Raw genomic sequence first — 279587 nt, forward strand, 5'->3', positions numbered from 1 at the left:
AAACCAAACCAAACTAACCCAGATTCAGATACTGAGATTTTAGTTTGGTATTTTGTTTCTTGCCATTTTAATACAGAATGGTTGTGTATGTACGAGTGACCTCTATGGACTTGGGAAATGATTTTTAATTATTGGTCAAAATTTGAAAAACGATGCATGGATCTTCATCCCCACTGAACAACTTCTCTACAGTTGGAAATACATGATCTTATATTTAATTATGCCTCACCAACCAAATATTTAAAATGGGTTCTGCCTCACTCAGTTGCTTCCGAATTAAAACTAACTACGCGTTTTTCATTTTTGTTTCGAAAGAAAGGATTGAGTTTCCCAATGTCATATTTTGATGACAAAATGTAACAAAGGAATATCAAAACTCAAAATAGTCAATCATATTGAGCTCATGATAGATAGAATTTAACTCGCCAACTATATTAGACTTTTGATTGACATAATTTATTCATGATAAACTCTTTTATTAATATTATTCTAAATTTGAAAAACAACCATATTGGGGTAATTTAGGTGTTTATTGAGAATAATTTTTAAACATTTGGCGCGTAAAATAAATAGACATGTATCATTAATCTTATTCATTAGTTAAAAGTTTGACTTAATCATAAGCTATTATAATCATTATTATTATGATATTTGGATCAGAAAAAACAAAGTAAACTAAGCAACACTGTTGAGCTCTAAGGGTGATGTGGGCATGTATGATTAAAGAATTATGAGTTAAAAATCGGTTTAATATAAATCAATAAATTAGGGGTTTGAAGGGACAGAGAAATTCAACAACCACCTTCTTCAAGCAGAAGAAAGGCAGCATGTGGAGGAAAGTTCCCCCACATGACTGACCAATTTCACATGCGAGTATCTCGAATAAAATAATTAGCCCAGGGAGAAATGGTCTCCACTTTCACAACTCCAACCTCTCTCTCTCTCTTCCCTCAAGTCCATATCACGTGCTCCTGGCTAGCATGCCCTCGCATGAAAATCTCTCTATAAATACTAGGCATCATGCAGCTATATTGATCACCAAACTCAATTAATCTCTCTCTCTCTCTCTTTCTCTCTCTCTCTCTCTCTCAGAGCTAGCCGGTTAATATCAGATTTTTGATTTACTCTCTCAATGGCTGGCCAGCAAAACCATGTCATTTCCTCTAGAATTGGGATTATTGGAGGTGGTATCAGCGGTATAGCTGCTGCCAAACAGCTTTCCTCTTACAACCCAGTTGTTTTTGAGGCTACCGACTCCATTGGAGGAGTTTGGAAGCACTGTTCTTATAATTCTACCAAGCTTCAGAGCCTTCGTTGTGATTATGAGTTTTCGGATTATCCCTGGCCCGAGAGAGATAACTCCAGCTTTCCTTCTCATACTCAGATACTGGATTACTTGCATTCTTATGCTACCTACTTCGATTTGCTCAAGTTCGTAAGGTTTAATTCAAAGGTGGTGGAGCTCCGGTTCGTTGGGGACCGGGACGCCACTGATGCTGACGGCAGACCAGGGGAGTATGGGAGTTTGTTGGCCGGGCGGCCGGTTTGGGAGGTTGCTGTCCAGACCAACCAATCCCAGGATGTGCAGGTCATTTTTCCTATTTTCCTTTGCTTTCGTGTTCAAATGAAGGTTTTTTCATTTTTTTTCCTCGATTTCTATAGCGTAATCAATCTAATATACATCGCTAGTCAACTTCTGTTTGGCTTCCTGGAAAGAAAACTTAATCACAGGACCCGGGCTTTTTTGATCTTCTTCCTTTTCCTTTCCTTTTCCCTGGGCAGCTCAATTTTCTTGACGAATTGGAAAGGAAAGAATATGCAGACAATTTTCGACCTACCTTTTGATTTTTTATACTAACTCATTGAAGTTTTGCAAGTTTGTGAAGAATTTTAGAATTAAAACCCTACTCAGTTTTTTCTTAAGCAAAAGCAATAATCTAGGTTAAAGGTTAATATTGACATATACATGTAAGCATGCATGCATGTAATTTTGCATGTAAGCCGATTAGAAATAGATTGTACATATTTTTTTCTAATATAAAAAAGGTGGAGGTATGGTTGTCAAGTTTTCCAAAATATTTCACAAAAAGCATTTTTTGAAAATAATTAGTAAAAATAGATTTCAATTGTTTTTAGAAAATTTCGATTGTTACTCAGGGTGGTTTACAAAAATAACTAAGACTATAATTTATTCTAAATAACTTATTTTTTTAAAAAAAATTCTCATAAATATTTTTTTGTCAAAAGCTTGTCTGTATGTTTTTTTATTTTTTATTCTGATTTTTGTTTTGTTTTTTCAACCCATTTCAGTGGTATTCCTTCGAGTTTGTGATAGTGTGCATCGGCAAGTACGGTGACATACCCAAAATGCCAGCTTTTCCACGCAATAAAGGTCCTGAAATATTCCAAGGCCAGGTCCTGCATTCTCTTGATTACTCCAAACTTGACCAAGAAGGGGTTACTAATCTTCTCAAAGGAAAGAGGGTTGCAGTGGTTGGCTACAAGAAATCCGCCATTGATGTAGCTGCTGAATGCGCAGAGGCAAATCAAGGTAATAAAAATTACGGATTATCATTTAATTTCCTGATATCCAAATAAGATGAGATGTATATATTTTAAGATATTATTTATAATAAGAAATAAAAACATCCCATAAAATACTATAGCAATAAGGTATATTATCTCATCTTTTAATCTATTAAAGATTATATATAATAAATCAAAAAATAAAATATATTATTTTATCTCTTATGTATTTATCTTATATTCGATAAAAGCAAATATGGAGCTCGTCATTGACTGTCTCAGTAGTTCTACGTAAAAAGAGGTGAATTTGCATGGTTTTGGTTTGGTTACAAGAGACAAGAAAGGGAATAAAAGTATATATTATGCATGGCGTGCCCAAAGTGTCAAGCGGACCATCAAGTCTATTTCTTTCTTTTGACTTGCTGACTCTGGAAGTTTTCGTTGTTTTTTAAATACCACGAGGTGGAATTCCAGTATTCTCTTCCAACGTTAGACGAGAATTTGGAAGGCAGAAAACAGAAACTTCCTTACCACTTACCACATACCACCGACACCCACAGGGAATAAAGCCGCTGTCGGGTTTGTAATTTTCCACATCTTATTCCAAAATTTGAGCAGACATGAATTCAATTCAACCCTTTTATGATGGTTGAATTCAAATGCTGACAATTTTTCCTGGGTTGGTTAAAAAGCTCATTTTTTATATTATAGTTTTCTTGGGGAGAATTTTCATTGGAAGGAGGATCCGTGTACTGACTTGTATGGTTGGATTTGATCTGTTAAAGGGCCAGAAGGGCAGCCGTGCACCATGGTGATAAGGACTTTGCATTGGACCGTTCCTCATTACTGGGTTTGGGGTCTGCCATTTTCCTGGTTCTATTCAACAAGGTTTTCTCAGTTCTTCCATGAAAGGCCTGATCAAGGCATGCTCAGGAGTCTCTTTTGCCACCTTTTATCTCCAATGGTAAGACTTTGAACCACTCATGGGGTAAATTACCCGCTGATTTTTTATAAATATTAGCTAATTAATAGTTGATTATTCTATGATTATTTGCAGAGGCAAGCAATTTCCAAGTTCATCGAGTCCTATCTGGCGTGGAAGCTTCCACTGCGGAAGTATGGACTGAAACCGGATCACCCATTTGAGGAAGACTATGCATCCTGTCAAATGGCTATCCTTCCAGATAATTTCTTCTCGGAGGCTGATAAGGGAAACATCAAGTTTAAGAGAGCCTCAAAATGGTGGTTTTGGAATGGAGGAATTCAGTTTGAGGACGACACCAAGTTGGAGGCTGATGTTGTAGTTCTGGCAACTGGTTTTGATGGAAAGAAAAAGCTCAAAGATATATTGCCTGAGCCTTTCCGTAGTGTAATAGAATCTCCTTCTGGTGTTATGCCCTTATACAGGTAAATCTTCAACCTTCAAGCAGAATATACAAGTTTTATATATATACATGAAGGGAAGATTTTACGGTGACTGATGCTCATCAACTTTCTTTCAATGGCAGGAGCACCATACATCCTTTGATTCCCAACATGGCTTTTGTGGGTTATGTTGAGAGCGTGGCAAACCTGCACACAGCAGAGCTACGCTCCAAATGGCTGGCACGGCTTGTGGACGATCGCTTTAAGCTCCCCAGTGTGGAGAAGATGATAGAGAAAACGAACAATGAAACTGAAGTTATGAAGAAGACCACCAGATTCTACAAGAGGGGATGCATTTCCACTTACAGTATCAACCACAGTGATGAAATTTGTGAAGAGATGGGATGGACATCATGGAGGAAGAAAAGCTGGTTATCAGAAGCATTTAGTCCTTATAACAGTGAAGACTACGGGGAGGAAAAATGAATCTCTAGCAAGCACATTGACACCTATCTTTTAACTTGTTTACATATGATATTTGTTATGCGTTGATAATTTCATTCATATAAATAAGAACTCTGTTAGGAGAATGCTAGTAGATATGTATCATTGGATTCATACATGTATCTAGGAGGCCTTGACCTATGTATAAGCCTCCATATAAAATAGTATTATTCCATTCTAAATAATAGAGAAAATTTATGGTCTTGCAATAGAAAGAATTGATAATAACACAAGACTTACAGTGTGGTTTGTTCTCTCGGGTTTTGCTGCCTTGAAGTGAGTTGGCCATGCTAGCAAATCAACCTCAGAGCCACAATGACTAGAAGGCAATTGTCAAGCAGATTACTGGGTTTTCATTCCATATAATGAAAGTTTTATTTAGTTTCATTTACTTGTGAGACAGAGTACAAGTTCAATAGAGAGTTATATATAGATTAACTTCAAGAGGACAAATCTCATGGTGGGGAGGGATAAAAATGAAAAAATGATCAGAAATGAAGGAAGGAGAGAAGCTACAATAAGAAAGGCTCAAAGGGTTTGAAGTAGTTTCAAGGTCTCATCGATATGCTTTTCGGGTTGGAACTGATTATTGTAGATGAGCTGAACCACTCCCTTCTTGTCAAGAACATAAGTTTGTCTCCCGGGCAATGTTCCAAACAGATCTGCCGGCACTCCCCAATCTTTCCTCACCTTGTTTCCGTCATCGCTCAGCAATGTGAATGGAAGTCTGTATTTCTTTGCAAATGCCTACATTAATTCATTTACAAACACTAGTTAACTACAAGCATTTTTGGCCACAGCTACCAGTTAACTCCGAAACTACTGAAAACTATGGGAATTTTTCCCTTGAGAGAACGAGGAAACATCGATTCAAGACCAATTATTTTTGTATTACCTTGTGTGATGATGGGTCATCACCACTAATGCCCACAACCTCAGCTCCTGCTTTCTTGAATTTCTCATAAGAGTCCCTGAAAGCACATGCCTGCCAAGGCCACATCAATTGTTAGTTTTCCCTTCCCTGAAACCCATGATACTTGGTTCTAATACCAATTCTTGGATTGGGTTTTAACCATTTCACATAAAAACCAATTAGTGTCCAATGAGGATAGGGTCAAAACTTTTATTCGAGCACCTTCATTTAGGTGACCCATCCCCAAACTTGAAAGCTAGTTACTATCCACCCTACAAGGATAAATTCTTATGGAAGGGATAGTCCATCATATCAAGCATCCATTGGCTGAAGTAGCAATGGATTTGAACTAATTCACACTCTGTTTAACACATAAACACAATTGTGATAGTAAATTTGTACTAAAAATCTCTTCTTAAATCTAAATTTCTTTTTCCCATCCAGTAAAATTGTCTTCCCAAAACGGCCATGACTTTCACCAATTAAATCCAGTCTAGGTCTACAGTTGAGTACCTGCCCTAACTTCTTGATGTTAAGGCACTCCAGAAGAAGGTCAAACACTCTTCCCATGAATTAGTCCCAATTGTTGGACCAATTATGGCAGGTGGGACATTTTAGTCATTATATTTGCATAATTGTCATGCTGTTTTTTCAGAGTATGTTTGAATTGAAGTTTAATTTCTTTTTCCTTAAAAAAGGAAATCCTCATTGGCTTGTCCTCCCCACTTGTTTTGACAATAAAGTATGTGATACCTGTTTGGTGCATCCTGGAGTTTCATCAGCAGGGTAGAAATAGACCACCACAGGCTTCCCTTTGAACTTGGAGAGGCTCACGGTCTTCCCATCCTGGTCTTTCAAAGTGAAGGGTGGGGGCACTTGGCCTTTGGAAACCTGAAATTAAGAGAAAACACCAAAGAAAAAACACAACCAACTATACATCACCACACCCACATAAAATGTTAGCTAGTTATAAATCCTAAAGATCTTCAAGTTTAAGCAATGTACCTTAGCAAAAATGGAAGCCTTCTTTGGAGAGGAAGAAGAAGAAGAAGAAGGAAGTGGAAGAGAGGGCGAAGAAGAGAAGGTGAGACCATAAAATTGAGAATGTGATGATTTGGAGACAAGTGGAAGGGAGTGGAGAGATGGGGTTTTGGGAATTTGAGTGGAGAGGAGAGAGGGAAGAGAATGCTTGGGGAGGAAGAGGGAAGCCATTAAGAGTGAGGAAGGTAAAGTACCTGTAAAAAAATGGTTGCTTGGGCAGTGTTTGGAGTGGAAGCTTAGCGGGGGGTTTGGAGGGGGAGATGGGGATAGATAGAATGAGATTGCCTTTTTGGCGTGGCGGAATGCTGACCTCATTCTCCTATCGCCTAGTACGGGGTTTAACCGCTCCTGGTGTTTCATGGTGGACCTCAGGACCATTACTCTCTTTTATCAAGTCTCACCCATGGGCCATGACGGCATGGCCCACCACCATATAGTCCATACAATAATGCAAATTTCCAAATAGATGCTCTTCTTGAGGACTTTTAATTTAAAAAAATTATGCTTAAATTATTATAATAGAAGAAGTTATTATAAATATATAGTAGTTTTTGCCACCTAGGAGAGAGGGTGAATGGATAATTTTTTTTTTTAAACCAAAATCATCTTTTCAAATTTTAAAAGACGATTTTAAAAAAAAATTCAAAAGGAAAATTGTCTCTTCAAGAGATGAGTTCCATGAAAAAAAATATATATATATTTTTTAAAAAAAATTCCCCATTTATAAGAAATAATAATAAAAAAACCCTCAAGAGACGAGTTCCATGAAAAATATATATATATATTTAAAAAAAAATTCCTAAATTATTAAAAAAAAAAAAATTCCTCAAGGAATTCCCATGGGAAAAAAAAATATATATTTTTTTAAAAAAATTCCCAAATTAAAAATAAAAAAGAAAATTCCTCAAGAGAACTCCTCTCTTGAAGAGACAAGTTCTATGAAATATATATATATATATATATTTAAAAAAAAATTCCCAAATTATTAAAAAAAAAAAAATTTCTCAAGGGAACTCCTCTCTTGAAGAGACAAGTTCTATGAAATATATATATATATAGATATATATATATATATATTTAAAAAAAATTCCCAAATTATTAAAAAAAAAAAAAAATTCCTCAAGGAAACTCGTCTCTTCATGGAACTCGTCTCTTGAAGAGACGATTTCTCTTTTGAATTTTTTTTAAAATTGTCTTTTGAAATTTGAAAAGATGATTTTGGTTTTAAAAAAAATTTATCCGTTCACCCTCTCTCCTCTTTCCTATGTGGCAAAAATTACCATATATTTGTAATAACTTCTCCTATTACAATAATTTAAGCATAACTTTTTTAAATTACTGTACTATTGAGAAAAGTCCCTCTTCTTGATCCCATTTCATGAAAGATATGTTATTTATCAACCAAATTATGGTGGATTGAAAAATATTGGGTAATTTTAACTAGTGTAGATGTATAAAGTTGGAGTTACTTTAGGAGAGATACATGCTTGTCACATGAAAAAACAAGAATTCTTTGTTTGGACATACAACATTAATACATCTTAATCTGTCTCTGCCATAAGACAAATTCAATACATCTAAAAATAAAACGATTATAACTCATTTTGAAATTTGAATAGCCTATTATTGTTTCTAAAAAAATACATATTTTAAAAACCCTTGGGGAGGGGAGGGGAGGTATATGTAATTTAGATAAAAATCTGAAATCATTAATTCATTTCTTTTCTTTTCTTTGTAATTCTCGCTTAGCAGAAAACCCTAGCTTTTCCTGACCCATCACTACCGTCTTCGCCGTTCAACGAAGGTGAAGGGGGTTGTTGAAGCATTGAGGCTTTGAATTTCTTCTGTGGATTGTGTCTGAAGCTTTGGATAATGGACGGATTGCAGCAACTGCTTCGTAAGGCTTCCAGAGACTATCAATCCGCCTCCAGATCTTTATCTGAGAGTGGAGGAGGAGTTTCTGCTTTGTCTTCTGAACAGTCTGGGGTTTTGGTTACCAGAGCTCCCAGGTACTTCCTTGTACCTCTCTTTTCTCTTCTTATAATGTTTCTACTGTTACATTTTGGGATTCTTGAGTTCTCGACGAAAATTTGATACTGTTTTTGAGATTCTTGTGTTTGAAACCGTGATCTTTAATGTTTTGAGTCCGGATACTTCTTGTAGTCTTGTAGATGTAACTTGCAAGTTGCCGATTATGAGCAATGCTAAGTGCAATCTTTTCATTGTTTTCTCGAGAAAGTGACTTGCTTTCACTTCTTGCATTTTAATTCTTTCTGTCGAGTGATCATAGTGTATAATTCTTGGCACAGAATTTTAGAGGGAGGAAGGGATTTAGTTTAATAGGTGGAATTCGACTTGGCTGCTATAGTTTTTAACATATATAGCTCAACTCAACTAACAATTTCTTATGCAAATTGGCTTCTACTACATGAAATTCTTGTCTTGTTTTTATGGTGTGGCAAGAGAGTTCGTTCTCTGTTTGTTATTTTCTTTTTTAACTGCAGAGGAAATAGGTGGGTGTCTGAAAATAATGCTGCAAGAGTTGGCAACTGATGGAAATGGCACAAGAGTCCAGGGAGAGTAGTTTTTTTCTTGGGGTGTTCATGAATAAATGTTTAAGATGGTTGTAACCTTTTAGTCATTCTTGGCGCAGCGAGTACTGCAAGAGTGGGGCCTTCCTCAGGGTCTCCAGGTTTGGGGCTTCAGCCGCTAAGAATGCTGCTCCAAGATGGGAGGTTGGTGGATCTTGCGGCAAGTGCAACAGCAGATTCTTTGGGAAAGGATTTGGATGCCAGGACTGCAGAGTTGGAGGCCGTTAAATCTTTGGAGACGTGTAGCGTTTCAGATGAGGAGAACCCTGACTCTTTTAGCCTCTCCGAAAAGTTTGTTATGTTCAGTAGATTTTTGTGCAGTGGAGGGGTCTGAGAAGCAAATCCCTTATGAGAAAATGGGAGTCAAGAAAAGGTCATGGGGTTAAGGTCGTAGGGGGAAAGAAGAAATCGTTGTTGGTTACTTGTTTGGTGAGAGATCTCTGTGAACTTGATTGCCTGGTCAATTTTAATCGCTTGGCTATCTCAGCCAGGGGAAGAGGCAGTGGGGTCTCAGTGTCTCCTTCTGTACGAGGTTGATTTCTTGGTTTCCAGCTGGGTTGAGGGGGTTGGAATTCTGGGGGTTTATGGGGATCTTTGCTAGGCTTCTGGGATCATTTTTTATTTGGATAGTGCTTTTAGCATTGGGTGGTTTTAGGGGGTAGGTCTTTTCCCTCTTCTCTCTTTCTAGCCTTATGAGTTATGGCCTATATTGTATACTCTGTGTGTATGTTGCCATGCCTTTGTGCTAGCGCTTTTTAATATATTCTTTCTTTTTACTCATCAAAAAAAAAAAAAAAAAAAAACTTTTAGTCATTCTGACAATGTTACAACTGTTCCTAATCAGTGATCATTCTAAATTTATAGTGAAGGTGCCTGTGTGGAGTTTCTATAATGACATTTGTCCTATTTTGCCATATTCTGTTCATTTTTCATATTAAGCAATTTGAGAATGTTGCAACTCTCAGGTTTTTACCTTTGGGTCAAGTTTGTTCTTCACAATGTTCCCTTCATGTTGTCTTGCATGAATCATAATACACCATAAATGTTAAGAGACAGGGTGAGTAAAGACTTTGTGGCTTTTTCCCTTGACTTATGTGTCTTTGGTATTGCCTTTGTACTCTTGTGTGCTTTTAGCACTTTTTAATACATTCTCTTACTTACCAAAAAAAAATGTGTCTTTGGTATTGCCTTTAGTTTTGGTAGTCATATCCATGCTTGGGTACCATTGCTGCAGTATGTTTTTGTTTCTCTTAACTCTGTTGTTCAGTATAATGCTGTTTCTTTGGTGATAGGAGTTTTGGCTTTGATTCGATTCTCCTATTTGCAAATGATTTTAGTGCAATATGGTGATATACATTTGCTATTTGTGGCTTTTGGCATGGCTTTACTTTTTTTGTTTCACAAATCTTCATTTATACGCATATCTTGGCTTTATGCATCAATTGTAACCTGCTTCACTATGGTTGTTTTGATTTCTTGCACTGAGGTTCTGTATGCAATTTCATCTCCATGTTTTATTGACAGTCTGAAATAAGTTCTCTCTTTCTAAAATTGGATTGGCAACACTACCTTCTTGGGATTTCTTTTCAACATCAATAACTGGGCTATGCCGTGTTGACATGATTTCAATCTCCATGTCTGCATGTCGGATGTATTGGATGCATTGTCGATGTCAATCTGGGGACCTTTGCGTTTATTAATTTATTTTTTCTTTGAATTGATATTGGAGGTTAGGGTGTGGTGACAACCATAGTGTTAGTGTTATTTGATATGTGTTTGCTTTGATCAATGGGCCTTAAGAAGGTATGGAATTGTGAAATGCTCAAAATTTGATTGGAAATGACTTTCCAGAGCTATTTGTTTGCTTCAATGTTTTTTACTTGAAACATCTAGGAAGCTGGAATGGTATCGGTTGGCATATTTTGAGTTCATTCAAATGAACATGTAAACTGATTACGAACATGCTAGGAGAATTCAGCTTCAGATGATATTTCAGAAACTGTGTTATTTGAGCAGAACCTAATTAACAGTGTGAAAAAAATGTGATCTTCAAATTATAGTGTTTAGTGAAAATGAGCCCATGCCAACCTATCAGACAAAATAAATAAAAAAATCAGTCATACGAAATTGTGTATGTTTAAGAAAAACTATTACGTAATACGTATTGCCACAGGGTTGTACTAAAATAAATCTCATAGTGGAGTTACCACTCATGAGGAGAGGAATAACCAAATGGGGCCTCCTGCTAAATTGCCATCCACTTCTGCTTTTGTATTCTTGTTATTTTCATCTTTGGAAGGTAATGGTAGAAAAAGTATGTTTTCACCATCGATGTGTTTATTACTTACAAATGAACTGCTGTTACTGTATGTCCAATTGCAGGCAGGCGGTATCATTATGGACGTGTTCAAAGCTTTGTGCAGTTTTCTTCGTTGCTGGAGTTGTTGTTGGTTATACGCTGAAGAGACGTGTTCGTCGCTGGGCCTCCAAGCTTCTCAGAAGATTGAAGGATGACTGATGTGCTTGATCCTCCGATTCTTATATGCCAGTTGCATTGTCATCATCTATATCATCTTGATGTTATCGATAGGAATTGTTCCATGATTGTAGCTGCAGCCAGTAGAGATACACTAATCATCAGTAAAACATTTTTGGATGGTGGTTTGCAGTATGGAGAAGTTCCTGGCACCCAAACATGCAATGGGGTTCACCTCATTGATTGAAATTTTTGTTCTCACATTTAATACTGTTCATTCTGCATGAATGGTTCTGTTTCAAGGTATTGGTGAATCAATAGAATCTTGTAAAGTATCCTTTGGCTTGATGGGGATTGAAAATTTTGCTGCTATGAATGGATTTTTGAAATGGAAAATTCATGCAAGTGAGGGGGAATCATCTCCCTGACCCAATTTGCACATTGGTACCAATTATCCACTTGCATTTGTTATGGTCTTTGGGTCGAGTTGCAATAGCTTTTGGTTATCTTACAACTGTTGAGTTAATCCATATTTTCTCTTTGATGGGTAATGGCTGTTGCTCACTTGAAAATAGGTCTTTACAACGGGAAAGGACATAGGGCATATGTGTACGATATGCATGAGCAAAATTGAAACAAATTCCTCTCTCAGTACTTGAAAGATTGTATTTCTTGCTTGTTTATGAGCATGGAAAATCTCTTCTTGCACTAGCTGTTCTTTCTAATTATTCATCTGTTAGATTCTGTGTTTATTGATTCTTAAGGCACGTAAGAAAAGTCAACACAAGGCATGTTTGGTGTTTTAGATGATGGGCAGACGTGGGTAGATGTATGTTTACAAGTCTATTGTCAAAGGTTGTTACAAACTATGTCATGGTGGTTGGGAATCTTTAAATTTTTATTCTATAATTTATATAGATCTCTACTGTATTGACCATCACATATGAATAGTATATAAGTTGCATTTACACTTTGCTGAGTGATTATCATGGAGTTACATGTGTATATATTTCCTCAGGATCATTTGAATAATTACAAAAATAAGAACCTGATATTTTAATCAGTGTCGTGTCTTGTCTCAGAAATACTCCTTGTGGAACTCGAAGCGGGTTGATGTCTTATGAGTGAGCTCCTGTGATAGCTTCTTTAGATCCTTTGCCAACACTGGCATCCCACAATAGAACACCCCTGCAATTTGTCAATCCATCCTCTAGTTAGACCTTCTCTTAATTTCTTAAAGACTGTTCATGTGCTCAACAATCTGGCTCTCTAATAGATCACTAATCATTTTATCACAACGAAGTGCTAAGTCAATTCATTTATGATTTGTAGCCAGCATAGACTAAGTCAAGTTTGGTGATCTGCCTTTATCTAAATCTTCTGATTCTTGTGGACGACTACTAATATGCAGTGTTTTTGTCATGATTCAATTTCTTAATCAGGTGATATGATGGTTAACAATGAGACCAGGGCCTGTTTCTCTAACGGTTCAACCTTGGATCCAGGTAGATAAACAATATCACTCATTAGTCGTTACACATGCTAATGTCACTGTAATTAATAGTTCTGCATTTTGTATATATTAATTATTACCTACTGTGGCATTTGGATGCTTTGAAGCTATTTTTGTGAACACTTCCTTCCAATTTGGCCTTGCAAAGTGTGTCCTTACCTGCAACAAATTAACATTTCAATTATTACTTGAGGAACAAATAGGCAGTAGCAATGTTAAAAACCATTTCCATTGAATGAAGAGGTAATGGAAGGTCATACTCGGGTGCCTGATAGGATGTCGACACCATGTTTCGCATGCTTGATAGCTTGGACCATGGTGAGCAGGGTTGATCTTGCATCACCCTCTTCATAGACACTTGTAAGGTAATTGTGCATCTCAATCTGGCCCTGTTTTAGAGTAAATTGAGGAGAATGAGGGTTAATATGGTCACTGGCAGCCCTTTCATAGTGATAACAATTAATAATTCACAAGGCATTACTTTGAGATCCATTTCTGCTACTTCATTCATTACTCCTTTAAACCAGTCGAATGACCCATGTTCTCTGGTAACCCAGTAGAAATGAGCACTTGTAGTCCTCTGTGATTTCTTCTTTCCACCCAGTGTACCCAGTGTTGAGTTTGAAGATGTAAAACTATTCAGACTATCCTCTGATCTGCTGATGTCTGTGGTCGAGTCCTAGATCAGCAGAGCACAACAAAGATCAATGAATAAGAAATAAATTGGAAGTGTTAACCAGTTTAAAAAATACAGAAAGAGTCAGTCCAGATTATGAAATGTACTGTTTGCTCTTCTGTTCTTGTATTGTTCAAAAGATCTCTGAGGATGCTTATAAAAGGTGTAGCTCCAATTCCCAGTCCTACAAGGAGTAAGACATCGTAATTTAGGTAGTCCTGTGCTGGAGCTCCATAGGGACCATCAACCAGCAATCTGGGGAGACTGCATGGAGGTTTTATGCTGAGTAAATATCCTTATATATGATGAAAAGAGTAATCCGAACCTAAAGTTAAAGAGGGTAAAGTTGTTTTGAGGTTAATTACCCTCTCTGATCAATGTGCCCAAGTTGATTGAACTTGGCTCTTCCAATCACAGACCGTGAATTATTACTCTCAGTGAATACTCTCTTCAGTTCTTGGGTCCAGTCTCCCACTGTCCGTATGTGAACACTGAGGTGGTCATCTCCTGGGGCAGAAGTAATGGTGAATGGATGCCTGGAGATGAAAGGAATGGTTCAGTGCTCGAAGCGCAATGACATTTCATAAAAATAGAGAAAAAAAAAAAAGCGCTGGAATCCTAGGAGGATGGCACTCACCATTCAAATGACGAGATTGCTGGGCATTGTAGAAATATATATTGCCCGCTTTTGTACTTAAATCCATTTGGCTTGGACATGATTAGGCTGAGGACAGCTCCTGGTAGTACTGAAACCTGTAGATTCCAAGGTGGTCTGGTAAAACTTCTACTACTAGAGCAACATTGCAGTTCTTCCCATAACTAGGATTGTTGTTGCATCTTCTTCAATCCATTTAGATCCTTGTATTTGTTTTTGTTTCTACTAATTTATGTATTTCAAAATCAATTCTTAACAATTGGTTTCTGGAAAAAAATAGTTTTTAAAAATAATTCTTAAAAACGAAATTCTCTTTGTAAAGTTAAATGTGAAAAACAGTATTTTTTTACTTAATTTCAACTAAGGTCATTTAAGTTCTTATCCTTTTTCATATTTTTAGTTATTGCCCATAATCCTCTGCTGTAAACACCTTTCTAAAACGAAGTCTCTAAATAACTGCCTTTTATGAAAAGTATGTCAAATGTGTCTTCTAGTTAAAAAATTATTTTTTACTTTCTAAAACAAAAAACTGTTTTCAAGAACACTTTGCGCGAAGAAAACCTTCATGCCTTTTTCAAAATGGCATTGAACTCAAATTTATGCCCAACTTCAACAAATAAATGAAAGGGAAAAAAAGAAGATTGATATAGATAAGACAGTTAATTACCTTCAATATTTTAACAGAATAATGCTCTGATCTACATGTTCTGAGGCTCCGCTCAGCTACATAAAGCAAGAATGGAACAGAGATGTACATCCATGTCTGCAAAATCCCCAAAGTATCTTTACCAACATTGAGTTAAACTAATCAAACCTCAAGTCAGTTAATCCAGTTTAATACTGTTGGCTACTACTCAGCACATGATTATTTATTTCATGCATGAATGCTTTGATAGTTCTTACCGTTTTCTCGTACCACTGGTGGACCAAGAACACGAAGGTCCCATGGATCAGTAACAAAATGTAGACGACACCAAGAAGATGATGAGAATACCAGAATGCATTAAAGCCAGTCAGTCGGTTGAAGGGTGCTGACAGCCTCACCACATTTTTCCGGAAGCGGCGTGTGGCTAATGTGAACGAGATGGCCATTAAAATCACCATGGAAATCCCCGTCACTCCATCCACACCCCCCAAAAGGTCTCTGTAAGTGGGCTTTTTGTGATTGAAATCAGAGGATATAAGATCAAATTTTTCTTGGGATGAGTTCACCAGACGAGGAAAATCACAAGCCAGGTGGGTCCCCGCATGTACCAGGACTCCAATGGCTATAGCACATGCAATTATCTGTGTAAATTGAGCAAAAAGAAAAGAAAACCAAATCAGAAAATGCAGGAATTTTTCCTCAAAAACGTTTTAAAATCTCTTTTACCTTGTGAAAATTGATGTTATCGTCGAAGGGAATGAACAGCCTAGCTCTAGTGGACCGAAGCCAGGTCAACATGTTTCGACAAACTGGCAAGAGGATGAGGGCCATGTTGAGCTTTAGAGTCTCGGCCGCCCCTTTGGCAGCGGCCAAGCAATAACCCATGACTTGGAATGCTGCCCTGTTCCTGTATTGGTTCAATTTCCAAGCAAAGAGCCCGCCCATCGCCATCACCCACAACAATATGATCCAAGTCCTTTGCCAGTTCTCTATGAGGACACACCTGACTGTAAAACTGACCCTACGCATCACGTTCTTGGGCCTAAAGGGGCTTACATTCTGACTCCATGCTACAGTACTGGCGGTGCTCAGCTCTCTGCTGTAGTTCATGTAGGTGTCTCTTTGTAGAAGGAGCGTTTCCAGCTGCCATAGCTGAATAAAGTGCAATTTTGTGTGAATTGATTAATTAGACACTATCCAATGATGTGTTGCTGGAATTTGGATTTCCTTCTTTGCCGGCAGCATTCCCTCCAATTTAAAGATTGAAAATTTTGATTGTTTTTTTTATGAACGGGGTTAAAGATTTGATTGTTACCTCGATGTACCCAAGATTTTCAGGGTCTAATTCTTCCATTATCAGGGAGGCGTACTCTGCAGCTTGTTCTTTCAACTTGGACAGCTTGTTTGCAGAAGCACTTAGCATTATGAGCTGCAGACAGTAAAGAAAGAAATTAATGAAGCTGAGTGCCTGTCAGCAAATTAATGACATATCAAGATTGAAATGGTGGCCGTTCATTTATGGTGAATTAAATTCTCCAGGGACGCCATTAAATGATTGAGTTTGTAGCTAGAAAACATGGCCTTCATTCAAGCGTGTCCAGCCCAGAGAGAATAATGGCTTTGAAACAAATTGATTAATCTTACCTCCTGCACTTCCTTCCTGGTGATTCTTCCATCAGCGTTGCTATCAGCCCTGAAAAAGAACATATGAATTAATGAAGGTATAATTTTTGTGTTGGGAGGAAGAAGAGAAGGGGCGTAATACATGTCGAAGAATATCTGAAGACGGGCGTCGAAGCTTTGGTCTGAAATCTGTAACCAGAAGTCGCGAAGCTCTTCTTTGGTAATCCTTCCCATCTTTTGTCGTCTCCTTCTGGCCAATGCATCAAAGATCCCAACTGCGAACTCCTTGGAGTCGACCATTCCTGAACATGAATAAACAACAGTACTACTTGGCTATCACAGATCAATTTATGATCAGGAGGCTGCATTAATTCAAAGAATTTGGCGCCTTATCACCGCTGCTGATGCCTACATCTGTAGGCGGTGATAAGAGGCTCTACCGTGGGTTGCAGCTGCTTAGCCTGCTTTTGCACCTTACCTATGCATTCGCCGAAGTCTTCTCTGGAGAGTAAGCCGTCCTTGGCCAGAGACTTGAACCTTGACTCTACCTTCTTCCAGAGCTCGTCCGCGTCTGATGCTCCCGTGGTTTTTCTGATGAATCTCAATCCTTTGAGAGCTTGCTGAGCGCTGGATCTCGTCCGTTGAAGCTTGGCGGTGATTTTCCGAGCGTCACGGGCGGAGATTGTAGGGTCCTCGGCCTCCGACGACGCCCGCGACGATGTCGACCTCAGCCACGAGAATTTCCGGCAGAGTTTCGAAGTCGCCGACAGGCTCCTCCCTAGGAAACCGGTGGCTGCTTCGTCTCCGGCAGGGTTCGCTGTCGCAGTCGGTGTAACGCTGCAGAGGACAATGGAGTCGTCTTCCAGCTCCAATGTCACTTCAACTAAATCTTGCCGGTGGTTTGGTCTGAGGTCGTTGAGGAAGATAGGCAGCATTGCTCCCCCGACGGCATAGTCGCCGGAATCCACCAGTTCCTCCGGGAAATCGTACGTGCGGCTGTAATTCGACTTCTTGGAACTGCTTCCAGACGACGGCGTCCTCATCTTCCAGGTGAATTCTCTCCTCCTCTACAGTATGGTTCAGTTTTTTCCACTTTCTTTATTACTTTTTTTATTTCCTTTTTCTTTTTCTGGGTTTTCTCCAAAAACAACAAAGATGGCGCCTGGTTTATTCACACGCTTCGACTGGACGATCTTAAAACAAACGCCTCCCAACCAATCACCACTCACGATTTCAACGCTTGCGCCCAGTCGTGCTTAGAGTAGTTGAGATTTTGATCTAAAAAACGCTTCTCCATAAACATTCCAAGAAACTTAAACAATTCACACAACTCCTATTCATTCTTTTATCTTTTCTCACCCATCATTTCTTGCTACGCTCTCTCCCTCCCTCTACTTCCACCGCTGAGAAAGAGAGAGAGAAAAAGATTTATGAGAAAGGCTCCAGAGCCTTGCTTCTCTCCCCAGAAACCACGGCAAGGATCGCCCCACGTAGTAGGAGAAGGCACAGCCGTCGTTGTTTGTGGGAACGTTTTTCTCGTTTGGCTTTCCCGGGAAATTTAGAAAAAGAGAGGCAGCCAACAGAGTGGTGTTTTGTGTTGTTTTTTTTTTTCTTCTTTCCTTTCTTTCTTAATGGACAACAGCTAGTTTATGTTTTTTATATGGTGAGGTCAAAACTCTCTGCCCACGTCATGAGTCCCGCCCTCCCTTTTAAGTTTCTTGGATTGCACTGCTTCACTAAACCACATGCAGTAAAACATTCTATATTAAACTCAAATTTAGACAAATTAGGTTGAAATCGCGGTTTATAAAATTTTCAAAATAAATTACGTGGTCAATGACCCACTTTATCTGAGAAGCCCAGTTGTGAGGCTTATGCCACAAAGCATACCAAACCAATCATTAATTTATATTTAATATTTATTTGTCCAGCCTTCATGTTGTGTTCGTGTGTTCCACTCCGGTGGGGTGCCCATGCCCATAGATTTGGCTCCCTTCCAGCTCCTAGGAGGACACTACAGAGTCTGTCTTACATGATTTTACTCATATACCCCTTGGCACTTAGGTCACCCCAGACGTTAGCAAGCAAGCCAGCACATAACCAGCATTTTCATGTTAAATTCACCCATGTTTTTATTTTTTAAATTAGGGTTAATTTCTTTCACCTCCACTTAGGATTTGATTCAATGCATTTAGCCAATAAATTTAAAATTTCATCATACACTTCCTTTATTTTGACTAAAGATAAATAAAAATAAAAAATACAAAAAATATTTAATAAAATTAACTAGATGTCTTGGATGATGAATGAAATTAACCCCTTTAAGTTATATAAAAATATTAAAACCATAAAATTTATACTTTACAGCTATATATTAAAAATAAAAACAATTATAATTTTTTAATTAAATATAAAAATTGAAATTCACATTTAAGAAAACACATCATACTTTCTATTTCATTAAAAATAGATAAATCATATTAGACGGATTATAAAACATGAAATAATCTTATTACATTACACAAACATCAGAAAGATGATGGAAACTCAAATCTTTAATCTTTATTTTTTATTTTTCTAATATGTATAATTAGATTAACAAAAAATTATATTCAAATACTCTTAAATGTAATATTTAAAACTATATTGAACTAAATTATTGAATATTTTTAGTTGAACAAAGAAACTATGAATAAAAACACAATGCAGATCATATTAAAATAAGGTGAATTTTTGTCTCAACTATGTGGTCAAAAGACTCAAAACTATCATAGTAATAATAAAATAAATAAATAAATAAATAAAAGAGATTGATGGCCTTGTAGAGAGTAATGTGGATGTACATAGGTGCAGTACAAATGGCAGTAAAGCCCCTGCAATGGGGATGTACGATTATGCGTCAAGGAGCATTCTCAGTTGGTTTTGCCAATTTTTGACTTCCAATCATTCTTTAAGGTTAAGGGTTGATGTCTTTGTCCAGTTGTCCCCCTGCTATCCTTAGCCACTAAGACTCCTACAAAAGTTCTAATTCAATTACATTTTTTTTTCTTAATAATATTAAATAAATTCAAGGATATAAACTCCTAATATTTTTTAAATTAGAGTTAAAAAAATAAGTTTTAAAAAAAATTATCAAATTTCTTTTTGATTTTCCTTTTATGAAAAATATTTTAAATTAAAGGTTATGTTTGTCATTGAAAAACCAATTAATGTCTATATCACTACCATTGGATGACTCATCTCAAGTTTAAAAATGGTATTAAATATCCTTTAATCACCCAAACCTATGACTTTAAGTTTGACATCAATTTCAGAATTAGACTTTGATCCTCTCATCTGAAAATCAATTAATGTCTAATAAAAATAAATTAAATTTTTTATGACATTTTCAATGTAATTATTATTCGGATGATATCGCAATTTGCACCCAACCCGAACAACATCATTTAAGAGAAAACATGTTATGGGTTTTTGCAAATGTGTGTAAACTTGCAAAATGGTTTTGCAGTAAAGGATGTTTAAAATCTTGGCAAATATGGTAATAGAAGATATGTGATAATGACGGGCAGGAGCAGAAGTAAAATGCGTCGGTGCACATTAAGAAATGGTTTGTTTGTTTGGGTAGGAATCTTTCTTAATAGAGTACAATTTTTCCAGCTCTCACTTGTAGCAGTTGGGATGTAAGACTCACATTTTGGCACCAAATCCCGGTTCAGCCTCCCTCCTAATTATATACTCCCATCATCACTATTATCATTATTATTCTTATTCCTATTCTCATTCTTATTGCAAAATTATAATTATGTCTCCTGATTAAGTTTGACTCTAAAATAACAAATATTCCCTGCAAGCTCTTTAAGCCATGAGAGGTATACATTCTTCCTTGATGTGCGGTTCTCAATTTTTAGTTTATTAAAAAAAAAAAATCATAATTTTGATGATATGAGAGAAGAATGGATTGTCCATTCTTATTCTGACTTATTTGGTAACAGACAGTTTTGGAATGATTTTAGATTAAAAATAAAATTTTAAGAATATCATTTTTTAAAAATAAATTTAAGATGTTATCATATGTTTTGTGTAAAGTGTTTTTATAATATCTTTAAGAAAAATAAATTGAAAATTTTTGTTTTATGCATTTGATTTTGATTCTAAAAAATAATTAATAATAGTTCAAAAAAAACTATTTTTAAGATTACTAAACAATCTCTAAATTTGAAATTCAAAAGAAAAAAATATTTTCCCATGATCATATGTTAATACATATCTCAATCAAGAGTAGGAATCAATGATTTAATAAAATTTACATCTCAATCAAGAGTAAGAATGAATGATTTAATCATGTTCAAAAGAATAATGGGTAGAGAGAGAGTAATAAAAGAGTTTAATTTTGTGGGTGGACATGGGTTCTATCTTCTACGTGGCATAAAATAGAAGTTACCAACTCCCATAGACTTCTGATGATTCCTGAAAGCCACAGCCGACGAGTTCTTGTCTTTTATATAATGCAGGCCTGCGCTAATTTCAAACAGACTGAGATTTTGATTCCTAGACGTGCATCGCTTTGCCACTTCTTACATCCTTTTTTTGTTTTCTTTCTTCATTTCAGGTTCAGGGTCATTCCTATTCCTTTTGATTTTTTTATCAATTTTCGATTTACATTTTTTTAATTTAATTTTTTTCTATACTTTTAATTTAAATTTAGAGTTTGGTATCACACTCATTTTCAATCTTCTAGCATTTTCCATGCTAACCCTTTTTCTCTTGTATTGGGGAAGAAAAAGGGAACGGGAAGTACAATTGAAAACCCAGTTTCAAACTAATTTAAAAAGTAAAAAATAAAAAATAGTTACTTCCACCGTTAGTCTTACGAGGTGTCCATAACCTACGCAACCCACATTTAGTTGGGTGAAAGGGCCATTTTAGGCCCAAATTCCAGGCTTATGGCTTATAGGGAGTACAATTGCGGATGTACTGAACACTGTACTCAAGCTGTACTGTGTGGGCATTGATTTCTTAAGCAACATTATGGTCATGTAGGTGGAACCTGCACATCAACCATGGCATCATGAAGAGGGATTTTGTTCTCTAGAATCGACCCTCATTTGATTGATGGGTGATAGTCCCACACCCAGGGTCACGCATAATCCAAGCAACTTTATCTAATGAGACAAGACACAATCTAACGCAAGAGCCAAGCCAGGTGTTCGGTTGATTCTTCACAACCAAGCAAAATTAAAATTGGCAGTTGTCAAACCTGCTATTTCTAGTCGCTTCTTACCTCAACATTTCTTCCCTTGTTTTTAATCCCCAATTCCCAGAGAGCGAAGCAATCCTGAAATTTCCACTCGTTTTGTTCCTGCTCTACCAACCATCGACTGGACGCTATATGACCTTTCAGCTCACCTAGCTCAACTGTTCTTAAGAGTTTAAACAACACCTTTTTCTTACCCTAATTCGAGGTAACTTATCCATAGTCCAGACAAAACTTCTAGATATGAGAAGGCCAACAGACATGAAGTTGGTGGGTACAAAGAAAAAGACAATGTTGGTCTCCATATAACCAGGAAACTACACGATGAAATGGAATAAGAAATATGAGTAACAAAGCAATATGAATTTTCATCTGCAAAGTGGATGTCATTCCTGGATTATTCAACTACATGTGGAGCAATAATCATTATGCAAAAAATAAATGACTAGGAGCAGATACCCTTACATCCGTTAAAATACAGGACTGCTACAAAACTGGGATGAAAGCATCCTTTAAACTCAGAGAACACTTTGATGGTGTTGTTGTGTTAGTGTGGTTTTGGAATAAAACCGTCAACTGCAAAGTTGCGAGTGGCAGCAGGAAGAGCTAAGCGCATTCCATCAAGTTCAGGTGATGCAATCACTTGACAACCCAGACGCGACCTGCAAAGACCCAAAAATAGAACTCCATTTAGTTTTGAATATTGAGTAAGAATTCGTTTCAGGTTCATGGTAACAAAGACCCACGTTTCTGTAAGCCCAAAAGCCAGATCCAACATGTCATTTTCCTCATCAGTTGGGTCTTCCAATTTATTGTAGTATTCCATGTCCTACACCAAGACTCAACAGTTAGGCTCCACATACTTCAGTTCAATGATCTCCTGGAAGAACAAGAAATCCACATCCAGAAGAACATTCATTTAATACATAACTTGACAATAACGTACCATCACAATCACATGACATGTGGAACAGGCAAGTGAACCTTCACATGCTCCTGATATCACATTAAAATCAGATCAGTACATAAGTAATCAATTTATTTACTGCTACTGAATCAGACAGACGCATAAAGCTGTGCCATGAGAAGAAAAGGCCACATCTTATGATTAAAAACAAGGGGCATGCTACAATTGCAAATATGCATCTTTTGGAAGAAGTTGTCTATGCTAGTTGCAAACATGCATCTATTTATGAGAACAACCATGTGATGGAAGTATCCAAATTTCACAACATGGATTTCAGAAATTCTGTGCATCATGCTAAGAATAATAATTATAAAAAAAACAAAATGAGGTCAAGGAAAATGTGCAAGATACAATAAAAAATGCATCAAAATACACACCTTCGAGTTCTATATCATTTTCATGAGCAGCTTCTAACATAGACATTCCAATGGGGACCCTAATGTGATGTTCCTCTCCATCCTTATCAACAAATGACACGGATATCCTGCACAATTAAATATATGAATGAGAAGAAACACCAGGGTAATCTACATGCAGAAATGAGTTAAGAGGAAATGTAGAACCATGATGTGTAACTAAGATTGCAAGTTGTTCTTATAAGCAAATGACCATATAATATAAGAACATGCATATTCTCAATGGTTGGCAGTGCAATTCCAATTCTGGAACATCCCACTTAATTGTCCTTTTTCAGGATCACTAGGCACAATTCTATTGTTTTGTGATGTATAAGCTCATGCAATAAGCATGAATGCAATGTGAAGCCACAGAGCTTACGTTTCTTCCTCTTCATTCTCCTCCCCAGAATGGTTGTCAGCAGCTGTGGTAGAAAAAGTATTGTGCCTCTGAAAAATGGTATCTTGGAAAATCTTGGTCTCCGATTGTGGTTTGAACTGTTCCAAAAGAGCAAGGAAAACATAAGTTTAGGATATGCATATAGTGGATAAAGAAAAGATGATTCTAACTTGGGGTATAAGAACTACGCAAACGCACATGGAGAAACTTGACAAAGGAAAAGATATTGGCACAATTCAAGAGTACCCCATGCAATTCAAAGTTTATGACGAGTTACCTGGAATTTTTTATTATCATGGATTGTATCCACCCGCCTTCATTAATATAAATTATAACTCAAACCTATATAGTAACTCAGAACCAGTTTGACAGCAGAAAAGAGAGCTATAGATGTTTAGAATCATAAGAAACTTGGATCAGAATCAAGAGGCATGATGACAACTACTTTCCATACAAAAAATTCCTGTATCTACAACCACAAAGTTTCATAAAAATCCTATTAACAGACAGTTTCTTCTTTCTTTTTTTCAACCAAGAGTTTAATTGCTGCATCTGGTGTGCTACTTCCCTTTTTTAAAAAAAAAATTGTACAACCTCTTATGGACTATAAGATCCAAGATGTCCAATATTGGCAATAGCAAGTTTAGGTTAATCAGGTGAAGTGACCATCCACAGGTTTCAGCCTTCCAACAAGACTTTCATTGTAGTTGAGTTCACACCTAGGTAAGCCCTAGAAAATAGAAATCTTGATGCTTGTCTGGATTTATATTCTTTGAAAACTTTGACGCACCACCATATAGCTTTTCTAAAGCATGATCATATAGGACTTTACTGCATATAGAAAAAAAACATTGCCATAAAGCAAGAAAGAATGCAAAAAATTAAGAATTATTCCTTGCAATTAGAAGAAAGAGCACTAACCAGAGGTTGTGAATAATGACTGTATGGTCTATACAAATGTCCCATTCTTGCAGCAGATTTATATTTTCCTGGAAAAAAAAAAAAGAACCATCTGGGGTTTAAGAATCATCAGAAGTCATGTTGCCCATACCATACAAGAAGTGAACCCTAGCAAAAGAAAAACATGGAGCAAAGTGAAATTATCCTTGAATAGCCATTCATGTGACCTAAGTTTTTTAAGCAGCACCAACCAAAAGTAATTCAAGTTATTTGAAACAGCAAAAGAAGCATCATGGAGAATGTAACCTAAGCAACTATTTCCAACAAAGCAAACTTGCTGTAGCTGCTTTTCTGTTGCCAATTGAAACTCTGTGTGCTTGGTGAAAGAGCTTAACAGTCACCTCTCCAAGGAGGGCACCTAAGGCAACCAGGCAAGTGGCAGGTTCACACGAATGAAGATTGATTATCGCCGTAGTGTGTGTCTCTATCTGTCTGTGTTGGATATCACGTATTAGTGTGTGTCTCTGTGGTTCTATGCTACTATGATTGATATTTGGGATTAGCTGCTTCTTTCAGTCAGAGAATTAATGGTTCACAACTTCCTCAGATGAATGATGTATTTTCAGAAAGGCCATGCATTTAGAAATCCTAAGACAGTGTTTATTGATTCTTTAACCATATTTTCCAAGCGAGGATAATAAATCACTGCGAAATATGGTTCTTAAAAAGCAACAAAATAAGTAATAACCATATTTGACTAAGTGTGTTGAAACTCAAATAAGGAAACATAACAGCAAAGGATAAGGAAGAACTTGGTGGTTGAAAATATTTCACTAAACCAGCTACTTCTTGGTGAAATCCACATAATAAGAACAATGAAATGTAAACATAAAATCAACTGCGAGATAAGCTTTAAACAGAGGCACACCTTTACAGAGCTCTTTGACCGTCCAAGCTCCAACTCGTGAAAGTCTAGAAGCGAACATAATTGCTTCAGCTCACTAAAACCTGATTGAAAAAATAAATAAACAAATGTTACATCAATGGAAAATATTGCTTCCACAGTTTGACTCAAATAAAGGGTATTCTTTGCGGGATATTATTAAAGCCTCAGGCATATCCCACCAATCCATCTTTGAAGGTGCAGAAAATTTCAGATTCACAAATTCACCTTTACAGAGCCTTAGCCATAGGCAATCAATGTTGAGGTATACATCAAAATTGATGATTCAACTCAGTAGTGAGATGAATATGCATCAGAATTCACAGCTTGAAAGGAGAGTAAGGCAACTAAGTGGAGCATGTCAAGAGGGGCAGTACTGAGAGAAGTATGATGAGAGGCAGTCAGAAAGGACTATTGAGGAGCTCTCTAAACTTTGCCTTAGTTTGCTAATCGTCTACGTTTCATGCTTGTTCTAAACCACTTAATAGCAAGAGGATTGGGAGGAGCTACTTAAGTTTTCATTCAATCTTCAAATGGTCTGGATTTAAACATATTTGCAAACAATTTTCCATGCCTCTTATTGCAATTTTCTAGACTATCCCTTACAACTCTAACTTAGGTCTCACTAGGCATACTGTTTGACTATAAAAAAAAAAAAAAAAACTTTTAGATCACTAGAGGAGTTTTGCAAGGTGTTTGATAGCATGCGAAAGCACTTTAATGCAAAATATGCTAACAGCTTTATAGTTTCTTTCAATTGGATAGAAGTGAGATACTTTTGAAGGAGCGCCAAGACAGAGATCCCAATTTTTTAAAAGTATTAACACATAGTAAAAGAAATCTCTAAGATCAATTTTTTTTAATAAAAATAAAAAAAATAAAAAGAAAGAAAGAAAAGAAGCATTTCTATCTCTTTAAGCAATGATTAGATTCACTCTTATAATTATGTTGTAGGTTACATCCCAACTGAAGATTTAAGACTAATTTTGAATGCCGAGTTTGCTTGTTCAAGTCCTCAAATACTTAAAATTTGGATTTCAGGCATCAAGCATCTCTCTGAAGTACTCTACAACCCCACTCAAAACTCAAAACCCCAATGATCAACATGTTGCTTAGTTCTTGCCTACAGAGGTCTCATGCTCTTTTGATACATTAACCAAAAAAAAAAAACACCTAACAAAAAGACAAAAGACACAAAACATATTAGCATATCACCCATCATTAAAAAAGGTAGAAGAAGAAGAAGATCCACAAATTCATTAATCACAAGTGCAGGGACACAGCCCAAGATGGGCCATATTGAGGAGAATGTGTCATTGCTAATGAGCAAAAGAACTACATAAACAAAGCTTGGAGAAGAAATCAGGCTCAAAGAAAAGGCTTGCCATTCACATTTTTTTTTTTCATAGCCAAATAGAAATTGTATGTTAAAGAGTGCCTAGCCAAAAAAGGGGGCACAATCCATGCAGTCCCAGTACCCAATGGCTTACTATTAACATGTTCACCTATGCAATTAGAATATAAGATGCCTTTTTACAAATTTACTAGAGGGTTTATAATAACCATAGAAACTCATATTACATATTCACTTTAAAATTAATGGAATGATGATGCTCAAACTTGTTCTAATGGAAAGTTGAAATTATTCAAAAATGTTTTGAGGTATTGGACTTCCACTTGAAATGTAGTAAATGCTACAAAACATCTAAAACAGCTTAGTCGAACCCCTATCAGCATTTCTCACAGAATTGCTAACCTATGTGAGAAATAATTCTGAGCGACACTGCAAATGCTACCGAAGAGATCAAAGGAAACAAAAAGCGTAAAGACAATACATTTCCATTAATAATCAAATAAAGAATCTGCAACCATCAATTCCTTTTACACAGTATCTTTCATTGGAGAGAAAATGACACTAATCAGATTCGCGAATTAAGCTCGACAATCTCTCCCAACTCTCTATCTTACACTTGTTGGCCCATTAGAAACCCAACAATCCAACCATCCCCTAAGACCCTTTGAATTTTATTTCAGAGCTTCTATTTGGGAATACATGTCCCCATGTCAAATTTGACAACATGGGTGGGAAATGAAAAACCAGTTAAACCAGAAGGAAAGTGGTAGCAAAAAAAATGGAGAGATCCAAATCAACCGACCTTGCTTTGATGCCAGAAAATTTGAGTCACTCCTTCGCCTTGGCTTTTCTCGCTCTCGGGATAACGCGGGGCCGGACGGAGAGCGTGTGAATAAATAAATAAATAAATAAATATTAGGGTTTAAGATTGAAGAAGAAGGAGCTAAAGCTTGATTAGACTCCGAGAATACCTAACGTAGAGAGACAATCAGTTCTTTGGATTTTGAATTTTCAGAAAATTAGGGTTTCCTTAAAATGAATATGAAGACGGGTGGGAAACGAATACGATAAGAAGAAGCAATTTTGGAGCAGAACAGGGGCATTTTGGGTTTTCCATAGACTATAAAAAATCCTGCTGAGTATCAAAACTTCTTCCAAACAGGGCCTTTACAACTTCCTTGCCCAAGCCAACCCGGGCCCGGCCTCGTACATCCCCCGTATCAGCCCAATTCCCTCCTTATAGGCCCAAGAATACCGTGACTGAGAAAGCAACAAGATTGGGCATGGAGGGCGTTGCATCATTTTCTCAACTCAATTTTACAAACAAAGGATTTTATAATTTTCTTTTTTAATTGGAACATTTATTAAATTAAGAGCTTGTTTCACAATGATTTTAGAAAACATTTTCAACATTTTTAACACTTTAAAATTTTTAACATTAAAGTATTAAATAGATCAAAAACGTTTTCTACAATTACTACCAAACATACTTTAAATTAAAACCATTATAAAAAATTTTTGAAATTATAAAAGTTACAAATAGTTTTGAAAATAACAAAAGCTGGTCAATTTCTCTTTTTCAAAATTTTAAAGTATTGTGAAAATAACTTTTAAAATTCGTTTGTTAGTGATTTTAGGAAACGCTTTTAATATTTATAATACTTGAAAATTTTTATCATTTAACTATTAAAAATGTTAGAAACGTTTTCTAAAATCACTCTCAAACATGCTTTTAATTGAGTTGAATCAATTTTTTTTTCCATAATTTGATTAATTATTTTTTTTTCTATTATATTCCTAATTAATATTTGGGGTCTTTTAGTGAAAATATTATTCACTATAAATTAAAAAAGAGATTAATAATCTTGAAGAAGCTAACCAACATCCATAATAAGGAAAGTATTTAAGTATTTAAGTATTTCAGTAATGAAAATAAAGTTTATAAGTGATTTTTCAACTTAAATATGACCTCATACACTTCTTTAAAAATGAAAAAGGAAAAATTATATTAATTAGAAGGATGAATTATTATTTTTTTAAATGGAATTTATTTTATCTACGTGCCTAAAGAATTTCTATGTTTTCTCATACATAATTATTAAGCTTATAAAAACTATAAATATATTTACTTAAATACCAAAAAAAAAAAAAAAAGATAATAAGGGCCTATTTGGCAACTATTTTCAATAACAAATTTCTATATTTCAAAATAATAAAAAAAATCAAAAAAATAAGTTTGACAAACATAAATTGTTTTCTTTTTTTAGTTCTTAAAAATATAAAACAAAATGTTTTCAAATAATAACTTTTAGATGTTTTCTACTGTTTTCATGTGTTTTTTAAAAGTTATTTTTTAAAAAATTATACAATATAGAATGATTAAAAATAAAATGCTAGATATAAAAATTATTTTAAAAATATATTTAAAATATTAAAAACATGTTAAAAATATTTAAAGTTTTCAAACATACTTTCATTATATAAAAACATCATATATCAATTTTCAAAACTTGCTATCAAAACTTGTTTTTCATAATTGTTTTCAAAAACAGTTATTAAACAAATCCTAAATTTTTTAAAAAGATTAATTTGGAAATGAAGCAAATTATACATAGGTTTAAAAAAATTAACTATTTATGTAATATGGTTTTTCAAAAAAACCACTCTAAAAATGGTTTCAAGAATAGGTTTTAAAAACAAATTTAAGTGATTTTTAGGATTAAAATTTTATCAAAAAACAGTTTTCCCTTTTTTTTTTTTCATAAAATAACTATACTTGTTTATTTAGAATGCAAAAATTTTCAAATTTTCTTCATATTTTTTAAGAATTATATGAAAATACTTGAAACATTATTTAAAAAACAAAACCTTTTTAATATAAATGTTTACGATTAAAATTTTGAGTTTGAGAAAATGTTTTTTTTTTCTTAAATATAATATATATTCAGGATAATTTTCTTTTATTAAGGAATTTAGAAAATGATCCAAAAATGTCTTCCTCATTTATAATGTGTAATGAAAAGCGGGGCCTACCGAATCCTTTTCTGACATGTGCGGGCTCTAACCTATCGGCGGCTATTTTGTATGACTTCTTCCACAGATCTCTCTCTTCAAAAATTTGCATTTTTTTTTTTTGGTGATTATAATTTCTGTTACATTCAACGGCTGTTTGGTTGGTCGGAACCAGAAGGAATCCGAAACTGTCGGGCATTGTGGAGTGGGAAAGAGAGAAATTCACTGCGTATTCAATGGAGGTATAAATCAAATATGGAGTAAGGCTTTGGGTCATTTATCTTCTTTTTTTTTCGATTAAGGAATTAGTGAATCTCTCCCTAGAGCTCCCTCTTCCATCACCTCCGAAGCTCCAAATGGCCTGTGGTCTTCCGCTTCTCATCTGACGTCTCCTCTTCCCTCCAATAAGGTTTCCAACTCTCTCTATATCTACAATTTTTTCTTGCTAGTTTTTCAGTTTTTTGGATTGATTTGGAATCTTCATACTCGTGTGATTGTTCTGCTTGGTGTGGAATTCGCATCCAGATTTTCAACTTTTTTTTTCCTAATGATTTGGTTTGACCTTTTGTGTGTGCGTGTGTTTTTGTTGTGTTTTGTACCCATGTTTGCTAACTTGGAGGGATCTACAGGGCTCGTATTCTGTTATCGGTGTGTGGAGCTCCATGTTAGGGCAAAAGGAATAATATTTTTGTTAGAGATCTCAATGCAAAACAATTCGATAGTTAACTGATTCTTAATGATTTAATAGATTGCTTTGAAAGAGAAATTTGAAATTTCCTGGTTGTTTTAGTCCGAATTCAGACAAGATTTGAATGAGAGTTTTGGTCGGCGAAAAGAGTTGGTTGTAGATTTGGAAGATCAGCTGAAATAGCTTACAAAAGAGAAGTTAGTTCAGGTTATTCGAAGTTAATTGTAAGGAATTTAAGAAAGGTGAAAAAAAGGGGGAAAATAAGCCTGTTTAACATACCTTTGAAAGAGAATTTTCGTACTCTGTTCGAATATTTCACCGGTAGCTTTGGTTCTCCTAATGTGATATTTTCAATTGTAAGTAACAGGGAAGAATTGAATTTTCCAATCTCACGCATCAAGATACATATCTGTTGTGCTATAAGAGGTGGAATTGAGGCACCTTCTGGTTGGAATCTGTGGATTTCATGTGCTGAAAGGCGGAACACCTTACAACATCATAAATCTGAAAATTTTCTTGTTCGTGATGCTGTCTCTTGATTCTTTTCTTTTGTACTTGTAAATTCTAATTTTTTTTTCTACTTGCATATAGTGGAAGAAGATCTGATGAGACATATTTGCTTGGAATCAAAAGCTCTGAATTCGACCCTGGAATTCTCATCACTATTTTGCTAAGCATATAGCAATGGAGGACAATGGGAGTAACAAGGTGACCGGAATCAGGCAGATTGTTCGGTTGAAGGAATTCCTTCAGAAGTGGCAATCAGTCACTCTCAGCCCAAAAGGGAATAATAGTGTCCACCCCAATCAAACGCCCGGGGGCATTTCACCAGCAATTAATATGAGGTTGAGGAACTCAAATGTTATCTCAGATTCAGATGAGGATGGTTGCCACAGCCCTGAACCACCACCTGATGTCCCCAAAGGGTATTTGGCGGTTTATGTAGGGTCAGAGCTTCGGAGGTTCATCATTCCCACCAGCTATCTTACCCACCCGCTGTTCAAGGTGCTGTTGGAAAAGGTGGAAGAGGAGTTTGGATTTGATCACAGTGGTGGGCTCACAATCCCATGCGAGATTGAGACCTTCAAGTACCTGATGAAGTGCATGGAGAGCCATCCTGAGGCTCAACCTGATGAAAACAATACATGTAAGTTTTTTCTTTTCTTTTTTTCCTCCAATAAATTTTGTGATTTTGAGGGTCTGTCTAGAAGCCAGTTCCATTGAATGGCTTACTAATTGGAATTCTTGGTAAAAAATTATTGTCTTTGGAGAAGGTTATAGAGGGCTATTTCAGAAAGAGGGTTCAGTCGTCTAAACTGCCTTTCCGATTTGAGGGCGGGAGGCAGGAGTTTGAGGGAGGATAATCTTGTATTCTGAAAACCAGTGTTTGGCTTAAATTATATTTTCCTTTAGAAAAACATCTGAAGCAGTGCATTGAATGAATAGTACAAACAATAAAATAATCCAATCTGAAATTGCTTCAAAATATGCCCTTAATTTGTTATCTGTCACATGTATCTGCCATTACTGGAATGAGATGCAGGAGAATCCTCTTCATTATTGTATTTGCTTTACTGAACTCCACTTCTCCTGGTGATTTTGCAGCTGGAGGATCATTAACCTTGGAAGAGTAAGTGCAGTGGGGTTCCCAATGGTTCAAATTTTGGAGCTAATTCTTTTTCGGGTGTAAAGCAAGGCCTCCTCGTATGAATATATGATGTGCAAACTTCTCCTCTGGTAAAGTGACAAACAATAGGAATTTTTGGTTAGTTCTTTATTTCAATTGTTTTGGGTAACTAAGGATGGGAAGGGGTAATTGCTAGCCCCTTCTCATCTCTATTGGGATGTGAGCTGTAACTAATGTTTGATTGAATTCAGAACAAACTTATTATTCACAGATTATATCACATTAACATTTCAAAACCTGTGTGTCGGGATTCTGATTGATGGGTCTATTAACATGTGTTTTCACCTCATAACGTTCTGCAAGTGTTCTGTTATTTTGTGTTGGTATATGGCATCCATCATTTGAGGATGTTGCAGCTTTACTACTATTCTCCTTTTCAATCTTAAATAACCGAAGCTTGCCTTCAAATTGATAGCGTTTTGAGATGAAGTGAAGTCATGTGGTTCATTCTAGTTTCATGCATCATCTCATCATATGCGCCTTCGACCAAAACCTCTTAGACTGTTTATAGTTATGGTGCACCGGCTAAGATTAGGGAAAAGTTTCTTAATTATTTTCATTCATTTTCGAATCTCATTAGCGAGCTATGCTAGCTAAGAAAGCCTTAATATATGAATTTCTGGGCTGAAACATGATTGGGTGATGGTATATGCAAATATCTCTCGCACATGCATGATTCCCAGATCGTCACCGCAGACATGATTCTCTGATCAAGAAAATCTTGAGGAAAAGATTATATTATGAACTAATGATAGATTATTTATGGAGACTGCATGTGGGTCACAGCAAAGATTATAGCAAGAATTTTTATTTTTTATTTTTTAGTTTTGGTCACCATATTAACAATCAACTTACTATTAATATATCACCGCCTTCAATGCAACAAAAATATGGCATGTGGCTGATGGTTGTCAGTAGTCACCTAACTTTCACATAGAATTTGAATAAAAAATCAACAGATTCCTGGTCAATTGGTATAGGGTATGTGAAAGCTTTGTCTTTTCAAACGATTGAATTGAAGGAGAGAGAGAGATGAGGTGAGGATAAGACGTGAAGAGTTTTTAAGTTTGTGGACATTGACAATATGTAATATATGAGTTGGATGGTTGAGAATGAGAGCTTCTCTTACCTGAGGCGGCTGCGAATCCCAATCTAACCCCAAAAGTCCACGTCATTTCCAAGAAAGAGACAAAGGGAAACTGAAGACAATGCAGGGCCTTTTAGCTTTTAAACCATCATTAATGCCTCGTTTTTTTTTTTTTTTTCTCTCTCTCTCTCTCTCAAAGGGTCTCGACGTTTGCGTTAGATCCATGTCTGACTCTTCTAAGTTTGCACTGGTAGGTGTTTTTTATGCTCTTTCAGTGAAAGTGCTTTCTCATCAAATATATATTTTTTTTAAATTATTTATAGAATAGTTATAAAATAAATAAATAAACATTATTGGTAATTATTCAATCTTTTAAAAGTATTTTGAAAATGCTTCGCATCTTAAATTATTTATTAGAAGATAATTCAAACAAACTTATACTTCCTCCTAGAGGGATATTGTGCTTTGGGGCTATTATGGGATTTGGAAGGCATGATTCTGTCATATTGATAGTCAGTTCATTAGTAAAATAAAAATAATAATAATGACCATGTGTTACAGTATTTTCCATCTTAATTTACAGGCTAGAGAAGACAGACTCTATGCAAAAAGATTATAAGAGAAGAAAGGAGGTCGATCCACCTCTTTTCTTTCAAATATTAAAAAGGTTGAACTCCTTAATTTCAATGAATCCACATGCAGCCCGTATAATAATAGTAAGATGTTATAGCTTTAACTTAAACCAACTTGTCATACATTGCATAGATCAATTACCCATTAGCTTTAATTTCATTCGTACTTGTTACAGAATTGTAGATAATTTTTCATTTCCAACTTAATTCTTTTCAGAGGCACCATGAACAATATAATATAACTTCTGTCAGGCTAGTCACGAAATCATGAACAAAGATACCTTGTAAGCCTATTCCAAAAAACAAGCGAGATTTAGGCTTTTGGCATGCTGAAACCTATTATAATACACTTGGGATATACATGATACACTACATACTACATATGCGAAAAAAACATGTTTTTGGCGACACAATCTACACATAATTGGGAGGTGGCAGAAGCCACTTGTTGCCATTGATGTAGGTCATGCTCAAGAAGGGCTTTGCTTCTTCATCAGTCAGTAACTTCGCAAATTTAACTCGGCCAGACGGGGTTGCTCCTGGTCCTTCGCACATGTACTCCCCATAATATACAGTCCTACAAATTGAATCATCGCCATCAGATTAAAACAATTGCTTTTTCCCCATGTAATACTATCACATTTGTGAATAACTTTTCTGAGAATGTTGAATATACTAGATGGAAAGAAGTGGGTTCTTACTTGTCACGATCAGCATGCAAGTTATCCGACCAACCTTCGCCGTTGATGAGAGTGCCCATGTAGGTGTAAGCAAACACCACTCTGGGCCTCAACCTCCATGCTCGGCCGAGATAAGTGTCTCCGCTGCCGGATATGTTGCAGTGGACGAAGGCGAATCCGCTGGTATCAGCCACGTTTTCCCTTGCCTGAGCTGTGATCACGCCCACGCCCTTTGCAACTGATTCTATCATTGTGTTCTGCGTTGAAATCCCAGATGTAATCAGTCCTAATACCACCTGAAATCATGTTGATAATGGAGATTGGTAGTGTGTAGATTTAGGGTATTGTACCAAGTAGAGTGATTTGCCGTCCCCAAAGATGAAATCAACGGTGCCCTGGATTTGGCAGTCCTTGAAGAAATGTCTGCCCCTGTCGTCACAAAGGGTGTCTTGAAACCCTATGAACATGCAGTTGTGGAATGCTGCTTTGTCGCCGGAGATCCTCATGGCCACTGCCTGAGCTCCCACCCTTTTTCCGTCTGGCATAGGAGCTGAATTCTGATAGCCCATAACATCAAACAAATTATTATCGTCAGCACCTCAAAGCTGAAATGAATATCACAAGAGTATTAATTGATTTTCACATACCTATACCCTCAACTCTCCCCCTCCCTCAATCATGGTGCAGTCCCTATTAGAATCTATTAGTCAAAACTTTCTTCTTCTTTTTCTTTTTTTGCATCCTTTTGTTTTTCTCCTTTTTAGTTGTGGATGGATGAAATTAGTGCAAAATGAATTTTTGCTGATCATAGTAAGAAATTAAAGGAACTGTCACGTTGAAAGAAATCACTGTCATAGATGTTTGGATCGCTTAGGAATAAAAAATCAATTCTATTGATATTTGTTAATATGTTTGGATTATTTTTTAGAAATGAAATATAAATAAAACATTTATTAATACAAAAATCAAATCTTCATTTTGATTTTTTTCTAGTATGTGGTATTTGGTATTGTAATTCATTTTTATTATCTTCCTATTTTCATTCTTATTTTTGCAGTACAAACCCACCCAAATCCATCAAGATTAGTAACATAAAAATAAAAAAAAATAAAAATGAAAATATTACAAATAAGGGCTAGAATATATTCATATTCTCATATTTATTAATAAACCATTTTTATATTTTATTTTACTTTCAATCATAAAAAATGAAAAAAAAAAAAAAACTATTCTTACAAACATTCTTCAATTATTTAAAATGGGAAGCAAATTTTCAATTTCAAAACACTTGAACAGGCTCAAAAAATTATTTTTCATATTCAAAAAGATTTTCAAAGCATGGTAAAGACTCAAAATCCTTGGTCGGCCATTCAAAGATACAGTATTAAATAATGGATTAGTTCAAACTTCAAAATAAAAATGGGAGTTGATGGTAACTGTTGGAAGTTGGAACTCTGTTAAAACATAAATAAATAAATAATAAAAAAACATGGTCCAAATTGAAAACAAGCAAGTTAGGCATGAAGGAAGACTGTAAACGAATATAGGAAGAGTACCGTCCGCACCACAAATGCAATATTAACGGCCATGAAGTAGTCCGACTCAACCGCCACGGTGGCGCTGTCGACTGTTCCGTACTTGAACGCCGTTCCGTCGTACGTTATCGACGGCATATCGGCCGTTGATCCGTACAAAGTGATGAACGGCTTGGACCGATCAATGGTGATCTTCTCCCAGTACTCGCCGCCGCCGATCCATATGACGGTGCGCTTGAGGTTGCCCTTGGGGATGCTGTTGAGAGCGTCGGTGATCGTCTTGAAATCGCCGGTGCCATCTTTTCTGACCTTGATCACATTCACTTCTGCCTCGGCGGCGACGAGTATGGGATCGAGAGATGAGTGCAGGCCCTTTTTGCTCTCCCATATTCGCTGCCGGTATTCCCGGATGTTGGTGGCGATCCAGGCGTCGAGCTTGGAGGTATCGGAGGGAATGTGCTTGGTTTTGTCGGAGACAACGGTGGGGATGAAAATCATGAACTGCGACGCCAGCAGCAGCGTCATCACAGCGCCCAAATGCATCGTTTTCTCAGGCATACACATTGCTGTCTGGTTCCCGCGAATCAAATTGGAAAATTTTGGTGGTGGAATTGAACATATGATTTATAAAGCGAGACAGAGAAGATGCTTGAAGTTGGTCGTGTTTTTCGTAATGGGCCTGTGATTTTGTGAGTCCCAAAAAATGAAAGGTAAAAATGGAAGGGCGGTTGGTGGATTTGAGCTTTGTAATGATAGGTTGGGCTATTTTTAGTAAACTTTGTTGTTGGGCCTAATTGGGCCCAAGGCCCAACTGATCCGGCCCAGTCTCCAACACTATTATTGTGTTAAAACTGTACCACCAAGGGTTACCTTACCGAAAACGTATTGCCAATCAGGGGTGCCAAGTGTGTAATGCAATTTCACCTTGATTTGTTATTACTTTGTATCATATGTGGAGTCTCATTTGATCTCATTACTTTGTGTGACATATTAATGTTTAGCTTTAATCATATCAATTTTTCTTATATACCTATAAACCCAACTTTATGCCTAAGATCTTGTTAGTTTTTAAGAATTTGGAGTTACATTTTTTTTCATTAAACTTAAGATATTTGTATTATATTTGGCTGATTGGATGGGAAAGGATGCAATAGGTATATCCTAGGATATCTCATCGGATAGGAATTGGGATACATATATTCAATAATAGCCCAATATATTATTTTTAATAAAATATGATATTTTAAAGTACTATATCTAATGACATATATTATGAAACACTTATATTTAGCTTATAAAATGAATAAAAAAATGAAATGGAAAATATATTTATCTTCCAATGTTTGATATTTGTTTAAAATAAAGACTATGCTATAAAAAAAATGGAATATTAATAAAATGTTTTGTATTTTTTTATTAATAATATTTAAATTTTACAAATAAAAAATATTATGTTATCTTGTTAAATATAAAAAAAAAAATTGTGTATATATATATATTAAATATAATATATCAAAATAGTACATATATTAAATATAATATCATAAAAAAAGGTAGGAAAATATGTCTAGTCCTTATTATATTAAAGATGATATACAAACAATATCTTAACCATCCTATTTTGTTTTATATTCAGTCAATCCATGGTATTGGGTTATCAGTAGAGGGCATTATGATTGAGTTGCACTCCGAGTGATGATTAAAATTGATTGAAGCAAGTGTTAACCTTGTTTAGTTAATCATCATTAAAATTGACTAGCGTGGGGAAGTTGTGGTGGATGTTGGCAGCCATTTGTCTTCCCTAATTTGAACCATTCATACAATATACTACTACCTTACAAATGGGAAAAGCATATTTGGATTCTATCAACTGTTCAATCATGTTCCAAGTTGACTTCATTGGAATTGATTCCATGTAGTTGTTAAAATCTAAATGCGGTTCATTAGATTTGATTTGAATTAAATTGAATCAATAAGTCTATTCATAGGCGGATTGATTAACAAGTAGAGTTAGGAGTTGTTCAATAAAATAGTGGAATTGAGTACATAGAATGAAAAGACTGAGATTGAGATGAAGGGGAGGGGATATAAAATTAACCATGAAAAACATGTAAAAATGAGGAAGGGGAAGACTGAGAAGGCCCCCACAAGCAGAAATTCTCCCGACACAATTGGTAGAAAGCACATGTGTTTGGTATGAGAATGGCCAAGTAGATTATCATCCACGTCATATCCGTCCTCCCTTCCTCATCCCATATGCACCCTTCGTTTTCCTTGACCTCTTTTTCTCTACTCACAGTCTTGACTCTTCCCCCATCCGTTTGATCGCTCTCTCCTGCTCTTTGGTCTTTCTGCAAGACAAGCCATTACAGTGTTCAAGTAGTTCGGGAGGTGAGAACGTGGGATTTCAGGGTTTATAGACATCACATGTCGTGTCTTTTGTTTTTACCATCCTTGGAGCCTAGTAGCAGTTGTTTTGAATTCCAACTTGGTTGAAATAACAAAAAAGAAGCGCATCGTACCTAATAGGTGATGCCTAACCTGGCTAGCGATGTTGACATCTCGAGATTATCCTACTCATTTTCTACCTCTTTTCAGATAAGAATATGAACGATAACCCCATCCATATAATTTAAATTGAAACAGGATTGATTGGCTTTTTCATAAATTCACGGAAAGGTTATCGGGTGTTGGAGAGAGAAAAGGCACTTTCATTCCAAGATAGTGTGAGAGGAGTGGTAATTGTGAAAGAGTGTTACAGGTAACAGGATTGACAAACAAAGTGAACGGTCGTTTCAAGCGCAATCTTCGGCTGTTGTTTGGGGTGATTTTGATTTTGAATGCCTGGCAGTGTGGTGGCTGGAGACCCTTTTCATCCTCATTTTGTCCTCTTAGCCCAGGGCCACACTTGTCTCCTAAACATGCTTCGGCTCTTGGTCCACTGCCAATTTTCCTTCCATTCCTGCCATCATTTGGTTCCATCCATCAATTTAATTCAAATCATTTTTGGAGTCTTCTCAAAAAGTAGGTTTTTTTTAATTAAAAAGATATTAAGTAAAAAACTATAATTGCCAAATTTTATTTTAGAGAAGAATTTTACGTGTGGGGAAAGAAATGAAGGAGTAAAGACTCTGAAAGAAAATAGAAAGAAAAAAAATATTTTTTCCAAATACTCCACCATTTTTGTGTCTTTTTAATTGGGAGTTAGAATATTAAAATATTAAAATTCAAAATAAGATGATTTTGTTGCATTTGATTTGTAATAATAATGGTTGATAGGCTGGATTTGCACGTACGAGTGGTTGGCATATTACACTCGAAGACTCAAAGACATTCCCTCCACCCCCACCTCTCCCGAGTGGCATCAGTATTCAATCCATGTATTCATTAATTTGCGGACAAAAATCATATAGACAACATGAACCCGTGAGAATTATAAGGCCCACCCACTTGCCAAATCCGATTTCTAGGCCTACTCCCCACGTGGGCTGCTCTTTGGGGTCTCTCTGTGACTTCATTCCCCACTTAAATGATAAACAGTACACTTTAGAAAAAATGTTATGATTAAATTTAGACCATTGGATCAAAGTATTTATCATAAAGAAACGAAACCATTGCATGAAGAATTTATATGGTACTAAAAAACTAGGTTAAAATAACCTTATATTTCATCCAAAAATAAGGACAAGCGTGGTATAATAAAAAAGATGACTGGGGCATCTCTCCATGAAAAAGCCGCAAAATAAGGCCGGCATCTTTTACGACTTTTCTTGTCTTCTTCCAACGTTACAACCAAACCCAATTCAACACTAAATTCATCTATTAAACTCTAATATAAAACAATAAATTTGCATTAATAGTTGTGTCATTTGTTTGTTGTAATAACCATCCAGTATCCACATACACGAACTTCAAAAGTTTTAGGTTTCTTCCTTTCTCAAAACCTAACCCTTGTCGGAATCAAAAGCAACCTTTTAACATGGTCCTTGTAATTGACAAAAATTTCAATCACCATCACTCCGATGTTAAAGCCGCTATAGTTTCATCAACCCACTTAATTAATCATGAAAAAGAGTTGCTATCATATGGAAGTTTTGATCGAATTCTAATACATAATTTAAAATCATTGTTTTTATCCTCAGTCTTCCGATGATCATATTTTTCATATCCTATTAACATATACGGTCTGATGAGGTCAAACCGATTGCAATCATAAATCAGGACTTGTTTAGTGGGGCAGGGAGCTTTATGGTTGGCAAAGGCAGGATGGAAACGCGTTACAGCCTTACATATTCTAAGACCATGCCGTGTACTAAACAAATTTCGTGTCTTCCACTTAGCAAGATGTGGAAAGAAAGTCATTGGATATTGTTTAGTGTAAGTGGGGTGTGCCCGTGTACCCTCCAGGGCATCTCTAACCACCCAATCATTAGTAACTTAAATTATACAATCCTTTGGTTTGATATTATAATCACCTTAATTCTAATTGCTGTCTCAACAAAAATTATATTACTCACTGCAACAGCAATATTGTATGATTCGTGGTCTTGCCCAAATTGTTTTATTTACGGTTGTAATAATATTATTACAACATTGTATGATCTGTTTGGGACGCTGTACTGCTTGTAGACAGTCACTGAACTTTATCCTTGTTTCAAGGACTAAAAGCTGAATGGCCCAACTTCTGTTAATCTATCATCATGAAAAACGCAGGTTACAGCCCTGTTCTACACGTCTCACTATCCACCACCGATTTTCATTTGATTTTTCATCTGAATTCAAGGTTTCCAAACACCCACCAAAACCAAAATAGAAATTAAAAGACGATCAACTACAAGAAGAAGAAGGAATTAGCTGGATGAAACAGATTTACGAATGAAGATTAAGAATAAACATTATACACCTGAGAATGAACAGAGAAGAATATAACATTATACATATAGATATAAATAATATGCAAAAGCCATAGTTCTCATCGGGCCCACCGCCCCTCGAGATTAGCCGATGTGAAATGGGTTAAACGTCGCTTCTCAATTCTCTCTATCATCTTTGATTTCTACACCGCTAATCATTATTGCCTTGAAAACATTTACAACTTTTTTTCTTGTACTCTCTGGATGAGTCCGTACCCAGGAACGGAATCATCCTCTTCAGCGGTTATTTCATGTCTACAAGCGATTAGCAGGCATAGAACTCAACCAGCTCCTCCAGTGATTCTGGGCGGGGATCAGCATTTTCAAGCATCCAGAGGAGGTGTTCGAACAGTACCACCTCACATGCAACGTTTACCGTGTCGGAGTCGCCGGACCTTTCCACCAGCTCCCGGAACAGCGGGTGCTCCATGACGTCGGAGCCAACGAGGTAGCGCCGCCGCGACTTGCCCACGTAGACCGGGTGGAGGTCTCTGGAGTCGCTGTCGTCGTCCGAGGGGCTCGCGGCGGCAATTGAGCTGCCGTTTGCCCGCCCTAGCTTCCCAATTGACTGCCATTTCTTTATCACTGACTTCAGCTTCGTCAGCTTCCCACCACCACCTTTGGCCATTTCCCCAACTGCTTGTTAAAAAGCCTCTGAGAAGGAAGAAACTAAGAGAGAAAGGAAAGCCCCAGCGAAAGGAGAAGGAAGGTTCCAATTTATAAGGGCGCGGGGCCAAAATGGTAAAACCGCATTTTTTGCTGTTACAATGAATGGGCTGGGCAAGCGGGCCCGGCCCTATTCCAAGGGGCAAAACCAGCTTCGCTTTTCCACTTTTTGGAGCCAACGGCACTTACCAATAAACCCTCAGTTTCCCGTCTATCTACGAGAACACTCCAATCATGCGTATCCTTTCTAATCCAAGAAATTAAGGGCATGTTTGGCAATGGTGTGCTTTTTAATTTAGAAAACATACTTGATAATTTTTTTGATAAAAAAATAAGTTATTGATAATTTTTTTGATAAAAAAATAAGTTATTAATAATTTATTTTAAAAATAAATTTACGATATTTTCATTTTTTTTAGAAAGTATTAAAAGTAATAATTAAAAAAATGAAGAATAAATTAAAAAAAATTGTTTGTTGTAGATATATAAAATTTTATTTTTTAATACAATTGACAATAGTTTAGAAAAGTATTTTGAAATAAATCCTAATATACTAAGAAGGAATATACCATGAAAAAATGTTTATAGTCAACACTTTAAATTGGTGGGTGCATTCATTTTAAAATAAGCAAATTTAAATGCAAATCCCCAATTGTGGCGAGTGGTTGGCTCCCAAATTAAAATTAAAACTTTAATGATAGCTTAAATTACATTAAATTGACTTTAGTCCCAGATTTTATATCAAAATTTTAGTTGAATTCTAAGTTGACATGACTAATTAATGATAAAATTGTAGTTTAATTAGACCTAACTACTAGTTAAAATTATGAAAGTGTTGACAGTTGGAATCGATAGAAACTAGAAAATTGTTGGTCTCTATATTCTTTCTTCTTGGTTAAAGATATTAAATTGTTACTGAAAGCGACAGACATGTGCCAGAGAAGTTCCAAAGGTCTCAAACCCCATTATCCAATTTTATTTAATTCCATTTTTTTATTGCCCCTTAATTTTTTTTCCCTTCTAGGAGATTGGAAAAGATGAGATTACTGGTAATAATGATAAGATAATAAGAGGGTGCCTGCCCCTTTTCGAGAACATGGACCAACCATTGGTAACTACCATCATTTTTAAAGGCAAAAGCACTGGATTTATTAACTTTATGTTTGTGAAAACAAATTTGATTTACTTGTCCTTATGTGGGGTTTATTATTATAATGAAATGATATTAGGGTGTTGGCCATTTTTGAAAGATTCTTGGACTGCATCACTGTTTGGTGCATTAACTTACTTGCAGCCTCCACTCTCCCCTTCAAAATTTCCAAACATGCTACTTACCTACCTTCTACTTACCAATCATAGCTTTTGCTTTTATTTACATTTTGTTGGGATGCGAAAATGTTATTTTTAATTTAAAAGATAAGTATGGTGACCATGAATATCATAGGGTGGTTTAACCTATTTTTAGTAGATTTAAATTAGTTTTTAGATGAGATAATTAAAACCCGATTTCAACAATTGATATGAGAGACAAAGGAAGATTTGAGTCACATGAAACTACAAGTTAAGGAAATGAGATATCCTATCAATGTTTTTTTTTGAAAATATAATTTATTAGTTAGGATTACGTAAGAGAGAATAAAAAGAGTTGGAATTAAAGGTAATATTCATATGGGTTGGTGAAGACGATGTGGTCCATTTTGAGTTTTGAATGTACATATTCATATGGTTCGTATCATGTGGTCCATTTGAGCTTTGTATAAACTCATCATATGGTTTTTATTAAAAACCTGAAGTCAATGAGAAATGGGATTTGTGCAATGATACATTTTTTTCCCAAGATACCCATAGAAACTTCATATAAGTTGTGTTCATAATAACTTCTACTTAATAAAACTAGATTAATGTTATAAACCTTAAATCCTAATATAAAATTTTGAAATTAAACAAATAAAATTCCTTATTATGTTTCATGAGATTGTAATAAATATCTCTTGTGAAGCCTAAAATAAGACATTTATTCAAACAACACATGAAAAATACTAATAGAAGCTTATACCCGACGTCTTTAAATGCTAAACATACAAAATATAAGTATAGAAAAATATTAAATTAATTTTCAATTGAACTAATCGACTTTAAGATAAGACATTTATTCAAACAACACACAAAAGTACTAATAGAAGCTTATACTTGACATTTTTAAATGCTAAACATACAAAATATAAGTACGGAAAAATATTAAATTAATTTTCAATTGAACTAATCGACTTTAAGATAAGACATTATTCAAACAACACATAAAAAATATTGATAGAAGCTTATACTTGACGTTTTTAAATGTTAAACATACAAAATGTAAGTACAGAAAAATATTAAATTAATTTTCAATTGAATTAAACGACTTTAAGATATGACATTTATTCAAACAACACATGAAAAATACTACTAGAAGCTTATATTTGACGTCTTTAGATGCTAAACATGTAAAATGTAAGCAAAGAAAAATATTAAATTAATTTTGAATTGAAGTAACTGACTTTAAGATAAAATATTTATTCAAACAACATGTGAACAATACTAATAGAAACTTATACTTTACGTTTTTAAATGCTAAACATATAAAATGTAGGCAAAGAAAAATATTAAATTTAATTGCCAATTGAACTAACTGACTCTAAGATAAGACATTTATTTAAATAACATGTGAAAAATGTTAATAGAAGCTTATATTTGATGTATTTAAATACTAAACATATAAGATGAAAGCAAAAAAAAAAACATTAGATTTAATTATAGACTTCAAACATATGGAGGTCACAAAACAAACAAGACATGCATCAAATCAGAATGAAGAAAGATGAAGCCAAATATCTGTAATATACATTCAAGATGTATTCATATGATTCAAGAAAATCTATTAGATATAAAGTGTCAGAGGCTTCTTGTTAAATCGATGTATCTTACTACTCTTGATCAAGCAATCAAGCTTTAGTTGTCCTTTGATGGTGAAATATTGGCAGACATATGGCTAGAAGCGAGCAAACGCATGTGCGCCAAACATGAACTCAGCATCTCACGCCCCAAGCCACGTCAAGTTTGCTAAAAACAACACGTTTCACGCCCATACCTCCCCATGTGGTCTCATAAAACTACCAAAACCCATCACGACAGTCGCATTTAAATATATTTGAAATTTTCCTCATCAGATGTTATTGTTACTTAACATAGAATTTCCTGACTCAATCCTGATCTCAAGCCACATTGCCCATGGTTAATTATCTGGTAAAATACGTGGGAAAAGTTGCGTATATCCATCTGGGGTCGAGTCAGCCACACACCCAACACACCCAACATGATGCTTCTTAACCCAGTTCGAATAAATTCTTGACCAACCACAGAACTGATTGCCTCAAACTTTGGTTTAGTGGCGTTTAGGATAAAGCTAAATGTGATTATATTAGTGTAATGGTGTCGGCGTTTTGTTCCCCAACATCTTGATCACCTTCCCATGAAACTAAATTCATGGTTGTGGGACTTAAAAGAGATTCCTTGGAGGAGTACTTATCAATTAATTAAAGCCATTTCCATCAAAAGCTGGAGGCTCTGTTTTGTCAGAATCCATGAACAGATGGATGCTTGTTTCTGGACGATAATTTGAATGTTGGAATGCAAATCCATCCACCTTAAATTATTGATCATGTTAATGACTGGGGAGCATGCATGCATGTGGTTAAGAAAATCAGACAGAAATCATCATAAGATTTTCCGGACTTAAAACCATGTGCTCTAGGTTATCTTTTCATGGACCATTCCGACCCCTGTCGGGGGGGCGACTGCTTCTTCCTTTTTATTTTTTATTTTTATTTATTTTTTTAGTTTTCCATTTTTTATCACGACTCTAAGAAACCATGCAAGCTTTTAAGTAAGTAGGTAGGTGTTGATAGTATTTGTCAATTACTCTAAGAATAAGACTGGAGAAAGTAGTGCCACATGATGTGTTTGAGCATAAAACACCAGGCCACTGGTCGCTGACGTTTACCCGCCAAGGAAAAAGTGTTGATGGGGATAATAGGCCTATTAGGACGACTGACATGAGTGGTTTTCATAATGTGCAAATTACTTTTTCTATGTCGGCGTATGATTCATGATATTGATTTGGGCCCATAAGATCTACCATTTTTTATTATTTATTTTAAATAAAATATTTTTCTATGTTTTAAGAGCTGGTCAGTAAGAAAACTGCATGTTACCAAAAGGTTTACAGAGACAATCCCTCGTAGACGAGATAGTGACAAATATCCTTTACGTATTAAATTGATAATTTAATATGATATCAATGTTATCTTTTAAAATCATGGATGTATGCCCTACAAAGTTGATAGACGAAGAGATTAAACCTACCATGTCTTCGTTGTAGTGAGGAGAATTAGTGTTTTAGCACGTGGGCACATGGGCAATGACCCAAAAAATATGGGACATGCACTTGGAGGCTACTTTTAACTGGTTAAGTTTACATACCACATTATTAGCATTCTAGGACAAAGATTTCGGTACTTTTTAGATTTTTTGAGATCGTGTATAGTGATTCCGAGGTTTTACATGGTAGTGTTTTTTTATCAGTAGTACTTTCTTTATAATTGTTTTTAAATGAAATAAAATAAAAAGTTTTTAAAGTTGTTTCCCCATCATGTTATAAAACCGAAAAATAATTTATAAAATAATTATTTATTAAGTAATTGTTCAATAATTATTTTAAGTGATTTTTTTTTAAAAAATCTAACGCATAATTCCTGTAAATTAAAAAAATTCTTCTAAACATTGTAAAGTACTTCTAACCTTTTTAAAATCATTCCCAAATGAGCTCTTTAATACCTTTAATTATTATTGGGTGATGAGAAAAGGAAAAAGAAATGAATTAGATATGCACAGCGAGATGAACAAAGAGCTTCTAGCCATCATACATTCACTCATCAAGAGGCTCTTTGATAGCTTTGATCACCCTGTAACAAGGATTAGATAGAAAGGGAAAAAGGAATGGATCAAGGAGGTTCCACCTCATTCAGGCCCACCTTGTCTCTCGTTGTCTATGATAGAATGAGTTTGGGAAAAGATAAAAGCATTTTAGGTCTTGAGAATTCTTTAAAAAAACTTAAGTGGGTATGCCTATGATGGTATCTCACTCCAATTAATTCATTATTTTTTTTTTAATTTTTTTGGTGAAGTTTCATTTTTCATAAAACCATAAATATTTATAGTATTTATTTATTTATAAATTGTATTTTATTTTTAATATGATTTAAAATGCTGATTTTATGAAGTGTTTCTACATTTTTTTTTAATACTTGAAAGGTAAATATTTTTAAGTATTAAAAGGAATATAAACACTTTTTACAATCATTATCAAACGATATTCTTAATTTTTTAAAAATAAAAAATTGAAATTGAAAAAAAAAGTAAGAGCTAGTATGAGAATTTATTACATCTCATCCCATTTAAAATTTTCCTTTAGGTGGAAATGAAAATATATATAAATAAATATGGGGTCGTAGATAGAAACCCATTCCATTAGCAACCCTAATTGTAAGAGTTGTAACTTTGAACCAATGTAGGTTGATATTGCCCCAAGCTTGAATATAAGAAGATGGGATTACATTTGGGCTTGTGAATGTGCTTATCAGGCATTACGTTTGGTGGCCCTAAGCAAAACCCCAAGAGAACCACGTTTAAGCCCATAAAAATTTAGATATATTCTATTCTTAACATAGTTTCATTTTAGGAATTAAAGAAGGTAAAAAAAATGTTAAGGAATTAAAGAAGTTAAAATTAGTTAAAAATTTATATATTTTTAAATTATTTAATAAAGAGTTAACATAAAAAGAGATGAGTTTTATTTATTGATTTTAAATCTATTTTTTTTTAAATTTTTTTCCTTAATTTTTTTTTCAATTTCTTTTTCTGGCCTTTTATCTTAATTTTTTTGAAAACTAAACATAGTCTATAGAGTAGGGTTTAAAGATTAATAATTTTTAAATTCAAATTTTATTAAAATTATCATTGATTTTAATAAAAATAATTTTTAAAATGCAATTAAATTCGTGGGCTACCCACATTTCCACAAGAATTGTAATTCGAACAGTCAAATTGAATACAATTTATTTCATTTCTCTCTTTCTCTTCTTATTTTATCTTTCATTTAGTAGTTAAAAGGCTCTTGCTTAAATCTTGCACAACCAATGGACAAAAAAATTTAGCCCGGTATCTGGCCCAAAAAAGGCCCAAATGAGGCCCGATTTATAGAATAATGTAAATAATATACACCCTGGCCCTAGCCCACCCTTTATATGGGCCTGACCCAATTTAGTCCATAGAAAAGTTGTATACTAAATAAACACAAGTTCAAAATGTAGCTTCAAACCATTATTTGATGGGCCAGTTAAACCAAATATTTTTTATTATTTTATCATTATCCTCACATTTAAAATGTAAATGAGAGGTAGCTTCAAACCATTTTCATTAAATAAATTTCATAATTTTTTATTTAACATCTAATGGGAAGATGATAAATTTAATTTTATAAATAATAAACAATTTCAATGATATAAAAAAAATATATTTTTTACTTATTTTGTAAGAATTAATTGGTTAAAAAATAATAAAATAATTCTCATATTTATAAATTTAATCTTTTTTATATATTTTTTTTCATTTTTGACATATATTTCCTTGATTATTTCAAATATTTACATATATATTTTAAAAGAAATAATTATTTTTACAAAAAAAGAATAATTTTATTAAAATAAAAATAAGAAATGGGTGAAGGATTAAACTTTCAAAATTAGTTTTTATTAATCCTTTTAACCAAATAAACCTTTTTTTTTTTTTTGTCGTTGAAAATTTGGGAAAGAGAGAAAATAATAGGGAAAAAAATAGAAAAATAAAATAAAAAATAGGAACCAACCAATGGCTTGGGTCAGCTGGGAATTGAGGGCCACGATCCATAGGCTATACCCATTCCATACAAAACACGACTTCTCCTCCCCGCGGTGGCAGCCCCACCGGCAGGTCACTTCCGCAATTATCGACCTCTACCTTCGCTCTTTCTGGAGCTTTCAGGCTTGTTCTATTCTCCTTTAGCTTTCAGCCAAGCTCTCTTTTTTCCATATCCAAATCTCTTTGAATCCGTACTATCCAACGTAGGCGAGGAGGAAGAGGAGGAGAATGAGCTCTGCGTGTAATTTTGCTAATATCAATCTTCACTCTCCGATCAGATTCTCTCCCAGAAGATGCAGGAGAGCTTTACAAATTCACGTATGGAGGCGTCGGAGACTGAAATCAATTCCAAGTCTGGTGGTGCGGAGTCAATTAGGGTCGCTTGTTCCGTCAACTTTTGAGAATTTGTTCCACACCTTGGTTTCTCAGTTTCCGTCCGTGAATTCACTGGATTTGGTGGCTCCGGCGCTGGGGTTTGCTTCCGGAGTCGCGCTCTACTTATCGCGGTTCAGGTCGGGGGAGGATTCGGACATTGGAGAGTGGATTTTGTTCACGAGTCCCACGCCGTTCAATCGGTTCGTGCTGCTTCGGTGCCCATCGATATCGTTTGAAGGGAGCGAGTTGTTGGAGGACGTGAATGAGAGGCTGGTGAAGGAGGATAGACACTTTGTGAGGTTGAATAGTGGGAGGATTCAAGTGAGGGGTTACGATGGGAGGGATGCTATAGTTGAGGAGAAGCTCGCTTATCAGAGAGAGTGCGTGGGCATGGATGACGGAGGTGTCGTATCTTTGGATTGGCCCGCTAATTTGGATTTGACAGAGGAGCATGGTTTGGATACTACTGTTTTGCTTATTCCCGGAACGGCTGAAGGTAGCATGGATCCGAATGTGCGTTCTTTCGTATGTGAAGCACTTTGGCGTGGCTATTTTCCAGTTGTGATGAATCCTAGGGGTTGTGCTGGTTCACCCCTGACCACAGCTCGGTGAGTAGCTATCCTTTTTATAGTTCATTCTGTTTTCAGTGACATAGTACTGGACCTTAAAGTGGTGAATTATTCATTCTTTGTAAAGTCAGCATCTTTAGAACTGTTTGATTATGGGGATGTTGTTCTTGTTTGGACATATGAAAATTTTCATGCAATGGCTTGCAACTTTTATGTACTCATTCTCCTAGCAGAAGGAAACAATTTTCACACTTAGTTTTCTAGACAAGAAAAATAATCCACTCGAGATTACTTTAGAAATTTTCTTGCAAAACGAGCTGATAGTAGGACATCTTAATTACTTCATTCATGTAGGTTATTTACAGCTGCTGACAGCGATGATATCTGCACAGCTATACAGTTCATCAATAGAGCAAGGCCATGGACTACAATGATGGGTGTTGGCTGGGGATATGGTGCCAACATGTTGACAAAGTACCTGGCAGAGGTTGGAGAGAAAACACCTCTTACTGCTGCCACATGCATAGACAATCCTTTTGACTTAGAGGAGGCCTCAAGGGTGGCCCCTAATCACATTGTTGTTGATCAAAAGCTCACAGGTGGACTGATAGATATTCTCAGATCCAACAAGGTTCATTATTGGTTTAATTTTTTAATGCAATATTTTTTTTTCATGAAAGAAAAATCATAACTCAAAAGAAACATAATTTTTTGCCTGTTATGCTTCAAACTTTGGAAACTGGTTTGCACTATTTATCATCCTCGTTTCTGTTATAACCTCTTCTATGATCCTGATAAAATAAAAAAGTCTCTGCTATGACACTATTAAATGTGTCCAGGAACTATTTCAAGGCAGAACAAAAGGTTTTGATGTGGAAAAGGGTCTTTCGGCCAAGACTGTTCGTGATTTTGAAAAAGCAATATCTATGGTATCTTATGGTTTTGATGCTATAGAAGACTTCTATTCAAAATCTAGCACACGAGGTATTGTTGGAAATGTGAAGATTCCTGTTCTCTTTATACAGGTGCATATTCTGTACTTTTAATGTTATCTTACATGTGAATTTTGCCCAAGATTGCCTATGTGTTATGTGTTTTGATCTTCTAATTGTTTCAATGAAACATCCATTAAGAATCTTCATGTTTAAAGTCCATTAAGAATTTGAGATAATTGGAGCTTTCCATAAAATATCTCAAGGAAACATTTTCATTTTCAATAAATAGAGCCTCTGAGGCTATGTGTAAATTAGTTCATGGATGGTTCCACAGATGTCTAAATACCTAAGATGTGTGAAAATTTCTATAAAAACATGCTTGCATGTGTCCCATATGAATTTGCTCATTGAAAAGGCAACCATATAACTGCAGTTGGAGGCTCTAAATTTCCTAATGTCTGAGCAGCCTCTTACAGAAATGGAAATTTGTTCATTGAAAAGGCAACCATATAACTGCAATTGGAGGATTTAATTATCCTAATGTCTTAACAGCCTCTTACAGAACCAGAAAAAAAAATAAAAATCCGTACCAGTCTCACCCATGCTATAATGCTGACTTTGTTCTCTGATTTCATATTTGCTTTGCTTAACATTAGTTAAAACTTTCTGGATGTCTATTAACTACCAATTCAATGATAGCTATATTTTATTTCACAACTCTCCACCCCCAAACAAATCCCTCGCCAAGAGGCAAACACCTTAATTGTTGGCATCTGGACTTTATGTTCAAAAATCCCAGTTTTGATTTTATGGATAATATTTTATAAGTTATTCAAAACATGTTAAAAGTTTCCTATCCATTATTTTATGCCAAAAAGAGTCTCTTACTAGTTACAGTTCTGTCAATTTAACAGAATGATGATGGGACAACGCCGCTATTCTCTATTCCACGCAGTTTGATAGCAGAAAATCCATTCACAAGCTTGCTTCTGTGTTCTTGTTCTTCAACTAGTGTCATCTTGAGTGGCAGATCAGCTATATCTTGGTGTCAGAATGTAACCATCGAGGTAATGAAATTTCTTCTTTATCATCGATCATGCTCTCATTGTACAAGCTTTGTCTGCATATTCTGTATTCATATTAGCCAATGGAAGAGGATTGTGGTAATAAAAATTCAGAGTTAGGACCGTTTCTGGCTATAAAATTTAATTTGTTTAAACCTGACATCTGTGTTACGTTTAATGAATTTGTAGTTTAGGCTTCCAATTGAAATCAATGAATTTAGAGCCTTTATAAGTGTAGCATACAATATAATGCCTTGTAACTTCTTTTAACTGTTTGAATTTCCACTGCTTGCTTTGAATTTCTTGAAAAGTTGCATTTACAAATTGTTTCATTAAACTTCACTGGCAAGCCAGGATTTTGGCAACTCATGATGCATTTCTTGCAAGTAATATTCTGATAAGCTTGCATTTGGTATATGCAGTGGCTCGCGGCAGTGGAGCTAGGACTTCTGAAGGGTCGCCATCCTCTTCTGAAAGATGTAGATGTTACCATCAATCCTTTAGAAGGTTTGGCTCTTGTGGAAGGCAGAGCCCCTCCTAAGAGTAGCAGAGTCAATAAGTTTTTCAATCCTGAGAAGTCAAGTGCTTTAAGTGAACATTCTATGGATCCTGTTAGTGAGATGCTTGCAGCTACTAACATCCGCCTTGGGCAAGATTCATGGAGAAATTTGGAAATTGAAGACAAGGAATTGCCAGAAGTGCACAACGGTACATTGCAGCAGAGCAGCTCTGTTGATGCAGAATTAATCAAAGAGGATGTAATTAGCTCAGTAGATAACGAAAGAGGGCAAGTTCTACAGACAGCACAAGTGGTTATGAACATGCTTGATGCGACTATGCCTGGTACTCTAACAGAAGAACATAAGAAGAAGGTAACACATAAGAATTGCAAGTTCACGTCCTGATGTCACAGCTGTGATTACACTGGTTCTCTAAACCTTTTTAATCATATGATTATTGTGTCCATGTTCAGATTTGAGTGCTGTAAATATCTGAAGAGAGCATAGATATTGTATGGTGCATGAACTCCAGATCTCTATTTTATCTTCCGAGTCATTTGCATATCATGAAAAAAGAAGTTATCAAATTATGCAAGTATAAAAAAACTGCTAGTTAAGGTCATATAAGTTATGCTGTAGATTTTGGCATCATTTCTTCTTGTGCAATATTGCAGTTTTTATTTATGAGCTGCTACTTGTAGCTTAATGTGTATGTGGTAGTGCTCTTGTGGAGAAAGAAGGAACGTTACAGTCGGTGGCTCTGCTCTTTGGTATGAAACAACATTCTGTGGCATGACTTGCTGTTTTAAGCATGAAACTGGGTTAGACAAGGTGTGGAAATAGGAGCTCCATTTTCCTGTTATAAAAGCAACAATGCCAACATAAATATGAGATTATCAAAGTTAACCATCATCAGCATCTTGCATTCTCAACAAATATAATATGGTTCATAATTCTAGATGGATATTCTACTTTTGACTTGGTTCAGGAACTCTTCTATAGCTCAAGCAGGACAAATATAGTTTTTCTTTTTTCCAAGAAATTGCCTTCTTATATTTTTTTGTACAAGATACTTGTGTTGTATCATCATCAGTTTTCTGTGATATGTTTCCTATTTTCTCCTTGGTGGAGTCTGATATGGAGCATATTTATGGGTTGTTATTTATTGTATAATCGTGGTATTGCTTGCCCTGATTGGAATGTTTTATGGTACTTACCCAGTATTCATATCCAGGTCCTGGCTGCCGTAGGTCAAGGAGAAACAGTTATGCAAGCTTTGCAAGATGCTGTCCCAGAAGATGTTCGTGGAAAGCTTTCTACTGCTGTTTCTGGAATTTTGTCTACTCAAGGCACAAATTTAAACTTTGAGGGTCTTCTGAGGATTGGCCAGATTCCTAATGTATCGTCAGGATTGAAATCAAAGATCCAAGAAGAAATTGGAATAACATCAAGTGGAGAAGGTATGCATAAGGATGCTCATTCTTCTGATCAGAGGAAAGGGGCTGATGATATGGCAGATGGCACTAATAATAATCAATCTGGCAATGAAAAACCTGCTGGCAGACTAGAAACAGAGCTTCAGCCCTCAGAGAAGTTGCAAAAATCTATTGATCTGGGTCAGGCTCAACCAGTTGGTGGTCAAGGCGGTGAAGTCTCTAGCTCAGTCAATAAGAGCACCATTGATGCAGTGAATAATCAGGAAAATAATGAGTTTTCCAAGGAAAAGCCTGCTCAATATTCTGAGAAAAGTGGAAATGGATCAGAAACAGGTGCTAATCCTAATTTTTCTAGTCGGTCTGAAAAGGCAGATGGCACGGAGGAAGCAATTAGTGATCATCAAAAGTTGGATCATGATGGTAGAAATGCTCAGATAGAGATGAAAGAGGAGAATCATTTCCAAAAAAATGAAGGAAAAATCCTGGATTCTTCAACTGATCAAAATAAGATGATTCCTTCCACCAAGATAGATGAGGCAGTTTCACCTCCTGGATCCTCATCTGAGCCACAAGTGATGGAAAAGGAAGTTAGTGATAATCAAAAGAAAGAAGACAAAACCATGCAGCCTATTCTTGATCAAAATAATGCCATTATGTCAGATTCTAATTCCCCAACTTTCAGTGTCTCTCAAGCCTTCGATACCTTGACAGGGTTGGATGATTCTACTCAAGTGGCTGTGAACAGTGTTTTTGGTGTAATTGAAGACATGATTACTCAGTTGGAGGAAAAAGGCAATCAAGATGAAGTCATAGATAAGGATGTGGTCAAGGATGAGAAAAGTGGTTCTGAGAGACAGAATAATCAAGTCATTAGCAACCACAAGTTGGAAAAGGAAGAGGACAATAAGAATGGCCTGAACTTTGAGTCTGACATCTTACATGATCCTACTGTACCCAGTTGGCATGAGAATCATACAGATACATTGCTTGATGCAGGACCCAGATGGGTAGAGGAGAAATCCAGTCAGACCCCAATTCCATTCAGAGGGAATGGCACCGGTAGTTCTAGAAATTACACAGATAGCCATGTAGGTAAAAAGGAAGATGGGAAGGACCATTTTGTTGGTGACAAACTTTTGGCTCGAAGTTTAGATAGACATAGTCATGTAAATAATATTCCACTTTACATAACTGCAACTCCATATGGAGATTCTCTTTATAATGAATACTTAAGAAAGTATCTTCTTTCAAAGATACCAAATACCAAATCACTAGATTTAGATACAACTACTGCTCTGTTTCTTGACTATTTTCCAGAAGAAGGTCAATGGAAGCTATTGGAACAGCCAGGAAACACTGGGGATTCCGTTGGTGATGTCAGGACTCTTAAGGGTATTGACAGAATGAGTCAGGCCTATTTATCTTCTAAAAGTAACGCAGGAAAGATTATTGAACCTTCATATGTGATATTAGATACTGAAAAACAACATGAACCAGTTAGAGGGTACAAGACAGTGGACATAAAAAATGAAAAGGCCGCACTTGGCAATGATGGGTCAGAGGAGTTGATATGCTTTGTTAAGAACATTATTGTGGATGCTTTGAAGGTTGAAGTTTGTCGCAGGCTAAGTGCATCATACATGAAGGAGATGGAGTTTGATCTTGCTAGAGATTTAGAACAAATTGCAAATGCTGTGTCTCTGATTGTTGGACAAGACAAGGAGCATGGTTGGCATGTGGACAGTAATGACTATAGAACCGGCCGTACTATAAAAAAGGTTGGTTCTGTTCATGGAGAGCGTATTGTTAGAGCAATCTCATCTGCCATTCAGGATACAAGTCACTTGAGGAGAGTGCTGCCAGTGGGTGTTATTGTAGGATCTAGCTTAGCTGCTTTGAGAAAATTCTTCAATGTAGCTGCAGTGCATGATACTGGCCAAAATGAAGCTGTGACCCTTGATGGACTGGAAATTGTTGAGGAAAAAAGTTATGGTCAAGTCAGTGAAACAGAGAATGATCAGACTCCTTCTGACAAAACTGAAAATTTGAATTTAGAAATAAGCAGAGATGGGAAGAAAGCAAAATTAAGAAATCTAAACGATAGCACTGTCATGGTTGGTGCTGTTACAGCTGCCCTGGGGGCATCTGCTTTACTGGTGAATCAACGGGTAATGATCGATCTTTTTAGAAGCTTTTGCATTATCAATTTAATTGGTTTTTGTAACCTGCCTTTCGGAGTTTTCTTTGCATATGTGTAGCCTCTGTGTGTGTCTCATGCTTCTTGTCATTCATATTTGTAAAGGATCCATACAACAGTAATGAAACTGCTGACAGTTCATCCAAGCCCTTCAAGGAGAAAGGAATTCAACTGAAAGAGCCTAACAAGATTGAAGAGACATTGGAAAAAAACCAGAATAACATAGTCACAAACCTTGCTGAGAAAGCCATGTCAGTTGCTGGTCCAGTGGTACCAACAAAAGGAGATGGTGAAGTTGATCAAGAAAGGTCTGATCATTTGATCCATGTAAAGTCCTATTTATTATGTATTTAATATCTCTGTTTATTGAATTTTTTTGTCATATCTTATGTGAACAGGTTGGTTGCCATGTTAGCAGATTTGGGACAAAAAGGTGGCATGTTGAAGCTGGTTGGTAAAATTGCTTTGCTTTGGGGTGGAATACGTGGTGCAGTGAGTTTAACCCGTAGGCTTATCTCTTTTTTGCGTTTTGCTGACCGCCCCTTGTTCCAGAGGTATTTTAAGTTACTGAATTTCTCTCTGCATCCTTCTCTCTTTGCAGTGAAAGAATATACTGTTACTGTAATAATTGAAATTTAACTAGGCAGGGGTTAAAAATTTTGATTTCCATAAGAAAAAGTTTGTTGAGAAACAAAGTTAAAAGTTAAACCAGTAGAAAGATATATTAGCCGACTTCAGTTAGTTTTGGCACAGAGGTTGGGTATAATTAATATTGAAAAATGGAAATTCCTGAAATCTTTCTTTTGTTTTTGCCATCCTTTAGCCTTAATGTTAATATTTATCAAATGATATAGCTTGCCATTCGCTTTATTGTTGGTTTTGGAGATATATGGTCTAATAGCCAAGAGTCTATATTCATGTCATCACATTGGCAACAAAGCCATTACTTTTGCAAGCTCTTGGCATCAAACCTGAATCTTGGTCCAGCTGCCTGTTTCTGATAATCATCATGTAAGATTGATGGTTATTATTTTATTTCATTTTGGCTGGTGGTATATTTCCCCTGCCTCATTGGCTGATTTATTAGTTTGTCATTGCTAGTGGAATTATAGCCTATTATAATATCTTGTTAGTTGAGGAATCTGGGAAATATATATTTTTAATGTTACATCTAGATGTAAGAGTGAGTTTTAACAATGCTAACTGTTGAAATTTGGCATTCAAAGTTAGGGTTTTTTAATTTAGGAAAGTATTTTAGGAATAAAGAATGAGAGATCATTTAGGATGATTCAGTTTCCTAATTTTAGGAGAGAATCAAGCTAGATTGATTTTTCTTATTCAATCAGTTGTGTATATATATGTGTATGGTGTGTACCTAAAAAATCAATAAAGGAATTCAGAAATTCTTCATGGTATCAGAGCCAGTTTTCTGAAACCCTAATCCCTTCTGGCCACCTCGTATTCAGGCCATCATTCATTCCGGCCAAATCTCTCTGGCCATCTCTCAATCCGACCATCTCTCATTCCGGTCATCAGTCCCTGTTCTCAGAGCCAAGGGAGAAAACGCTTTCCAATCGGTAATCGTCGTCAGAAAAACATTCACCGCCGGCGAACTTTTCCGGCGACGGTTTTTTTCACACCGCAAGGAGCGTCTGGAGGAGATCTACAACTTTTCCAAAAACACCGGAGCCAGAAAACCATCCACGCGCCGCCCACGCGCGTTTTTCCGGCCGGCGACTGCATCTCACGCGCCGGCGCGTGAGGGCGCGTGAGCCACTTTCCGGCGACGCGCTTCCTACTCCAAGCTCGCCTGACGCCGACCAGCCACCCTACGTACCTGTTTCTGCCATCCAAGCCCTGCACGTGCCTCTTTTGGGGTCTTTTTGCCTCCGCGAGCCCTCCGATCAGCTTTTCCGACGTCCTCCGGCTATTTTTCCTCAACTCCAATCCCTGCACGTGCCTTGGGAAGTGTTCTTCTACCTTTCCGGTCCATGACGAAATACGGAATGGCATCATCACAAGTATCCAGCGTCACGTCACCAGAATTAGGAGGCAGATCTGAAATTCCAAACCTTGGTGGTAGTGATTCCTCTCCTATTCTCATCACAGGACACAAATTAAATGGCCATAACTACTTACAGTGGTCACAATCTGTGTTGCTGTTCATTTGCGGTAAAGGAAAGGATGAGTACCTCACTGGAGAAGCAGTCATGCCAGAAACTACAGAACCGGGTTTCAGGAAGTGGAAGATTGAAAACAGCATGATCATGTCATGGCTTATCAATTCCATGAATAATGACATAGGTGAAAATTTCTTGCTGTTTAGGACTGCAAAGGACATATGGGATGCAGCCAAAGAAACTTACTCAAGTTCTGAAAATATTTCAGAACTTTTTCAGGTTGAATCAGCCCTACATGACTTCCGCCAAGGAGAGCAGACAGTTACTCAGTATTACAACACACTCACAAGGTATTGGCAGCACCTTGACTTATTCGAGACTCACTCATGGAAATGTCCTGATGATGCAGCAACATACAGGAAAATTGTGGAACAAAAGAGACTGTTCAAGTTTTTCCTAGGACTAAACAGGGAATTGGATGATGTTAGAGGCCGAATCATGGGCATTAAACCCCTGCCAAGTCTCAGGGAGGCTTTTTCAGAGGTTAGGCGTGAAGAAAGTAGAAAGAAAGTGATGATGGGATCCAAAGAGCAACCTGCCCCAACATTGGATGCCTCTGCCCTTGCGACTCGGTCATTTAATAGTAGTGGTGGAGATCGTCAGAAACGGGATAGGCCTTGGTGTGATTATTGTAAGAAACCAGGCCATTATAAGGAGACTTGCTGGAAGCTTCATGGCAAACCAGCTGATTGGAAACCAAAGCCACGGTCTGACAGAGATGGCAGAGCACACGTGGCTGCCAACTCTGAGAGCACCTCTGTTCCCGAGCCGAGTCCATTCAACAAAGAGCAGATGGAGATGCTACAGAAACTATTAAGCCAGGTTGGCAGTGGCAGTACTACCGGTGTAGCCTTCACTGCTAATCGAGGAGGAATGAAGTCGTGGATAGTGGACACAGGTGCTTCTGATCACATGACAGGAGATGCTACCATTCTTCAAAATTACAAGCCAAGTAATGGTCATTCATCCGTCCATATTGCTGATGGTTCAAAGTCAAAAATTGCCGGGACAGGTTCTATAAAACTTACTAAAGACTTGTATCTTGACTCTGTTCTCCATGTTCCAAACTTGGATTGTAATCTTTTGTCCATTAGCAAATTGGCCCGTGATCTCCAATGTGTTACTAAATTTTATCCAAACTTGTGTGTTTTTCAGGACTTGAAATCGGGGAAGATGATTGGCAGTGCTGAACTGTGTTCCGGGCTCTACCTCCTCTCATGTGGTCAATTCTCAAACCAAGTTTCTCAAGCAAGTTGCGTACAGTCTCAGAGTATGTTAGAGTCTTTCAATTCTGTGTCAAATTCTAAGGTCAATAAAGATAGTGAGATTATAATGTTACACTATCGCCTTGGTCATCCTAGCTTTGTTTACCTTGCAAAATTGTTTCCCAAATTATTTATCAATAAAAATCCAGCATCTTATCACTGTGAAATTTGTCAGTTTGCAAAGCATACTCGAACAGTCTATCCTCAAATCCCATACAAACCTTCGACTGTTTTCTCTCTAGTACATAGTGATGTGTGGGGTCCTTCCCGGATAAAAAATATTTCTGGCACTCGATGGTTTGTGACATTCGTTGATGATCATACACGGGTAACATGGGTTTTCCTTATGAAAGAAAAGTCAGAGGTCGGGCACATTTTTCAAACCTTCCATCTTATGGTTCAAAATCAATTCAATTCCAAAATTCAAGTCCTCAAGTCAGATAATGCAAAGGAATACTTTACTAGTAGTCTCAGTACTTATCTTCAAAATCACGGCATTATCCACATAAGTTCTTGCGTTGACACCCCACAACAAAATGGGGTGGCTGAACGCAAGAATAGACATCTCTTGGAGGTTGCCCGGTGTCTTATGTTTTCCTCTAATGTTCCAAACTATTTCTGGGGGAAGCTATTCTCACAGCTACTTATTTGATTAACCGTATGCCATCCAGAGTGCTTACCTTTCAATCCCCACGTCAACTTTTCTTAAAACAATTTCCTCACACCCGTGTAGCCTCTTCTGATTTACCACTCAAAGTATTTGGTTGCACGGCATTCATTCATGTGTATCCTCAAAATCGTAGCAAATTTGCTCCTCGAGCGAATAAGTGCATTTTCCTAGGATATTCTCCAACCCAAAAAGGGTACAAATGCTATTCTCCAACCAACAAAAGATTTTACACCACCATGGACGTCTCTTTCTATTAACATGTATTCTTCTATCCCAAATCTCATGTTCAGGGGGAGAGCATGAATGAACATCAAGTTTGGGAGTCTCTTCTTGAGGGTGTACCTTCTTTTCACTCAGAGTCACCAAATCCTTTTCAATTCGCGCCCACTGAGTTGTCCACACCCATACCGTCATCAGTCCAGCCATCTCCTATGACCATCCAGTCTCCCATGCCTATTCAACCTATAGCCCCACAACTTGCTAATGAGAACTTACAAGTTTACATCAGGAGGAGGAAAAGACAGGAATTAGAGCACGGATCACAGTCAACATGTGGCCAATATATTGACTCCAATTCAAGTCTTCCTGAAGAGAACATAGGTGAGGATAGGGCTGGAGAGGTGTTAATTCCCAGCATTGATGATTCTACTCTGCCGATTGCATTGAGGAAGGGTGTTAGGAGATGTACAGATCACCCAATTGGGAATTATGTTACATATGAAGGGCTATCACCATCTTACAGAGCATTTGCTACTTCTCTTGATGATACTCAGGTTCCCAACACAATACAAGAGGCATTAAAAATTTCAGAATGGAAGAAGGCAGTACAAGATGAGATTGATGCACTTGAGAAGAATGGGACGTGGACTATCACAGATTTGCCGGTTGGGAAGAGGCCCGTGGGGTGCAAGTGGATTTTCACCATAAAATACAAAGCAGATGGATCAGTCGAGAGATTCAAGGCTCGTTTGGTAGCTAGAGGGTTTACGCAATCCTATGGGATAGACTATCAGGAGACTTTTGCTCCTGTTGCAAAACTGAACACTATCAGGATTCTTCTCTCATTGGCTGTCAATCAAGATTGGTGCTTGCAACAACTGGACATAAAAAAATGCGTTTCTAAATGGTGACCTAGAAGAGGAAGTCTACATGGAAATACCACCTGGTTTCGAAGGAAGTATGGCAAAGAATCAGGTTTGCAAACTCCAAAAATCCTTGTACGGCCTTAAACAATCTCCCCGAGCCTGGTTTGATAGATTCACAAAAGCAGTCCTGAAGCTGGGCTACAAACAAGGTCAGGCTGATCATACTCTATTTGTCAAGAAGTCTCATGCCGGGAAAATGGCCATATTGATAGTCTATGTTGATGATATTATTCTATCTGGGAATGATATGGAGGAATTACAGAATTTGAAGAAGTATTTGTCAGAGGAGTTTGAAGTTAAAGACCTTGGAAATTTGAAATATTTCCTTGGTATGGAAGTGGCTAGATCAAGGAAGGGAATTGTAGTCTCTCAAAGAAAATACATACTCGATCTTCTTAAGGAGACCGGTATGCTTGGATGCAAACCAATTGATACTCCTATGGATAGTCAGAAGAAACTTGGTATCGAGAAAGAAAGTACACCGGTAGATAGGGGGAGATATCAGCGGCTCGTCGGGCGCTTGATTTATCTCTCACACACTCGGCCAGATATTGGCTTTGCAGTGAGTGCTGTAAGTCAATTCATGCACAGCCCCACTGAGGAACACATGGAAGCAGTCTACAGGATTCTTAGATATTTAAAAATGACACCAGGGAAAGGTCTATTCTTCAGAAAGACAGAGAACCGTGACACTGAAGTATACTCAGATGCGGATTGGGCAGGAAACATCATTGACAGGCGGTCCACTTCTGGATATTGTTCTTTTGTTTGGGGAAATCTTGTTACCTGGAGGAGTAAGAAGCAATCCGTTGTAGCCAGAAGTAGTGCAGAAGCTGAGTACAGAGCTCTTGCACAGGGAATCTATGAAGGGATTTGGATAAAAAGGGTTCTTAGTGAACTGGGGCAAACGAGTTCATCTCCAATTCTGATGATGTGTGATAATCAGGCAGCTATAAGCATAGCAAAGAACCCCGTGCATCATGACAGGACCAAGCACGTTGAGATTGACAGACACTTCATCACAGAGAAGGTGACTAGTGAGACGGTTAGATTGAACTATGTTCCTACCAAGCACCAAACCGCAGACATCCTCACCAAAGCTTTACCTAGGCCTAACTTTGAAGACTTAACTTGCAAGCTGGGATTATATGATATATATTCTCCAGCTTGAGGGGGAGTGTTGAAATTTGGCATTCAAAGTTAGGGTTTTTTAATTTAGGAAAGTATTTTAGGAATAAAGAAGGAGAGATCATTTAGGATGATTCAGTTTCCTAATTTTAGGAGAGAATCAAGCTAGATTGATTTTTCTTATTCAATCAGTTGTGTATATATATGTGTATGGTGTGTACCTAAAAAATCAATAAAGGAATTCAGAAATTCTTCACTAACTTACAATTTCGAATTTTTGTATATCATATTCATTCTTTTCTTCTTCTTCTTCTTCTTCTTACTTAAAAACGGTTTGGGGCCTATAGTGTTTAACTATGCACAGGCTCTGCCTGTCAATTTTTTTTGCTGGCCTATGATGCCAGTCTTGATTGTCTACCCTTTTGACGGTAGTGTTGATTCCACATCATACTAGCACTTTTGTTTTGTTTAACAGCACTCACCATAATTCATGTTTCTTTTTCATATATCTACAACAAACATTTCTGAAAACCTTAAGCCAAACACAAATATGGATGTGGCTGATATTATTTATGACCAATGATCAATGGCAGACCCACTTAGGGGCCGGGGGATCTTGACCCCCTTTAAAAACCAGTGACCTCTATCTTTTAAACTATTCCTCCATATATAACAAGAATAAATAAGATGGTTGAAAATTTGACCTTGATCAATTATAGGAAGTTCAATTCTTAGTATTAAGATGCATATTCTGATTCGATTAATGATAATTTATATTATAAAAAAATTCTTAATTTTTAATTATTTAAATATAGATATTAAAATAAAAGCTCTATTCAAATCTTTTTCTCTTAATAATTTTTAGTTGTTTAAATTCAAATATAAAAATAGAAGTTTCACGTCAATTCATTTATCTCACTTAATAATTTGTATTTGTTAAAACACAAAATCTAAAACAGAAGTCCCATTTAAATTCATCTCTCACTTAAATAAAATTTTCCAAGCCCCTTCATATTTTATATTTTGAGAGAAGAAAAGAAAAAGGCAATATAATACCATGTTAAATTTTCAAACAAAGAGCTTCATTTGCTTGATTCTTTTACAACTTTATTTGTGTTTGTTACCCTTTTCATAAAGTAAAATAACATGGACACAACCATTAACTTCCAAATGAAAAGTCTCACTTGCCTGATTTTCTATGACTTCTCTAGAATTGCTCCAGAAGAGTGATAAGGTTATTTAAGATATAAAGTCTCATAGATCAATGGTATGATGCTTCCTTTCAAGTACATTTCTGGCTCCACCAATGCTTATGATCTGTTAGGGGGGATGCAAAAGGTGGAACTTCTCCAGTTATCCTGTTCTTTATTCTGGAAATTGTGGTGGCAGATTCTATAATTTTTTGGAATCCTTTGGTTATCTTTTTTTTTTTTGGTCTATTAATGCATTTTTTGTTGAAATTGTGTGCTGTGAATGTTTTACTCATTGGTTATTTCTACAATCATGTTTTCTTCTCTAGGATTCTTGGGTTTGTCTGCATGGTGCTTGTTTTATGGTCACCAGTTGTGGTTCCATTGCTCCCAACACTTGTGCAGAGCTGGACAACAAATAATTCCTCCCGGATTGCTGAGCTTGTTTGCATTGTTGGCCTTTATACTGCTGTTGTGATACTTGTCATGTTATGGGGCAAGAGAATTCGAGGGTATGAAAATCCATTTGAGGAATATGGACTGGATTTGACATCATCACCAGAGGTATGGATTTCAGCAAGTTTGGGGACACAGAAATAAATTATGTGTTCCAACCATGCATAGAGTGTGCTACATAATCTAGATCGGAAATGTTTATGTGAGCTTGTGAGTTAACTATTATACATAAATATTTTCAGTGTCTTTGAGGCTGTGGGTGTATGCCTAAAAACAATGGGTGACAAAAATGCATTTGCATGAGATCCCTTTTGATTAGTCTGGACACACCCATAAACAATGGGGAGAAATGTCCCTACACATCAAAGGGTTTTGGTCATTTCTTTTCTGGATAATTGACAAATACTTTTTCTTTTCTAAATCCGTCATGGCATTATTAATTTTTGGTTTTCCCTAAATACACTTGGCTATAGGTTTTTATCTCAAAAGTTGAAGGTCTTTCTGAAATTGATTCCATTCCCTTTCATGTTCTGTTTCTTGGAAAGAATAAGCTAAAGTTGTGTTCCTTGCTTGCAGATCCAAAATTTTCTGAAGGGTTTGATTGGAGGAGTTATGCTTGTTATGTCGATACATTCTGTGAATGCATTACTTGGATTTGTCAGTCTCTCTTGGCCTGCAGCTTTTGACACTAAGACATTGTTCAAAGTGTACGGGCAAATGCTTATGCTTACTGTTCGGGGGATTCTAACAGCAGTCAGCATTTCACTTGTGGAAGAATTGCTTTTCAGGTCGTGGTTGCCTGAAGAAATTGCCGCTGATCTTGGATACAATCGTGGAATCATCATTTCAGGACTTGCATTTTCTTTATGCCAGAGGTATGTTTTATATTTTCCAATTTGCAGTTACACCTGCCCTTCAGCTATGTGTATCGTCCCTTTTCTTTTCTCTTTCTCTTTTCTTTTTCACCTGAGAGAAGAAAAGAGTGGAAAAGTGTTTGGGTGGTGAGATGCGGTCACTAACTTCTGCTGTTGACTTTCTAATTTAGCTTCTTTTGTTCATCCTGAAGTCCAAATGTGAGTTTTTTGAGATCAGCCCCAGTGGCAGAATTTTCTTTTTCTAATAGATGCTTGACCAAAATTGGAACTTAAAAGAAATATTTCCCATTTTACATAAGTGCAGTTTAGTTACACACTTGACCTTGACCATTGGTTAAACTCATCTGGAATTCAAATTAGCCAATTAGGTGCAATGCTTAACAATTCAAACCCTAGTATTAAGCCCTGGAACTTTCCTTGTTTCTCTGTGTAGTTTTATCTTCATCTATCCAGAGATGCTCTCTTTCCTCTTTGTTTGGAGATTAAATCATTTGGTTGTTTACAAACACCTCCATTGACAAGTTTTTGCTGTTTTTCTCTATGTGCCACAGGCAAGATTTACTCATTGCGATTTTTTCTTTTCTTTTCTTTTCTTTCTTTCTCCCTTTTTATGATTCTCTTGTGTTGATTTTGTGAGGGCTATGGTTATCAAAGTGCTTATTACATGCAAGACCATCATAAGCCTCTTTTCAAATGGGTTTCAGGTCTCCACTGTCAATACCCGGGCTATGGCTCTTATCTTTGGTTCTGGCAGGGGCTCGGCAAAGAAGTCAAGGTAGCCTCTCCCTTCCTATTGGGCTGCGTGCAGGGATAATGGCTTCAACTTTCATCTTACAAATTGGTGGTTTCATAAAATACCAACCCAATTTTCCTCTTTGGGTAACTGGGACTCACCCACTTCAACCATTTAGTGGAGTTGTTGGTCTTACCTTCTCAATGATATTGGCGATAGTTCTCTATCCAAGACGGCCTCTACATAAGAAGAAAACAAAGACCCTTCAGGAATAAATTGAGAATACACAATTTCATGATCAAAAGCAGATAATGAAGAATAGCATATTGTTTGGTGATGCCTTTGTTGTTGGTGTGTCAGATTGGTATGGCTTGGAAGTCCATGTCAGCCTTTAGCTAATGTGCTTACTAAGTTTATCCTCTGTGAGAGGAAAAATGAGTCTTCGATGGAGGGAAGGCAAAGGGAAAGAAGAAATAAGGAAATTGGAAGTTCAAAGAGCTGCTCCTGCTGTTGTTTCTTATGCTACACCAAGGCATCTGTTTAGTGTACAGTTGGTATATCCCAAGCATCAGATACAAAGCAATTTTTTGTAAGTAGAAAGCAACACGAGTATAAACTGTGTTTATCAGAGGGTTCATTTTTCGTACTTGCATCAAAGTGTACAGACAGATTCACTTTTTTTCCCATCTGTTCTTCACACTACAAATGTGTAGAATACATCATAGCTATATTGATAGCTGTATATGTAGAATACGTGTCAATGTTTCCTTATGAGCCATGAACTAGGGGAAAACCAATGGACTCTAACCACTCACTGGCTCCATGTAGAAAAACTTCAGCTGTAAACTGCTTGGCTATGTCTTCACTGCAATTCTTTCTGTAGCCACCCCATGTGACTCTGTGCCTTGTGTCTGATCCTGGTCCAAAGTTCAGGTATTCAATGTACTCCACAGTGTCTAAAGTGCTATACTTATTCCATTTGTGCCAACCCTGTGGGTTTATCAGATCTCCTAAGTAGCTCTTCATGACCATAGTCCTTGAGTAGTTCCTCCATGGGCGACCCAGGAAAGTCAAAAAGTTTCGTCTCTCAGCCAAAGGGAATTCTGGTGCAGCTACTATGGTGCAGTTTTGTAATGAGATGCCAGTGTTCTGATTTGGGTCTCCTCTCCCTTGAGCAGTGATCATGTTCTTTTGTCCGGGGCTTGGTTTGCGAACGAGTATAAGACAGTTTTGGAAGACTGCTGCTGCATTTCCAAAGATGAAATCTATTGTGCCTTGGATTGTGCATTCACGATAGAATTGGCGGAGAGAATGAGCGTAGAGGGTGTCCTGATACGAGCTGAAGTTGCAGCGGTAGAAAGCAGAATTGGAGGTCACTCTTACTGCAACTGCCTGGTGCTTCTCGGGGCCTGCCGTGTTGATGATGGTTAGATCCCTTGCTAAGAACTTGTCTCCAACCACAGCTACAAAAATCAAGGTAAGAGTCATTGACTTTTCAGAAGATACCAGAAATAAAAAATTATATGTTTCAAGAAATCTTTCAGGAAAGCTCAGGCAAATGAATCTGAAGAACAAAAGCCTATATGCAGAAAGTAACCATACTTAGGGTGGCTGAAGTGAAGGTGGAAAACCCATCAACAAAGCTTTTAGACCCTGTGATCACTGTTGAATTCATCCCATCTCCTACCAACATGATATTGACCTTTTCCCTTGGAATCTCCACATTTTCCTTGTATACTCCTGCCTTTATTTTAATCACAAATCGATTACTGCTCTTGTTAGGCGCCGTACTGATTGCTTCCCCAATGGTGCTAAAATGTCCACTGCCATCACTTGCAACAACGATGTCCGGCCTTATTTTAGGCACCATTTCAATCAGTTTCCGATCAATGGCTGTCATCCATGCTGGGAATTCGTCCCTTGGCATTGTGGTATTCATGATCTTTCTGTCCCTAAGGGCTATGGTTTCCATGTACTTGATAATGGCCAAGCAGTTGCTGATCATACCAGAAATAGGAGTTAAGACGGATTGGAGATGTCCCTTGAGACCCTTCTGGCTTTCAGAATCGGCTTCTTCCAGGTCAGTGAATCCATCGATGCATGTGTTCTCATTTGTCATGGCTGCACTGAGAAGGGTCTTGAGGTTCGTGTATAACCGATGAGGATCCCCTATAGATGGCGGGAAAGCATGCAGGTCGTCAATGGCCTGTCCAAGTTCATAGAGGGTTTGGTCTGTCATTTCCATGCAATCATTCAGAGCATTCTTCTCTTGAGAATTCAAGTCTTGGTAGGTGAAAAGGGCTTTAATATCGGACCCAGAATCCATCACGGAGCTCACCGTTGCATTGACTGCAATCTCAAGAATATGGTGGAGGGTGGTGGTGTTCTTGGAAGTGGCAGGAGCAGAAGAGAGAGTGGTGAAGCAGAGAGAAGGGTAGAGAGTGTTGGTGCAGGCGTTCTTGATGAGTGGATGAAGAGGTTGAGGTTGAGTTGAAGAACGGACCAGTTCTTGGTCTCCTTCCTCGTTGAGAAATGAAGCAAAGAGAATTAGTGTTGGGAGTGTGAGAAAGACCCCAAGTACAATGGTCATAAGTCGGGTTCTTGTGAGATCCTTGGGGGGTTCATGGAATTTCTTGATTACGGTGGTGGACTCCATGAATTCTTTTGATTGAATAAAGGCACAGGGAAAAACAAGAAAAGAGAGAATAAGAGAAGTCTTCAGATGAAGGCACTTTGAGAGGAAGATGGGATGTGGCCGTGCCTGAATGAATGGGGTACTGGACCTTTATACTAGCAACTCGTTGCTTCCTTCTCTGATCTGACTCTTCATCCTTTTTTCATTGCTTTCTTGGAAACAAAACTAAAAACTTGTTTGCCAGTGATTTTAAAAGGGATTAAAAACGTTTCCTAATTCTTAGAAACAATTTTTTTTTTTTAAACATAACTTACTATTTTTTGTTGTGTGATATATTATTTAAACTGTTATCTAAAAATTGGGTTCTGGTAGCTTATTTTTTTTGTTAAATGATACACTTGAATTTCACATTGAATTTCATTCCTACATAGTGCTTAATAAGTGGTTTTTTTGAAAATTATTATTTTTTGTTTTATAATACATCACCTAAAACATTATCAAAACATTTTTTTTTGAAAAAAAATATATATATATTTAAACATTAATGGTTTGTTTGAAAATTATTTTTTATAACATTTTTTTATTCTTCAAAATAAAAAAAATGAGAAAATATATTTGACAATAAAAAAAAGTTATTTTTTATTTTATATTCTTAAAAGTAAAAAATGTTTTTAGAAAACATATTTTAATTATTTTTATTTATTTTTTAGGGATTGTTTAAAAAAATATTTATACGTAGAATACAAATATTTCAGGGTACTAAATTGTTTTTTGTATTATAAAATATAAAATTTCATATAACAAATTTTTAAAATTATTTTTAAAAATAATTACCAAACATGTCATTTTTAATTAGAATTACTCCCAACTAAAAACCTTTTGAGTTTTGCAACAATGTACCTACCGAAACAGAGCCTTGGCACGCCGCACGCTTAGGTTGCCCTTTTTTGGTATCTTGCTTTGCTTATTAAAATAATGACTTCGTTTTAAGTTTCGGTTCAAATTAGGCCTTTTGGGTATTAAGAATATAGGTCTTGAATGAATCTCTTTTGCAACAATTGTTCAAAACAATCCTTTTTGTCCATGTGACTATGTTTTGCTTTTTGTTTTTTCTTCTTTAAATTAGTTTCAAACCTCATTCAACGATTATAGCTATGGTACAAAAATCATATTGTGAAACTGTGGTTTTAAATTAATCTTAAAAAAGTAATCACACGACCAAAAATGGATTTGTTTTGAACAAATTTTCCAAAAAAAAGGCAAAACTTATTTTCTTGGGCTGAGAGGTCAATTTTCATTATTTTGTTTTCTCCATTCTGTTTTTCAGTTTGTCACCCATTAGCCCAACTTAATAGTAATGAACGGTTGAAAATTTTCTTTGGTTCTTACTGACCCCATTCCTGAAACAGTCTAGTCTAGTTCTGCTCAGAGTTTCCCATATAGTGTCCAAGGAACTGAAAAAGGGTCTACTTGGAGGGTCCTTTAGTACCTCACCAGATGAAGGCATCTCCATTGGCTTCAAGAAAAGGTTGTCGTGGCATTAAAGATTGAAGACACCCAATAAGGTAATGCTCTCTTGAAGCAACTGGAGTAGGGGAAAGATTGGAATTTGATTCTTAACCAATATGACAGATAACAGAGCCAAATCTTGGCAAGCAGTGTTACCCAATAAAGGTAACAGATTTTAATTGAAATCCAGGAGCCTTAACATCCCATGTTCAAACATTACAGATAACAAAAAGCAAAAATTGAAATGCCTTCTTTTCGGCCAAGCCTCAAACAATGACAGTTATTCCACACAGCTCAGAAAACTTGCAGCTTGCTTCTAGCCAATGCCTCTGCCTTTTAGCTACTCTTCCACAGCCAGAGGAACTGATTGAGCCTGGAAATACAACAGAGCAAACCATCAGCTAGAGAAAAACTTTGAGGGAATTGCATCCCACAGGGATAGTGGTGAAGGGCTTACCAGCTTGCGGTACTTGAGGGCATAAAACATTTCAAGGTAGCGGCGGGTCTCACGGCGGTCAAGGTTGGAGACATACTTCCAGAACCCATAAACCCCAGCCAGGGTCAACAGTCTCTCAGAGTAAATTTTCCATGTATACCTTTGGATTGTGAAGCAAAGAAACAGAAACAGGACAGCTTAGTGAAGAAACAGAAACAGGACAGTTGCAAAGGAATGCCTGTAGAAAAGAAAGGTTTTTCACTTACTTCTCTTCAATACGCTTCAGGCCTGCCTTGGAGATCTTATCCCAGTGAGTTGGGTCTGCCTTGCATTTCTCAAAGAAGTTGGCAAGGAGCTCAGCTGCCTTGTCTCCATGGTAGGGATCAATGTGGAAGCCTGACTTTCCATGCACAATGATCTCGGCTGGGCCACCATTGCAGGTTGCAAATGTTGGCAATCCACAGGTCATGGCCTCGACAACAGTCAATCCGAAAGCCTCGTAGAAGGCAGGCTGCACAAATACTCCCTTGGTGTCAGCAATGTAGCGGTAGAGTTCACCGTTCCTGACACGGTCCATCTGGGAGGAAATCCATCTGAACTGGCCATTCAGTTTGTAGGTTTCTATGAGCTCATGCATCTTCTTCATCTCTGACTGCTCTTCCAAATCCTTGGACTCCTTCCTTCGGTCTCCACCCACCACAACAAGGTTAACCAATTCCCTGAGCCGGGTATTCTTACCATACCACTCAACAAGTCCCGTCAAGTTCTTCACGCGGTCCAACCTCGCCATTGAGAATATGATTGGCTTGTTACGGTCTTTTAGTACACATAAGTGCTGTTTGACACAATTGGATGGTTAAAAATCAAGTCCAGTGGAGGATGGGGAAAGTGAACTGGTGGAGAAAGAGAGAAGAACTCACAAGTGTTCTTTATTCTCAACAGGGCTGAAAAGAAGCTCTTCAATTTCTGGATGGAGGGCCTTCAGCCTCATTTTCTCTTCAGTGTAGGAGAAGTAGATGGTCATATCTGCTCCTGGTGAAACGATGTTGAATTTGGGGTCAAAAACATCGATACCATGGACTACTCTGTACAGCCCAGGCATGGTGAATCCAGTATGACTCTCGTATTGCCCAACAGTGTCCTTGCTGGAAACATGGAAGGGAAAAACAAGTTAGGGTAGGGAAGATCATTGGACAAGAAAACTATTTTTTTGAGGTGCCAAGCATACCTTCCAGCAATCTCTTGGAAGGTACTGGTGATGATAAAATCGGTATGGTTCATGGCAATAAGATCAGCTGTAAACTGGCATGAGAAGTGGTACTTGTCCTCTAGTTTCTTCCAATAGATGTCTGATTCTGGATATTTGGTTTTCTCCAGGGCATGAGCTATGGTGCACTGTAAAAGATACCAAAGCCGGGAGAAAGGGTGAGCTACTGAGAGTGGACAAAGGAGATACCCTGTACAGAAGAAACCAAAAGAGATAAAACTGTAAACTTCAGTACAAACCTGTGTAACCCCTAGCTTATGAGCCAGCAAAGAGGCAACAATGTTTCCATCGCTGTAATTGCCAATGATAAAATCTGGCTTGGTCTGTAGCTCTGTAGCAAGCTCATTTGCAACATCCTACCAACACAAAAATATTTATAATCTCAGATAGTGAGCCAAGAGGATGATGCAAGATGGGAAAATCCATCATCGATTGAAAATATAGAAACATAGATCTGTGTTTCACCTCAGTGTAAGTTTCCAGGTATGGCCACACTTCAAATCTGGAGATCCATTTGCGGACAATTCCCTTCTCAGTTCTAAAGGGAACTCGAAGGATGATTGAATGCTCTGTTCCATAAACTTTCTCGATACGCTGGTTGCAAGTCGTCCCTACTGCATCAGGGAGAAGTCTAGTCACCTGGGTGTCACAGAAAGATAAAAAGTATCGATTAGAGAATCAGAACAACATCAAACAGAAGAAGGATCAAGCAATTATAATATTTTGCTAACTTACAATGATGATCTTGGGAGTGATATCAAGTCCTTGCTGCTTGATACGGAGAAGCATCTCAGTCTCCATGGCACGAACTTGATCCAGAATATAAACAACCTGGAAGATAAAATCAAGCAGTCCCTAAGAATTAACCTTTGTAAGGTAGGAAGAAAAAGGAGAGTATGGTTGGTTCCGAATGATCACACCTGGCCACCAGTGTCAGGGTAGCCCAGAACATTGTCCTGAGCAAAGTAGCCATGGGGGGAGAGAATAACAACATTGAAAACCATGGGGATTCTCCCAAGAAATTGCTCAAGAGTGCAGGGGTCAGGAGCCTCAAGAAGGTCCAAAAGTAGATGAATCATCTCCAGCACACGCTCAGCAGTATCACCCCACCCTCTTTCCAGGCCAATCTCTTGGAACTTGTGCTCAAACTCAGGGTATGGAGTCTCTGGAGCCTGTGAAGACAGATACTCCTCTGCCTTCCTTAGAACAAATTGGAGGGTATCCAGATTCTGAATTCTGTCATTCAGCATCATTGTCTGCAAAAGAATACGAGACAACCAAGAACTATTAGGTATCAATTTGTTAACATAAGGGGTAAGTCTAAATGTGAAAAATGGACTACAGAAAGGGGTTTACCTTCCCCTTGTATTGGTGAGTTCGGAGGAAATCAAGCAGGGGCTGCATGCTGTCTTTGTCATGGAACATTTTCGCAGAGAGGTGTCTGTTGAGGAACTCGACACCATTTCCAATGGACTTGGAAAGAGTTGGGCGAGGGACGGATGCAGTGAATGGTTCAAAGTCCAACTCAAGAACGAAGTTGCCATTGCAGCTGCATTAGAGGGGGAAAAATGGTGAAAATGAAAAGGAAAAATGAAGTAAAACACAGAGCAACTCCAAACTCCTTGTTACCTCCCATCCACAAGTTCTTCCTTGAAATGCAAATACTCAGGCACAAGCAACTCCTCAACAACAAGCGCGCTCACATTCACGCGAATATGCTCCCAAACACCAGGCCTTGGACGAACAGCAAACGCAATCCATGGAGGCAGAACTATGGCTTCCTAAATTACAGAGTTGGCCAAAAGAATGAGAAGAATTCAACAACATATGATTCAATCAGCACCAGAGAAAGGGGGAAATTTTCTTTTTGGTGTCATAAACCTACCTGTATGGACTTCAGGACATCTCCAAATGGCCCATCACTTAGTTTTTTTCTGTTTACTTCGGGTAAGGCCTCAAACTCAGCTAGAAGCTGATGGGGTTGCAGAATTCCTTTTCCATGGCCTTCAATCCTACAACGCCCAAGTAAATTTACAGTAAGTCATCATCTCACAACTCCAATCTATTATCTTTAAAATGATCGAGTATGTAAACAAAATAATGGAATAACAGCTATGTTGCTCGATCTCCTGCAAATTGAATGAAAAATGGCTCTGCAATATAATTAGCTACATGACTGCATCCTACTTAAGCCATGGATCTACTCAACCATTCTCATACCTTGACAGGAAGGACAGGATTTCATTGCGATGGGCAGTGAGAGTTTCATCCAAGCGTGCCCTGAGGCTGTGAACCCCGGTCAGAACACTGTCGGCCATGTCTCCTCTCTGGGTTCTTACCTAATTTCAGACAACCTTCAACGTAAGAGAAACAACTGTAACTAACAGATCAAAATCATCCAAAGCTTCTTATTGAGAAGAAAGTCAAGACCAACCAGCATTCCACCATCTAGAAAGGCTTAAATTTCAAAATTGGACACCTCACACTTATAAATAATAGTATAAAGTCTAGTATGTTGTTGAACTAAAATCAACTCTAATAAATAATGCAAAGACTATTAAGCTATCATAAGATCTAATTCTGTTTGACAACGGAAACCTACAGCTACCAAACCCAAATCTGGGAGATGAAAAAATTTAGAGCAATATCACCTGAAACAGAAGCTGAAACACTGAAAACAAACATAAAAGGGAAGAAAAAGAAGAAGAAGAAGAAGAGAAGATCAGACTGAGATCTTCAGAAAACAGAGAGGGGGAGGAGTACCTAGAGAAGAGGTGAGTTGATCACAATCAACTAGAGAATGAAAAATGAAAGGAGATAGAAGAATGGAAGAAACGTGGGAAATTTATAGAGGCCTGACCAGAATGGTGGATGTAAGCAACAGTAAAAAGGCAGGGTGGGTTGGTGGGAGAAATCAAGTTGAAAATATGTTCCCCCTGTTCTCGCACAAAATGAAGGATCAAAGCTTATGGGAGGTGATTTTTCTAATTACAAACAAAATCCTCCTGCACCAAAATAACATGCCAAGACAGAAGTAAATTAAATAAAAAATACTTTTCCATAAAACAAAATTCTAGGCTAACCCATGCATGGACAGGCCGTAGCCCTTAAGAAACCCCATACATAGCCGTAAAACCCAAGAAAGGTAGAGCCGTTTGGAAGGAGAAAAATGGAAAGATGAAAGCTTAGGCGGTGGGTGGAGCTTTGGAAAATTTAGCAGGTGGGCCTTCTCCTTTGCTGGTGGGCATTATAACAAGCAAGACTTTTTAGGTACTGTCTTTCACGGGATCACATTCAACGGCTGAGCGCATTGGACAAAAACGCATTTGTATTACAGAAATGCTATGCAGAAAAGTAACAGAAACAACACATACCTTTGAAAGGCAAAGCTAGAAAAATGAAATGGGGTGCGGTGGGAGGGGAGAACCAAGAAGAAGAAGAAGAAGAAGAATGCAGAGCAAGGGAGAGAAATCAAAATGAAAGGAACGAACGAAGAGATCAAATGGAGAAGCAAACGCAAATGGGGTGGTGGTAAAAGAAATCCTTGGATACCCTTATATACTCACCATCCTCATTAGTCGTCCTTTGATTTGAGAATGGGGCCTCTGTTTCCGTGAAAATGTCATAATGGCTACCACATCCGCATCTTCCCATGGTTTCACTGTACCTTTCACCAAACCGCTTTTCACCATTGGCGCTTTCTCTATACCCAACCCCAATTATTATTTTATTCATCTTTTCTCCTCCTGTATCCACCGTCTCCTCCTTCTTTTTGTTCCAAAATTCCTTTTTCTTGTAATGACCTTTTGTTTTTTCAATTACTATTCGATGGGTTTACTCCTCTGAAACCATTGTCGCCCTGGTTTTTTTCTACGGCTCCCATTGTCTTTGACGCATTTTTCTATTGCGTGGAAAGGTGATGGGTTTTCGCGCCCTTAGTCCTTGAACCCCTCATACGGTCATAGCCACCCCACGTGTGCCTCCTCCTCCCGGTTCCTAAATGCATTTTCTCATAAAATCTTAATATACCTAATAAAAATTTTAGTACAGCATATCGAATTTTTGTATTTTGATCTTCATATACGACAACAAATGTACGAGACACCCCCCAGAAAAACAAAAGCAGCTAGTGATGCGAGGCAATGTCTGTGGACCCAGGTGGGGGTCGGTGGGATTGAAGCGTAATCTTCGGAATTAAACATATTCTTATCCACTCAATTTAAAGCTTTTCAATCACACGACAACATTTGTATAGATTATTGGAAGCAGAGAGAGAAAAGGTTAGTTGGAAAAATGAAAAGGGAAGTGAAATAAGGGTTGTGGAACTGTGAAACCAGAACCCCATGAGCATATGGACGGTGTCAGTGAAGTAAAAAGACAGGGATATTTTTGGCCTAATGGGTGTGGACCAGAGGGATTGGAAATGGATTGGATTGGATGTACAGTCAGCATATTTAGGTTTGTAATCAAGATCTGAGAGTAGTCAAGATCTTCCAGGTTGTCAATTGCACCATTTTTAAATACCCCATTAATGCTGGGTCCTGAGCTGCCCAATTTTCTGGCCACAATCCAACTCAGAAATCAGGCCTTTTTACGGGACATGACTGACATGAATTTGATGAACCCAATCAGAGAGCAGTAAGGGGGAAAGGGTCTTTGCCGCTACTCAGGTTGTAGGGTATTGGTGGGGTAACTCTGCAAAAATATCTTCTAAGGATGTGGGGGGACCTTGTTGGGTTTTGCATTTGTGGAATTGATTTTCCACCCCTTATTAGGTAGTTAATGAAATCAAGCCTCTGATGTAAATAGGCTGAATGAAGTACAACCAACAAAATGTCATTGGTGGGTTAGGTTGGAATGATGGAAAATGCTAAGATACCTGTATGGAAAATGGAATTTCCACTACTCCAAATCCCTCTGATATCATTTGAGAATAAAAATTCTTATTATGTCCAAAAAATGGATTTTGATTAGAATAAAAAAAAAATCAAATGATTCTATTGATATATTAAGGTTTCACAACTAATAAACTGAAATCTTCAAATCCAAGTTGTTGAAATCAGATATTTGAATACATACAAATGGGATTTAGCCCAACATACCAAACTTCAAATTCAATCTAATTATAGAGGAAAATTGAAATCAAAGTATAAACAAATATAGCCCAGGTGAAAATATAAATAAATGAGACCATTTTTACAATATATTGACTTCCAATTTTTTACATGACTTTTTGATATCAAAGAATGACCTTGGAGTGAAAAATAATGATGAATAATGAAAATGGATTAGAAAGAAGAATGGGTGGAGTAAATGGAGCCATTGTGGAGACATATAACAACCGACCATTTTATTTGATGTCCATCCTTCATTATTCCCAAACTTACCATTAATGTATACCAGGAATTTCAGAACCTTGAGGAGTTGCACACATGGGTAAAGGAAAAAACAGCACCATAACCACATTATGTGTTGCACTGGAGTCAACTAGATTTCCCTTTTTTTCTAAGTTAGCTGTTCTGCCAGATTTGGAGGGTGGCCCCTAACCTACACAGTCTCTTTATTTGGTTTCATCTCCACCATTACATGGGGACTTCATTTCAATAATTTCTCAACTGCACTTCTACTTTTGAAAATAAACTCAACTGCCTTTTGCTTCCGTTTGAAGTTTCAATGAAAGCTTAGAAACCAAAATGACCCACAATCAAGTGCTTTCTAATTTCGTTAAATGGAAGCTAAATACTAGCATTTTTTGCAATATTTGTAGTACATCAGATTGACAAACAAAGGATGCCAAATGGAGTCTAATTTAATACCACCAGTACTATAAATAAGATTTTCCAAGGTTTTCATGCTAGCCGTTGATGTATAAAGTACAAAATATAATGAGTCATGAGGGCAGAATATATAGGTAAATATTTGTAGTGGATAGCGATACATTATTTTAAAAATATTAAATAGGCGGATAGGTGGTTGACCCGCATTAACCTAAATGATATTAAATTATTATAAGGAAACCAGTGGGTGGTGCAGTAGATGGTTTGGTGATTACTACTGATTTCCAATGATCACTTTTTTATATTCTTCAACTGCAAGGTTTTGTCTTATGTTTTTCAATTTTTTCGTTGTGAGTAGGATTGTTTAACCTCAAGTTTTAAATATTGCTGTGTCGTAATTGGCTTAAAACCACCTTTCTTCTATGCTAGACTGCTAGTCTGAATCTCAGGTGGTGGTGTTGCTTTTATCCCACTAATGCCACCCACAAATGTCTTATTCCCCATCATGTCCCCTGATGGTTTTGGGCCTTTTGGCATATAGAATTGCCATTTCAGGAACAATTCTCACCATTTTCTCCTTTTTGGCTTTTGGGTATTACTCAAAACCTTACCAGTCTAATTTACTTTGCATCATCCTCTCCTTTAAACAAGGCTGGCTCTATTCCTTTACCCTCAGAAATGATGACAAGATCTACTCAAATGAGAATGGGATCTCTTCAAGAAGGATGTTTGATAAGCACAGCAGCAGCTCCATGGGATTCAGCCTACACAGTCCTGAGGGCACTGCCATGTGAAACACACAATGGGTGGACCTAAACGACCGGTATTAGGTCCAAAATTTTCTTTGGTTGTCCCAACCACTTATCGAAAAGCCAAACACATTGTTCTTTATATGAAATGACTTCTCCTCAGTTTTAACTTTTAACTACAGTTGCAAATCTAAGGTGGTGTGTGATATTGCTTTTTTATCCCTCTTGGCTTCATGGTGACATTCCAGCCAATCTCCACCCACAAAAAAAAAATATCTGATCTTACTGTTCTCTCTTTTTTGCTTTTGGGGGTGCTTATTAGTCATAATCCCATGAGTTATTAAGCCTATAGCTTTGCATAGAAGGCTCTTTCTTTACACAGGTGTGATTAGGTTTAGGGTCTAGTTATATATCGATTTGATTCAGTATATTGAGTCACCTGTACATTTAGGCCTAATTACTTTGTACCAAGTCCAATGTCATTATTTTATACCTAATTGGTTCCATTCTTTTCCATCTTGATTATATGATTCATATCTTCTTTCAATAACCTAAATTTGATTATATGCACTTTCAATGATCGAGATGGAAGGCCCCGACGGATAACTCTTTCGATGCCTTACACTTTTCCTAAGTTTTATTCAATTGAAAATAAGATAAAGAGATATCAAAGAATGTGGGTGGAAATAGAATCAGCTTCCTATGACTCAATACCCCAAAAAATAAACAAAGAATGAATGTGAACAACTGGCATTACTGACACAAATTCCTTTTCCTGTGCCGCCATTTGGGCATCATCTTGGCCACAGTTGGGGTCTGGCTTATATTTTTGCATATTCAACTAGGGTATAAACAAACTGGGAATTGTATTAATTTCATTATCAGATGACTGAATGCCTCCCAAAGTCTACAGTAGACAGAATATTGGTTTTGCTGCCCTTTTGGCTACTTTATTTTTATAAGGCACCTTAGAGACTGTACGAAACACAAAACTAAAAGGAATCATATTTAAAGGTGAAGAATTAGATAACCTTCAAAAAGGGGAAACCAACAAAAACATCACAACAAATAAAACAAGATACTAAACAATTTGACAAACCCCTACTCCCTTGGAAGTATTTGATTCCCACCGCCCCTTTTATTTGGAGTTAAAAGCATGCCTCCTAACTAGCTAGTCAATTTCCCCACCATAGTCAGGAAGAGCCCATTCAGCTTCTGCCTAATACATCAGAATCTCCCTCATATAAGGTAAGCGTAACATCAACTACCTGATATTCTAGCCTAACCCCATGTCCAGAGCACCTGAATCATGGACCTCCTTCCGTAATGCTTCCAATAAAACTCCTCTTCATCAGCTTATCTTAACCCCTTTTAGTATTGCACTTTGGTCTCAGCATTAATTCATCAAAAGTATATGATCTTTATAACACTGGAATTATAAAGAGAATGGCAAATGGCCTTGAATTTTCTGAATGGGCATCCACCGAAGTTTGCTTAATTTGATATTTTTCACAAGGGAATGCCTTAAACCATTTAAAAACCAGTTAGAGGTTGCCATGGAAAAGTTGTAAGTGTTCTCGTGGCTCTTCTCAGACAACACGCATGTCTAAGCATCTTGTTCCAAGCACCTTTCATCAAATCATGCAAACACTTTCTCAACTTTTCTGGGAGACTTCGGCCTTTCTGCTATTGAATAAAACTAAGTAAAAGGGAAAAAGCCTCTTCTTTACGTGCATGATCTTCATTCAACCAAGTGTATGATGATAGTCATATGTATACTAAAACTGAAGAAGAGGTATCTGAACTTTTTTCTTTTTCCTTTTCCATTTTTTCATAAAAGGAGAGATGGGTTGAATGCAAACGCAGTCTCTTATACTCTGTTGTTCAATACTGAACCTTATCCCACCTTGCTTCTCTACCTACAGAAGTACAATACCAATTTAATTTGAATTTGATATGGGATGACAAATTTGACCAGCTAGCTATAGCCTTTAGGGCCATTTGAGCTTAATTTCTGGGTGAGAAAATGCCTTTTTCTTGGACTATTTCTTTGGCTTGTGATGATGGGAAAGAGAGATGAAGAACCTACATGGAAGTCTAAGGATTGAAACTGATGATGAACCCAAATATTGTAGTTTTCCTTCTGTGCTTTAATTTCTTGAGAGTCAAAATTGGAAACTAACAAAATGGTGGAATGAAAGGTTGGTCATGAATTTGGGAAGTTCTACACGGAACCATGACCCTGGAGGTAGAACAAACATTTGGACTGGGTAAGCAGGACAGAACTTCTAGAAAACTCGAGCTCTCTCTCTTTTTTTTTTATTCGACCTAACCCATCCGCCCAACCCAATGTTTAAACAAGTTTGAACTAGTATTTTTAACACTCGAGTTAAGTTTGTACTAAATTTTCTCAACTCGAATTCTTTTCGAATTGAGTTTGGATCGATGACTTGGATAACCCAAATATAACCTAAACTTTATTTAATAATTATAATTTTATGTTATTATATATAATAATACTCATATATATATATATATATGCCTTTGAAAGAAAATATTAAATTATTTAAGTTATTATTATTTTACTTTATTTTTTGAAATATCTATAAATTCATTTTTTCCTTTTTTAAATTATTATCTTGAAGTGAAATGATATGCCATTTACTATTTAAATTTCGTTATATATGTATAAAAAATAAAGATAAAAAAGTTCTTATAAGAATCCAACCAAAGTCTAATTTAAACCATGTCACTAGAACAACTTATTCAATCTAAGTGTAGTCCAACTCTATCTCGAACTTAACTTTTAACTTAGAGAAATGGGATCTAAATTAATCCATATCACTTGAACAACTCATCCAATTTAAGTTTAATCCAACTCTAACTCAAACTCAACTTTGACTTGGAGAAATGAGGTCTAATAGAGTTTGAGTTGAGTTTTGTAATTGGATTAGAGGTTTGATTGGATTGAATTGAGTTGAATATTACTAATTTAGGTTAAGATCGGCTAGTGGTAAATCGAACCTAATTTGCTTGAGTTGTAGCCTAACTTTTATATTCATTTTTGCACTTTTAGACATACTTTTATAGTTGTAGTTAGAGATGTAAAAATGTATAGTTGACTTAGTTTTTTTGAGGAAAAATTAACTAAATCAATATTGAGAAAATGAAGGCTAATCTTAAATGAGAAAAACACCCAAGAGGGGGGTGAATTGAGTTTTTAAAAATCTTTTTGAACACAACAAATTCAAGCACAATAGAAACGAATATAAAGAGATAAAGTTAGAGAAATCAAACTCAGATTTTATAGTGGTTCGACATTTCCTTGTCTACGTCCACTTTCCTCAAGCTCCTAATTGATTGAGGGTTCCACTAACTTGAAGCTTCAACCAAGTTTCTAATCTCCTTTACACTTGAATTCCGACTCCAATGAGCTTTTACACAATCTTTTCAAGATTCAACTCACTTGAAGGCTTTAACACTCAATTTTACAAGAATGAATCCCTCAACCTAGCTTAATGATGACTCAAATACAAATCAAAATGAATCATAAAGGTGCACTAAAGGATATGGAAGTGAAGATTTAATGCATCAAGAAATAAATGAGAGTTTTTAAGGTAAGAACAAGTGGGTAGACAAATGAATGCAGGTGTTCTATATGTTATAAATGAAGTGGAGCTCTCCATTTATAGGTTTCTAACATCGGGAGCCAAGAAAATCAAAAAGCAGCTTCAACCGATCAATTCGGGGGTCGACTGATTCATTAGTTGTTGGAGCATTTAATGCTTTAGCAGGTTATCGTTGCTTCAACCGGACTTTGACCGTACCTCGATCGGGAAGGAGAATACCTCGACCAGGAAAGGAAGGCTACTGGAAGAGAGAGAGTGTTTTTGCACTCCTTGACTGGACCTCGAATGGGCAAAGAGAATCGGTCGATCGGTACCCTAGCCGGTTGAGCCGGTTGGCCCAGTGCCTCGACCGATTCAACAATTTGACCCCGAAAACCTATCTTTTTATGTTCTTTTCTTTTCTAACACTTAGACAAGGTCTTTAGGTAAATTAATATGTCAATTTTGAAACGTTTTGCCTAAGGTACATTTGGTAAAACTTGGGTTTTAATGAAATTGTAACTTTAAAGAATAAATCGAGTTTTCCAAAGATGTATGAAATGATATGTAAAACCTAAGTGCACACATGCATTCATCTTACATTTGTTTCCTATGATTAAAGGTATTCCAAATGTCTTGATCTTGTATCCATTAGGTCATTGATGAATTTCCAAATTAATACCTGAGATTCTTTACAATTTAAACCAATTAGTAACTTAACCATGGTTTGTTATCATCAAAACCTGATTAGAAGAACCCTTGGGCTAACAATCTCCCTCTTTTTTATTATGACAAACCTTAGTTATCTAGGAGAAGAAGAATCTCCCCCCTCAAACCAATCATGGATCAATCAATCAAAATGTATGAAGTTAAAACCAAGATAATCAAGACATGTTAGAGAGAATGAATTTTCAATGGGAAACAGTGTAAGTCATGAAACATATAAGCATATCATATATAAGTCAAATGTACATGAAACATATAAGTCTATCATATATATGATCCAAACAAATGATATGACAATGATATGCATGTAAGTCTCCTAGATCCTAAATATCTTCCCCTTTTGGCAACATAAAAAAGAAACAAAGGGGATCTCTATGAAATCAAGGCTGAGGAGGTGGAGATGGAAACATGGAGCATAGATAAGCCATCATCTCCTCATGCTGACTCTCCAAGTGACCCTCAATGCGCTCAATCTTTTGCTGGAGATGCTCAAACACAACCTGATGTTGATCCATGCGAGCCTCGAGACTCTCAAACCATGAGGTGAAGCCAGTCTGCTGTTGATCCATGCGATCTTCATACGCTCAAATCTCTGCTGCATATACTCAAACTGAGAGGTGAAGCTAATCTAATACTGATTCATGCGATCCTCCATGCGAGTGCCTAGAGAGCTAATATGAGTAGATAAATCCATCCAAGGTGCATGATCAGGAGCGTGAGGTGCCTAATGAGGTGGTATCTCTATGTGAGGAGGCTCAGACATCATCGGCTCAGAAAATGTGGCCTCAAACTAAACACCCTATAACTGGAGTGGAGAAATGTCAAGCTCAAACTCTCTCTACTGAAAGCATCTCTCAAGGTTTACTCCACCCTCCATCTCTCGTATCTCAACCTTCTCCTATACTCTGGCATGTGCCTCTTTTTGTCCCCGAGCCAGTACTAGTGGTCTCTTTACTCGTCTAACCCAAGAACCATCGGGGGCCTTCTCAAATTTCATCCGCCCCATCAACAGATCATCATACGTGTCATAACTACTGGGGACCTCAAAATCGATCTCTTTGCTCAAATCAACCCCGACATCCTTGAACACTCTGGTGAAGAAGTGACCATAAGGGAGTACGTAAGTCGTGCTCTCGCAACATGAGATCATGTGCATCAACATCAGGTATCCCAAGTGGATCCGTTTCCCGGTCATAATAGAGTCCATGAGGAATGCCTTATAATAGGAGACCTCGTCTTGGTGTCTGTCCCGTGGTAGTAGGATAGAGCAAATCATGTGGTGTAGTACTTTGCTAATCGTGGTTAAGCTGTGAACCGATGGTTTGCCCATTCCTTAAACGTCTGCAAGTCCACAAATCCTCTTAACGACCTCTCTAGGCTCGAATCCTGGCGTAGTGGGCCAAATCTTGGACTCGTACACCCTGAGTCCAACCAGAGCAATATCGAAAATACGGTAGATGCCCTCCAAGTCTAAACGGATCTTGATTCATCTAATGGTGGAAATAATCGGGCCACCATTTCCATAAGTAGCCCTTGAATTAAATGCTCGCACTAGAGTCGGGAAAATTGACTCCGAAACCATCACCACGAGCAGCCAACCCATTCGATTGAAAAGACCCTCAAACCCGAAATGCTAGAGTTGGGAGAAATTAATATTCCTCCCCAGAACGACCTTTCGCTGAGCAAACTTTTGTTTGTACTGCTAATAATCCTCCACAGAGCTAAATAAGGCGATGTCAAACCTCACCTTTGACTGAGACAACTCAGCTGGGCGCTTGCCCTATGCCCTAGAGGCAGCCGACTCTCTCTTAGAAGCCATAAGAAAGATAGAAACAAAGAAGACGAGGCTGGTAGAGAGAGAAACACTCACAACCGAAACCATAAGTGCGCGAGAATGGAGAAGAAACCAATTGTGTCGCGTGGGAGGAAAAAAATGCAGTCCAAAACTGAAACCCTAGGCTCCAATCTTCCCAGAAATCCAATCCAAAGCCTTCAATCAGTCCAACCCTTGCTTAAAATCGTCTCTAGAAGCCAAAAAAAAAAAAAAAACCTTGAAGAAATGGAGGAGAATGGTGGAAAAAACGAAGCACGGGAGGCTAATTAAAACCCCAACCCCGACGAACCGATCGACCAGTCCTCATCCGGTTGACCTCTTGGTCAACGCGCTCAATGATTTGACTTTTCACATTTTGTGCATTTTCTCGTTTTTTGATCCGTCTGCCCTTTTCAGTTGAAATCCCCATTTTTTATACCCAATGCCAAAGGAATTTTGATTTTTATATGTCTATATGATCCTTATGACATGAAATTCATGCAATTAAAAGGTATATTCATCAAGAATTTATTAAGCAATCATTAGATCATAAAGAAATCACCCCTAGTTGTCTTCTAATATCAACAAATTGTTCTTCACTTAGAGGTTTTGTAAGGATATCGGCAAGTTGATCTTTTGTGCTTACAAATTTAAGTGTTATGTCACCTTTTTGTGCATGGTTTATAAGAAAATGATGTCTAATCTCTATATGCTTAGTCCTAGAGTGTTGCACGAGATTTTTTGATATATTTATGACACTAGTATTATCACATTTAATAGGAACATGCTCAAAAGATAAATCAAAATCACTAAGTGTTTGTTTAATCCAAAGAATTTGTGCACAACATAAACCGACTACTATGTATTTGATTTCCGTCGTTGACAAAGCTACCGAATTTTGCTTCTTACTATGCCATGAATCAAATGAGTGTCCTAAGCAATAACAAGTGTCACTAGTGTTTTTTCCTTCAACCTTACAACTGGCAAAATCGGCATAAAACCAATTAATTCAAAGTTATCACTCTTAGGATACCATAAGCCTATGTCCATTGTCCCTTTCAAATATCTAAGAATTATTTTTACGACACTTAAATGAAACTTTTTAGGACAAGATTGAAATCTAGCACACAAACATACACTATACATAATGTCGGGTCTACTAGCGGTCAAATATAGCAAAGAACCTATCATGCCTCTATACACAGTAGAGTCAATGGGTTTACATTTCTTATCCTTATCAAGATTGATGGATGAGCTCATTGGAGTCTTCATTGTTTTGGTTTCTTCTACGTTGAACTTGTTGAGAAGATCTCTTATATACTTTGCTTGATTGATGAAGATTCTTTCATTTAGTTGCTTGATTTGAAGTCCAAGGAAGAAGTTGAATTCTCTCATCATGCTCATTTCAAACTCACTATGCATGCACTTAGAAAATTCTTCACAAAGAGAGACATTAGTAGCACTAAAAATAATATCATCAACATATATTTGAATTAAGAACATATCATTTTCTTTGGTCTTTATAAAAGAGTTGTGTCAAATTTTCCCATTTTAAAATCTTTTTTCAAAAGAAATTTACTCAATCTTTCATATCATACTCTAGGTGTTTGTTTCAAACCATAAAGTACCTTTTTAAGTTTAAAAACATGGTTAGGAAAGTTAAAATTTTGAAAACTGGGTAGTTGTTCAATATATATTTCTTTAGTTATACAATCATTTAAAAATCAATTTTCACATCCATTTGATATAAAACAAAGTCTTAAAAACATGCAAATGCAAGTAGCATCTCAATAACTTCCAACCTAGCTATGGGGGCAAAGGTTTCTTCATAATCTATCACTTCTTCTTGATTAAGACCTTAGACTACCAATCTTGCTTCATTTCTAACAATTATGTCATTTTCATCCATTTTATTTCTAAAGACCCATTTAGTCTCAATAACACTTTGATTTGAAGGTCTTGGTACTAATTCTCATACTTCACTTCTTTCAAATTGATTTAACTTTTCTTGCATAACAATCATTTAATTTTCATCATTTAAAGCATCATTTATATTTGTAGGATCAATTTGAGAGATAAAAGCAAGACTATTGCAAATGTTATTAAGAGATGATCTAGTTCTTACCCTACTAGATGGATTACCTATAATTTGATCTTGTGGGTGATTAATGACAAACTTCCAATTTTAGGAAGGTCTTTGCAATTGTTGCGGAGAAGGTAGTGTCAATGGTGATTCTTCTTTCTTGGGATCCTCTCCAATTACTTCTTGTTGTTTTCTATCTTCAATTTGCAATCTTCCCATGGAGGTCTCCAAACTTAAATCATCATCAAAATTTTCTCTTTCTTGGAGAGAATTGTTAGATTCATAAAAAATAACATGAATGGACTCCTCTACAATCATGGTTCTTTTGTTAAAAACTCTAAAAGATTTACTTGAAGTTGAGTAATCAAGAAAAGTTCCAACATCCGATTTTGCATCAAATTTTCCAAGATTGTCTTTGATGTTTAATATAAAACAGTTGCACCCAAAGACTTTGAAATAGTTAATGTTGGGTTTCTTGTCTTTCCAAAGCTCATAGGGAGTTTTTTTAAGAATGAGCCTTAATAATATTCTATTTAAAACATAACAAGAAGTGTTAACAGCTTTTACCCAAAAATATTTTGGTAAATTGTTTTCATTTAGCATGGTTCTAACCATTTCTTGAAGAGTTCTATTTTTCCTTTCAACTACCGCATTTTGTTGAGGAGTTATAGGAGCCAAAAACTTGTGGTTAATTCCATGCTCATTGCAATACTCTTCAAAATCAATATTTTCAAATTCTCTCTCATAATCACTTCTTATACAAGTAATTGTAAAACCTTTTTCATTTTGAACCTTGTTGCAAAACTTTGAAAATTCATAAAAGGTTTCATTCTTTTTACTTAAAAACAAGACTCATGTGTATCTAGAGAAGTCATTGATTGGAGCCAAAATATGTGTTCTAATGGCACATATTCGATATGATTTGTGCACCAAATGACATTCAAATCATCCAACTTGACCTAAATCAATGCTAAGGCCCTAGCCATGAGTTTAATCTATACTTTGGAGATTTATCTCAGGTTCAAGGGAAGAAAATTGTGCAAATTGAATGACTTTAGATTTTGAAAGATCAAGAAAGGGCTAAATAAGGAAATAAGTGAGTCAAGACTCATTGAACGTAAGGAAAGGCAAAACAAGGACATCATGAGGTTGGAAGATTATAAATGACCATTATGGAGTAAGAAAGAAGGCAAAAAAACATGGGAAATGAGGTCTGAAGCAAGATTTAGCTGCATGGAAATTTAGAACTCAAAAATCTGATGGCATTATATACTCTGACTTTTTGGAGTCCATTATATACATACTATATATTGTTTTCGAATCTCGGGAAGTCAGGAGTCCAATGCTTCAAACGGTTTGCAAATCGGAGCTGAAATGAAGAAGTTATGGTCATTTGAAGACAACTGCACCAAGCTGGAGAGTCATTTTGAAATGATTTCGAAATTCAACTTATGAATTCGAAATCCACTTCGAAATGACACCAATTCAAATTCACCCACTGCCACTTTGATATTCCATCTCTTCTATCTCGGGAATTGCATCTAAAGCACTCCATCTGCCCTAGGTGGACTCTACACGACTAGAAATCTCCATTTTATTATTTTTTAATCATTTTTAGGAATTTTTTTTTATAATAAGTGGCCAATGAGAGTGTGCCACACGTTAGGTAATTGAGGATATTATATAAACTCTCTCAATTCTAGGTTTTAGGGATCTTGGATTTTTTTCTGGAGAGTTTGACATTGAAGGTGGAAGAAGACGAGAACTTTGGTTTGTTTTCTTTTTCTTCTTTATTGAATATATTGTTTTTAGTTTTTTTTTTATTCAAATTATGGATTTTTACTCTATTATGGATTGTGAATGTGACATCACCCCCATGAGAGACTAAGAGCCAACTTGAGGCTTGAAGCATGAAAACCTAAGGGTTAGGAAACCTATAGGGACAATGGGTAAATTATTATAACAATGAGATTAATTATTGGTTGGGTGACAATTTATCATTTTTTTTATCCTATCCTTGTGAGTTCGTTTAGGGAATGATACAGTAGGTTATTACTTGATACTAGTGATTCTTGGTAATTCTTGATCATTAGTTATCCTTGTCTTACCTACCGTTATTTGCCCCTAAACAAAGCTATAAGGAGTAAGAATGGTTAAAAAGCCAAATCTTAAATTGATAATCAATCTCATTCATTTGATGGTTTTAGGAATCTGTTTTAAAAAGGAAGAATTAGGTTTCAAATGCAATTTTGAGTTATAGAACTAAACTTGATCGCGAGTGGCCAAGGATCCCAAAACCCTAAGATCATATTACTTAAAATACCCTTGTTTTCTCTAATTTCTATACCCTAGGTTGGATTGTGGAAAACCCCAAACTTGAATCAATTGAATTTAAAATCAATATTCATTTTTCTTATTAATTTAATTTCTTTTACTTAGTTTCACATTATTCACATATTGTTTTCCACTTAAGGATTTAAACAAAAACAATTCATTTATTATACTATTGACAATTTTCATAAGTCAATCCTTGAGAACGATACCCGGAATACTACAAAAGTCGTAGTGACTCTTTCTCTGGTTTTTCTTTACCAGAGTTACTACGTAAAAAGGCTAATTATTTTGGTACAATAGAGAATTTTCGGTCAGTCATCCATAATAACATATGCATAAGACTTTCCTCCAAGACTTGGTGTCCTAGAGGGACTAAATAAATCCATATGCAACAACTTAAGTGACCTAGATGTGGAAATGAAGTTTTTTTTTTTTGAAAGAGTTTTGATTTGCTTTCCCACTTGACAAACTTCACAAACTTTATCTTTTTGAAAATTTATTTTGGGAAGGCTTCTAACAAGTTCATTTTTATTGAGTTGGGAAATGAGGTCCATGTTAGCATGTCCCAACCTTCTATGCCACAACCAACTTTGATCATGCATGCTTGAAAAACATCTATCATGACCATCATATTTTGAAATATTTATAGCGTAAACATTATTATATCTATGACCCATGAAGATGGTTTTATCATTTTGAATATCCTTAATGATGCAATAAAATGCTTCAAAAATTATTTTAAAACCTTTGTCACAAAGTTGACCAATGCTTAAAAGGTTATGTTTTTAACCATCTACTAATAAAACGCTTTCAATAAAAGAGGATGTATCATTACCAATGTTGTCTTGACCAATAATCCTTCCTTTTGCATTGTCTCCAAAGGTAACATATCCTCTATTTTTCTTTGTAAAGAAAGCAAATTTGGATTCATCTCTGGTCACGTGTCTTGAGCATCCACTATCCAAGAACCACTTATCTTTTTTTGAACCCTACAATATAAAACTCAAGTTAATTTAGGTACCCATATCTTTTTGGGTCCTTGAGGGTTAGTGACCTTGGATTTTTCAATCCAAACCTTTTTACCTTTTGCATTTGAATTCTTTTGAGAATCATTTCTTAAAGGACATGTACTACTAATGTGTCATCCTCTTCCACAAAAGTTGCAAGTAGTGGAAGGACTTACACTTGTGGATTCTTTTACAAAATAGTTTTTAAAATACTTTTGATTTTTTGAAGATTTGAATCTAGCCCTTATTTGTTAAAAACACATTTTTGGCTAGCTAGAATCATTTTAAAAGATTTTTGTCCACAATAAAATATTGAAAGAGAAAAGGTCAACCATTCATTTTTCTTTCTCAAAATCTTTTTTTTTTTTTTTTCAAGATGAGTTTTAGAAATTTCAACAATTGAAAAATTTTCTTTTACTTCTTCAAGTTCTTTTTCAAGTTGTTGAATTTTCTTTTTAAGATAAATATTTTTCAAACTAAGTTTTTTCAAAATCCTCATACAATTCTTCAAAAACATCATGCATATCTTCATCACTAAAGTTAGAGTTTACTTCATCAAGTTCATTTATTGCCATGAAACACATGTTTGCCACTTCTTTCTCATTTTCTTCTTCAAATGATTCTTCACTTTCACTCCTAATGGCCATCATTGCCTTCTTCATTCTCCTCTTGGCTTTACTTTTGTAGAGAAGACAATCATATTTAATGTGTCCCGGTTTCTTGCATTTGAAACATACCAAATCTCTTTTCTCTTCTCATTTCTCCTTGTCACCATGAGATGAAGATTCCTTTTTAGAAAGGTCTTTTCTAAAGGTGAACCTCCTTCCTCTAAACCTTTCACCCATTATATATTTGTTGAGCTTTCTTGTGATGAGGGCTAAACTATCATCTTCTTCACTTTGTTTTTCTTCTTCAACTCATTCTTCTTCTTCCTTTGTTGTAGCTTTGAGAGTTATGTTCTTCTTCTTTTTGTCTTCACCTTCTTTTAGCTTCTTTTCCAAATTGATCTCATATGTCATTAATGACCCTATGAGCTCCTTTATAGGTAGCTTGGTCAAGTCTTTGGCTTCTTGAATTACGGTGACCTTTGTATGCCACTTTGATGGGAGTGACCTCAAGATCTTCATCACCTTTTCGGATTCCTTGTAGGTCTTTCCCAATGCTTCAAGATCACTAACAATGTCGATGAACCTAGTGATCATCTCAACAATAGTCTCATTTTCTTTCATAAAAAACAATTCATAGTTATGAACAAGTAAATTGATTTTTGACTTTTTCACTTGATTTGTTCCTTCATGAGTTATTTCAAGCAATCTCCAAATTTCTTTAGCTAGTTTGCATTGACATATTCTATTATATTCATTTCTATCCATAGCGCATTGCAAAGTGAAAACGACCTTAGCATTTAATTGAAAATTTCTTTTATCAAGCTCATTTCATACTTGCTTGGGTTTTGGAACTATGACTCCATCAACTAGTTTTGAAGGAAAAGTTAGGTCATCTTCAATGATGTCCCATACGTCTAAATCAGTTGATTGTATATACCAAGTCATTTTAGTTTTCCAATAGGGATAGTCGGTTCCCATAAAAAATTGAGCTCTATTTTTTGCAAAACTTGCAGTGTGAGATGAGCTTGATGGAATAGTCATTTCCTCTTAGACGATTAAGTCTTAAACAAGAGGCTTAACTCTGATACCAATTGAGAAAATAAAGGCTAATCTTAAATGAGAAAAACACCCAAGAGATAGATGAATTAGGTTTTTAAAAATATTTTTTAACACAACAAATTCAAGCACAATAGAAGCAAATATAAAGGGATAGAGTTAGAGAAATCAAACTCAGATTTTATAGTGGTTCAACACTTCCTTGCCTACATCCACTCTCCTTAAGCTCCTAACCGAGTGAGGGTTCCACTAACTTGAAGCTTCAACCAAGCTTTTAATCTCCTTTACACTTGAATTCCAGTTCAATGAGCTCTTACATAATCTCTTCAAGATTCAATTCACTTGAATGCTTTAACACTCAATTTTACAAGAATGAATCCCTCAACCTAACTCAATGATGGCTCAAATACAAATCAAAGTTATGATGAATCACAAAGGTGCACTAAAGGATATGAAAGTGAAAATTTAATGCACCAAGAAAGAAATGAGAGATTTTAAGGCAAGAACAAGAGGGTGGACAAATAAATGCAGGTGTTCTATATGTTATAAATGAAGTGGAGCTCTCCATTTATAGGTTTCTAACCTCGGGAGCCAAGAAAATAAAAAAGCAGCCTCAACCGATCAATCTGGGGTTCGACCGGTTCACTAGCCATTGGAGCATTTAATGCTTTGACAAGTTACCGTTGCTTCGCTGGAACTCGATTGGGAAATGAAGGCTATTGGAAGAGAGAGAGTGTTTTTGCACTCTTCGACCGAGCAAAGGGAACCGGTCAACTGGTACCCTGGCCGGTTGAGCCGATTGGCCCAGTGCCTTGATCGGTTCAACAATTTAACCCTAAAAACCTATCTTTTTATGTTTTTTTCTTTTCTAACACTTAGGCAAGGTCTTAAGGTAAATTAATATGTCAATTTTGAAACATTTTGCCTAAGGTACATTTGATAAAATTCGGGTTTTAATAAAATTGTAACTTTAAAGAATAAACAAAGTTTTCCAAATATGCATGAAATGATATGTAAAACCTAAGTGCACCCATATATTCATCTTACATTTGTTTCCTATGATTAAAGGTTTTCCAAATGTCTTGATCTTGTATCCATTAGGTCCTTTGATGAATTTCCAAATTAATACCTGAAATTCGTTACAATTCAAACCAATTAGTAACTTAAACATGGTTTGTTATCATCAAAACCTGATTAGGAGAACCCTTGGGCTAACAAATATGATCAATTTACACTTTTAAGTCAAAATTGATTAGACTTTTAGTGCTAAAAAAATATAACCAAACCATGCTTATTTAATCCAAAATTTAACAAATGCATTTAAAGATTAATTTGACCATAGTCTAATAACAATGAATTATTTTAAAAGAGTTTACTGAATAAGCACAATAATAAATTTTTAAAAACTCATTAAACATTAAATAATTATAATTCATAGGCCATGAAAATCTTAAAATGTTAGATTTAATTTGGTTTTTATCGTTTATGAGACAAAAAAAAAAACTAGAAACTAACAATTCAGTTTTCAAAATTTATAAACTAAATCAACCTTTATAGTTACTGAAAATCGAATCCATTTGATTGATTTTAATTGGATTGTATTTACTTTAATTGGATGAGCAAACATGGTATGACACCCCAAACTCCATATTATTTAAAGACTATTCTTCTAGGTTATGTTTGGTTGACAGTGTAAGATTGGATAAGATATGTATATCTTAAGATGTTATATTTCATTCGATAAGAAATATATATTGTAGAATATAATTTTCAATAGGATATAATATATTATGATATTCATATATTATGAATATAATATTCTAAGGTAGTATATCCAATGAGATATGTTATGTTATCTTAAGTTTATATTTAATTTATAAAATAAATAAAAATAATAATATGAAATATATATTATTGTTAACGTTTAAAATAAAAATTCTATCACATTCTAATATTTTTTATTTAAAAATTGAAATTTATTTTATATTTAATAATATTCATGATTAAAATCTTTAAACTTTAAAAATAATTTTTTTTATAATGTGTTGTTCAATATATAAAATTAATTTATATATTATATATTAATATTAGTTTATAATTTTTTTTTAAATTTCTCTTCGTAAATTTAATTTATAATAAAAAATTATTTAATAAAATAAGTATATAAAAAAATAATTAAAAATAAATAAATTTATGATACATGGATATGCATATCTCATATATATATATATATATATATAGATTATCCCGGAACATAGAATAAGATAAATTACCAATCAAATATAGAATAGAATATGATATTTATTTATTTTTGTCACATCCTATCTTATAAGTCGGTTAATTAAATATGACGTTAAAGAAATTACCTTTTTCTTTTTTTTTTTCTTTGCTTTTGAGGAATACATTTAAATACAGTGAACAGTTAAATGCTATTTATTTGAATTCCAAATGCAACAAGAGAAAATAAAAAATATATCAAAAATTGATAACATAAAATAAGTAAACAAAAATGATAAATTTCTAAAATCTAAAATTTTAGATAGGATTAAGAAAAACAAAATGAAGGAGGAGCTCACTGGGGAAGCTCACGTAAACCATCTGCAGGCGATCATTGCCCCACCCAACATTTTGAAAATGCAGGCAGCGGAAGAAAAATAAATAGGCGAAATAAAGAAACGAAAGTAGCCGTTACCCACACACACTCCTCTCCTTCTCTCTCTTTCTCTACTGTTTCAACATCCTCTTGCTTCACTTCCTTGCATTCTTCCATTTCCGTCTCCCTACGGCCTCCTCCGGCCGTGCCCGCCCCTGGCCTTCAACGTCTCTCTCGTCCTCTTTCTCTCTCTGAAGGGCTCGGATTGAAATGTGAGTGATCCGTTTGTTTCTTTTGTTAGAGTTTCCGAATCTTTCTTTATCTCAGGTGATTTTTTGTACTTACACTCATACTCAACGTAGTTTGGTGATTTTGGAATTTTTTTGCTCTCTTTTTACTTGATTTAATTGTGTTGTACATACGTTCTTGTTCGTTATTTTCAGGTGATTTTTTTGTGAATGAGCAAAAAATGTTAAGACTAGATTTGTAGGGTTTGCAAGATTTTGATGACGGTTTCTGCTCAAGATTACATTAGAAGATGATTTTTCTTTTTTTCTTTTTTTTTTTTAATCAAAAGAACTGGGAATTATTCAGGATTGTATGTTCAGGAAATTAGGGTTTCTCTTCCAATGTGATGTGGGTGGTCCATTTTCTTTCTTGGAACTAGGTTTTTGGTACGGTTTTTGCCTGAAATTTGAGAGCCCAGATTATGTTCTACAATGTTGATATTCCAAAGGTTTATTTTTGCCTACATAAATCAAGACTAGAATGATTATATTAATCATTCCAAGCTATTTGTTTCATAGTGACAATCTTTATCCTGCTTTTATTTGTTTATGCAGAGGATAGTAGTAAATGAAGATGATGGTTGGGACACCAGCCACTCCATTCTCTAAGATACAGAGGACCCCGTTGTCTACTCCGGGTGGTCCAAAAGTTTGTGAGGAGAAGATACGTGTCACAGTTCGAGTGAGGCCACTGAACCGGAAAGAACAAGCAATGTATGATCTCATTGCTTGGGATTGCACAGATGAACACACCATTGTTTTCAAGAACCCAAATCATGAGCGACCAACAGCCCCATACACCTTTGGTATTTTAAACTATTACCCTCCAGTTCTTTGGTGCTATTCTTCATTTATGTTCAATGTCAACCCTTGGATACCTGAGTAGATAGATAAATTTTTAAGGGGTTATCATCAATATGATCTTTTGAAACTTCAAGATTTGTTGATATGAAGTATATAGAGCTAACAACATGCTTCCTCTGTCAGTCAAAGATGCATTACACGGATGGCATGCCAGGTTTGTGGGTAAGAGTCAAAACAGGGTGTGGAGGATGGGTCCTCTCTTTGTTCTCATGCAGTTTGAAAGAGTATAACAGGAGGATTTTTTACAGCATGGAGCAAACGTAATTGGCAACCAAAGACCTACTTAAATCCCTGTTTGTGTGGTCTAGGGGTTCTCTGATGCATCTACTTAGATTTTTTATTCATAGCTTCAGTGGGTGGAATCTGATTTTGTGCCTATTATTATTATTATTTTGGCTCCCTTTCATTGATTGTGCCTCCTAGACTCCCCTCTTCTGATTGGGCCCTATTTAGAATATCTCTAATTTACCTATTAAATTTCTCAGATAAAGTTTTTGGTCCAACCTGCTCCAATTTGATGGTGTATGAAGAAGGAGCTAAGGATGTTGCTCTATCTGTACTAACTGGAATTAATGGTAACTGCACGCTTGCATAAAATTCTCAGTTTCCTTTCTGTTTTTCCTATGGGCTAAGTGGATGCTTTTTGAGCCAATTCTAAGTGATACTCAATTTCTTTTTTCTTGCAGCGACAATTTTTGCATATGGTCAGACTAGTAGTGGTAAGACATTTACCATGAGAGGAATAACTGACAATGCTGTAAAGGACATTTATGAACATATAAAGAATGTAAGATATGACTCTTGCCAAAATTTGTTATAAATTTTTTGGGGTGAAACATATTTCTCTTAACTTTGAAGTCATGGAAATATATCATGGAAAAAAAAAATGAGAACATGGCTTATAGTTTGAAGCATTCAGATCTGAGTTTCACAATATCCTGTGATATAATTTTATGAGATGTCATTCTGTCTTCTAATTGATACGTGCTAATATTTTCCTCTTTTTATATTAAAATTAATATATGACAAACCTATTCAATGGTTTAATTTGCCATGTCTCACAGACTACAGAGAGGGATATTGTTTTGAAACTATCAGCTTTGGAGATCTATAATGAGACTGTTGTGGACCTCTTAAATCGTGAATCTGGCTCCCTTCGGCTTCTGGATGATCCTGAGGTATTTATAAGGGATTTTCTAGTGATGAGGAAAATTCAGACAACTCTCTTTACCTCTCCATATTGACATTTTTGATATTTGAATGTAGAAAGGGACAATTGTGGAAAAATTAGTCGAGGAGGTTGTTAAGGATAGTCAGCATCTAAGACACTTGATCTGTATTTGTGAAGGTATCCCCCACATACATGTACTATAAGGTTTTTAAGATTGATAATTCATGTTTTTCCTACATTGACATCCCAACAGAACCAATCAATCTTAGTGTGGACAATCAGGATTTCCCAAGCCCCAAAAGGGCATTTCTAGACATTCAATTCCGTTCTTTTTTTCTTTTTTCTTTTTAAAATTTCTGTTTCCAGTGTTGATTTATGGTCTGCTGAATGGTTAGTGCTTCCATGTGAGGCTGATTTATTTATTTTGTTATTGATAACAAAGTGAACTTTCCCTTGATATTGTATTCACTAAGAATAAGATCAATGAGGGAACAGGAAAGCTATGCTGCATTTTATTAATAAAAAAAGGAAAAATAAAAAATGAAAATTCTTCTCTTGTACCATACTTCTTATTTTCTGGCATTTACCAATATCCATTTATGCAGCTCAAAGGCAAGTAGGAGAAACTGCTTTGAACGACAAAAGCTCGAGATCACATCAGATAATCAGGCTGGTATGCTTAACTAATTGTTATGTATGAGTAATCAGGCTGGTATAACTAACTAATTGTGATGTATGAGTAATCAGGCTGGTATGACTAACTAATTGTGATGTACGAGTAATCAGGCTGGTATGACTAACTGTTATGTATGAGTTTTATTATTAGTAGGGAATACAAGGTGCATCATGCTTCCCTATTCCATTAATGTGAATAAGTGGGCCCTAATTGTGATGCTTTTTCTTGGAATACATGGTGCCCTAGCTCGTCTTGCTGTCTGCTGCAGTTTCCCTACCCCTTGGAGTTAATAGTGTAACAATTGCTGCCATTCGGCATGGTAGAAGGTAGTTTGGTAAACAAGAACTATTTGAAGGGCAGAAGGTAATTTGGTAAACAAAGAACTATTTAAAGGGCAAAACATTACTGAAAGAAGTCACTTTGCTTGTATTTTAAGATGTTGACCATCAGCTAAAGAATAGAAACTTTTTGAACTCTAAACGACCTCTACTCGACAAGGCTACCTTTCTTAGCAGGGCCGAGGACTAGCTATATGAAAAGCTAATAAAGCTGAACTTGAGAAAATGTGTTAACTTGAGATTTCATATCTTGGACAAAACAAAGGTCAAGCTTGAATACTTCAATTCTCCCCCCTCCCTATGAATGCTTTTCCTACTCAATCTGGTACATGGTTCAGTATGTAAGTGCAGATGCGTGCCATCATATGCCTTGTGCTTGGTTTTATTGTTATTTTCATGGCCTAATTTTTTACTGCACATTAACTTTTTAGTAGCAATTCTGATACATACATAAGACTAACATCTGGTCGTATACTACTTCACTTTTTGGTTTCAGACCATAGAGAGTAGTCTCCGAGACAATTCAGGGTGTGTGAAATCTTTCATAGCAAGTCTGGTTCGTATATTTGTTCGCCTTTACCGAGGAATTTTTTCAGTAAACTACGGTTCAACTCTGATAATTGGAGTACTGGAATTCTGCAGAATCTTGTGGACCTTGCTGGAAGTGAGCGTGCCTCCCAAACAAATGCAGATGGAACAAGATTGAAAGAAGGCAGTCACATTAACCGCAGCTTGTTAACACTCACAACAGTGATTAGAAAGCTAAGGTTAGCAAGTGCAAAGGCTGAAAACATCATGGTTTGCATACATCAGGGACTTCAGTACCTACCATATTTGACTCCTAAAATTTCTTTATTGTGCTATTTAGTCATGTTTTAAAATTAACTGTCAACATAGATGTCCAAACTGGCTTCTGAAATGCACAGAATTTTACTCGAATCATTAATGATGATGTTTGATTGCTGTAGTATTGGAAACTAATGAAATATCATAGATATAACATGTGAACATAAGGTAGTGCTTGTGGCAGTCTATTGAATTTTGAATTTATGGGCCTCTGATCTATTTGGTTAAATTGCAGTTATAAAAGTCAATACACGCCTTTCTTTCAGGATCCCGTTTCGTCCAAAGATTTGTTTTCTGCATTTAAATCTTGTCATCCACCCCATGCAATTGAAAATGCTATAATACAAATATGATCATAATTGTTGATAAATTTTGGGAAAAGAGAACTGCTTTAGGATAGTGTCTTACCAAGTTTTTCTGTTTACAGTGGTGGAAAAAGGATTGATCATATACCATACAGAGATTCAAAACTTACACGAATATTACGGCCTTCACTTGGAGGAAATGCTCGAACAGCAATAATATGCACTGTGAGTCCAGGATTAAGTCATGTAGAGCAATCAAGGAACACGCTCTCATTTGCAACTAGTGCAAAGGAAGTTACCAACACTGCTCAAATAAACATGGTATGATAAGTAACAAAGTTTTCTTCAATAATCAAAGATTGTGATTATATCATATTCAAGCTTTGGATATTTATTAATGTCTTGATTCAAAGAACTGCTTGTTTTTCATGTTCCTGTTTAACAAAGGATGCATAGATAAAAATTCATTCCCTGGGAATTTTGAGTCTAGGAAAATACTTCTTTGTGACCACTGAGATGGACATGTTTAACTTCTCTAGAGCAGTAGGTGAATCCATTTCAATGAATCACCACAACAATAATCCAAGTTTGCATGCTGGAGTCTGGCCTCAGAGCCTTTCTTTCCTTAAGTTTGCATTGGACCACCTTTAAATATATCTGACAAGGAGTTAACACACCTGCAGGCTAGTTTCTCCCCACTGATTATTTGTGGTACCCATTATATGTGTTTTACAAACCAGTTAACCACTCTAATGATAAAGACTTGTTTTCTAAGTCAGAAAATGATTTTTTATGGTTAGGTTGTACCAGACAAGAAATTAGTAAAGCATTTACAAAAGGAGGTTGCCCGACTTGAAGCTGAGCTACGAAGTCCAGAACCTTCTTCCTCTGCATGTATAAGAACTTTACTGATGGAGAAGGACTTGAAAATCCAGCAGGTATGCATGGTAGTAATGTGACAATTCCTCTTCATCTTAGGAGATAACAAGCCAGTCAATTAAGTGCACTTAAATACTCTTTCAGCTCCTAGAAAGAAATATACTTGCTATTTATTACCCTATTTATGATCTTAGAACTTTGGCTGCAATACTTTCTGTTTTTATTATTAAAATATTTATGAATGTAGAAATCCTAGCCAAGAAAAACACAGAAATAGGATAACTACAGTGTATAGCATCTGGATTGTTGTCCTCCGGGAATGATATAGTTGATTGTTTGTGAATTGTTTAGAGTATAATATACCTAGGATTACCTTTACATAACTAAAAATATCTTCCAATTAAAAGATCAAATTTTGTTTCCAAGTTGAAAATGATTTAAATCAATCTGTAACTACAAGTTTTCACAATCCAGCTTTGGATCCAGTACACAAGAGAGAGCAATATTGAGATCTATGGCTTAGGATTCAAGATCCGTTTGAGATCAAATCAAGCCTAGAGACCAATTCAAATTTGAACCCTAAAAATTGATTCTTTTTATATTCATATCACTAAACCCAATCAACTTGAAGTGTGGTTTAGGCCTTTTAAGTTCATTCATTCAGTTCATTCATCCAACTTGCATATTTGACTTTAGACTTAATCACAATAGATTAAACCAAGTCAACTAGTGATCAAGCAGTGCCTAGTATCACTAGTACCTCAAAAACATCTACTGTATCGCATCTAATCCAACCTACTCAGAGGCTTTTTTCTGTCAGATTTAAACATTAAAACCCTAATCTACCAATCCACATTTCCATGTTCATTCTTAGTCCTCCTTGTCCTCTTACTCCACCTTCATGCTACATCTCTAAAATAAAGGCTTTCTGGCCTCCCATGGAGTGGTTGTCACACAGATTCCATAAGAAAAACTAAAGATATCTCTATTGAAAAGTTAAAAAAGAAACCAGGGTTCAAAGTATCAAAAGAAAATCAAAAAAATGTTGTTCAACATAGAATCCTCTCCACTCAAAACTAAGTGTGAAAATATTTATATCCTAGACTTAGAATGACACATGGCTCACTCTCATGGGTCACTTGAACCAAAATATTGTTTCAAACCCCTAATTCGTTAAAACAATCTCCAAAAGCAGAATTCTCATTTTGAAAAATGCAAGGAACATGGTGAAATCAATTTCAGGATGTTGAAATAGGAATTTCAATGTTTCTCCATTGTGCCGAACTGCCAAATCAGTTTCAGGGATACTAAATCGGGTTCAAATTGGTAAACCAATTTCATGCACATTCTTGTGTTGAACCTTCCTACTTGAAATCGATTTCTCTCCTGAAATTGGTTGGCTTTGGTTTCCAAACTGATTCCATGCCTCATTTATCTTTTTCTATTTTTGTTTCCTTTATGGCTATTGTTGCAACTCCTCAAACCCCTCATAAGCACAGTCCTGCCTTCTTTCCATCTCGCACAATAGGATTGCATCCAGCATCTCACATTTTCTCCATTGTCTGCCTTTTTACTGAAAAATAATGCATTAATCCTCAAAGGTGATACTAGCCAAATCTAAGCTAAAAGGCAGTGATTTAACCTATTTCTTGTGTCTAAAACGCAGTTGTTAGCCCTTTTATAGCCATGTTTGATTCTTGAAAATTTTGAGAGAAAGAGGAAAGGAAAAAAAAAAAAAAAGATTTAAAGTCAATTAATCATTTTTATATGCTACTTCAAACTCATTTTACTTATTTTAACTCTTCTATATAAAGAACAAATAATTTAAAAATTCATAAGTTTCTAACTAATTGTAACTATATTTGATTTTCTTTCATATTTTTTAGAATAAAACCAAGCATGAGAAAATTATTGAAATATTTTATTAAATGGGATGAGATAATACCCATATTTAAAAAAACAACTTCCATGTATTGAAAATTGCATATATAACCTCATTTTGACATTTTTTTTACCTTTGAACTTTTTATCCAAAAAGTGTTTAAAGTGAGATAGGGATTAAAAAATTGTTGAAGGATATTTTTGTCAAAAAGAGGTTATAATTCATGTTTCTAAAAGATTGAGGCTATTCTTTTGAATATGCATTTGTTTTACACTTTTAATCAAATAACCCAAAATCATTTTCCTTTTTTTTTTTTCTCCTTAATGTTTTCCTGGAACCAAACATAGTGAAGTCCAGATTTTGGGCACAAATCACTATTAATCAAGAAATAAATTTTCATCCCTTTTATATTGATGTTTCCTTTAGTCCTCAGCTTGATTGTAGAGGATCCATTTTTTCTTGTTTCTTTTATCTCTTTTTAATAATGCAGAAATTATGAAAAAATCAATATATAGTTCTTGTCTCTAGGTTTCATTACCAACCAGAGGAGAAAAGAAATTTTTTTTCGTCTTTTTCTTTTTGGTGGGGGCAGTGAGCATAGATAGCTCAGGTGATTTAAAAAATGGACTCTCTTCCTTGTCAGTATATTTTAATTGAAAAGGAACATCTGATATGCAGATGGAGAAGGATATGAAAGAGTTGAAGCGCCAACGAGACTATGCTCAATCCCAACTTGAAGTAGAAAGAAAGTCACGGAAAGAGCACGAGGTACTATAAAGATTTTAGTTGGGTCTATATTTCCAGTGTTTGTCTTAAACTTATCTTTTATTTTACTGTCAGGGTTCTCATCAAGTAGTCAAGTGTCTTTCCTTTCCGGACGAAAATGAATCATTTTCAGGTAGACCTACTCCAAAGACTAGGCGAAAAGTTGCAGTTGGGAGGCCAGCAATGGTGAGGCAGTCAGCTACCTCCACAGATCCATCCATGCTTGTGCATGAAATCCGAAAGCTTGAGCTGCAGCAGAGGCAGCTTGGCGAAGAAGCAAATCGAGCACTTGAAGTTCTTCACAAGGAGGTTGTTTCTCACAGACTAGGGAGTCAAGATGCTGTTGTATCCATAGCTAAAATGTTATCAGAAATAAAGGACATGCAAGTAGTTAGGTCCATTCCAGAAGATATCATGCTTCAAGACAAGGCCAACTTGAAAGAAGAGATCACTCGTTTGAACTCTCAAGGAAGCACTATTGAATCTCTAGAAAGGAAGCTTGAGAATGTTCAGAAATCAATAGACAAACTAGTGTTTTCTTTTCCTAGCACTGAGAAGACTCCAGAACCCAAGGCCCAATCGAAGAAGAAGAAAGTCCATCCATTTGCCTTGAGCAACAATGGGACCATGCCAAACTTAATACGCTCCCCGTGCTCACCTATGTCCTCTCGAAAGGTAATGGAATGTGAGGTTGAAAACAGGGCACCAGAGCATAATAATATTGTGTCTGGAGGTGGTGATGCATTACCCGGTCTGTATAAAGCTACCTCACCAAGGAGTGATCAAAGTGGCAACCGTATCTCAAGGGAGGGCACTCCTGTCTCACAGAGATCGAATTCAGTTAATGTGAAGAAAATGCAAAGAATGTTCAAGAATGCAGCTGAGGAGAACATACAGAGCATTAGAGCTTATGTTACTGAGTTGAAAGAACGGGTGGCAAAGCTACAATACCAAAAGCAGCTCTTGGTTTGCCAGGTGAGAACCAGTCATACTTCATGTACTTTTTCCTAATATTGATTTATAATTCAGATCTACTGAGAAGATTTTACTTAAACTTCTTGGTAGAATCAACATGAGTTATGCAAGTCGCAACAATGCTGTTCTGACATTAAGTTCTGGCTCCTGAGAGTTGAGATTGTTTACATTCCAAAAACTTGTCTATTAGTCTGGGTTTCAGTCTGAGGTAGTTGGTCTTGGTCCTAAGATAGTAATATGTTTGATTGTTATCAAGTAGACAGACACACACATACACATTATATTCTGTCTGCTGATACTATGACATGAGGCTTGGGTGTTCTATTCGTTATCAAAATTATTACTTTTGTTCTGATCCCATATAGCTTCTTAGTGTCCAGCATTCTCTATGATGTAGATATCTCATCCATGGATGCAGATATGGTTCGACCAAACTGCATTGAACCTCCTGTCTCTTATGTAGTTTCTCATTGATTCTTTCTTATTATTGTACATGACCTCAAAGCTTCAGCTGCCTTGAACGTCCTTCTTTGGTGCGAATTCTTTTATATCACTGAGATTTGAAGCTGTTCTGTATAAAATCAGGGGTAGAATATTTTGCAGAGTTTTTCCCAATATTGTAGAGCCATAAAAGTTGTTGATTTTTTTTTTCTTTTTTAATTACATGGTATAATCTGGACCATTGATCTTTCAGTAATTCAATTGCAGTTCTTTTAGAAAATTATTTACACTATCAATTTAATGTTGTTGATATCGGTATCAAGTGAGGCATGAAAACATCCATCCAGTCTAGTAACTGAGAACTCTGAATTGAAAGTAAAAATATCATTGACTCATCAGAACTACTTTGATATTTCTTTTCTAGATACATGGAGTCTTTGTAAATCCATATGACTTTAGTTCTTCTTCCTCTTTTCTTTGCCCTGAACCATTTTTTGAATTCATCGAATTGATAGCCACAGACCTCAGTCTACTTTGGTGCGTTACAATTTCATATCAACTTTAACATGGTTTTTCTTTCCATATGTGGTGTTAGGTATTGGAGCTGGAGACAAACGAGCCTGCAACTGAGGAGACAGATATGATTGATCATTCTCCTGTGTCATGGCACTTGATGTTTGAGAGCCAAAGAAAACAAATTATCATGTTATGGTATTTGTGCCATGTTTCAATCATACATCGTACACAGTTCTTTTTGCTATTTAAGGGAGATCCTGCTGATCAGATATACATGGAAGTTGAGCTTAGAAGGTTGACTTGGTTGGAGCAGCACTTGGCAGAGCTTGGCAATGCTAGCCCAGCACTCTTGGGTGATGAACCTGCTAGCTTTGTTTCATCAAGGTACTCTAGTAGTGCTGCTAGGAATTCCTCTCTCCCCCTACCTCCCTCCCTCCCTCTGGCTCAATGCACACACACACATATTGATAAAGACTGAATTCATAATTTGTTCTACAACAGAATGAGTTTTTCTCTTTGGAAGGGGGAAAAATGATGATTTTCTGACCATTTTTGGCATGGTGCACACGCAGCATCAAGGCTCTTAAGCAAGAGAGAGAATATCTAGCCAAGAGGGTGAGTTCAAAACTAACAGAAGAAGAAAGAGAGATGCTGTACATAAAATGGGAGATACCAGCAGTAGGAAAACAGAGGAGGCTGCAGCTGGTGAACAAATTGTGGACAGACCCTCACAACATGGAACATATTAAAGAAAGTGCAGAAATTGTTGCAAAGCTTGTTGGGTTCTGTGAATCTGGTGAGCATGTTTCCAAGGAGATGTTTGAACTTAATTTTGTTTCCCACTCTGACAGGAAGCCATGGATGGGCTGGAATTTGATATCAAACCTCCTGCATCTGTGACAAAATAATTTCTTCTTGTAATTCACTAATTCAATTTATTCGTGTTCTCATTTTCATCACTCTACTTTTCTTTTGTAAAACAAATGTACATCCATCCCTCTGTAGTAAGCCGGGCATCATCTGCAAAAACTAATAATCTCCTTCCAAATCCTTCCTCGTCCTACTGCTAGTCGTGGCCTTGTTTGGATTGGCTTATAAGAAGTATAAAACAAAAGTTTCTATATCTATATTTAAATAATTTGCGACCAAAAAAAAAGACATAGATAATGAGTTTTATGTTGATGATTGAAGTATAATTTTATTAAATTTAACTCTCCTTATTATAATCTTAAAAATTAAATTAAAATGATCTAAAATAAAAAAAATAAAAAAAGGAAAAAGATAAAGATATGTATTAATAGAGTAATAGATTTTTTATTTGATTATTTTGATTTTATATTTAAATAGAAGATAATGTTAACATGTTTTAATTTTTTGAAATTATATGATTAATTTGTAAGCGTCTTACCATAATCGCATATTTCTTTACGTCAACTTAAAATAATTATAATAATTTGATAATAATATTTTTGTTATTAGATTTTCATACACAATGCAACCAATATTTGAATAACAATAAAAAAAAAGTCGGAGAGGGGTAAAATAGTATTTTCGTCAGGTTCATGGTTGCTGGTTAGCCCTAAAACCGGCTTCCATTGGTAGGAATTAGGGTTGGACATTGCCATCGATCAGAAACCAGGGAGGAGACAGCAGTTCAAGAATGGGAATTCCCAAACAGCAGCCGCAGCAGCAGTACACGGTGGAGCAACTACTCGCTCTCAATCCCTACAATCCCGATATCCTTCCCGATCTTGAAAACTTCGTCAACGAGCAGGTCTAGTTCACTAACTTTTCTTTTTCTTTTTTTAATTTTTTTTTCCTGAATTTCTCCACTGCCAAACGGGGACAGTGAGATTTGTAATGGTATGACCTCGGCTTTCTTGGTTTACGATAATTTATGGGTGTTTGTTGTAATGCCTATTTCTGTATGTCGTAATGTGAAGTTGACTAAGAAGAAAGGTGATCAATATTTATATTTTCTTTCTCAAAAATGGATTGTGTGCCCGTCAGGTGTCTTCACAAACATACTCCTTGGATGCAAATCTTTGCCTTCTTCGCCTCTACCAAGTAAGCCTACACACCCATGAGAAATCGGTGTCAGATGTTTTCTTTCATGGACACAATATTTTCTGTATGGTTTTACTAATTAATAGTGTTATTGAGTAAAATACTCTGATTATCGGAAAAAAAAAAAAAAAAGGCAAAAATCCTCGGACTATTGACATGATATATTTTTTTTGCTTTTTCCCCAGTTTGAGCCAGAGCGAATGAGTACCCAAATCGTTGCTCGGATTTTGGTGAAGGTCTGATATGCTCTTGCTTAGACATTTTGAAATTGTCTTTTCAGCTTATTTGGTGTAGAATGTGAATTTTATTTCCCCTTTTGCCTTGTGAGCAGGCCCTTATGGCAATGCCAGCGCCAGATTTCAGCCTTTGTCTCTTTTTAATTCCAGAACGAGTGGTATGATTTCTGATTCTTTATTTTTGCAGTAATTAGGTCAATGCTTAGAATAATAATTCATAGATCTTACTAGAAATTCACAATTACTCTCAATGAAAGGAGTAGAATTTTCATATTTTATGCACATGGTAGTATCTCTTCTAGAGACCTAGCCGGGGATGGTGCTGGTGGCACATTATTGATGAGACTCGTCTGGATTGTTGGTCTTCACAGCTACTTGAACTTTTGCGTGAATTTTGCAGCCAGTCTGCCTGACTTTTTGTTGGGAAAATAAGTATGGACAAGTCATTCTTGACTTGATGTGGTGATGCTACTCTAATCTCCTGTCCACCATGCAGGAAGTCCTTATTGTCTACTTCCCCCTTTCTGTTATCTGCTAATTGTATTTTCATTACCCAAAAGAAAAAACCTCTGATGGAGTTATTCATTTTGTGTGAGACAATCTACTGCGCTCCTATTGTCTAACCTCATGGTAGACTTTACTTGGAATCAAAGTGTCTCTTTTCTACTTTTGTATGCCCCTGGTGATGGTATATCATTGGTAAAGGAGGAAATCACAGTTCTAGCTGTGAGTTTGAGTTCATCTATCAACCTTTATTTTCAAATCCAAGCTCGTTATCCCTCATCATTGACTCATATTGTCATAGTTCGCAATGGATATTGATGAAGACACTCATACTGTGGAAAAATATTCTCTAAGGAATTCAGATTTCCTGGAAGATGGCAAAAGAATGAGTTTTTCAATCATCTAATAGAATGTTCTTTTCTCAAATCTTTGAGTTGCTTTTAGAGCCTATGACTAAGTTTTCTCTATGGGTATTGTTATTTAAACATTTTTTCCCCTCGATTCTCAGCAAATGGAGGAACAGTTCAAGACTTTGATTGTTCTCTCACATTATTTGGAGGTATGTCGTTTCTGTATTGCTTGACTTGTATTATCATACTCATCCATGCATTTCAACAGTAAATAATTACTTATTCATCTGCAGACAGCAAGGTTCCGTCAGTTCTGGGATGAAGCGGCTAAGAATCGACACATAGTTGAAGTTGTTCCCGGTAATGAGGAATCAGAAGATGGTGTATTGCTTGTGCGTTCCTTGGATGCATGATGCTGGGTTCTTTGTTGTTCTATTTAATAAATATACTGTTTTCTTCTCAAGGATTGCTTTTTAGGAAAATGTAGAGCCTATTTAGGAACTACTTTTAAAACCAGTTTTTTGTTCTTACTATTTTCCAGATTTGAAAACACATTTGATAGCCTTTTAATAGAAAATAATTTTTTGAATATTTGTTCTGAAAACAGGGTGTTTTCTGAGAACATGTTTTAAGTGTTTTAGTTGTTTTATAGGGCTTATTTTGAAAAGTAATTATACAAACATAGAGAATGATTGAAAATAAAATATTATAGATAAAATTTATTTTTAAGAAATATTTGGAAACACAAAAAACATGTTGAGAACATTCCTAGTTCCCAAACAGACTTTGTTCTAGAAAACATTAGAAAAACGTTTTTGAAAACTGTTTTCAAAAGCTGTTTTTTGAGAATTGTTTTTGATAACATTCCCCAACAGGCCCTTAGGTTTTCACTTATACAACAAGTGAAATTATAAAGGGAAACTCAGTGATGCATTGAGTTGTTAAAGTTGTTTTTATCTTTAACTATACAAGAGATTGGTTGGAGAAAATGCCATTGAACTCTATTTAGATAATGGATCTTTTTAGAACTCCATGGAACAGTGTGCCAACTTGGTCTCTTATGAGTCTTATCTGTATAATCCAATGGTGCACCGCATTGTTATTTATCTATTTTTAAGTTCATGGAATCTTGTGCATAAATTATGTCCTTGTGGTTGTTGTTCTGGATGATATGACTTTATGCTTCTATTTTGCAACTAATTTTGAATCACGTGATATTAATAAAGCCTGATCTTCCTTTCAAAAGCTGAGATTGGTAATCAGGATAATGGATTTGAGAACTAGGACGGTAAATATGCCAGTCTGATAAGTATATTTACCACATTCTTCTATTAGCTCACTAAAGCTTATTGCAACAGTTCTATTTTTGAAATTAAGGGGCAGTACTATCTGCTCCTAAGGTTAGTCCCTATACTGCTCTGTGAAACAAGTGCAGTGTTGGCCTTTTCCTATTATAGCTATTATCATCACTGCTGCCCTTGTTGCTGTTTGTTTTACTATATGTTTTCTCCATGTGTATGCTATGGTTAACAAGAAGAAAAATTGCAGGTTTTGAGCAAGCGATCCAAGCCTATGCCATTCACATTCTTTCCTTGACTTATCAAAAGGTTCCTAGGACTGTACTTGCTGAGGTATGCTTTGTTTTTGTGTCCTTTCCATTTAATGTTGTTCATGTTTGCTCCAAAATGTTTTGGCACATTGTGCAAGAGGGACAAGCCCCTCTTATGGATGATGAAAACAAAGCTCTCCTAGATTTCCAGGATTTATTGTAAACCTCTTGTTCATGTTGATTATAATTGCTGGTTTAAATTTGACGGAATCCCCAGATGTTTATTTCTTTTTCATTTATTTGTTTATTGTTGGAGGGGGGTGTGTGGGAGCAGGGTGGGGAGAGGAGAAGAGATGGATGTATAATTCTTGGTGGCCACGGGACCTGGCATGAGTCTATTTTCTTTATTCTTTCCCCTTCCATTTGATGTAGATCAAATAGAATGTCCTTAATGTGATTTAAGCTACATCATGGGTGATCTTGATTTTTTTTTTTTCCTCTCCTCTGAAATTCTCTTGGAACTGATATTTGCACTGAAATTGCTTCTAAATTATCTTCCATGTTACAGGCTATCAACATTGAAGGTCTATCTCTAGATAAATTCTTAGAGCATCAGGTAGCTAACTGTGGTTGGGTTCTTGAGAAGAGTCAAGGCAAGGGCCAACTTATTGTCCTGCCTCCTAACGAGTTCAACCATCCTGAACTGAAGAAAAACGCTGCAGATAGTATTCCACTAGAGCATATCACCCGAATCTTCCCCATTCTCGGCTGACGCCTCCCTTCAGAGGAGCTTGGAGACATCTGCTTTTCATATATTTGCAGCTGATGCTTGGGACATCACGATCAGCACAATATACCATCCTTTGACTCGTACACCACTTTAGATGCTTCATTTTGAAGCAATTATGTAACTCTGGTCTTTGCTCTGGATTCATGAGGGGAGAGTACCATTTAATATGGTCTCTTAACATTCCTGATAGCTCTGGTTTTAATTGTTTTATTGATGCTTGCTTTTATTGCGGCTTGGTAGCCCAATTTTGTTTTTTGCCTCACCTATGAAAGGTTTCCTCAATATATAAGCAGGTTTTGGTGAGATGAGTTACATGATCGGTCATCTGTTGCACCACTTCTTCATTCACACCAGTCGATGGCTTCCTTCTAAGTGGAATAGCACTGGGTCGATTGTTAAAAACTTGTTTTAAGGATTTTTTATGCTCTTTGAGATTTGACCTGGATGGGTGGACTCATTCGGGGGGGGTTGCCTTTTAACATCAGTAATTGAACGCCACTACCAATGATAAGGATGTGAAGGTAAGCCACTCCCGAAGCGAAGACAAAAATTGGGAAGCTGAAGACATCATTACGGGTCCAATTGATCAGTAGGATTTCCCCCATATAAAATTATTTGCCTTGTTTATATCACCACATACCACAGATTAAAAAAGAGAAAGAATCAATTGCCTACGGATTCTAACAGTGGAGCTCTCACAAGCAGTGTATATATTTACAATATCATAACACATGGAATCCATAACCTAGTAGAGGAAAAAAGGGGCCAAATAGGAATAGAAAAGATGAAAAAAAGAAAGAGCTCCAAAAAGAATTTTTACTGTTGGCTATTTACTCTTTTTGTACTTCAGTATCAGGCTCCGATTGAGGGGGGATTGATTGGGGGGTTTTTACGATCCAATAAATTCGGTATGTCTGCGCATGAGGGCCAGGTAGGGGGACGGTTTTCTTGGGAAAATATCTTACAAAAGAATGTCGGCAGCACTGCTCCTTGTTTACACTGCTGTGTGGATGCTCTATATTCCCTTTCTCCAGTTTCATGGCGTACTTGGGAGCAGGTTGAGTCAAAATATGGGGTTGATTTCATATTTGATTCAGGGGAAGCTTACCTATCTTCAAAAACAAAGTGTCTCTCCATTGTTTACCCAGTGAACAAAACTATCAGAAAATTCCTCAAGAACCTCTGCATTCTGCTCAATATCAGATGATAGCTCTGTTCCGCTCCGCTCCTTCCCCTGTTCAATATAACACAGAAAAAGGTAATTTAATACAAGTTATTGTCCAACTACCTGGGAAATAATGGTTTGGACCACATATACTTCCTTTTCATCATTCTTTTTCTTCAATGTTTGTTTGTTTGTTTGTCTTTAAAATTTTTTTTTCTTTTTGCTCTTAGTTTTTGCTGTCACTATTTTTTGGAAATGCAGCATATGTTAAATAAATAACAGTATATTTAATGCAAAACGCCCTTGTTCAAGTGCCTCAAGCATGAGATGGCGATACATTACCCATATATATACAAAGATATAACAGTGTTTAGCTTCACTAGACAACAATCAAACCAACCCACATGATCAATTTGACCTTAGAATCAGTCGGCCAACCTCTAACCTTAGAATCATTTTAGTAAATTCAACAGACTATAATAGCATGTAAAAGAACCAAACCCCTTGTTTGAAAATACTAAATCTGGAAACCTGCTTGCTACACCCTGGAGAACATTTCAACATACTAATTTTGAATAGCTTGTACATTAGATTAAAACAATAATAACCAACCCAACAAACAATGGTGAAGTAATGTCTGGATTGTACCCACAGGACCTTGTATGGTATATAAATATTTGATGCCATGGCCTTGAGGCCTCGCTTAGGTGGCAACAGAATGGCAGTAGGGTGGGTAAATTCCATGTTTGATTCCATATACCAAAGAAAATAAGTGTCAAAAAAATAGAAGATAAAATAGCAAGCCCATGTCTTCAGGAAGAGCGAAGCTACCTATAGATGAATCAGCTCAAATCAAATAATCATTTCTCATTTATATTTATTTTGTAATGCACTAACATCCATCATATTCTTTTATGAATAACCCAAGATGAAAACCATATAACTGATAGAGGCTTTTTTCAGGCGTGCTTTGTTCCATGTGGTGGAGGGTGGATATCATCAATTCAGAGTTTGGCGGAACTTATCCAGATCTGGAATGATCTCGAAACAGAAAAGCATAACAATTGTTTTCTTGTAAACCTGATACCAGTATGCCAAAGAAAGTACTTACCCTCATGCTGGATCCGTATTGACTTGTGCATGGGGTTGTTTCTCCCATTATTCCATTGACAACATTCTCTGATGACTGCCCAGAAACTGGAGAGTTCATAAGCATTGACCTGTAGCCAGTAAACAGTCAGGAACTAAATTTATCCTGATAAAGTTCATCATTACATCAGATGTTTCTGAAGAAACATCCACATAATCAACCAGTTCAATAAATTGGGTCAAGAAACAAAAAGCCTATCTATGATGGCTTTACCAAATAAAATTTAATCACATGCTCATCAGCACACATCAAAAGAATACCTGTCATATGGCTCCTCCTCGCATGAATTTCCAGAGGAAGACAGCCAGTCTAGATCAACAAAGTTTGAGCAGTTATACAAATCCCCATGTTCACTATTGTAACTATGATCTTCAAGGCTCCGGTCTCGTTGCATGTCTACAAAAAGCTGCCTGCGAGGCATTGAGGGAGTATACCTACAGAAAAGAAGAACAATAGCAGATAAGATGAAACATACATCATACATAATGATTTCAGATTACACATCACAAAACCCAAACCTTGATGATACCGATCCATAAAATATAAATTGATATATAAATGCACCAAGAAGTAGGATAAAGTGATTAATTGATAGAAGAAGAAAGAGAGGAAGAGGAGCAGGAGATGACAAATAGTTTATGAATTAAATATCTAATTATACAAAGCAGACACAGTGGTATGTAAACTTAAAAAGGTTATAATTGTATTCAAATCAAATAGCAAACTTTTTCCCAGATGATTTTGCTCAGAAAGCAGTATACCCGGTCCAGTTACTCCATTTACCATAATATCCATGGAAATATCGCTTTGTGAAACAATTGACCTCATTGACACACTGGCCTCTAGTTTTCTTTCAGAATGTTATACTAGAAAATGAGAGTGCAGCCCTTTGAAATCAGGCATATTACAAGCATAACATCAAAAATATTTTCCTAACTACTAATTTTGATATAGAACTTCATTCAAAATACTTATCCAGAGTGGTTCTGTTCAGGGCATTACCAAAAATTGCATTCTTCAGTCAAATATTTTCTCAAGAAAGAATTTCCATTTTGATGGCTGATATATTAACTTCAGATAATTCAACATGACTTCACAATCCAACAAGGATGACTGATCTCTAGCAAAGTGACACTCCAAAATACAATGGGCTTAAACACTGAAATTCTACAAGTGTACCACCTCTACAGGCAAAGTGAAAACAAAATTTATCTTCCTATGGTGTATGTATTAAGGGGATCTGGTTCCAACAAAAGGGGTAGAGATAAAATAAGAAAAAAAAACCTTGTTGGATCCAAGAAAGAGAAAGGAAAGCATCAAACCTTGCCAATGCCATATCACTTTCGGAAGTTGAAATTTCCGGTGATGACTCTGAAAGAACCTTGCTTCCCCCTTGTGATCGATTAGGCAAAACTGAGTTAGAAAGTTTCTCCTGGTTGACATTTGTTTCTTGGGCAGGTGAGCTGCTTTCACAAAGTATGTTTCCATCTGAATAACATCTTTTGAAAAATGACCTAGAAACCAAAAGTCAACATGTATCAAAATAAGCTGCAGAAAAATAATTCAGTAGATGAAATGTATTGGTTTTTGTTGAACTAGGCAAGGAAAACTACTAAAAGAACATCAATAAAACAATCCATAAAATCAGTTCCATATTCCTCAACTTGTTCAGAGTTTCATGCCCCTTAGAGTTTCATGGGCAGGGTTTTGAGTGGAATTTGTTTCTCACTTGTACTTTGGTGCTGTTTTTACCTTTTCTTTTCCTAAAGGACCTTTTATGTTTCTTTATTTTATACTTGTTCTACCTAATACAATTGCAAGTATAGTTTATACATACATGCATGTGCATATATATATATATATATGGTCATTTTCCAAGCATACACAACAATATTTCTTTACAGCTTCATTTATCCAGCTAAGTACCTTCCATTTTCATCTATATTTGTTTGTCCATTCCTCCCTGTATTGTAAAGTTGGTCAGAATTTAGCTCCCACAATGCAGGTTTACCCTGTTGTGGCTGGAAGTGCCCCAGGAATCTGCCAAAAAAGGGAAAACATACAACAATATAAAAGAAACCATTATACATAATACAAAATACATGCATTAATTACACTCTACGTCTTATCTGCCATTCATATTCTCTTAACATAAACAAGAATGGTGTGATATATTATTAAAGCCAATAAAGCAGGAGGGTTTTGAGAAATATGAATGTCCTGCGTGGTAGATAACAAGAGGCTCCCCATTTGCATGAAAAGCAGAATAAGGCCCAGGTTTGGCTCATGTTTCTGAGGCCTAAAAGAGCTTTTTAACAATAAAAGCACTTTTATATTATATTTGGTTACATTTAAGAAAAGTTTTTTGGTTAGATACATTTCAACTAAAAAGCTCTTTCAGGCAAAAGTTATAATTGAATAACTTTTGGCAGAGGCTTTTATTTGTTTGAAAACAATTTGTCATGTGAAAATTTGTAACCTTGTATATTTTGTAAAGTGGCAAATTTGTCCATTTTTATTTTAAGATCGTGGTTACATCAGAGAACTGAAAGGTCATAAAAGATACTTTTGATATTGAAACTCCTTTTAAAATGCTGTACTTTTCAAAAATCTTTTCTAGAAGGACTTCCTTAGAAGCTACATCTATGCCAAACAGGGCCTAAAACTGGAAGACACCACAAGATGTTAACAAAATTTGCTGTCTTGTCCTCAAAAGTGAGTGCAACCAACAAATGATGAATGCAAATCTGACTCACACATTAATTGCAGCTTGTTTCTCTGCATCCATGTACGCATTGCTGTAGTACCGCTGAAGAGTTCTGAAGAATTCCTGGGACTGAGTTGCTGCTTTCCACTGACCCCTTCTCTCAGAGAATATCTACTTAGCATCAATGTTCGGGAAGTTAATATATAGAGCACTGTAGACTTACTGAACAACAAGATGATTGCTAAGATATGGGAAGGAGGAATCCAAATCATGATTGTAGCTTTGAAAGCAAATGGGTGTCTGGAGTTGAAAGTAGAATAGTGAAACACCAGGTGTTTTGTGTAATTTAGACAGTGAAAAAGATTACGATCATGTGTACAGGGGTTTGATAAACTGTATGTTAGGAAAAACATGGGGAGCTTGGATTTGGAGTTGCATCACCTCTATGTCCCTCCAGGTGCTTAACAATGTAGCTTCTGCGGGATATTTTAGGAGATTTAAGGATCTGTGTAAGGAGCATTGTCATCTATTCTATTAATTTTGGCAGAGGTATTGAGTGTTTAATGGATAGAGCAGTGGCATGGGCTTTTATTTCTGGGTTCAAAGTGGAGATTTTGACTGCCAGAGTGGCTCATTCTCCCATTTGCTTTATTCTAGTGATACTTTCATCTTTCATGAACCTTCTTTAAGATCAGCTAGCTAACAATGCTCATGGGCATTCTCAGTGTTTTGAAGCAGATTCTGGACTCAAAATTAGGTTAACCAAAGCAGGATAATCCTGTGGAGTGACATTAATGAAATAGCAGTATTGACTGGTAAAATCTTGACTACAGAAACAGAATGGGTTCTCTTCCAATAAGTACATTAGTTTAAACTTGGCAAGAATTACAAGTCCAAAATGCAGTTCTGGGTCCATCATTTGAGAATTACAGGAGACAATACTGTCCCTTTTTTGTAGAGGATTTGGAATTCTATTTTTCTTTCTTTTTCTTTTTCTTCTTCCTTCTTCTCTCTCTCTCTCCTTTTTTTTTTCTTTTTTTTTTTTTGTGAATTGACTTAGGCAACAATGTCAAGCATCGCCAAAGTGGACCGGGAAGGGATCGCTTCTTCCAAGGAGGTGGGAGGTCGGGCATCAGATGTCTGCCTATTGAATTGGGTTTTGTTGAGTAAGTGGAGTGGAAGTACAAGTGGAAGGAGAATTTGTGAAGGGGTGGTGGGTCAAAATACAGGTACGATAGAGGAACTTGACCCGCATTGAATTGAGAATTCTTCCAGGGTGAAATCATCGAAGGGATGAGCTACAGAGGAGGTGAGGCATTGGTACCCATTGTTTGAGAGGTCCCTTCATGACAAGTAATTCAAGCAGGACCCTCTTTTTTATTTGAGTGGTAGTCTGAAGGTAGAGTTGTCACTAGGTTAGAAGGTGAAGTTGCTTCTCCATTGAATGTGGTTTGGGGTTCTTTAGGCCTATCAGTGGTGTTTCTTGTCCCGACAGCAGTGCAGAGAAGATTTGATAATCAACCATTTAATGAATGGGGACTTACTACAAGATATATACAAGAGGGAAAAAAATGAAGAATGTGCCTATCAGGTTATTGTTTTCTGGCATATGAGGATTACTATGTATTGAAACACCCATCCAATAATGCAAAATATCAATTTTGACTCCAATTGCAAAAAAACAAATCAAATCAATTCTTGATGACTTGGCAAAGAGAGAATGAGGGAGTGAGGATATGACAAAGGTAGTTAAAGAAGAGAATACAAACAAAAACAAAAACTTAAGTTCAATTATTCTTTTGAATTAAAAAATTGCATACACTAGCAATCAGCATCACAAGTCATCCTTACCTTGTTATGAGCAGCTGAGCCACCATATTGGTGTGCAAGTGTGTCACCCATTCTTTCATAAAACCCCATTAAATCATCAGCTAAAGGAGCATCAAGATCTATTTTTGGGACATCTATAACACCTAAAGCATGAAGCTGGCGACCAAGAGCTGCCAGGCCATATGCATACTGTGCAACATTAGTCCGATCCAGGCAGTCTATGCAATTGGTCCTGAGCACCCCCTTTTGGAGCATTGGTGGCTTGACAGAATGATTTCCATTAGCAATATTGTTACCTCCACTAAATTTCCTCTCTAAATTATCATCATCCTCGTTGTGACTCTCACAATTTTCATGGAGAGATAAGTCGCTCATATCAGAGTTCCTGCATTATATTTTCATAGCCAACCTTCCTGTCAGTACGCTAGCATTACTGGGAAAAAAACTAGTAAAGTAAAAATCTACAACATGATCTTTTTGCTTCCAATAATACGTGCAATTCTCTATGGGAGATTAGAGTTACATTTTCAGAGATCAGAAAAGCATAGGGAATCCACCATCCCACCCAATTTCCCCATGTATCTACAAAGTAAATACTGCAATATCCATCCCAAGGCTATGGCAACCAACTATAGCTAAAATTTATTTCAGCTACAAAGAAGAGGGAAAAGAGAAAGAAAAAAGAAGAAAGCTCATGATTTCTAACACCCAAATCAATAACCAACAAAATCAAACATCATGAATCACATCATTTATACACAAATTTTAGCAGGAGAAAAAAAAGAGACTATTCACTGAGTGAATAGTGAGCTATATTAAAATCTTTTGTACAATCACATGATTCAACATGCTTAACTTCCAGAATTCAATGTCTTAACACTAGGATTATATATATATATATATATATATATAAATGAAACCTTCATGACAGCAGGTGATTAGGGAAGTTCAGAGGGAGGAAAGAGTGGGCATTAGATCCTTAAAAAAAAGGTTCCTTTACTAAAACACAAAATGGAAATTTATTTAAAAGAAATTTAAAAAAAAAAAAAAAAAAAAAAAGGGGGCACATGGAACAGCAAGTGTATCTGCTTTTGTTGATCTTTTTAAAGCAAAGATACCATAGCCAAGCTACTGACAGACAAAGACAATCAGAAAAGCGTATATTCCTCATGGCTTCAAGCATGATCTGAAACTAATTGGTTCTCTAGTAACAGGGAGAAAGATCTTTTATCAAACATTAGAAAATAATATCAGTGCAAATAAGCAGGATAAACAAAAGGAGCCATATTTGATGCAAATCTCAGACAGCTCAAATCATGGAATAGAGTCAACTTACTCGAGTTGAGGCCCTTTCAAACAATTCTCAGGTTTCAAGTCAGGTGTCACTTGACAATAAAAGAAACCCGTTAACGTCAACGCATATGAGGCCACTCTTCCCAGAAGTAGCAAAACATTTGTAGCTTTGCTGAAAAACATTGCTTTTCCCAAATAAGAAACACATCTATAAAAGAGCATTAGCATAAAAAATAAAGCCCAAAACTGAGATAAGTCAAGTACCTCCGAGAATGTCTGTGTAGATCCCAATGAAGGAACTTGAGGCGGTTTTCCTCTGATAAATCTTTATTAATATATTCAATTGCATTAGCAAACTCAGCACGAAGAATGGACTCTCGAGGCCTCTTCTCATGTGTCTATTGATTAAAAAAATAGTGTCAACCAAAAGAGGGTAAAGAAGATAAAAATTATTCAACATCTGCCAATCAAATGCATCAAAATTTTGGAGTTCCCTATTACCAATATTTCTATGCAGTAATAATATCAGAAATCCTCTATCCTCTGCATGCTTAATGACAATTTATGAAGAAGAAGAAGGTGATGGAAAAAGACAAGAATTAGATCAAGTTATAAATACCTTAATCAAGTTCAAAATGATTATAGGGTTGCCATATCTCTTGACAAGATTTTCAAAGTGAAGTCTGGTGGCTTCATAATTTTGATCCTTCTTTGACACTAAAGAAATACAAGTGTCAGTGGAAAAAAAATACAGCATTATGTTTAATGCTATAATTAGCATGTGAGAACATACATATAATATCAGGTTTAATATTCAAGCGTGACGTTTCCTGTGACCAAAAGAGAGGGATTGACCCACGGTTCTGGACAATAGAACTAATTTGAATGGGAGACCCTTCAGGGACATCCTCAAACACAATCTGTTCTGTCTCAACATCATTAGCTACTCTGCCTTTCTCATTTACACCTCTTTTCAAATACCTACATTAGAAGAAAGCACTCGATGAGAAGCAAATAAACATAACATTAACATATAAAGCAAGTGGCCAAAAGTGAGAGAGGAAAAAAATTTACATTACTCCTAACTGTATCAGAAACATTTTCTTTCTCTCTCCTTATTGATGAATTATTTCATTGCAATATTACAAAATCTTGAATGTAGTAGCTTAGCTAACCAGGTCCACTTGTTTCATTGGACTCATAAGCAAAGTGAAGTTAAAATCAATGAAATGGATAATAATCCATCAATAGCTCATTCAGGGCATATAATGAATATTCCACACAGAGATGCTTATATATTATATGCAATAAACCTTTTCAAGATGCCTTACTACAACGGATCATTAAAGAATAGCAACAAAAGATACCATGTATTTTCTTAAAAGGACATGGTTATAGCATAGAATAACTAACAATCACAAGAAGCCAGTTCAATCCCACCTGGTGCCAGCATAATGCCGTGAACGCCTAGCAATGAGGGTGAGTTTAAAGTCCCGTCCAGAGATAGAAAATTTGGCCTGGTTTCACACAACATAGAGCAATCAATAAAATGCCAAAGGTTTGGTGCATGCAAAAAGGAGCAGACAAGCATCTACTGAGTTTTCTAGGCAATACTGATATATCATCGAGACAGTAAGTTTCAACAAAATTCGACCTATCAAAAATTGAGTTTCAACAAAATTAGGAAGCTAAACATTTTTTGTTTCTGCTAGGAAACATTTTTTTTCTTTATTCTTTTTTTTCTTTTCATCCCTGTTGGGACTCTAACCTCCCACATTCCCACTTGAATCCCTTGCCACTTGAATCAGGCATCAAGGCAAGAAGTAAAACAATTTTTAACTACTTATACCTCAAACAATTTGATCTGCCATTGTAAGTGCAAGTCTATAAATAACTCCCTTTTTCAAAAGTTAAAACATTGCTCATATCTATGCTATGAGCACAAGCAAATGGATTCAAAATTGGAGAATTGTTTTATATCCCCCAAAATGGACATGTATAAGCAAAGGACTTTCAGCCCATATTTGATAACAAGCCTTTATATGATGCTGAAAAAGATTCACTTCTCCCCAAGCATCTTCATTTCAGGGCTTCATGAAACCATTTTCCCTCTCAGGCAGCATTCTTGAGATTGTGAGTGAGAGATATCAGTTATAAAAAAAAGGATGGGATCGTCCATAAGGCGAATTTTAAGAAGGCTAATAATCATGTGGACTGCATTTTTTGGACCATACCCTCAACAAGAAAGGGTTCGGTATTAAATGGCAAAGAAATTCAGGGATGATTATCTTCTCTTTTCCATGTACATTTGTCTCCATTTGTTCCAAATGTGAAAGCTTGGGCACCTTCTTCTTCAAGAGTATTCTCAACAAAATATTTTCTCTTAGCATTTTCTAATTTATCACATTCAGTTTCTTTCAATCCAGCTAAATTTTTGTAGGAATCAAAAGTCCCTTATAAGGTCATGGCCTTTGCATGGTTAATGGCACATAAGAAGGTAAATACCAATGATATACTACAATTGAGGTCATTTAAAGCCCTTAGTCCCGATTAGTGCACCCTATGTAGGGGGAGTGGAGAGACAATTGATTATCTCATCAATGCTTACATTGTCTGATTACTTTGGAATTCTGGCACAAGATATTCTCATAGGTTGGGATGGTACGGGTTCAACCAAGCAGTGTTCATGATATGATGGTTACTTCTTTTATTGTGTTTTGGGAACTCTACTAGAGGCAAGACTCTTTGAAAGATTGGTTTTTTTTTATAAGTAAGAGACTCTTTTTGAAAGATTGTTTGTCTCACTATGATGTGGATTGTATGGAGAAAGAAGAATGCTATGATTTTTTAGGATACTTGGAAGACGCTTGAGATAATGTGAGATTTCAAAGAAGACGTGGTCTACCCTCTTCCCGCCAAGCGTCGATCGACGACAGGGACATCGGTGTAGCAGTGAGCCTATTTTCACACGGGGTTCGTCGTCGTCAAGTGAAGACCGCAACATGGAAGAGGAGTTTGGGATGGGATTTCAGATGGAGCGAGGAATCATAGTGAATCCTCTCTCTAGATGTCCTCTGTCTGGTAATCTTTCGAAGGAGGACACCTCGGCGAGCCGCGATGAAGTCAAAGGAGGGCTAACGGGACGAGTGAGGTTTGATCCTCGTGGCTCTTCAAACATGGTTTCACCTTCTAATTCAATAATCAGAGGTAAAGGACTCATCTTTGAGGGGATTTGCAAAATTCCGGGAGCCAAAAACTTGGAGGTATGTAAGCCCTCTCCTTTTCAGCCACCCGATTCACCTTCTTTTCCTTCCTGTAGTCCGGATTCTCCTTTGACAAGTCCCTCTGGTCCACTTCTCCCCAATTCAGTCCCTCTTCCTCAATCTCCTACGGAAAATCAAGTTATCTCAAAAAAAATTTATGAAAAAGGTGGTGTTGACTATTTAAAATATGGTGACATCCCTGACCGTGTTGAAGAGGAGAACCAGTGTGCTTTATCTAACCAGATGACCGAGAGCTGTACCCCTAAGGAATCTATTGTCAGGTCGCATAAGGAGGATTCGGGTGATTTCCTTATTGATGGTTTGTTCCCCGGGAAAATGGCCAAAGTGAGAGAGGTTTTATGCTCTCTTGACATTAAGGTGTATTCCAGGAGGAAGAACAGAGGCCCCACAGGTTATTGAGACCTGTTGGTTTTGGCTCGGAAGGTTAGGGTCCTTGTGTTTTCCCATGAAAATTATCAGTTGGAACGTTAGGGGTTTGGGTTCAAGGAATAAGCGTAGGATGGTTAAAGATTTTCTTAGGTCAGAGAATCCGGATGTTGTGATGATTCAGGAAACAAAAAAGGAGAATTGTGATAGAAGGTTTGTGGGTAGTGTCTGGACGATCAGAAATAAAGACTGGGTTGCTCTTCCGGCGTCTGGGGCATCAGGTGGGATTTTAATCATCTGGGATTCAAAAAATCTGCATAGAGAGGAGGTGGTGATAGGATCTTTCTCAGTCTCAGTCAAGTTTTCTCTAGACGGTTATGGACCTCTTTGGATTTCCGCTGTTTATGGTCCAAACAGTCCCTCACTTAGGAAGGATTTTTCGGTGGAACTTTTTGACATATATGGATTAACTTATCCGTTATGGTGTGTGGGCAGGGATTTTAATGTCATAAGGAGAAGCTCAGAAAAAATGGGGGGTTCTAGCCTAACACCAAGCATGAGGGACTTTGATAGTTTTATTAGAGAATGTGAATTGCTTGACCCACCTCTTCGGAATGCTTCATTCACTTGGTCAAATATGCAAGAGTCTCCCGTGTGTAAGAGACTGGACCGTTTTTTCTACTCAAATGAGTGGGGGTTGTTCTTTCCCCAAGGCCTTCAAGAAGCCTTAATCAGAAGGACCTCGGATCACTGGCCAATTGTTATGGATACCAACCCGTTTATGTGGGGGCCAACACCTTTTAGGTTTGAGAATATGTGGTTACAACACCCTAATTTCAAGGAGAACTTTAGAGATTGGTGGAGTGAGTTTCAAGGAAACGGATGGGAAGGTCATAAGTTCATGAGGAGACTTCAATATGTTAAAGCCAAACTGAAGGAGTGGAATAAGTTTTCTTTTGGAGAGCTTAAAGAAAAGAAAAAAAGTATTCTCAATGATTTAGCTAACTTTGATGTCATTGAGCAGGAAGGAGGTCTCAATTCTGATTTGTTAAGCCAAAGAGCCTCAAGAAAAGGGAAGCTAGAGGAATTAATATTGAGGGAGGAAATTCATTGGAGACAAAAAGCTAAGGTGAAATGGGTCAAGGAAGGGGATTGCAATTCTAAGTTTTATCATAAAGTGGCTAATGGCAGGCGAAATAGGAAATATATCAAGGAGTTGGAGAATGAGAGGGGCTTAGTGCTGAAGAATGTCGAGAGTATCACAGAGGAGATCTTACATTACTTTGAAAAGCTTTACACAAGTCCTACAGAAAAGTCTTGGGGTGTTGAAGGATTAGATTGGTCCCCTATTTCGGAAGAGAGTGCGTTAAGGTTAGACTCCCCTTTCACTGAAGAAGAGATTTTTAAGGCCATTTTTCAGTTGGATAGGGACAAGGCTCCGGGGCCTGATGGCTTTACTATTGCCGTATTCCAAGAGTGTTGGGATATGATTAAGGAGGAGTTGGTGAGAGTGTTCGCAGAATTTCATAGGAGCGGAATTATCAATCAAAGCACTAATACCTCTTTCATTGTTCTATTACCCAAAAAGAGTTTGTCAAAGAGAATATCAGACTTTAGACCCATTAGTTTGATCACTAGTCTCTACAAGATTACAGCCAAAGTGCTCTCAGGGCGTCTAAGAGGGGTTCTACATGAGACCATCCACTATACTCAAGACGCTTTTGTTCAAGAGAGACAAATATTGGACGCGGTTCTTATAGCGAATGAGATAGTGGACGAGAGAAGACGGTCAGGGGAGGAAGGCGTCGTATTCAAAATAGACTTTGAAAAGGCCTACGATCACGTGAAGTGGGATTTTTTGGATCATGTGTTAGAAAAGAAGGGGTTCAGTCCTAGATGGAAGAAATGGATGAACGGATGTTTATCTTCAGTATCTTATGCAATCTTGGTGAATGGTAGCGCTAAAGGGTGGGTTAAGGCATCAAGAGGAATAAGACAAGGCGACCCTTTATCCTCTTTTTTGTTTACTTTAGTCGCAGATGTACTGAGTAGGATGCTTATGAGAGCAGAGGAAAGAAATATGATGGAGGGTTTCAGGGTGGGTAGAAATAGAACTAGGGTGTCCCATTTGCAATTTGCTGATGATACCATATTCTTTTCTAACTCAAGGGAGGAAGAGCTGCAGACTCTGAAGAGTCTTTTGTTAGTGTTTGGGCACATTTCTGGGCTCAAGGTCAATCTTGACAAGAGTAGTATTTATGGCATCAATCTTGATCAGGCTCATCTTTCAAGATTGGCTGTGATGCTTGATTGTAAGGCGTTTGGATGACCTATTCTCTATCTAGGTCTCCCTTTGGGCGGGAACCCTAAGGCGTGTGGCTTTTGGGATCCAGTGATTGAGAGAATCTCAAGTAGATTAGATGGGTGGCAAAAGGCCTACTTATCCTTCGGGGGGAGGATAACTCTTATCCAATCTTGCCTTACCCATTTGCTATGTTACTTCTTTTCCTTATTTAAGATTCCCGCTTCAGTGGCTGCAAAAATCGAGAGGTTGCAAAGGGATTTTTTATGGTCAGGGGTTGGGGAAGGCAAAAGGGATCATTTGGTAAGGTGGGATGTTGTGTGCAAATCGAAGACAATAGGGGGTTTGGGTATTGGGAATATTTCTTGGAGGAATCTCGCTCTTCTAGGGAAATGGTTATGGAGGTATCCTAGAGAGGGTTCAGCTCTTTGGCATCAGGTCATTTTAAGCATTTATGGTTCACACTCTAATGGTTGGGATGCTAACACTTTAGTCAGATGGTCACATTGCTATCCTTGGAAAGCTATTGCACAAGTCTTTCAGGGGTTTTCCTTATTTACTCGATATGTGGTAGGAAACGGGGTAAGAATTCGGTTCTAGGAAGATTTGTGGTGGGGGAACCAACCTTTGGGAACCCAATATCCAAGACTATTTAGAGTAGTCGTGAATAAAAACATTTCTATTTCTTCAGTTCTTGGTCCATCTCGTCCTTTCTCTTGGAACTTGAATTTCCGCCGTAACCTGTCAGATTCTGAGATTGAGGACTTAGAAGGGCTCATGCGGTCTCTTGATGATTTGTATCTATCTCTTTCGGTCCTAGATGCCAGATTATGGCTATTATCCTCTTCAGGGCTTTTTTCAGTCAATTCATTTTTTCTAGCATTATCTCAGTCTTTTGGATCTCCTCAGGACTTTCCTTCAAAGTTCGTTTGGAATTCTCAAGTTCCTTTCAAAGTGAAGTCCTTTGTCTGGTTAGTGGCACACAAGAAGGTGAATACTAATGACATGTTACAAGTAAGAAGACCCTACAAAGCTCTTAGTCCTGATATTTGTATTCTGTGCATGAAGCATGGGGAATCAGCAGATCATCTTTTTCTTCATTGTTCCTTGACGATTGGGTTGTGGCACAGGTTATTTCAGTTAGCTAAGATGGATTGGGTTCCCCCAAGGAGCATATATGACATGATGTCCATCAAATTTAAAGGCTTCAGTAATTCTAAGAGAGGGATAGTTTTGTGGCAAGCTGCGAGCATCGCTCTAATTCGGGTTGTGTGGTGGGAAAGAAACGCAAGGATTTTCGAGGATAAAGCAAGGAATTTAGAGTTCCTTTAGGACTCTATTGTTTTCCTTGCTTCCCTTTGGGCTTTCTGTTCCAAGGCATTTAAGGGGACTCCCCTTAATGTGATTCAATTGGATTGGATAGCGGTGTGTACTCCATAAGGATTGGTCCTTAGTGGGAGTTCGTTTGTTTTATGTGTTTTTTCCTGTAATTTAGTTGTCTTTGGTGGGAGGATTTCTCATCCTTCTTCTTGTACTTCTTTTTTTCTATCATTATATCTTTGTGTCGTTTCCAATAAAATAAAAAAAAATAATGTGAGATTTACTTCATTTCTATGTTTCTTTTTGGGCCTACTGCACTGATGTTTTAAAACCCCTTTCCCTTGAGTGTCATCCAACTTAGTTGGCTTTCAGTATGTACACCTTAGGGTTGGACTTACATGGTGAGGAGCCTAGATCAGCTTTTGGAGATGTTATACTTGTATAATCTTTTTTGTTCCTTTTGTACAAATCTCCTTGTAAAGCAGAGGTTTTTTTTAGGTCTTTTGATCAGGTTTGTATTTCATGGGAAGTATTTTCTCATTTTTCTCAAGTTTTTTCTCACATTAATTAATACATCTTTTGTTTCTAATAAAAAAAAATGTTAAAGGTTGGATTAGTTTAGGCCTCCAGACATATCCAACAAGGCAACCCCCATTTCTTGTTTCTTACTTATTATCACAAGAGATTTCCTTATTAGATTGATCTATAAGATTGATAAGAGGGGCTTGATTGAGTAGTTTGAGGTTGATGGGGACCAAGCTTGTATCTCCCTTTTGTAATTTGTAGAAAACATCATTTTCTCTTTAAGTGACAAGGAATTCGTTTATAATCTTAAACTCATTCTTAGAACATCTGAGGATGGTATCTAGACTTATGATCAATATAGATAAAAGCACTTTAATAGACCTCAAAGTTGACCATGATCATTTGTGCAGCTGGCTTCTATAGTGGGGTATAGAACATACATATGGTCCATGACTTATCTAGGCCTCTCCCTATGATTCAATCCTAAAGCCACCCAATTTCAGGGACTTGGTTATGTAGAAAGTTTCCAAACAACTAGATGGGAGGAAGATAACTTATATGTTCTTAGCAGGTTGAATTGATCTGGTTCAGACTCATTTAACATAAATTCCAACATACTCCAAATCAAATTTTAAAGTCTCACATAGCCTTTGTAATTGGGAAATTCTGAGGGATTTCTTTTTTAACAATAGAAGAAGCCATCTAATTGCATTGAATGAGATGTGTAAACCTAAAGCAGCAGGAGAGGGGGATAAGCATGCGTGTGTTTGGTGTTGGGGCCTGGGGGAGTCACTGTGAGGAATGGAGCATTTATTGGTGATGGTGGCAGCGGTTCCCGAGGTTACCTGGGGTGCCTGGTTCCTTATGGCATTAGATGATTAGGATCACTTATGGTTTGCACAAAAAAGAGTAGATTCAAGGTTTGAGATCAGGACGCCTCACTGGTGTACTTGGAAACCAATAACCCAGGATAGGGGTGGTTGTTTGTAGAGGTGTGTGGTGATGAGATCAGCCCTAATGTTTGCAGTTCCCTTGCCTTCATCCTTTCCAGATTGAGCTTCACTTCTATCTCTCACAATTCTCCTTCTTCAAATTTCGATTTGCATGCACTTAAAGCATCAAGAAATTGATGACCTATTGTCCTTCTATTGCATTTTGGGAGCATGTCTCTTTCTTTCTCTTCTCAGACAAGAGGTATTGAAACTCGGAAACTAGAGTTGTTTATGGAACCCATTTTTGTTCGGTCATAGGTGGGTCCAAATTATACTCAAATTTAGTTCCCTGACAGATGATTTAAATATATAAAACCATAAACTAAGATATTTTTGTTATTAGATAGTCAGGAGATCACAAACAAAAATATAACCGGGCCTAAAAAATTCCAGCACTGCACCTGACCAGGGTTGATCCACCTGCAGCTATACAAATGAAGGGGAAAGCATACACAAATCATAATGAAATTCAATTTCCTTACAAAAATTCATTCCAAACATTATCCAATCCTCACCTGCTTGAAAAATCCATAAACCAATGCAACTGTCCAAACTGTATTCTGGAGGTGATTCCGTATTCCCCGAGTTAAGAATTCATTCCAGACAAACATAGTTTCATAAAGGACCTGCCCTGTCTCATTATCACACAAGTTCCTTTGAAGACTACGCATAACATGGTATGAGTAGCTGAAAAAGAAATCCTTTGTAAGATCCACCATGCATAGGAGCTTCTTGTATCTATAACACCAATAAAACAAATGTAAAAATTAAATAACAATCATAAAGTTTTGAGCAAAATTTCAGAAAGGATAAAGCATAAAGAAAATGCTTAGGTGATAGATTGAAACAAGAAAAAAGATGTTCCATTCATGAAGTAGGAAGAATTGCACTGGTACATAGTATCAACAAAAACCTGATAGATAGACAAACAAGATGTAAAAACTGGAGTATTCAGCTATTTTATTTGATAATTTATTAATTAATGATGAGTGTGATAATTATAAATTAGTAAAAATTAACGTGTTTGTACGGCAATGTGCATTAGAAATGTCTGCTGTTAAGAAGGTACTTCAAAGTTAAATTACTTCCTATAGAAAGATTAAAGGGAAATATCGAATGAAAGAATCACAAGGAGAACACAACAATTTCCTGACTAGAAAAAGGGACTCCATTTTTATAAGTCATATCTAAGGTTTCTGCCAGAAGTACAATGGACTTAATATATTTACATTCAGAATGAACAAGAGACCTGTTCTCATTCATAGAATAAGCCATATTGGTCTGAACATCAGGATTTGGAAGTGGAATCATCTCACTCTTGGAGACAGCATATACCGTGTGGCCACAGATCACACCAATTTGCCTTCTTTCTGTGATAAGCAGCATGTAATATGGACCCAAAAATTTAATGAAGCCTAGAAAAAGCAAAGCACCATGAGTACTGCAATGAAGATAATATGTTTTCTTAAGGTGCAAATATCTTTAGTACAAAAACATTTCAAACAAGACCTACATACCAACAATTCCATAACAAGTAGTGACAAATCTAAGTCCACCAGTGGACCTGTTTCCTTCGTTTATCCGTCTCAAAAGATCAGAGCATTCACTTTCTGTGTATGTCGTAGAATCCTCACGTATGTTTAGCTCAGAGGGGTCCAACCTGTCAATCTTTAGCACTCTCCAATATGTTCTAGTCTTGTCCCTCCCGATCATATAAAATTTCTGCAGCATGACATATTGCCAAAATATGAGTAAGTTGTTGAATATACACAAAAAGATTTAAAATAAAGGGAGTATATGCACCAATAAACCTGTTTAAGAATGAAAATACTTTGCTAAATAGGCACTTGATCCTTGTTTTTATTCAATGCAAAATGAGATTGTTCTAAAAATGAAGTAGTCATGAAGAAAAAACAATTAAAGCATGAAATTGGGAAAGGAAGTACAACAGATAAGTTACAATTCGAATTTTTATTTTTGTTTTTATTTTTTGATAAGTAAAGAAGATTATATATATTAAGAAGAGGCGCCAAAATTGCGACCCAAGTTATACAAAATAAATACACCCACCCCCACACAGCTGAAACAAAAAAAGCTGCCAAAATGAAGGTACGGAAAACATCCCCACCCTAAAATTCCAATCTTCTTATTAATTTTAATCACAGTAAAAACCATGCAAAGTAGAATAAGTCCCGCAGTCCTATGCCAAAATTCCAGCAAAGGGGATGAAGTATTTACATCTTTGAACATAATATTTGTTTATAAAATGAGAGGTAAACAAACTAGAGGTGCAGGAGTCAAGAAGCATTATCATTTAGGAGGTTCAGCGTAGAAGGAGTAGTATGTTTTTGGTTGAAAGAATAACTAGATGATAGCTTTCTTTTCTAGATTTGAATTTTGAATAGAAGAGGAGTTTCACTTTATTTTATTAGAATATATTACATCAACAAGAGCTGAAACTCTGGAGCTTGTTGAGAATTTGTACTTTTCCTCAGGCAGCTTGCAGCTTGAGCTCATATCACAATAGAATAAATCATGATTCTGTGACTAGAGAATTGTAAAATAGCTTCAAATAGTGTAGGAGGTTCGTGTAGGAGGTTCATGCAAGTAAGATTTTTACAAACTTGGCCTGAATTGAAATTAGAATTATAGACCATAAATTCTTTGATTAAGTGCCTACCTTTACAAGAAAAATAATATGAACAAAGAACAAAACAAAAAAAGGAAACCAATTTGACACGACAATTCACACAATTTGAGAACTCAGCCATGATGTTTGACCCAGCAGAAAGTTAATAACTTGGCCCAGAAGTAAATGACTCAACCAGCTCATACACTAAAGATTCTAGACAAAACCCGAAGAAAGAAAAGTATGCTGTTTGACAATTTCCAAACTGGAAGAACATAACGATGGGCTTTTTTTTTGGGTGACCCATGATCAAACTCCATTGAAGATGAACTTTGATGCTAAACACATAACATCTGAACACCGAATGTAGCAGTGCAAGATAAGAGTCATAGCTGAATTGAACAAACACGCATTTGATTCAGATTCCGTATAAGAACCAAAAGGCCCCATCAATGAAATGGAAATGATGCCATGTTTCCACAATTCAAAAGACAGCCAGAATTTTCAAGCAAAAGAAAAAACGAATCAAAAGAAAGTATTGCCAGGAGATCAAAGCTAGAGACGAAATTAAGAAAGGCAAAAAAAGAAAAGAAAAGAAGGAAAGGAGAATTACAGAATGAGTCTCGTAGAGTCTGAATTTCTGCATACAAGCGTGGGAGGGACGGGGTTGCTGACGGGGAGACTCGTTCTCAGAAGCCATGATTGGAGGGGTGGGGTTCCAGATCCCGAGCCTTAGGCTCGGGAACAGAATCAGAAGGGCATGCAAAGAGGAGCTGATTTAGGCCCCTATGACCCCATTCACCCACTTTGGCTGCTTCAAATACAGCATCCCCTTCCCCAATCTCCCCCTCTTTGACTCCTCCCTTCCATTCACAATTCCTCCCTCAACCCCAACACACACCAATAATGCCTCCAATCCAAACCACACCTCCCTTCTTCTTCTTCTTCTTCTTCTTCTTCTTCTTCTTCTTCCTCAATCAAACCCTATTCTATTCTATTCCACCTCCCTAGAGAGAGAAAATCAGGTCAGATCCGGAGAGCGAATGAAAACCACAATTTGGGTGAACCCTCCATCCACACATCACAAATAATAATTTTAACACCCCTATGTTTATATATTTATTATTTAATATTTACACACACCTCTCTCGATATTAATAATAAAAATTATATAAATAAAATAGAGAATAATAATATTAATGGGCAGTGTGAAAACTGAAAAAGGTGGAGTATGTCATGTGAATCCTACCTGTGTGTTAGTGTTACATTGTGGTGAAGATTTGCCATGCCAAATAATATTTCATTTTCCCTCTTTCGGAGACACCATTATATTTTCTTATATGCTATAATCCATTCACCATCAATTAAATCCCATTCCCTCTATTATTCAAATCATATTATTTTATACCTCCTATTCTATTCCTCTATTTCCTTACATCGTATTCTTATCTATTTATATTTCAAATTTTCATATTTGAGCTTGGACATAAAAAACTGATTAGTTGACCATCCATAAATGTGAACATGGCGAAGATGTAGGGTTTGAATTTTATTTTATTTTTATGGATAAAAAGGGGGGAAAAAAGGTGTGTTGCACGTGGTGATTATAGTGAGAGAAAGTGGTCAAGAATTTGAGACACCTGTTAATATTTTGTCGCCTCTGCCATCTGTTTGATTTCGGTTTGCCATTCCAGCACGACACGGTGCGACAATGGTTGACTAATCTTGTGCTAATCCCTTTACTAAGTTTTATTATTAATACTCCATTTTATTATAGAATTTTAGCATTCCATAACTCCAAATTTTATCATATATTTTCAACCCTTTAAATTTATATTTTAGTAACTACCAATTTCACATGGTAAACATCTTCAAAGGATTATTATTTCCAGAACCAAACATGGCATGGCATCAGTAACATTAACATAGGTGGTGCCCAACAAAACAACGATGTGCTGAAGCGTACAAGTTGACATGGGGTGGGAATATTGGATTTGGTATCTCAAGATTCTCAACAACCAAAGCATATACCTCCCACTCCCGTGCCAACATTATAGGTTTATGGTTATTCTATCCCTGCGGCCCTGCCCTTATTAGTGTGGAATGAGTCAAATCAAGCTCATCCAGCGATTGGATTATCCGGGTCATCCACTATGTCAGCAATGGTCATGCGCTTCTTCTCCTTGCTCCAGAAGAGTTCTTGTAGATTATATGGCCCTACAGAGAAAGGAGGTCCATCCCAGAGACCCTTGGCAAACTGCTCATGGATCCTCTCCGTTGGATGGAAAGAATCCCACCATATGTACTCATCTGGGTTCTCACATAACTCGTACTCAGTCACCTTCTTTGTTCCACCACAACTGAAGACGCCCCCATAGGGCCCTGCTCCACAGCATGCATTCACCCCATCCTTGAAATCTTCACAATTAAAACGCGAATTTGTCCTCAGTATAAATGTAAAAACTTATCAAGAAGTGGTTTATCACAAATAAATAAATATTGCTAAGTTATTCTCAAAACATAGCGGTTTTGTTGAATAGTATACTAAGACCTTTTGCTTTCTAATTTTACATAAAACAATAGTAATTGTTTATATAAAATGTAACAACTTTTTTATACTTATTTAAGAATATAAAGACTTCTATAAACTGTTTATTAGTTGCCTACCTTTTATAGAAAAGTTATTTTACTTTGTATATAAATAACTACTTTTTTTACTTATAAAAATGTATTGAACCATGAGAGTTTCATTTGAAAGTGATTTTAGGAAACCTTAGAATATTTTTAACACTTAAAAAATTTAATAATTTTAAGTGTTAAAAATATTATAAGCATTTTTTAAAATCACTATCAAACCCACTCTAAAATTGTGTTTGTAAGTGTTTCTAAAAAGTATTTTTATCATTTTTAATACATAAATGATAAAAATTTTATAGTATTATAAATATTAAAAGTGCTTATTAAAATCAGTATCAAACAAACTCCAAAAATGTGTTTGAAATTGATTTTATGAAATGATTTTATCTTTTTTAACATTTGAATGATGAAAAATTTTAAGTATTAAAAATGTTAGAAACATTTTTTAAAATCATTATTAAAGGTGTAAGTAATATCTTTTAAAAGTGTTTCCACTGAGAGTAATATTAACAAAAACACTACAAATGAAAAGCATTTTAAACCGGAATCACTCCTAAACAGCTCTTAGTCGCGTACTTACCATACTTGGAGGGATTGTTTATTCTGTCATTAAGCCAATTATAGAAGTTGGAGTTGGAGTACATGAACCCTTTCATCGTGTGTTCAAGGCTTCTGAGGACAGCAGACAAAGCATTATTATGTGCAAGTGCAAGAGCACAAGCCTCTTCCAAGCAGCCACCTTCACTGGCTTTGGGGTTCAGAGCCCTCAGGGCAGGTAAACAACCTAGTGGAGACAAGCTCAGGAAACCAAACTTCCTGCCTCCTTTTTCATATAAGACCTGAACAGAACAGGCACAAACACAAGTGTTCAGCAGGCATGATAACCTTTGGACTGAAGTTCTGTGATGACTCAGTATAAACTATAAACACGATAGAAAATAAAGGGCTTAATCACCTGAATTGCCCGAGTCAAGTTCCCGATCACCATCCCAACATAAGCTTCGGGATGGTATAACTCTCGCATTTTAGGACTTCCCAGATAGCCGCCCATATAATCATTGCTGCCAATGCTAATAAAATAGACAGCTTCTGATATCAGTTCCTTAGCCTCCTCATCTCCCAACTTCTCTGTTAATGATTTTTGCACCTCCTCAAAGTTCTTCAACTGTGTTTGAAGATCAATCACCTAATGCAGAAGATCAATCTGTAAATCTACCTTATCTCTATATAGATATTCACACACAGAAAACCATTCCTTACCAAGCCCTGATTGGTTTCAGAAAGAATGCCAGCCCCACCAGAGGCAAAGTTGACGCCATTAATGAAATCAGCGGATGGTTGAAAAAATGGAGGAATCAATGGCAGATTAGCATACTCAGCTGTATCAACAGTAACAAAAAGAAGAAGCCAGTACGATTTAGGTAATGATTCTGAGAAAAACTACATAAACACAAGTGGGCTTTGTACCTATGAAATCAACGATTATTCGGCCTTCACAGAAGCGGCCAGTGGGCTGATCGAAGAAGCCATTCTGGCCATATGGCTTGTAGTCTGCTCTGTTTTCAGGGATGGTGTTGATGTAATTGTTGTTGCCGGGATCGACAGTCGAGTCTCCGAAGATGAAGAAGGCGCTGGTCTTCTCCGATGGCTGTCCCCATGCCCCAGCACAAAATACTGATGATATTATGGCTATGGAGGTGACCCAGTAGCCAAATTCTGAAATCAGGCTCGCCATTAATTAGGAAGATGAACCATTCTTGATATCTTCTCTGTACTCCTTATATAACTCCAAACTAGGGTTTTAGTTGGCGATCCCTCCAATGAAATGACACTATTTTCATTGCAATCGTCAGCGGGGAGGCCCGGCCTCGTCTACAACGATGTCTGTTATATATGAAATTTTCGAGGGAAATAAAATTATGACGTATTTGGAAAGATCAGTTTTCTATTTTTAATAAATTCTCCCCACCTTACTGTGAACTCAATGAATAAAACGGGAGAAATGAAGAAGGTAGAGAAAAAGTATAGAATGTCTACATCATTGATGGGGGTGTAAATCTATTTTTCAAGAATACTTCTTAAAAATAAGTTTTTATTTTTTTTAAAATTATATTTGAAAACTTAAATGTCAAAATATTTTTTTCTTTTATTATTCTTCAAAATAATATAATACAATGTCTTCATGTTTTTAATTATTATTTTTAAATATTATCTAAAAATACATGAAAACATCTTATATTTATTTTAGATTTGTTAAAGTTAAACAGGTTCGGAAATTGGTTGACATGTACCTTTCTTTAGGAAATAGAAATAAAACTATTTTTGTAGTTTTTTTTTTTTTTTTTCATATTATCCGATAGTGAGAATTTTATTTTATTTTTTTCGAATATATTCTGACGGTTGTTTGTGTCCATGTCATGGAACATCCAACCGTGTTTTTAACTTTTGATAAAACGATGCGTTTTGGGTGGAAGAAGTCGAGACGCATCGTACTATATATAAGAAATATTTGGCAATCTTTGCAAGTGAGGGTATTTCTGTAATTATCATATATAACTTCAGATAGCGGGGGATGGGTTCTCGAGGGGAACGGTAAGAGCCCTAGAGTGGGAACCATAGAAATTATCATCAATGGCGTCGTCGAAGAGGAATCATAAAGAGAAGATAATTCGTCGGAAGTAAGTGAAATCTTCAAAATCGATCGGCATCAGTGACTTTGCGCCACTGTAAAGATGCTGATTTTTGCATCACTGTGAATGCTATAATTATTGGGAATTTTTTTTGCAGAGAAGAGAAACCAGAAGAACCGGAGCTACCGAAGTATAGGGATCGTGCAAAGGAGCGGAGAGAGGATCAAAATCCGGATTACGAACCAACCGAACTCGGCTCTTTTCATGCGGTTGCTCCTCCTGGCACCGTCGACCTTAGGTCATACATCTCCTCCCTCTGCTCTTCCTTTTATATATATATATTGTTGTCTATTGCATTCTATATAATATTTGTTGTTGTTCTTATGATTTTAATAGGTCAGCTGACGCCAACAAGATATCCATCGAGCACAGCAAGTACCTCGGAGGTTCGTCCTTTTGTTTTCCCTTATTTGTTGAGCCGCTGAGGTTTTATTTATTTCTATTTGGTCTGTTTTTAGGGTTATTTCGGTGCAATTCCAATGCATTGTTCTTAAAATGTAGTGGATTTGTGGTCACTGTAGTCTAAACCATCGTGAAATGGAGCTCTTCTAATGATTCTCCATTAGTTTCCGGATATGAAGTGTTTTTTTGAGATACCAACTTAATGATTTTAATTGTTAACATTCTCTTTAGTGGAACCTACTGCCTTTAAGGGTGGCTGTGTTGATAAATTTGTGGGACTAGCCCCTTTTTTATTTTGGATGGATTGATGTTGTTTAGGGGATGTGGAACACACGCATTTGGTCAAAGGCTTGGACTATGCTTTGCTTCATAAAGTGAGAAGTGAGATTGAAAAGAAACCGGAAGTTGGAGATGATGCTGATGGAAAATCCAGGTAACGTAGTTTGGGTCAATGGTTCTAAACCTGTTAACATTTGTCCTTTATTATTCTGTTTCCTGTTTTTGATTTTGATGTAGCAAAGAAAATTGAACTGTTATTTCCTTTACGTTCTCTTGTTGTTTCTGAGAACCAAACTGAGCTTAGAGGATTTCTTTCTTAGATACATGGAAGAAAAGCTTCGAATCATATTGCCTTTTTAGTTCTTTTAAAAATCTGAAAGAGGAGACAATGCATGCAAGATTAGCGAAGTTGTCATGTTCACATGAGAAAAGGAAGGGTCAACAAAGGGAACCCCTGAGGAGAAACTGATAGGGAAAGACATAATGCTCAATGCAACCCCAGTTACATGATGAGCAAAACAAGCAAATCTAGGAAGGCATTAATCCAAACTGAAGACTCCAGAAGCAAATGCTCCTCTTGGCTAGAAAATCAATCTCAGGCTTCATGATATATCAAGTCAGAATAAAGGAAAATGGATAGGAAATTATTTTTTTTTTGCAAGGAAATCTGCTTCCTCATTAGTTGAATGATGGAATTATTCAAAGGAGCCAATGAAAGTGAAGGAACAACTCAGTGCCTCTTTGAGCTAGTGTTTTATGTCCATTAGTCATGTTCCAAATCACCTTCCTCTACTACTGATATGTTTGCAATAGCTGTTTAAATGTTTGATTCTCCTTTTGCTGTTAAAGTAGTGTTATTGTTGTTATTATGTACAATATGTAACTCAAAAGAAATTATAGTGTACATTTCCTAACTGCAAAAGTTAATGTGTACTTGGCATATGGTAATTGTTATGTAAATCTGTTGTTTACTGACAGAGTATCCAATGAGGACCAGCCATTGTCATTTCGCACTGCAACTGCAAAGGTGATTTGATTTATTTAGAATTTGTACAACTATTGAATACAATTGTAATTTTATCTTATGAGCTTAAACTGTGAGAAGACTGTTAGCCCAGAGTTGTGCAAATGCTTTTTTTAGTGACCGTTTTACTTTCCTTTTCAGTCAGTGTATCAGTGGATTGTCAAGCCCCAAACTGTTGTCAAGTCAAACGAGATGTTCCTCCCTGGTAGAATGGCATTTATTTTTAGCATGGTAATATTTCTCTGTTTTCAATATGCTTATTTAATTAATTCCATTATTTAAGATGTTTATTCTTTGTTAGTGGTTATTATCAATCCTGGACTTTTCTGGGAAGCCCAATAATTGTTCATCCAAATATGAACCCAATTAATTCGTGTTTCATTGCTGCTTGAGCATCTAAGGTGGTACTCTATGAGCAGGAAAATACTTGTTTAACGTGCTTAAGCTGATTTTTTCTGTACCTTTTCAATTTAGCAAGACACAATTAATCTGAACTGCCTGTTATAAGTCAAAGAAATCTACTGCTACTTTTGTCTAAGTCTAATCTGTGTGGATGAAGCTTACATGGATAACCTAGTCACTACTGCCCAGAGGTTGAGCAGGCAGGCCAGGGCTTTGCCCAGCATGGTACCTCTTTTTTCAATGGTTTTACCTGCTCGATTGTTAATCTAAGTCCCATGGTCACCCTTTGTGAAATGTGCATGAATGATGAAGCTTCACAATGATTGGTGTGTGTGTAATGACCCGCACCCAACCGTGTAGATATCGTTCGCTTTGGGCCCAAAGGGGTCCTTATAGTTTTAAAATGCGTCTACAGAGCTAAGAAGAGTTCATACATATATAGCACTAGGAACTTTTCCCCCCTATCCAATGTGGAATGTCACAAACATCCCCCTATGTAGACACAACGTCTTTGTTGTGTCCCACGAGATTGTGGAGCCAAACAAATAAACATCCCATATGAGGCCAAACAAACCCCCACACCGAGGTCGGGGATCGACTCAGATACAATTTGTAATGATCCCCACCCAACCGTGTAGATATTGTCCGCTTTGGACCCAAAGGGATTCTCACGGTTTTAAAACACGTCTATAGAGTTAAGAGGAGTCTATGCATGTATAGTGCTAGGAACTTTTCCTCCCTATCCAATATGAGATGTCATAGTGTGTGTGTGTATACATTTGTACCTAATTGGGACCATAAGGGAGGGGGGTGAATCATTGAACTTATTAGGAGAAACCTCTGGAGATCCTCAGTAAAATATCTCTGTTGGTGTGATAAGATTCTGTAAGATAAATGTGAGGACCGTTTGCACAGACACAAAGTCACACAATTATATTTTGCTGATGTAATTTATCTTCCAGGGATAACTATGTCTTGTATTGTTTATCTTGATGATTGTTGAAAGCCGTGTCTTTAAATAATTCTTTAGACAAAATTTTCTGATGTTACAAACTCTTTTTTGCCTTATAGGAGGGTGGATTTTCTAGTGACATTCCAACGACCCTGCATAGAAGTAAAGCTGACTGTCCAGTGCCGGAGGTTAATATCTTCTTCTTCCCTTCCTAGTGCAGTTCTCTCTCCTTGAGTATTAGACAAGTGATCTAATTTTGTTGTTATTTGTTGTGCAGGAAATGGTTACTGTCGGCGTTGATGGTTCTGTGCTGGACCGAATTGCTAAAATCATGTCATATCTTCGCCTGGGATCATCTGGGAAGGTTCTCAAGAAGAAGAAGAAGGAGAGAGATGTCAAAGGTATTTGCTAAATGCCTCTCTTTATCTGAACTCACTGGACATTGTCATTTTGACATGTTATTTTGCTTTATGATTCAGTTATGAGCATAATAGTACCAAGATTCCCTTACTATTTTGGAAACAGTTGGATATTGAAAGGCATACGGTCCATGTAAAAAAAATTAAGCTGGCGCTGGCCTACACACAAAGGATGGGAATGTTATCCTTTGATTTGCATAAATTTATAAGTAATTAGCATCAAAACTGATATTCCTTCAAAATCCTGACAAGATTGACTATTTATTCAAGTTGTATTCTTTTTGGAATTGAATAGAAGTGTTTAAATATTCACAAGGCACTTGTTTTGTTCCATTTTCAGACTCACATGATTAATGAGATTTGTGGTGATGGTGATTCACTAATTCAGTATTTAATGAAATTGTCAAGTCATATTACTTTTGGATAATGCTTTTTTTTTATTGTTTACCTAAAATTTGTACTCACAAAAGCAAAAGCAGGATTTAAAGCTGTCTTGATAAATTTTGCCTTTTCAGCTTGATGGGTGTTTGACAATCACATAATATTCGCAAAGTTTTTTTAGTTTTTTTTTTCCAGAAATTCTCAAAGTAATTTTCCACGTTAATCAGCCTGCCCTAATTTTATGTGCAATGCCTTTTCTGCTTCCTCAATGAATGAACAACAAATAATAAAACCAATCACTTTTAGGTTTATATCTTGATCATTTAGTTCAATAAAAATTACCGTGCTGTTTTGCCTTAGTACATAAGTTATGATCTAGACTTGCCATTATCTGCCACCATATATGTATCTGCATGGTTATTTTCTGTTTATGTTTTTATAGTTCAGGAGGTTTATCTTTTTCTCATGGTTATTTTGTCTTGCAGGAAAGATATCAACTGTTGGTAATGAATTTGATGAAGAGAAGAAGCCATCAAAGCTTGATGGTGGAATGTCAAAGAATCAAACCGAAAGGGAAAGCCTGCCACCACCTTTACCTCCCAGGAAAAATTATGTTGATTCAAGAGAGAAACATGGTCCATCTGTTGCTAGATCTGAACAGGATGACATATTTGTTGGGGATGGTGTTGAATATGATATTCCCAGTAAAGACATGAGTCAGAGCCCTGTCTCCGAGGACATGGAGGAGTCTCCTCGAAACAAGGAAAGAATTTCCTATCTCAGTGAACCTGCTTATGGTCCAGTTCCGCCCTCTGAGCCTCAGGAATGGCAACAAACGGTTAGCTAATCTTTTAAGAAACATTCATCTTGACTCAAGCAAGATAAAATGAAGTAAAAGAAATGAAATATTTGTTATAAATTTTAGAGATATTTAGTCAAAACTAATAGCCAGACTACCAATTTTATTAAAGAACAACAAAAATTAAACGGGCTACCTTTACCCCTTTGTCTTTGTTGAAAGGAGTTAATTCTTCCTTTTGAATTTTGTTTGGCCTTCTGGCTTCAGAATGGATATGATGCTATGCAAGCACAAGCATTGGCTGCTGGCTACCAGGGAGACTGGCAGGAGTACCAATATGCTGAGCAAATGGCTTATCCTGAACAATATCTCCAGCAGAGCATGCAAACATATGATGTGCAGGCAGGTATGGTCATTCCTCAGGATCCACGCTTCATGACTCAAGAAGAGAAGGATCGGGGTTTGGGGTCCGTGTTCAAGCGGGATGATCAAAGGCTGCAGCAACTGAGGGAGAAAGATGCTCGAGAGAAGGATCCCAACTTCATATCAGAAAGTTACTCTGAATGCTATCCTGGGTATCAGGAGTACAACCGTGAGGTTGTGGACAGTGATGATGAAGATGACTTGTCAAAAATGGACATGGGTGGACGAGTAAGTGATCACTTTCTTTGAACAATCTGATTATCATGTTCTACTTTTATTAGAAAAATTCTTCTAGAATTTTCGTGTGACTTTATCATCATCCAAAATGAGACGAAAGCTTTATTGAATTTTTGGTGCTTAATGTGAACCAGCAGCTTCTTAATGTTAGTTTAACAATCGTAGAACCTTTATGTTATAAAAGCCAACTGATCCTGGAATATTACTAAAACACTTGTCCAACAGGCTAAGGGTCGTCTACATCGGTGGGACTTTGAAACAGAGGAGGAATGGGCAACATATAACGAGCAGAAGGAAGCAATGCCAAAAGCTGCATTCCAGTTTGGTGTGAAGATGCAAGATGGTAGAAAGACGAGAAAGCAAAACAAGGACCAGAAGCTCACCAATGAGCTCCACAAGATCAACAAGATACTTGCCAGAAAGAAAATGGAGAAGGGTGAGATGAATGATGATGGAGGCCGCTATGATGATGATTCACAACCTGGGAAGAAGCTTCGGATATGAAGCTTTTAGAAGAGTTGGTTGATGCAACTTTTGTACTATTTGTAGGATAATTTTTTTGTTGATCTGGAGCCTGTATTGCACTAAGTTTTTTAGGGCAAAGGAAAGTGAAGTTTGTCATAAATTCTTGCTAATGTAGTAATCGGTTTCCCTTTCTTCTTGTTGGGCATGTCTGTCTGTCCCTTCACAGAGAAGGGAGGAACAGTGTTGAATAAAATAAATGGGCAGGGACAAGCCGGATGTGGTGGATGGTTGTTTTTATTCTGGTTAGTGTAGGAGTTCGTTTTAGGCATTGGTAACAGGTGAGTGTGGCTGTAGAACGATAAGTTATCTGTGACTCTTTTAAAATGGAAAAACATTTTAACGAAAATCATTCTAAAAAATCAATCATTATTATTTCAAAGAATAATAGTGCTATTATAAAAGTTATATTAAGCATAAAGTATCCTTGTTTGTAGGATAAAATAAATATCTTATGGGAAGTAGTAATTTTAATTTTTTTTTAAAGTCATAAATTTTTTGGGCTCTTTTTAGGAAGTGTTTTTCAAAAGCTTTTAAAAATGATTCTTTATATTTTATAGAATAAAAATTTATTTAGGAATCTTAAGTGTTCTTAAACGGTTATGTTTTTAAATGTACCTTAAAATAATTTTATCTTTAATGTTTTACTTTTAATTATTTTTTTATTTGTATAATTATTTTTTAAAAATAATTCGGAGAAAACAATTGAATTTTGATTATTAAACTTGTTTTTATTTTATTTTACTTTTTTATTTGGGATAATTATCTTTTGGGGGTAGATGGACCCCAAAATTAACAAAAGGTTTATATAACTCTTCAAATTGAGTTGAAGGAAATGAAATAGTAACGGACAAATATACCTTTTAAGAACACATATAAAATATTTTATAAAATTAAGTTAAATAATTTTTTTTTCAAAAATACTAAATTAAGTAAAAGTAGTTTTCAAAAATATTAAATTAAATAATTTTTTTTTCAAAAATATTAAATTAAATTTTTTTTTTCAAAAATATTAAATTAAATTAAAGTATTTAAAAAAATATTAAATTAAATATTTTTTAAAAATATTAAATTAAATAAATTTATTTTAAAAAATATTAAATTAAATAAAAGTATTTTAAAAAATATTAAATTACATAAAATTATTTTTTTAAAATATTAAATTAAATCAAAAATATTAAATTAAATAAAAATATTTTTCAAAAATATTAATTTTTTTCTCAAAATCAACAAAGGGCATTTTTGGAAATACTGAAGGATGATATCATTCAACTCAATTTTCATACTTTCATTGGGTTTTGGGCTTAATTTAAAGAGTTACATGGACCTTTTGTTAATTTAGGGGTCCATCAACCCCCAAAACATAATTCTCCCTTTTTATTTTGAATAATAAAAAAATATTCTAAAAAATAGTTATAACTTCCCTTTTTGAGTTGAGCGAGATAAATCAAAGTCATAAATATTAAAAGATATTGTTGATATTATAAAAGTTAAATTTAAATATTAAACTTCTTGTAAAAGCCTAAATAATGTTTATAGAAGCTTCGAAAACCAATCCTAAAAAGGTTATATATATATAAGACTTTTTTATTTTTATTTTTTATGGCTGTATAGCCTGTATAGAAGTGAATCCAAAACGGGTGAGAAAAAGATGGTTGTGGGAGATGGATACGCAGGTGTAACAGTGCAAGTTGAGCGGCGTTGGCGGGAGGGGAAGTAAAACTGTAACAAACAACCGTGTAGAAAGATCGGCCCGTAGGGAAGACGTGGCCCATGGGCCCCAAGAGCCCATAAAGTTGGCTGCTTGTTTGTTACCTTGGGTTTTGTTCAACTGGAGCGTGCGTGAGGGTGTAGGAGATTGGAATTTGGAAGTTATCTTCATCCTCCTCTTCCCGTCTCCGTCTCGACTCAACCTCCTTTTCTCAATCGAAAACCTAAGCTAATCCCTCAGGTAGAGAAGGCAGGGCGATTGAAGTTATCTTGAAATCATTTGCAGGATTCACTATTTTATATTTGAGGTAGGCTACTTGTTTCCCCTTTTCATTCTTTCTTAATTTTCTCTTCTTTTCTTTTATTTTGCTGTTTTGCCCTAATGAGAAAGAGAGGGTGAGTAACAAGGTAATTGCTTTAAAAACCCTATTACCAAGCCGAGCCATGAACTTTTGATATGTAATTATGTATCGCTAATTAATTCTCGTGGATGCTCGGAAAATACCCCCCTTGCGCCTTTTTATTTTTATTTTTAATTGTTCTTTTCCATTTTTTTAAATCTCCTATATGATTGGATCAATTTAGCACTTGATTTACTGGATCTCGATTGAGTATGCTAGTTTTGTTTTCTTGTTGGTTATTGTTTCGGAGCTAGTTTTCTTTGGAATTGTGTTTGTGTGGCTGCCTATTTGCTCTGGCTGTTGATTGATTTGTTGGGTTCAAATTGCAGTAGGATAATCCTTTATTGGAATTCTATCACACGCATGGCTACGTCCCAGGGGAAAGTTTCATATTCTTCCCTTTCTAAGCTAGAGAAGGGAAATACCAACTTGTACTATGATGATGACTTCAGTGATTCTGTCTGGGCTATGCCCCAGGGCTCAAGGTCCTCCAAACAAGATTACTCCTACCAATACCCCCTCCAGTCCGAGGATTTTGTTGATGAGGAATGCGATTCAATTGAGGAGCCTTGTAACTCTATGCAGCAATATGGTATGCCTCCTGAGGTGAACTTGAAAAATGTTTTGGGTGGGATATTTGCAATTTTGACCGGGCGGAATAAAGGCATCGGTGATGCAGGAAGCCAGCAGTCCGCCACTTCAAATGTTTCATTTCTTGGGTCCGGAAAGAATGGAGATAGTTTCTTGCATCCTTCGGTTTACATACCTAGTGCCCCACCACTTTTGGAGCCAAGTGGGATTAACTATAGTGCTTACAAGGAAGTTTTGGATGCTGAACCCCCAGAATGGGTTCCCGACAGTTCTACTACAGTTTGCATGCAGTGCACTGCCCCCTTCACAGCTCTTACACGTGGAAGACATCATTGTCGGTTTTGTGGGGGGATATTCTGCAGAGCATGCACTAAAGGAAGGTCTTTGCTGCCCGTTAAGTTCAGAGAGAGGAATCCACAAAGGGTGTGTGATGCCTGCTATGATAGGCTTGATCCTCTACAGAATATTCTAATTAATAGTATTAGCAATGCTGCACAAGTTGCAAAGCATGATGTGATGGACTGGACATGTACACGAGGATGGCTGAATCTTCCAGTTGGTTTGTCCATGGAACATGAGATATACAAGTCAGCTAATACATTGAGGAGCTACTACCAGGTGTGATTTTTAGCATTTAAAAAAAGTCATATCTGCACAAGTGACTGGTTCCACCACTTTGAAATTAACACCAAAATGTCCTTTTCTGCAATGTCAAGGGTCCTGATGTAATAAAAAGTTCACATCTAAGTTGTCAATTGCATTCTGTATGCAAGAATTATATTGCTAAGATAAAAGGGTGGCTTGAACTCCAGGCCTTCCATACTGAGGTCACTTGGGAAGCTACCCAGGATGCCAGCAGATCAGCACATCTATGACATACCTATTTTATTTATACCATATTGCAATATGGATATCTTTTCAAATTCTTACAATGTAATCATTATTTAATTTGACAGGTTGCTAGATTGAACCCTGAGAGGTCCATTCCCTTAGCAGTTCTGAAAGGAGCCAGAGGCTTGGCTATTATAACAGTTGCTAAAGCTGGCATGCTAGTTTCTTACAAACTTGGCACTGGTTTGGTTGTTGCCCGAAGGTCAGATGGATCATGGTCTGCACCATCTGCCATATTCTCTGTCGGTTTAGGATGGGGTGCTCAGGTAAACATACCATCTGTTATGGTTCTTCCATTTTATGGTGCTAGTCAGTGTTACCATAGTTATATGTTTTTTTCTTGAGAAACTAGAATCAGTTTTGTTCTCAATCTTAAAGAAAGAGGAAACTATAGAAGAAAAGTAGAACAGTTTTAGGATATGCATGTGCTTTAAAGAACTGTGGAGATCAAAAGGATAGTGCACTAAAATTCTCTTTGAGGGGAAATTTGTTTTTCCTTTCTCAAGGTGTAGGTTAATTTTGGAGTGATGATGAAGATATTCTAGCAGTTTGTGAGGGTTTTGAAAAGTCTATGGGAAGATCCATGATTGCAAATTCCCAACCAATGTGAAAACTGTCGTCCTAAATTTAGTCATCCTGTTCTTGTTGATGGAATATTTTGGTATCTATCTTTAACCACCACACAGAACTTTAGCAGTTTTCTGACTTACTTGTAGCCAATGCATGAAGGACAGTACACATATGGTGTTTCTCATTTTAGTAGAGCTATTTGAGGGGAACACTGGGGAGGAAAATAGTAGTAGTGGGCTAAGGGTCAGAATCTCAAGGGAGGTTCAATGAATCAGGGAGATTCTTCGGAGTGAGCTTAGGATTTTTGTACTGCTTCAACTGTGGTCATCTGGGCCTTGTAATGATGAGGTCAATAAATAGGCCTTGTTGTGTGGAGGTTCCCAAGGCTGGAACCCCGTATAGATAGGCACTTGAGTGACTCAAGCATCACCCGAGGAGTGGGTGTCAATGCCAAAATCCCACCATCCCTTGGCATTGTGCAATGCTCCTTGGCTTTCCCCTGGAATTATAACTGATGGTATGTGTCTTTAGAATCATAAGATCAGATGGCCTCACCTTGAACTAATGTGTCATCCACCAATGGTCACAAAGTACTTTTTGATAGGAAGGGTGATGTGAATACATTCTGTCAACAGCTTGATTTTTCCATGCTAATTTGGTCTTGCTGTGTCTTCAAATTTTCCATATGGTCACAGATGTTCTTTGTGCTGATCCTTCTGTATTTTCTGTTCTAATTGATGATCTTCTATTTCCTTCCTTCCCACAGATTGGGGGTGAGCTCATGGACTTCATAATTGTGCTTCATGGTTCCAAAGCTGTGAAGACATTTTGTAGTCGCATGCATTTTTCTCTTGGTGCTGGTTGCAGTGCTGCTGCAGGACCTGTAGGAAGAGTGTTGGAAGCAGATCTCCGAGCTGGAGATAGAGGTTCTGGCATGTGTTATACATACAGTTGTAGCAAAGGTATTGTATCCTGGAGATCTCTCTCTCTATATATATATGCATACTTGAATGCTTTGTATTTGGGGAGTTTCAAGTTTTGGGGAGTAGTAGCTGATGACCGATTTTGTTGGGAGGGGAACAGGTGCATTTGTTGGAGTGTCATTGGAAGGGAACATTGTTGCAACAAGGATGGATACAAACCTACGGTTCTATGGTGATCCTTACCTCACCACAGCCGACATTCTACTTGGGACAGTGGACAGACCAAAGGCTGCTGAGCCCTTGTATACTGCCCTTAAAGACCTCTACTCCAAACTGCAGCATTAGACTCAGCTCCCTTTGCATATACCATCTCCTTGCTGCCCTTGGAAGTTTCCTTGATTCTTGAATATATCTCCATGGATTAACTGGCTGGTGTGAGTCTGTTAAGAATCAAGGGGGTTCTTCATTCTCATGGAATCAATTCCTTGGCCTTGATGTGAAATTATAAAATCCCTCGGCCACCTTGGTTTATATTTTATGTTTCACAAAGGAAAAATAGGATGCACACCACAGACAGCTCTTAAGTATAAATCTATTTCTTCTTTTATTCTGTGTCATGGTATGTAGTGGAGACTGGAGACTGGCTGATTGCACCGTGGATATGTGAATTGAAAGTGTTACATATACCTGTATATAAACTAATGGTGTACATGTTTTTATTTGACTTATGAATGATGGATCATTTAGAGCTTAAAATATTCTGCTGCCTAGATGGGGTTTCTGTGGCATTACTTGTAGGCTTCTCCCATCCACTTTAACAATTGCCTACTACGGCTTTAAATGATTTTCCTTCCATTATTTCTTTACATATTTTATATCTTCTTGAAAACCGTTTATCTTTATCTACTTGATTTAGTTAAAATGCAAAAATCAAGGTATTACTTGTTCTAGAAAAACTTAAATTTAGCTTAAATACAAAAATGAGAGTATTCCTTTTGGATTTTCTAAAATGAGAATGAAATAAATTTACCTAGGAGGCATTACTTTGTTTGAAAAGATGATTCATTCACTTTCTAATTCTAGTATGATATAAAATAACTTGTCTTTTTTCTTGGTTTTGTTGTTGTCACAGAGCTTTATAACTATAGTCTATTGGGTCACAAAAAGGATCCCAGAGACCCACCAAATTATGAAATGGGTTGTTTTGGGGTTTTTTTATTTTTTATTTTATTTTTAATAAAAATATAAAATCTAAGGCTTTGACCACCTAAAAAATATTCAAAATGTCATGGATAACAAGTACTAGTTTTGCTTTTATGGATTTTTTTTTTTAAAAGGAATTATTTTTGCACAAAACTGTCATCTATATCACCGCATTTTTTGGTAATATATAGATAAACGAATTTGAAAAGTAAGATAAAGGGATATGCATTGAACGTCGGGAACTGCGGTCGACTCTCTTTCCCCAATAGTGGAAATAGCAGAGACGATGGAGGCGATGAAGCTGGAGAGACCTGTAGTTGAGATAGTGGATATGGAGGAAGAAGATGCTGAAGAACAAGTGTCGTTGTTTTTGACACCCATATCTTGCAGGGGAGGCACCAGGAACACTGCAATCTCCGTCGAGCAATACTCTGCTGACAAAGAACTCTATCTCTCCATCAAAGCTTCTCTCCTTCAACCCCAAACCCCTCTCATCCACCTCGACAACGACGATGATGATGATGATCTGCAAATTCTGGGCATAAACCCCCCCACAACCCCACATGCATTCTCCACGAGAAAACCCTTTACTTTTCCTTCTGTTACTGAAACAGGGCAGCCCTCCAATTCCAAACCAGACCCTCCTCCAACCTTCGTTTGTGAAATCTGCATTGACCCCAAACCCCTAAACCACTCCTTCAGCATCAAGGGCTGCCCCACTCTTACTGCTCCGACTGCATGACCAAATACGTGGCCTCTAAACTTCAAGACAACGTTTCCCGGATTTCTTGCCCCGCACCCAACTGCACCGGAGTGCTAGAGCCCCAGCAGTGTCGTCCCATCCTCCCATCCCATGTGTTTGATCGCTGGGGAAATGCTTTATGCGAGGCTCTCATTCTTGGGTCTCAAAAATTCTACTGTCCTTACAAGGATTGTTCTGCTCTGTTAATCAGAGATGAAGGAGAGGTCATTAAAGAGTCTGAGTGCCCCAATTGTAGGAGGCTCTTCTGCGCCCAGTGTGAGGTTCCTTGGCATTCTGGGATTGATTGTGGGGAGTTTCAGAAATTGAACAAGGATGAAAGAGGGAGAGAGGACATTTTGATGATGAATCTTGCCAAGACCAATAACTGGAAGAGGTGCCCCAAGTGCAAGTTCTACGTTGAGAAATCATTTGGTTGCATGTATATCAGGTGCAGGTGAGGGCATTGTCCTTTCTTCTTCTTCCCATTGCCTCTCATCTGTATTTGTGTGGATTTGTTGTTTTTAGTTACTTTATTATACTACTTGCTTACTCATTTTTTATTGGCCTTCTTTGTTCTTACCGTATATCTTGTTATTAATTAACAAAAGTGCAAAACTGAAATGGGCAGTGGCCTCTTCCAATTGTTTATCCTTTTCTAGAAGAATCAATCACACCCCAGGAAGAGAATAGTATCACTCTGTTTATTAATACTGAAAGTGATTTCTTTGCAGCACTTTAAGAATTTTCCATGTCATGGTGCCCCGCTTAACATATTTTTGAAAACTGACATCATTTGCTCTCTCTCTCTCTCTCTCTCTCTCTCTCTCTCTCTCTCTCTCTCCTAACATTATTATACCATAAGATAACTAGATTTCATCTGCCAGATAACATATTTGTTGTCTTAAAGCACGAACATGGGCTTTGGCATTAAGCTTTTACTGCTCAGTTATATTCACTTTATATCCTTGCCTATGAAATGCAACCCCTTAAGAGCATTGCTCCCTGCTCCCATTTAAATAAACAAACAATCTCTTCTACAAACGAAAAAGAGCAAAAAATATCATGATGGATTGTACCTTTCCATAATTTCTTCTATCTGTTTGTTGTAAGATGAATGTGATCAAAGGTTCCAGAGCTTCTAGTCTGTGAGTTAGCTACAGATGATGATAACTTGTGTTACTTCAAATGGTTGTGTTCATCATCCAAGAACGATCTGAATGATTTTATCTTTTTAAAATTCATAGTCGTTCAACATATTTTATTGGTGCTGAAACATCATTATTCAACATGGTACACATAATTCTCAAGATTCATCAGACATGTATCATAAATGAACCTCTGCTGCTGATTAATATGGCTATACTGTGATTCAAATAATGCCATGTTATCATCACCACGACTTGCTTTTACAACTGTCCTTCCAAATCCAGTTTTTCTGGGGACATTGCACTGCCAATGCTTTCCTTAAGCATGTTCTTCAACTGCTCTTGTGCCCTCTAAACTTTTGCCAAATCCTTATCAACAGCTTGAGGATGAACTTTCGAAATTTGAGAGGAAGTTTGATACTGTGTGTGATTGTTGGTGTTTTATATTCACGAATAACCTCCCTTTTGCAATGTGACTTCTGTGATCTGAATTCAAGTGTATAACCTAAAAAAACCCTAGGTATCATATTGAAGTCTTCTAAGCTGGTGATGATCCCTTCTGCTGCATTTATTGAACACCCAATGCTGTATGATTTATCATGGTTATTACTCTTCTTGACTAATCACAGGTGTGGATTTGCTTTCTGTTACAACTGTGGAGCTCCCTCATCTACCATCTCCCATATATGTCCCCATTGTCGGCATTAATTCTTGGTAGATATTTTCTGATTGCTTGGTATAAGTTTGATGTAGAAAGTCTTTTTGTATAGTTTGATATAACAATTAGAAACACCATTGCAAGCAGTATCAACTCATATTTTAAAATCAAACTTGGATTTTAGAATCCTCATGGAGGGCTTTTTGCATCATGATTTTTCAACTAGATTTTGTTGATTGTTGAGATGAAAGCTGATTACAAGTTCGCATGTGGGCACTACTAGTTTTGGGGATAAAGTCCCATTTGAACATCTGTCTTGGTAGGATTCAGAGAGGGGAAAAATGGAGAAGGGGGGTGATACAATTTCTGCTGTGTTGGGATGGATAGATGTAGAAAGCCTTTAATGATGAAGATGGACTAAGCTACTAGAATTCTCCTAGTGGTTTTGGAAAAAGGGTAATGAAAAGAGATTTGTGACTCCTATGCCCCAAAGACAAAACAGGAAGCCCAACTCTTGATATAAGCTTTTAAATCAAAAATTTTTCCTGAAATATAGTCAATTTACCAGCCATGGATGCAAGTCTGGTTCCTTCACTTGTTTCTTTCTTCTTATTTTCTAGTGTGAGATATCATACATGGAAGGGATTCATGGTCTCTATTTACTAACTGTTTTTTAAAACATTTTTTTTTTGTGATCAGAAAACTGTTTTCTAACTTAGAAAACACCTTTAGAAAACTTTGATAGAGAACAAATTTTTTTAGAACAATTTTGAGGTGTTTTTACTTTTAAGTTGCTTTTTGTATAGTGTTTTGAGCAACAATTAAAAATTTGATAACATTTAAATTTTTTTTTGCATTAAGCATACAATTCTTTTATGAAGAATAAGTTGAGAATAATTTTATCCGTGAAAACAGATGAGAACCGTTTTCTAAAAATATTCTCAAAAAACTGTTTTAAAAATAATATGGAATTAAGGTTAAAAGTCAGAGGCTTAGTTGTCAGGATTAGATTGATAGGCCACATAGGAAAGCAGAAGAATGATATTACATTATGAAAATTGTGCACTAAATCATCCAGCCAGGGTGGTTGATGATGTTGTTGAGAGGGACCAGAAAGTCAAGGACGATATTTAATTGGATAAAAAGAAGAAGGTGAAGGAAAAGGACCAAATACAATGAAATTATCTGGGTAGCCAAAATGACTGAAGATGGTCCCATATGTCTCCTTTTTTAGAAATACAGGATCCAACATGATCCCACCTTCCCCAAAACATTAATAATTTGTGTGATAAAAAGGTGTTTTTGACAAACACAATAATCTTGAAATCTTCTTCTATTCATCCAACCACCACCCGCTCTCTGGTATACCAACTGAGAATGAACTCCCATCACTTTTGATAGCCACTTGGTGCTTTATGACAACTTGTGCTAATTATGCAACAAGGAGCAGGTACAATGCCATTGACTTGAGCCATTCACCCTTAGCCCTTAGGAATTTGTAAGCCTTGACTTGACCCCACATTGCATTTTAAGATGGTTGCCATTTTGGAATAAAGAATGAAAATGAGAAACCGAGAACTTTGATTCTTTTTTTTCTTACATGTGTTATTGTGATTCATTTTCCTTTTAAGTAAAAAAAGAACCAAATCACTACACCATTGGTTTGGTTTGGTGGGTCTACAGTGATTGGAATTAGTAAAGATTTGGGACTTGGGAGAAGAAGTTTGAAGGAAAATGTGGGAAAAAGAAAAAGGGAAAATAGATTTAAAGTTCAAATTTATTTTACTTAATTATTTTTTTAATGTAAATATTAAATAATTTTAAAATGTATAAAATTTTAATTATATTTCTATAATAAAGTTTAATATAAAAAAATGTTTTTTATTTCCTTAATACTCTTTAGAACCAGAAATGATATGAAGATAAAAAAAGAAAGATTTTGTATAATGAGTATTGGAGTTGGGATTTAGGGTTTTAGGCATTGAATTTTAATAAAATTGTTAGGAGTGTAATATTCAGATCACATTACTTGCGTTTTTTTCACACTTTTTTTTTTTGGGGTTAATTATTAATCAAGGTCTTACTTTGCATGTTTTGAAATAAGATAAGTGGGGAAATATTGCAAATTAATGAATTACGTTAGTCCATTTTGGTAATACATATTCCGCGGGAGGGGTATTTACGTCACTTCGACACTATTGGGATTCTGGTGACGCAAACGGCAAATCACCCACGCCTGGGGCATTTTTAGAATTCTTCTCTAGCCACATTACATCTTGTATTTACATGCAAAGTGAAAGCAAAAACATGTAAATCTAAATCAAGGAAATTTTCGGGGCAAAGATATAAAATCCAAGGAGTAGAGGGCTTTATACTCAAACACCAACGACTAATGATTCAAAGAACCGAAACTTCTCCGCTTTATACGGCGGATTAAAACTTCCCCAACGAAATGACCAAAATATCCATGATTCGTCCCATAGACTCACTGCTTCTGAGGTCATTATCGTAATATCAGTCCGCAGCGGACACTCTCACACCATTTTATATAGAAACGTATTGCAAAGCTTTGAAAAACAATTATCATTAATTTCCAGAAATTAATAAACGCTTCCGCCACGTGTCCCAATGATAAATTGACACGGAATCGAAAATAATCTTAAAATTAAATTGAAGAGAAAAGAAAAAATAGCGGTTTCTCTTCTGAGCATTCCAGTTCTGCTTCTTCTGCTGCTCTGCTTCTTGAGGTTCTGCTCTGCTTCTACTTCTTCTTCTCATTCGGTCTCTCTTTCATTTTGGATTTTTTGTTTATTTATTTTTATTTTTATTTTTATTTTATTTTTACTTTTTTATTGATGCCAGTTTCAAATTTTCAATCATCTGCGGACAATTGCCTTGGATTATTGTAGAATTCAGTTTTTCATTTTCCAGATGGATGGTGGAGAGAATTTGCGTGAACTCGGGACTTGAGAGAATTTCAAAAGAATAATTGCTTTTTTTTTTTTTTTTTTGGTTAGAATTTAGCTGATTGATTATTAAGGTCGGATGAGTTTTTTGACAATTGAGGAGGTTTTGGCTGATTTTTTATTTGATTTTTTGTTTGGTTGGATGTTGAGTTGGCGATCATGTGGTTGAATTAGGGTTTTGGAAGGGTTTCTGAGGCATGATTGGTGTAGATTGAGGTGGTCTGAACTGCATTAAACGAGGTTTTTTTCACTGTGGCTCAGAAATGACGAAAGGAAAAGGAGTGATCTTTTGTGGGAGAAATATTTCAATTGATAATTTCATTTCTACCATTTTCTCCTCCGATGTGTTTCATTGCTTTCTCTAAATTGTGTGTGAAATTTCCATGCTTAAAAGGAAAATTTCTTTCTTTCTTCTTCTTCTTTTTAAAAAAATTTCTCTTGAAAATTTGAAAGTGATATTCTGTTTTGTGCTTTATTGAAGTTAGATAGATATTGTAGTGCTACACTACCTCACTTTATCCCTTGTAATGTATTGGATCAATCCATAAATGGTTTTATTTTCTTGATTTTGCTTCCCTAGATGTCAATACTGATCCTAGTATTTAAAAAAAAAAAAAAAAACAAGGCAGGCAAAAAAATGGAGCTTGGAATAGCTCTTGGAACATGTATAGGTACTAGTTGTTTGTATGATATATTTTTTTTAAGGTGGCCACTTCATTTTTTTTTTTTTTTTGTTTACATAAATTATATATATTGTGTATATGGGGCTTCCTGAACTTCTCTTGTTTGGCACCCTGCATTTGTTTCTACCTCCCACATTGTGCTTTGGTTCTAGCCAGAGAATCACAATGTTTTAGTCAACTTGTTCTGGTACTAAAACAGGTGAAGGGTCTGGCAGGAATGGCTTCTCTTCACATATGTGTGTGGACATGATCTGGATTCTTTTCAATTCCCGTACAGGAGAATCTCTCAATTTATTTTATTTTATGTTGGTTTCCTGTGCAACAAGTAATTTTTTGTTTGTTCTCTAGACATATTATTGTTACTATTTTTTACTTGCTTTTCTAGTTTAACTCTCCAGTATGGGATTAATGACTTGTTAACTGTCTCTGGCTTTCATAATCTTAGGTAGTGGCAGAGAGGATATGAGCGGAGGTGATTATCTTGCAACTGCAGTGCAGCATAGATATTTGGACATATACCTTTACAGTTGGTACTGGCTCTGAAAAAAAAAAGAAGAAAAAAGAAAAGCAATTCTGTGGAGCTTTTGCTTTTGCAAGATTCAGGTCAGGGATTTCACATTGCACAGCGTTTTATAATGGATGAGTATCTGGATCACTTGTTTTCATCCATTTGTGGTGAGCCTAGCCAAACAAATGGGATGCTTTCAGATTCAATTGGAATATATGAAGGTGACAAAAAAAACTCACCTGTTGGCATGACTAATTCAAACCTTATGATCGAGGGCTTGGTTACTCAAGATACTTCATCTATTGTTCTTGGTGGAGATTCTGATCATGGTCTTGGCAAGGGCTTACTTTTGGAAGAAGCTCCACGGCAGCAAGACCTTCAAAACACTGAAGGCAATTCCTCCTTGAATGGAGCAGTGAATGGCCGCTCAGAAGTTGGATATGTGGGCCTGCAACTAAATACTCCTACTTCAACCCCATGCTCACTGGATCTTGGCTCTCCCAAGCAGCTTTCGCTGATTGGTGGCATGTCTAGGTCATCTCGTCCTTTCACTGAGCTGGATCATGTTGGGTGCAATGGTAATGAGCCATCTGATTTTCAGAGATCAGTTGGAAATTTTCAAGCATTGCCTCCAATTCCACAGTTGTGGTCTCAACCATCTTACGGGGGTGGTTCCTCCTTGTCTCCTGTTATGGGAGAATACAAGATGCAGGGCTTTGGTCTGCAAGGAGAATATGTGGATAATGAAATGGATATCATGAGGAACAGATATGTTGGGGATGAAATTCTGCAACTTGATAACATTTCTTCAGCAATCCCCATAAAGGTATCAATCTTTCAAGTTTCATGGATGATTTGACTAACCAGGAAAGATCAAATTAAGGGAACCAAATACACATGATGGTGACGTCACCTTGCCTTGTGGTATGCTGGTGGCTCAATTTATCTGATGCTCTGATTTAGTGGGGAAGCTAACTATGTTTTTGTCGAATGTTCTAAGTTTGAGAGCTGCATTTACATTTTTCTTTTGGTACAATGTAGGGGAAAGAAGAGCAGCACACTCATCCTTTCTCTCCTCCTGCGGTTGGGCCCCACATGACAATGACAGCATCTGGATTACAGTCTTTGCCACAGGTGCTTCATATAATTTCTATTTCTCCATGTTTAGTGAAGGATTTGTTGTCAGTATTTTTAGTATTGTTTGCTTATTAGTTCTTATCAGCTGTTAGAGTTGAGTGAAGGAAACCCATTAAACATTATACAAATCAACCTCACAATTTTCAATTACAGACTACGGTAGGTACTGCTTCTGGTGGCTGTAATGGAACTGGAAAGCCGCGTGTAAGGGCTCGTCGAGGCCAGGCCACTGATCCTCACAGTATTGCTGAAAGGGTTAGTTGTAAATTTTGTATGATCATCTGAAACAAGTTCTTCATGTTGTTTGTTATTCACTCTCATATCTAAGACACATCATTAGACTTTGAAGTTGACATGTAAAAAATGGCTTTGATAAAGACTTTCCTGGGTTATAATCTCTTTTGTTGTCCCTTTGAAAAATATCTATGATACAGCTTCGGAGAGAGAAAATTGCTGAAAGGATGAAGAACCTGCAAGAACTTGTTCCCAATTCCAATAAGGTACCTACTTATTTTGTTTGTTTTATTCCTCATGGAGTGCTATATTCATGTATTGCTTTCTTTTCTTTTTTCTTTTTAGTTTACATTTAGTAATATCCAGGTGCTTCTGTAAAAGCTAATGTTTTTGTGCAATCCAGATGTGTATGGTGTATGGCATTTATTTCTAAGTGTGGTTAGATTAACCTTGGTGACGGAAACCTGAGAGCAGTAGACAAAACTTCTTCAATTCCAGAAGAATTAAATGAGCTCTTTGATTTCAACAAATCAAACTACGAGTTCCCTATTATTTTTTGCAAATTGATTCAGCTGAAAATGGTCCAAAAAATGAAAAATGACTAAACCCTTAGTTTTAAGCTTTGCTTGGGATAACCTTTTTACTTTTGGCTTTAACCAGGACCTGAAGCTCTAGAAATTGATTCAATCTCAGTATTATAAAAATTTCATTAAATGAAATGATTTCCTGCATGAGCTGAAAAGGAATTTTGGAGCTTGAGGAGAGCTTTTGGCTTTTGAAAAGCCAATCCTAATCGGACCTTTCTCTGTTAAAATAGCTGTCTGAATTCTGTTAAGCATGATCCAATGATTTTATCAAATTACAAGCACTCGTCCAGTCATATCTTACTCTGTTCTCTACTAGTTTCTTGGTAAGCACTACAAGAGAGTTGGGTTCAGCGTTTGTCATGCTATTTCATTCCCTTCATTGCATCTAAATATATGAATTTTGAATCTCTAGATACCTATAATTCAATAGAATATGTGAACGATCCATATACAGCACCTTTTCTTTTATTAATGGTTCTTTCCTGATAAACCCTTGTAAAGAGAGAATGGCTTATTTTACAAGATCAGATAATTATTTCTCAACTCTGCAATCTGTAGTTGGCAATGAAAAACTAATCTTCAGGCCAGGACATAAGCTGTATTCATCAATCTCAAGTTAGGAACATGTGTTCGAGGAGCTTAATTGTATGGAAGACCATTCACAGCAGGACTCTAAAAAGAGTACTGATTCCTTTTTGCTTTCTGCAGACGGACAAAGCATCTATGCTTGACGAAATCATTGAGTACGTCAAATTTCTTCAGCTCCAGGTCAAGGTATAAAGTGGATAAAAACTTTCTCCAATCCATGTTTGAGATGTTGAACTTAGTCTTCAAATTTACATTTGTAGAGTTAAATGCAGGGGCCAGAAAATATGGGTCCTTGTCTTGATCAAATTGTAATGATCTATAGCAATGAGATTTTGGGCATTGCTTTCTTACAGTTGGAAATTTTGCACTGCTTCTGAAATGATGATTTACAGGTACTAAGCATGAGTAGGCTGGGGGCAGCAGAGGCAGTTGTTCCTCTCATCACAGATGGCCAAGCTGAGGTGCTATACCCTTCTCTTTCTGTGAGCACATAAAAACTTTTTCCTTCTTTTAGTGAACAGAAAAGAAATGAGCATGGTTTTCACATATTTTGGTGAAAACCAGGAAACCTTTCCTCTTCTTCTGATGTGGATCTTGCCCACCTAAAACTCTGCTAAGTGGTTGGGAATATTAATTATTCTAGCGAAATTTAGTTAAAACTTCACATAAATGGACCAAGTAAACTTGCATAAAAATAATTTTTGTTATCTAGTACCCATCATTGTTTAGATAGATGATATCTGTATGCGAATATCCATTGGTTATCATTTTATAGTATTTTTTTTCTCATTATTAATGCATGCTTATAGAGATGAAGATAATGAGGGGAATTTGAAAATTCTACTCACAAGGCAATTCTTTAACATCCGACGTTGTTTGGTTAGGGCTCTAAGGGTCTGTCACTTTCACCCTCGGCTGGTCAAGCTGAAGATATTTGTCAATCTCCTGATCAAATTGCCTTTGAGCAAGAAGTAGTGAAGTTGATGGAGTCCAACGTGACCATGGCCATGCAATATCTTCAAAGCAAAGGTCTCTGCCTTATGCCAATTGCTCTTGCTACAGCCATATCCAGTGGAAAGGCGGCATCATCAGGTACTGGGTCCGATGAGGGAAAGAACGGTTTGATTGGTGGATTCATTCCCAATAATAACAGTAGCAGCAGTAGCAGCAACACCAGTAGCAACAGCTTACCTGGCATTGGGACACATCATACATCTTCTGATGGCAATGTTGTGATTGGAAAACTCAGCAGAGAAGGCATCACCACCAGTAGTTGCAATGGGGCTATTAACAAACAAGAAGAGTTGAAGAGCACCTCATACACTGCAAGAGAACTGAAAGCCAAAACTTAAACTCTGGTTTGACCTTCATTTGTGATTCAATTTCTCGTTTTTTGCCTTAGGCTGGTAGTTCCAGAATTTAGGATTAGTAAATACTAAATACTATGTGAGTGGGTCTGTTTTTAACAGTAGTGGGATTTGGTTGTGTTTTGTATAGATGTACATATATACATGCATGCATATATATACATTTATATGCGAGCATGTGCCTATTTGCATAAGTATATAACATTTCATGAGCTCCAGTTTACGACAATGGCCCTTGGCATTCAATTTTATGGTCTGGTTATTGGACTTTTGAGCCCTTCTACTGAATTGGGTTTATATCCATTCACTTTGATAGGGTCTAAAAGCACATTTCCTGTTGAAATTTACGGACACTACAGCTCCATCCTATCCTCACTGCCTTGTTTCAGTTGAAGAATCCTTGGATCTGTACTACATGCTTCTTTCTGTCCTCCCCTTTACCACGTGCTTCACAATCGCTGTTTAACCAAATCAAAGAGTGTTGAAATTGCTAGAAATACAACCATCTTTCTGGGTTTTGGGAAACCCAAGTGGAACTGGATGTCAAACATACTGAGATAATACCATGCCTAAAACTGGACCTTGAAGGCTAAAAAGACTTTTACATAACCTTTGACAGAACCACCCAGTTAAATTGAGTGAAAAATGCTAAAAAGACTTCTACAATTAATTTTACTCATCATTTCCTCTTTAATACATAGATTGGGGGCTGTTTTCCCCCTTTTGTTAAGAGCTATGATAAAAGAACAACAATGGTAGTCCAGTACAATAATGCAATCCTAACCCTGCCTCTCTTTTATGCATAAAAAAAGAAGCAAAAAAAGGGGAAAAAAACTAGCTCGTAGGACGGTCAAGACTTGCTAATATCCGTTTGCAGTTTTCTGAGACTTCTTCTGGAAATTTGTTATGCTGCAGTGGGGACAAATGTATTCCAGCCCATCTGTTTTTGCATAGTCCTGTTGTTCAGCATGTAACTGTCAACCCAAAAGCTAAAAAAACAATACGGGGAACTTAAAAGTTCTCTTTCCAATTTAACAATAAATTCCAAATATTTAAGGAATAGCAGTAGTGTGTTTGGAACGAAGGAGCTTTGGTGCAAAGAGTCTAAAGCCCTGTTTGTTAAAGCTTTTTAAGATTTGTTTGGATAAAACTCTTAACCATGAGCCTAACATGATTTGTCCAGGTTTCGAAGAGGCGTGAACACGTGATGAAGAACGAATATTTTTATTTAATTAAAGTTATTGAAAATATCATAATTATCCTTATCCTCAATAAAAGTATTTTTAAAATATAGATTCCAAATATAAAGTTCTACTTCTACTACTATTAAAAGTAGAAGTTAAATGTTATCCCAAACAGCACCTGATGCCTCCCAAAACTAAATAGATTTAAAAACAACAATGCCTTATATATATATGTATGTTGCATTTTTAATTTAATTTTTTTTTATGTATCTTATCACAAATCTAATTTAGTGGTAATATTAGTACACTCAACGGGTCTAGATATGAAGTATAACAGATAGATACAAAAGTGGTAGCTGTGATTGTCGGACTTCACAACATGAACAAAAAAAGGTAAAGAAAATGGCTCATTCCTAATGATTTTGCAATATTCTGATTCCAACATTGTCAATTTCCTGATTAATTACTGGATGCAACAATGTAGATATAACAAGTCTGACAGTTCTGATAAGTTCAATTCTGGAAAATTTGAGAGAAAATGTAAAGGAAATAAAATCGTGAGGAAAAATAGAAAAAAAGACAAAAGTGAAAGAAAATAAAAAATTAATTCAAAATTAATAAATTATTTTTATATACTTCTTTAAACTCATTTCACTTATTTTCTCTTTTATATAAAGATTAAATAATTTGAAAATACATAATATTTAACTAATTTTAATTATATTTTATTTTTTTTCACATTTATCATGGTAAACAAAATATAACAAAATCATTTTCCTTAACAACTTTTTCCTTTATTTTAGTACTTTTCTAGGAACCAAACATAGCCCCGGGGTTAAATGTGAATCCCAAATAGGTTCTGCTTCTTACCTATGAAAAAAAAATCTTTGAGCTCTAACAGACATATTTTCTTACTCATTTTCCTACTAAGGGTTCTGGATCATCTTTGCAATATGCTCCTTATTAAAATAGGAGCTTATATGTTGGAAACATACCTTGAAGGCACCAAGACCCTGGCGCCGATCACAACCAAAATGAGCCCATTCACCACATATTCCACAATTCACCCAGTCACCTGCTGCACTACTGATGCAACATTCCATGTTCCAATCGTTAGTAATGCATAAGGGTTAGTGCATAAACAAGTCAGTGCGCAGAAGAGCATGTGTGTGAGAGAGATAGAGCACAGACCTGTGACACAACAAGCAGCATTCCCCATCTACATCATCATGGGCTAATTCATATTCTAAAAGATAGGTTTCATAATGTCTTTTTAGAGTATTCCCAACACCCTAAAAGAAAACAGGAAGAACAAACAATAGGAGAAAACAGGGAGAACAAACGATCAGCTCTCCAAAATCACATTAAGAAGTAGCAAGTCAATAATATTCAAGTAGAAAAACAGAAAATAAAACCAAATGAAATTGAATGTCCTGCATTCAACAGGCTAAACGTAATTAAACTTTTGGATATGCTTATGAATGGACAAACCATCCCAGTAACTATCAGCTTGAGATAACACCAACCAAACCTTGATCCATAATCAAATGGTTGGGATTCTTTATCAGAGCCAAAATAAATTACTAAATAATTCCAAAATTGAGCTAGCTACGTGTGTCCAAAATTAACATTCTTCTATTATATGGTTCTGAGGAACACTGACAGATTTCAGGGATTATAACGAAACCAGCATGACAAAGACCAAGAAGCCTGTGACCAGAAACAAAACACAACCATAATCTCAAATACAATTCATTTAAAAAAAAGAATTTGAGTGCAGATAACATAATAAATTTTAAGGCAAAATAATAAGCAAAAAATAAAAATATGAAAACAGAAAAGTTCAAAAACATAAAACCAGGTTACTCACTTCAGTAAAAAGGTTGCATACAGTTCATTATATGGTTAATCATGATAAGAAAGAGAGATCAAACACACAGGAAAGGAAAATAACAAGGGATATGAAGGGGGAGTTTAAAATAAAAAAGAAGTCAAATGATAAATCATGTCTAAATGGATAGAGGATGCATCATGAAATATATGAGAAACCTCACCATTAAAAAAATTCTAGATGACTGGACATTGGAAACCCTGTACCTAGACATTGAGATACGTTCCCTACATGAAAAGATTGCTCCAAGCAAAAGCTTATTGTTCAGGCTCAGTTATCTGAAGCAGCATTCATTCCAATCTCAAGACATGCATTTGCATACATGCAGAGCAGAACATCTCACAAACCAAATAAATAAATAAAGCATGAGTTTGGGACACATACTGTCATTCTATTGGTCAATGTGTGATTTCGCATCTTTGAGAAAACTTGTCCTTTCCAGTTGATGCCATTCCCTACATGGAAGCCTCCCCTTGAAACCACCTGAACAGGGTCCCGAATTTTCAATACAAATTTTTGGTAAACTCCTCATCAGAATCTGCTTACTCCTTTTTGAAAAGACGAGGATAAAACCTGCTTAGAGAAAAGTTTTTTTTTTTTTTTTTTTTAAACTTGGCAAATGAAAGAGGTTACCTCTCTATACAAGTTGTAAAGGTCAAGGCGTTTTGCATTAAGTATAGCATCAGGGAATTCAGCCAGCCCCCCTTGAGGGACAAGGCGGGTATGCCCTCGGAGAATCAAAAATTGCATTACATCCCTGAGAAATTCCTCCTGCAAAAGTAGGAAGAAAAAATAAGGACAACAGATCTAACTTCAAGATATATATAAAAACCCTCATGTAAAAGTTGCATTGAGTTGAGAACACAATCCTAGTAGGAGATATTTTAGCCATTGCCCTTACTTCCAAAACTTACCATTTCAAACTAATGGAATGCACTCAATGCTTGTGAATAGATTCAATAATCCTATTTTATGGACTTTTCTTAGGAAGGGCAGTTTTGGAGTAAAGTAACATAATGAAATACAATATCAATGGAATGGAGATAAAGATGGTCGTAATATAAGGTCATCAGTTAGCACAATAATTTCATTACAATATATTTTGCTAATAATATCCTTTTGCAGTTCCTTGAACCTGCATATAAGCATCATTTTTCTTACTCTTTTAGAATTGTGAGAAGTCCTTCACACTTCATAAGGGATGGGTAAAGGAGGTGTCCTGAGTCCAACTGGTTGAAGTACCACTAGTCCACTGCCCATAGCACCCACTCCCCCCCAAACACGCACACACACCCTACCATCACCACCAAAATAAGATGCGATCCCAACAAAAAGGAAAAAAGCATACTTACAACAGTAGATAAGACCGGCTGGATTGACAGAATAAAAATCAAATACCAAGGCATGACAATGAAAGGAAATGAAAAAAAGGAAAAAAAGTTCCCAAACTGACGCACAAAATGGAAATCAAACAGCTTTCTCTGAATAATGATGTCAATAATGGAACACACTGAGAAATTAAAATCAGACTACTAACTTCTGAGCAAATCTGAATTGGTGATCTGCCACAACCGTGCTTCTTTAGAGGTAGAGGGTTCAAAGAAATAATCTGCTGGGCCTGGAAAGAGCTTGACAACAATTTGCGATGTGCGACAGGTGTGGTGCCATTGTGCTTTGCTGGAACAACTGACAAGTTACCCTTTGCTTGGTCTCCATCACACCTGCTGGCCTCAGAAATTCCAGAAAAAGGCAGCATTTTATGATTGCGAGTGTGGGGAATTGGCCTCATTGCAGCAATCTTTGGTTTCTGTCGAAGAACACCTCCATTTACACCTCCCAAGACTTTATATCCAGATGGTTTGGTTTCATGGCATGGCTCAGACCTTTTCCGACTAGCTGGAGGAGCTATTAACCAGCTAGGAGGCCTAGGAAGAATAGAATTGTTTTGATTGAGTTGTTTGGCATGCCTTGTACAAAAGAAGAGGAGGCGGTCAGCATCATCTTTTTCAAAGGAAGCAACAGATAAACCTTGAATGCTAGCTATTCCCAGGGTGACTAAGCTGCGATAAGATACATCTGGTGCTAGCTGCCTCAAAACCTGCAGAGACATCCCAACCTACATAAGCATGAAATGGGAAACCATGCACCCAAATTAACTCAATCAAAACTTACAGAGGGATTAAATGTGTAGTGTAGCATATCAAAAAACAAAAAAGAAAAAAATTTGTAGCGTCCAGTTGTCCTCAAAGCATGAAGTAGCTAACCCTTCATTGGTCAAATGCTTTATCTCATATATCCATCAGATACAACAATCATAATTTCAAAGTAGAGCTCTTGCAAATCAATTATCGCTCCACAGACAGCACAAATAACAAATCAATGTTTCAATTGCAGGTACCAGCTCATGATATAACTTTCCCTCTTCAAGTAATAAAGAGAGATTAAAGAATACTAAGATAAAAGGAAAAGAAGCAACATACGTATTGCATGGCCAGGCTAATCCAGTGGCCAGTGCAATACTTTAGTTTTCAACCATCAAATTACAATTCTTTAGGAAGTTCTTTGTGATAAATGTAACCTTGAAAAATGAAATTTGTGTTGTAGCTCATCCAACAGGTGATCTAGCAATTAATCAAGAGAAAATTACTAAATTAAGCAGCATGGCAAGGTCAAAAGTTCCATTTCCTATCACAAGGTGCCTCTCTGAACTTCTGGCATGAATTGAACTATATGCATAAAGAACAGAAAAGAACTCAAAGATTACAAAATGAAATCGAAACAAGAGTAGAAGACCTGGTGAGAAGGTAACCTGTGAAGCCCATGTTGGAACCTTCATACGAACTTCAAATACACTAGCCCCACAAGCTATTGATGCAGACCTCCGAGGCTCAGATGAAGACAATTTGCTTTCCTCACAGCTGGGTACTGCATGGACTAACTGACTCTTCTCAATAAGCTCATTCTTGATATAACTCTCCAACAGCTGAGAAAAACCAGAAAAATATCATCCAAGAACTGCATAATACATTTTTAACCACACTACAAGTAAAAATTTAATAGAACAACCAAACATCATAAGGATAATGGATCATTGCCTGATCATTTAAACAAGTCTGGGCACTACCAGACACTAAAAGTGATATATGGGCAGAACTACAGGTTGATAAGTCGCATCGCATGGTCACTACGCCACGAGAAAATGTCCCTGCTTGTAGAGGTGGTGGTGGAGCACTGCAGCAAATTATAAAATCCATCAATCAACTCAAACTGAAATTGAACCTCATAGATTTTACAATTCCCTATCCACAACCATCATAAAACAAGGAATCAAAAAGTACCTCACACGATTATGAAGTTTACTCCCGCGAATCTGAAGAAACCACAAGGGCAATAATGAGAATCCCATTTTTAAAAAGAGCTTTGAGAGATGGTGAATGGACTGAATGGTGACAGTAAAATTAAAGCAGGATAAAATCAATCTAATTGCCTTGCTCTCCAAGAAGAACAATCACAACTTGTTAATCTTGCCTCTTTAACCCAACTCTAGGCTACTCCGGGCAAAGCAACCTGGCCCAAAGGCAAGGAGTTTCTAGGCCTTTTCAACACAAAAGACCTTTATACAGGTATGGGCTAAGCCCAGTGTGCATTTAATGTCATTGAGTTCAGACTGGACTGATCAATACTAAATACTTTAAAAAAGGTATTTTTGCCCAAAAGAAATACTGGATACATTAAATGTTATTAAATTATTGAAACCATAATACCTTAAAAATTGAAATTGTAAATCATAACTCTGAGTTCATTTTCCAAAAGATTCATCAATTGGCATCACAAAGATAGCACCAAGAACTAGGGATTGCAAAAAATAAAACTAAATGAACAAAAGACAGAAACAAGTAGAAAAGCAATAGAATGGGCCACAAGGCAAATACGATTTTACTTTTAAGTAGCAGATGCCATCACCAATCTAAGTCATAACCACAGGGAAAAGGTTATGTGGTTTAGGAGGTGTCATAGTCAAATAAGGAAAACCTTTTTCCCCCTTATCTTTTTCTTTTTGGTAGATAGAATATAAGGTATATTGTTCTTATTCTATAGGAACTGCACTTTTGCTTTGTAACTGTTCTTATTTTACTAATGGTTCTTTCCTCCACCAAAAAAAAAAAAAAAGGATTTTTGAAAGGTATTTTTTTCATATGTAAAATTTTCTTTTTGATCTGTACTACAACTCAAACCTAAAACCTCCCACATCCCCCCTCCCCCACCCCCAATCGTTTGTCACTTGAGCCAAGCCTCAAAGAGCAAATTTTTGGAAGCTACTCCAAGAAACCTTAGATTTAAAGAACTAAAATCCCATAAATATAAAGATACCAGGAAAAATATGAAACCACTTTTTGTTGACACCAAACTCATTTATGACCTATCTGAGCTCATGTGAAATCTTCAGGCAAAAGAAAAAAGGAAAAGAAGTAGTGATTGGGTCAGTCCAAGAAGAAAGCCTTAGAAGAGCATCCCAGGTTTTATGTATCATTATGCACAAAGGGCTGACCAGAACAACACTAGGCTGTTCTCAGAAATGAGTCTTAGCCAACTATATGAGGCAAGATTAAGGAACTTAGAGACAGATATGATAAACTACTGCAATAAACTTACTTCAATGCACAGGAGGGCATTGAGGCCATCCTCCAAAGATCCCAGTAAACATGCATCCTGAAAAGAATACAGTTTGTGACCAATCCATAGCAAAGAAATAATATCAGTAATTTTTGCAACCAAGTGACAAATATAAACTTGAAATTTTGTAACCGAAACCAACCGATGTGCTTGGTGCTCCACAAACAAGAAACCTCATGCTCACATCAGCATCATATATCTTTATAACAGGAAGAGTTTCAGGCAAGCTTTCCTCCTCGTCAACCTCAGGAGGAACAACATTAATCTTGGGAGGGTCTCCAAGAAGGCAGGGTCCAAGCTTACCACTAACTTTCTGGTTGTTGGAAGGTACAGTGTTGTTTTGCACACAATAGAGCCTAAAGGATGCATGGGCAAGCTGGAATGCATCCCACGTATGGCTGCATGAACTGCAGTGTACAAAAGAACCAGAACTTAAGTTGAGAGACTTTCACAATAAAGAAGTGGGATGGTCTTCAACATAAGCAGTTGATTAATAACTACAAACTCTATACAACTAACAATTTAGTCCAGCCTATACACGCATTAATCTACATATGTGTCCGTGGGTCAAAGTCATCTAATCCACAGAGACCAAAAACAAAAACAAAAACAAAATAAAAGAAAATGCTCACACACAGTAATAACAAACTCCAGTAAGTCATTTCAATTGTAGTCTTTATTTAAGGTGCTGATCAGTCAGAAAAACTAATTTGTAAATGTATCCTTGGGCTCTGACAGATTCAACAGTGTAAAGAGGCTCTAACATCATCCAGATGATAGAGGAACCAAATCATGTTTATATTTTGTGAGAAGGTGGATGACTGTACCTTTGCACCACAGAGAACAGTGCTTGACGAAAATGACAAGCTGCATAGCAAGAAAATGCATTTTTCCAATATATTACATAAGAAACACCCTGTCAAAGAGAAACAGCCTGATTCAACGACTTCTTTTCATTAGGAAAGCATATCCAAAACCATATCTAGTTCGATTTCTCAATCCTTAAATCCAGATTGAGAATTCAAGCCTAACAACCATTTCAACATCTAGTTACATTAATAAAAAATGATAATAGTGATGATAATAATAATAAGTATTAAAAATGGTAGTAGTAGTAATAGTAGATATCCTCACAAACCAAATCCACCTTAGAATGAAGTGCCTTTGCTAATTTTTCACCATTTGGGGTCTCTAGATAAACCTGAAACATTTTAGATTGAATTAGGTCAAACAACAAGAAACCACAAATTAGTTCAACAATTATAAAGAAACTCTAAGTCCATAACTGGATGATTTGTAAGTAAGAAGCTAATAATTAAGAATATCTCAAAAGTGAAGAGCTGTTCTTTTGTTTTTTCTTAACTATATTATTCCAAAACAATACCTCCTTTCTCAAGGGTTACCAACTCTCTTGATCTGATATTTAGAAGCTAAAGTTTTAAATACACAGTAAAATTGATATAAAGCTTAACCTTTTGGTTCTTCACAAAGAAGCAAGTATCGAGTTCTAACCATTAACATAAGCACCAACCCATGTCTTGACATCAAACATACCCAAAATAACCAAAAATAAAATTAAAACATTAAAAAATAAATCAGAGAAAAAAGAAGTCGAAATGGTGGCAATGAATAAATACACACAAATAATGTACATAAATCAGGGATCCAAAATGCACTGAACAAGCTCAGAATGATAAAACACTCACAGTTGTGGGCAATGTGGGACCAAAGAGTTCAACTAACGCCTCTGCAGAGGACAAGTCCACCCCTCCCCGTGTCAGAGATCCTATTTCTTCACTACCCGGAAGCTGCTCCCCTTGCAAGTAAAGGAAATTTGGCTCCAACGATTCAAGTGACCGTTGAAACTCATGGATACTAGGATTTTTCAGAATCTGAACCTGCATTCAAGCATCAAGATAGAGGCTGCAAACTCTTAAAAGGGGAGTTTCCAGTAAAAATGACAAGAAGGAAATTGAAACACAGACCTCAAGGCGGCCGGAAGAAACAAGTTCCGGGAAGGGATATGGGTGCTGTTGTTGATCCTCAGAAACAGGGATTTTGCCGCACACAACTGCGAGGAGAGCACAGTGATTTCTTGAAGCAGCTTGAACATGGAACATCATTCAAACCGACCCACCACTCTTAACTAATCAATCAGAACCCTAAAATTGCTGCATACCCTCAAATAAATTATCTCCTATGTATGAATGAAAACTAACCAAATTCACAAGTCCCACCAACCAATTGAAGAAACAGCCCACAACCCACCAACCCAATTCCCTCAATAACGCCACCCTATGAAGAAAAATCTGGAAAATTTTCGACCGTGTAGCAGACAAGCACAAAGCATCGAAACCCTAGAGAAGGAAGAGACGAGACCCTTATTTATTAATTGATTTACGAAACTGAAAAAAATATAAAAAATCAAAGGAAAGTACAACTCCTAATTAAAATCCTCTTCACGCTCTATCAACCCACCAACCCCCATCCTAAAAAATAACAAATAAAAATCCAATGCCATCATATTATGAATCGTGAACCCCAATAATAATTGCGAATGGAATTGACATAAAAATAAACCCATTTCAGGGAATTGCTGAGAAAGTGTCCGTTTTTCACTAAGGGCGGATAGAAAAAGTAGCAAACACATTCCCCGTATCCCAAAGAAAAAAGAGGACAATTACTTACATTTAACACGACTAGGGTAAACAGGAAAGTATTGTGGATGGTACAAAGCGTGGGGATATATGCGTACGCACTTGCTTTCTCCAATACGAATTTACTATCGTATGATTCTTGATCCCTTTCCATTCTTGTTGGGATTTTCCGGAATTCCCTTTTTATGGGTTGTGTTGGGTTGGGATTATCCTTTTCCATTCTCAGACACAAACTCTATCCAAATTCCACTTGAAACCCATCTGACCCATATGTCCCCTCTGCTTCTTTTTTCATACTCAAACCAACCAACCCAATTGAATTTCTTGCTCTTATTTAGATGGCTAGTAATTGTATCTTGTTGAAGTAGAGGTGGAGTGGTGAGGATGGTGTTTTGGAAGATTGGCGGTGAATCCATATCAGATGCTAGCGTTGGTGGTGGACTTAATCAAATACCAAGTGGATATTTTTGGAATGGGCCTATAAAGCAGAATTTGAATACTCCCTTTGTATCTCTTCTTTAGCTGTTTGCCTTGACTTGACTTGTCTTGTCTTGTAAAGCAGAGTTTCTAGACTTGTCTTGTAGTTGAATCTTGAGAACGACAACCTCCTCCAAGCCTACAAGGCCTGAGGCCTCTGCTAAGCAAAATACTAATCACATGTTGGTTTGCAACGTGGGTAGTAGAGAAATGAGGTCTGCAATCCAATTCACCCGACCCCGTGAGCAGGAGTGTTTGAATTGGGCGGGCGACCACCCAATGGTCAAAAAATGCATCACTCCACACGTGAAGAGCAACCGTGCCTATCCTACCATGGAACCACTCCTTGGCAATGCCACTTGTTGGCCCACTAATACATGTGTAGACGTATACGGTAACTCTATCTATTATATGAATGGGTTTTTTTTTCTCTGCCACAAGAAATAAAAGAAAAAAGAGCTAGGAAATAATCCAGAAGGATAGAGAGAGCTGAAAAGGAGAGGAGAGGAAGGTAGATTTCTCGTGTATATTATTCAATTAGCAACACCTCATAATTTATGTGAATCTCAAGAGAAAAAGTACAAAACAAACCACAACACACACCAGTCTGGCACCATCTACTCTAAATAAAAGAAATGTGATGAATTCTTTGACATCTCTTCCTCATCAACTTCAAGCAGAATCTGGGTTCCCTAGATTGGATTCCATTTTCCTTGTATCGTCTCTCCTGGAGATTTGCTTTATACTAAAGGTAGCTTCCTCTGTTTTTCTCAGTATTACTGGATTTGGGTTACCCCTTTATGGGTTCAGCTTGTTTCTTGATTCAATTTCTGGGTTCAAAGCATTCATCACCACTGCCTCTGCCTCGGTCTCTTCGACATTCAAGATTCAGTTATTCGGAAGCGTAACGTAACACCTAGTTCTAGAGTATATTCTCATAATTGGGGATTCATATAGGAGATTTCAACTCTTTGTAGATTGGTTTGGACGGCCAAAACCTTGTCACCTATCATTCTGATTGAGGAATTGAACACCCAACCTATGACACAGTAACAGTTTCTGCCGTAGGGTGTCAAAAAGGGCTTTTAGGGTTGGAATCGAGGCTTTGAGAATTAAGGGTAATTTAATTTCACTATTTTCTATTGGATATGATTGGCGCCAGGGTGCAGTGTAGAAAGTGGGAATGAAAATTTTATAATGAGTGAGGTAAGGTGGATGTTTGTCCATGGCCACCCCAGACAACAAACTAGCTGATCTAGTTGACATAGTGAAATCCTGGATTCCCCGGAGGACCGAGCCTGCCAATTTATCGAGGGACTTTTGGATGCCCGATAAGAGCTGTAGAGTATGTTATGAGTGTGACTCCCAGTTTACTGTATTTAACCGCAGGCATCATTGTCGGCTTTGTGGACGAGTATTTTGTGCCAAGTGTACTGCAAACTCAGTTCCAGCACCATCTGATGAGCCCAAGGCTGGTCCAGAAGATTGGGAGAGGATTAGGGTGTGTAATTTTTGCTTCAAGCAATGGGAGCAGGGGAAACTGACAGTTGATAATGGGATCCATGCATCCAGCCCGAGCCTCAGCCCATCTCCATCAGCTACAAGCTTGGCCAGCACAATGTCTAGTTGCACCTGTAACAGCACCGGCAGCACTGTCAGTTCAATTCCATACTCAACTGGACCTTACCAGCATGTCCAATATAGTTCTGGACTCAGCCCTCGTCAGTCTGCCCAAATGGATCCAGTTGCTGTTAAGCAAGACCAAATAACAGGCGGGAGCAGCACAAATCCTATTGAAGATGTAGCAGGTCCATCTGCTAATCAATACACCTTTTGCATCAACAGGTAAATTTTCCTAATATATCACTTTTTCAGGAACAGGGAAACTGTAGTTCTTAAATTGATGCAGCCTCTCCTTTTCCTTAACTCCTTTTAAAGTTTCAGATCTCATGCAAAAAGTAAAAAAAAAAAAAAAAAAAGAAAAGAAAATACATAATTTGGGTTCGGAAGGGAGCAAGAATTAATTAAGCTCTCATATTAAGTATTAACATTTTTTTTGCAAGTTCCTATGTGATGTTAAGTAATATTAGACAATTTTTAGTAGTGATTGAGTGACAAAGTCAGTAGATTCAGTACTTCCTGTCTTTTGTCTGAAGTTGACCAGGAAATAGTTTGGAGGTTGAAAGAATATATATACATTTAACGTTACTTAAGGATTTGACCTTTACTTCTAATTCCTCGACTTTGATAATTGGAATAGTTTACTAAAAGTTATTTTAATGGCCATCCTTCTTCAAGATTCTCCCAAATTTTCACTGCATATCAGATCACACATCTCAATTTTAAGCATGGCTTAAACCATGGTCATTCTGTTCTCATGTGTTTTTGTTACAATTATCAGTCTGCCACGTATTTCTAATTCTTGCTTATCCTTTGGTATCAGGAGTGATGATGAAGATGATGAATATGGTATTTATCAATCAGATTCTGAAACAAGGCATTTTTCTCAGGCTGATGAATATTATGATGCAGTCAATTTTGATGAGATTGAGAGTGTATATGGACCACATAAAGTGCATCCTGATGGAGATGACACAAAAAGCACAGACCATTCTCAAATACCTGAGAATTTTGATACACATAGTTTAGAAGGAATCAAGAATCATAGGGAAGAAGCAGAAAATAATGATAATGGTCATGAGTGTGAAGCTCCTCCTCCATATCATGTGGAATGTATGCATGCAGAACCAGTGGATTTCAACAATGGCATTCTCTGGCTCCCTCCAGAGCCAGAAGATGAAGAGGATGACAGAGAAGCTGCTTTATTTGATGATGAGGATGATGGGGAATCTACAGGAGAGTGGGGGCAGCTACACTCTTCAAGCAGCTTTGGTAGTGGGGAGTGCCGTAGCAAGGACAGGTCAAGTGAGGAGCATAGGACGGCCATGAAGAATGTGGTTGATGGACATTTTAGAGCTTTAGTAGCTCAGCTTTTGCAGGTTGAGAACCTACCTGTGGGTAAGGATGATGACAAAGAGAGTTGGTTAGAGATAATTACATCTTTGTCGTGGGAAGCTGCCACATTTCTAAAACCAGATACAAGCATAGGTGGAGGGATGGATCCTGGTGGTTATGTGAAAGTTAAATGCATAGCTTGTGGGCATCGTAGTGAGAGGTAAGCTCATTAGAATAAATGTTATGATGGCTTACCTTTAATCCTATCTAATGATGCAGCCCATGCTTCAATTAGCTCTCACTTTTATTGTTAGACCATCTTCCAAAGGCTCATAATTCTGCTCTTATATGAATGTTTAAACTCTCTTGCTTACTACTACTCAGTTCTGTTAGAAGTTATTGAACATTTAGCTATGCTTTAGGCATCCTTGTTTAGTATTCACCTTAAAACTAGTAAAACATTATCATTGCCTCTTCTAGATACATTTCTGTTTCTGGACCATTTAAATGTCAGAGATAAATATGGTAGTTCCCATTATGCTCAAATTTAGGTTTTTTTTCCCAGTTGTACCATCAGCACTTCTGTGTATCTTTTTCATTTTTGGATAAGTAAGATTTTATAAAATGAGTGCCAAAAAGAAGGTGCAACCCTGTATGTGGAATGTATATGAAGACCAGAAAACAAAAGATGCTTCACAAGCTTGGTAGTATTATTTTTGTATCTTTACATCTTTGATTTGCTAGGATTTTTCAGTCATGAAATACTCAACTTTCGAATTTTTGAGATGGTGAGATTTTATTGGTAACTGGAAGTAACTGTTAAGGAAACAACCAGAAAGAGGTGATTGCCTTTCTTTTTCTTGGTAGTAAATATACAACATCCATAATTTAATAGAAAGCGTCACCCCATATAGAGTGGAAAATGATGTCCTATTGCTAACTAGAGGATTCTGGATGACAATTGACAATCACCTTGCAAACACTTTAACTAGAGGATGCTGTCAATTTCTTTTTCTTTGTACTGATGAAATTTTAATTTCATATCTTCCAGTATGGTGGTTAAAGGAATTGTTTGTAAGAAAAATGTGGCTCATCGACGAATGACATCTAAAATAAGTAAACCACGTTTCCTACTCCTTGGAGGAGCTCTGGAGTATCAGCGGGTTTCTAATCACTTGTCAAGTTTTGATACTTTGTTGCAGCAGGTTTGGATTGTTTATCTTTTTCTTGTCTTTTCAAATATGTAAATTAAATCCCTAGGCTGTAAATATAACTCAGGGTATCAAGCCCCAACATATTCCTTCAATAATGTCTTATTGAGTGAATTGAGGAGTTTCTTGTTCTTATTGGTTATAACCCGTTTTCAGGAAATGGACCATTTGAAGATGGCAGTTGCAAAGATCAATGCTCATCACCCCAATGTTCTTTTGGTAGAGAAGTCAGTATCTCGATTTGCACAAGAGTATCTTCTGGAAAAGGATATATCACTTGTTCTGAATATCAAAAGGCCACTTTTAGAACGTATATCTCGCTGCACGGGTGCACAAATAGTCCCTTCAATTGATCATCTCACATCGCCAAAGCTGGGGTACTGTGACATATTCCATGTGGAGAAGTTTCTTGAAGAGCATGGGAGTGCTGGGCAAGATGGGAAGAAATTGGTGAAGACTTTGATGTTTTTTGAGGGTTGCCCAAAACCTTTGGGCTGTACTGTAAGTTTCAAATATATAAATAGATGTGCTTAAGTCTATTCTATTTTGGAATGAAAAAGCATTATCTTTTAGAGCCTATGGATGATAACTAGGACCTACAGTTTGTGCTTTTACAGTTTTACTTAGGATCTACACAACAAATGCCTTAGGCTGTACTTAGAAAATAGTGTAGCATTTGAATCCAGAGATTTGGGAAGAGTTGGCAAACAGGCTACTGAGGCCCTTGGGTTAGGTTTTTATTTATTTATTTTTTATTATATATATAAATGATCTAAATCTTACTCTGGATTGGTGGATTTTTTCTTTCTTCGGGTTATTCTGGAATGCCTGCATGTGATCCTACATTTTTGACACTTTAACTTATAGAAAGAATTGATGCTCATCTATTGCTTTTCTTTGTTTCAGATTTTGCTCAAGGGTGCTAATGGGGATGAGTTGAAGAAAGTGAAACATGTGATCCAGTATGGAGTTTTCGCAGCTTACCACTTAGCTCTTGAGACATCTTTTCTTGCTGATGAAGGTGCTTCTCTGCCGGAACTCCCTTTGAAGTCTCCAATAACAGTTGCATTACCTGATAAACCACTGAGTATTGACAGGTCCATCTCCACAATTCCTGGTTTCAGTTCCCCTGCCACTAGAACGCCTCAGGGCTCCCAAACTACCAGAGAACCAAAGAAATCCTATAATAACCGCATGTCAGATGGAGCCTCATCAACCAATGCTGCCCCCATTTGCAAATTGGAAGTGATGCAATCAACTTGTTTCTCAGATGGTCTTAACTCTGAAACACTGTACACAGAACCTGCCTCTAGCTCCAGCAAATCTTGTGCTTCATGCACTTCCTCATCCCCTTCAGGGCAAGAGTACTCAGTGGCTTACCATAATGAGGCATTCTCTAGTTGTGACTGCGAGGGTAATAAAGTGTGTCTGAATGGATCTTTTAAGAATGAAACTTCTATATCCAATAGTGGCCAAGGTATTTTGGATGTTTATTCGAGTTCTAATGGTTTTAGCACCTCAGAGGCACCGAGACAAGGTGTTGGCAGTAATCATGCTGACAGCAATGGATTGGCTGCAAATCAACTTGATATTTTGGAGTTGGAAACCTTGGAAAAGTATAATAATAATAATCACCATGAGGTGATGAGATCTTCAAAAGAAGAGTTTCCTCCCTCACCCTCTAATCATCAGAGCATTTTGGTGTCCTTGTCAACACGCTGTGTGCGGAAGGATACCGTGTGTGAGCGGGCACATCTCTTTCGAATAAAATATTATGGAAGCTCTGATAAGCCTTTAGGGCGGTTTTTACGAGAGCAGTTATTTGATCAGGTATTTTTTTTCTCTTCTTTTACATGATTATATACTTCTTTCCTTGTCAACCCTACAAGCACATTTTTACATTGACTAGATTCATTCCATTTATTAGAGTTATCGCTGCCGTTCATGCGATATGCCATCAGAAGCACATGTTCATTGTTATACACATCGTCAAGGCAGCCTTACTATTTCTGTGAAGAAGCTTCAAGGAATTGCTTTACCAGGGGAGCGAGAAGGAAAAATCTGGATGTGGCACAGGTGTCTGCTATGTCCTCGCATCAATGGGTTCCCTCCAGCAACACGCAGAGTAGTGATGTCTGATGCTGCATGGGGTTTGTCTTTTGGAAAATTTTTGGAACTCAGCTTTTCAAACCATGCTGCTGCAAGCAGAGTTGCTAGTTGCGGTCATTCCCTTCATAGGGATTGCCTACGGTTTTATGGGTATGCTTTCCCTTTAAACAATGTTTATGTTGTGATATCAAGGCTGATAAACTGTGTTGCTTTTTAACAACAGAATACTATGGACATGGCCTCGTGCAGGTCTGTTCCTTTTAGTCAATTCATCATCCTCTTGTGATCTAAAAGGTCAAGAACAAACCCAGTTGTCCCTAGAGGTATGGTGATACATGTGTATTCACTTGGACATGGAGTACAAACGAATTACTGACCCTTCAAATGCGATAAACACACTCTTGATCAGTCTGTGCCCATTACAAATTGATAACTTTTCTGAATTTCATATAAAGGTGCAAAAAATTATTTTAATGAATTACTATGCTTGAAAATCTTGTAAACAATGTATAAAGAACAGTAGAAAATGATATAGAACAATTTCATTAATGTTTGAAGAGAAGTGTGTTTTTCAGAGGTGAGGACAATATAGTTGTTTTGCTTGGTAATCAATTCTAGAGAAGGTAGTGTCAAATATTAAATAGCTGCTTCCTTTCTATGGTGCTCTTTTAATAGACTTCCTTTGTTTGCCTATCAAACAAAATATATATATATATATATATATATATATATATATATTAAATAGCTGTTGGATGTGCTATTGTGTTCTTGTTTTTGTTTAGCCTGCTAGATCCCACTTGGAGAATCTTGGGTTGAATTGACTCAGAGCCAGTAAGTTTATATATGCTCCATGTATCCCGAGACATCATACTCTTGAATAATCTTCTCCTTCATTTTTTAAGTTCAAATGGGTTCTTTCTAGGTCTTTGAGGGATTTGGCCCCTCTGCTGTGCACCAGTCATCAAGTTAGGCTTGCTTGGGCACCTTATCTCATATGGGTCCAGAAAGCGCCTGGGCTATTTAAAAACCCAGCTTCATCATCCATAGTTTCTATCTCTTCTTACTTTATTGTTTTACATGTGCAGTTTTGGAGGAATGGTTGCTTGCTTCTGCTATGCTTCAATTGATGTTCATTCCGTTTATCTTCCACCACCAAAACTTGAATTTAACTCTGATATTCAGGAGTGGATACAAAAGGAAGCAGATGAGGTTCATAATCACAACCCTTGGTTCCAATAGATCTTGTGGTTTAAGAATTCTCATTACTTATGGGGTGATTGATCCTGTGTAACAGGTGCACAACAGAGCAGAACTACTATTTACTGAAGTGTACAAAGCTCTCCGTCAGATATTGGAAAAAACATCAGGCACAGAATCACTGGATGGCATGAAAGCACCTGAATCAAGGCACCATATTGCAGAACTGGAAGTCATGCTAGAGAAGGAGAAAGGAGAATTTGAGGTATGTTTGTGATTTGTGGTTTTCCTTTTCTGCTCCTGTCCATTTATGAGCTAGATTGTAAAGAAAAAAAATTCTCTTTCCTTTATGCAATAGTAAACAATTTGAGATCTAATTCATTGGTATTGAAAAATTTTCCAATCATTTTATGTGCAATTAGGTATATTTATGTGCTAGCACTAAAGAAGCAAATCTGTTTCTTGCTGCAATTAGTTTACCCTGCCTTTCCTTTCAGGAGGAAGGGATATTACCATTTATGTTATCTGGTTTCTGATGGATAATTTGGCATTATTTTAGGAATCACTATGGAATGCACTACATAGGGAGGTGAAAGCTGGCCAACCTGCAGTTGATATTCTTGAGATTAATAGACTGCAAAGGCAGTTAGTCTTGCACTCTTATGTCTGGGACCAACGCTTAATATATGCAGCCAGCTTAGGTAGCAATAATCTCCAGGCAGGTCTGAGCAGTTCCACACTGAAACTGAAGGAGAAACCCCTCACTTCTGTTGAGAAGGTTGTTGATATGAATGTGACATCTAAGGCAGGTAAAGGCTTTAGTAGTCATGATTTGATTCTTCTGGATATGAACCCTAACATAGTCCTTAATCTAGGTGGAAAAGTTGGCCCTGTTAGCCAGCCTAGCAGAGTTCACAAAGGAAAAGACATGGATCAGGGTTTGAATAACAGGAAAGAGGCTGAGATTTGTCTTTCTTCTAGCTCAAATGTCAATGATCAAAGTGATCCTGTGGAATCTGGAAAAATTGTGAGAAGAGTCCTCTCAGATGGACAGGATCCTGTGGAATCTAGAAATCTTGTGAGAAGAGTCCTCTCGGATGGACATTTCCCAGTTATGGGAAACTTATCTGATACCCTAGATGCAGCATGGGCTGGTGAAAGTCATGCAGGAAGTAAAACATCTAAAGAGAATGGCTATCTATGTGCTGATACAGTGGTGGTAGGGTCTTTGGCTACAGTAGAACCAGTTGCAGCAGACTTAGAAATGGAAAACTGTACTAACCATCAAAGTGAGGTTGAGGTAGCTCATTCTCGTGGCTCTTCATCATCTATGAAGGGGCCTGAAAAAATGGAAAACTCCATGACACCACTGGGGGTGCCTTTTTCAAATTTCTCTTACATGTTCAGCAAGAATTCTTCATGGAATGCTCAAAAACTTGGTATAATTTGTGAGTATAATCCTGCATATGTCTTGTCATTTCGGGAGTTGGAACATCAAGGTGGTGCCAGGCTGCTTCTTCCTGTGGGTGTTAATGAAACAGTGGTGCCTGTTTATGATGATGAACCCACTAGTATTATCTCTTATGCACTTGTCTCACCAGATTATCATGCACAGGTGTCAAATGAGTTAGAGAGACATAAGGATAGTGGCGAATCTTCTGTCTCATTGCCAATGTTTGAGAATCTACTTTCACTTCACTCTTTTGATGAGACGGCTTCTGAATCCTATAAAAATCTTGTCTCTACTGATGAGAATATCTTATCCTTGTCCGGGTCTCGGAGCTCCTTAGTTTTGGACCCACTCTTATACACAAAAGATTTTCATGCCAGAGTCTCTTTCACTGATGATGGCTCACTTGGGAAGGTGAAGTACACTGTGACTTGTTACTATGCAAAACAGTTTTATGCCTTGAGGAAGACTTGTTGCCCTTCTGAATTAGATTTCATACGGTCACTTAGTCGTTGTAAGAAATGGGGGGCCCAGGGTGGCAAGAGCAATGTCTTCTTTGCAAAAACCCTGGATGATCGATTTATCATCAAACAGGTTACAAAAACAGAGCTGGAGTCCTTCATCAAGTTTGCACAGGCTTATTTTAAGTACTTATCTGAATCAATCAGCACTGGGAGTCCGACTTGCCTGGCAAAGATCCTGGGCATTTATCAGGTATTATTTATTAATTGTTCCATTTTCAGAAAGATTAAAGTTCTTACTAGTTTAACAATAATTGGAATCCTGAAAGATCTGAAACTGTCAATCTACTAAAGCCAATCTTCGAAATCGTAAATACATACGAGGCAGTCATTGCCTTTTCTTCTTCTTTCTTTGATGGAACTGCTGTAATCTTTCCCCTGTTAATCCAGCTATAAATGCAGTTTGAAGTTGTATGTTTAAGCGTGACTGATGAAAGTACTCCTAGATGTTTTTCTGATATCATCAATCAGGCTTCAGATTCATACTCTTGTCAAAGGCAATATGGTTTTATCCTGGCAAAAGTTTCCCTGACTGAAATCAGTAGAACACTTTATCTAGAAAATACATTTTTAATCATCTGTGAGAATGGGATGTTTGGGTAATTACAAATAATAGATTGGTATTCGACAGATGGTACTCCCTTGGTTCTCCTCTGTAATATGTCTCATTTCATATGAGTCTGTTGACATTCTTTTCAAGGTTGAGAAGTTAACCAAAGGGATATAGAAGTATTTTTCACTCAATTCCTCTATAATTTTCACCATATTTGTGTTACTCTCTCTCATTCTTTTGACATCAATCTAGTCTTGATCCGCTTCCTTTGTTGGTGGTTGTCTTGAAGGTTACATCAAAGCAACTTAAAGGAGGGAAAGAATCAAAGATGGATGTTTTGGTAATGGAGAATCTTCTTTACAGGCGTAATATTACACGGCTTTATGACCTAAAAGGATCGTCTCGATCACGTTATAATCCAGATTCAAGCGGGAGCAACAAAGTTCTGCTGGATCAGAACCTGATTGAGGCAATGCCAACTTCTCCTATTTTTGTGGGGAATAAGGCAAAGCGGTTGCTAGAGAGAGCTGTCTGGAATGATACTTCATTTCTTGCTGTAAGTTCAGAAACTAACTGCATGCCTCAAAGGTTTATAGGTCACCACATGCATAATCCTCCCCTTTGGTTTTGAATGGAGCCATTGCTGGAATTGCCTTTCCAGTAACTAACTATGATGCTTGGGAATGGTTGATTTTGCTAGAATCAGCTAATTTAATTATTTAGTTTTTTTCTTTTGATAGGTAAGAAAAATTAAGGCATTATAAACAAAAGGGGGTGCAACCCAGCATACAGGGGTATGCGAGTAACACCGAAGGCAACAAAAGGAATAAAACTGAAAAGACCGAATTGATTAGAGGAGATACTGTCTTCAAAATCTAGTATAGAAATTGACCTACCTTCCCAAAAGCCCTTGGTCAATGCAAATAATGTTTCAAGATTCTCTTGTTATAGACTCTAATTTGTTATCATTTTATGTTATTTCAGTCGATAGATGTAATGGACTACTCATTACTGGTTGGGGTGGATGAGGAAAAGCATGAACTGGTCCTTGGGATAATCGACTTTATGAGGCAATATACCTGGGACAAGCACCTTGAAACCTGGGTGAAGGCCTCAGGCATCCTTGGGGGGCCTAAAAATACAGCTCCCACTGTGATTTCACCAATACAGTACAAGAAGAGGTTCAGGAAAGCCATGTCTGCTTATTTTCTGATGGTTCCAGACCAGTGGTCACCAGTAATTATCGTTCCCAGTGGGTCACAATCAGACCTTTGTGAAGAAAACTCAACAGGTGGGCCTTCCTTTGATTGATGTCCCCACAAGTAAGTTGAGCATCAATATGTCGAAACTTATTCTTGGATAGCTCTGTTGATCGTTCATTAATGGGAGAAAAAAAAAAGAAAAAGGAAAAAAAAGAAGCTTTTCAGGGGTATGATGTTGGATTGGATGGTGTTCCTGTGGGTTTATTCTTGTTCTGTATAGATTTATATGTGTCTAAGAGTAATCCAAATTTTGATGTAATGTTCTTGTATGATTATTTTCCATATGTAAAGGTTGCATGTCTATGTTTTTTACATGTTTGCTCAACTAATTTGATCACATGAGAAATGGTGGTAGATTGGTCTTATTCAGATAAATTTTCTCCTTAAATCATCAAAATTTGGTGGATTCTCTGTTCCATTTTCATTCCACCACTTCTGGCCTTTGTGAGTTACTAGTATGATCAACAACATAATAACAAGCCAAACTATAGATTCAAATTACTGTTTTTTCAGTATCCACTTTGCAAAGCCCAAGGATTTTCAATTCTGGTGAAGAAACTTAATCCACCCGTTCGGCATGGCCAAGGTGATTGGCAAGGAGGAAAATTTTTGGAGATTAAAGGCTTCACAAGAACCCTACAGGAGGTGGTCGAGTTGTGCTTGCAGATCTTGGATTGACACCATATTGATGGTGCTCTGTACCTCTTCAAGGGTATATTCTGATTTCAGCAGGGATTGTACTTGAATATGGGCTTCCACAATATTTGTCCTGCATAAAAGTAAATTCAATCCAATTAAATTTGAATAATTACTTTTAGTCGAACTTAGCACTAAAGAGACTGTTTACAAAATACTTGGGTTGAATTAAGAGACAACATAAGCTAATTAAATTGAACCTCCCCGAATCATAAAATACTGATTACATGAGATTTATCAGTTTGGACTTAACAGGCATGGCATTCTCCTAATTATAAAAATCTCCATCAAGTACACTATAAAGAACTACAATAGGTCTAAATAATCAAAGTATAAATTAGCACTGCAAGGGCATCTCTCTTTTGTGTGTTTTGGAGAACAGTAGGAAGGTTGAGCAGAGAGTCAACAGATCCATAAAAAGGGAAAGTAATAAAAAGCATGAAACCAGGTTAATCACCCAAATTCTCAGATACTCAGGTGAGGGACAAATTGTGAATTCTATGTGTGAATCAACAACTTACTTTATTGGCTTGAAAAGAATTGTTCTTGTTGATGGGTTCTGCAGATAAAGCTTCATTTTTTCCATCACCTTCGGCAACTCTTGCTGTAAGGAAGCACTTACCTGTTGGAGATATGTAACTTGAAATCAGCTCAATTTGAATGGTAATGTTTTTGTAATTTATCTGTCCCAAGTTTTGTTATAACTTCAAATTCCAAACATAGGTACCAGATACAGGCAAAGAAAACATATCAAAAGCAATCTTTCACAATCAGAAATATTGTACATTTTTGTGGTTTAGATATAACATCATCTTGTTAATAATTTTTTGATTTAAAAATAAAACAAGAACAGAGTATTTAGGTTGTGATCTTCCAACTCTGCTAGATTGCTTCTAATGGCTTAATTGGGCTATCATAGTGTAAGAGAGAAGGAGCCACAAAAGCTGCTTGGGAATCTTGACCACAACTACAACAGTTTGTTAGTGACCCTTGTTGATGCAATGTCCTATAAAATACTACAGCAAACAAGCACCTGATTTACATGACATACCTTCTGAACAAGTTCGGCCACCTTATCAGGAGTAGCAAAAGCTTGATCCTTGAGTGGTTTTGCCATAACTGAGTCTAGCTTTTGATTCTGACTGCCCGATGATAATGCAACTTTGACAGCTGTTACCTACAAAAGGTAAATTGGTGTTGCAGTTTATCTTGAAGGCTAAAGATAGTCTCTCAAAAAAGGAGCTTCAGTAACTAGAAGATATGAACTATTAATCCAAGATAGATGCCAGGCATTCAGCATATGACTGTTCACAAGGGTTGCTGCATAAAATAACTTTCCAACACTGTAAATCTCATACAGGCACAGTAAAGTCTTGGTACCTTGTATTGGATTTTTCCACATTCTCTTATGGATTTGTTATAACGTTAGAAAAGAATTTCAGATTTCAGATCTGAGAGAACTATTCTCAGAGTTAATGAATTCTTCTTATCTGCTCCATGAAAAAACATAAAGCTTCGTGTGTTTAGGTTGTTCGCTTATTTCTGTATCACCTCTATTTGTTTTCTGAAATTCCTAAATTACAGTTGTTCTGAGAGTATCACATAAGAACTGATTTCCCTTTAAAAATATGATGATAGACAAAGAGAACAAACCTTAGTAACAAATGAAAGCATGGGATCCACAACTAGCTTAGTGACCGACATAATAAACTCCTCACAAGTGGCTTTGAGGCTTTTCTCCAGTTCCTGCAAATAAACCAATGATCACCCATGTTACATTGCATGGCAACACATCAAATTGGTCCAACAAATTGTGCACTTCATACGTACACCAAATTTCTAATATTTTTTTTGTTAAAACAAATTCTGTGCTAGCTTTCATTATTTCCCATGCACATCTTGAATTTAATGTAACTATATAAGCTTGGTATGAGAACCAATACATGTAATTAGTATTGTCCCATTGATGGGTGCATAGGTTCTGGCACTCTAAAACCATCTATTGGGATTGGCAGAGAGAATGAGGCAGGTCCATATATATAAACACACTTTGGGAAATGACTTCTGATGAGAAAAGTCATGTCAGTCTTCATTTGAAACAATCCTTCTTCCTTTTTTTTTTGGTTTGTTCTAGCAGTAACAAATTCCAACATTTGTTCGATTGCTGCATGCATAAATCTAGCAATCTAAACCATCTATTGAGCTTATCAGGAGGATAAGGCAGATCCAGTCAACCTATGGATTGAAGAATGAATTCACAAGTAAAAAAACATGTCAGTCTCTTAAACTAATGCTTCTGGTTTTTTTTTTTTTTCCATTTTTGATTTACCATTTTTGAAGGTTTTTTTTTTTTTTTTTTTTTTTTTTGTTTCTTTTCCCTTTTTTGGAGTGAAGTATCCATGATCTTGTGCTCAAACATGAGCATGGGGTTTAGAAACATTTCCTGAACCTATTTTTCTGTAAGATAATGCAGCCAAAATGAAACTTTTAACCAACAAATGTTCAAGACAACCATTTTAAAGATATAAGATCATCAATGAAAGCCAATGTCACAAACCTTCTTGGCATCTATTTGACTTTCCAAAACTCGAGGTGATAAGGTCCTTGCCAATGAGGTTGATCTTGACCAGTCGAATAGTGAGGCTTGACCCCTAAGTATGCGTCTTAGATGCTCCTGTAAACGAAACTTAAACTACATTAAAAAAAAAAAAAAAAAAATCTTCCTTTTTGTAAGAGATATAAAACAATGACTACATCTCTATTTAATAGACTTAGATGCCAGAAAAGACATTCCATAGCAATTATATAGTTGAGCATTTTTTTTTGGTTTCTATTGGTGTGCCAGTCAGACTTGTACAAGTCTAAAGTTTTTTTAGTATTGAAGTGTTGTTTTCGATACTTGGGCCCTGTTTGGATTGATCTGTGAGAAGCTAAAAGCTCTTTTCTAAGATCAGTAAGAGTTTAAATACTGGTTTGGGTAATTTTGTTATAATAAAAAGAGTTTAATAAGTTAAGAAAACGTTGCTTCCCCTAGAAGGCCTAGGGAAGTTATTTCATGTCTAAAGAAATTTTAACAATGCCAATATTGTCACTTCAGCTTGAGCTTCAGCTTCTAGCCAGACTCAAAAAACAAAAAGCTCTCCCGAATTAGGCCTCAGATGATCCATTTTAAACATTTGATAGACTTCTTACTTTGGAATCTCTCTGATCATGATATCATTATTACAATCATGTAACAATTTTGACATCTAATGACAGCACTATCTTAACCATGATTCAAATAAAATTGAAGTAAATTTCTCTCCCACCCCTCTGTTTCTGTGTAATCCTCCCAAGCAAAAAGGATTTAAAACTCATAAGGTACACAAAATAAACAAAACTGAAGAACAGAGCAGGTTTCAGGCCCAACCCACTTCAGTAGAACAAAATTCCCTACTTCCACAAGAGAAACTCTGTGTGGTTCACAAGAATAATTTTTTTTCATTCTTGATGTAGTGCACTTAAATCAAGGAAAGCTTCACCTCCAGAACATGTGATTAGTTTGCAATGCATAATGGTAAAACAGTGAATGGCACATTAAGCTCATGGAGAGTATCAGATTTGGAGGTACAAACCAGTAAATGAGAGAAATCAAGTTCTTTGTGTGTGACTGAAAATTCTATATCAAATGGAGCAATCTGGAAAATCAAAATTTGGAAATATTAGTCATACAGTTTTACTTATTCAAATAATTGCCTAGGAAACAAAGGAAGAGAAAATGGGAAGATAACCTGCTCCCTTAAAATAAGAAGATGCTTTATAAGGAAAAGCTGTCCATCCATTGGTGATGATCTCTTTACAACGAGTTTGCTTGCTTTCTGAAAGAAAAAAGGAAGAATAAATTACAAAGTGGTGCATACATATGAACAAACTGCAGAACATCAAATGTAGCTGTTCAGTGAAGTGAAAATTTACTCCTGATGGAGGAGTCAATTTATGGGCCATTGACCAGATTACAAATTATTCTTTAGCATATTATCATAATATTGTTTGAACTTATAGTACTACTGAAAAGCTTACTCACTTGGATAGATAGCGAGCAAACTTCCACTGCCTCCTGATATAGATGGATAAAAGAAGCAGCTGAGCATCAAAAAAAGGGTAAAGGCAAAAAATATATTTATTCACAAGCCAAGAAGTTGAAGAACAGTGATTGCACAAACACTCAAATACCTGGGCTAAACCAGTGAAAACTGCTGGTTCCAGACAACGATACAACTTCGACAGGCAAGACAAGGTTTTCTCCAGTGGGGGGTACCAAGTTTTAAATACATCTGGGTTTTCATCAGCCTGCAATTTGATAACCAATTGGGAAGAAAGGATATGAAGCTTAGTAAAAATATATTAAGTTCTATGCATGCAAATCAGAAAAAGGTTAGTACATCAGCCAGAAACAAGCACAGAAACAGAACATATATGTTCTCCACTCATGCACTCTAAATATATGAAATTTTGCAACTGGACTCACACAAAATCCTAGAAGTTAAACTAATCCTCCAACTTGACCACAAAGAGCAGGGAAATTTACAAATAGAAGCTATCAAAATTTACAACACATAATCATCCATATAAACTGAAAAAACAAAAAGGAAGATAAGTGATCCCTACAGAAGTAGTTCCTGATTTTGACTCAGCAGATTGCTCCAGCTTTGCAGGGTAATCCAAGTCGTCTTCAGAAGGAAGATAATTTGCAATCTACAAAAGAAAAAAGAAAGCTTCACAATAAGACCAGTGTATATGGAGGACCAATGGGAATTCACAAGAAAATGTTCCCAGAAAGAAAGGTAAGCACCGATAAAAACACTGCAAAAACATATGCAGGTATCAGTACATGAATTCACATTGTCTAATTCATTTTTATCTGAAACCATAGGTGAAACTTGTGTTTGTAAGTTCTTTCAACTTCCCTCCGGAATGGGATTGATTTTTCAAATTTGAATGTCTAAGAAAATTCATAAAAAGTCTGATGAAATTACAGATTATGCAGAGCAACAGATAGTGAAGTGTAGCTACTTCCGAAGATCAATTCTTCATTCTTACCTTTTCACACACTTGTGCAATATTCCAGAAGCACATAAGCTGGTTATTTTATATGTACACAAGTAAATCTGAATCCAATGCTTCTAGTAAATGATCAAGAATCATTCTAATAAATTCTTCACGATGACCAATATTTCAGAGACAAAAACCATTGGAAAAACGGTATCTCCATAATTTCTCTGATATTTCAAGACTCTCAACAATGAGGTCATATATATGCAGCCCGCTCATCAGAAAAAAATAATGATCCGAGAAAGAAAAAAAGAAAAGAAAAGATGAGGTCATGACATGTAGAATACAGTCCCAGAAGGAGATAAACTCCACCTCCAGCTAGTAAGCATCCAATTTCTCATCAAATACAGTACAAAACAACAAACAAGTTTTACAAGCCCATCCATAGAATACAACTAGAATTAACAACAAAAGGGAGCAATCTGTGTAAATAAAAGATAAAGTAAGTGATATTGACAAAGTGCATTTGAAGTGGAATACACACCTCATCACGAATATGTGTTCGAGCACGAAAAGTCAATCGCTCATGAACATCGGCTAGAATTCTATGCAATGTGGGGCGTAATCCAGCTAATGATTCACCCCGTCTACTGATCTGTTCTCCTAAAACTTCAACTTTAAGGATATCTATGAGTTCGCAAAGAAAATCAAGATTTGTTTCATGAATAAGTTTTGGGCGAAGTGTATCATACAAATAAGTACACCTGCAAATCAAATCAACATCATAAGCATAGGATATAAAAGTAAGGTCCAGGTGACCAAACTTCCTCTTAGAAAAATTTCTAAAGTAAAAAAGAGGAGGGTGGATGCCAGAAAACAAATATATGAAAGACAAAGAAAAGCAACATACTGCAGAACAACCATTTTTTTTCCTTTAAACAAGGACCGATATTTCAACATTTTTTAAAATAAGAAATGCAATTATTTAAGGAATAAGGGGAGTTTTGAAAAGGGGAAATCCCTCAATGAAGAAAAGAACAGAAAATGGGATAATGTAGAAAAGCGAGAGAGTAATTATAACATAAAAATTTAATGAGAAGGTAATCACTTTCAGAATGTCAGAGAAGGAGACCCTCTTTCTGCATGGACCTCTATATTATGGTTAGCTGTTCATTACAGCAGAGAACATTCACAAAGAACAACTAGAACAGATTTCTTAACATTGTGCTGATACCTCCAAGGACAATTTCCCTGTGGAAAGCACCACTTATTAACATGGTAACATCGGCGAAATCTCCTTCCCAAATCATTCATTTGATTTCTATGACACTTTCCAAGCAAAAAAAGGAATACTACCCACAGAGCATCTTTCCATTCACCAAGTTTCAAGAGAGGAGGGGAAAAAAAGTTATCACCCAAAGCTTTATACTTGTGCAAAGTAAGGTGTTACTTCGATTCATTGTCCTAAAGTTTATCAGTGCGGTTATTTTAACACCTTATGTTAATTAAACACAAAAGCTCTACTCAAAAGAAGATAATAGGAAAAGCTAAGGAAAAAATGAAGCAAAAACAAGTAGCTGTACAGTATCATTCAAGAAACTTACAGAGGATCTATCAATGGAGCTAAATTTGAAATATCCTCGGAAGAAGAAGGGAAAAAATGATCAAAGAGCTGGTGCTCAAGTTGACAGACCTGCCATTTACAATAATTTCAATTAAAATGGCTTAAAATCTTTCATATGATATCTATGTTCTTTTCCACTAATACAGAGGTTTATAACAGGGACAGCAGTAGACTCTTCAGAGAAAAAACCAATTTGATAATATGCATATTTAAATGATACACCATACATATGTGCAAGTTTTATCTATAAACAGATTCACATGTTAATAACTATTAGCACGCATATATCTGTGGAGACTGTCACAATAATCAATACAAGACTTGGAAATGAAGTAGGCTATCATCGGCTCCAGATCTATCTGGAAAATAAAGTAGGACCACAGACTACATTGTTTAGATGATATGAAACACATTAAATGCAAGTCAACACTATATCAGGAGTCTTTCTTATGGCATAATGTCGTTTCATTTGAAATAATAATGTCAGTCCTTCGCCCCCTTAGGAATTCTGTTTACAATGAAAAAAAAGGGCTAGAGTAAACAACTCCAGTGTAAGTTCTTCCTTGCTACAATTTTGCTTCACATATTGCACCATGTCAGAATAAGTCCAGACCAACCTTATAAATAACTCTGACCAATAACACCGACATTTTTCTTTTCAAAAATAAAATAGCTCATATGGGTCTGTTGGCCAAGAGATGTAGGCGCAGCAAGCAAAGTGGAAAAACTCCCAGCATTTAATTTATAAGGAAGGAAAATACAATCACTGAGATTAAAATAGTAAAACACAGTGTAGAATTTCTATGTAGGTATAAATTTCTTTCCTGAGAATGGGGTTTCAGAAGAAAACTTATTAAATATACCCTGTCGGAGTATATAGAAGAATTCGGCTCCACTGAAGAGATAACACAACCATTCGATTTTGTGGGTAGAAAGTAGCAAATATATTCAACTGCTTACGTAATCCATGCCTTGAAGATGCAAATTTTCAATATTTAATCACTCAGAAACTAACGACAAAATTGGTAATCTCAACAGCACCTGCATTAGGTATGCACATCCAGATCTAGTCAATGATGGCAAGGCCTCTTTCTTGGCAAACTCAGAGATCCGTTGATGCACAATGCCTCTTATCTGGATAGCATGAAACAAGAGCATTTATTTAGGGTGAAATGACCAACTAGAATGAAGAATAAAATTATGAATCACCAGGTTACCAAGGAAAACCGCTGTTCACAGTACAGTCTGTGGCATTCTGAAAGAATCTGAACATATTCTTTCCTTGATGATCTGCTTTCGATGTCTTCCAACAACGGCTTTAGCTGCAATCGCTTATAACTGTTAGTCTCCTTTACTTAAGAGAGATCAAGTTGAAACATATAAATTCCTCACATCCAAGAGATAGAAATCTGATGACAAAGATTTAAGATAGGGAGGCTTTTGCAGATGATTCATTCGCATGGAGGCTTAAATTAGCTAATCAGGCAGCTAATAGGCTTGCCAACAAGGAACTATTTCCTCGACTGATTTTAGAGAACTGACCTCCTCCCCCATAGTATTACCAGGGATGTCCTACTTCTCTAGATTTATTTTCTCTTCGATTCTGAAGGATCTTCCAAACTTCTAGTGTATTCCTGGTTTCTTTTTCATTAAATTTTTGTTCCTGTCCAAAGAAGGAAATGAAAGAAAAGAAAAGTATAGAAGAAGGGTAACATGAGAACATTTTTCCTCCATGCACTCCAAAACAATCATCTCAAGATTGAGGTAACTTGGTGGGGAAAAAAATTCCAAAAAAAAGGGAACTGTGGGGCTAACCATTTCTCTTAACTTCCTTTCTCTCTGTTTCTTACAGACACAATGAAAAATAACATTTGAATTCCCTTCTCTCCTCTATTCTCTAGTAGTGATCCAATAGACTGTGCCTCTCAATGGGTTTTTCAAGTTTCATCTGGTTTTCATGCACTCACATGCTATAGACCTCTAGTGGGTATTTTGCAAAGAAACCACTATCCTGAGAACCTCTTCAAGTGAAATATCATTGAAGTCCAAATTTATTGATTATATTTTAAGATACATGCTGCATCATCTTGTGGGTTCTACATGTGGGTCTCAACATCAAAACTTCAAGCCAACAAGGGAGTTGAGTAGACACTCTTCTGGTAATTGCATTTTCTACACCAAATTTAATACCAGTCCAACCCTGTTAACCCTAGTCAGTGTGTTACCTCCTGATGAAGCTTTGGAGTTGAATCATGAAACGTGAAACGGACATGTGGTCACCACCAATCATGAGGTTAGACTATTGGAACTCATCTAAGAAATTGTTGATTAACAGGGAGAGGCTCATAAGGCAATAACAGTGCCTCTTGATAATTTTGCTCAATTTTTTGAGTCATCTCCCACTAACATGACAACTTTGTCTAAAACAACAGGAAGGCAGAAAGGAAATGGTTACCTCACTTGCTGCTGCCTTAAAGCGGACATAAATGACAGATGCCTCTACACTCTCGGAAACAGCTGCTTTACTGCCTCCACTGCTCCGAATTGCTGCCTGTACCTGATGAAGGAAACAAAAGAGCATATCACAAAGCTTTTTCTTTTTCCATTCATATTCATAAATAGTAAACTGTCAACTCATAAAAATAATTCACCTGAGAAGAAGCACTTTTGAGAACAGAAACTACATGAGAGCGAATCATACCCAAAGCTCGAGACTGTCAAAAGCATGCAAGGCACGTGGTCTTTAGACTTTTGGCATTCAAAACAAAACTTAAAAAGAAAAAAAGTCCCATCCAGTAATGAACAGTGAAAATTGACATCCATCACTACGCCTGATCAACCACTTAAAACTGTTATAACATTATAGTCAATTGAGTACCTGGAGTTGTCTGAACTTGACCAAGTAAACACTTGATTCTGCATACTGTGGATTGCTCTCAACATACCTAAGCATGGTAAAAAAAATAAAGATAAGGAAAAATTTTCAAACTACAGAAACTGTATTCTCATAAAAGCCAGTGATTGTCTGTATCATTAATAATCAGCATGGTTAAAAAAGCTAGCTCAGAACCATAGATTATACACAAAGGACTAATTTAAAAAAATACACTTACGATATGCACTCATCAAGCCGTTTAAGCAGAGGTAGAAAGTTCTCATTGCCAACATTCATGTTTGGAGAATAAAAACTGGTAGCAACCTGCAAACAGGAATACAATAAAAAAATGCATGCAATTTACAAATAAAGGTGTGCAAGGCCATCTTCAGGCATTACGCAAAGTTTAACAACCACATTAAAAAATGTATAACAAAGAAAATCTAGGAAAACTTCAAGAAATCAAAACAGAGAGAGAATTCATTTAGCAATATTAAGATAGAGGAGTCCCAATCTCTACACAGGCAACAATTAGACAATCAATCATCCATGAATTTCATGAAACAAATGCAGATTGTAAGCGTATTTTGCGTATTGGCAATTCTAGGTCAAAATTCTCATTGCCTCGTAGCTCATATTCTTCAAATCCTCTCCTGGACACTTGCCTTTTCCAAATTGTTCGTGTTTGAAGATGGCTAGAGGAATTGGTACCTGCATTTGAGGTGATGGATGATAACAAATAGTGATCAATTGTATTTTAAATTTTTATCCTTTTATTGGAAAATGAAATTGAAGCTTAAAAGTGTAAAACATTGTGTTTAAAACATTTGGATCGACTTCTGATCAATCGAACCAAATGGTAACAATTTATCTTGAACTCAAAATTTTCAGTCTTGTCCAATCTATCAAACTTCGATCACACTTGTGAATTTTCATGATTTTCCAAACAAATCTCAACCATTGGATGAGTTTCAAAACCCTAATACTTAAGCCCTCTTTCTAGATGTGGTGTGGGCTACTATAAGAGAAAAAATCCTGGGTTTTTGAGCTTTAAATTTCTCTTACTATATTGGGGAGTGTTTGCCTTGTGAGAAAATTTATGGGTTTGAATTAAAAATCAATTTTTGAGTGAAAAATCTTTGTTCCAAATGGGTTGATTCATTGTGTTCTTCATCCTATCTCTCATATTGCTCTCATATCTAACTTATTGGGGTAAAACCCAAGATTCTTCTTGTGTGGACTCAAGAAGAGGCCGAGATCAAAACTTAGAGTAGATTCCAAGTGTTTTCCTGAAGTGGTGGTAGTTGAAGCTTGAAGGTTCTAAGCAAGTGGTCCGGGAGAGGATGAAAGACTTAGGCTAGGTAAAACCTTGTACTATGCTATTTTTTTCTTCATGGTGGATTATTTGATTACTTGAGGTCCGTGGTTTTTTTTATCTCTTTGGAGGTTTTCCATGTTAAAAAATTGGTGTCATTGTCTCTCCTTTCTATCTTGTCTTTTGATTAGCATTTCATGAGTTTATGATATTTTTTATTGCGTTATGGTGATTGAATTAATTGGAGCATGAGCTGAAATGTGTCTATTGAGTCTTTGAAAGAACAAAATATATATTAGTTGTTGATTGATGACAAGGGGCATGTGAAAAAGAGTTTTTATTTTGATAACTTGTTTGGGAGAGTGTTGGTGCATCCATTGTTGCTTCCGATTTGCTTGTTTGTTCATAGGATTGAAAAAAAGAAGATAATTGTTTTAAAAAAACACCTATTCAAAGCCCCCCCCCCCCCCCCCCCCCCCCCCCTTCTAGTTGTTATCCATAAGTAAGATTCATCTTCACAAATGATTTTTTTCTCTCCCTTTTTTCAATTATAAAATTTTATGTTAATATTTTAATAAAACAAATAAGCGAGTTTTTCTAAACAACCGTTTGCATAGAACATAAATGGCTCATTTTCTTTATGAAGAATTAGAAGATAAAATAGTTCATAGTCAAAAAATCAGCAAAGCATTGAACCTCTAGCTAAGAAGAGCCCCAAGGAATCAACTACCAAGAGCTTCATCAGCATGAAATTCTTCACACGGTAAGCACTCTTGCATCATGAAATTTTGTATTGAGTATTTGAACAAAAGTTACAAAACAAATAATCAAGTTTTATAGGACTTGTATCATAATTTATAGGGGTTAGCAAGCATTCTCTCAAAGCATTTAAGTAACTAACCCCTAAGTCAAATTCCCCACTAACCCCACCCAAGTACCAGTCAAAGAAAACGGAAAGAAAGAAGCAAAACAATGGATTCAAATTATTATTATTATTAAAATTGTTATTATAATTAAAATTATTATTATGATTAGGAAACAAGAATATGGCATAAGTTTTCAAGTATAGTATACTAATATCAAGGTAGGTGTCACACAGCTGTCCTTGAAAAGCAATTACCTAGGGTCTCCCTAACTTTTCAAGTTTTATTTGATCTAAGTTAGATGACACAAAAAAATTGTTTTTGAGAAATTTATGGTGGAGAGATCAATCCTTGCGCATTCAATTCGCCAATCTCTATTTACTCTTCTAGTTTAGAGTCTTCAATCTCTCTCTCTCTAGACCATTCCTCTTCCTCAACATCTTGGAACTTAATTTTCATTGTAATTTGTCAAACAAAGAAATCAATGGCCTTTCCTTATTATTGCTTTCTCTATTTCATGTCTACTTGGAGGTATCTTTCCCAGACATTAAAGTATGGATATTCACCCCTTCATGGTTGTTATTTACATGATCCTTTTTATGGTTTCAACCAAAATTGTTGTTCTGGTTATCCTGCTCTCCCTCAACCATATCTTCGCAAAATATTCATTTAGAAATCAAAAGGCCCCATGTAAGGGCTAAGTTTTTGCCTAGAAAAGTTTACTGTTGCCGTGTTGCAACTGAGGAAGCTCTATAGAGCCCTTAGTCCTGTATGATTTTGATGTATATGGGCAGTGGAGACTCGGAGAATTGATCGCCTTTCCTTCACTATTCAATAGTGATAGGTTTGTGACACAAACTCCTTTTACTAGCTAGAATTTCTTAGGTTTTTTTTTTTTTAATTTAAATCGAGGACCCTTCTATGGCTAAGCCCCTAGGACTCTCCATTGGGGTGTTGACCGCCCTGCAACAACCAGCACCGAGTAAATTCAGGGTATCATCAGTGGCGGGATTCAAATCCAGGACCATGTGCCATTTATTGGGACCACACTTTCCAATATTCGCCTTGACCAATTGGGCTATGGTGGGTAGAATTACTTAGGTTCTTCTTAGAGAGGTAACAAATATGTGGTAATTTCTTTTTGGGTTTTGGTGGTAACATCGAGTAGGGTTCTTTGGCAAATAGTCACACTTGCTTTACTCTTGAGTAATCTAGTTAGAGTGGAATGCCTAGATTTTCAAGGATAGATGGAGGCCTTTAGAGTCATTCTAGGATGTGTTTATTTCCTTTCTTCTTTGTAAGTGTTAGTTACCTTTACAAGTTTAGGCACTCCATTGAGTGTGATCATGTTGGATTAGAGATATGTATGGGATGAGAGGAGGCTGGTACTGGTTTGCAGTGGAGTAAAAGTCTTTTGATATTTCTATAGAGGAGGTCAGTGAGGGGTTAAGAGGTGTCATTATGGAACAGGGAAGGGGCTTTTCAGCCTTGATTAGGTTCAGGGATTTGAGCTTAAAATGTTTATTAGAGGGGGTGGAATTTTGCTATAGAGATAACAAGCTGCAAAAGTGGAACAAAGTTTGGGAGGAGGGAGGTAGGAAGTTCGAGCAAGAGTGTCGCTCAATTGGGGCAGGAAGGTTCATTTTGTGCTCAATCATCGTTGTAGAGGCTAAGAGGTTTTCTTTGGTCTTTCCAAAAAGGAGGGGTCCATGGGGGATGGCTCATTTTGGCGGAGAAGCTATGACTGTTAAGGGTCGTTCTTGTAGCAAAGGCCAGGAGAGTGGTCCTTTCAATTGAGAAATGGAACAGTTCAAGAATGGCAACTAAAAGTGAGTCTCTTGTAGACATAGAGAAAATGTGGACAATGTGGGAAATGAAGCTTAGCTTCATCTCGGGGAGAGTGAGGTTCAAAGTAGAGAGGATAGTTACAGGCGCTATTTGGTGAGTAGACTTGTCAAGGGATTTTTCTTAGCAACAGAGTAGTGTGCTTTGAAAAACTGGGCATCTGGTCTCTAGTCATTGAAAGGGGATCTAAAGATTTTGGCGTTTGGGGATGCAATACTTTTGTTTGCCTTTGAAGATTGTTTTAAAGCAGAGAGTGTCCTTGTTAGAGGAAAATGGGAAAATCTTGCAATCGGCAAGGTGGAAGCTCAAGACTGGGTGTTTGTTAAAGGAGGGATCCATTAGGAAAACGTGGATGAGAATGTTGGGTTTGCCTTTGCATATGTGGAGTTGGGAGGAGTTCATGAAGATTGGGAACTATTGTCGAGGTTTTGTTGCAGTGGATGAAGATACGACTTATTCATCATACTTGCAGTGGGCAAGGATTTTGGTGAAGCTGGACTTGAGAGCCTTGGCAAGGTTGTTTCAAGTGGTAGTTGGCTCGTCTACTTTCTCCTTGCAATTATGGTGGGAAACCCCTCTTAGGCTCTTGAAAAAGGTTCTGAGAAGCTATAGCAGTGGGACTTCAAATTTGGAGGTTAGGGGTGATGAAAAGGGAAACTCACGCACTAGTATTAAAGTGGGGAAGGAGTTGTGCCTTGTGCAGACTAATGGATATGACGTGTCGCCATATAGATAGGAGAAAGAGGGTTGGTGAGGTTGCAACTTTCAACCTTTCTGTAGGTGTAGCAGGTGCAAAAAGAAAAGGTTCGCTCTCTTGGAGTGGGCATGTTCCTTGAGTGGGATGCTTTGAACTTGAGGGATATGGCAGGGGGGTCTTGATTTTTTGGGATAATAGGATGCTAGATTTGATTGGTATGAAAGTAGGAGAGTTCTCGATTTCCTACCAATTCAAGAATTGTGATGATGACTCTTGTTCAGTCTTTTCTGAGGTCTACGGCCCTACTACAAGAAGATACAAAGAAGCATTCTAGGATGAGCTAGGGGGCATTAAGGGTTTGTGGCAGGACCCTTGGTGTGTAGGTGGAGATTTTAACTTAACCAAATTCCCTATGGAGCGAAATAGGAACTCAAGGTTGACTTCAACTATGAGAAGATTCTCGAAGATAATTAAAGAGTTAAAGTTGAGGGACCTTCCCTTACAGGGGGATTTTCACTTGGAGGGGTGGTTTGAATTATCAATCTCAGTTGAGATTAGACAAATTTTTAGTCTCTAAGGGTTAGGAAAGCGTTTTAGTGGGGTAGTACAAAGCCTTCTTCCTAGATTTATCTCTAATTAGCACCCTATATTGTTAGATTCAATAATGTGGTTGAGGGTGGAGGGTTTTAAAGATTTGTTACAAATTAGGTGGATGGGGATTCACTTAAGTGGTTCCTTTAGCTTTAGTTTGGACGAAAGGTTAAAAGCTATAAATTCATTTTTGAAGAGCTACAATAACGAGGTGTTTGGCAATATTACTTCCAAAAAAGAGTTGGCTTTGAATTATGTGGTATTTTGGGATTCCAAGGAAGGGACTAGGCTCTTAACGATGAAGGAGCGGGATGCTAGGCAACTAGCTAGGGAGGAGTTCAAGAAGTGGGTTCTATTGGAAAAAACTTTTTGGAGACAAAAATCAAGGGAAATAAGGTTGAAGGAGGGTAACACTGTGATAGAAATATTGGGTTTTTTCACAAAATGGCTAATGGCTAATGGCTAATGCCCATAGGAGAAGGAACTCCCTAGACAAGATTAAAATAAACGGTCAATGGATCTTTAGGGAGAGTGAGATTAAAGAGGGGATGGTTCGGGCCTTTTAGTCTCTGTTAGCTAAAAATGGGGATTGGAGACCCAGTTGTTCGGGGTTGTCTTTTGATGTTTTAGGAGATGATGAGGTAGTTTTGCCAGAGGTTTCGTTCTCTGAGTTAGAAGTGTTCAAAACCCTCTCCAATCTCAATGGGGATAAAGCTCCATGCCCGAATGGTTTTTCCATAAAATTTAGGCAATTTAGTTGGGATTTTGTGAATGATGAGGTAATGGGATTCTTTAGAGACTTCCATGAGCAGGACAAATTTGTGAAGAGTTTGAATGCTTCTTTTTTGGTGCTTATTTCAAAGAAAAGGGGAGTTTAAGATCTTAAGGATTTTAGGCATATAAGTTTGGTCGGCAGCCTTTACAAGTTGTTAGTTAAAGTGTTAGAAAACATATTAAAGAAGGTTGTGGGAAAGGTAGTGTCTTATTCCCAAAATGCTTTTGTGGAAGGAATACAAATTTTGGATGCATCTTTGATCACTAATGAGGCTATTAACTCGTTGTTGAAGAGCAATGCTTGTGGTTTAATTTGCAAGCTAGATATTGAGAAGGCCTATGATCATGTCAATTGGAATTTCCTCCTAATGGTTCTTAACAAGATGGGTTTTGAAGAAAAGTGGACCAAGTAGATCAATTGGTGTATTTCTACCGTGAGTTTCACAGTCCTTCATGACCATTCTCTATCAGGATTCTTTCAAAGCTCTCGAGGCTTGATGTAGAAAGAACTTCTCTCTACCTACTTATTTGTGATTGTAATGGAGGCCCTCAATTGCTTGCTTAAGAGGGTTAAGGTCGGTGGTTTCTTGTCGGGTTGGCGGGTGAGAAGTAAAGGTGGGAAGGGGTTAGAGGTCTCACATTAGTTGTTTGTTGATGATACTTTAGTTTTCAATGACCAACTAAAGTTGTTTTCTTCGCTTGGGAGGCGACGTGGGGGAAGGTGCTCACTCTGGATAGGCTCCAAATAAGAGGGGTGCAACTTCCTAATTGTTGTTTTTTGTGTGGTTGTGAAGAAGAAAATGTAAATCATATTCTTATACACTATATAGTGGTTAGAGCTTTGTGGGATATTATTCTTGGGTTGGTAAATGTTAAATGGGTCTTTCCAGAAACTGTAAAGGAGGTGTTAACTAGCTAGAGGGGCCCCTTTGTGGGGAAGAAAAGGAAAAATGTTTGAAAATCCATACCGTTGTGTATTTTTTGGACGGTTTGGAAGGAGAGGAATAGACTAACTTTTAGGGGGGGTGTGTTGAATATCCAGAAATTAAAGAATTTTTTTGTTTGTAATTTATGGAGATGGGCCAAATTGTATTTAGGTGAGGAGTCTATCTCCCTTATAGGCTTTTTGGAGTAGGTAGCATCCACTTAAGGGAAGGTGAATCTTTTCTGGTCTTGTTGCTCTTTTTTGAGGCCTTAGCCGCCTTGTATACCCCCTGTATGCTTTGTGGCTCTTTGCCTATTTTTTAATGCATTTCTTGTTTACTTATCAAAAAAAAAAAAAATACTTTAGTTTTCAATGAGCCTTTTCGAAATCAATTGATTTACTTGTGTTTATGCGGTTTGAGGCCATTTTTGGGTTGAAAATTAATTTGGAAAAGAGTGAGCTAATTCCAGTGGAGGGTGTGGAAACAGGAGAAGAGTTAGCTCAATAGTTTGGGTGCAAGGTCGATGTTCTCCCCTCATTTTACTTGGGTCTTCCATTAGGTGCTCCTTTTAAGTTTGTCTCAATTTGGGACAATGTAGAAAAAAGGCTTTGCAAAAGAATGGAATTGTGGAAAAGACAACACATCTCCAAGGTGGGAGACTTACCCTAATATGTAGCACCCTTTATAGCATGTCTGTCTATTTTATGACCTTTTTTTGTATCTCAAGGACAATCAAGATGAGGCTGGAGCAAATCCAAAGGGATTTTCTTTGGGGAGAAGGGACCTGGGAGCGAAAGCCTTATTTGATAAGGAGACCATCATCTGCTCAAACAAAAACAAGGGAGGATTGAGGGTATGGTTTAATTTGCAAGCTAGATATTGAGAAGACCTATGATCATGTCAATTAAAATTTCCTCCTAATGGTTCTTAGCAAGATGAGTTTTGAAGAAAAGTGGATCAAGTAGATCAATTGGTGTATTTCTACCGTGAGTTTCACAGTCCTTCATGACCATTCTCTGTCGGGATTCTTTCAAAGCCTTGAGGCTTAAAGTAGAAAGACCTTCTCTCTACCTACTTATTTGTGATTGTAATGGAGGCCCTCAATTGCTTGCTTAAGAGGGTTAAGGTTGGTGGTTTCTTGTCGGGTTGGCGGGTGAGAAGTAAAGGTGGGAAGGGGTTAGAGGTCTCACATTTGTTGTTTGTTGATGACACTTTAGTTTTCGATGAGCCTTCTCAAAATCAATTGACTTACTTGTGTTTATGTGGTTTGAGGTCATTTTTGGGTTGAAAATTAATTTGGAAAAGAGTAAGCTAATTCTAGTGGAGAGTGTGGAAAATGTAGAAGAGCTAGCTCAATAGTTTGGGTGCAAGGTCGATGCCCTCCCCTCATCTTACTTGGGTCTTCCATTAGGTGTTCCTTTTAAGTTTGTCTCAATTTGGGACAATGTAGAAGAGAGGCTTTGCAAAAGAATGGAATTGTGGAAAAGACAGTACATCTCCAAGGTGGGAGACTTACCCTAATTTGTAGCACCCTTTATAGCATGTCTATCTATTTTATGACCATTTTTTGTATCTCAAGGACAGTTAGGATGAGGCTGGAGCAAATCCAACGGGATTTTTTTTTGGAGAGGAGGGACCTTGGAGCAAAGGCCTTATTTGATAAGGTGGACCATCATTTGCTCAAACAAAAACAAGGGAGGGTTGAGGGTAAGGAATCTAGTGTCCCTTAATAGAGCCTTGTTGTGCAAAAGGAGTTGGCATTATGCGGCGTAAAAGGGGCCTTGTGGCAAAAAGTGCTTAGTGGTAAATATGGGGAAGAAAATGGTGGGTGGTGATCCTGCAAAGGAAGAAAGGTAGGTCTCTGGAAAGCCATTAGAAAGGAATGAGACTTTTCGAGTAGCAGAGTTACTTATTCAGTGGGTAATAGGAGGAGGATGAGATTTTAGATGGATAAGTGGTGTGAAGACGAATCACTAAGATTATCTTTCCCTTTTGTATTTGCTCTAGCCACTTCCAAAGAAGCTTAGGTGGAGGATGTTAGGAGCTCTTCATTTGATAGGGGTTGTTAGGCATCCCATTTCTCTAGATGACTCAATGATTGGGAGGTAGATATGGTGGAGCAGTTTCTCTTGAGGTTGAAAGGGCAGAGGGTGTGCAATGATAAGGAGGACGAGTTGTTGTGGACAAGGAAGAAGAATGAATTTTTTTTTGTTAAAGCTCTATACAAGGATTTGGAATCGAGAAAACAAACGGATTTCCCAAAAAGTGTTATTTGGAACTCTTGGGTGCTGCCTAAAGTGAGCTTACTTGGATAGGAGGCCACCTACAATAAGATCTTAACTTTGGATCACTTAAAGAGAAGGAGGGTGGTCAGTGGCAAATAGAAGTTTTCTTTGTAACAAGGAGGAAAAATCAGATGATCACATTTTCATCCACTGTGACAAGACACGGGTTGTATGGCATCTTCTGTTTTCTCTTTTTGGTGTGTCTTGGATGCTTCCCTCTTTAGTGAGAGAGACACTCTACAGTTGGCACGGGTCTTTTATGGGTAGGAAAACAAAAACGGTTTGGCATATTACTACTTTGTGTCTTTTTTGGACAGTCTGGAAGAAAAGAAATAGTAGGGCGTTCGATAATGAAGAGCATTTCGACCAAGGTATTAAACTTATTTTTCTTTGTAATCTTTGGGCGTGGTCCAAATTGTTCATAGCTTTGGGTCCTTCTATTGTAGATTTTGTGGATTAGATAAGGTCTTGTTGAGGAGCGACATTTTTTGTTGTCCCTTTTTGTTTTTTGGTGGCACTTTAGGCGCCCATTGTATACTCTCCCTATGTACTTTGGGGAACTTTTGGCATTTCTTTTTTTAATATGCATTTTTCTTTACCTATCAAAAAAAAAAATATTGGATTGGAGATTCAGTTCTGTAAGTAGGTTATGGAGGTGTGTTGGATTGGAAATTTGCCTGTGTGAGTAGGCTGTGGAGGCTTGTGCTATGAGGTTATTTCTTTTTTTTTTTCTTTTGCCTTTTTCCAAGAGGGGAGATATGGGACATGATGTCACTGTCAACTTTCCAATTTGGTTGATTGAAATGTCAGGCTAGAAAACAAAACATATTTAGAAAATATATTATTTGAAGCAAACCAAAACCCTGATCAAGATAGCATTCAAACCTTACATTCTCCAACTCGTCAAAGTAGTTGAGTTTGCTGCGAAGTGCTTCTGCAAACTCAATCAGTCTTTGTTTCTCTACTAGCTGCAATGGGAACAAAAAACCATGTAAGAGATTGATATTGTGTGAGAATATATCTTCAAGAAGAATAAGATAAACTAAACTAAACTAAACTAATTGTTATCAGGGGTTATGAACTTGAATTTATAAAGCTTAAACTTGCTCATCCCTAAATCTTAGAATGGGTAGTGGAGCTATAGAGTAAAATAAGTGATTATCCATCAATAAATGTGTTTCCTTTGGACTTTAATTATAATGCAAAACAATCTCTAATAAGTAGAACTATACTTGATGATTGGTGCACCGGATATAGTTGGATACACATCAAGGTCCACCCCATGTTTTAAGGATAAATGAACGCTTACAAGAAACCCATTACATTTGCTTTACAATGTGCAGAAGGACAACTGAATTATTCCTTTTGTTATTGAACCAAATTCAAGTTATTACTTTACTATTTTATTTTCTAAGGTATTTCCACATACATGAAAACAAAAAGATAACTGCTGTCTTTAATAATAGAAAGTTAACAAAGACAGAGTGTATATAGCTGTGTACCCCTATGTGGATTTGAGGAGTTGTTGTGTCCATAACAATACATTACATAAGACAAGCAATTAATTTAGTTATGCCTTATTTGAGTTCCATGGGCACGACCTATCTGATTTATCTTAGGACTTCAAAACCTTAGGCACTAGAAACTGTGATTTGTCATTTGAAACCAAAACTCATTGCAGTCAACATTCTGTCGACATAAGTGAAACATCAAATACCAATGAGAAAGAGAAGAAGTATACCAATCGGTCACAAGCATCATGAAGAGTTTTAGTCTTTGTTGCTACTGCTTGGTGCTGCAGTTGTAGTTCATTAAATAAGTCAAGGGTAGCATCCACCTGCATAAAAGGTAGCTCAGATATTTTAAGAGGCATGAATGGTACTCCAAATTACCAAAAGGATCAACTGAGATAAAATTGATAGAGATTTTAGAAAAACCACTGAGCTTTGAACAAACTTAAAATTACCTGATGAAGTATATCATCACATGTTTGTATGCGCTCTGTTAACGTGTTTACGTAGTGGCGGTACTTCTCCTCTGTCTAATGAAAGAGAGGAATCAGATGCCATATGCCCAACTCACAAAATGGACCATAACCAAATATTGTGCAACAAGAAACCACTACTAACCTCTGACTTCATGGCTGATTCAAGATCAGTAAACCACTTATAGAACTGCACCATGGAGGATTTATATTTACAGAAAGAAAAGCTTTAGCTATATAGTTGTATGTTCCATGGAACAATACAAAATCGGAGGCAAAATATTAAAGAAACATACTAATATCAAAATCTTACCATACTAGGCTTTTGCTCGAGTACAATCATCCTAATGTACAACACTTCACAAAAATTGAAGGTAAAAAATATAGATTTGACAATATGGATGGGAGAGCAGGAAGAAAAAAAGAGTAATAAATAGGAAGTGAATGCAGTGATAGCTCCACTTAAACTAGCCAACCATCAGATGTTGCCTACATGAAACCAATTTTCCTAAACTGCTATATCTAGGATTCTAGGGCTATATCCTCTATTAGTTTGTATTCCATTAGACCTTTTGTTGATGCCTCAACTCCCATCCTTCTTAGCATTCTCATAGTCCTTACATCACTTCCATTTTTTTCCTCTACTTGAATAGCAAGTTCTTAAGTTTCAGTCACTGATATTGCATATTGTCAAATCAAATTTGCCAACATGCATGTTGAGTGAACATCAAAGCCCCTAGTCCCTGCTGTAAGCTGTATGCATGACATAAAATGATAAGGCGCAAGAAGCCACTTATAAGACCAAATTTTTTACACGCTGACAACATATGTATTTGAGTAAAGCCCCATAACGCCAAGCATCAGCAGCCTCGAGTGAAGCAAGTCTGCAACATCTCATGCATAACACATTCACATGCATGTGCATAAAAGAGACATACATATGTACATAAATACATACACACAGATCTATATATCTACATCTACAAACATACACACAGTGGAATGTTTTTTCTCCATTCATCATGCATTTTGTTATTCTTACAATCATGATAAACAACTGATGCGGGACCACATACACTTCCAAAAGCTTAAGCTAATGTAAGACCCAACCAACATTAGTAATCACCCGACGTGGACCATTAGACTTTTGTTTGTCCTACGTCAACAACTTAGTCTACCATAGGAAGTGATCAACTGTGGTACAGGTTCAAACTTCAGTCAGGATAATTTGAAATGAAAAGATGCACAACATGGAAGCGCAAATACAAAACAGACCATTACAAATGTGCAGCAGAAAAAGCAAACTGCTATGACCATGAAACAACATAGAGCCCTTTATCAAAACAAAAATATCCTTTGAAAAAAGTAGAAGGGGAAGGTGAGAGTTTCAACAATAAACATGAAAAAGGAAGATGTCCAGTTTTCTCAAAGCCATTACTGTTATATGGGGAAAGCATGGTTATCAAAAATCACAAGATTAGGTACAGAATGAATCCAGTAATCTACCTGATTTGTGTTGACTAAAACTGTCCCTATAGCTCCAGAATCTTCCCAAGTGTTATCCTTAGTGTTAACGGACAAACCATTCTCCCGCCCTGAGATATGCTCATGGGACTATAACAGAAAGAGACAGTTATTTTGACATGAAAATTATTGCCTTGGGAAAAAAAAAGAGCGTTTTATTAAGTTAAATGTCATTATGTTGCCTGATTTGAAAATTTGTGTTAACAGAAGCAGCATAAAACTCACCAAATTGGCTGGAAAAGGTCGCTCAGCAACCGCATGAGATAATGTTGCTATAGCTGCTTGTTGCTGCTCAGTCAATGGAGCATTCTGTATAAAAAAAAATTGGGGAAGGTGGGAAGGATGGTGCACAAACAAGAACTCTATCAACAGTTGTTTTATCAAAACATAACAAAAAAGAGCTTCATGATTGACCCAACACATTGTTGAAGGTATTGGTGAAGGCACAGATAAGCATTAAACCTAGCTTACATGACATAAATTCCACAATGATTCAGAGGAATCATGAACAAAACAGAAACCTTCCATCAATACATAAATTTACCTATGACCAAAACAATGCCCACAGAGAAAATTCAATGGATATAAATGTGGATGAAAGTAAATTTTGCAGAGGTGGCGTATAATTCCTCGGGAAATTGTATAATATGGAGCATGAGCAAGAGAAGGCAATTGAGAGGTAATCAGAAATTAAAAAAAAAATCAAAGAGAAAGAAAGAGGACCTGTTCCCAAGTAGAAGCGAAATTGTAGCCTTTGGAAATTGCAGCAGACTTAGGGAGAGTAGCAGAAGCAGGCTTGGTGGCCATGAGGAACCTGCAGAAATGAAAACAACCACAAGTCCTTCGTTCAGGATCTGGAAGCTTAGGGCAATTGCAATTGGTCCAGTAATGAAATAGAAATAGGAATTATAAATGATAATTCTCAAGCTTCTATGGATTCAGATCACAGATCTGGGGATATACGTAAATATTCTGATTCCTGAATTCAAAAGGTAGACGAGAGAGAGAGAGAGATTTGTTACCAGGAGAGAATCACCACCGCCTCACCCCCAACAACAAAAATCAAGATTCAAAATCCACACTATTCGATCTGCGTGATCTCTTCAGTCTTCACTGAGACGCACAAGGAATCTCTGATGTGGCAAACAGGGCCTTGCTCCAACGTCCACCCTCTCTGTTATATGTTTCTTATTTTATTTTTATTTTTGTAATTTCTTAAATGGAGCGTGGGGGGCTGGGTTGGGCTCTCCTAATATGAAAATGGGCTGGGTCGGGCTTCTCCTAATATGAAAATGGTTAAGTTCATTCGCCTCCCCGACGTTTTGCCAAATGCATCTAATCCTCATTTTTACAAGTTTAAAATTTTATAAAATATTTCCCTTATTTTGAGAGAAAGGGATGGTGAACGAAAATTAGAAATGAGAATGATAAAAGGGTATTTTATATCTAACCAAAATCTAAAAGTAAATAAAATTAACCCTGTGAAAGTTGGTGAGCCCAATTATGGCCCACTGGGCCGGGCTTTACCAGCCAAGTTTCAACCCAACCCAAATGACTGGGCTTATTTAAAAGCTGTTCCATCAATTTTTTTTTTTAAAAAAATTAATCTATAAATAAATTATCCTTATATGTTTTCATGTGTTCCACATTGGATAATTTAAGAAACAATTGAAGATATAAAGAACGTTTTGTTAAAAATATACAATTTGATCTATATACTACTTGTGATATGAGATTGACTTTCCTTGCAAAACTTAAAGAAATGAATAGATATAGCAAAAGAATCTGACTCAAATATTTGCAGAATAATAAAAATGGTATGATACTGAAGATGTGGAGTTGCAGCTTAGAGCGCAAAGAAAAATGCAGAAGAATGTGACCAATCATGAGCTTTTAGAACAGCTTTTCAAAATTACAAGTAGAAACATATGACTTGCTTGAAAGAGCTACACCTATAATACAGACAGATGAAAAAGCTCAAAACAAGGGGTCCAGAATGGGTCGGTCCTTCACATCAGTAACACCTTCTGCAGAAATCTGAAACCGGGCATCAGCTTCAGCTAAACAAGGAGAACTTATTACTTTACAGATGCGCTCCTCCCCTCTTCCCTTCCGAAGAGCGAGCCTGTGACAAGGGTGGAAAAATTAAAGACAGTAATGTTCAAACAATGAACTCTTTTCTGGGGTGCGGGTGGGGAAGGGCAGGCAAGGATAAAGATACTTGTGCTACAAGCATACCTTGTTGTGGAAGCATGAGCCATAATGTTACCACCAATAGGCTTGATTTGAGGTCCAGCAAAGATGGCAGAACCATCCACTTGAGCAACAACTTGATTTGTGATAACAACAGCTACACCGAACTACAATCACAAAACGTGCAAGGAAATTTCTTATGAATAAGAATGCTAGACCAAGTCTTTATGCAGCATGGCTGTAACATGTGCATGTGATGGTAGGTATAACTGGGAAAAGAAAAACACAAGAAACCATCTCAAAAAGATTCTCTATGCATACTAAAATCCCCAGGTGGATTATTCACAATCTTAACAACTCAAACCTCTAATTATTTAACCTGATGAACCAAAAGGATAATCCCTGAATATGATGCGTTAAAAATGAAGATCTAATAGTCTACCTCATCTGCTAATTTCTGAAGGCTCCTTAGGAACTTAGCAAGATGCATTTGCCTAGCTGACAATTCTCCCCTTCCAGAAAAATCTGTTCTATAGAGAGCAGTTGCGCTGTCTACTATCATAAGAGCAAACCTGCAGAAGCAAAATCCATTAAACTAGTTTGAACCTGAAAATTTTGTACCAAGTCTAAGATAACTGAAATCAACTAAAGGTATTTGACAAACAAACAAACAAATAAGTAAATAATTGTAAGCTACATATGACCAGAAATTTTCTATTATCATGAAATCACTTAAATTTATCATTACATCCCAAACACAATTCCAACCAAACAGGAATCTTAAATGTCAGAATATTAGATGTACCAGTGTTATAAAATCCTTGGTAATGCACATAAACTCCTCAATATGGCACATGTGATATTCTTCATTCCAATAATCTTCAAAGATCAATAAAAGCACAGGCTAGGATTAGAAAACTTAGTCTATATTTGGAAATTGTTCTTGAAAACAATTTTCTATTCTATAAAACATATATTAGTTTTCTAACTTAGAAAACAGTTTTCTAATAATTTGTTCTCAAAACAGACTATTTTTAGAACAAATTTTAAATGTTTTCAATTGTTTTTTGTATAGTGTTGTAATCAACAGTTGAAAATATAGACAACACTTTAAAACCTTTTGCATTGTACGTAAATGTGTGATACTTTCATTGGGAATAAGCCAAGAAAAATGTGTTTCATATCTTAATTCCCAAACAGAGTTTTATTCCTAAAAACAATTGAGAATTGTTTTTAATAACTGTTCTCAAGAACCGTTCTCAAAAACTTTTTTTTTGAGAACTGTTTTTGAAATCTTTCCCAAACAAATTCTTAGTTTTGGAGTATTTTCTAGAAGAACCATAACATAGATTAAACACAAATTGGGAGAAAGAAAGGAATTTTCATTGGCTCAAAATTAGGATAACTGTTTAAACAAAATGTTACTGGTCTATTGGATATGCATGTGCATGAAACAAAAGACTAGAGTTGTCTGAAGTAAATTTGGCCGCCAGGCCCAATCAAACATTGGTTTCCAACTCAAGGGAAGATTGTATTCATTGCTTTTTTAGTTTTGATCCAAAACAATATGAAATCCTTAAAGTCTATAGGGTCAAGGGACTCAAGGCAATTTTGATAACATTGGCAACTTGGTCCCAAGTTTATCTCATGTATGGAATTGATGCTTGCTTGAAGGTCATCATTCAGCATGCTCTAAAGGTTTGTTTTACATTAATGGTTGACCATTTGCGCCTTTGGAGCATTGTAGCATCTTTAATTTTATTTTTTATTTTTGAAAAAAAAGGGACCATTTTTGAGCTATTTTCCAAGCCCACTTAGACAAGTTGACCTATGTTCTTAATTTTCTTAACTGACATATAAATTTTTTGGTTGTCAGAGGTTCAATCTACTGACCTTGGATGGGTTGACCATAGTGCACTTCTCGAAGCATCAGTCTGGTTTTATATCTTTTAGGAGGTTTTGCTTAGGTACAGGAGCCCATCTTGTGGTCATTTGTGAGTGTGTTCAACAAAAATCGAGCATTCATTTAGAGAAAAAATTCTCCTCATTGCACTGAAGATAAACCTGGGTAAAATTGAGAATCCCATAGGACTAACTCCTAACATTTATTGTATGCAATCTTTAGTGTTTTGCTTTTCAAGAAGGAACCTTCAGGGCCTAAAGGTTTAAATGCATTGAAGAAGGCTCGATGAGGTTGATGGAGCTTCATCAGCCTAGTTATGCATCAGCAGATAGCCCCCAAGTCAAGAATAAATTACATAAAGCTAACACAATTAGGCGAAGCAAACAATACCTTGTTTCCACCATCATTGATGCTGCTTCTAGCAAAAGCCTCGACTGATGATCAGTGTTATATGCTCTAGCATAAGCCACATTTTCCAAAACATCAGCACCATTCAGTCCGAACCTAAAGCATTCAATGTCAACCATTAAGATCACTCTATACGCAGAAACATGCTTATCTTGAGGCAACTTTGTAGCACCTGTCTGCTATTTGTAAAAGTCTCTGTGGTCTGAATGTGCCCTCAGCATCAATGTACATTGCTTTTCCCTCACCACCTCCTTGATCTAATGGTAGCTGAAACATTGAAGAGTAATAGAAGTATGCTTTAAGTGAATAGATGCTCTGTTAACAGATGGATTTTTGGAATGAAACTGAGTTAAGATTGCCAGGTCAATCAGCTGCCTTCAAGTGACCAACTATAAAATTCCACTAACTCAATTATTTCCTTCAGAATTACAATTCCTAAAGAAACAGTACAAGTAAATGACACATTTTTTCATGTGCACGGCTTCCTTTGGCATAGTTCACCTCTACTTTGACTTCATCAAGAAAAACATCCTTTTAAGAAGAAGAAGATTTCAATTCTACGTTAAGGGCACTTCAGATGGAATGGAATACCTTTTCCAGGCAGGACAAAGTACAGGAATTGTGCAGGGGATCCCCAATATTACCTAAGAGATGTTCCTTAGAAAACTTTCTGAACTTGTTCATACACTACATTGGTATTTCAAAATGAGTGAAGTAGCAATATGTGGCATTAAACATTTACATCATATCTCATTGCATAACCTATAAATAGAACAAAAATTGGATGCTTAGACAATTAACATTGTGATCCACTAGCCTAAATTTAGGGGGGTGAGGGGGTAGAAGAGTTCAACACCTAGATACACACCCACCACATGTTTGTGAGCCCATGTAACCTAAATTACATTAGTCCAACATAAGATGTTTGCATTTATCTCCTATGAGTTATGGCATTGAATTAAACTACTTGCTAATGCAAAGAACAGAAATGAGCTCTTACTTGGCAAGTGACACAGAGTGTGTGGCAGAGCTGAGTCTTTCCAGAGCGGAACTCTCCATATATCTCAGTTATAGATCCAGTCTCAAGTCCCCCTATCAGATGTTAACCGTGTCAGGTCAAGCCAGTTACTACTTAATCTCACACAATTTTGTTTTGCTTTGGGTTTTTGGGTTAAACATGCAATTTTTGTGGTGTTTAGTGTTGAAATAAATTTGTGCAATATCAGTCAAAAACTACCTTCCAATATCTTGTCAAGTTCTCTTGATCCAGATGTTATCTGAATGATCTCAAGCCTTTGGGCGTGGAGTTGGCTAGCACTAGTAAAACCCAGTGGGACTAGTTTGGAAGCTGTCAATTAATAGGAAAAACCAGCAAATAATAAGAGAAGTGTAGACAATAATGAAGGGGATTCGAAAAACCAAAAAAAAACAGAAAAACAAATGGGGAAAAACAAATGCCTGCTTCAACAATCTTGTCAACTTTAGCTTCACTAATTCCTTTGATTTGCAGAAGATCTTTCCTTGGAGAGTATGCAACAGATTCTACGGTGCAGAGACCCGCATCTTTAAGCTTCTTTATGTCAAGGGATGCAATGCCCGATGCCTTGAATTGAAAATTTGTTTTTTGTCAAAGAAACAGGCATCGTCAATGCGTGTATCAACAATTATCAGAACAACCCATCAAGCTATCATTGAGATGAAATGGAAATGTAATCAAGAAAATTCTAGGGTTTGTCAGCATAATTACAGCGCATCTGTTGCAATTTAGAATTTTTTTTTTAAATGACTGGAAACAAAAGGATCTCTAACGAGAGAAAAAGCGGTGGGTGAGTGGGCAAGGGATTAACAATTAGAGAGAGGATCCATTATTGGAATCGGGAAAAGATGCAAAACCCAATCACCCATAGTTGGAATCGAAAAAATATGCAAACCCATCACCTATGATTCTGGAAAAACAGCAGAGGCAATAGGGATTCTTGGGAAAACAGTGAATTGGAGAAAGGGAAATGAAGAATACCTGGAGATGTTCAACAGGGAAAGGACCATGCTGCATGTCTTCCACTTCCTCGTGTGCTTGAGCCATCTTCTGCTGCTCCATGGTTGCTGCTGTCGACGCCTATGCCAATGCTTCGAGCCTGAAGTCTCTCGTCTTCCCTCTTTTCTATGGTTTTCAAAACCCTTGTGGAGAGGCGCCAAAATTTCAGATTTTCTGAAAACTTGCTTTGTAAGCTTGGGTCCAATCATGGGCTGCTCTGGATACCATAGACTTCTGCCATTATATTAGCCCACAACCATTTTTTCCAGCCCACAAAACTCGGCCCACATTTCAGGAAAAGCCCTTGTCCTGGCCCATCCTGAACACTTCACCAATATATATAGATATATATGTATATTGTGAGCTGAATTTCTCTTAATTATTCAAATCATAACACTTGTAATCTTGTATCAAATTTTAAAGAAATGTTGATGATACTCATCATAATTTTCAGTTCTTTCTAATTTAAAATAAATTCGTTGTTGGCACCGATTGCTAACATCAATGTATTTATGCATTACCCAATAGTCCACTAACTACATTTTGAAGGGTTGGTTAGGGTTGGGGTTTTTGTTCAGCCAATAAGATATACTTCTATTACTAATTCTTAATCTATCAAATTTTAGCTCAAAATAACCTGGGGTTTCTTGAGAGAAATCCACTTATTGAAACCCTTTTCACATTCATGGCCATCAAGAACTGGGTAGAGGCATAGAAATGATTTGGGAAGGGGTTGGCTTGGGAGGTTGCTATTTGTATTAAAGATGAACGGGTGGAACTGCATTTGCAGCTTATAAATGTCAAAGCCGTAGACTTAATATACTTTATATTAATATTCATGCCTTAGACAGGTCAACTTATCTTCACATCTGACACACTGTTTGCATTCATTCCTTTATGGCAATGGAATTAGGTGGTTCCCCTTCTTCAAGATATATACAAGCACCTTCTATATATTTGATATTTCTCATTCCAATTTCCACCTACATATATGGATAAATAGGCTTTTTCATACTAGTTTTATCCCTGCCCAATTTTTTATTGAAGTCCCTTGTATGCAACTATGCATCTTCACCATTGATGTAGTTATTGTTTTGCATTAGGCTGGGCTAACTTCTTGAGCCCATGCTAAATTGCAAGTCAACACAATCTTCAGTATAATTTTCGTGGCTAGTTTCAAATCTCAAACACACAAAATCTCAGATTGTGTGTCTCAACTCTCAAGTCAATACCAAATTCTGAAATAATATAGTATTGGATATATTTTTTATGACTAATATTAAATCTCAAGCACATCAACTCCCAACTCAACACAATCTCACACTTAATGTTCGAGCAAAGCCAACCTAATCTTGGGCTTATTTCTTTTCTTGAGCTAATACCAAATCCCAATCAACATAATCCTGAACATATATTTTTTTTGCCAATATCAAATTTCAAGCATAGTAAATATTGAATTGATAGTCATTTTTCAGGGAGTGGGATTGTTGGCAATCCAACAGTTTTATCTTGTTGTGAGAAAACAAAAAGCAAAAACATAGCCAGGGAGTTCAGTATGAAAATAATCAAACCACCTTATCTTTCTCGCACGACTGCAAGTGGGAAGACTTGCTTTTGGAAATCTTTTGCTTTTTTCTTGGGCCCCTTTCCCTAAAAGAGCCAATGCTTTTTTCCTTTCTTTCAAGGGGATGTGTGGATGTGAATTTTCCATGTAACCAAGTATGCATGTGGACTCCTCCTTTTCAACACAATTGCCATATTGTTATTTGGATTATTAGTCTTTGAGTTTCATAGTAATATGTTAATGTTTTGTATAGGTACGTTAAAAGAGAAGAAGCTAAAATAGTACGAATTGAAGAAAAAAGCTCCAAGTAGGACCATGTGGACACTAATGGAGTAGTGGTACTTCTTGGTCACAAAAGTTGCACATGACAACCAGCTTACTCAAAAATTGACATCTCACTTTATTCTAACCGTAAACCAGCTCATATTGCTTTTGTTATTATTATTAAAATGGATAATTGCAAAGGTGATGCCCACCCATGCCCGATACCATAGGTTACATATTTAGCGATGGGATTGAATATTCGTCAAGGATCGAAGACAACAAAAAAAGGGAGAAAGTAAATTGCAACCGACTTTTTGTGCCATGATGAAATGTTTTTGGAATAAGATGAAAGGTTAAAAAAAGAGAAGTATTAGAAATGTGTCCAATTATGTTTAAAAAGAAGGATAAGACCTCTTTTGACGGTCATTCAATCTTCTTTAAGTAGGTAGTGTCCCATGTAAAACCTAGGCTTTATTGCTTCATTCATGTTTCATTATTTCACATTTGATATGTGGTCCCATTACTTCATATTTTTGTCATTTTTTTTGGTATTTTGATCATTTTTTTTTTTGTATTGTAATTTTATAAATTTGTACTTTCATTTAACTTAGATTTCATCACACACTTTGAATGATCCGAATTTGAACTCCATAAGTACCCATTGACTTGGTGGTACCTAAGACTATAAGAATTTATTTTATTTTTTTTTACAAAAAAGCAATAGAAAAAGGGAGAAAAAAGAAAGGATGGCCGTTAAACATGTTGGTTAATTTTAATACTCGCAGGTACCTTTCCTACAAAAGATAAAACATGTAGGTTCCAAGTTGCAGTGGCACACATGAATTGATGATAGGGTTTGGGGGTGGGGGGGAACATCACCATGTAGCATTGTCTACTTTCTCCTATGCCTTTGTGGAAACCCCACCATGCGTCCCATCCAACTTAAATTGTGACTTGAGTTGCAACCAACTGGCTAGCCCTTGGTTTCATCTGCTTTGGACTCTTGCCCATGACTCTCTACACCACTCTTCACAAAGCATCTCATCTTTCCCTTTAAAATTTTTTACCATCAAAGTTTTCATTTGCAGAACCCAGCAAGAGTCCCCTTCCATTAAAATTGGGCTAGGGCAGGCCCACCAGTATCCATATAATCTTCAGCGCAGCCCCACTAGAGTAGACTTAATAGACTGCAAGGATTGGCTTATTTAAAGCCATAGAGCAGTATCTGCGAAGTTCTCTCCACCGACAAATGTGCCGTTTAACTTTCTAGTTGATACCCCTGATGATTCATCACCAATTATGCGTTTCAAGTATTTGACTGGACATCGACAAGTGTCGGTGAAAGACGTAGCAGTTGAAACTTATGCAAATCGGTGGTATTATTTTGTATTTAAGTCTGACTTTAATTTAATTTTATTTATAACATCGATTCAAATTTGATTAAATCGCATATTGGATGGGATGCCGCATTCTAGACTTCTAGTGTAAAGTGTAAAGTGTAAACTTCTTCCGTATTTTGATTGGGATCATGACCCTACGTGATGTCACGTTGCAAAAGAATCTTTGAAATATTTAACACGTAGTACAACTGCCTTTTGAATTAGGCTAGGGCCGGGGTTGTTGTTTGGGATTGATTTGAGCTTCTGTTTTCTGGCAATAGAAAAAGTAAACAAGTAAACTACTTTTATTGTGCTAAACTCGATCATGATGTTATATTTAGGATTGAATGCTTTTATTAAAAATATGAACAACTTGAATATTTTTAAACTTTTAGTAAATTCACATTCGAGGAGAGCAGGAGCATTAGATAAAACATGTTGAATTGTTCTATCCAAACATCTTTAAAAATTATGTTCTTTCAAGAGTCAAATCCTTGATCAATTATAACATAATAATTTCAAATTGAGTGTGATGAATTTAGTACAAGTTTCCAATTTGGACCTCCGGAGTAGAGTTCTTCCCTGTTCAATTCCATTAATAGGACTTCCTTTGGCTGTTTTGCACAAAAAGATTAGACAAAAAGAAAAGTAGACCTGGCCTCTTTTATTGGAGGAAGGAAGATGAAACTCAACATGAAATGTCTTCATGGCTATGGATTCTAAACTATATATATACAACTATGGAGTAGTACTATACTAATTAAGTACATTAATTCATATATAAATATAAGCAGATTCCATGGCAATCTTCACCTTCCTTTTTCTTTTTCTTTTTTATTTTTAATCTTCTCTCAAGAAATCCATATAAGACTAATTAATAAAAGATCAGAAGAAGCCGGCTAATATTCAAATCCAGTGAAATGACTACTGGAGGCCGGAGATGAAAATGACTCCAGTGGAGGGCAGCCAAGATGTTCCAGCAATGAAGTTTGCAACAGTGAACTTAGCGGCCTCTTCAGTGCCAATAAGATGAAACCCAGGCCACTGTACTCTCCTGGAAGTTGCAGCCCCACCGCCTATGTTGGAGTATTCAGCAAAATAAAGAGACTTAAGGACTGAACTCCCATATCCTGGCCACTCAATCCACCCTCTTCCTTCAATGGCATCATCTATGCTTGATTCCATTACAACTGCTCTTGAATACTCTTTCCAGGGTCTCCCCAGATAGGATTTGTAGGAATGTTTGACTGCAGAGAAATCGGAGCTGGGTATGATCGTACATTTTTGAATAGAGAAGCCAGTGTTCTGTCCGGGACTGGACCTTCCATTAGCCAAAATCACATTGAAAGAGTCACCAAGTGGGCGACGCAGAATCAAATAGCAGTTCTGGAAAACAGCAGCTGCATTTCCAAAAATGAAGTCTATGGTTCCATAAATGTGGCATTCTCTGTAGAATTGCCGGAGTGCCTGAGCGTACAGAGTATCTTGGTAGCCTGCAATGCTGCACTTGTAGAGAACAGAATGATCTGAAGACACCATCAAAGCCACAGCCTGTTCTCCTTTGGGGCCTGCAGCGTTTTCAAATCCTATATCCTTTGCGATGAATCCATCACCTGTGATTGCTGCATTCATACAAGCATGATGGAGGATGTCAGTTTCTTTCTCCATCCTCTAAAAGTGATTTTCCTTTTTTTTTTTTTTTTTTGGCTAAAGCCAATAATCACAAATTTCATTTTCATACTCAGAAAAACTAGCATATGGGTCAATTTATATGCACAATTACCCACTTGTATGAAAATCAGTAAACAATCCGAGGAAACAAAGAGGGAACTAGGAAAAAGATCCTCTCTCTCTCTGTATAATATATAAAGTGGGTGACAGTTAAAAGGATGGAGATTGAACTGAAAATAGCATGCAACTAGTAGGGAGAGATGGAACTGACTAAACGTAGCGGTGCTAAGCAAGGAAGCTCCTCCACCAACGCTGTCATCACCAACAATTCTAGTGGAATATTTGCCGTCTCCTATCAAGGTGATGCCATCTTTGTTGGTGTGAATTTTCTCCTTGTAAACTCCTGACTTGACATAGATCACAAAACGTTTCCCAGTGGCAGCCTGGATGGCATCAGAAATGGTCTCATAGTTGCCTGTTCCATCTTGTGCAACTATGGCATTTGCTTTTATGGTGGTGGTTTGGAGAAGTTTCCGATCTCTGGGTGATACCCAGCTGGGGAAAACTTGTTCCTCAGAGAGACCACGTCCACTTGTGGTTTTCTTTGGCCCGGGGGTAATTCTGTTGATGACAGCCAATGCATTGTTGGTCAACTGAGATAGATGATCCATCTTGCTGGAAATCTGAACCATTGAGGTGCCAAAGTAGCGAGTCATCTCCACGGCCAAGTCTTTACAAGTCTGCTGAAAAGTTAAGGCAGCACTCAGCCATGTCTGGATGTCATGCTTGTTTTTCCTTGCAGATTCTTTGAGAGCCAACAGTGATTGGTTTAGCTGCTTCAGAGACATGCTCATAAGCATGTCACAAGAATCTGCATGTACAATTTGAGTAAATAAAATAAAATCGAGTGTTATATTTTTAAAATGCAACATGGGGGGCATTAGGTTATCACCTCTGACAAGATGAGCAGAGTGGGCTTCTGGGGTTGCCAACTGGTAGCTGAATTTGGCAATGTTCGAAGTGGGCAGCCTGGTCTCAGATAGAATCTTGTTTACAAGGACAAAGGGAATATCAACCTTGGAGCGACCCAACCCCAACAGGGTCTGGACACAGAGCTTTGGATATGTGGTAAAGCCACACTCTGATTGGACACGCTTTTCATAGGCATCATCCATGGCAGCCCATGACATGGAGGCACCTGCAAGTGCAAACCCCAAAAGCCATAAAAGGGTCCACCCTACTATTTTTCCCATATCAAAGAATTGCGTGCACTCACAACTTAGAAAAAATAGCTTAGCAGAGAAGCAAACTCCCTTGCAAATCCTACAACCACCTGAGAGCTGGGGCTTGATATTTATAACCCAGGGAAGCTCATGGACCGGATAAGAACGTTTTTAGTGTTAGTTTGGGGGTCTATTTTCTCTAGGCATGCATGACAAAGGAGTATTGCTCCTATGCAGTTGTCGTCTTCATTCTTTTTAGCCAGGTGTACATCCCTTTTGGACTCTACACATAATCTACTTGACTATATATATGTTACTTAGCCATGCATTGTAACATTTTTTTTTATATTTATTACATGGAACCCTTTTTTTCTATGTTCATATACTCCAATCTCCAATTTTTTTTTTATCAAAACATCTGGATCGATCTACTAATGCTCCTTTCTAATATGACAGCCATCTAAATAAAAGGAAAAAAAGAAAAAAGAAAAAAGAAAAAAGATAAGTGGTTGGATGTCACTACTGATAATCCAACTGCATGAAATTAATTGTTAAATTAATTTATTGTTGGATGTGCACATCATCTGGTGATTCAATCCAACTCAAACAGATGTGTAAACAATCGATAAGGCAAAATGTTGATCTGTTAGATATGCTTCCGAGACTGCAAGTGGATAGCAGTGTGAAAACATTAATATTACAGACCTTTTCTTCTTCTATGTTTGCGTTTCCCCCCCTCCTGATTCAACCTTGCTCTAAGACCTTGTCCACGGGGTAAAGCCAACATGGACATGAAGACTGGGGTAACATATATATATATATATAGGCATCTTACATAAAATACAGAATACATGTCACTGGTATACATGGGGTTGTTGATATGGGTAGATATGTACAGAGCTAGCCAAGAAAAGGTTGCATGTATAGTGATGTAGATGGATGAATAAGATGTCATAATCCAGAGCAAGGTACCACATCAGTCCTCTACTGGTTCGTATTTACAAAAGCCTTCTGTCACAAAGTGGAGCCCATGAATGAAAAAATATTGTAGGCAAGGGATGTATACGTATATAGTTTTTGACATGGAAAGGGCGAGAATACACAATTTTTGAGGTAATTATAAGAAACTCTCACGTCCTTTGAAGGAATTAGATCAGGCTTTCAAAGCAATTTGAGGTCACTGGAAAAGGCTCAATTAATGCCCTATCTCCTTGAAATGAATAGTTATTCAATTGGGGCCAAAAGGTGTATATAAAAAGTGTTTGATGGGCCTCACTGGCCTATCCGTCAGTACCCTATATTCATTGTTGACCTCCTCAACAGTTTTTGCTTTTTTGGAATGAGAGCATATGGGCACCCATTTCAACAGTGAACCAGATTATCATGAAGACAGACACACTCATTATCTAGGCACTGAGTCTGGAATGAGTTTAAACTAGAATTTCATGGTTTGAAAGTGCATGTATACCATGTAATGTATACAGTTGTTGGCCATGTGTGTCAAAAATACAGTCATATGGCTGGAATTTAGGGATGGCTCAATGAATATATGTATATATATATATATATATATATAGCGATTTTGTATTCAATGGGATGGAGAGCCTAAGCATCATAGTTCTTGAAATGGGATGAAGCCATGACAACTGCATGGAGTGGGGTAAATGGTGTGCATGTGCAGTATTATATAGACAACAGAGGAAGCTACCATCCGACAAAAATATTGACATATCCATGGAGTTTGGGCCATCCTAGCTACCTAACTCAGATGCTTTATCTGGTTCTTGTGGACCTCTTAGGATGACTCTGGTAATCCAGATATCACATCAGTCAGGACACTTCTACAACGATCCACATATGCCCACCACGTCTCCAAGTCGTTACATGTAAAGCTTCTCCAAATTTAGACTATTAAAGCCATGAGTAACAGAAAGGATAATATTTATAGTGAAAAGCAAATGCATGGAAGGTATAAAAGGGATAATTGTGGTTTGGACCGGTTAACTCAAAAATTAAGTTTTGGTTCATATAAGTTCATCATTTAAGCTTAAGACCTTAAAAAAAAGTGAAAATTAAAAAGAAGGATATGCATTTTTTATCTTTTCAAAAATGATCTTTACTCACAGTGAAAAAGAAAAAAAGAGTAGAAAAATATTAATTTAAATTTTATTCAATTTGTAAACTTCAATAAAATTTCATATAATTTAGTGATTTAGAAAAAAAATACATCATTTTCCCAAAAAAAAAAAAATTATTATTATTATTATTATTTAAAATCAAACATCTTGAAAAATATATATTTTTACATTTGTGCATATAAAAAACAACTAAAAATGTGTCAAAATTTTTTTTTAAATGATATATTTTTAGAATATATATTTAAAAAATTAGTTTTTTTAAAAATAATAAATTTTTAGAATAATTATTAAAAAAAGACTTAAGGTCAAAAAATTTGTCAAACATTAAAATAAAAAATAGCTTGAAACAATATATTGATTATATTGACCTCTTCTTATTTTATTTCCTTTCCATCAATTACCTGGCTGGCTTATATGGACCAAGCTATTTTTTGGGCCAACCAATCCAAAACACAATTGTGCCGGTATAAAACCCAACTTTTGTTAGAGAAATAAAGGTTTATACTTCTGTAAGTACTCAAGGACCAGGCAGCACAATCACATATTAATGATTTGACATGGTGTGCTCAAGTGTTAAGTCACGTCCACGGGAACATTAGCACATGCCTTGGCAAAGAAACTGTGTCAACTAGTCAGGATATCACTTGGCTCTTGACCTGGCCACAATGCAATTAAAAGGCCACAGCCTCTCTTCATACTTGTTTCTTATTTGATCTATAGGCTTCTGAAACATCTAAAGATTAACCATATTTATATATGTTATAACTTATAATTACCCACTAAAACTTAACGGTATTTGGTGAGAGGGAAGACATAAAAAAGAATTTGTTGAAAGAACAGTCAACTCTAATTACCATAAGAATTTAGTACCTATTTCATGTAGAACAGTTTGGCTAAAGTCTCGATCAAAGCTGACGGGTTGATTATTTCGAAAACTAAGAAAAATTGAAAATTTCAGTTCTGTTTTTCCCCCTCTTCACAAAGGCAGGCTGCCCAAATAATGGCTACTATTGATCCATACAGGAAGTCATTTTCTGTGTTGGAAATGAGTGGAGTGGCTTGATGATCACGGTGTCATTATCAATGGACCATTTTCTTCGCATGCGAAAGAATCCCCCCCATCTTCATGTTGTCAGGGCTACTTCACCAACATTAATGGGGTTAGGAGTATCTCTCCTTCATCCCACCACCCACAGAGATTTATCAGAGGCCCCGGTAACAACGGCAGGATTGTTTGTTTCTTCCTCTTGTTTGATATATAGATGCCTAGCCAGAGTTGTGAGGTTAGGATCATGCACCTTTAGCTAAGTTTGTGTAAGCTCACGTTTGATTTTCACAATTTTAGATCGTCTTTCTCTTGGCCGACAAAAGTTATATTGTCTTGTTAGGCTTCAAAGTTCACCAATGGAGTTGGAGTGAACTCTGTTGAAAAGAGGGTTCTATGGAGTCTAGCTAGATACTCCAATATAATAGGCCATAGGCTAGTCATTGGTGGGTATGAAAAACAATGCCTTGTATCTTTTCAGTACTCGTTCGTTTTGTAATGCTTCAAAAGTAGTTTGCGTGATGCCCCCACACTTGCTTTCAATAGTCAATACTTGGGTGAAAGACCAGTGTCTTTCCTCCCAAGTCCAGAGGGGGTAAGGTTCTAGAATTCAGAAAGTTGCCTGCTGGCCAATGTTTCGAGTTTGTTTTGATTTTGGAGGCCCATCGAGGATTCCAAGCCCATTCTATAGCACCTAAGTAAGCCATTGACTATTCCAAGCAGCCCTTTCTATAGCATTTCAAGTACTATGACTTTTTGACTTGATACCCAATGATTTAAACTTTTAGGTTAAATTAGTAGGTTATGTAATGCCCAGAAGTTTTGATCTTGCATGTTTTATGAAATTACTTAGATGGGGTGAATAGGTATTCCACCCATTTATGGTGAAAAAATCATCTCTAGAATCGATTAATAACTTTACCAATATAAAAACCATGGGTTACTCATCCCTATAACAATTACTCACGATTAATTACGAAAAAAAAATTACACATACAATTATATCCCAACTAGAAGTTATATTCATCCAAATATCTTACATGATTGGTTAGTAACTACAATTGTTTTTGCGTAACAGTGCAACACGTGTTCTTTAGTAAACTCTTCAATGATTTGAGGGGATGCAAGCAACCACCATGAACAATCTCAATCGAAATTTTAGACATTGAGAGCATTGGGAATGCACAAAGAATAATAATGACTATAAACTCTAGAGTACTTGTATAAGAGTCATAATATATCACAAAGTGCATATATACTAGTAAAAATCCTAAAGGGTCGGGTCAAATGGTTAAAGAGAAAATTAATTGCACAAAATTTTTCTCGAGCCTTTGAGCACTCCTCTTATTATTTGTGTATTTTCAATTTTAGATATGATCCATCATACAATTATGCCCACAATACACCTAAGTATGTCATTACACTGGTAATAAACTCAACCATGTATACTTACTTGAACAGTCGGATGAACAGATCAACAATCTTGTATTTTCAAGATCAATATACAATAATTCAAGAATTACTTGGAACTAAATCCACAAATTTTTGAAATGAAATTGTAAACTTAAACAAACTAGACTAAATTATTAGCATTATACATCCTTGGAACTCGAGAATTTGAATAGCATAGGATTGAAGACATGATTGGAACACATCATCCGGGAAGGCAAAAGAAAAGTTACAATTAATATTTAGTTGTACAATTGAATTATCCTGGAAAATTGATGACATGTTAAAAAATGTTGGTGTAAATGGAATATAGTACAATAAAAGTTAATTTGGAGTGCCTTGTTTAAAATGGAAGAACAAGCTAGGGCAATATTGAACAGATGATCATGAACCTATGAAATTTAATGATAATGGAAGCAAGTCATGCAACTGATGATCAATGGAACCTTGGTGAAATTAGCTGCTGAAAAAATCATTTCATTCTGCCTCTCCACCACACTTAATTCTAAAATTGGTACTCAATCAACTTGAGCAAGATTAGTTAATATAAGCCGAAATGAACAGGAAGGCTAATGCCATAGTCGGCCTTCAACCAATCATCCCCTTGTATGAAAGGCCCCACTGTGTATTTCACGGCCTCCTCTTTTTCAATGACCTTGTAACCAGGCCACTTCACCCTGGCGCTGAGTGCAGCACCAGGTCCTTTGTTGTTGTATTCAGCGTAGTAGAGGGTGGAGAGGGCAAAGTTGCCTTCCCAAGGTAACCATCCCTGGGGTTGTATGAGATCCTCAATGGTTGATTCCATCACAATGGTTCTGGAGAACTCCTTCCAGGGTCTCCCAAGGTAACTCTTGACCTGGGTCTTCGTCGGGATCAAGTCCTGGTCTGGCAATATGCGGCAGTTCTGCAGCACAATTCCGGTGGTTTCACGTTTGTCTGTCCTTCCCTGGGCCGTGACGATGTTTTGTTGGTTGTCCAAGGGCTTCCTGACGGTGATCAAGCAGTTCTGGAAGATGGCTGAAGCGTCTCCGAATATGAAGTCAATGGTGCCAGTGATGACACAGCCCCGGAAAAACTGGCGATGGGTTTGTGCATAGACCGTGTCTTGGTACCCGTCCATGCGGCAGTTGAGGAAAATTGAGCGATCTGATTGGACTCTGATAGCCACTGCCTGATGCTTTTCTGGCCCCGCTGTGTTTCTGAATCCCATGGAAACAGCCACGAAACCATCTCCTAGAGCCACTGCATGAAAACACAGAAACCATGCACACTTTGAATGTGTATATATATGCCACCAGCTACTATAACATTAATCAATGACTCAGCACCAGAATGATCAATATCTTCCTATTGGGTTGATCCTCATACCGAAACTTGCCGTTTGGAAAGTCCTAACCCCATCTACGAAATTTTTGTTTCCTGTGACGATTGTCTTCCTTGATCCTTCACCATACATGGTGACATTCTGCATCTTCCTTTCCACTGTCACGGTCTCGTCATAAACTCCTTCTTTAACGTAAATTACATACCTGCATTTTCATAAACACATACTAGAAGAGATAAATAAAGATGGACTCCTAATCCATTATAGATGGTGATGATGAAGTATTCAAGATGCGAAGAAGTTGGAGACTTGGAAGTGCATACCGTCCTGGGTATTTGGGTGGCATGGCTGCAAGTGCAGCAGAAATGGTAGTGAAATTTCCACTGCCATCCTTTGCCACAACCGCATTGGGTGTGAGATTGGATTCCTTAGGCTTCAACACCCTGCGATCCTCTCGGGTCATCCAGATAGGAAGGCCGTTGTTGGCCAAAGACGGCCCACTGGATTCCTGTGCTAGAAGGTGACGGTTGGCACCTGTTAAGTCGAATGATGAAAGGATTGAAGTAACCTTCGATACAATGGCCAGGGCATTGCTGGTGAGTTCCTTTGCAGACTTGAAAGTTTTCTCCATATTGGTTTTCAATGGTCCTTCAGGGAACCCATCAATGCAGGTCGCTTGGTAAGACATGACAGCACTTAGCCAATTGTTCAACTCTTGGGTGACTGAGGAGAGCTTGTTTGAAGCAGAAACTTGGGATATTGAAGCCTCTAATTCTTCTTTGGCATTCTGCATCAGTACCTTACAATCTTCATAAGCATCTTTCTCTTCTGGAGTGTCAAACTTGAACGTCACGGTTTTACCAAAGGCCTTTTGGAGTCCATCGGAGGCAGCTGAAATTGCAACCTTGAGTAGATCTTTGGGTTGAGACAATGTACTGTTGGAGCGTGACAGCTTTGAGAGGCTATTCTCGCATGTCTGCTTGTAATCTGTAGCGGAACATATGGTTTTTATGGCCTTGTTATTGTGGGACACCTGCTTTTGAGGTTTAACTGCAGCTGCGGTCTTTTGGCCATTATCATTGCCATGATCATCAGATCTAGTGACGGCAACAAACACCCCAACAGCAACTAGAAGAATGACCACAACCGCTGAAACAGCACCAATGTAAATCCTCTTTTTGAACCTTTGTTGCCTTTCAATTCGCCGCCGTTCTGACAAATGGCCAAAATCCTGAAATGCCATGTTTGTGCTATTTATATGTATATCTAAGGCAAAGGTCTCTCTGCCTTAGATTCAAGCTAAGGCAGAGAGAGAAAGGATTACCAGAAACAAATAATCAGGACGTTCTTCTTCTTTCCCCCTCCTCCTCCTCCTCCTCTTCTTCTTCTTGTGGTCGTCTTATGACTACTACTACTATTATTATTACTATTTCTTTTCTGAATTTTCAATCTTATTTACAAAAGAGGTCTGGACGAGAGACATTTCAGGTACTCTATTTAAAAGTTAGTTAGGGGCTTGGTGAATGGGTCACACAGATTATCCTCCCTTGTCAACCGCATTCCCCGCCACTTCTTTTAAGTCATGTGCGCATCAAATGTATTAAATAGAAATCCTACCAACAGCTTTTCCAAAGCCATGCTTAATTCTGTGGTGGGAGTTCATTTGCCTTCAACAAACTTCATATATAGGATAACCCAGTTCACTTTTAGCTAACCTTGTCTAAATCGATTAAGCCCCGGTTATAACAATTCATTCATTTGCCAATTTTTCTCTGCTCTCGGAGCCATCCAACCTTACATTCCAATAACTAAGAGTAAATAGGAATTATGCATGGTTGATTGAAAATCTACCATGCCCATGCTTAATTTATATCAATACCAACAAAAGGCCCAAATGCGGAACTGATAACCTCAATGTCAAACCAGAAGAGCTTGGATAAATGAGTTGCCATTGGTTTAGTATATATTAGATTTTTTGACTGTGTTGTGATTCAGAATGCCAATGTTATCAAACATGATTTATTTATTGGCGCTGAGCAGCCTTACCCTCTCATTATCAGTGACCGAGGTCCAAGCCACATGCATCTATTTCAGGAACTAAGACACCTCTGTGGCAGAGGCTGGACACCTATTCAGATCACTACAAATTTAGAAGTGATAATTAACCTGTCCCCTTAAGGAGATTCCTCCAGTGAAGGATCAGTTTGCTCAGCTTACCCGGCTGTCCACCATATTCAGAAAGCAGCATCCTACTGATAAAATTTACACAGATCTTCAAAGATAAAAGATGAAACGATTTCATTTCTCTGTTACTTCTATTGATAACAAGCTAGAGAAAACAAGTTTCTGACCCACCTATTTCAGTTGGGCTGATTCAAATTGTTCTCAAGCACTCTAGCAGTTGAGATGCAGAGCCTTAGACCAAATTCAAATCCCTCACATAATACTATAACATTAAACCGCATAGGAGAAAATGATCCATAGAGGAGGGATATCTATCTATCTGTCTATCTATATATCTCTCTCTTCCCCCCCACCACACACACACACACACACACACACACACATATATATATATATATATATATATAATCATTCATTTCTAGTAATTCTAATTAGGACTTCTTCTGGCCACTGTCTCCTGGAAAACCACAGAAGACGCCTCAATATTAAATCCCATCATCGTAAGGGAAGTATGTTGAGTCCAGCCATTCATCACCTGTAATAAACTCAGATACTGTGAAATTATAGGCATCGTTATCTTCCATCACATGATACCCTTGCCAAGTAACTCGATTCTCTGTCCCTGACCCAGGTCCATTATTGTCATACTCTCCATAATATAAAGTGTCCAAGCCTTCATTTCCATTCCATTCGGTCCACCCAGATGGATCAATGAAGTCATCAATGTAGGACTCAAGATAAACCGTGCAAGCGTACACCTTCCATGGCCTCCCCAGGTAGCTTTTGACACTGCCACGATTCGAATACAAGTCATCAGTAGCCGAAATGGAACAGTTCTGTATTGAGATTCCAGTGTCCTCATCTGGGGTGTCCCTGGATTGTGCTGTTACAACAGTGAATTGGCCAGCCATTGGCATTCTGGCTACAATGTTGCAAGCCTGGAAAACAACAGCTGCATTTCCAAATATGAAATCTATTGTCCCATATATGTCACACTCTCTGTAAAATTGTCTAAACGAATGCACATACAATGTGTCCTGGTAACCTAGAATGGTGCATTTGTACACTGCTGCTAAGTCGGCATTTATGCGAAGGGCAACTGCTTGGTGCTTCTCTGGTCCTGCCCTGTTCTCGAAGGTTATGTCGCGTGCCAGAAATCCCTCCCCAGAGACGGCTGAGTTCAATTAGTAGAATTGAGATCAGAAACAGAACAACTCAGACTTTTTCCTTCCAGTGAAAATCCCAGAGTGATTGATGATAAATTGGTTGATCATAGAGAAAGTCTTGTTCAGATCATGCATAGATATCAGAAGAAAAAATTAATAAAAAAATGAAAGAAATCTGTAATGAGGGATCGAACATTACCAACAGTTGCAGATCTGAAAGTAGTCCAGCCATCCACCACACTTCTGCTACCAGTAATGAAGGTAACATCACTTCCATCTCCCAGAAAAACAATATTGGTCTTATGGCTTGGAATATCAACATTTTCCTCATAAACCCCTTCCCTGACATAGATAATTATTCTGTCATCGCTGTTATTGGGAGCAAAATTTATTGCATCAGTGACGGTGGTGAAGTTCCCAGTTCCATCCGCAGCCACAGTAAGCACCTCACTGGGGTCATACTCGTCACCGGAGCTCTGCAATATCCGGCGGGACGCCCATGCTGGGGCACCCATAAGGCGGCGATTGATGGGGCCTTTTTGTGGGGTTGACTTAGACAGAACCGAGAGACAATTACTCACATGCTTGTAAGCAGCAACTATGGAATTCACCAACGTTGGCTTGGAAGGACCAGCGGCAGAATCCAGGCCTTCTAAGCATGTAACCTTGTTTGTGAGGGATGCGCTGAGAAAGGCTCTCGCATCTTTCAGTTTCTGGGAGTCCCCTGAACGGACTCGGGACACGGATCTCTGCAAAGAAGACACGGTGATTTGGTGGAGTTCCCTGCAATCCTGGATGGTTCCTCTTTGCTTTTCAATGACATCAGAGTGCTCTCCGGCAGTGGACAGCAGGGTGGAGACCTTCCCAGCTTCTGATATTGCAGTCTGGAGGGAGTGAAGGAGAAAGGTGATGATGTTGGGATTGATATTGATAGAGACGTGGACCTTCAAAGATTGAAAACAAACATCTGGGTAAGGTGTAGATTTGCAGAAAGATGTCACAGACTTTAGAGAAGTATATGAAGCAGTGGAGTAGTTGAGAGCAGAGGCCCCTGAGAAGAAGAAGATTGGGCAAAGGAACAGTAGCCATCTCAGTGATGAGGAAGTCATGAGAGTTGGACCTTCCAAGAGGGCAATGTCAGGGATTGATATGATACATGTGGGGGAGATTAAAGTAATATATAGTGTGGAATTGGGAACGTGAGAGTTGCATGGAATTTGGTAATTTGGATGATGAGGCAAAGCATGAAGGGTGAAGAAGCCATTCAAGATTTTTTTTCATTTTTTTTTTTTGGAGAGTATATCTGCTGGCATGATGAATACCAATAATACGTCACACTAATTTCCTAGTCATTTCTATTAATTATCTTTTAAAAGAATTTTCAATATAGCTTCAAATGTTCATAGGTGGACACAACCACATGCCATATTTTGATGTGATGCCCCTATTACTTAAAATTTATGTGACAATATATATAATTTTTTTTAATAAATTAGGTTTTGGATCGTTTGCTATATATAGGCTATTCAATAATGATAAAAAAAAAATATTAAAAATACTTTTAAAAAAATTATAAGGTAAATGTGCATGGACAGTATCTTTTTACCTTTTCTTCTTCTTCTTTTTACCATTTCTCAAAATCACTTGAAACGGATTGAGTAATCAGTGGGAAATTAATAAGTTGGGGATGATGGGGGAGGAGGTGCAGATACATTGCATGCATTAGTAAAGTTGGAGGAGCAGGAGAAGCCATGAGACCTACCAGCAACAAGTCATGCTGTAATGATATTATTTTGAAGTTAAACCGCCCATGCCATAATGAAAAACTGGTGTAAAATTTAATTTTAAACATGGGATCTGCAACTTGACCTTTGTCCCATTCTGAAAATCAGCCACATCGGGACACAATTCTTGTCCCACAACATGCCAAATTCTCACATGTTTGCGATTCTTTTTTGTTTTCTTAGATTACTAGTTGCTGGTTAATAAAGCCGCCTAGCTTCATTATCCTTTTGACTTAATGTTACTCTTGATTAATCATATGTAAGTTTAAGTTCAATTATATGTATACACTATTGCCTCGCCAGTAGCGGTAGTGGGATTCTTCGCTCCCTGTAGTGGTGCCTGAGCATCAGGGGAAGCTCAGTTTGAAAAATCTAATTAAGATACTTGTCTTTTCCAAAGCTTTCAAAGGTAGGAAAAGGTGTAACCATCCTAATCAATTATGTCATGTCTATATCCATAAAAACGTGCTTCAATCAATTATATCCATATTCATGAATGACCAGCCATGCCGAAGAGGATGATATGTTTGCTCATTTTGTATTTACTATTTACATTCTAAACAATTTTTCCTCGAATGATCTCTACGTACATGTAGTGACAAAGCCAGTTTTAGGCTCAAGAGATGGAGCACATAACACCTAGATGGATTGAATCGCTTGAGTCATTAATTTATTAATCTTTGATCTTTGCTTACTTGATACATACTCATCATCTCCGTCAAGTAATTAATTTCTTTTATTCTGTACGTAACAAGGAAACATAAAAATGTTTAATTTTGTACAATATTCATTTTCCTAATACCAAAGAGGAATTTGAAATCATTTAATTAATTTGATTTTAACAATGAATCGACATACTCTTTGCGTTTGTTTGAAGGTTTTCTGCAAAGGAAAAAGGCATAAACGTTAATTAACTTTGAGAAACAAACAAAACGGAAATGGGGAAAAAACACTTGATTTACAAGGAGCTAGCCCGTGATGTGTTGTTATTTTCCTTCTTCCTCTCTGCAGAAGAGGTGATTCAAAGACTTGACACCCCATCTAATCTTAACCAACCCACTAAACTTTTTAGTATTTGTAGCCAAATCTAACCTCAACCAACCATTAATATTCCTATGTATACGTGCTACTCATGCTTGAAACTCACCACTACTCACCAATCACCGTGATTAGAAATATTAATATTGAAGGGTGAAATATTCGAAACTGCCATATTTATCTCCCTAGTGTTTCTGCATATCTTGAAGAAACTGGTGGCCGATGGTGGGCAAGTGAAAACTTGAGAGTTGCGACAAATGGGTCACACATTCTTCACCAGAAGTTCCCAAATCTCTCAGACTCGGTTATACATGAGAAGATATTATTGGGCCCGAGACGTGGACAGATGAGAGTGGAATGAAGTCAAATAAAGGAGGTGTGGACGAGATTGGAGGGTAGTGTAAAGGACAAAGAACCTTTATGCCAGATTACAATGTATATGCTGTTGAGGCAGAAAGGCTGACCACCGGTCCACCTCCCATGGCTATGGCCCTGCATGTGATATGAGAGAGAGAGAGAGAGAGAGAGTGAGACATGTGATGTGTGGCATGCCTTCCATGATCAGAAACCTCGTTCATTCTCTCTCTTCCTCTCTCTCCCAGACTCCCAGTCAACCATAAAAGGGATTGAAATTTAATCGAAGGTTTTTTTCTTTATATTATTTTATTTGTTTGTCTTGTGCATGTATTTAATAATGCTCCAATTTCAGATACAGTGCCATTGCCGACATCTTTATTTTATTTTATTTTTTAAAATATAATTATGAAAATATGATAGTTTCCAAAATATTGAGAATTTTATAATAAAACTTCTATGCACTGTTAGTAAAATGAATCAATTCAACATGTTGACGTCAAAATTATTTTTCGAGAAGAGTCATATGTTAAAAAAATTAATTTAATTTTTATGTTATATTTATCTATTCAAAAGACTAGTGTACATAAAAAAAAAAATACTAAACTCATATTCTGAAAAAATAAATTTAATATGAAAATATTAAACTAAAAGAGGAGTTTAATATGAAAAACAAATTTATTAATATTTTATATATATATATATATATGAATAGTTTTTACAAAAGATGAATTTAGTGTAAAAATAACTCACGGTGTGAACATTGAACTTATATTTTGAAAATACAAGTTTTATATATAAAAAAAATATTTAATTTTTATACTGGGTTTGTTTGGTTTAAAGAGAAATTCAATGGAAAAATTGAATTGATTTATTTCATATAGAAGTCGTATTTTTGAAAAGCAATTTCATTGTTGAGACGATGGAATATTTTTAGGCTACCAATATTTCTTCAAAAGACAAGGCCACTCCACGCGGATTTCACTTGGTACAAATTATGAAAGTTATAGAAATATTTTAAAATAAGGAGGAAATTCAAGCTATAAAATAATGAGATCTAATTTATTATATAAAGTAATCATACGCTATGTAACTTGATTTACTATGCTTTTTGGTGTGTTTAGTGAATGAGAAAATACCCAAAATATTGTAACAATTTCTCATTTGTGAGGTGCTAACAGACTCTCTTTCACCAGATACTACACACTGATTATTCCATGCATTGGTCAGAAAGGGGCCAACCCTACAACCTGCCCCCCACTACACATATGGGCCAAGCCCATATCCTTGGATTACAAAAGTGGACCTGAATATATATGTGAAGGAATTATAGGATTTGTGAATGAAAATTTGAAAGGAAAAAAGTGAGATGCCATCTTATTCGAACTTTATCGTAGTAAACTTATTTCTAAGAGGACCCCTGACAGATTGGCCCGCCCCTTCATTTAAATAAGCCTGGGCACTGGGCCACCCACTGGGGAAGATTGGAGGGACGTGGGCTAGCTACAGCTACTGCTACAGAGGCACCGCTGCAAGTCTGCAAGCCATGGGCATTTTGGAGTGACTGGAGAAGAATCCCATGCCACAGAAACCGACACATGTTGGAACTTGGAATCCACGTTGGTATGAATTTTATTATTATGCTCAAACTTTCCTGCATCCATCAATAATTCAAAAATCGAAAGTATGTTGGTGTTGTATTTTTAGGCCCTGGAAGGCATGGGAGTCACGGGACTATGAAGATTTCTTTGGTTTTTATTATTATTTTGTTTTCCATGTTGATCATGCCCATGGGACCCAATCTGGGCCTCAAGGCATGGATGATGGATCTCCTAATTCCTGCCCTTATTTCAATCAGCGGTAAAAGAGGGTGTAGTTCAGTCAGTTCAATTTTTAAGGAAAAATGAATCGAAACGAGAAGATTGGTCTCATCGGTTTCCGTCTTAAATTCACTCGTGGAGGGGGGGCGCAATGCGGTTTTATTATTATGAAACTGAAAATTGATGCAAATCATGCATACATGCATGGGGAGATACTTAGGAGATGGAGATACAGGGAGGAGTCTAGTCAAATGATGGCAGTGAAACAGAATTAGAGACCCAGAGAGAAGGGAAAGCCGGTGGACGGCAACCAACTACTTCCCCCAATAAAACTGCCGGCAGTAAAAGCCTGGGCCTCACTTGCACTGGTGATCACCTTGAAGCCCTTCCAGTTCACCCTCTTGGAGGTGTCTGCACCTGCCCCTGTGTTCTGATACTCAGCATAGAAGAGGGTGTCCAGAGCAAAATTGCCATTCCAAGGGTACCACCCAGCTGGGTCGACCACATCACTGATACTTGTCTGCATGACAACGGTCCTGGAGTACTCCTTCCATGGCCTCCCCAGATAAGTAGGGAAGCTGCTCTGGACGGGCTTTAGATCCGAGGTTGCACCGATCCTGCACTTCTGGATGACAATGCCAGTGTTTTGGTTAGGGTCATCTCGGCCTTGAGCGGTGACCATGTTCCTCTGACCTGAGTTTGGGCGACGGGCGTGGATGTCACAGTCCTGCAAGACAGCAGCAGCATTTCCGAAGATGAAGTCAACAGTGCCAGCAACGAGACAGCCGACGAAGAACTGACGGAGGGAGTGAACGTAGAGTGTGTCCTGATATGCAAGGATGTCACACCTGTAGAATGCCGATAGATCTGATCCCACACGAAGTGCCACTGCTTGGTGCTTTGATGGCCCTGCTGTGTTCTGGAAAGTTATGTCCCTCGCTAGGAACCCGTCTCCCACCACCGCTGCAGCCGCACCCACCATTCATATCACCATTAATCATCTACATACTTGAAGCAACTTGTATATTCTTATAACCAAATCCAAGAATGCAACGAATCAAAACTTGCACAAATGTTAGGCTCCTGAAAATAGTTTTTGAATTTTTAGAATGACGAGCTTTTTTACTTTTAAAACCAGATTGCTTTTGAAAACAAATTTGAGGACTTTTTAAACGTTTTAAGTAATAATTGAAATCATCATACTTCACTAACTTTGAACTTTCATATAGATATATATATGTCGGAGTATGGTAAATTCTTTTTCATATTTGAGTTTGAATTGAAAATGATTTTTTGACAAGTGTTGTTCAAATCATCTCAAACAAGCTTTTAAGTTCTCATTTAAGTAGTAACAAAAAATAAATCGTTCTATAGTGGTGGTAGGCGAATAACATATATTAAGCATATATAATATACACTCATAACAAGTACTAGTGATGTATATTAAGTATATATAATTATAATATAATATACAATCGCACCCATCTCTTGGACAACCTTAATGATATCAAAAGAAAAACCTTGTCCCATGGCAAATATATCTCGACTCTTGACAAGGCCTCCCCTTGTCTGGAATCTATATCATATCATTATATTTCCCAATGCCGAGCGATAAATGTTGTCGGCAAAAAGGTTCCAATTTCAAATACAACTAAAATCTATTTATAATTATTATTTTAGAAAGGACAAACACACGTTGAGATACGCGGGTTTAGTGTGTCCATGCATAGAAAAATGAAATTTTCACTTGGATAACCGAACCTGAATGTGGATAGATTCACCCAAACATATTAAAAAGGGCATAGAAAAATGGAAAATTAGTTTTAGGGTTTTGAATCCCTGGTTTCCGGAGAATATATATATATATATATATATATATATATGAAGAAGAAGAAGAAGAAGAAGAAGAAGAAGAAGAAGATACAAATAAATTAATAAAATCAAATATAAAATAATAGACTCAGATTTGGGTATAGATCAATGGGTATAACTAGATGTGATTAGTTTTGTTTTTATATTACAGCAGGATCTTGAAAAATATTGGACTAGGCAGAGAGAAAGGTCTATGTATGGAACTGAATTGAACAGATAGGCAAGGCACAAGAAATGGGTGGAGTGAGACCAAGAGTCAGGACAAGCGCCAGACATTGAAGGTGTGTTGAAGAAACAAGAAAGAAGGTGGATGTGCCTCATCTATTAGACTGTTTGTTATGTATAGGGTGTGTGGCTAGAAATGGGCTAATTGACTCTAGAATGACTGGATCTACTTTGTGGCACGCTGTTTCTGACATCCCCACTGGATTCTAGTGCAGACATTTTTGACAGACTTGGACGTAGAGCATGGAGGATCCAATGAAGTAAAGGGGCATTTTTCTTTTCCATTTCTAAATAAATGATTGTTTCAAGATACATGGATCCATAATGGATGTGGTCAAAGTGTGCTATGGGGGTGAGAGCCTATCTGAACATCACAATTACTAGTATGGTCCCCACTCCCCAGCAATAAATTGAATTAGGTTTGCCTTGCTGTGGGCTCGCGTCATTCCAATAAAACGAAGTAGTAAAACTCTGGAGTACGACTATTAAAAATGTGGTGTGAAATCTAAACTATCTGATATATTAATAAAGGACTAAGGTAGGGATAAACCAAATCAGCACTATCCAAAAAGAAAATACAATACCAACTTGAAGCACGAGCACCATAGTTTATTACCTACAAAACCAAGACTTGTTTGGCAACATTATTAAAAACAATTCCTAAAAATATAGTTTTTTAAAAATATTTTTCAATGATGTAAAATGGTATTCTCTATAATTTACAAAATTATTGCCAATAAGGCAATGACCCTTTCTAAAGATGTTGCCCTAATTGGAAAGCGCCCAACTCCCACCTTAGTGATGAATTATGGCCACACACGCTAGGATGAAATAAAAATGGAAATAAAATCAGAAAAACAATTACTGAGGGAAAAGAGATAGGAATGGGTTTGAGATGTTTTTACCAACAGTGGCAGAGTTGAAGGTTGTGCTGCCATCAACCACATTCCGACTGGCAGTGATGATGGTATTGGTCCTCCCATCTCCCAAGAACATTATGTTTGTCTTCTTCTTCGGCACCTCCACGTTTTCCCTGTATACTCCTGCTTTTATCCTTATTATGTACCTTTTACTACTCCTCTCCGGCGCTGCCGCCACCGCCTCCCCCACTGTCTTATAGTTTCCACTGCCATCCGCAGCCACCGTCACATCCGCCGTCACAGTGGACGCTTGCAACAGTCTCCGATCTCCGGCAGACAACCACTCGGGCCACTCTATTGCTGTTGCAGCCGCTTCCTCCTCCTCCTCCCGAAGCTGCCGCCCAGCAGCAGAGGCTGCGGCGGCCATGTCGGTGTCGGTGAGGTTCTTGATCATGGCCAGCACGTTGCTGCACAACCGGAAGGCGTGCATTTGGCCATCCATCAACCCTTTCCGAATCTTATTGTCGGCCCCATCGTGGGAGAATCCATCAATGCATGTTTCTTGGTTGGTCATGGCGGCACTCAACAGTGTGATGAGGTCGTCGGCTTGTTGGGATATGGACTTGTTGAGAGAATAGTCCTGGAGATCAAGAGCAGACTTGTGAAGCTCGTCGAGGGTGTCGTCCACCATTTCCAGACAATCGTGGAGGGCAGCCTTCTCCCGCGGGGAAAGGCCTAAGCGGGTTTTGATGATGTGCTGCAACGTGAAGTAGTTGTGCTGGACTGTTGTTATGGTGAAGTTCAACACCGCCTCAATCACATCCTTTGGATTCGTGATTTTGGCTTCCTCCCCCTCCCTCGATGACACTGCGGAGAAGCATAGCTCTGGGTACAAAGTGGCACTGCAGGAGGATTTGACGATGGGGTGAGCTGCCCAGTTTTGATGTTGGGAATTCTGTGGAGACACAGAGACTCTCGCCACTGTCACCACCAGTACTAGAAGGAATACAAGAGAAGCACCAACTCCTAACAAGACCCTCCTACTCTTCTTCTTGCCGGACTCCCCAAATGTTTCCCCAATCTTCACCATTATCACTATCCACTCAACTCCACAAGAAAGGTGGACACCCAACACTGAGGACTGGGGATGACTACTCTATCCCTTTTTTTTATATGTAAAAAGCATTACTGAGTGAGGTGATTGCATTCACTTTAACCAGCCCCATGTGAAGTTTGGAAAATGATTTCTAGCTGCAGACAAACCTTTTTCCAAGGGAAAATGGACGTCGAAAGCTTTATGGTCAACTACATTTCACATCAAAGCTATGAGTTATGGCTCATATATGCTCAATCTCATGCATTTACTTGAGCCAATTTCAATTGTCGCACCAACTAATTTAGTTAAAAGTCCGCGAGAAGTGAGTCTCATTGATGGTTAAAATGGTAGGTGGAATTGGCAGGAGCCCATCTATCCCCCATTTAATCGGCTATGGCCTATGGCTGATTCATCTCTGTCACGACCCCATCAGGATTATTACGCCACCCTGACCCTTTCCATTATTGTTTCCCAACAACAAACATTTGGTAGACTTTCTGTCTTGTAATTTGTAAAAATAGAAAACCGTAAATCTTGTTATGATGCCCGATTTTGAGATTCATGATGCCCAAATTTAAAAACAATTCCTCCCCCGACCAACCTTATAAAAGTACGATGAATACAGAATCTCGATAATGCCCCTCGGCCCTTTTAGAAGCCCAGCCAAGTAACCACAAAATTGGCCCATTCAGTCAACTCACCACAAAACTGGCAACTGGCCCATTCAACGCCACCCGTACCACCCCACCCCAACAATTCCTATCCATAATCCGGACTTTGAATCTTTGATACCAATTTTTTGGATCGGATTTTAACTATCTGAATTGGCGCTTTGATACGACTTTTTGGATTGAATTTTAACTATCTCGTATGAGGGCGATGAGGATAAGTTAATCCTTTTAATGTAGCATTCAACCAATATCATTTGAGTTAAAAGTAATATTATTGCACTGTCAAGTTATTACCCTACAAAAGAAGTCAACGTGCAATCGGAGATGTTAGGAAGAATGCTAGATAATTTGTCATTGTCTGGGAAGTGTGCTACCTAACCATTTATTTAGGTTGATTAGTTATGAAGCAGCAATTATATGGGAAATGTGTTAAACAAATTGATTTCATGAAATAAATTATTAAATTATAATATATATGTATATATAAAATAACAATTCCTTAAATTTTGATAACATATATACTTTTGAAATCATAAAATTAATTAATTAATTAATTATATATGTTGGCACATAATTGAATTGAGTAATGTTGATTTATATATATATCGTATAATGATTTAGAATGCGTTTGATAATAATTTTAAAAAGTATTTATGATATTTTTAATACTTAAAAATTTTTATTTTCAAATATTAAAAATATCAAAAACACTTATCCAAGTCAAACACATGTTTAATCTAGTATTTATTATATTAAAAACTCTTTTAAAAGAATCACTTTCACACTTATTCATAAAACTTGTTTTGGAATGTGTTAAAAGCACTTTCTGTTATTTTGTTAATTACTTTTAAAACTCTAAAAAATCATTTAAAATATTCCTGGGTAAAATCACTATTTTATTATATAATATAATAATAATAATTAATAAGTAACTATAATTTGTTTTAATTTAGACAACACCCGAGATTTGTGATAGAATGATGGAGGGGTCAACACCAGGTTTTTCAAAATCAATATTTTACGTTAACTTTACTTGTATATTACGTTATCTACTTTGACTCCTTTTTTCATTTTTTCCAAGGTTAGGATTTTGGAAAATGACTTTTTCCACTTTCACCATTTTCATCATTTAAACCTAAAATTTAGTTAAAGATATATGTTAAATTCATGACTAATGTCTTAATAATAATTCCAGTTAAATTGGTTGAGTTTAGCCTTTACAATTACATAATTCCTTCTTATATGTCATTGGAGCATAATTTATGGCTCTAATTAGACTAATTTAGATTTAAAACCCTTGATTTTTCTTTTGATTCTTATGTTTAGGATTTATATATATATATACTTTTTGGAAGCATTTGTGATCAATTTTTTTAAAAAAAAAAAATTTGAGAGCTACATGTTTGATATGTTGTCAAAGATTTTCTTCTAGAAAATAATTTTTTGAGCCTCTTTTTGTTTTCTTTTATTATTATTTTTTTTTCAAAAGTGATTGTAAAACTTTATTTCCAAACCATTTTTTTTATTGAATTTCAAACCCTCTTTAATGATTAATTTCATGGCCAGATGTCAAATCCCTCAACATGGACTTTGATTTTACCATTATGCTTGAAAATATTGATAGATGCTTTCATTTTATTTTTTATTTTTTGTAAATTTTAAAAACTTTTTAAAATTAATTTTAAAATACCATTTTCAGACCTTATGAGTACCTTTCATTGTCATTTGGGATTTGAGATTATGGTCATTTTATAGCTAACAATGGTTGCCACTAGTTCTTGGCATACATGGTTTCACATGAGAGCCCACATATCTTACTTCTCAAGTTTTGCATGTTTGTTATCTTGTTTGTGACCTTCAAGTTGTTTTTGCAAATTTGAACCTTTTGATTTGTTCTAAAATACGTTTGAGACTGATTTTGTGTTTAGGACACCTTGAATATATTAAAAAAAAAAATTGTTTTGTTAAAAATCCCTCCCTAAGCTTGTTGTATAAACTGGTTTTTCCAAGCGTTCTACTATTGCCCTATTTCAGCATGCTAAAATGTTTTTGCAAATCAATCACAATTATTTGAGTTTTAATTAATTTTGATTTTTTTTTATATTCTATACTCCTTTAATAAGCTTAGGAGCTTTAACCTTCTTAAGAAATCTCTTATTAAGTTTGTGAATTAATTTGATCTTTACATGCTTACTATGTAGTCTTATTTTTTAGATGTGAAGTGTTTTATTGAAATTTGTATCATATGGTGATGTTTTGGCTTATTAGGCTTTTAAAATGTGTTCGAGACACCTTGAATATGTTTTAGATTTTTTTTTTATTTGGTTTTGTTCTCACATCAATATTTGTGAAATAATTTAATATTTACATGTTTACTTTGTTGTCTTATTTTTTTGTTATGAAGTGTTTATTGAAATTTGTAACATATACTAAATATAGGCATCTTTGGGATTTTGAAATGTGTTATAAGCATCTTATATGCTTTGATTTCAAAATAGATTTATTTTATAAGTGCTTATTTATAGTGGCCTCTTTATGTACTTTTTGTATAACTTGTTGAATTAACCCTTTTTGGTATGTTTTTAGCCTTCTTTAGTTGTTGGTTTGTATCCTAAACATCTTGTACATGATAAAAAAAAAATCCCTCCCATGTAGCTTAGCTACCTTTTAACTATTTTATTTAAATTTATTTTATAACCGTATATGTGTTGTCTGTTTAACCCTTTTTGCATGTTTGTTAATTTAGTTTTTTTTTAATGATTAGTTTAACTATTTTTTACATTTGACTTAAGTTGTATATATCTTTCATATGGTGGTTGATATATGTTTTGGTATTAGATCACTTTTTATACTTATGCAATAACTCATTCTTTGTTTTTTATATATAAGTATGTTGCCTTATTTTGAGTATTTCTTAGGTATGCAATGTTCTTCCTTTGATTTTTTTGTTATTGGTTGTTGTGTTTTAGTATCCATGATCTATTAGTTTATTATTTTACTTTCATTTACTTCCTTAGTAGAAAGCTCTTTAATGTTCAGAGGAGTGTTATCCTATGGTACTTTCTTAATAAGTAGCTTGATATATCGACTTAGACTTGGACTTGGACTTGGTTTTCACATATTTTGTTTTTCTTTTTTTAAAAAAAAAATGAGTCACTTTAAGATCTTATTTCTTATTTTTTTTTAAAAAATTGATGACATTAATTTTTCAAATAAAAAAGCAAGTTTTACCGTAGAATGGATAGGCATGTAAAAAATATGGGACCACACAAATATTCATCATTAATTTAAATAATGATCCATTAATAGTTTTCATAACATAAAGATATAACATGGGTTTTATTCAAAGAAAAGAAAAGCTAGACTCCCACATTTAAATGAAAAAGAATGTATATTATGACGAATAGATAAAAAAAAATTGGCCATTGAAAAAAATAATTATTAAATCTTAGTAAGACAAATATTAAAAACTATCAAATATTATCCTTCAAATCACCTTAAATACTATTTTTAATTAAATGATAATATTTTAAAGGGCTAAGAATATAACATATGTTTTTTTAAATCTTCCTAAATATTTAATGAATAATACATTAAAGGACGAAGTTAAAAGACAAGAGTTGGAAAACATCTAAATCTTCCAAAAATCTTTAAAAGATATTTTAAAGAAATTGTTCAAGTCACAATAGAGTCTTAAGACACTCCAAAACCCAAATTGGACAAAGGCACTAAGGTTCAAGCAAGACCACTAAGGTTTTGAAATTAGGTCAAGACTTAAAACGCAAAATCAAATCAAGGTTCAAATTAAACTCATAATTGAAATCAAGTTTCTTAAAGGCTTCAATTAAAAATTAGAAAATAAATAAAGATTAAAAAATAGATATTATACTCATATTCTTATTTAAATTAATAAAAATATATTTTGATCACCTATAATTTCTTTTAAAGTCTTATTTGATTGATTAGATATAATATGAGATAAAATATCGGATGGAATAATATATCTTATCTCATATTTGATTAATAATGAAATGAGATAAGTTATTTTATCATTTATTTTATATTATATTCAATTAAAATGAGATAAAATAAGTGTTTTGTCTTTATTATTATTTTTAATATTCTTTCTACATCATTATCCATGTCGATTTAGGCAGGTATAACAATATTTAAGGGAATTTAAAGTGTTTTGTCTTTATTTGCCTGCCGTGACTTGTAAAAACTCTTCTATATCATCTCCTTTCTTCCTTCAAATTCAATGTCTCCGTAGCTTTCCTTATTAGCTCTTACGCTTTATCAAATCACCAAAAATGCTTAAGCCAATTTTCTCTTCTTATTGAAATAGGAAAAAAAAAGCCATGTAAAATTTTTGTAAGTATTTTTCTCTATTTTAATTATTTTCTTATAACTTAAAACTTTTCTTAGAAAAACATCACAAATTTATTCTTAAAAAAAAAAAACAAGTTGGAGTGGATACCGAATCGTTACCCTTTTTTTTTTTTTTCTTTTTTTGTTATATTCATATAATAGTTTCTGATGAGAGTGCGGTGCGGTCTCCATCACAAGCTTTCCACGCCTGGTTGTCCTATGGTTTGCCGATTTTATTGGAGATTGGTATGGAATACACGTGGGCCTCAACTGAATGCCTCCCTGATTGGCATGGGGGAAAATGAAATGGAAAGAGTGAGAAAGTGGGCCCGCACCGGTCTCCCCCAACTCCCCATGCTAATCTGATAAGTGAGTCCTGACTCATCACTTCAATTATCATGCATCTATATCCCCATACGCAACCATCATCAAGGGAAGCCAGGTTGATTATCGTTTCTGATTCTTTTTTTTTTGGCAGAGGCTATCAGGCATGGGAATACGAGGATATGATTATATGATCATATGCTATCCAACATTCCTTTTCATCGATAATGCATAAACCGGTAATTCTATTGAGAATTATAATGATTTACAGTCAGTTGCGTTGTTCTTTTCCTATTCAATTTCGACATTATCTTTTGCAGTTTCAATAATTCTCGAAGCAAAGAGAAACCTGAACGCGCAAGCAGGTGGTGAAGGTTTTCTCCATCATTGAAAGGTTTCCTCGTTTACTCCCCATTTTCACCTTTTTCCTTGGATTTTTTTTCTTTGAATTTCAATCCATCTATATTTATGATTCATTCTTCTGCTGTTTCGTTTAATTGAAAACAACAGTTTTCCTTGTTGTAAGTTTGAAGTTTATTCAATCAAATGGATGTGAGACAAGAAAAATGGTCAGAATTAACGATCTCTAGTGCACAAAACTTGTGAAAGATATAAAGCAATCCAATCAAGATTTCTCTAGATTCTGCATCTTTTCAACCCTCCATTAGTTTCCTCAAGAGACAAAATGCTTAATTGGTCATTCTTTTTTTTTTTTTTTCTTTTTGTTATCAAGGCACAATCACTAGATTTGGTTACTGATATCCTTTTTCTCTGTCACCTCTGCTAATAGAAAAGGTAAAGTTAAGAATGGCAGATAATACCATGCTGGGGAATGGAATTGTTGGAATTCTTTCGGAGTCTTCTAATAAGTGGGAAAGAAGGGTGCCTTTAACTCCTTCGCATTGTGCTCGACTCCTGCGCAGTGGCAGGGGTAAAACAGGGGTGGCTCGCATAATCGTGCAGCCATCCACAAAGCGTATTCACCATGATGCATTATATGAGGAAGTTGGTTGTGAAATATCAGAAGACTTGTCAGAATGTGGTCTCATCTTGGGTGTCAAACAACCAAAGGTGCTGAAAACTGCCTTCCTTTGAAAATATCTTCTAACTTGGGAACTTTGACATAATGTTTGTCTTTGCTGCAGTTAGAGATGATTTTTCCTCATAGAGCTTATGCCTTCTTCTCCCATACTCACAAGGCACAGAAAGAGAACATGCCTTTGCTAGATAAGGTATCCATTTGATCAGGTCTATCCGTCTATATAGACATAAATCAGTTAATGGTGAATTTTGCTTCTCCTGACTCTGCTTATTGACTGTAGATTCTAGATGTGAGGGCTTCTTTGTACGATTACGAGCTTATTGTTGGAGATCATGGAAAAAGATTACTTGCATTTGGAAAATATGCTGGCAGAGCTGGACTGATTGACTTCTTACATGGGTTAGGAATGCGTATGTGCAAATGCTCTTTCACTAATGTTGTTATGAATTTTCTTTGTTCTGGTTTTGTTTATGTTGACATTTATATCTGGTGGAAGTGGCTGACATGGTTATAAGAACACCTGCACACTTCATTTACATCTCCATTCCATGTTTGTACTGCCTCTGTAATCAGATTCTAATTATCATGTTAGATTATTTCCCAGAAAAATAAGTGAACTGTCTTCTTATGATCCAATTATGCTCCAATGAGGTCATGGAAATTTACTGTCACTTCTAATGTATCTAAAGTTAGAGCTTCAATAGTGCAACAATTTTGAGCTATTCTCTGCTTCTCTAGTCTCACTCACTAATATTGATGTACGAGGCCTTTTTCTGTTGATATTTTAGATATGCTGAAGGTGATTGCTCTCTAGGAAGATGTTTTGATGTCAATTTTTACTATTCCATTTTCAGGGTATCTAAGTCTTGGATATTCTACACCTTTCCTCTCACTGGGTGCATCTTACATGTATTCTTCATTGGCTGCTGCCAAAGCTGCAGTTATTTCAGTGGGTGAAGAGATAGCTGCTCATGGACTGCCACCAGGAATCTGTCCTCTTGTTTTTGTATTCACTGGTTCAGGAAATGGTATGGAAGTTTGCAATTTATAAACATCCTTTAATATTCATAAGAAATCTTTTTTTTTTCATGAGGTACAATTACATATTTCTATTTATTTGTCAAGGAATCGATCATTGATCAGTTACTCTGTTATATGATAGATTCAGAGATTAGATAATGTGATTATAAGTAACCTGTAATCATCCAATCATGAAACTCGTCAATGGTTGCATAAATTTTAAGACCTCTCTCTCTCTCTCTCTCTCTATCTATCTATCTATCTATCTATATATATATAAAGTGACCTGTACAAGTGGATTGCAGTGTTTCAACATCTGCACCTGGGGATCACCAGATGATATTTCATTGGTGCGATTCTCTTCATGATTTTGAGTGGAACTTGTAGTTTTTGGACTATCATAGAAACATGGTCTGGTTATCATTTCAGATTTAGGGATATGCTTTGCTCCTTTTCTGTTACTGAATCTTATAAAGCTGAGTCCAACCATGTGCCCTTCTGTTACATAAAATGAACTTATAATTTTATTACTTATCATTTTTGCTATAGTTTCTCTTGGAGCACAAGAGATATTTAAGCTACTTCCTCACACTTTTGTGGATCCAAGCAGACTTCCTGAGCTATTTGGTAAGGTAAGTTCAATTTTAATTTCCTTTAAGCATCCTATTTTTTCAAGTATTTATTGAAGCTCTGGTAAAACAATCATCATTGCGAATCCACCAATGCACCTTTTTCTTTTGATTCGCAAATGGAAGAGAAATACTTGACAAAATAATTTCCTGGAAGAAATTTGATTAATGTGAGGTTGGATTTCACGTCAGCTTTTCAAGAACAATTTTCTTCTTTTGTTTTTCTACTTGTAATCTTTGCCACTTGCCATTACCTATGAGTCCGTCTATGAGAATCATATAACCTGTCATACAAGCATTATATATATATATATATATTTTGTTGTTGTTGTTTTCTTTTCATTTTTTTTTTAGTGTGTACGTGTGTGTGTGTGTGTGTGTTTTTTTTTTTAATTTTCAAATGCAAGGATTCCTATAATTCTAAATGTGCAAGGCTTATATAATGCAGTATTGGTTAACCATATGAACAACAAACTTTTGACATGTCTAATAATCTATAATTTTTTGTGCCAAAATACTTCAATACATTAAAAATTTGGTTAAATTGTTGCATTTCTTGTCTTGGAAATTTCTGCACCATTCATTTCGCTGTCCAAAAACCTCCAAAGGGCTCTGACACCATGCCAAAATGTATAGATGTCTTTTGGTAAGTGGCAATTTCTATCATACGTTGTTTTTTTTTGGGTGGGTGGGGAGGGGGGAGACCAAACCAGCACAAATATATGGAAGGCAAGTTTTTGTAAATCTTCTCAGTGGGAAAAGGTTGGGTTCGAAAACCCCTTGCCCCTTGCACCCCACCTAAGTCACATATGTTTGTTTTGCATGTGTTCTTGGTCCGTCATTTTAAGTTTCATTCTATTAGTTTTTTTTTAGTATATTCTAATTTGATTTTTTTTCCCAATTGTTTGCTCACTTGAAAAGTTATTTGCTGCTTTTTTGGTAATGACATCAATTTTTTTATTATGATTAGGCCAAGGATCCTACTCAATCAGCACGGACATCAAAGAGAGTCTTCCAAGTATATGGTTGTGTTACGACTTCTCAGCACATGGTTCAACACAAAGATCCTACAAAAGAATTTGATAAAGTATGCTACTCTTTTCTTTTGTATATCTACTTTAGGTCTTGGCATTCCCCTTTTCGAATTATTTTTATACAGTGCAGTCTCTTGCATAAGATATAATCTATAGACTCGGCATATTGGGAACCTACTGCACCTCTCAATTCCTTGTGTGAGCTGACAAAATACCAAAACAAACAAACGACAACATGTACAGAAATCAAACATGTAAAATGGTAATAAAAATCAAGGATGCCTAGATTTCAGCAGGAAGGCCTTTGGGTTGAAGGAAAAGACTATTGGATAGCCTCCAAGAAATCTCTTCATTGTAATTAAAATGTCAGCGCAATCTATGTAACAAAAAGAGACGAAATCAGCCAGGGAACAAACAAACTCTTAAAATAATAGTAATGCAACACAATGTCAGTAACAGGTTAGAGAACCGTCAACATAAATCACAGTAGAGGTAGTGAAAGAGGGGTGATCCATACTCACCCAAGTTGGACCAAACACACCCCTTGCTCTAGCACACTTACTCAAGGAGAGGTTCTTTTTTAAAAAGGCAACCAATTTAGCCATTTGTTTTTGCATTGTAGTTTTGTTTCTAGGTGAGGCGTTCAATGTCACATTCAAGGTACTCTCATCCATATAATCTTCACAGCTAAAGCAACTTATTTCACTAAATCCCAGAGGTGCTGTTGCTCAATTGAGCTTCATGTTAGAGAAAGAACCCATATTATCAGTGAACATATGCTATACTGATTTGGTAAACACAACTTTCTTTGAACTCAATTTTTATGGGATTCAGTCTTAACATCTCTTTGCAAGCTTTTGTGTCAGTAATGCACTCTTCTTTCAAGTACAAAGATATCATGACTGTGCATTCTGAATCACCATGTTATATCTATCCTGCAAAAGTAATCAGTTGCTCTAATATAGACTAAATTCCCAAATCAGCATCTTTGGCCTAAAAATGCAAGCTTTCTGTTTGAAATATCAAATATACCTTTAATCTCTTCCCAAGTTACATATTATCCCCTTAACTGCTGCAAAGTTCTGGTTGCTAGGATTGCCCATGAATTTTCTCTTGACTCTGGTTTTATATGTAACTTCTGGGGTCTAAGACACACTATGCTATGTGTCAAATTTAGTATAAGACAGTTAAGCATATTGAAGCTTCTTTATTCATCACCTCCATTCAAGGAAATTGTTTAACACTAAATTTGAAGTGACAAAAGATCTTCACATCTAGGATCAGTTGTGAGTGCCCAAGTCTTTTATGGCAAAGGACTTTGTTAATTTTTCATTCACCTTCTAATCTTGCCAATGTCATGTCCAACAGTGTATCATCCACATGAAAACAATAGGAGAATAAAACCATCATTTGTGTACTTGATCTACTTACTGTGTATCATCCACATTAAACCTTCATTTGCCTATCAAAAGCATCTTGATATGCTTTCTGATCAGCTCTATATAACCTTTTGGAAGTATAAAATGTTTCTGAACCTGATAACAACTTGATATAGTGTCCCTACTGTCTATCCTTCCTGGCTCTTCTTTCTTTTGGTGCATTATCGGTAACTTATTCCTAGAGCAGTTATTTTCCTTTTATACTGCTATTTGTTTTGAATGAAAGGCTGCAATTTTTTATGAAGGAAATTGCTCTTTAATGGCCAAAAAATGAATAGAAGGTGGGCTAGTGAGGAAGCATGGCCTCCAGAGCCTTACCTAAATTTCCAGTATCTCCCTTATTTGTTTTGGTTCTTTTGAAGAACCTTGTACAAAATAATATTGTGGCTCCTCCGTTATTTGGATAATAGCCTCAAGTATTATTTAGAATATTTGCTTGGCCTTCTAATGGAGAGTTCCTGGATTTGTTCTATGTTGATGCATATTAAGTTTTTAATATCAAATGAGTGGGTGAAGAATGGATCCTCTTTCTATTTCTAGATACAGAGACTAAAGAAATGGGGGTTCAGGTTAGATGTGTGTGCTATTCCCATGCTAGCCAACTGCATCAACTTGATAGACACCATTAGGACTGTACATTACCACATAGAGTTTAAATATTTTAAGCTGATTTTCTTTACTTTATTTTAGTTATTTTATTTTTTGTGAAACAAAACTGGCTTTGTTTCTCGGGTTTGCAATGTATATGGTGAAGTACAGGTATTTAATAGAGCTCTTGAACCAATTGAACGCTAGAAATTGATAGAGCTCTCTGCTTCTGTTGTTGTATTGACTTTACTGGGTCAAGTTACCAACAAAGCTCGATTTATTTCTGTGTCTGTAACTTATATGGTGAAGTATGTGTCTCTCATAGTGCTCTTGAACCAATTGAACAGTAAAATTTGATAAACCTCTCTCCTTCTCTTCTGCACTTTTTGTTGTAAAAAATTCTAATCTTATAGGTTATTGACATAGGTTTTGGATTGGTAATATTTTTATTCCTTTTCTCATTGCTTGATAGTCATAAGCCTTTAGTTTTAACCAAGAGCAAGATGTCTTTGACGCACTTGAGACTTACCATTTCAAAGAAAATATGCTGATCTGAAACCTGTCATGCTATTTCAGGCTGACTACTATGCACATCCAGAAAACTACAGCCCCATCTTCCATGAGAAGATAGCTCCCTATGCATCTGTTATTGGTAAGTGACAGTGCCACCTGTCAATGTATTTTATATAAAACCATACACATTTATTTTCGCTCTTCCGCTGTAGTAGTTACTTAAGTTTTAATTGAGTCTACTTTTTTCTTCCAGCATTCTAGTTACTGGTATACTTGTACTGATACCATTCATGTTTTCTGCATGAACTTGGTAAAGAAACACCATTTATGGGAATAGGGTGCTGTATGATCAATTCGTTGTTACTATTATTTTAAATTTTCAACATAATTATGTGCATTTGCACCGATATTTTGATTAAAAAAAAAAGCGCAAACTATATTTTTTTACCTCCTGTTGCACCAAGTGTAATAAGGAGACATGGTTGATAAAGGGCACAAACAAAGTCATAAGCAGTTGTCAAAGTTCTCATGAGCAGCTTGGTTTCTGTATGAGAGTAGGTAAATTTTTGTCCCTGTTGGGATTTGAACCTAGAAACTCTCACTAACCCTCATCAATCCTTTACCACTTGAGCCAGGCCTCAAGGGTACTAATCATCTAATCATATACACTACCAATTTATATGGCTCAGTACTTCGCATAACCACTTCCCTTCCCCACCTAGGAAAAAAATATGATTCTGTTCTGGTTAAATATGTTGCCTACTCTTTGAGTATTTTACTTTCAGCAGGATGACTTCTATCAATTGTAAATTTGAACAGCCAAAGATCTATGGAATCTTCAGTTTTGTGGAATTCCATTGAGAAATAAATTAAATGCTTTCGTTTTTCTCTGTCAGTCAATTGCATGTATTGGGAGAAAAGATTCCCTCCATTGTTGACTGCTCAGCAACTTCAAGATTTAATGAGGAAGGGATGCCCACTTCTCGGAATTTCAGATATAACTTGTGATATAGGAGGCTCACTGGAGTTTGTTAATCAAACCACATCAATCGACTCACCCTTTTTCAGGTAAAATATTGGTTAGAAAAAATCATCTCATTTTTCTAATACAACATATTTTTGGTGTTATTTTCTTGTTGTATGCTCTATTTCTAGTTTAATCTGAACTAGGAGATGCCAATAATTGTGTATAGGTTGTCGTTTGAATGATTCTGATCCTTGGTGATTTAAAGTGTATATAAGTTCCAAATTATGCTAAATAGATTTGTCGTTTATATGTTTTTTCAATCTCAAAATATGTTATTATATCTTGGGGATCATTTTTGTATAATTTGTCCCTCTTAAAATTTTTTTGGTGACTGAAACCAATTAAAATAATGGAGAAAAGAGATGGGTTATCACTACAAAACAAACTTATTGCTTCATTTAGGCAACAACAATAATGACTGCAAGTATATAAGCATATTCCGGATGAGAATATCTGTGTTTGCCCTTGAGGCGGATTTTTCATAAGATCGAGTACGGTAGTTTTAAAAAATAATTCCTAAATTACCGTAATAGGAAAAATAATTCCAAATCTACCGTACTTTTGTCCAAGTAGGAAAGAGAAAATAAATTATAAGTAAAAAAAAAAAAAAATATATATATATATATATATATATATATATATATAATATACTAAATAATTATTTAATAAATTAATAACAATTTTTTTAAAACTCATTTTTCACATATAGTTTTTTTTTTAATTCCAAGGTGAAAGAAAAAAAATAGATTATTTATCTTATATTAAATTTAGTATGTTATTTATATATTAAATTTAGTAAATAAATTTAATTAATTAATTTTATAATATATATTTATAATAATTTTATTATTGTATAAATAGAATAAAGAATGAAAAAAAATGGATTTTTGAAGATTTTTTTTTTGTTTGAAGTGAGAATTTCTCACTTTTAAAAATGGTATAAAAATCATCTCTTGAAGAGACAATTTCCAACTTGGGTTTTTTTTATTTATTATTATTATTATTATATTTTAAGTGAGAATTTCCTACTTAGGTGTTTTTTTTTTCAATTTAAGTGAGAATTTCTCACTTTTGATGTCGTCTCTTGAAGAGACGATTTCTCACTTCCTAAATTTTTTATTTTTATTTTTTTGAAAAATCGCCTCTTAAGACGATTTCTCAAGTTCATAAATCGTCTTTTGAAGAGACGATTTTTCACTTATAAATTATTTTCTCTTTTCTATCTGGACAAAAGTACAGTAGATTTGGAATTATTTTTCTTATTACGGTAATTTAGAAATTATATTTTAAAACTGTCGTACTCTTATAAAAAATCACCCTTAAAACATAGCTCAAGTAGTAAAGGAATGGAAAGGGTTTGCAGGAGGTTCTAGGTTCAAATCCCAATGGGACAAAAATTTACCTATAACAAAAAAAAAAGAGAATATCTGGGTGCATATGTAAAGAAAAGGAGGATGATGATGAAGAAAGGGAACAAAGTATGATTGTCCACACCCCCAGTTCTAGTTAGATTGGTAACAGCACTTACATTTAGGTGGTAAAGAATGACCCTGTAGGATAGAAAGAGAACCAACAAAACCACAGTAAGTTTTAAAAGAATATGGGGCTTGAATGTTAATCTTGAAACAAAAAAAAGGAGTCTGTTAGGCTCAACTTGCTCATGATATTGAGCTTTAGGTAACCCTTGGATGAGGATGTGTCTATCTGATGTCAAGATGTGGTAGGTGGGAAGGATGTCCCATTCGAAGTTGTTTGAACAGGGTTGTGTTACTGTAATGATTGACTTTCTTATCATAGCACAAGTTCATAGAATGCTGAGCTCAATTGGTCACTTCTTACACCATGTGACTCGGTTACGCTCAAAAAGTAGTACAGTAATTGCAAGTGAGTAGATGAATCGGTCCCTGGGCCTGCCCGATCTGAATATGGCAAGCGATCATGTTTTGTGAATTCATCATTCCCCTGCTAGGTGAATATGTGTAGTCTTAGATGAGTGCATGATTTACTAATGAAAGTCATTGCACACATGGGATTATGATGGATATGGAACAAATAGATCGACTTACTCACCATCCAAGTACTGAAATCAAGGTGCCATAACAAAGAGGTTAACTGCTTGCAATATTAACCAATGGTTCTGCCTCAGAAAGCTTTCATCTAGTTTAGCTCTGAGATTAACCAGCCCAATAAATTTTTTCTATAATTATGATTGGGTAGTTACTATAATTATTCAATTTTTTAGTTATTTTATTTGTGTTGATCATTTTTAGATACGATCCCTTCAATGATTCTTACCACCATGACATGGAGGGTAATGGTGTGATATGTGCATCTGTGGACATTCTTCCCACAGAGTTTGCAAAAGAGGTATAGTGCTCTTATCCATTTATCCTTTTTCTATTCCTCGGTTCGCAAGATATGAAGGATACTCACTAGGTTTCCATGGTTTCATTTGACATGCTGTTCATCGATGGAAGGCTTCCAAACATTTTGGAGATATTTTATCTGAATTTATTGGAAGTTTGGCATCTACTACAGACATTACAGAATTACCTGCACACTTAAGGAGAGCTTGTATAGCCCACGGAGGAGCTGTTACCACCTTGTTTGAATATATTCCTCGTATGCGGAACTCTGATTCAGAGTAAGCTTCTGATTCCATCTCACTTTTTTTTTCCTTTTATTTTATTATGCATATGCTTGGCAGAGAACCGGAGAATCGGGGATGTAAATAGAATGGGGACAAGAACCTTGACTGGAATGTTTTCAGTTTGTTGAGTATTGTTGAAATTTCTTTCTTATGGCATGTGTGTTATTGATCATGCCTTAAGACTTCCCTTTTCCTATTCATCTTCTAAGATTTAATAGATATCTCCTGTTTATTTTCCGCTATGTGTGTGTCTGTATTTATTGTTATCATGCATCAAGTATTGTGTATCAACTACAGAATCCTCCCACCTCCCCCAACCCCCTCTCCACCATGCTAGGGATGTTGCACATGTTTTTTTTGGGGGTTTTATGAGGAAACCTATGGGGAAGATGCTGTGGCAGGGGTAATGCTAGATCGTTGAGGATAGGAAGAGATCCATTAATGATCTGTAGGCTAATTTTTTTCTATTTCCCTTTCTTTGGGTGTTTGTTACCAAATCGTCCTTCAGCTTTCTTACTAGATTGATCCTGCTAGAATGAAGAATGGTATATTTCTGTTAGGAGGAAATCTGTGATTAGAAAAAGTGGGCCGCTCCCCCTATAGAAAGCCCCAAGCTTGAGTTGAATAGTTGTTTTCTGGGTAACTTGGGTAGATGGGGATTGGTTGATAGTTCACAGATACCAGTGGAGTCCTCACTTCTTTTTTTTTTTTTTTTTGGCCATCGAGGTGGAGTCCTAACTTTTTCTGGAAGGTTAGCAACCTTCTGGTGACGGGGACTTGACTATTGTTTTCTCCTTGGTGCCTTATGCAGTTAGTAATAGTAATCTTCTGCAAGATTAGAAAGAGGTCTACTGGTTGGGTTTTATTTGTTGAGTACTGTTTTATTGGGCTGACAGCTGCATTTTAGGTTTTCTTCTTCTTCTTTTGGTTCACCTGAAGGACATTTCATTATTCCTTGTATTGAATTTCCTTTTTCCTTTGTTTATCAATAAAATTTTCCTGATATTAATTTGTTGGAATTACTCTTGTTATTGTATGCATTCTAATGAGAGAAATGTTTACTTACAAATTTTTAAGCTCTATAGGAAGTTATTGAATCAACATGATATGCTTGTGTTATTTCTCATGCTGTAAGTGTCAATTTGTCTTGTGATTTGCAGAAAATTACCAGAAACTCTTGCAAATGGCCACTCAAATAAGAAGTATAATATATTGGTAGGTTTCTTGATTTTACATTCATCTTAAAAATTTGCTTCCTTTTTCCATACCAAACATTAAAATGTGAAGCAAACAAGTATGATCAGAATCTAAATGCTATCTGAATTTTATTCATTATTGGTTGATCATTCTAATCTTGTACTTCTTGCAGTTAACTCCTTTTTTAACATTCATGATCTGAAAACTGACAGGTGTCTCTGAGTGGTCATTTGTTTGATCAGTTTCTGATAAATGAAGCTTTGGATATTATTGAAGCAGCCGGTGGTTCCTTTCACTTAGTTAAGTGTCAAGTGGGTCAAAGTGCAAATGCTATGTCATATTCAGAACTTGAAGTAAGTAAACCTTCAGCCCAGTTTTATTCTGAAAGAAAAAATGTTGCCATGTTGATATAAATTCTTCCATACACCAACACTTTTCTAAACAATGACTGAAGTTTCTTGACAACTAAAAAATTGATCATAAACAATAATTATTGAAGTACATCTCCAATAGTTACTTGCCCCCCAGTGTCATTGCTGAGAAGTTAATCAATCTTCTTTAGAGGTTTGATGAAACTATAGAGGGAGAGCACTATAGAGGAGGAGGTTTTGGTTCATCCTAGCTATTATGCGGGCTATTTGGTTTGACGACTGCTAGGATATCCAAAGACGAGAAGATATATATGTTAGCACTGGTAAGTTGTGAGGTTGTCAAGGGCTTTCATGAAGTTAACTAGGCTTGGGTTGGTTATTGAGGTAGGGATCTTAGCCTTGCTAGAAGGCCTCAGCATCACAAAGGAGTTTGGTGTTTAAAAAATTATGCTGGGGGGTAATGCAATATTAGTTCTTTCTTAGGTATGTCAGGTGTTGTTGAGGGCCACAAAGATAGGATCATTAGGTCCGAGGGCTTATGAGGCTCTTTAGAGGGGTCTAGGGTAACAAACAAGAAGTTGATAGTTTATCTAAGAGATGATGGATATCATCCTCTGAATTTGTTCAGAACCTTATAATGTCTTGAGCTTTCTGGACTCGCTCCTTCCCACTGTTGGGTAAGAAGTCCTAGTGTTGGGAATGAATGTATTTTTGTTTCTTCTCATTTTTATTTTGTTCTATTATCCCTCATCCTTTTCTGTAAATTCCATGATTGCCATCTCTCATAGGAAAAGAGGAGTGGCTTTCTGGTTAAAACATTCTTGATTCTTTAAATCCACTCCAAACTTATAAATGCTATTAGAATGCTATTTACTTAATCTGGAGGAAAAAAAATGGAAATGAGTAAGCTATCCTTGTTAGTTCACAAGCCACCTTATCAAGATAGCCCACTGTTTCTAGGTCTTAATACAAATTCCTGCAATTCAGTTTGGTTGTATTAACTAGCAAATAGACTGTATTTTTTTTGTCTTACCATATCAAACATGAAGCTAGATAATATTTAAGCTCTCATTATCAGCATTAAAAAAATGGCTATGGTATATCCATCCTCAAGTTGAACTAAATAGGAAAACCTCTTACTTTTATTTTTCATTTTTAAATTTTTGAAAAACAGTATCTGCTTCATGTATTGCATACTTTAGGAATCATATTTATTATAACTTCTGCTTTTTAATATCCATAACCATAAGTTGACCTTCTTAACATAGGCCATCTAATTGCTTTGAACAGGTTGGTGCAGATGATAATGCTGTTCTACATCAAATAATTGATTCTTTAATGTCTCTTGCCAATCCAAGTGAAAATGATGGATTTCTAAGCAAAGAAACAAATAAGATTTCATTGAAGGTTGGTAAAGTCCTGGAGAGAGGAAACATGATGGAATTAGATGATAAAGAGAAACCTGGGGTGCTGATTCTTGGAGCTGGCCGGGTCTGTCAACCAGTTGCTGAAGTTTTGACCACAGCTGGAAGTGTCTCTTCTCGTCAATTGTTTAAAATGTGCCAGGAATCTGATTTTGAAGGGCAGAGTGATATTCAAGTTATTGTTGCTTCTCTCTACCTAAAGGATGCAGAAGAGGTATGATTTAGATGGGAGATAAGCAATCTTCAACTTTGCTCAAACTTCAGCTTCATTACATTCTACAAGTATCATTGCTCTCATCTTTTCATTAATAGTAGGGAGTCTAAGAGTGCAGAGTGTTTCTATTTCAAGTACTTTTAAGTTGAGGTGCTTTCTCTAGAAGCGTTTTTGGTTCAGTTTTTTAGAAGTGCTTCCTAAATTTTGTCAAATATTTGATTTTCCTCCAAGTGTGTTTTTTTACAGTAAAAGCATTTTCTAAAAGCATTGCCTAACAGATTCTAACTCTCATGCGGACATGCATATATGAAATGTCACATGTCAGCTACCCATTAATTCTAAATGAAACCAGGCGAATGCTTAATAAGACTTAGATTCTTTTGTGAACTGCTATTTGAGCTGATCCCATGCAAAATCATTGAAAGAATATAATAATTCACCTATTTAATCTAGAGACTGATAATTTTGTATCCCATCCCTTATGTTAGAGAGAGACGTGATATTTTTTTGTGTAAACATAACAACAATACCAAAATACTTACATGCATATTGTTTTCATATACTTAGCACAAAGTATAGACAGGTGGCATGTGTATCTTTATAATTAAGCTTACATGCATCTCCCCAATCCAATCTCTGTCCTAGTCTACTGCATTAGAAAATTCCAACTCGATATTAGTAGATTGAATGCAGATCATTGAAATATTAGACAACTGATTGCAGATTATTGAGGGTCTTCCAAATGCAACTGCTATTCAGCTTGATGTGATGGATCATGAAAATCTTCACAAGTATATTTCACAGGTAGAGTTTCTTTTTTGAAACTTATATTAGTGGGTAATATAATTTCAAATTATATTTAGTTGTATCATAACTTCCATTCACCAAGGCTTTGGATGGAAATTATGTGAATATCTTTTAAACCTAATTATCTTATGTTGTCGGTGTGTTTTGTTGATCATATGCAGGTTGAGGTTGTTATTAGTCTGCTGCCTGCTAGTTGCCATTTTATTGTAGCAAATGCTTGTATTGAGGTACTATATGCTTTCTTCACTTTATGGGTGTCAATAGCATAATTAATATTCTCTAGCTGCGCAACAATGTCAACAATGCCACTGAACTAAGATTACATGATGAGCATTTTGAGTAGAGAACACAATGATCATAATGAGGGTGAACCTTGCAGCAAACCAGAAAGAAGATAATTTAATATTTTAAGAATTTTAGTAACAAAGAAGGCTTTATATTTTGAAGAATAAACAGAGTGGATTAAAAGCTGAGGACAATAACTTAGGAAAAACAGGAAACATTTTATGAAGAAAGGAAGATAAAACTATGGGAAGGAGAAATAGGGGTGCAACCTTACCTTAAAAGGGAAGGATTTTAGGAGTTCAAGCCTCCAGCAACTCCAACAAAGAAGAGAGAATTTGCTAGTGAAAAGAAATTGGAAGATTTAATTTAAGCCTAAATAAGCCTGATATACATTGTTGGTCCTCTACCCGATGACTTAAGCTTTTAGATCAATTGGTAGCTTAACATAGTATCAAAGCCTTGATTTTAAAGAAGCCATGAGCTCAAACTTGACTGCTTGTTTATTTCCTCCATTTACTGAGATTCTGGGCAAGTTCAAAGAAGGTTGTCTATGAGACTAGGTGTTCAAGCTCAAGCCCAATTAAGTTTGATATACATTGTTGGCTCTCTACCTAATAGCTAAAAGTTTTAGGTCAATTAGTAGCTTAATAGCTTCATTATCATATAATAAATAATCACATTCAATGCCCAATATTGCTTGATTATTGACCATAAAAAGTTCCAAGTTTGAACAGACTAAATAGCTAGTAGAAGAACAAGAAGAAAACCAAAATTACTCTTATACAGGCAAAAGCTCATATAATTTAATTTTAATACATGATAACAATATAACATCCCTTGTCAACTCTCCCTTGATTATAGAAGAGACAATCCCTCTGTCCTTTTTTCATAGGGCACAGTAGAAATATTATTAATAGTGAAAAAGAAATACTAGTGTATACATAGCTTTCGAGCAAAATGCAGAAAAGGAAAAAGAGAAGAAATCCAGCTCTCTAAAGAAATGACCAAACTCCACAAAAAACCCAATAGAATTCAGGAGATGGAGGAAAGAGGAGACCCCTTAAAAACTCTTCACTCTACTTTCTATTTAGCCAACCTAGGCTTCCATGCAAAGGAGCTCATAGATTTTCTTCTCAGCTTAGAGTCATCAATTCACCAACTGCCAGACAGCAGCTCTCCTTTCCAATGAAGGAACTATAATCCATATGAACCTCGATTTCCATAAAGATATGAATATCCATCACAATCCATCTTGTTATGGGATGAGCTAGTTAGTTTGTCAAGTATCACTTTGGGACTCGAGTGAATAGATGATTGCCCTGAAATTCATGTAAATCAGCTAAGTTAAATATGGGCAAAGTAAAAACATTGATGGAAAGATTTAGATAGACATCATTGTGGTACTTGATCCCTTTTTTAGCCGAACTTCTGCTATGTTAACTTTTCATGATCGCAGCCATCTATTACAATTTTACCTATCAAAAAAAATTGTTAACTCTTCATGATTGCTAAACTTCTCACATCTAATATAATAAAAAATAAACAAACTCAATGCTTAGTCATATTTTCTTTCTTTTTTCTTTTTTTTTCTTTTTTTGATAGAGTGTTGAGCATTATCACTGAGGTAATATATTTTCCCACATATGGGGCACAAAAACAACCTGTGGCGTGTAGAATGTGTAAAACCAAGTCGGTAGAGTTCTCTAAACCAAGTCAGACTGATAATACATAATTGTTTCCTACCCTGTCTTATCTTTGGCCAGGTATATCTCTCATTGACTGATAAAACTTATTATTTCTCCTTTTTGTGACTTGAAAAATGGTGAATTTGTATATGAAAACGAATAATATATGCTCAACTGCTTTTGCAATGTTCTGATGGTGAAAAGTAGAAATGAAATCAATGTAAGATTTGTTTGTCTTAAATCCATTTCTTTCTAGCTAAGACCATGCTATAATTATTAATTTTGATGCAGCTCAAAAAGCATCTAGTCACTGCTAGCTATATTGATGATTCCATGTCAAAGCTAGATGAAAGGGCAAAAGGTGCTGGTATTACAATTCTTGGTGAGATGGGCTTGGACCCTGGAATAGGTAATTTCCATCTTGAGACATTTTGATGAGTTAGCAAGAGCTATGTTTTATAAATATTGCTTTTACAATTACACCTGAAAATGAGATGTATCTCATTCTATCTGAACACCATTTTATATGAAGTCGAATAGAGAGAAACTGTTTGCAAAGAATCTTTAATTGCTGCTGAAATCACTTTATTTCCTGGAGCCATGCGTCAGTGCTTCTCCTGCATTATGAAACTGGAGAAAATATGTGTGGGGTTCTATATTCTGATGTTGTTTTTTAAGGCTTTTCAAACTAAACTTTCCTCTTCCTAGGCATAGATTGAGGTGTGATCAAAATGAACAAGCTAGCAGTCAACCATAACATCTAATAAGTATTATAATTGTGCACTGTTCTTGGGGTCTCAGCTTGAAGGATATCCAGTTTTCCATCATTTTATCACCAGTGACCAAACGTAGAAAGCTATTAGAAAGATTGGGAAAGTATTCGCTCTAGATCCCACTTTATCATAAGGAATGGGAGGAAGGTCAAATTTTGGAAGGATTTGTGGTGTGCGGACCAAGCGTTAAAAGATGTTTTCCCAAATTTGTTCCAGTTGGTGGTCAACAAGGATGAGTGGGTGTTTGATGCTTGGGAGGAGGGCGGGGAGGTGGGTAGTTGGAATCCTCTGTTTTCAAGACACTTTAATGATTGGGAAATGGAAGAGGTGGAGGGCTTGTTCCGGAAACTGCATCCATTGGTTTTGAATAGAGATGTGGAGGACGTCTTGAGCTAGAAGACTAGCAAGAACAGCTCCTTCTCTGTTAGATCACTCTACCGCTCCTTCACAAGAGCCTCTAATGACCCTTTTCCTTGGAGTATCATTTGGAGGTCTTGGGCTTTGATAAGGGTAAGCTTTTTTGCTTGGGAAGCGTCTTGGAACAGAATCTTGACTATTGATCAGCTCAAAAGAAGGGGCTGGAATATGCTGAATAGGTGTTACTTGTGTAAAGTGGAAGAGGAAACTAGTGACCACTTGATCTTATTTTGTAAGAAGACTACAATGCTATGGAGCTTGCTTTTCTCTCTATTTGATGTGCAGTGGGTCCTGCACTCCTCAATCAAAAGGAATTTGATTGGTTGACATGGTGCTTTTGTGAGTAAGAGAAAGGAAAAGGCTTGGAGGCTGCCCCTCTTTGTTTAATGTGGACCTTATGGAAAGAAAGAAATGAAAGAGTGTTCAATGACGCAGAACGGTCTGACCAAGCTTTAAAACTTTCTTTTTTGTACACTTTTGTGAATTGGGGTAGGGTGTATTTAGAGGACCATTCCTTGTCCATGATTGATTTTATAGAGTGGCTTTTGTCTAGTTAGAAGAAAGGTTTTCATCTTTCTTTTTGTTTAACTTCTTTAGTATTATTTGTATACTTCGTGTGTACTTTTTTCGCCGCTTCTAGGCATTACTAATACAATCTCTTATTTACCTATCAAAGAGAAAAAAATATTTATATATCACTAGCCTCTTAGTTTGTTTGATAGTTATGGTTGTATTTCTTTTATTTATTTATTTTTTGGGAGGACGGGGGCGGGTTGTAGTATTATCATTTTACCAAATAAGTACCATTTTCTTTAATACCTGTAAATTCCTATTTAAGCATTCTATCATATGCTTTTACCAAATTGTTAAAAGGTATGTGATTATAATTATATCTCATATCTGGAGCCCTAATAGTTGATCTCTTGGTACAAAGATGAACAAGTTTTTATCCTTGTTTCTTGCCAATATCTACAAGTAAATAAATTTGTCAACTACATAGTTTTTTTTTTTTTTTTTTTTTTTTTTTTTTTTTTTTTTTTGATTGGAAACGACAAAGGCATATATTGATAAAAAGGAAAGTACAAGAGAAGGATGAGGAATCCTCCCACCAAAGAAAAACAAGTCTACAATGAAACAAAAGCGAGAAAATACAAGGTAGATACAGGCAACTGCTATGAATTAGGCTACCCCAATGGAGTTGCACGCCGCTAACCAATCAAGGAGTATCACATTAAGGGGAATCCCCTTAAAAACCTTAGAACAAAAAGCCCATAAAGAAGCAAGGAAGTGAATCATGTCCCAAAGGTTCTCTGAATTCCTTGTTTTATCCTCAAAGATCCTTGCATTTCTTTCCCGCCACACCACCCATACTAAAGCGATGCACGCAGCTTGCCATAATACAATCCCTCTCTTAGAAGATCCAAACCCATTAAAATTGGTAGAAAGCATGTCTCGGATGCTCCTAGGAGGGACCCAATCTATCTTTGTTAACTGAAATAGTCTGTACCACAACCCCATCGTCAGAGGGCAATGAAGAAAAATATGATCTACTGTTTCTCCCTGCTTCATGCACAACATACAAATGTCGAGACTAAGTGCTTTGTAGGGTCTTCTCAACTGTAGCATGTCATTAGTATTAACCTTCTTGTGAGCCACTAACCAGACAAAGGACTTAATTTTGAAGGGGACTTGAGAATTCCAGACTAATTTGGAAGGGAAATCTGAAGGCAAACCAAATCTTTGGGATAAGGCAAGAAAGAAAGATTTGACTGTGAAAAGTCCTGAAGAAGATAAAGACCAAGATCTCTTATCTGGAACTGAAGGTGATAAATGTAAAAGATCAAGAGACCGCATGAGACTCTCTAAATCTTCTATCTCGGAATCGGAAAGGTTACAGCGGAAGTTAAAGTTCCAAGAGAAGGGTCGAGTGGATCCGAGAATAGAAGAAATAGGAATATTTTTATCCAATACTACTCTAAGTAGTCTTGGATAACGGACCCCCATAGGTTGATCCCCCCACCACAAGTCTTCCCAGAATCGAATTCTTTCCCCATCTCCTACCAAGAACCGAGTAAACTTGGAAAAATCTTGGAAAACTTGTGCAATAGCCTTCCAAGGACAACGATGTGACCATCTAACAACAGTGTTGGCGTCCCAACCATTAGAGTGTGATCCATAAATGCTTAAAATGACCTGATGCCACAGCGCTGAACCCTCCCTGGGATACCTCCACAACCATTTCCCTAAGAGAGCGGAATTCCGCAAGGAAATCCTTCCGAGACCCAAACCCCCTTTCGCCTTCGGATTACACACTACATCCCAACTGACTAGATGATCTCTTTTTCCTTCCCCAACCCCGGACCATAAAAAGTCTCTTTGCAACCTCTCAATTCTTACTGCCACGGAGGCGGGAATCTTAAACAATGAAAGGAAGTAACAAGGCATATGAGTGAGACAAGATTGAATGAGAGTTATCCTACCTCCAAACGATAAATATGCCTTTTGCCACCCATCTAATCTGCTCGAGATCCTCTCAATTACAGGATCCCAGAAACTACCCGACTTGGGATTCCCACCCAGAGGAAGACCCAGGTAGAGTATGGGCCACCCAGATGCCTTGCAATCAAGCAGCTCGGCCAACCTATGAAGATGATCCTGACCAAGGTTGATGCCATAAATATTACTTTTGTCAAGGTTAACCTTCAGCCCAGAAATATGCCCAAACACAAGCAAAACGCTCTTGAGAGTTAGCAAGTCCTCTTCTCGTATAATCACTATCTTCTAATCCATTTTCATTTTCTTAATTGATCTCCTATTCTCAAAATTTGTTTGCTAATATGATATAACTTAAAACTATAAGAAGGCAATAAAAAGTTGATGTAGTTAAGCCTACACTGAGGTTTCTCTGAGGCATGTTAATTTGAGTTAATTTTAATCAAATTTCCAAGATGATTCTTATGTTGTCTAATTTTGTAATAATGGTTTCCCTCATTATGTTGCAGAATTTCTAGTAAATGACTTCTTGGATGAGATTCTCATTTTCTTCAAACGTTCATGATAGTTATAGGAGTAATTTTGTTTTTTACTTTTTTCCATTCAAGAATTATTGAAACTAGAGTTTTGAAAAAAATAGGAATTACTTGAAAAGTTCACTAAAAATAGTGTCATGAACGGGGTGCTTCAGATCACATGATGGCAATGATGATGATCGACCAGGCACATGTCCAAGGAGGGAAAATAAGGTCTTTCATTTCTTACTGTGGGGGACTTCCATCCCCTGAAGCTGCAAACAACCCATTAGCATACAAATTCAGGTATTTCTTATTATTATTATTTATCAGTCAAATCTTGATTATTGCTTGCTCTTCTATGCATAATTTCTCTAGACTAGTCTGAAATCAAATAATAATATGCTGAAAGCTTACACAAACAGCACATCAAATATTTGATCATGAACCCTGAGGGCCTCTATTTTTCTTGATTGGTTTCTTAAAGTTTTGACTTTAATGTTCTGAAACTGGAATCTTCAGCAGGATATCTATCTCTTGAAGCATTGCTTGTGTTCTCTTGTAAGACAACTAAGTTTAGTTGATTGGCAAACTTCGCACTCAATATTCTAGTTATGCCCTAGCCTTTAAGGCCCTTGGCAGATTGACGCAATTATTTGCCTTATAATGACAAAATTATTTCAGTTGGAACCCTGCAGGAGCTATCCGAAGTGGGCGAAATCCTGCTACCTACAGATCTCATGGGGAAACGGTATCTATTAATGGTAAGTGCTTTTATTAATATGTGCTTTCTTATACATAATGTATCCATTATATTTTTCGAAAGTTTTTGAACTGGGTTTATGTAATTACATTATGTTTTAGCTACTAAAATGTTATTAGAACATATTCCTTACTATGAACAAATCTCCTTGCTCCAAATGTTTTCCATTCTTGAATTTCCCTGCACTGTTTTAATTTACGATTCAAACCTGCAGGAGAGAGTCTTTATGACTCAGCTGTGAGTTTCCGGATACCTGATCTTCCAGCTTTTGCATTGGAAATTCTTCCAAATCGTAATTCTTTGGTTTATGGAGACTTGTATGGAATTGACCATGAAGCATCTACCATCTTTCGTGGAACCCTCCGTTATGAAGGCATGACATATCTTTGGATTTGTGTTATTTTATCATTGAAACAACATTTAGAAGCTTAATGGTTGAATTTATTGTTGAAAATAAGGTTGCATTAAAAGAGTATTATGGGGAGCTTTGTGAACCTTAGAAAAATCCTCACAAGTAAAATAAACAACTGACTAAAAAAAAAGGTGGAATAAAGTTAAATTAGTATGGAAAAAGATCCAATGCAGGGCTTTATTGAGTTCTAGTTAACTTGGAACTCAGATGGGTTATAAGTATATGGTACTTACCCACTAATATTTTGTTTAGGTTTTTCTGAGATAATGGGGACACTGGCAAGAATTGGTTTCTTTGATACTGAAGCCCATCCGATCCTTACACTCACAAAGAGATCGACATTTGGAGCATTCCTGCTTGAACTTCTTAAAATTAAAAGTGAAGACTTTGATGGAACTATGACTGCAGAGGACATCAAAGAAAGGATTCTTGCACTTGGACTTTGCAAAGTGCAAGTAACGGCATTGAAGACTGCCAAAACCATCTTGTAAGTAAAGAAGTACTAAGAACTGATATACAGTGTCTTAACATGATGCTTGTCATGGACTTTGAGCAAGGCAAGCCTAATATTATATTTAATCTTTTTTTATTTATTACTTTATTTCATAGTTTACATGAGAAGCTAGCATAATATGTCTGAGTTGTTATCGTTCTTTATTGGTGGATTAGATATTTGGGATTTCACGAGCAGACAGAAATCCCTGTATCATGCCGAAGTGCATTTGATGTTGCCTGTCTCCGCATGGAAGAAAGGTTAGCCTACTCTAGTGAAGAACAGGTATGTTGCTTATCAGTACATAACCTGCAGATTTTATTTCTTCTGCTGAAGTTTAACCAATTCTTCTAGGGTGTTTAGATCTGTGTTTGTCTTCAGTGTCTGATATTAAGAAAATAATTGTTCTTTGTTTCTGTATGTTGTTTGGTTGGGGGCCAAGAGATCTGGTTGGCAGCATATTTTGTATGCTATCAATGTCATTTCTGGAAAGGAACTTATTCTTCTTACAAAAACTTCCCCTTTCATAGAGAACATGGTCAACAATAATGTGACATAAAACAGCATTATTTTTTGGTATGGTATTCATAAAAGCGCCTTCAGCACCGCCAAAAAAACATACATTAGCATCTGCATCCATGAATTGCAGTATAAAATCAAGCATGTTTGAGTTGTTGTGAACTAACTAATACCCTGTGTGCTAAAATTTTAATGAGAAAACTTGCGTGCTATATGGCCAGGACATGGTGCTTTTGCATCATGAAGTGGAGGTAGAGTTTCCTGATGGCCGGCCTGTTGAGAAGCATCGATCCACCTTATTGGAATTCGGGAAGACTAAAAATGGCAAAACAACCACTGCCATGGCTTTCACTGTAGGAATTCCAGCAGCAATCGGTGCTCTGGTAGTGTAACTACATCTCTCTTCTTCCATTGCAATCTAAGCAATTTCTAGAACTGAATTTATGTTATTTCAAATGCTGCAGCTCATACTTGAAGAGAAGATCAAAACAAGAGGGGTTTTAAGGCCGATTGAACCTCAAGTATATGTGCCAGGTAATCACAAATTCACAATTCATTCATTTAGTTTTCTGGAGTTAGTGTTGATACTACTATTTTTGTGTGGTTTTGCAGCCCTTGATATTTTACAAGCATATGGTTTGAAGCTGCTGGAGAAGACTGAATGACCTGGATTGTTCTGTTCGATACCTAAGTAATAATGGGTCTCCTACTGGAAATGACCTCATGAATAAACAGGTTTCTCTTGGGCAAAGTGTTACTGATCATAAAATTGCATTATCTGATTACACAACTGCAGTGTTCATATGATCATCTCCATAGATTAAAATTTATTCCTATTTATGTAATAAAAAGATCCGTAGAATTATATATGTGCAGTGGAGAAATAATAAAGTTATTCTAAACCTATTCCATAAAGTTTTTTTGAGTTCCAAATTATTTTTTAAAAGTAATTGTTAATAATTTCAACACATTAAAGCTTGCTTGATCTGGAGTTTATTTGTTTAAGGGTTTTTTTTAAAAAAAAAAATGAGAAGCAACCATGTAATATAGAGTTAGGATATAAGAAGTATAATAGAAAGATAAGAAATCCTCCCACTAATAAAAACTAAATAGAAGTAATATCATAAATCATATGGTAAATACAAAAAACATTCTCTCCTTATTAACTTATACCGTTAATTAATCGAGTTGAATCATATTAAGGGATGCCTTAAAAGTTGTAGTACAAGAGGCTAAAAAAAAAAGCAAGAAAATGAACGGTGTCTTGGAATCCTAACCTTGTCCTTGGAATTCTAACCTTGTCCTTGGAAATCCTAACATTGCAATTTATCACGGTGGTAAGTCTCTCAATAAGCTTCCCAATCTGATATAAAATGATCATCATGTCACAAATACTTTTTTGGGGGAGTTCAATCCATGTTGGCTAATCTAAATAATTTGTATCACAACTCCAATAATGAATTTAAGGTATTAAGCCTTATTTGATTTGAAATTTGTTTATGTAGTGAAAGACTTCAAAGAAATATAATTATGCATGAAGGAAAAAACTAGTAAACTCACTCAAAATAAGTTTTGTAATTGTATGGGTTTTGAGTTGGATCATTATTGAGTTACATAATTTTTAGTGTTAAATGAATTTGTTTTTTAAGTTTCAAATTATTTTTAAAAAATTAATAAATTTTTATGTACATAATTTTTTAGTATTAATTGGATTTGTTTTTTTATTTTAAATTATTTTTAAAAATTAATAAAATTGTATGTATAAAGCATCTTTTGATTTAAAATTTATGTATGTAATGTATGTAAAAATTTAAAAAATTTAAAAGAAAATTCTAGAAAAATATATATTGAAGATTTTCTATAGTAATTGTTGACGAGAGAATTAAAAAAAAAAAATGCAAGTAAGAGATAAGAGTCTACATTATTTACTTCTAATTTCTTTATGGTTAAAAAAATTGAAAACAAATTGTTCCAAAAAATAACTGAGAAACAATACTATAAATTCGAAGCAAAATTGTGTTGGGCTTGAAATGAGATGCACTCAAAACGACGGCAGAGGAGCAAGAAATAAGCTGGAATGGTTGCTCAATTTTCAAAATACATAGAGCTGCGTGCCAGGCGTGAAAAAAAGTGCGCTTCAGGTTTCTGGCCTCTGCTTATTTGCAGTTTTTTCCTGCTTCTGTCATGAGTGATATTAGAATTAGGTGGAATTGAGACCCAACCACTCTATCTATCAATTCATTTTTCAATATGGCGGGTGAAAAATAAAAAAGGATGTCGCAACAGTACAGAAGAGTACCATTCGGTTCTTATCCAAAAGGCAGTCGGCACCATCTGACACCACCAATTAAAAGGTGTAATATATACAATTTTTTTAGTACCCTATATCCTACTCCCATGTGTAGTATTATTTGTTTAATAATTTATATTTCATCATAACATTTTTTATAAAAAAAAAGGAAAAAAAAAAAGTCATGCTATAATATAAGAATACATTTTTTCAATACATTATCAAAAAGATAATATCAAAATACATATACATGTTTTTATATTTAATTATTTATATCGTAATCTCTTTTATTTATACTCTTAAATGTTGATCTTATTTATTTAAACTTGTTTCAAGTACTTATATCTCACTACACATATTTAACAGTATCTTTAAATTTTTCAAAATTAAAAAATTAGATAGGCTTCAATGGGAAGGCAAGACTTTCGTCATGGACAAACATATTTTGAGGGAAAGAGAAGGGAGGAATGGTGTAGGAAATGCATGTTTTTCATCCTCAACCTTAAAACTTGGGAGCATTATTATGTTTTTCTCAATCTTGTACTTGGACCCGTGTGGAAGTGGTTCTAATTAAATTGTTTTTAATTTATAATACTTTTTATTTAAGCGTTGATAGTGGGTTCTTAGTACGATAGAAAGTGAGCCAAAAGCACATTACTGTGTCAAGGCATGGAGGGAGTAGAGTGGAATGAAGGATGGATGGATGGTGGTCCCTGGTTGGGGATGGAGCATCAATGAGCACTTTACAAGGCCTTGGAGATGAGCTTTCAGGGATCCTAAACTAAAGATTAGTCTTAGTCATCATCTTCTTATATTATTCTTTATATAAAGGCATAAAGTATAATTTTATTGATTAGCGAGGCCATCAACATACTTCTATAGTCCCACATAACGTTGGATGGCAATGGGTCCCTTGGTGGTGACATATGCCCTCTTCTCTCAATCCAGTTGAAATGCGCTCAATGCATGCACAATGTATCTTGCCTCAACAAACCACTAACTTCAACCACCAAACCAAGGTTCTCAATTTGTCCCCGGAACTCAATGGTGGGAGGCCAAGTCCATCACCTTTTTAAGTGTAATTCATCCATGTCGGACCTTCTGAGCTCTACTCCTAACTCAAACAGCAGGCGTAATAGCTTCAGGGTGACACAAACTTGAACAAGACATCCCTCACTCTTTGTGAAATGAAAGGGGTATGAGTCAACACCACCCACACAAAGAGTGAGATCTATTCATCCACAGCAAGTGGGCATACATTGAGGTGGGGTTTCAACACCAATGCCTGCATGCTTTCCAACCTAACACAAGACGCTTTAGCATACACATGCAACACAATAAGACGTGTGTAATTGTGTGAATAGAGAATCATTTGATGTACATGATAGCGCACTACTAACGACGGGGGCTTATAGATACACATGGAGCATATAAAACTCAGGTGTTAATGATAACAAAAATGTGATTTCTAGAAGAATCTGACAATCACTTGCTCCAGATTTTTTAAAGTGATTTTCAAAAGTTTGTAAAACACCTAATATCTATAAGAAAATATTTTCAACCCTCTCAAAATGACTCCCCATCAGCATCCACTGTCCAACTATCCAGGTAAATGGGATTTATACGTTCACTTCATATTTTCTGCTGGCTGCTCTAGCTGTCTGGCAATCCCCATCATCAGATCATCAAATCATCAAATTTATGAAAACAACTCTGTTAATGCTTATTAACTCACATAATAATGACACTCATTTCTGGCAGATTTCTAGCTAACTCAAAATTTAACTTGCAAACCTTAATAAATCCAGCAAGAAAAAGACAACATAAGACCATCCAACTTATAATAAGAACTATATAACTAACACAAATGCAATTTTGCAGTGAGATAACAATCATGTAATCATCAAATGAACTTAATTTCATCAGTACATGCATGTATCCATCTATCTAGGAATCAAGAAAATACAAAAGTTAGATACTCTAATAGAAAATAAAGATGAATCTTATTTGAAATCTAAAATGCTTCATCTTTCTTTAACATTGCAAAAAGAAGTATAAAGAGAAGAAACGATATATTACTTTTTTTTTTTTTTTTCCATAATTCTAACACTAAACATTCTCATCTGAAACTCTACTTGTCTGGCCCACATAGAGCAGCTTCGCCCAAAGACCAAGGCATGTACATTTCACCATCCATAATATGCCATGAAAAGAATCATTTCAGACATCTTGATGAACCAGAGGTGCACTGCCCTATTTATGAGGTAAATCTAAGAAACAATCCACGAAACTAACTTTTGCTCCACTTCTTCCCAGTCATGAACTTTAGTCACCAGGGGATGTTGACTAACAGACTCTGTCTTGCACCAAGGGTATGAGTTCTCATAATCAAAAAGTAGAACCCTAATTCCAATCTCAGCACACTCAATGGCATATCTTGGGTTATCATCTATCAGAACCTTTGCTCCCAAGGACCTGCCAGATGTAATTCATCATGAAAAAGCCCAGCAGCAAAGCCTTTTGAGACTTCACCCAGAGATGTTCATGGGTTGGACCCAGTGGAAAGATGTAGAAAATACATAAAGTAGATAGGTGCCAGGAGAGTTATCCAATCAAAGTGCAAAGCAGCATACCTGCAAATTTCTGACTTTGGTCTAGACTCTCCATCTAAAGCAAAATGGTTGCCAAAATGAATTTCCTGGAACAGTCCAGGATAATGTTTCTCAATCCACTCAATTGTGTGGTCTTTGATTGCATTTTGTCGAGACCTATGAAGATCAATAGGTTCCAGTATAATGGGTTAATTGAAGTTCAGATCAAATAATTATATTTCATGAAGAAACTCTGGTTAAGCACACGTACGTCACAATTGATAGGTTACAAAATCTTGATAATTTATGTAGAGCCTGTTGAGCACCTGGGATTGGATGGATCCCTGTCTTGAAATATGAGGTCTTAAAGAACTCATGAACACGGATATCAGCTGTCAAAACAAGAAGGTTAATGTTTTGAACGAATTCATTGATCATAACCTTATAGTTGAATTGCAGCATATTCACCACTAACAAGAATATTCTACCATAATTTTATATAAAAATGAAAAAGGAAGAATGTTATATTGAAAGAAGCAATTGGTAACAATCAAAAACGTGGTTTAACCAGTATCTGCTTGAATTATGAGGCTGGTATATTTCCTGAGGGGCAACAAGGACACCACTGCAATAACAATCATAGACCATTTTCAAGTTGAGGCAATACACGTGCTCATTAGCAAATATTCTTCTAAATAGGCACATCTTACACTCAAATCGCAACATCAGTAGAAGAAAAATGCACATATTTAAAGAAAGTGCAGCCAAAACCACTTGAATGTTGGATTGCTTGCTTTCTTCATAATAGTTGGAATGCTTCCTAAAAACTGGTATTTAACATTTCTCTGGAGTATTCTAGATTGTAAAGGAAAATCCTACAGCACGTTTGAGAGATGCATTAATAAGAGTGAAAGGGACCAAATTTTTAGATCCCCATCAAGCAAACTTCTAAACTTTTATTTGCACAATCTAAAAGATTAAATGGTCTTTCATAGATTAAGTAAAAAGTTAATTTAGTGATGCAAATCACTCGTAACACAGAATAAACCTAGTCATACCTTCATCTCTTGAACAGTTCCATATCTGTAACAAAAATAAAGATGCATTATAAATCCATGGAATAACTATATCTATTTTCCCAAAATCAAAGTATTTTAAGAGATGATAAAGTTACACAAAGGCAGAAGCCTACCTATAGTTGAGGTTCCTAACTCATAGCCTAAATATTGGGCATGCGGATGAAGCAATTTGGACATGGTTAGGATGCAGTCAAAGGCAAAAGCCTATGTGCAAAGTGTTCACATCATAGCAAAAGCCTAAGTACGAAGAGTTCTCATCATAAACATTTTGTTTTAATAGGAAACAACAATTTCATTTTTACTGCTGCAGCTGAATCTACATACTAAACCTGAGCCCGACCCGATTTGCCCAACTTAAGCAATTGGACTGGGCATCGGCTGGGTAGATTGCATCGCTGCACAGACCAGAGCTGTTACTAGTTAGTTGCTTCAAGTATGTATCTTCCAGCAATGACACTGAACCAAATAGTCTTTCCTAATATCATCCATATCATGGAAACTGCAATATTTTATGTGGAATTGATAATTTGTCCTTTTGCTGTTCGCAAAAGGATAACCCTATTTATTTTATGCACCACAAATAAATTTCTGTCTCAGTTTGCATAGATGGATTCATGCAAATGGTTCTCTAGGTCTACCGAAGAAGTGGGGTTAAAGAAAAGCATACAGGGGAGTTAAAATGCAATATGCCTGGACAATGCCTTTCTACAAACTTATAATACAAGAAAACTCCTCACAAAGGCAAACAGATAATACCTTGAAGAATTCGTATACATGGTATTCCGAAACTGAATGCTTCACAGAGTAACGATCAGCAATAAATCTGTTCAGAGCTGATACAAAGTTGCCAAGAACTACAAAACAACAAAGCATAAAAGAATACACATAAGAAAAATAGCAGCCCGGCTGAACAGAGTAGTGATACAAATTTGGAATCAGTAGCTAATGGTGATGGAACAAGATGAATTGGGGGTGCCCCACACTTTTACCAAGTTTTAATTCCACTGGTGAAGCACACAATTAGGGCAAAAGCAACATGTGAATGAGTGAGACACAGGGAATACAAGAAGTATCATTTAAAAGAGGAGAAGGGAAATACCTTCATCAACGTCAACAGCAACCACAATCTTCTCCGGCAAAGGACGGAGTGGGAATCCAAGAAGTTTTCCATGGTGAGAGGCCCCATGCCCAGTTGGAAGTCCAGCATCTGGAAGCCCAATTTCAAAATCACGGAGCACCTGCTGCTGGTAGGAATGGGCAAATGCCCCATGCCCATTCCTATCCACTCTCCTTTTATTAGAATCAGAGCAACCTCCCATACTCAATCCAATCCGGAAACCATTACTGCTACTAGCAGCGAGATTCTTGTTATTATTATGATTATTATAATCAAGGGAGATCTTCCCCATGAACGGCAAGCGGTCATTGAAGGTAGCAGTATGAAGTAAACCATGCTGCTGCAGCAAAGAAGCCATGACAACCAGGCGGTGACGGTGATGGTGGTGGGGGTGTTTACCAAATATTCGAGCAAGAAACAAAAAGCGCACGCTTTGCCTTTTTATCATTACGATCCCTCACAAACCCATTAACAAAACCATCCCAATTTCAAATTCCCCATTCTCATCATAAGCCTAACCCTAAAAAAATCCATACAATAGTAGCCCCTCCTATTGCTTGTGAATATGTAATATTAAAAAAAAAAAAAAAAGAGGCAGATACCCAATTCATAATATTATATATAGAGATTGTATTTGGGTGAAAGCGCCAATTTTGATTTTGATTCGAAGGAGACCGAAAGATAAGGAATTGGAAGACGTACAGTGGCGCGATTAGAATAGGAATAATAGTTACACCAACAGGCGCATATGCCTGAATGGATTCTTATCAGGAGACTGAAACAAGAAGCGGCGGCGAGAATGGAGAGGGGGATGAAGACGAGATCCGATGCGCCACCCACCTTTCTCTTTCAACCCCAGCAATGAACAAGGAAGATACTTTTGAGTTGTTTTTTGGGGGAAGAGGCCGCTTTTGTTAATTGGTTGTGCCGAATGCCGATGATTTTGGCTTCCCTTTCCCCCCACCCTCTGTATATTTTCCTTGTCTTTCCAACTCGCCTCTGTCGTGATTTTACGTGTGCTGTCTCCTCCACCCCACTTCCATTCTCAATTTCCCACTTCCCTAATTATATGGCCTGTCGGTTACGCACTTGCCCTCTGGACCTCCTACCTCTCTCTCATACCTCCCGTTTTTCATGTTTTCGTCCTACACCGTTGGATCCACTTGCATCCTTCTTTGATGTGACATCCACATTTTCCCTTTTTATTTTTTAAGACTAATTTGATTAAAGAGATAAACGGTATTTCAAAACTTTTTAAAAAAACACTCTTAACAAATAATAATAGAACAAATAAAATAAAGATATAATGGTAAAGAAAAAGCAGACATAGATTTTATAGTGATTTACCAATTTCACTTACATCTTTTCTCTCAAACTCTTTTTGAATAAGATTTCATTAATTTGAAGTTTTAACCAAACTTCTCCGAACCCTTCTTGAGTGAGGTTTCACTAATTTAAAGTTTTAACCAAACTTTCAATCATTTACAATCAGATTTCTAGCTCTAGTAGGCACTACAACTCCTCTTCGAGTATATCCTCAACTTGAAGTTCTAATCACTCAAAACTTTACTTCAATAAATGTGAATGAAAACGCCCTCAATCTAACACAATAAATGAACAGCTACAAAAGAAGCTAAGATGAACAACCAAGGTGTATTAGGATAATTTGCAAATAAGGGTTCAATACATCAAAAAGAGAAACTAAGAGCTTTTGATGAGAAACAAGTAGATAATAAGTTAATAATAGATGTTCTTTCCATCATAAATAAAGTGGAACTCTCAATTAATAGGTTTTCAACATCGGACATCAAAAAGTGTTCCAACAATCTATTCCTAATCGAGCTTTGGTTAATCGATGGACTAACAATTAGGCATTAAATGCTTAACAAGTGATCGTCAGGACCTCAATTGGGAAGGAGGTGTCCTCAATCGAGAAAAGTAGCTCCTCAACCAAGAAGACAAAGATAAAAGAGAAAATTTTAGTGCTCCCTTGACCAAATCTTCATTGGATCTTGATCAGTAAAAGGTAATTAATCGACCGATTATCTTATCAGTTGAGCCAATTGAGTGGTCTCTTGACCAGTTAGCCTATTTTTTGTTCGAAAACCTATATTTTTCAATTTTAAAACTTTCTATCACTTAGGTATTGCTTTTAAGCACTTGTATGACACCTATTTGAAATATTATTGTCTAAGGTTTTGGATTAAAATTGGAGTATATAATAAAATACTCTTTAAGGCTTAAAATCGAGTATGAAAATCATGCATGAATTGAATTTAACATTATAAGTGCACCCAATTGAACAACTAGATTCTCAAGCTTGAATAACTTTATGCAACCTTCATTAGTCCTTGTCGAGCTTCTTTGATTCTTACTTGATTTTCTAAAAGAATTTCTCACATAATCGCATGAAATTTATCTTAATTTAAACTAATTAGTGAATTAACCATGATTGTCATCAAAACTTACTTAGGAGAACCTTTGGTCTAACAAATGCTATAACTATATTATAGCCAAGGATTAAAATAAATATGGTTTTTCACAAATATATTACTCACTAGATATACACAAGAGACATGTGTCAAAATTTGGAAGATTAGTCTTGCAAAATAGAAACAAATCTTTCTATGGAATAGGAAACAAATCTTTCAAATAAAATCAAAAGAGAATAAAAAATAAATATCCTCTTGTCAAATTTCGTAAACAAAAAAATAAATATTTAGAATTAAAGATAAATATTCATCAAATCTTCTTAATGAATAAGATAAGTTGCTAAAATTAATGAATCAATTTTTTGAATTATTGCAAATCCAATCTTAGGGTTTCCAAATCTCCTTCACTTATAAATAATGGTGACTTCATGAACAAGACATGCAAATATGCTAATTTATATTTAACAATTTATAAAACTCATTATAGCCAATTTAGGATAAACACAATTTTGAAATTTATCAAAAACAATTTTTGGAATTAATAACATAATAAAAATCAAATTAGGAAACACAAACTATTCATTTTTTTAATTTCTTGTATTAATCATTCCAAAAACTCTATGATAATATTTATCTTAAATTTTTTTAAGACTTTAAAACTAATTAAACATGATGAAGTCTCAAGTTGACCCAAGACGTAAGTTGCACACTTGCATCACAAAATTATCAATTAAATAAAATATGCTATAAAATAGAATTAAGATATAAATAATGTTTTTATATAACTTCGTTCAAAAATATATATTCACTAAAACTAAGACAATTTTGATATTTTTGAAAATTTTAATTCAATAATTTTTTTTTTCATTTAGTATTTACAAAAAACAAAACATGGGTTTTTCTATATTAGTAATTTTAAATAATATCTTAGGTAAGGATATGGAAAAAGTGTAACACTCAGCAGCACTTTTCCATTAATAACACAGCAATATAAAACTAACTAAATCAATTAAAAAGTTTGAGTCATGCATGCCTCATTCGAAGTCAGTGTGAAATAAAAAACTCTCAGAATGCCCTCATGGGACTACCAACGAGATCTTGTGATGGCAAATGTTACAACTTACAAAGGCTTTACAAAAGTCTTCGTATTTTATGCTCACAAGGCAAAACACTCAACAAGCAAGGAGCGAGAATATTGATTAGAGAGAAAAAGAAGCTCTTTATTCACGGATTCAAAGAACAAGGTCTATTGGGATTGAGCTAAACCAGATCCTTACCCTCGTCTCATAAGTCATAACTCTCTTATCAAATGCAAAAAATAGGAAGGGTTATTATCATCTCCCACTCATGTAAAGTTACTAGTACTATAAATACGAATCTCTATTACCAATCCCTTTTCACATATACTATGAAATAGATCTTAAGGTAGAGCTCCCCAAAAAATGTAAAGTTTATGTCATGTCTCTAGCTAACACCATACAATTCTTAATTCAATCGCATCAAACTCCTAACTTGAGTTCCCTCTATGCTCCTTGGCACAAGCCTCATATTAAGGTCCCGCATATGGCTTATATATAAGTTAAGTATGAACTATGATATTCTCCATACTTAATCTTCATCAATATAGTCATGAACCTCATTTTCATTTCATATAAATTATAATGACTCGTACCTAATTGTATAAATATTGTTTGCTCTTGACCCAAAAAGATTTTCATAACTTTAAAATGCATCTATATAATTAAAAAGAACTCATATTTATATAACACTAAGAACTTTTTCTCCTATCCAATTTGAAATATCACAATCACCCTCTCATTTAGACACAACATTCTCATTGTGTTTTACAAGATTGTGGGGTTAAACAGATATACACCCTTCACGGGGCTAAACAAATTTTCACATCGAGGTCAGGGATAGACTATTATACCATTTGTAACAATTCGTTCTCAACTATATAAATATTATCTGTTCTAAGTCTAATCTTATGGAACACAACAAAGACATTATATCTGCATATGAGGTAATTGTGATATCTCACATCGAATAAGGAAAAAAGCTTTTAGCGCTAAATAAATATGAGTTTCTTTTAACTATATAAATACGTTTTAAAGCTATGAGAGTCTCTTTGAACTCATGGTGGACAATATTTATGTTGTTCGATACGAGTCGTTACTTGAATTAACATATAAAATCTAATGATGTAAGCATATCATTTGAGCACTTTAAATTCATTGTCTCATCTTTGCACGCTACACAAAGCATCAAAGGAAAGATCTTTGCCATTTACATTCCTTTTCACCTATGATATAAACTATGTGGTGAATCTATATATGTGTCAATTGTATAAGTAAAAATATTTCAATCACATGAATCAAATAATGAACAAAATATGATATATCATAAATAAATAAAGGTTAAATTTCAATGGTCAATAAATCGATACAAAATGAAATCACAATCTACATAGTTTTATACTCTTGACATGAGTCTAATAGACATCTCTTGATGTTGGTTCAATCAAGGAATCAACAACCATATGTTGTGCAAGTCCACTTTCTTATACGTAACCATGTCTTGTATAAAATGACATCTTATATTAATGTGTTTGGTTCTACCATAGTGTAGGTTAAAAGTTGTGATATTGATATCGATATTGTCACATTAGATAGTAACTAGCTTATTAACCTATTCAACAATATCAAACTCATGAAGAAACCTCACCAATACTCATTTTAATAACGATTGAACAAACAATGTATACCTACTCCATGGTAGATACTTTTGCATGAATTTGAGTTCTTTTTTGCTCTCAGATATATGTTCATCCAAGTTGATATACCAATCAATATAACTATACCCAATCAAGATCCCTAATTGCAAAGTATGTGGCTTGCTATGCCTTTTGTGAAACCAAGGTTTGGTTAATCATGATTTTGATGATAACAAAACAAGGTTTAGAACTAATGATCATATTTCAAGTGTGATTAGGCAAGACAACTTCCAAAGTGGCAATCCAAAGACAAATCAAGCCAAGTAGAAATCATGAAGAAGAAGACCACCTCAAAGAGAAGAGTTTTTCAAGACCAAAGCTTCTTAGAATCTCTTTTTAAGGTTGTTGGTGCACTAGGACTTTCATGCATTTCATTCTTTATTTATGTACCAAAATCATCCAAGAGTAATATTGTTTTAAATATCTTAAGAATTAGGTGATTTCATGTTTTCAACTAAAACCTTGTGTTAAATGATTTTCAAACTTGTGTTAAAAGGTTTTAAGTTGAAAAAGGTTGAGTGTTGAGCCAAAAAAATGGCTCAACCGGTTCAACCGGTCGACCGGTTGTGCTCGTCCGGTAGAGGACCGGTTGAGGGAGCCAAAAAGTTTCTCTTTCTCCCAGTGGCTTCTTCTTCCCGGTCAAGGTTGAACCTCAACCGGTTGAGGTCCGATCAAGGTTCGGTTGAGGTCTGGTTGAAGCCCAACGGTCACTTTTCCTAACGGCTAGTCAACCGATCGACCCCTAGCTCGACCGGTTGAACCTCCAACGGCTAGTATGACTTTTTTTCTTCTATAAAAAGGCTCAAAACTTCATTGTTTAATGAGAAAAACCTTCCCAAATCATTCTTGATTATATTTGAGCCTTGGAAGAGTATTTTTTAGTACACCATTATTCCAAAACTTGCATATCTTTAGTGCACCATCCAATCCTAGTTTCTCTTGTATCATTTGAGTTTAAAGTTCTTGTATTAGGATTTTTGAGAGATCATTTTATTTGTAAATCTTTGAGAGGAATTTTCTCAACTGAGGGGTATCACTTGAGAGGTTGTTCAAGAGTGGGATATCTCTTGAAGAAGTGTAAAGGGTGCTTGGAGCCAAAAGTCCAAGAGGGTGAATTGGAACCATAATCTAATTGTAAAGAGATTGGAAGTTTGGTTGAAACTTCAAGATAGTGGAACTCTCACTCGTTTAGGAGGTTGAAGAGAGTGGACGTAGATAAGGAAGTGTCGAACCACTATAAACTCTCGTGTTTGCACTCTCTCTTCCCTAACTCTTTTAAATTATATGCAATTGTGTTTATTTTGTTTATTATATATTTGCATATAATTGTCTCTTATTTTTGCATAGTTTAAATTTGTGAAAAATAGACCATCACCCTATTTACCACCCCCCCTTCCTAGGGTGATTAACATAGTTTGGATTAACCTCAAATTCCTAACACCTTTGATATTTGAAGAGAGCTTTCATGGGGGCATTTGACATCTTCTTTAATAATAATAATTACTATTGGATTAAAAATACAAATGAATTTGATATTATTTAAATAATAAATAAATGAAATAAAAATCTACATTTTACATAGAATTTTTTTAAAAAATGGGGTTTTTTCTCTCTCTCTCTAAAATGTGGATAAATCAAGTTAAAAAATATTGGATCAATAAGTAAGAATTTTATTCAAATATAAGAGTGATATTTAAATATTATTAAAAGTTGGTTTGATTATTTAAAAAGTTGTACCAATGAAAAATTAATTTTTTGTTTATATGATACAAAAATGTGTAAAAAAGATATTATCAAATTAAAAATGATAATATGACAAAAATAAGTCTAATTTCTCATTCATTCTTATAATCTTTTAATATTTACAGATGAATGAAGGATAATTAGGGCCTCTTCGGGAATTTTTGGAAACAAGTCCCAAAAAATAATTTTTAAAAATAGTTCCTTTCTCAGTTGCTTTTAGAAATAAAATTATATTTGAAACTTAAATAAGAAGATCAATTTTCTTGACATGTTCTATAATATAAAAGTTTTTAAACATTTTTTCATATTTTTAATTATTACTCCAAATATTTTTTATGAAATGTTATTCACGAAAATTTTACATGCAATGCAAAAGGTTTTAATTTATTTTTCATATTTTTAATTATTACTCGGAATATTTAAAAAAAAAAAATTGACTTAAAACATCTCTAATTTGTTTTAAACGAATCTAAAATTTGTTCTAAAAAAAGACATGTTCATAGAACAAATTTTTTAAAAATATATATAGATTTGTCAAAAATCTGTCAATTATGTTTTCTAAGTTAAAAAATTGTTTTATGTTTTGAAGAATGTAAAATGATGTTTAAAACCATCTAAAATTTGTTTAAAAAAAACATATTTTAGAAACAAATTCTATAATAATAATGATTATTATAAAAACATTTTTAAATTGTGGTGCCAATAATTATTTTAAAGAAACACTTATTCAATATTAGTCTATGAATCATTTCAAGTCGATTTTAAAAGAGTGGTGTTTAATATTTTATCAGACACTTACTATTATTTATTTAAAGGGAAGCGCTGGGAACATGGGCCGGACTGGGCCTTTGCATGCGATTGAACAAGGGGCATGATTTTTAATTTAAAGATTTGGAGGGGAGATGTTCACAAATTGCAGTAAGTGTAAAAGAATCCAAACAGTAATCCTGAGGTTGCAAGAAAAGCAAGAAGTGGAGTAAGGGAAGCTGAAGAAGACGGAAGAAGACAAGAAATCAATGGCGTCTCAACGAGAAGACAAGATCAAGGACGAGAAAATCCCTCCTCTCGATGAAGACGACATTGCCCTCCTTAAAACCTATGTATGTGTCTCTCTTTCTTCAACCTACTCCGATTTTGCTTCTCATTTCGCTCTTCAATTATTTGCTCATCTTTACTAACCTCTGCACTGAATTTTTAGCCTTTTTTTTGTTTGTTTGTTTCTGTTGATAGATTGAAATGGTTAATGCAGGGCCAAGGACCATACTCTGACAGAATAAAAATAGTGGAGAAAGAAATCGAGGAAATGGTGAAGAAGATGGATGATATTTGTGGTATGTCAAGCTTCTTGATATATCCTAATATTGTTAAATGACGGGGAGGATCAGCATTAAGTTCTATGCATTTTGCCAATATAGAATCAATAATGGTGTTATTACATATGCAACTATGTAATTGAAGTTTCAGGGTTGGAGAGGCCTAATAATTGAATATGGAACCTTTTCTTGAAGAAGGTGGTCGTGCAGGCTGGGGCTGGGCCGCTGGGGTGGTTAAAACTTAAATCATAATCATTTGCTTGGGAAAATGTATCGAATATATGATGCTTTGATGCTTTGCTTGCTTTCTTTCCTTTTTGAATGCATTCAGTCTATTAAGACTGAATTCTCTCCAAGCTTAATGTAGCATTAATTAATTACCTTTGTTTGTGCAACAGGTACCGCGGAATCTGACACTGGTTTGGCTCCACCAAGTCACTGGAATCTTCCTTCTGATAGACTAATGATGCAGAATGAGAAGTCACTTCGGGTGTGTTTTCTGAATTTTCCACGGCTTGTTAAATGAAAAAGAAAATGTGCTAATTGAAGAATTAAATAACTATTTTGCAAATTAGGTTGCAAGGTGCACGAGGATAATCAACCCCAATTCTGAAAACCCCCAGTATATGATAGATGCCAAGCCAACTGCAACGGTCTGCGCTCTTTGCAATGCCTTTTTAAAATATAGTTTTTTTCTTTTCTAATTATTATCCTTTGTGATTATCCTATTCATTATATTGTATTCCCCATTTCATTTACATTAATTTGTTTGTGTATAATGCACATTTTTAGGTGGGGAATATGCATGGATCTTAGTTGGATTTAAATGTATTGCTTGAGTTTTAGAGTGCATTTGTAAGTGATTTTAGGAAATATTTCTATTTTTTTTTTAATATTTTAAATATTTTTTTTTTAATATTACAAATAATAGAAATATTTCCTAAAATTATTATTTACTTAAACAATATCTTAACAAAACATTAAATGCTAACATCAAGTCTGATATTTTCTTAATATTGTAATTGTACATAGTATGTGGTCGAATTGAGTGCCAAAGTCTCTCAAACGGATATAGATGAAGGCATGCGTGTTGGGTATGCATCTTGTTTTCTTTCTGAATTTTCATTTTTTTGATGTGTGGTTATTAGGATCTTTATTATATGTTATGATCTTTGTTCAACTTTTAACATTTTCTTTGCAAAAAACATGGTGATCCTATTCTTTTGTGTATTCTCGTTAAATTAATTATTTTTTTATTTTTTTCTTTAATCATGTAACTTTGTAGACACATTATTTTATGAATAAGGATTTGGTTTTAACATATCTAGGGTAAGAAATCACGAGACAGTAGCTTTTAGATAATTGTTTAAAACCTCCACATTTAGAGTACATTTGATAATGATTATATGAAGTTTTTTAAGCATTTTTAATATTTGAAAGATAAATTTTTTTAAGTATTTCAAATATTAAAAACACCTTCTAAAATCACTATTAAACACACTCTTAATTCAATTATGAAATTTAGAAAACCTTAATTCATTGGTGAGACAATTAGGTGTTCTAACTTCATGCGAAAGCTTTTTGTAGAGGACAGTGATCGTCCTGAAGATGCGAGCTTCCTAGCTTCTTTTTGGAAGCCTAGATTAGCAAGCTAGGAAGCTGATAAACTGGCTGAGAGAGGAGCCAGCATCCCTATTGCTTTCATGAGGCCTTCTGTTATATATATGCATATATATAGCCTCAAACTATTGTTCTTTCTTATAAAAAAAAATCATATTCAATATTAAAAAAAAAATCCTAATTTCATTTTTCTATAAAAGAGCCCTATATTTTATTTTATGATTCTTAATTAAATTTAAAACTTTTAACTAACAATAGGCAAAGTCTAAAACCTATCACTAACTAGCTTAGGCTAACTCTAATCACATATTTATTAATTGATTGTTTGTAAATTTAATCAATGTTTAATAAAACTTAATATTTATTATTTAATAACTTAATTAACTTTAAGTTAAATTATTTTAACTTGTTCACTTAAAATTTATTTCCTATTTTTTACTTTAAATATTAAAATTGTTTAATAAACTTAAAATTTATTTTAACTAGTCAAATTTACACATCTACCCCATTAATTTAACTCATTTTTATTGCATTGATTTTAACTCATGCATGTTTATATCTACTAATTTTAAATGATGAATCTATGTAAAAAAAATTCATATTTAAAGTATTGTAATTACATAAAATAACTATAAAATATTTATTATAAAAATTGTATCATAGATGTAAAATCATAATTCTAAAATATACTCTCATTAATATAGATAAAATGGACTAAAAAAGTATTTAAAGTTAAAATAACTTTAAATTGTAATATTAAATTATTTTTCTAAACATGTTTAATTTATTTAATAATTTAAATTAAGTTATCAAGTCATTAATTCTTTTAAGCTAATTTATCAAAAATCTTCGTAATGTTAGACTCATATCTATGAAGCTATATTAAAGATAAATTGTTAACGTTATTTTGTTTTTGGTACTTTTATGAAGAGATGCACTAAATTTCCCATTTCATTGATTTCTTTTTGTTTGGTGGCTACATTGTCATTGTAGGATTGATCGAATTACACGTCAGATTGAGATGCCATTGCCCCCAAAGATTAATCCAAGTGTAACAATGTTGATAGTAGAAGAGAAGCCTAATGTAACATATGATGATGTTGGTGGATGTAAAGAGCAGATTGAGAAGCTGCGCGAGGTCTGTACCTTCTTCCATTGTTTTATTTCAAAAAATAATGAAGGGTTAATTTCAATGAAATCCTTCGAGATGAAGTGTAAATATATGTTACTATCATTGGTTTTAAATTTCCTCAATTAACATCTTTATAAATTTATTCTATTTTTAAAACTTATTATTTAAAAAGATTTTAAGTAAAAATATTTTAAATCCTGTAAACTAATCATGCTGCATCATGTCAGCTTTGTTTTTAATTTTTACTACTCCATACTTACTACATGATTAAGACATGTTCATTTTCTTTCTTGAGGTTGTTGAGCTGCCCATGCTTCACCCGGAGAAATTTGAGAAACTTGGAATCGAACCTCCCAAGGGTGTGCTGTTTTATGGTCCTCCTGGAACTGGCAAGACTCTCTTAGCTAGAGCTGTGGCCAATAGAACTGGTGCATGTTTTATTCGTGTTATTGGGAGTGAACTTGTTCGAAGATATGTTGGTGAGGGTGCCCGCATGGTCCGACAGATTTTTCGGGTAAAGGAATATATATTTCCATGTTTCACTATTTAATTAATTAACAATTTAACCAGCATTTGTGGCATTAATTTGCTGTAGATGGCACGCTCAAAGAGGGCTTGCATTGTGTTTTTTGATGAAGTTGATGCCATAGGTGGTGCACGTTTTGATGATGGTAAGGGTGGAGACAGAGAAGTTCAACGTACCATGCTTGAAATTGTAAATCAGCTTGATGGTTTTGATGCTCGAGGAAACATCAAAGTTATGATGGCAACAAACAGGTTAGTTGGAAACCAATCTATAGTTCTTATTCACTGTTGATGTCCCACTTAATTTTCAATCCTTTGTTTTGCCAATGAACTTAATTGATTTGTTTTTTTTTCATTCACTATCTTAATTTTGACCTTTTAAAGACCTGGTACACTGGACCCAGCTCTATTACGTCCTGGGAGACTAGATCGGAAGCTTGAATTTGGGCTACCCGATGTGAAGAGCAGGACACAAATATTCAAGATCCACACTCGAACTATGAA

General features: G+C 36.2%; 30 protein-coding genes and 1 long non-coding RNA gene across 45 annotated transcripts in view; 14 read left to right on the forward strand and 17 right to left on the reverse strand.

The window, feature by feature from the left end:
* Positions 1–1104: 1104 nt before the first annotated feature.
* LOC117924577 (probable flavin-containing monooxygenase 1) lies at positions 1105–4610 on the forward strand. Its single transcript, XM_034843236.1, has 5 exons — positions 1105–1588; positions 2311–2551; positions 3312–3490; positions 3584–3933; positions 4035–4610. Exons 1-5 carry the CDS (start codon positions 1133–1135, stop codon positions 4375–4377), a joined length of 1569 nt encoding a protein of 522 aa, XP_034699127.1. The 5' UTR covers positions 1105–1132; the 3' UTR covers positions 4378–4610.
* A 115-nt stretch (positions 4611–4725) lies between these two features.
* LOC117924578 (peroxiredoxin Q, chloroplastic) lies at positions 4726–6615 on the reverse strand. Its single transcript, XM_034843237.1, has 4 exons — positions 6314–6615; positions 6062–6199; positions 5291–5380; positions 4726–5142 (listed from the first exon to the last, which is right to left on the reverse strand). The coding sequence occupies exons 1-4, from the start codon at positions 6518–6520 to the stop codon at positions 4924–4926; spliced, it is 654 nt and encodes a 217-aa protein (XP_034699128.1). The 5' UTR covers positions 6521–6615; the 3' UTR covers positions 4726–4923.
* A 1414-nt stretch (positions 6616–8029) lies between these two features.
* Positions 8030–13072, forward strand: LOC117925275. Of its 3 annotated transcripts, XR_004652968.1 has the most exons (3): positions 8057–8358; positions 11323–11719; positions 12859–13072. XR_004652968.1 is itself a non-coding variant. In XM_034844247.1 (2 exons), the coding sequence occupies exons 1-2, from the start codon at positions 8222–8224 to the stop codon at positions 9166–9168; spliced, it is 303 nt and encodes a 100-aa protein (XP_034700138.1). In that variant the 5' UTR covers positions 8030–8221; the 3' UTR covers positions 9169–10111. The 3 variants fall into 3 exon arrangements, 2 of the variants coding, with proteins under 2 accessions (XP_034700138.1, XP_034700139.1); XM_034844247.1 differs by lacking the exons at positions 11323–11719; positions 12859–13072 and adding an exon at positions 9003–10111 and having other exon boundaries at positions 8030–8358; XM_034844248.1 differs by lacking the exon at positions 12859–13072 and having other exon boundaries at positions 11323–11855.
* On the reverse strand, positions 12291–17686 carry LOC117925274 (respiratory burst oxidase homolog protein E). Of its 2 annotated transcripts, none has more exons than XM_034844246.1 (14): positions 17008–17686; positions 16672–16831; positions 16551–16599; positions 16222–16335; positions 15633–16058; positions 15164–15547; positions 14928–15023; positions 14243–14358; positions 13971–14141; positions 13713–13869; positions 13411–13608; positions 13190–13318; positions 13014–13088; positions 12291–12604 (listed from the first exon to the last, which is right to left on the reverse strand). In XM_034844246.1, the coding sequence occupies exons 1-14, from the start codon at positions 17570–17572 to the stop codon at positions 12563–12565; spliced, it is 2682 nt and encodes an 893-aa protein (XP_034700137.1). In that variant the 5' UTR covers positions 17573–17686; the 3' UTR covers positions 12291–12562. The 2 variants fall into 2 exon arrangements, with proteins under 2 accessions (XP_034700137.1, XP_034700136.1); XM_034844245.1 differs by having other exon boundaries at positions 13010–13088.
* LOC117925276 lies at positions 17496–18215 on the forward strand. Its single transcript, XR_004652969.1, has 2 exons — positions 17496–17579; positions 17685–18215. It is a non-coding gene; the product is annotated as an uncharacterized LOC117925276 (long non-coding RNA).
* A 3898-nt stretch (positions 18216–22113) lies between these two features.
* LOC117924518 (2Fe-2S ferredoxin-like) lies at positions 22114–27810 on the reverse strand. The gene is made up of 8 exons (XM_034843147.1): positions 27545–27810; positions 25374–25453; positions 24467–24534; positions 23528–23643; positions 23128–23234; positions 22730–22779; positions 22530–22612; positions 22114–22445 (listed from the first exon to the last, which is right to left on the reverse strand). Exons 2-8 carry the CDS (start codon positions 25429–25431, stop codon positions 22331–22333), a joined length of 597 nt encoding a protein of 198 aa, XP_034699038.1. The 5' UTR covers positions 25432–25453; positions 27545–27810; the 3' UTR covers positions 22114–22330.
* Positions 27811–29860: 2050 nt separating this feature from the next.
* On the forward strand, positions 29861–32365 carry LOC117924880 (protein SMALL AUXIN UP-REGULATED RNA 10-like). Of its 2 annotated transcripts, none has more exons than XM_034843611.1 (3): positions 29861–29996; positions 31034–31589; positions 32048–32365. In XM_034843611.1, the coding sequence occupies exons 2-3, from the start codon at positions 31127–31129 to the stop codon at positions 32074–32076; spliced, it is 492 nt and encodes a 163-aa protein (XP_034699502.1). In that variant the 5' UTR covers positions 29861–29996; positions 31034–31126; the 3' UTR covers positions 32077–32365. The 2 variants fall into 2 exon arrangements, with proteins under 2 accessions (XP_034699502.1, XP_034699501.1); XM_034843610.1 differs by lacking the exon at positions 29861–29996 and adding an exon at positions 30003–30163.
* A 1644-nt stretch (positions 32366–34009) lies between these two features.
* On the reverse strand, positions 34010–36752 carry LOC117925554 (putative pectinesterase 63). Of its 2 annotated transcripts, none has more exons than XM_034844593.1 (4): positions 36094–36752; positions 34879–35085; positions 34550–34785; positions 34010–34425 (listed from the first exon to the last, which is right to left on the reverse strand). In XM_034844593.1, exons 1-4 carry the CDS (start codon positions 36625–36627, stop codon positions 34263–34265), a joined length of 1140 nt encoding a protein of 379 aa, XP_034700484.1. In that variant the 5' UTR covers positions 36628–36752; the 3' UTR covers positions 34010–34262. The 2 variants fall into 2 exon arrangements, with proteins under 2 accessions (XP_034700484.1, XP_034700483.1); XM_034844592.1 differs by having other exon boundaries at positions 36085–36752.
* A 4143-nt stretch (positions 36753–40895) lies between these two features.
* LOC117925423 (auxin-responsive protein SAUR77-like) lies at positions 40896–41655 on the reverse strand. The gene has a single exon (XM_034844426.1). The coding sequence runs from the start codon at positions 41602–41604 to the stop codon at positions 41242–41244; it is 363 nt and encodes a 120-aa protein (XP_034700317.1). The 5' UTR covers positions 41605–41655; the 3' UTR covers positions 40896–41241.
* Positions 41656–48680: 7025 nt separating this feature from the next.
* On the forward strand, positions 48681–68274 carry LOC117924916. 3 transcript variants are annotated; one of them, XR_004652871.1, is made up of 12 exons: positions 48681–49618; positions 49934–50210; positions 50419–50604; positions 51429–51581; positions 52001–52450; positions 53313–55682; positions 55817–56019; positions 56110–56265; positions 63619–63853; positions 64322–64620; positions 65325–66830; positions 66898–68274. XR_004652871.1 is itself a non-coding variant. In XM_034843653.1 (11 exons), the coding sequence occupies exons 1-11, from the start codon at positions 48864–48866 to the stop codon at positions 65626–65628; spliced, it is 5388 nt and encodes a 1795-aa protein (XP_034699544.1). In that variant the 5' UTR covers positions 48681–48863; the 3' UTR covers positions 65629–68274. The 3 variants fall into 3 exon arrangements, 2 of the variants coding, with proteins under 2 accessions (XP_034699544.1, XP_034699545.1); XM_034843653.1 differs by having other exon boundaries at positions 65325–68274; XM_034843654.1 differs by having other exon boundaries at positions 49529–49618; positions 49972–50210; positions 65325–68274.
* Positions 66103–68031, reverse strand: LOC117924918 (pectinesterase-like). The gene is made up of 2 exons (XM_034843655.1): positions 66956–68031; positions 66103–66816 (listed from the first exon to the last, which is right to left on the reverse strand). Exons 1-2 carry the CDS (start codon positions 68007–68009, stop codon positions 66122–66124), a joined length of 1749 nt encoding a protein of 582 aa, XP_034699546.1. The 5' UTR covers positions 68010–68031; the 3' UTR covers positions 66103–66121.
* Positions 68275–69579: 1305 nt separating the features above from the next.
* On the reverse strand, positions 69580–74065 carry LOC117924712 (sucrose synthase). The gene is made up of 14 exons (XM_034843433.1): positions 73964–74065; positions 73421–73554; positions 73086–73212; positions 72830–72981; positions 72557–72749; positions 72121–72456; positions 71936–72031; positions 71666–71839; positions 71440–71556; positions 71162–71328; positions 70859–71078; positions 70200–70768; positions 69955–70093; positions 69580–69870 (listed from the first exon to the last, which is right to left on the reverse strand). The coding sequence occupies exons 2-14, from the start codon at positions 73516–73518 to the stop codon at positions 69838–69840; spliced, it is 2421 nt and encodes an 806-aa protein (XP_034699324.1). The 5' UTR covers positions 73519–73554; positions 73964–74065; the 3' UTR covers positions 69580–69837.
* A 19573-nt stretch (positions 74066–93638) lies between these two features.
* LOC117924457 (kinesin-like protein NACK2) lies at positions 93639–104562 on the forward strand. The gene is made up of 15 exons (XM_034843061.1): positions 93639–93826; positions 94397–94647; positions 95191–95280; positions 95392–95492; positions 95770–95883; positions 95972–96053; positions 96482–96549; positions 97387–97446; positions 97533–97657; positions 98164–98362; positions 98842–98979; positions 101481–101570; positions 101643–102542; positions 103579–103883; positions 104072–104562. Exons 2-15 carry the CDS (start codon positions 94410–94412, stop codon positions 104397–104399), a joined length of 2838 nt encoding a protein of 945 aa, XP_034698952.1. The 5' UTR covers positions 93639–93826; positions 94397–94409; the 3' UTR covers positions 104400–104562.
* Positions 104563–105093: 531 nt separating this feature from the next.
* Positions 105094–109303, forward strand: LOC117925201 (eukaryotic translation initiation factor 3 subunit K). The gene is made up of 8 exons (XM_034844135.1): positions 105094–105273; positions 105510–105566; positions 105752–105802; positions 105898–105960; positions 106815–106865; positions 106950–107016; positions 108205–108287; positions 108774–109303. The coding sequence occupies exons 1-8, from the start codon at positions 105160–105162 to the stop codon at positions 108975–108977; spliced, it is 690 nt and encodes a 229-aa protein (XP_034700026.1). The 5' UTR covers positions 105094–105159; the 3' UTR covers positions 108978–109303.
* A 262-nt stretch (positions 109304–109565) lies between these two features.
* Positions 109566–129638, reverse strand: LOC117925200 (phosphoinositide phosphatase SAC3-like). Its single transcript, XM_034844134.1, has 16 exons — positions 129172–129638; positions 127447–127651; positions 127179–127344; positions 126445–126667; positions 118581–118657; positions 117934–118121; positions 117760–117857; positions 117405–117538; positions 117184–117312; positions 115869–116232; positions 114067–114188; positions 113237–113350; positions 112633–112824; positions 111571–111744; positions 111272–111380; positions 109566–110229 (listed from the first exon to the last, which is right to left on the reverse strand). Exons 1-16 carry the CDS (start codon positions 129256–129258, stop codon positions 110110–110112), a joined length of 2502 nt encoding a protein of 833 aa, XP_034700025.1. The 5' UTR covers positions 129259–129638; the 3' UTR covers positions 109566–110109.
* Positions 129639–130410: 772 nt separating this feature from the next.
* LOC117925413 (GDSL esterase/lipase 5-like) lies at positions 130411–133022 on the reverse strand. The gene is made up of 5 exons (XM_034844413.1): positions 132663–133022; positions 132456–132574; positions 132151–132381; positions 131776–132034; positions 130411–130976 (listed from the first exon to the last, which is right to left on the reverse strand). The coding sequence occupies exons 1-5, from the start codon at positions 132928–132930 to the stop codon at positions 130678–130680; spliced, it is 1176 nt and encodes a 391-aa protein (XP_034700304.1). The 5' UTR covers positions 132931–133022; the 3' UTR covers positions 130411–130677.
* Positions 133023–133738: 716 nt separating this feature from the next.
* Positions 133739–139965, forward strand: LOC117925319 (suppressor of mec-8 and unc-52 protein homolog 2). The gene is made up of 11 exons (XM_034844316.1): positions 133739–133873; positions 133983–134123; positions 134222–134271; positions 134606–134720; positions 135545–135593; positions 135732–135821; positions 137064–137132; positions 137222–137345; positions 138230–138582; positions 138811–139194; positions 139429–139965. Exons 1-11 carry the CDS (start codon positions 133827–133829, stop codon positions 139705–139707), a joined length of 1701 nt encoding a protein of 566 aa, XP_034700207.1. The 5' UTR covers positions 133739–133826; the 3' UTR covers positions 139708–139965.
* A 1536-nt stretch (positions 139966–141501) lies between these two features.
* LOC117925505 lies at positions 141502–145595 on the forward strand. The gene is made up of 5 exons (XM_034844525.1): positions 141502–141743; positions 142166–143045; positions 143384–143584; positions 144655–144850; positions 144972–145595. Exons 2-5 carry the CDS (start codon positions 142200–142202, stop codon positions 145154–145156), a joined length of 1428 nt encoding a protein of 475 aa, XP_034700416.1. The 5' UTR covers positions 141502–141743; positions 142166–142199; the 3' UTR covers positions 145157–145595.
* A 611-nt stretch (positions 145596–146206) lies between these two features.
* On the forward strand, positions 146207–148767 carry LOC117925020 (probable E3 ubiquitin-protein ligase RNF144A-B). The gene is given in 3 exon segments (XM_034843816.1): positions 146207–146727; positions 146730–147210; positions 148531–148767. Coding segments are annotated over 3 exon segments (987 nt in total). The 5' UTR covers positions 146207–146300; the 3' UTR covers positions 148610–148767.
* A 2443-nt stretch (positions 148768–151210) lies between these two features.
* Positions 151211–156858, forward strand: LOC117925019. Of its 2 annotated transcripts, none has more exons than XM_034843814.1 (8): positions 151211–151306; positions 152654–153542; positions 153758–153850; positions 154007–154108; positions 154288–154353; positions 155383–155448; positions 155655–155744; positions 156147–156858. In XM_034843814.1, exons 2-8 carry the CDS (start codon positions 152844–152846, stop codon positions 156612–156614), a joined length of 1584 nt encoding a protein of 527 aa, XP_034699705.1. In that variant the 5' UTR covers positions 151211–151306; positions 152654–152843; the 3' UTR covers positions 156615–156858. The 2 variants fall into 2 exon arrangements, with proteins under 2 accessions (XP_034699705.1, XP_034699706.1); XM_034843815.1 differs by having other exon boundaries at positions 155655–155723.
* A 353-nt stretch (positions 156859–157211) lies between these two features.
* LOC117925018 (AT-rich interactive domain-containing protein 4) lies at positions 157212–167584 on the reverse strand. Of its 4 annotated transcripts, XM_034843810.1 has the most exons (16): positions 167067–167584; positions 166364–166735; positions 166085–166276; positions 165526–165579; positions 165206–165294; positions 164521–164785; positions 164358–164414; positions 163043–163074; positions 162800–162935; positions 162514–162687; positions 161242–161802; positions 160338–160475; positions 160089–160187; positions 159005–159105; positions 158809–158899; positions 157212–157585 (listed from the first exon to the last, which is right to left on the reverse strand). In XM_034843810.1, the coding sequence occupies exons 2-16, from the start codon at positions 166499–166501 to the stop codon at positions 157490–157492; spliced, it is 2223 nt and encodes a 740-aa protein (XP_034699701.1). In that variant the 5' UTR covers positions 166502–166735; positions 167067–167584; the 3' UTR covers positions 157212–157489. The 4 variants fall into 4 exon arrangements, with proteins under 4 accessions (XP_034699701.1, XP_034699702.1, XP_034699703.1 ...); XM_034843811.1 differs by lacking the exons at positions 157212–157585; positions 158809–158899; positions 159005–159105; positions 167067–167584 and adding an exon at positions 158917–159004 and having other exon boundaries at positions 166364–167052; XM_034843812.1 differs by lacking the exons at positions 157212–157585; positions 158809–158899; positions 159005–159105; positions 167067–167584 and adding an exon at positions 159112–159523 and having other exon boundaries at positions 166364–167052.
* A 419-nt stretch (positions 167585–168003) lies between these two features.
* LOC117925016 (1-phosphatidylinositol-3-phosphate 5-kinase FAB1B) lies at positions 168004–179096 on the forward strand. 2 transcript variants are annotated; one of them, XM_034843807.1, is made up of 12 exons: positions 168004–169357; positions 169956–170687; positions 171519–171672; positions 171835–172179; positions 172585–173508; positions 173606–173937; positions 174873–174996; positions 175082–175249; positions 175544–175793; positions 175860–177148; positions 177798–178064; positions 178493–179096. In XM_034843807.1, the coding sequence occupies exons 1-12, from the start codon at positions 168738–168740 to the stop codon at positions 178817–178819; spliced, it is 5532 nt and encodes a 1843-aa protein (XP_034699698.1). In that variant the 5' UTR covers positions 168004–168737; the 3' UTR covers positions 178820–179096. The 2 variants fall into 2 exon arrangements, with proteins under 2 accessions (XP_034699698.1, XP_034699697.1); XM_034843806.1 differs by having other exon boundaries at positions 175544–177148.
* A 36-nt stretch (positions 179097–179132) lies between these two features.
* LOC117925017 (conserved oligomeric Golgi complex subunit 3) lies at positions 179133–202970 on the reverse strand. The gene is made up of 26 exons (XM_034843809.1): positions 202823–202970; positions 202524–202614; positions 202026–202109; positions 201783–201890; positions 200422–200466; positions 200259–200333; positions 200034–200129; positions 199183–199260; positions 189235–189320; positions 189000–189066; positions 188773–188835; positions 188577–188678; positions 187339–187443; positions 187163–187255; positions 186102–186190; positions 185042–185261; positions 184114–184200; positions 183679–183795; positions 183530–183562; positions 183237–183323; positions 183081–183143; positions 182024–182140; positions 181120–181212; positions 180518–180643; positions 179988–180088; positions 179133–179539 (listed from the first exon to the last, which is right to left on the reverse strand). The coding sequence occupies exons 2-26, from the start codon at positions 202605–202607 to the stop codon at positions 179407–179409; spliced, it is 2352 nt and encodes a 783-aa protein (XP_034699700.1). The 5' UTR covers positions 202608–202614; positions 202823–202970; the 3' UTR covers positions 179133–179406.
* Positions 202971–203573: 603 nt separating this feature from the next.
* LOC117924894 (DNA repair protein RAD51 homolog) lies at positions 203574–208495 on the reverse strand. The gene is made up of 9 exons (XM_034843623.1): positions 208322–208495; positions 207763–207907; positions 207542–207652; positions 207305–207396; positions 206477–206571; positions 206287–206400; positions 204436–204565; positions 204039–204160; positions 203574–203925 (listed from the first exon to the last, which is right to left on the reverse strand). The coding sequence occupies exons 1-9, from the start codon at positions 208400–208402 to the stop codon at positions 203778–203780; spliced, it is 1038 nt and encodes a 345-aa protein (XP_034699514.1). The 5' UTR covers positions 208403–208495; the 3' UTR covers positions 203574–203777.
* A 3683-nt stretch (positions 208496–212178) lies between these two features.
* Positions 212179–214547, reverse strand: LOC117924609 (pectinesterase). Its single transcript, XM_034843284.1, has 3 exons — positions 214170–214547; positions 213489–214088; positions 212179–213168 (listed from the first exon to the last, which is right to left on the reverse strand). Exons 1-3 carry the CDS (start codon positions 214468–214470, stop codon positions 212471–212473), a joined length of 1599 nt encoding a protein of 532 aa, XP_034699175.1. The 5' UTR covers positions 214471–214547; the 3' UTR covers positions 212179–212470.
* Positions 214548–219217: 4670 nt separating this feature from the next.
* Positions 219218–221762, reverse strand: LOC117924499 (putative pectinesterase/pectinesterase inhibitor 45). Its single transcript, XM_034843123.1, has 3 exons — positions 220720–221762; positions 220441–220601; positions 219218–220314 (listed from the first exon to the last, which is right to left on the reverse strand). The coding sequence occupies exons 1-3, from the start codon at positions 221637–221639 to the stop codon at positions 219614–219616; spliced, it is 1782 nt and encodes a 593-aa protein (XP_034699014.1). The 5' UTR covers positions 221640–221762; the 3' UTR covers positions 219218–219613.
* Positions 221763–222669: 907 nt separating this feature from the next.
* Positions 222670–224953, reverse strand: LOC117924500 (probable pectinesterase/pectinesterase inhibitor 12). Its single transcript, XM_034843124.1, has 2 exons — positions 223946–224953; positions 222670–223754 (listed from the first exon to the last, which is right to left on the reverse strand). The coding sequence occupies exons 1-2, from the start codon at positions 224853–224855 to the stop codon at positions 223066–223068; spliced, it is 1599 nt and encodes a 532-aa protein (XP_034699015.1). The 5' UTR covers positions 224856–224953; the 3' UTR covers positions 222670–223065.
* Positions 224954–228863: 3910 nt separating this feature from the next.
* On the reverse strand, positions 228864–232983 carry LOC117925148 (pectinesterase-like). Its single transcript, XM_034844039.1, has 2 exons — positions 231745–232983; positions 228864–229705 (listed from the first exon to the last, which is right to left on the reverse strand). Exons 1-2 carry the CDS (start codon positions 232787–232789, stop codon positions 229014–229016), a joined length of 1737 nt encoding a protein of 578 aa, XP_034699930.1. The 5' UTR covers positions 232790–232983; the 3' UTR covers positions 228864–229013.
* Positions 232984–238124: 5141 nt separating this feature from the next.
* On the forward strand, positions 238125–261383 carry LOC117925033 (alpha-aminoadipic semialdehyde synthase). Of its 3 annotated transcripts, XM_034843839.1 has the most exons (27): positions 238125–238203; positions 238313–238397; positions 238479–238552; positions 238949–239229; positions 239304–239390; positions 239481–239610; positions 240055–240228; positions 240770–240852; positions 241820–241936; positions 244487–244562; positions 245320–245491; positions 247721–247817; positions 247928–248094; positions 249261–249315; positions 249510–249650; positions 250959–251306; positions 252030–252110; positions 252275–252340; positions 254375–254492; positions 258458–258587; positions 258966–259045; positions 259259–259417; positions 259709–259943; positions 260126–260234; positions 260690–260851; positions 260933–261002; positions 261081–261383. In XM_034843839.1, exons 4-27 carry the CDS (start codon positions 238966–238968, stop codon positions 261131–261133), a joined length of 3174 nt encoding a protein of 1057 aa, XP_034699730.1. In that variant the 5' UTR covers positions 238125–238203; positions 238313–238397; positions 238479–238552; positions 238949–238965; the 3' UTR covers positions 261134–261383. The 3 variants fall into 3 exon arrangements, with proteins under 3 accessions (XP_034699730.1, XP_034699729.1, XP_034699731.1); XM_034843838.1 differs by lacking the exon at positions 238125–238203 and having other exon boundaries at positions 238252–238397; XM_034843840.1 differs by lacking the exons at positions 238125–238203; positions 238313–238397; positions 238479–238552; ... (1 more) ...; positions 239304–239390; positions 239481–239610 and having other exon boundaries at positions 240073–240228; positions 240770–240847.
* Positions 261384–264639: 3256 nt separating this feature from the next.
* Positions 264640–268630, reverse strand: LOC117925587. The gene is made up of 6 exons (XM_034844646.1): positions 267528–268630; positions 267185–267282; positions 266408–266432; positions 265621–265741; positions 265392–265526; positions 264640–265233 (listed from the first exon to the last, which is right to left on the reverse strand). Exons 1-6 carry the CDS (start codon positions 267991–267993, stop codon positions 265029–265031), a joined length of 1050 nt encoding a protein of 349 aa, XP_034700537.1. The 5' UTR covers positions 267994–268630; the 3' UTR covers positions 264640–265028.
* A 6867-nt stretch (positions 268631–275497) lies between these two features.
* The window catches only part of LOC117925623 (26S proteasome regulatory subunit 7 homolog A-like), a 5181-nt gene continuing 1091 nt past the window's right edge, over positions 275498–279587 (forward strand). The window contains exons 1-9 of the mRNA XM_034844689.1: positions 275498–275593; positions 275743–275824; positions 276205–276296; positions 276382–276459; positions 276839–276900; positions 278420–278564; positions 278854–279072; positions 279154–279335; positions 279468–279587. The exon at positions 279468–279587 is cut by the window's right edge and continues 56 nt beyond it. Of these exons, the coding sequence (XP_034700580.1) occupies positions 275510–275593; positions 275743–275824; positions 276205–276296; positions 276382–276459; positions 276839–276900; positions 278420–278564; positions 278854–279072; positions 279154–279335; positions 279468–279587 (1064 nt within the window). The 5' untranslated portion in view covers positions 275498–275509. The remainder of the gene's footprint in view (positions 275594–275742; positions 275825–276204; positions 276297–276381; positions 276460–276838; positions 276901–278419; positions 278565–278853; positions 279073–279153; positions 279336–279467) is intronic.

This window comes from Vitis riparia, chromosome 11 (genome assembly GCF_004353265.1).
Source record: "Vitis riparia cultivar Riparia Gloire de Montpellier isolate 1030 chromosome 11, EGFV_Vit.rip_1.0, whole genome shotgun sequence".
In the NCBI taxonomy this organism is placed as follows: Eukaryota; Viridiplantae; Streptophyta; class Magnoliopsida; order Vitales; family Vitaceae; genus Vitis; species Vitis riparia.

Coding starts and splice junctions, on each gene's coding strand:
- LOC117924577 (XM_034843236.1), top strand. CDS start 1,133: ATGGCTGGCCAGCAAAACCATGTCATTTCCTCTAGAATTGGGATTATT. Junction 3,491..3,583: donor GCCACCTTTTATCTCCAATG/GTAAGACTTTGA, acceptor GATTATTTGCAG/AGGCAAGCAATTTCCAAGTT. Junction 3,934..4,034: donor GGTGTTATGCCCTTATACAG/GTAAATCTTCAA, acceptor TTTCAATGGCAG/GAGCACCATACATCCTTTGA.
- LOC117924578 (XM_034843237.1), bottom strand. CDS start 6,520: ATGGCTTCCCTCTTCCTCCCCAAGCATTCTCTTCCCTCTCTCCTCTCC. Junction 6,200..6,313: donor AGGCTTCCATTTTTGCTAAG/GTACATTGCTTA, acceptor TCTTAATTTCAG/GTTTCCAAAGGCCAAGTGCC. Junction 5,381..6,061: donor CTCCAGGATGCACCAAACAG/GTATCACATACT, acceptor TGGCCTTGGCAG/GCATGTGCTTTCAGGGACTC.
- LOC117925275 (XM_034844247.1), top strand. CDS start 8,222: ATGGACGGATTGCAGCAACTGCTTCGTAAGGCTTCCAGAGACTATCAA. Junction 8,359..9,002: donor TTGGTTACCAGAGCTCCCAG/GTACTTCCTTGT, acceptor TTCTTGGCGCAG/CGAGTACTGCAAGAGTGGGG.
- LOC117925274 (XM_034844245.1), bottom strand. CDS start 17,572: ATGAGGACGCCGTCGTCTGGAAGCAGTTCCAAGAAGTCGAATTACAGC. Junction 14,359..14,927: donor ATTCTGTTAAAATATTGAAG/GTAATTAACTGT, acceptor TGGAATCTACAG/GTTTCAGTACTACCAGGAGC. Junction 13,609..13,712: donor CAAGAACAGAAGAGCAAACA/GTACATTTCATA, acceptor CTGCTGATCTAG/GACTCGACCACAGACATCAG.
- LOC117924518 (XM_034843147.1), bottom strand. CDS start 25,431: ATGTTCGCTTCTAGACTTTCACGAGTTGGAGCTTGGACGGTCAAAGAG. Junction 23,644..24,466: donor GTCATTATTCACAACCTCTG/GTTAGTGCTCTT, acceptor CTTTTGGAACAG/TTCAAACCACAATCGGAGAC. Junction 22,780..23,127: donor AAATGATATAGAACTCGAAG/GTGTGTATTTTG, acceptor ATGTGATATCAG/GAGCATGTGAAGGTTCACTT.
- LOC117924880 (XM_034843611.1), top strand. CDS start 31,127: ATGGAGGACAATGGGAGTAACAAGGTGACCGGAATCAGGCAGATTGTT. Junction 31,590..32,047: donor ACCTGATGAAAACAATACAT/GTAAGTTTTTTC, acceptor GTGATTTTGCAG/CTGGAGGATCATTAACCTTG.
- LOC117925554 (XM_034844592.1), bottom strand. CDS start 36,627: ATGTGTATGCCTGAGAAAACGATGCATTTGGGCGCTGTGATGACGCTG. Junction 35,086..36,084: donor TTGCATTTGTGGTGCGGACG/GTACTCTTCCTA, acceptor ATGGGCTATCAG/AATTCAGCTCCTATGCCAGA. Junction 34,426..34,549: donor TTGCATGCTGATCGTGACAA/GTAAGAACCCAC, acceptor TTCAATTTGTAG/GACTGTATATTATGGGGAGT.
- LOC117925423 (XM_034844426.1), bottom strand. CDS start 41,604: ATGGCCAAAGGTGGTGGTGGGAAGCTGACGAAGCTGAAGTCAGTGATA.
- LOC117924916 (XM_034843653.1), top strand. CDS start 48,864: ATGAGCTCTGCGTGTAATTTTGCTAATATCAATCTTCACTCTCCGATC. Junction 49,619..49,933: donor TCACCCCTGACCACAGCTCG/GTGAGTAGCTAT, acceptor TCATTCATGTAG/GTTATTTACAGCTGCTGACA. Junction 52,451..53,312: donor CAGAAGAACATAAGAAGAAG/GTAACACATAAG, acceptor ATTCATATCCAG/GTCCTGGCTGCCGTAGGTCA.
- LOC117924918 (XM_034843655.1), bottom strand. CDS start 68,009: ATGGAGTCCACCACCGTAATCAAGAAATTCCATGAACCCCCCAAGGAT. Junction 66,817..66,955: donor CTTCACTTCAGCCACCCTAA/GTATGGTTACTT, acceptor TGATTTTTGTAG/CTGTGGTTGGAGACAAGTTC.
- LOC117924712 (XM_034843433.1), bottom strand. CDS start 73,518: ATGGCCGACAGTGTTCTGACCGGGGTTCACAGCCTCAGGGCACGCTTG. Junction 72,982..73,085: donor ATGTCCTGAAGTCCATACAG/GTAGGTTTATGA, acceptor TCTGTAATTTAG/GAAGCCATAGTTCTGCCTCC. Junction 72,457..72,556: donor CTCACCAATACAAGGGGAAG/GTAAACCCCTTT, acceptor ATTCTTTTGCAG/ACAATGATGCTGAATGACAG.
- LOC117924457 (XM_034843061.1), top strand. CDS start 94,410: ATGAAGATGATGGTTGGGACACCAGCCACTCCATTCTCTAAGATACAG. Junction 95,281..95,391: donor TGTACTAACTGGAATTAATG/GTAACTGCACGC, acceptor TTTTTCTTGCAG/CGACAATTTTTGCATATGGT. Junction 95,884..95,971: donor GGCTTCTGGATGATCCTGAG/GTATTTATAAGG, acceptor ATTTGAATGTAG/AAAGGGACAATTGTGGAAAA.
- LOC117925201 (XM_034844135.1), top strand. CDS start 105,160: ATGGGAATTCCCAAACAGCAGCCGCAGCAGCAGTACACGGTGGAGCAA. Junction 105,961..106,814: donor TTTTAATTCCAGAACGAGTG/GTATGATTTCTG, acceptor CTCGATTCTCAG/CAAATGGAGGAACAGTTCAA. Junction 106,866..106,949: donor TTCTCTCACATTATTTGGAG/GTATGTCGTTTC, acceptor ATTCATCTGCAG/ACAGCAAGGTTCCGTCAGTT.
- LOC117925200 (XM_034844134.1), bottom strand. CDS start 129,258: ATGGCTTCTGAGAACGAGTCTCCCCGTCAGCAACCCCGTCCCTCCCAC. Junction 127,345..127,446: donor TACTTGTTATGGAATTGTTG/GTATGTAGGTCT, acceptor TGCTTTTTCTAG/GCTTCATTAAATTTTTGGGT. Junction 126,668..127,178: donor TATTCTATGAATGAGAACAG/GTCTCTTGTTCA, acceptor TTGGTGTTATAG/ATACAAGAAGCTCCTATGCA.
- LOC117925413 (XM_034844413.1), bottom strand. CDS start 132,930: ATGGCGAGCCTGATTTCAGAATTTGGCTACTGGGTCACCTCCATAGCC. Junction 132,575..132,662: donor AATAATCGTTGATTTCATAG/GTACAAAGCCCA, acceptor CTGTTGATACAG/CTGAGTATGCTAATCTGCCA. Junction 132,035..132,150: donor ACTTGACTCGGGCAATTCAG/GTGATTAAGCCC, acceptor TGTTCTGTTCAG/GTCTTATATGAAAAAGGAGG.
- LOC117925319 (XM_034844316.1), top strand. CDS start 133,827: ATGGCGTCGTCGAAGAGGAATCATAAAGAGAAGATAATTCGTCGGAA. Junction 138,583..138,810: donor CTCAGGAATGGCAACAAACG/GTTAGCTAATCT, acceptor TTCTGGCTTCAG/AATGGATATGATGCTATGCA. Junction 139,195..139,428: donor AAATGGACATGGGTGGACGA/GTAAGTGATCAC, acceptor CTTGTCCAACAG/GCTAAGGGTCGTCTACATCG.
- LOC117925505 (XM_034844525.1), top strand. CDS start 142,200: ATGGCTACGTCCCAGGGGAAAGTTTCATATTCTTCCCTTTCTAAGCTA. Junction 143,585..144,654: donor GTTTAGGATGGGGTGCTCAG/GTAAACATACCA, acceptor TCCTTCCCACAG/ATTGGGGGTGAGCTCATGGA. Junction 144,851..144,971: donor TACATACAGTTGTAGCAAAG/GTATTGTATCCT, acceptor GGAGGGGAACAG/GTGCATTTGTTGGAGTGTCA.
- LOC117925019 (XM_034843814.1), top strand. CDS start 152,844: ATGGATGAGTATCTGGATCACTTGTTTTCATCCATTTGTGGTGAGCCT. Junction 153,851..154,006: donor GATTACAGTCTTTGCCACAG/GTGCTTCATATA, acceptor TTTCAATTACAG/ACTACGGTAGGTACTGCTTC. Junction 154,354..155,382: donor TTGTTCCCAATTCCAATAAG/GTACCTACTTAT, acceptor TGCTTTCTGCAG/ACGGACAAAGCATCTATGCT.
- LOC117925018 (XM_034843810.1), bottom strand. CDS start 166,501: ATGATGTTCCATGTTCAAGCTGCTTCAAGAAATCACTGTGCTCTCCTC. Junction 166,277..166,363: donor TTTCTTCCGGCCGCCTTGAG/GTCTGTGTTTCA, acceptor GCTTGAATGCAG/GTTCAGATTCTGAAAAATCC. Junction 160,188..160,337: donor TTTACAACTTGTATAGAGAG/GTAACCTCTTTC, acceptor GACCCTGTTCAG/GTGGTTTCAAGGGGAGGCTT.
- LOC117925016 (XM_034843806.1), top strand. CDS start 168,738: ATGGCCACCCCAGACAACAAACTAGCTGATCTAGTTGACATAGTGAAA. Junction 173,509..173,605: donor GAGAGCAGTTATTTGATCAG/GTATTTTTTTTC, acceptor TCCATTTATTAG/AGTTATCGCTGCCGTTCATG. Junction 173,938..174,872: donor GATTGCCTACGGTTTTATGG/GTATGCTTTCCC, acceptor TTACATGTGCAG/TTTTGGAGGAATGGTTGCTT.
- LOC117925017 (XM_034843809.1), bottom strand. CDS start 202,607: ATGGCCACCAAGCCTGCTTCTGCTACTCTCCCTAAGTCTGCTGCAATT. Junction 183,796..184,113: donor CAAAATCAGGAACTACTTCT/GTAGGGATCACT, acceptor ATCAAATTGCAG/GCTGATGAAAACCCAGATGT. Junction 182,141..183,080: donor TTGATTTCTCTCATTTACTG/GTTTGTACCTCC, acceptor TTTCGTTTACAG/GAGCATCTAAGACGCATACT.
- LOC117924894 (XM_034843623.1), bottom strand. CDS start 208,402: ATGGAGCAGCAGAAGATGGCTCAAGCACACGAGGAAGTGGAAGACATG. Junction 207,908..208,321: donor TCCCTGTTGAACATCTCCAG/GTATTCTTCATT, acceptor TTTCAATTCAAG/GCATCGGGCATTGCATCCCT. Junction 206,401..206,476: donor CTTTTACAAATAGCAGACAG/GTGCTACAAAGT, acceptor TGAATGCTTTAG/GTTCGGACTGAATGGTGCTG.
- LOC117924609 (XM_034843284.1), bottom strand. CDS start 214,470: ATGGGAAAAATAGTAGGGTGGACCCTTTTATGGCTTTTGGGGTTTGCA. Junction 214,089..214,169: donor CTCTGCTCATCTTGTCAGAG/GTGATAACCTAA, acceptor TTGTACATGCAG/ATTCTTGTGACATGCTTATG. Junction 213,169..213,488: donor GCTTAGCACCGCTACGTTTA/GTCAGTTCCATC, acceptor GTATGAATGCAG/CAATCACAGGTGATGGATTC.
- LOC117924499 (XM_034843123.1), bottom strand. CDS start 221,639: ATGGCATTTCAGGATTTTGGCCATTTGTCAGAACGGCGGCGAATTGAA. Junction 220,602..220,719: donor CCACCCAAATACCCAGGACG/GTATGCACTTCC, acceptor ATGAAAATGCAG/GTATGTAATTTACGTTAAAG. Junction 220,315..220,440: donor TTTCCAAACGGCAAGTTTCG/GTATGAGGATCA, acceptor GTTTTCATGCAG/TGGCTCTAGGAGATGGTTTC.
- LOC117924500 (XM_034843124.1), bottom strand. CDS start 224,855: ATGACTTCCTCATCACTGAGATGGCTACTGTTCCTTTGCCCAATCTTC. Junction 223,755..223,945: donor TTTCAGATCTGCAACTGTTG/GTAATGTTCGAT, acceptor AATTGAACTCAG/CCGTCTCTGGGGAGGGATTT.
- LOC117925148 (XM_034844039.1), bottom strand. CDS start 232,789: ATGGTGAAGATTGGGGAAACATTTGGGGAGTCCGGCAAGAAGAAGAGT. Junction 229,706..231,744: donor CTTCAACTCTGCCACTGTTG/GTAAAAACATCT, acceptor GTGCGGCTGCAG/CGGTGGTGGGAGACGGGTTC.
- LOC117925033 (XM_034843839.1), top strand. CDS start 238,966: ATGGCAGATAATACCATGCTGGGGAATGGAATTGTTGGAATTCTTTCG. Junction 252,111..252,274: donor TTCACAAGTATATTTCACAG/GTAGAGTTTCTT, acceptor GATCATATGCAG/GTTGAGGTTGTTATTAGTCT. Junction 261,003..261,080: donor ACCTCAAGTATATGTGCCAG/GTAATCACAAAT, acceptor GTGGTTTTGCAG/CCCTTGATATTTTACAAGCA.
- LOC117925587 (XM_034844646.1), bottom strand. CDS start 267,993: ATGATAAAAAGGCAAAGCGTGCGCTTTTTGTTTCTTGCTCGAATATTT. Junction 266,433..267,184: donor ATGTATACGAATTCTTCAAG/GTATTATCTGTT, acceptor TTTTTGTTACAG/ATATGGAACTGTTCAAGAGA. Junction 265,742..266,407: donor GAACTGTTCAAGAGATGAAG/GTATGACTAGGT, acceptor TTGTTTTGACAG/CTGATATCCGTGTTCATGAG.